General features: G+C 42.6%; 6 protein-coding genes and 1 long non-coding RNA gene across 22 annotated transcripts; 4 read left to right on the top strand and 3 right to left on the bottom strand.

The window, feature by feature from the left end:
* The first annotated feature begins 24,732 nt into the window (after positions 1–24,732).
* NFKBIA (NFKB inhibitor alpha) lies at positions 24,733–28,517 on the top strand. Its single transcript, XM_052782623.1, has 6 exons — positions 24,733–25,104; positions 25,453–25,561; positions 26,075–26,285; positions 26,778–26,866; positions 26,984–27,244; positions 27,777–28,517. Exons 1-6 carry the CDS (start codon positions 24,881–24,883, stop codon positions 27,822–27,824), a joined length of 942 nt encoding a protein of 313 aa, XP_052638583.1. The 5' UTR covers positions 24,733–24,880; the 3' UTR covers positions 27,825–28,517.
* Positions 28,518–56,656: 28,139 nt separating this feature from the next.
* On the bottom strand, positions 56,657–69,276 carry PSMA6 (proteasome 20S subunit alpha 6). The gene is made up of 7 exons (XM_052782622.1): positions 69,086–69,276; positions 64,810–64,904; positions 63,975–64,056; positions 63,560–63,715; positions 60,833–61,011; positions 58,547–58,641; positions 56,657–56,865 (listed from the first exon to the last, which is right to left on the bottom strand). The coding sequence occupies exons 1-7, from the start codon at positions 69,159–69,161 to the stop codon at positions 56,808–56,810; spliced, it is 741 nt and encodes a 246-aa protein (XP_052638582.1). The 5' UTR covers positions 69,162–69,276; the 3' UTR covers positions 56,657–56,807.
* Positions 69,277–74,798: 5,522 nt separating this feature from the next.
* Positions 74,799–129,124, bottom strand: PRORP (protein only RNase P catalytic subunit). 5 transcript variants are annotated; one of them, XM_052782615.1, is made up of 8 exons: positions 129,020–129,124; positions 127,005–128,419; positions 124,634–124,681; positions 118,976–119,108; positions 103,122–103,229; positions 78,603–78,751; positions 76,942–77,137; positions 74,799–75,226 (listed from the first exon to the last, which is right to left on the bottom strand). In XM_052782615.1, exons 2-8 carry the CDS (start codon positions 128,003–128,005, stop codon positions 75,098–75,100), a joined length of 1,764 nt encoding a protein of 587 aa, XP_052638575.1. In that variant the 5' UTR covers positions 128,006–128,419; positions 129,020–129,124; the 3' UTR covers positions 74,799–75,097. The 5 variants fall into 5 exon arrangements, with proteins under 5 accessions (XP_052638575.1, XP_052638574.1, XP_052638576.1 ...); XM_052782614.1 differs by having other exon boundaries at positions 129,001–129,123; XM_052782616.1 differs by lacking the exon at positions 129,020–129,124 and adding an exon at positions 128,604–128,746.
* Positions 111,946–113,987, top strand: LOC128139760 (uncharacterized). Its single transcript, XR_008234503.1, has 3 exons — positions 111,946–112,077; positions 112,476–112,633; positions 113,405–113,987. It is a non-coding gene; the product is annotated as an uncharacterized LOC128139760 (long non-coding RNA).
* PPP2R3C (protein phosphatase 2 regulatory subunit B''gamma) lies at positions 128,721–145,695 on the top strand. Of its 5 annotated transcripts, none has more exons than XM_052782612.1 (15): positions 128,721–128,739; positions 130,267–130,394; positions 131,563–131,667; positions 132,269–132,381; positions 133,204–133,301; positions 136,093–136,163; positions 136,902–137,034; positions 137,599–137,655; positions 138,206–138,261; positions 138,335–138,410; positions 139,081–139,217; positions 140,898–141,035; positions 141,574–141,630; positions 144,219–144,278; positions 144,974–145,695. In XM_052782612.1, the coding sequence occupies exons 2-15, from the start codon at positions 130,302–130,304 to the stop codon at positions 145,160–145,162; spliced, it is 1,383 nt and encodes a 460-aa protein (XP_052638572.1). In that variant the 5' UTR covers positions 128,721–128,739; positions 130,267–130,301; the 3' UTR covers positions 145,163–145,695. The 5 variants fall into 5 exon arrangements, with proteins under 5 accessions (XP_052638572.1, XP_052638571.1, XP_052638568.1 ...); XM_052782608.1 differs by lacking the exon at positions 128,721–128,739 and adding an exon at positions 129,325–129,454; XM_052782609.1 differs by lacking the exons at positions 128,721–128,739; positions 137,599–137,655 and adding an exon at positions 129,326–129,454.
* A 491-nt stretch (positions 145,696–146,186) lies between these two features.
* LOC128139759 (signal recognition particle 54 kDa protein) lies at positions 146,187–185,253 on the bottom strand. 3 transcript variants are annotated; one of them, XM_052782620.1, is made up of 17 exons: positions 185,024–185,253; positions 181,365–181,473; positions 179,797–179,888; positions 179,125–179,209; positions 178,070–178,174; positions 176,784–176,850; positions 176,646–176,703; positions 175,784–175,934; positions 174,739–174,887; positions 172,661–172,761; positions 172,463–172,549; positions 171,966–172,039; positions 171,605–171,713; positions 170,658–170,828; positions 170,077–170,172; positions 149,312–149,409; positions 146,187–148,479 (listed from the first exon to the last, which is right to left on the bottom strand). In XM_052782620.1, the coding sequence occupies exons 2-17, from the start codon at positions 181,440–181,442 to the stop codon at positions 148,267–148,269; spliced, it is 1,734 nt and encodes a 577-aa protein (XP_052638580.1). In that variant the 5' UTR covers positions 181,443–181,473; positions 185,024–185,253; the 3' UTR covers positions 146,187–148,266. The 3 variants fall into 3 exon arrangements, with proteins under 3 accessions (XP_052638580.1, XP_052638579.1, XP_052638578.1); XM_052782618.1 differs by lacking the exons at positions 146,187–148,479; positions 149,312–149,409 and adding an exon at positions 168,941–169,405 and having other exon boundaries at positions 185,024–185,246; XM_052782619.1 differs by lacking the exons at positions 170,077–170,172; positions 170,658–170,828; positions 171,605–171,713; ... (10 more) ...; positions 181,365–181,473; positions 185,024–185,253 and adding exons at positions 151,122–151,188; positions 159,928–160,104; positions 164,254–164,442.
* Positions 185,254–185,649: 396 nt separating this feature from the next.
* Positions 185,650–209,914, top strand: LOC128139755 (uncharacterized). 6 transcript variants are annotated; one of them, XM_052782602.1, is made up of 8 exons: positions 185,650–185,760; positions 196,991–197,112; positions 198,226–198,364; positions 199,217–199,293; positions 201,038–201,148; positions 205,404–205,510; positions 206,877–206,967; positions 208,457–209,914. In XM_052782602.1, exons 1-8 carry the CDS (start codon positions 185,664–185,666, stop codon positions 208,571–208,573), a joined length of 861 nt encoding a protein of 286 aa, XP_052638562.1. In that variant the 5' UTR covers positions 185,650–185,663; the 3' UTR covers positions 208,574–209,914. The 6 variants fall into 6 exon arrangements, with proteins under 6 accessions (XP_052638562.1, XP_052638561.1, XP_052638564.1 ...); XM_052782601.1 differs by having other exon boundaries at positions 199,217–199,338; XM_052782604.1 differs by having other exon boundaries at positions 198,207–198,364; positions 199,217–199,338.
* The last annotated feature ends 5,006 nt before the right edge of the window (positions 209,915–214,920 follow it).

Here is a 214,920-nt window from a genome sequence, read left to right as displayed (position 1 = left end):
TGTGTGCAGTCTTGGAGGGCTTTATCTCTGTGGCACTATGTCCTGACACCAAGAAAACCTTCAAATGGTGGCAGAAGGCTGGAGTTAAGGGGTGTGTGTTCTTCCCCTCTTCTCCCAGTGACCACTACAGGGAAATCTAGAAAACTTCCATGTTAACAGGCTGGTCAAGTACAGTCTACCCAGGCTGCAGGTCCCCTCTCTCCTCTACGAAGGGAATTGAGGAGGGTGGTGGAGGCAACCAGATGGTCCAGGATACCCTGTGATTTTCCAAAGCTGCCGTACCCTGGTCCTGGGCATGCCCCAAGACCTTCTAGTTTTGGATGATGAAATCCTTCCTTGCTTGACCACAGCAGTCCAGAAGAGCAAGTGTGCCATTAGAGTTCATCACACCAGAGCACAAGGCAGAGCCCCAAGCTTCAGACCGTGAACCTACATTGCCTGACAGCCTGGCATTGTGCTGCACGAGCTCACGTTCAGAAGCAAGATGGACGTTTTCTTTTCTCTGAAAGACAGACAAGCTAGAGCACAGAGGCATGCCAACATGGATGTGCTACTACACTTCAGCTCATTCACATGGTCCCAGTTTAGGCAAGGGTTTTGGCACTGCACTCCCCATTGTGGGATTAATAGATCCAGGACAGCTCCAGCATCTCTGTTTAGGGAGCTCTTTCCACTGGGAAAGTTTTGGGTGTTTCCACGTGGACAGTTTGGATGCGTTCTCTCTGCCATGCCTGAAATGGGGACACATGTCAGTGCTCACCCCCCCCCAAAGGCAGAAAAAGGGCTATGCTCTGTGCTTGGTGATAATTGTGCTCAGCGTGCCCACAAGTAACATCACCAAGCAGCAGGGAAATTCTCTATTTTTGTAAATTCATATACAAGATGGGACAATTTGCCCTACTTCCCCATTTGCTTTGTCCCTGCCCAGACTCACATCTGCTTTCCAAATCCCCACAGCTTTTTCGCTGCAGAGCCCAGCCACCACAACGGCTGTTGTACATGCAAAAGTGCTGGTTCATACACCTGAGCAGTGGATTCTGGTGGCTTCAAACAGCAATGTGATTGTCTGTGAAATGTGGTAGTAAATATTTTAAACTTAAATATACACTACTGAGAGCCATTTTTTTAACCTCAGGACTATCAACTCCTTTCCTTACACTCTTCTCCATTTTAAATCAGATTCAATTGTGTCTGTGGTTTTATTCTTCCTCTAGTGAAACATCTCTTTATCCAATATTTATCCTTCATCAGTTTCCATTAAATCCTGCTCACATGCATTAGCATTAAAACAGAGACAGTAGAGATTTTCTGTGTTATATCCACTCAAGAGTTACATAGGTAGAAACAACTTTATGCTGAGGCCCCCGGCACAACTTCCAAGTGGCAAAGCTGGTTTAAGTAGCCCCACCCTTCTTCGATGAAATTTACTGGTTCCACCCATTGGATTGATAAAACTACGCACAGAAATGTGCCCTAAATTGCACCAGTAAAAAACTGACATAAGTCCTCAAAAAAATAGTATTTTTAGAGAGCTACTGCATTGCCTTAAATAGTTGTATTGTCAGAATGGCTCTTGTGGTTAAACTGAATGAGGAACTCTTCAGCTACATTCACCACTCAAGAAATCATTGCACAAAACAAACCTGCATTTTGCTGAGATGTAGATGTGCCGGAGGGATCCATTCCTCAACTGCACCCAGAAAACAAATCTTGATTCTGACCTTTTGGAGGACATCAAATAGACACCCGGGGATGGGGGAAAGGCAAAGCACTTGTCCTCATGCCTAGTTCTAAGCAGCGGCTTACATGCTTTGCTGAATTGGGACTAGTGACTTAACTGTGAAATTATTTGTATTTTGTCCTATGGGAGAGTCTATCATTTTATTAGGTAATCTTAGCACCTAAGGAGGTCAGTTGAATTGTAAGTGGCATCATCTTAGCATGAAGCCATTGTTCACCTGACATCTCTGGAAAGGTGTTTGGGCACTTTATGTTCCCTCCATTGATTCCGATTTTCCCAGTGAGAGGACTGTTCTGGTCTTCATCACTGCCCCCTGTTCCTCCCCCGCCTTGTTCTTCTTTCTGCTCTGGGAATGAGGAAGGTTTCTGTCTTTGTTAAAGTCACGCCAGTCAAGAAGTACTCCCTTGACATGTAACAGGCTGAAACATAACAGACTTTGAAGAGTTAGCAATTGCACCTTGTTCTATGGCACGCCTTGCTCTCCAGTCTCCCTTTGGACAGCAGGTGATTGTGTGATAGATACATACAGTTCTTTTTCCATGGGCACCCAGGGTTGTACAGCTGTCTGTCCACCTCAGCCTTGCAGGCATAGGAATTGCACACAAGCTATTTCCAGGCAGGCAGTGTTCTTAGACCTTTCTCTATAGGTGCCAATTAGAAGATTAGCATCTTTTCTCTCCCCGTCTTTGCTATTAAGTAGTCACACAAAATCTGAGCTGACAAATTGCTCTCTCTATGGTGTGGGACAACGACAGACAATAGATCAACATCATTTACTATACTCAAATCTTATTAATCACAGATTAATGAGAACATATCGGGGGGGGGGGGGGGGGGAATTACCAGAATGTGGGCATATTGGCTTGTTACTCATGTAACATCTGCTGTAGCTTTACCTTTAGTGTCATGTCATCTTTTATCACATTGAAATAATGTTTGCTCCATAAACATAATTAAGATAATGGGTCCTTCCTTTAACAATTACTGAGGTACAGTAGGATTATATTTCTTAGCCATTTGGTTTTTAAAAAAATCTCTCTTAACTACTTTCTGAATGTTTCTATTAGTCATTATGTGATTAACGAAGAGGTATTTATAGGCATTAATAGGAACTTGTTATTATCTTTATTATTAATTATAATTTTATTCATTACTTCTCTGACAAATTACATGTGCAGAAGTAAAACTAGAGTTCATCTTTTAGTTTTTAAGCTTAAAGAATTCTTTCTTTTTTGGGAGTAACTATTACTAATTTTTCATCAATTCACATTACAACAGTGTTGAGCACGATGTTTGCTTTGATAGAGGTGCACTTTTCTAACTGTCTCCTTAAAATAAATCTATAGCTGAATTGCATATCAATTTGTTCCCCCATTTTCTCTTCTGCCATTGCCATTGGAAAGGAACATTGTTCAGGTCAGCAGCCTAGCACATGTATTGTCTCAGTGCATTTAACCGCCTACCCTGGCTCCAATCTCCTTTTTTAATTAATTCCTCCATTTGCCTTTAAGACCTGAAATTTAAAGTTCTGGGTTTAAGTAATTAGTATTCTTCACAAGGCCCCCTAATGCCATTATCCTCAATATGGGGGAAGCTGCTCCGGGGATAAATAGCAAAGCAATTACAGCTATAATCAGCCGACAAATAAAGAGGGACTGCAGTCTACACGTGGGACCGTGTATTTTAAACGATTAATTGGCCCTTGCTCTTCACGTCCCCAGTACTCGCTGGTCTCTGCTGGAGAGCGGCCGTGATTAGGGCGGGGGCCGGGCCGGGATTAGCCGCCACCGCGGCGCTGTCATTACGAGGCGTTTCAGCACCGCGGGGCGGGACAGCTCCGCCGGGCGCCGCCCGGGCTGCAGCCGCGCCCCAGCCACGCCCTCGGCCCCGGCCACGCCCTCGGCCCCGGCCACGCCCTCGGCCACGCCCTCGGTCCCGGGCCCGCCCTCGGTCCCGGGCCCGCTGCCGGCCGCGGCCCCGCCGCGCTTCTCCCGGTTTCCCCTCGCCTCCCCGACCAGGCCCCGCCGCTCTTGTTATTTCCCCTCCGTTAATCAGGGGTCTGGAGAGCGGGGCAGGCCCCGACGGGCGGGCCCGCCATCCCGCTAGATGTCTCGTCTCTAAGTGCCTCAGTGCCATTTAAATCCGGTCGTTAATCCCACCGCACCCTGGAAAGGAGCTTGCCACCGCCGTGCCGGTTTACTGCTCATCACCCAGCCCGCAGGTGCCAGTTTCCCCTGGGAGGTAGCACAGCCTGCGCCCGAGCACCCAGCATCTCCTGGAGAGCTGAGGACAATGCGCAGTGAGGTTCACAGCTGCCATCACAGGGAGCAAGGAAACACGTAAGGTGGCCGGTGGGCAGTGTTAAGGCTGCTACATCTTAATTTCCAACCTTCCTTAGGTTGGGGCACTCTCCACTCCTTCTGTAGAGATGAGGTCACTGTTCTCGAGTTATTTAAATACTCACAGAGAAGGGGGAAGAGGGAGATCAACTCTGTTGCTCGGTGGCTAAGACAACCAGAGAAAAACCTAGCCATCTGTTCCAGTCTCTGCTCCAGGAATGGCTCATACTTCTTCATCCAACAGTTGTTCTACCTAGTACCTTATAGCAGGGCTGCCTGCAGGAATATTTTGCCCAGACCACAAGGAATCTAGCACGAAATCCAGTATTTATTATCCCACCTCTGAGGAAACAAGTTCAGCACAGTGGCCTGGTTCCGCCTGAGATGATGGCATGCAGAGACAGAGAGGGTTCACTGCATCTTCTTCACCAGGCCTCAATGAGATTAGTGGATCTCAGTAAATTGGGAAGTCCTCCTTTTTAGCCCTTGGCTTGGGCAGTTAACTGGAAGCATGCAGAGACAGATCTGAAACCTCCCAAACAGAGGGTCTGCTGCTATCTCACCTACATCCCGCAAGACTGATCTATTCATTCAACTACTGGATATAAGACCAGTGATAAGGCTGCCAGAGCTCCTTGTATCTGGGAAAAGCAAAGGAAAAAAAAAGAAAGCGATTCCACTGGTGTTAAATGTGAAATCTGCCTTGAGGGTTTCAGCACACTCTGAGTACGTGGTGGCAGATTCACCCTCCAGTGGGGAAAGTCCTGCTGAGGCCACAGGCTCTGACAGGGGAAAGCTTAGACATGCAGCTGCTATGCTCTGGCAAGACCGAGGTCCTTCAAGGTATGGCCAGAAAGAAATCTTCAGGTATGTGGGACTTTAGTGTCCACAACAGAGGCACCTTCAAAGTAGGGTGACTTTGGGTAGCAGCTACGCAAAGTGGTCTTGAGAATTAGATTTGGATGTAGGTACCTCATTTCTGCCTAAATTCTGCATCCTTTTGTGGCTTTGGTCTGTAAAATGGGGATATATAGCCTTTCCAAGTGACTGTGAGGATAAAAGTATTCATGGTTTTGAAGTAATGGTGCTAAAATTCTGGTAATGGGGAGCCAGAGATAGCTGAGGGCTGCTTACTCACACTATGCTTCCTTTCTCAATAACTAATAGCATGTCTAGGCTTTGATGTTGATGGGTAGGCAGAAGAGTGGTCTTGATTAAAAGCATTAATTTACCTCTCTCAGATAACAGATTCATATACACAGGTCTAAATCAGGAGTAACTCCATCAAAATAAACAGCCGTTCGGTAAAACAGGTGTAAAAGAGAAGAGAACCAGACCTTGCATCTAGCAGGTATATGACAAGGTAAATGGGCGAACACAAGGAAAGTGAATTACTGTTATTGTATGCGCACGTTACATTCAGTACCATTAAAATCTAATGCTACAAAGGAAATACCTTTTCAAGCTTGCAAAGTATATGCAATAGGGGCTGTCAAAAACTCATCAGAACCTGTGAATTTTTTCTTTGTATATGTTGCCTTCATTGCAGCATTGATGTAAATCAGGAGTACCTTCATTGCAGAAAAATGGCAGGATAAAAAAAATCAGGTCTGTTAGCTCTAAGGAAATTAACTGAGACCCATTGACTCAAGAAAACCTTTAGAAAATTTGAATTACATCTTAAATGAACATTTAATTTCATAATTTGTCACCTTAGATAATAATGTTAAGAGATCTATGCTGGTACAAACCCTTGTGTTAATTACAGTAAAAGCCATCAAATTAAATTCAATTTCTGGAATCAATAGCATTTCTCTAAGTACCATCCCTAATGACGGCCATACCTTTCATTTGGAGTTTTATTAATGCATATGTTATATCTGTCACCTTCTTCAGTTGCGAGCAAACTCACTGTATGTTAATTCACACCTGATAACAATCGTTTTTCTTGTACTTACCTTCTAAACCTGATGATAGGACGTGTCAACACCTCTAGGGTTTTTTGTTTTGTTTGGGGACTTTGTGCAAGTTTTGTTCTTTTTATTTTAAATTTGCTGCTAAATGGCAGTTTCCAGTGATTTTAATTATAAGAACGGACAATAAAAACAAAGAGTGAAAAACTTCACTCACTTTGCTGCAGTCTCCAGTGTAACCTCTAGACATGTTGGGACAAAATCTGAGCAGATAATCTTTTAGAAGATTTTATTTTAGAAATTTCTTTTCTCCCTTTAAAAAGAAGTTCTCTCATGCTTCCACACAGATAAACGATGCCAATAGTTATTGACACACCCTTCCCCCCGCCTAATAATCTGCTTACATTAAGTATAGACCCAATACTTGGGAAAATTCCCCATCGCGCCAGCCTTCCTGTTTATCGCATGTTTTCACGCTGCGTATCACAGTCAAAGCATCACCTCCTTCGACAGACACTCTCATGACAAACTGCCAGGACACGCGAAAGATTGCTGCGAGTGCATAACACCTCATGCTAATTTCCAGCACGTTTCATCTCTGCAGTCTTGCCTCCCTCTACCCACCACACCATCAATGAAGTTTTCCAAAGCAACATAACTTTAATTACATTTTAACTTCATCACAGAGGGAAGCGATATCTTCATTAACTGTTGGCAGGCAATTTTCAGGTCGAGTTGCAGGTGTCTTTTTTCACGGTGACTGTTTTTTTCAGGCAAGGCACAACTATGGCAACGTATTAGAAAAATACACTCTTTTCCTTAGCTCTCAGTCGTCCTTTAATAGATTATGAAACCGGTTAGGGTTTTGTTGTTTGGGTTTTTTTTATAAAAAAGCACCCTTCATGTGACAATAACTGACTCTAGGAACATAAGGTCCAGATGTCCCTCCTCATGTCACCGAATGTTAGGCCACTTAAAAAATAGGCGTGTAATCTAAATCAGTTGGTTAAATGCCTTCCACGCTCAGTGGAGAGACAGACACCTTCAGGGGCAACTCACCATAGCCTAAACCAGACCTTCTGGACAGCCTTTTTGGTCTCCCTGTGGCCCATTTGGGACCACAGGCAACTCAGTCTAGGCATGACGAACCCACATTTAATCTCCATGTTTTGCTCCACATCAAGGGTGTCCCAAAGGAAACCCCCCTTAGTTTTACTGCAGACCAAGAAGCTGTACAGGCACGAGTGACATTTGGCATTCGTAACCCACCCCTGAACCCAAACCTCACCCCAAAGACCAGCAGTGCTACTGGTGAGGGAAGACTCCCCAGGCAGAAGAGAGGGAGATGGGGAAAGCTGATAAACATGACCCTGAAAAAATAACAAAAAAACGTTACGTTTGAGGCAGGAAGGTAACTATTAAGGTAAGTGGAAGTGTTGCCAGACTCAAACAAGGAACTCAAAATATTATGAGAGATGACAGAAACAAAGAACCTTTGTTGGCTCATGAAAATTTGGGGGTTAAGGGAGCAGAATCCACTTTCAGGTGCCAAAGGCTGCCAGGAAATCTGCCCACCAGGCTGGAGAGGTCCTGGGCAGAGGGACTACCCATCGCTGCTTAATTTTGCAGCATTAGACACCACAAACAGTGCTTGTATGTCAGAGGACAGACCGTCTTTTTATCAGTTGCTATCTGCTCAGATTTATCAGGCTGGCAACGTGACAAGCTACCTGTATACACATTATCTGATCACAACAGCAGAATGATTATACCAAAAGATCCAATTTTGCAAGAATGGCCTATACATGTACTTGCACATAGAGCATTAGACAGTATTTTGGCTATCAGTACTGTCACTATCAAAACACTTGCTCTCATGTTATTTTTATATTAAAGTACCTAACTATAAATGACTGCATGAACACTGCTATAAACAAAGATACATCCTTCAAAATATGTACTTATATCTACTGTGAGTTAATCCTGTTTCCTGTGAAAAAGAAATTTAGAATTGGGCTCTGAAGTAGAAATTTGTCTAGATAGTGGAGCTGTCAGCCATGCACAGCTTTAGCTGACCAGAGGTGTGGTGGGGACAAACATTTCTACAACTGAGCACCAGGTGCCCTCAGTTAGCACCCAGAAACGAGGAGCTGTCTCTGCCCTCTGTTGAAAAATGTGGTTTCACTCAAGACACCCAGCCCCGCACTGGCAGGCTCTCCGGAGCAGGGTGTCACGGCACTGGGCAGCCATCCTCGGTGGTCACCAGCAGCTCCTCTCCCTGCCCACAAGCTCCTGCAGGCAGAAGGGGGTAGGACTCTGCCAGCTACCCTCTCCTTCACCCTGTCCTCCTCGTTCGACTCTAGTCACCCTCCACTCTGGGATCTGAACAAGGGAGGGACCCAATGTTAAAAATAGAGTATTACTGTGTGAAGTAAGTCTATTTCCTAGTACACACAGGAGGGCATCAGATTGGGAACTTTCAACAAGTTACAATCCTAAGATTACAAGCCCCCTTATTTTGACGTTGTCTTCCCTCTAATGCAACCTTAATGATGCTACTTTCATTACTTTATTATCTGGTTAATTTTTTTGCTTTCTGATACAACTAGAATCACCGCCAAAGACTCGTTCACAAAAAACTTGGGATTTTGTAACACGCCACCAAGAAGGCAGCACAGAAAGGCCTCTGTAGCTTTATAAATATAAATATATTTTATATTTTATAAACATATTTTTATAAAAATACCCTGTTTGCTTGCTGAAAGCCCATCTAGCCTAGTATTTTGTCTCCTACGGTGACCAAAAGCAGGTGCTTGGGGAAAAGTATAGGAACAGAAAGGCATAAAGTGGTATTTCCTCTGAATATCCTTGCAACTGCCAGCAGTCTTTGGCTCAGGCAATTTCTGAGTGGTGGCTTTGTTTTTAATAGATTTAATAGGTTGGCTTTTCCATCTATTCACTTTTGACCTCTTGTAAACATTCAGCATCCTCAGGAGATTGTGAAAGACGATAAAGGAAAGGGAGTGCTCACCTGAGGAGAGGGGTGTCCAGGGCTTCGGGCCATGTTCCAGCAAGAGCTTGTCTTTCCCATGAAATAGCCACCAGGTAGCCGTGAGCAGGGACTGCAGCTGACACCACCTCTTCTTCCTAAATGTTTTCCCAGTTGCTCTTTTTTCCACAACAAAAGAAATTTTGAAGAGTCTACACGAAGCAGCACCATGCCAAAGGTGAAGCATGGGAGACCCACTGGCCTGGGTGCTCCCAAGACACAGCGGGAGGAAGGGATGCAACCCAGGTCCCCAGTGCATTAGCCACTGACCTGGTGAAAAAAGAGAGCAGAGGTGGTTTCCAAAGAAAGCACCAGCTGCCCCCGGTGTCCCAAGCCCGCTCCAGCAAGGCTCTGCAGAATAATGGGTTGATGATCCTGGAGAACCTTGGGTCTGCATGGGGGCTGAAGCATCGGACTCTCAGCAGCAGAAGTCCTTTGCCACATGAAAGTGTGGCATTCACAGACCTCAGGCTGGGCTCAGACAGCCGCTGAGAGACATTTCTCATTGTTGCAGCTTTGAACCGAAGCGTCTGAGTTCTGCCCCAGTCCCATGCTTGCATCCCTCCTAGAACTGGATGCATGTCAGCCTGTCATTGCTCTGCCATTCCTGATGCTGGTGCTTTGCCTAAGTAAAAGCCAATTAAGAACGTTTAAAGCTGTTCCTACAAGACTTAATATAATAACAATAATATTTAAAAGATATAACATTAATGAACACTAATTAATCAATATGATTTATTTTAACTATCAACAGTACTACTTCAACACACTAAAAACATTTTAAAGTACCCATAATAGCTTTTGAATTTTAAGAGCAATAATCAGAAGAATCACCTGCTTCCCCTGCCAGATGTCAAGGAACAAACCAATGTTTCCTTTTCTCATCAGAAGACCCACATAATCTTTTCACATATTCATCTGCCCAAATCAATGAAGCGTGCCACATAGTCTCCCCAGATCTGAGGTCTTTTTGAAGGGGAAGAGGAAAAACAGATATGAAGAAGGATGCACCATGCTTAGGGAGCTTTACTAGGGAGAGCTTTTGACAATCCTTGCAAAATGCCATTTTCAAGATGGCACATGTGCATGAAAATCAAAAAGAGGGTTTGCAATTCAGCAGTCAGTGCAGCTTGTGGGTTACGAAGCTGGAGCTGCACCAAGACACTGATGAGAAGAGTGCAGCCGTTCAATGGCTTCTAGCAGCTGCTGAGGAAGGGACTGAGAGAGGGAGATGGCAGGTTAGCAGTGTGCTGGTTTGGACTGGGGTAGAGTTAATTTTCTTCACAGTAGCTAGTATGGGGCTAAGTTTTGGATTTGTGCTGGAAACAGTATTGATAATACAGGGATGTTTTTGTTCTGGCTGAGTGGTGCTTACCCAGAGCCAAGGCTTTTTCTGCTCCTCACCCCACCCCACCAGCGAGTAGGCTGGGGGTGCACAAGGAGTTGGAAGGGGACACAGCTGGGACAGCTGGCCCCAACTGACCCAAGGGATATTCCAGACCATGTGACGTCATGCTCGGCAATAAAAGCTGGGGGAAGAAGAAGGAAGGGGAGGGGGGGCGTTTGGAGCGATGGTGTTTGTCTTCCCAAGTAACCGCTATGTATGATGGAGCCCTGCTTTCCTGGAGATGGCTGAACACCTGCCTGCCTGTGGGAAGTAGGGAATTAATTCCTTGTTTTGCTTTGCCTATTAAACTGTCTTTATCTCAACCCACGAGTTTTCTCACTTTTACTCCTCCGATTCTCTTCCCCACCCCACCGGGGGAGGGAAGGAGTGAGCAGCTGCGTGGTGCCTAGTTGCCAGCTGGGGTTAAACCACGACAAGCAGGAAAGTACATGGAGGAAGCGAGGACAAGGGCAGTAGCAGAGAATCTAAGTGACTTTGCCAGCATGAGGGTCCCAAGATGGTCAAATGTGGATCAGCAAGAGGTGGCATTCCCTCAAGCCCTGCCCTGCCCACAGTCTTACTTGTCTCAGAAGAGACTGTGCAGTCAGGCTGAGCAAGGGGAGAGGTTTGCTCTGAAATACAGTGACACAAAGGCACGAGGCAACGATTTAATGCAAACAGCCCTAGAGGCCGAGGTCTGCAGGTCCTGCACCTTGCTCCTCCCACGTCTCTGATGTGGTTAATGGTGCACAGGACAGGTTGCAAACACCTGCATCGGGCTTTCTAGCATTCACAGTCAATAGGCAGGGAGGAGCAGGCGTGTAATCATGCTTGCCCAGAGTAACTCCAAATTGCTCAGGAAGGTGGGGCGTAGGGCAACCTGTCCTTGGGCAGGACACCCTGCAAGCAGGGCCCCCCCCACCTTTGGGCTCAAGCCAGCGTGCTCCGTACTGCACCGAGCTCTTGCCATTAGGGATCTCTGCAATACACGTGTTGGTGGCATTTACATCAGGTCTAAGGGGAGCTGGAGGATTTAGCTACCGGCTTTCAACTGCCTTGAGATGTGGGATAGTTTTCAAAGGGTGTGAAAATCCCCTGACCCAGAACATCTCTAGAAAGCTTGAAGGCCCTGCAAGTAGCTGTGGAGAAGGAGCTTCCTAGAAGGTTTATGTAGTGGCTAGAGAACACCTTTGGTTCTTGTTTGTGAAGAATTTCTTGTCCGTACATGGTATTTTACCCCAGTTCTGATACGTTTAATACTTTGTTCCCTGGAGATTTAAAGTACGCGTATTTTCACCACTCTCCTCAGTTTCTGTCTGTCGCCTGTAATACTAGGTAACAGCAAATCGGCGAGAGAGCCACACAGCCTGGCATGGACTTCCCCAAAGATGCATCCGGTGACCGGGAGCAACCTTGCCGCCTCAGCATCCTGGCTCGTCCAGACCCAGATTCCCGGAGCGGGCTTTTCGGCCGTGCCGCGAATGCCGCGCCACGAATGCCGCGCCAAACGCCGGCAGACTTGGGCTGCGCCCAACAGTGCCGTTATCGAACCGGGACGCAACAACGACCGATGACTCCACGTGTGCGAGGAGGGATCGGGACACGCCTTGGCGCTCAACACGCTGTAAAGCCGCTGCCGCTCGCGCGGGGACACACACCGCCACCTCCGTGGGTCGGTCACTGAAGGCGAGACGAGTTTTGCGAGCTCTGAAGCCCCGCCGCTCCCGCAAAGCGGCCCCGGCCTCTCGGCGGGGACGCTTCGGTTTTCTGCCGGGCTCAGGCACCGCTAGAGGGAAACCCCGCACCACCCTCGGCACCTCCCCGGGGGCTGCCGCCGGGCGGCGGGGGGGGCGCCGGGACAGCGGCGGCCGGGCGGCGCCGGGGTCGGGCTCCTCCCGGCGGGGCGCCGGGGCTGGGGGGCTGGCGGCACCGGCACCCTTCCCCTTCCCCTTCCCCTTCCCTTTCCCTTTCCCTTTCCCTTTCCCTTTCCCCTTCCCCTTCCCCTTCCCCTTCCTTCCCCCCCCCTCCGCACCGGCACGGCGGGGGGAGCCGGACGGAGGCGGAGGGTGCCGCACCAAACGTGCCACAGGAGCAAACGGGAAAGGACGAGGGGGAAGTAAGGATAAAATAGAAGAAGAATTGTCGTTTAAAATTAAGCCCTAATAAACTGGGGAGCGACTGCTGGGAGGGGTGCTAAAGTTTCTGAGGGTGCACGGGCACTCCTCTCTCTCAGACCAGTGGGCACAGATCTTAATTTTAATTTAATTATTTGCCAGAAACAGCTTCCTCCTCGTTCTCTTCATCTTACCGGTACGGAAATCTCCCCTGCCGGCTGGAAACCCTTCACCCATTTAGCTCCTAAAAAGACAGTACTCTTCCAAACCGCTACTGAATTGTTACTAACAAGGTAGCTATCAAAGGACAGAGCAATGACACAAAAGTTTATGAGAATTATCATCAGCATTGTAACATACTACGCTTAGCTTCTGTAACAGATGTTTCCTCCCCCAGTTTTTGTCTTTGAAGAAAACAATCCCCAGTTCTTTACCTTATCCATAAGTGATCTAGTAAAGGGAGTGAAAAGCAAAGGCTGCAGCTGATACGGAATTATTCAGAAAAGATTAAACTACAGCTGAGAAGTGCGAAATATTTCATAATGTGATGTAGCAGAGCAGTAAGAAGTCAGATTTTGCATTAAATTCCACATTAACAAATGCACTACACAGCACCTGAGGGGAAAAAGCTATTTATACATGTCACGCGATTTAAATTAACTGTTTTTACTAGGAAACAAATCTCAGAGCCACGGTGGATACTTGAGATCAGGGATCCATGGCGGGCAAAACAGCAGAAAGAATTACCAGAATGAATAGGAAGAAATACACAAAAAAGCAGAAAACATCATTTTACCTTTCTATAAATCCTTCTTAAATACAGTTTGCATCCTGTATCAAAGATATAGCCAGAAAAAAATAGGTTCTGTAAAAGGTAACCAGGTATGGAAAGGCTCCCATATGAGAAAGAACTAACCAGGTTAGAAGCAGGACTAGCTGAAGCTTGGAAAGGAGACAGCAGAGGGTGGTAACAGCTCAGTCCCATCACAGGTGGCCTAAAAAGGTGAAGAACAAATCTCATTCCCTGTTTCACATAACAGAAGTATTCCTTTTTCTCAATTAAAATACCACCTAGTAGTTTTAAAACAAACACCAGGAAGTTTTGGTGGAGTTTTCTTTTCAGTACATGCATAATTAAATCTCATTGTCACAAGATATCGTGGAGACCAAAGATGTGGAGAGGCCCACCAAGGGATTAGGTAAATTCACTGCAGCTAAATCCACAAGTAGCAGCCAAACACAGGTGCATGGGAAGCTCCTAAAGCTCTGAAAGCTGGATGCGCAGTCCAGGAGCAGGGCCATTACATATTTATCTCCTTATATTTTTTCTTCCCTCGGTGTCTCCAGTTAGCCAGTGTGAGAGAGAGACTGCTGGACTACATGACCTGGCATGGCATAGCCAAGTGGGAGAGCTGGATCACAGCAAGGCTGTGATTTTCTGAAGTTCATATGAAACTTAGGTTGGAGCTGGGAAGTGACTTCACACCTACAAAGCATCATATCAGGGATACAGCAACGTGTAACCGCAGGGGCAGTTTCCCTGCACAAACGTGTGCCTGAGTTTCACTTGCTGGTCTGAAAATGAACGAGGCAGTAAAAGCAATTAGCAGTGGAAAGACACTAGACAGCTGTAATTATCTAAATGCCTTCCTATTAACCATGTGAGAAACTAAATCCTCACAATCACATTCGTTAGTAAATGCTAATGACAAACTAACTACATGAAGTTTCATTTGATTAGGTAGAAGAATTCTACTCCAATATGATTATGTTACACAGAATGACCTAAAAAAAAATAAACCCAGCCTGCCTCAGAGAGCAAATGAACGTTAATACTAGCAGACAGGCAGAGAAGCCCTGTCCTCGCGGTACAAGGGCTGCTCCTGCTGCCCCCATGTGCTACCAACAGCATAGCTAGGCTCCCTCAGCTGATGGCAAATGTTCCCACCTCAGTGGGGCAGCTCCTGCCCCCACCGCCAGACCTGCTGCAGATGTCGAGCGCAAGCAGGACTGAGCCGGTCCTGCTGCGGCACTTCGTGGTGATTCACTGCGTCTTAGCCCCATTTAGAAAACCCTGCAATGTCATAGTGAGAACAGATAGTGGGCAGCGGGAGAAATTCACCTTGTTGATGCCTGTGCTGTTTTTCACCCGAGGGGAACAACGTGGTTCAATGGATGGGGCATCAGCATGAGAGGCGTGAGCACAGCCTGACAGGCGCTGACCTCAGAGGCGCCGGGTTTTCGCCATCCCTGGCACCCTGTGTTGCGAAAGTGCATCACCGGTCCCTATGCCAGACGCACTCGCTCCTTCCTGCGTTTGCAGAGCATGAGGAGAGCTGAACATAACAATTTCTACAGAGATGTGAAAATACCACGGCAGACATCAGTTTCCAGGGCAAGCTGCCTTCTTGGTACCTTTGCCGATACCTTTCTTGAAATACTGATAAAACCCAAGCTTTCCTGAATTCATCTCTTCCGAGCACCCACAGATATCAGCTAAGATGAGCAGGTCTGTTGGCAGCGGGGATGGAGGAGCTCACTGCACCTTTGCAGGAAGACTGAGGGCAATTCCAGCACCAACCTGAATCCCGCTGGATCTGTAACATCCATAATTTCTAGATATGCAGGTACTGTGGTGGCAAGCATGATGCCAGTGTCCAGATGAAACAAAACAACGTCCATACGTAATAAAATGGACCATGTATCACAGTCCATCCAGAGCACAAAGCACTTCGGAGACCTGTGTGCCTCCAGAGCCGAGGTACCACAGTGACGAGGACACGAGGAGAGAGTAAAAGCCTGTGCCAGAGGGTCCGTTTCCAACATGAGTTAAAGAGTGTGACTTGTTCTTGGCTGAAACTGTAATCGTCGTTTTTAAGCATGAGTTCCCTCCATACCCCTTTATTCTCAGGCAGATGATGTGGATTTCTGGTGCTTGTGTGATTTTGCCCAGTCGTCCAGTTTAGGAGATTCAGAGCCCCGTGAGACCCTTCGGGCAAGGAGGCAGAAAGGAGAACATAGCCTCTCCTGAGAGGCCACACCACGTCTCTGTGCAGGCACAAGTCCCTCCGAAGCCCATGAAAGCTGCTGCCTGCCCAGTCGAAGGGCCCCTAGACGTCATCGCACTGCTCTTCTTCTGCTCCCCAGCCTGACTGTGTGGACACTGTGTGTGCTGTTGGCAGCCCAGAGACAACATGTGCACAGAGGCCACAGGGCAGGCAGGTGCCCAAGCACCCGGCTGCTCCGCAGCCCCATCCTGTCATAACACTGCAGATGAATTCTTTATACATAATCCAATAAACCAGAACGTTATTAGATTTGAATTAGCATTCACTAACACAATTGATTGTGTGGATTTAGTCATCTAAATGGTCAATGCTAGGACATTTGGATAATTATTACTGTTTAGTGATATTTCTTCAGCTAATTGTTTTTATTGAATGACTCACTTTGATGATGCAGCTGAAACTAGTGTGCAGCTGGGCTCCCGAGGACAGGCTTTTATCTGCCCAATCCACCTCCCAGAGGCTCCATCCTTCCTGTAAGACAGCACATTTGGGTGCCTCCGGATGGTCCTTGGGAAAGGAACCATTTGGCAACTGGTCCTGCCTCTGCCAACGCATGCTTGATCATACGTGGGATGATTTCTTACAGCAGCTCACACCAACAGGGTTAAAAAAACCTGAGCTAAACTAAGCTGAAGTGGGGTTTTTCCAAACCCCGCTTGAGCGGGTGCCACCTGTGAGGGCAGCAGTGCAACAGCCCACGTAAGCTGAGATATTTCCTCCTCCACCCTCTTAAGCACACCCCACCCTCGCCCCCATGAGCAAAGACCTCGCTTATGCTGCCCTCCTGGCCCCTCTTCCACAGAGGGGCTCAGCCTGGGTTTGGGGGAGTGGGGCAGCGGGGCTGAGCCCCAGCCCCGCAGCAGTGCCTGCCTACATGGGAGGGCTCGTGCAGTGGTCAAGCTCTGGGCATCTGCCCACAGGCATCCCTCACCACATGCGGAGGGACATAGGTAAGGTTCTGCCTGCACAGCACCATGCCAATGTAGAGACCTCAGAGCTGATGTTAAAGTTTTCCCACCTGGAGCTGTCTCGAATAGCCCAAAGGAGCAGTACCTGCTGCTCCAGCAGCAAGAGTGTACCCATGCCTGCTTCCTTGTGATCAACAGCTTCTTCCAGGTACGAGGTCTCCCTGGACCACTGTTGTGCTCCCCAGGATTGGTAGCATGAAAGCAATGTTTATCAGAGACCTCTAGATGAGGCAGCTGAGGGAAGGTACTAAGGGATACAGGAGTGTGACTAGGTCTCATAGTCATGCTGTGCCTGAAACTGGGTGATCTGGCCTGGTTTTCCTCCTACTATATGTTGTCATTTGAGATCAGCTAAGCCAAACATATGGAAGGAGTCACAGAGACCTGCAGGTAGTTCCCAACCAACAGGGGAGCAGGGGGGACTGCACCCCCAGCCCAGAGAGCTGGGAGGGGAGCTGTCGCTTAGCCCCACGCAGGAGGGCTCAGCCTCCTCCATGGTCACACAGCCTGGGAGACCTTGAGGTGACGGGCACTTGACGCTGCTCGCTAGGAAGGGTGGGGAAGGGCATCTCATGCACACAATCCACAGGTGACCTTTTGCTGTTCGTTACTCAGTAGCTGATTGCTCACAGACATCCCAGATGTCTTAAAGAAGCGCAAGACTACATGGGCACACAGCTTTGCCAAGCAGCGCCAGGAGGCTGTCCCGGGCAGAGGTCAGAGCACAGAAGTGCCAGTGGGACAGACAGACACACTGAGTGACACCACCACAACAGTAACAGCAGAAACTGTGGGGGTGTGAGGACTCTCCTTAGAAGGGATGATACGAATATAATGTAATGGACAGGGTGTTGCTGTATATATACATAGAGGGTGAGACACAAGTTAATGGTACAGCCAGCTGAGTCCTGCAAGGGGTCAGGTTCCTGTAGGCTCCTGGGAGACGAGGATACTTTGACTGTGATGTCTTCTACCTCTGCAGGGGCAAAGAACTGCCAGCTGGTGAGGATACAGGAGGTAGCTGCGGTGGCCATAGTGGGATGCTGGGCTTTGGGAGGCAGGGGATAGAGCCGAAAAAAGGGTTCGAGTCTGTGGATGCAGGCAGAAGAAGAGTTAAATAGTGTGACTGTCAAACATTTGTTTCAAAGAGAGACCAATATGGCTTCTCTGCAGTGCTCTGGGGAAAATCACCCCCTCCCATCTCGCTTCCCTCACTGGCTTTCCCACAAACGTGTTTCAGAGCCTCCATGAAAATTCCTGTCTCAAGCATAAAACCAAACCCGTGGCCCTAAGTCTGTGTTGCCAGAGGTCAGGGTTTTCCCAAGCAAGTTATATTTTTCCCTGCTCAGAAATTTGGTCTGGGAAGAACTCCAGGATTACCTTTTCCCTATTTGTTCAGGGTTCCCAGACACCTAGGGAAGGCTGGCACCGCGTGCCCTCGGGGCTATACTGTGCACAGGCCCTCCAGACATCACCATGACACACACACAGGAGAGGGAGTTCGCAGAAGAACTGAATTTGCTGCCTGTGCACAAACTGTCTGTCCAAGAAAGGCACGAGCTTATCCCAGAGAAATATTTCTGTCTGGGAAACACCACAGCCATAAGTTAGTAAACAATGCCCACGAAATGTGAAGAAATCAGAGCCCCAAAAGGCACACAGTAAGCAGGAAATCATCCCAGGAACGGATGCAGCCTTGGAGAGAGATAAATTTAAACTCCGTCCAGGCTGGAAAATCTGCGTGCTGTCTCCATCTGCTCCCCCTTCCTCCCCAACGCAGCTCCAGTAATGAATCACTGGCCCCGGCACCCTCTGAAAGACGCACTGTTGCTTCCAGTTCCCGTTTACTATGTGCAGCTTGGGTACCGCAGGATGGGCAGGAAAGGCCACCCTCCGACCGCCGGCCCGGGCGGCAGAGGTGAAACAGCCCTGCAGGGCGGCACTGCTCGTCCCCTGGCTCCCACAAGTTGTGGTGGCCCCAAACTCACTGTCAGCCATCACCTGCCCCGGGCAGGAGTGGTTGTGCTCAGAGTAAGCAGTTGGCTGCATGAAAATAAATAGGAATACGAGGGAACGAGAGCTGTGCGAGGAAATGAGGATTTTATTATAACCTGGTCTGGAGAACCTGTGTCCTGGGAGTGCAGGCAATACCCAGAGCATGCAGAGCATGGGATGTTTGGAGTTTGGAAGAATTTGCACTTAACACCCCTGCCTTTAGCCTCTCTCAGTCTGTAAATCAGAGCTCACCTAACACCCCTATAAATGCAGCCTAGCTCTTTGCTGTCCCTTGGAGCTCTTCTCCCAGCTTGCTCTCCTGCAGAGAATAACTGAGCTACTGCAGCCCTGCTCTCATCCACAGCCATTTGTACAGGTGGAGGAAGGATGGGCTGGACCAGTGCGTGGCACCAGAAGCACACCCAGCCCTGGGCAGTGCCGCACACACTCCCTGCTGGCACAGCCAATGCTCCAGCTCCAAGCACAGCCCACAACCACTCCAGAAAACAATGAGGTTAAAACCTTAGGAACTTCCCAAGCAGTGCCCCAGAGCACCCTGATGGGCGTTTTGCACTGAACGTTTAAAACCAAGCCTCCCTTAGCACCACTACCTCAGCAGCAGCTGCTGCTGACACCCGTTGTCAGTCTCAGGCAATTTGTGGGTGGCAAATCGGCGTTACCCCTCCCAGAGCCATGCGGTCTGCTGGGCGTCGGGGCTCCAAAGGACGTTCAGCAGGAGAAGGAGCAGAGCGCCAGCCCTCCTCCAAAGAGGGTGTGCACAGGAGGAACCGACCTCAAGCCAGTCCCTCAGCTGGCAGTCCCAGGGCTTTTTCAAGAAGCACCCAGCCCAAAGTTCATCTTCTGTTGGTTTGGTTTTTTTTTCTCTCAGGGTTATGGTCTTAGTATTGTCTAGTATTTCCTGCTTCCTCCCCTGGCAGCTCCCCTGCTAGCTCAGGCACACAGCTACAGCACTCAGTGCACTAGCCCCTGTGTTTGCCACATCCGTCCCCAGGGAAATCCCTGGGCCCACACGCAGTTCAGCTTCTAATTAAGGCTTGCTGTGTGCCTGTCTACGGTGGTGGGCTCCCGCTGCTCATGGAGAAGCAGCGTAATGGCTTTTTATGTTTATGATTTGCACCCACCAGCTTTAAGCACGAGGGTTGCACAGGAGCACGAGTTGGCTCAGAGCAAACCATGTGCTGAAACAGATGGTTCTCACTGCCTGCGCGCAGCCTCCTGCTCGGACAGCTCAGCGTAACTCAGTTCAGGTCTTTAGTTTCCTCAAAATATCATCTAATACCCCAGGGAAATTTGTATCCAGCTCCAGTTTGACCTTCTCGATCTGTAATCCAAACGGAAGGGAAAGCAGCTCCGTCCTCGGCATGGCCCCGTTGGCTGCCCGCGCTCACCCTCTGCCAGGCAGAGCTCTCCCTCCCGAATTCTCACCGGGTCAGTTTTCTGCACGGTCCCACCGTGCCGCTCTCTCCACCTTTGCAAGATTCCTACTTGCTGGGAAGAAGTAGAGACTGTAACATTACCAAATGTCACAGCTGCCTGCAGGGGGAAAGTCCCTTTTTAATTATTAGCGTGCTCCCAGTTCATATTTTTCCCGTCAGGTGCTTCCACTCTGTCTGCAACCACAGAGGGGGCTGTACTGGCAGGGAGCAACCTTATTCATATTGCTGAAGGGAAAGTTGTACAACAAGCTCAAGAGACCTGCCTCTGCTTCTCTTCTCTTCCCCCATCCCAAGTCTCTTCTTTCCTACACGGAACACATGTGGCAGCAAGCTTTGCTGCATCAGGCAGCCAGCATCAGCTTAAAGCTTTGCAAGCAACATGCTTTAACAAAACTTCGACACAAGAAATGGGAATGACACCAGAGAAAACTTGTCTTCCAAGTGATAGCCGATTTCAAATGACTTGACCTATATTTACCCTTAAGGCATAACAATAAAAGCAGTTTAAATTGATATAGTACACCTCATCCCTAAGGATCCCCAGAAATGCAAGCAATTGATATATAAACAGCCCACAGTTCATGCAGAGAAATGCAGATCTTTCCAGGGACGCAATACATCAGTTTAAGAGATGCCAAAAATAAGCTGCAGTCTAAAAATAAAAACAGACACTAGTGTAGCCAGCCAGAAATCTAGGTCCATTAGACTCTGGCCAGGATATCCTAGTTAACTCCATTTCTGTATCTGTGGGACATGGGTAGGATTTTAAATGCCCTAATTTGGACCTTGGCTTTACGTGCCAAAAATTACCCCCCTGCACTGTTTGCTTGGCTATTATATCAGTTCAAATAAGGTGGAGAAATGCTTCCTACTGCATCCACCACACCACTTTTTGGAGTATGCGACTGTCCCATAATAGCCTCCAATGAAAAAGTTTGAGGAGGAAGGGATACAGGCCACATGGCACGTGTAACACCATCACCCCTCATCCCGGCTGACAAAAATGGACTTTGCTTAACTTCTTCTTCTTCCTTCTTCTCATTTGGCCATTTTTTTAAAGCTTTCAAATTAGTAACAGTCATTATTAGAAAGCAGGAGGGAAACACGTTTTCCTTGTTTACCACTGGACTAATTGTTTGGAGCTGCCTGCTTCTTATCTCTACAGCAGCTGTAAATGGGAGTCTGAGATAGGCGGATTTTAATTGCAAAATGTTATCAGAATGACAATGTTAAGTGTTCCCTGGCTTCCATCGCACTAGCAAAGTCCATAGACTTTTGGAGCAATAAACTGGAGTCCTATTCCAAAGGGGTATCTGCATGTGCGCATATGCAGAGAGCAGGTTTACTTTACCGATTTGCTTTGCTTTTGGTTTTAACAGCCAGGACCAAGATCCTGCTGAATGTTGTGAACTACATTTCCCAGACGTTTACTGTGAGCCATGCATAGTCCTTGAGATTAAATGGGAGGAAACAGTTAATAGGTATGTGCAGCAGCAATCACAAAAGGATGAAGTTGAGGGACCAACTCTGGTAAATCAACAGCACCACAGCGACAGGACTAGGCCACTAGACGGTTCTCATGATTAGTGTGGCAATCAGGAAATTACAGTCTAATGTGTTTGCTGGAGGCAGCAGCACGAGAATCTTTCATGTACTTTAAAAACTGATTAAAACCCTACTGCCCCTTTTCAGTATTCAGGCACGCAAGGCTGCTTGTCGGAGCCCTGCCAGCTGCTTTCTGCAAGGTAGAATAAAAACAAACATCTCATCCCTCCAGCCCCACAGCCCTGCCAATTGAGTGCTCGGGGCACCTGGAGTGGAGGAGGCTTTTGCAAAATCTAGCCCTTAGGTATCAGGTGCAAAACCACCTCTTGAGGTTACAGCCTTTTACACTGTTGAAGTGACTTTTAGGTAGCCCCTTGGTCTTGAAGTGCCTGCTGGACCAGGCAGCAGAGACTGCTCACATAATCCCAAATAAAAAAACGCAGAGAACGTTAACACCCTCTCGGGCTGATGAGCATAAAAAACACTCCTGTGAAATTAATGCAGACATAGCAGAGGTATTAAACCAGAATACACAAGAAGACAAAGAGGGGTCAGTTTGGCACAGATGACTGCAGCATTCATAAAGTTTTGCTCCTGTTTCAGCAGGGCTAACCCCTGTCCCCGGATAGGTAGGCTGCTCTGTACCCTGGGGGCAAGTCTGAGCCTCCCAGAACCGCAACACCCGCATGAGTGGCCACATAGGAAACCAAGAGTTGTGATAGGGTCCACCCTATATCCAAAAACCGTATTTCCAAAAGCTGAGTTTGTTTCTTTCTATTCTTTTCCTTTTGCGGACCATATAGAAAATTGTATAGAACTGCTAGAATGTGTTCATTTTCAAAAAAAAGGACAGTACGTCAGTAGCACAAAAGCAGCATCAATGACCTTCACCACTGTTTCAAAACCTCTGCTTTATACCTTCTTCTATATGCTGTCCCTTTAGGCAAATATTGTGCGACGACCTTGTTAGCTGTGAGGAGTTACAGAGAAGACAGCGGCTTTATTTGTTTTAACGTTAATGAGGGTTCCACTTGCCCCTGCATCCGCGGCTGGCTGCTGCTGTACACGTGGATCAGGGTTTAGGGCTGAATCCCTTCTCAATCCACGCTTTTGGTTGCCTAATACCCAGGGGTGCTGGCCCATGTCTGGGGCCCCCCGCGACGCCTGGGGCCAGGCTGCAGAGCCGCTGTGGGGTGGCAGCATCTCCCTGGGGCAGGAAGTGGGCTGGCCTCAGCGCGACTTTCCATCCAGAAAACATTTTCCATCTCCTTTCCGCCACCTACAACTGGCTGCAGTACCGCCGAGTTAAAACGCACACAAAATAAAAGCACCTCGCGTGCCTCCAAAAAGAGGTTTCTGCTGGCAAATGCTTGCTAAAAATAGCCCCGCGTTTGCCTGTGAGAGCAGCTGGAGGTCACCTACAGAAGGAGGCAAAGAACTCGCTTTGCTGAACTCTGTTTCCAGCCACTACAGCGAGGACGGGAAGTTTTAAAGTGTAATTTCTGCACGGTTCTAGCAAAACTCCGACCGGAGGCAGCGTGGTCCTGGCTGGGCTTGATTCCCCTGCTAGTCAGAGCAGGAGCTTGCTTTCCAACTCCCATTCTCCCTCTTTTGCAGGGAAGCAGGTAGGAGTAGACTCATTTGTTAATTAAATTTCCCCTGCCAATTTACATTAAAAAGAGGAAACCGTTTCAAGAAGCTCGCAAAACTTTCATAACCCTTAACCTATAAAAGAAGGAGTTGTACAGCTTTTTTCTAAACCTGCCCAAAAGCACCACCGGGTTGTCCCAGGCCAAGTGATGAATAATGAAATAAAGTTCAGGAATGGCACAGCTGGGCTGAAAATCAGGAACATCTGCTCATAGAAAGTCAGGCATTCACCCTCTCCTCTGGCTCCCCCTTTCATCTTTGGATTTTCTCATAAGTTCTTGTTCAAAAGGATGCCATCCCATGGGAAAATGACAAAAGGGGAAAAAGTGCAGACACTGTTACTCAGCGAGGCCAGCAATAGTTGCAAGAGAAGAAAAATTCTTCATGGGAATCCCCCACATCTAAGAAGCAGACGCAAAAATTCACCAGGGAAAAATTCAGCGCTGTCAGCCCCGCAGACAATGCCTTTTATCCATGTGGGAGCCTACACTTATCCAGTTTTCATTACCCGCGGATGGCATGACAGCAGTAAAAAGGAGCAGAGAAGAATCATTAGGCATGGCCAGAGAAAGTAAGAATAATGGCAGAAGATGTAATTTCTTCTTAAAAAGGTTTGCTCTGCTATGGACATGTACCTTTTAAAAGAGGCCTGTTTACTCCTGGACCAGAACTGGATGTACAGGAGTGGTGCAGAATTCTCCTGTTCATTCCCGATCCCACTGCACTGAAACAGAGTGAAAACTTCCACAGCAGAGACGTGCAATCCTCTAAACGCTGAGGCAGCACCTGCACACTTGCAGGTGCTGAGAGCGCAACACCAGTCCTGTGCAATACTCTCCAAAAAGCGGTACCCCACCCCAAGCAACAGCAGGGCAGACACGCGGTGTGCTGATGCAGTTGCAGCCTCAGCATCGCCCTGGGTGGTGTTTGGTTCCCTGACTTTTAGCACGACCTGGCTACCCTGGGATGGCTACGAAGCCTGCTCCTGCTCGTCAAAAGAGCGCCAGTTATCTGCCATTGCGCAGGCGAGGGCCGTGGAGGAGAGCCGTCGTGCGTGCGAGGACCCCTAAAGCGTGCAAGGGGACCCTGGTGCAAAGAGCCCCGCGGTGCGCAAGGGGGCCCCGCGGTGCGCAAGAGGACCCCCCACGGCGTGCAATGGGACCCCGCAGGGGTGCGCACACCCGCTGCCCTGCCGGGGCCGGGGCACCGGGAGCCCCGGGACCGGGCAGGGCAGGGAAAGCCCCCCGGGAAAGCCGGCGAGGGGCAGCCGCCCGGGGCGCGGCAGGGAAGTACCGACGGGGACGCCGGGGAGGCGAGTACTTCCCCCCTGACGTGGAAAAACGCCAAGTCCCCCCCCCCCCCGATCGGGCCGGGCCGAGCTCAGCTCAGCTCTGCTCTTCCCTCCTCTCCCCTCCCCTCCCCTCCTCTCCCGGGGCGGCGGAGGGGCGGGAAGGGGCCGGCCCGCGCCGGTCCGCCCTCCCTGCCACCGCCGGCGGCGCCGAGCAGGACCAGACCCGTCGGTCGGGCTTTGAGTGGCTGGAAATTCCCGTCCTCAGCGGCTCCTCCCCCGCAGAAATCCCCTCGCCCGGGTGTATATGCGAAGCGCTGCCGCCGCCGCCGCCGCTCACTCGCAGCAAGCCGGAGCCCTGCCGCTATGATCAGCGCCCGCCGCCTCGTCGAGCCGCCGGTTATGGAGGGCTACGAGCAAGCGAAGAAAGAGCGCCAGGGCGGCTTCCCGCTCGACGACCGCCACGACAGCGGCCTGGACTCCATGAAGGAGGAGGAGTACCGGCAGCTGGTGAAGGAGCTGGAGGACATACGCCTGCAGCCCCGCGAGCCGCCCGCCTGGGCGCAGCAGCTGACGGAGGACGGAGACTCGTAAGTGGGGGTCGGGGGCCGGACGCGGGCGCGGGCGCGGACGCGGACGCGGCGGGGGGACAGGGCAGGCTGAGGACGGGACAGGATGTGCTGCCGGCGGGGAGGCGCCGGGCTGGGCCGCGGCGCGGCGGGGAGGGCGGAAAGTCCCTGGAGGGGCGCCAGGGAGAGGCGGCTCCCGCGGCCGCGGAAAGCCCCGGCCGCCGAAAGCCCCGGCTTGCGACACCCGCGCGTGACCCGGGACCGGCCCCGGGCCCGCCTCGCCCCTCTGCCCGCCTCGGGGGGGTTAGCGCGGGGGTTCTAACGCCCGTCGTTCAATTTTTTTGTTTGTTTCCCCTCGCCCCTCCGCAGTTTTCTCCACTTGGCGATTATTCACGAGGAAAAAGCCCTGAGCCTGGAGGTGATCCGGCAGGCGGCCGGGGACCGTGCTTTCCTGAACTTCCAGAACAACCTCAGCCAGGTACTTTCACCTCTGCAGCCCCAAAGCCGGATCAGCCCCCGCCACCCCCACAGAAGCCCTCTGGGGAATTCCCACCCAAAAAAGTCCTTTTTAAAATTTTTTTTAATTGATGGAATCAATTAAGTCAAGCCTACTTAAATCAAAGCCTACATTCAGGAAAGTCCCCTTCTGGCTCCAGCCAGCCTTAGTACAATGCTTCCTCTCCCCTGAGAGTGGCATTTAACACCCGCATTTTTCAAATATGATGCAATGGGTTGCATCCCTCTTTACTGGGATGTTAATTGTAGCCTTCATATGGATTGACTGTTCAGTGTCCGGAGAGCCCTAAGTTCATCACTTCCAGACTAAAGGGCAACTATACAACATGCTGGGAAGCACAAAGACCTGAGTTTATGGGGTGTGTTTTTAATTGGGGGCACAAATCACTGAGTGGTCGAGGGGTCTGTTTGCCTAGATGTTGCTGCCAAGTTTGCAGTGTAACTTACGGGTCTGTGTTTTCTCTTCTGCCTGCAGACTCCTCTTCACCTGGCAGTGATCACCGATCAGCCTGAAATTGCCGAGCATCTTCTGAAGGCCGGATGCGACCTGGAACTCAGGGACTTCCGAGGAAACACCCCCCTGCATATCGCCTGCCAGCAGGGCTCCCTCAGGAGCGTCAGCGTCCTCACGCAGTACTGCCAGCCGCACCACCTCCTTGCTGTCCTGCAGGCAACCAACTACAACGGTACGGGCACGCTGTTGTACATCGATATCGGTGTGCTGTACTGAGGGTAGGGTTGATGTCCCGTAGAGCTCAAAGATCTCTAGAGGGCTGGAGAAGGATCATTATGCCCATTTGAGAGTTGAGGAGCTCAAAGCACGCAGCAGTGTCTGACTTCTTTAAAATGTCACTGCCTTGTAGGCCTCCTTACTGTTGATTATTGGCTCTCGCAGCTTTGAATTTTGCATTTTTAGTGAGTACTTTTGCAGTGCTCCTTTTTTCTGGTTACAGTTAGTTGCAGTCAAACACTGGAATAAAGCCTCCAAGAAATCTTTCCAAAATCCAACCCTGTTATTCATACTTACTGGAAGCTGGAAAGCTCTTCTGGAAAACACCCTTTTGTCATGGATGAAGTGCACACTTAGATACCATCCTGTCCTATCATTTTGACTTTAGCTGAATGATAGGGCATTAGGTTAGACTTACCCAAATTTTCCCTTCATTTGTGTTTTGCAGGACATACATGTCTCCATTTGGCGTCTATTCAAGGATACCTGGCTATTGTTGAATACTTGCTGTCCTTGGGAGCAGATGTAAATGCTCAGGTATGTAATGTATGCTGTGAATTTGACTGAGCAGGGCTGTGTAGTCATAAGAATCAACAGGTCTGGCACTGGCTGTGGCTCTCCTAACGTCCCAAACCTTGTGTTATTTTCATGCAGGAGCCATGCAATGGCAGAACGGCACTACATTTGGCTGTCGACCTGCAGAATTCAGACCTGGTGTCGCTTCTGGTGAAACATGGGGCGGACGTGAACAAAGTGACCTACCAGGGCTATTCCCCCTATCAGCTCACATGGGGAAGAGACAACTCCAGCATACAGGAACAGCTGAAGCAGCTGACCACAGCCGACCTGCAGATGTTGCCAGAAAGTGAGGACGAGGAGAGCAGTGAATCGGAGCCTGAATTCACAGAGGATGAAGTAAGTAGCTATTTGCACCTTTTCAAGAGAAGGGGAAAATCTTGCCCTTTGTAGTTTTTTTTTTTTTTTTGGTGATGCTGCTCTGATGACAGGCTCCAGTGACCTCTTACCTGCATAACAGACATAACAGACATTTATAAATAGCCCATAAAGTAAGGTTACATGATCAGCCATCAGCAAGATGGCAGTTGGGGCGAGCAGATAAATAGAATAAATTTAAGAATAAAATGTGAAAAATAACATGAGGGAACGGAGGTTAGCTTCATGCAACACAGTTGTCTGAATGCTGTTCTGTTGCTGACACCTGCAGAACCTTGTGAGATAAAATTCAAGTTAACGGGTGGTTTTTTCCTCCCCAGCATTTGTTTTTCTAGTGTTCTCAGTGCTGCTAAATGGCAAACAAAACCATTTCGGTGTAGAAATTTTATATGCTGCTGAAGTCAGGGCATGCAGAATTTGGCAGTTATCCCAGAGTGGATACGATACTCCCAGTAAGAGTTTTGCATTAACAGCCTTTTGTTTTTTCTTGCAGCTTATATACGATGACTGCCTTATTGGAGGACGACAGCTGGCATTTTAAAGCAGAGCTATCTGTGAAAAGAAGTGACTGTGTACATATGTATAGAAAAAGGACTGACTTTCTTCATTTAAAAAGAAAGTCGCAATGCGAAGGGAAAAACCAGGAGGGAAATACTACACTGCCCAGCAAGGAGCATGTAATTGTAACAGGACGGTTCCAGGTTCTGGCCTGTGTTTAAATACAGGAGTGGGATGTGTAACATCAGTAGAGATCTGTGATTATTCACACCACCTGATAAAGAGCCACATAGCCAATCTTCTCAGCCCTACAAAGGTAACAGACTACACATCCAACCTGCTGGTTACAGAGAGCTATCTCGTGGCGTTAAGTACCACGAGGAATGCGTGTCGCCTCGTGGCAAGGCAGGCTCATACCAACCCCCCCATCTTGGAGACTGCGTGTTAATCTGTGTTGGGCTGGTGGTGCTCCCTGGCCTTACTGACCGGCCTCAGCTGCTCTTGGTGGGGTGTCCCAGGTGGAGGAGTCAAACCAAGGGACTGGTGACCTCCTGACTGTTAGAAGAAAGTAGCAATAATGTTAACTGTGGGCATTGGAAACTGCGTGTTTCACACCATGTGTGTCATAATTGCTACACTTTTTAGCAATTGTATATTGTGTAAATACTGTACATTTTTTGTTTATAATTATTTTGGTACATGTGAGATATGTATTTATTAAAAAAAGATTACTGTACCTGGTCTGTGTAATGGTTCGTTGCCCACCTCTTCGTCCTGAGATACGTGGGAATCCACCTGGTTCGCTTTTTAAGAAACATTTAACACCTAGTAGACCGATAGGGTCACAGGCTCAGGGGTTTTAGGTGGTTTACCTCGGCAGCAGTCAGACATCTAAGCAGCTCACAGCTCTCACAGCCCTTCTGCTGCAGCTAATTTTGGAAGCAGATGTAGGTGTTGTTTCCTGCGCCCGTTGCGGCAGGCGGGTCGGGGGGCTGGTATTCCCCCTTCGTCACCCAAGCACCAGGCCACCCAGCCACTAGAGAGGGGTTTTGAGGCCACCCGTGGCAGCACCCACCCGCCCGCCCTCGTGGCACCTTTCGTTCCAGCTCCAATACACGGGCGGCAGCTCTTGCTGGGACTTGCCGGCGGAGGCTGGAGGTTTGCAGTGCAGCCCCACACCCGCTCACCCTCGTTTATCACCCGGCTCAGCTCCGGTTTGAACTCGGACACCTTCGGATTTTCCAAAGGGGTTTTCCACGGGAAGAGGGAGCACACACCCAGGAACATGTGCTGCTGCCCTCTGCCCCTGAAATTCAGGCGTGGGGCCTCCCCCCTTCCTGGCTGCAGGAGCTACAGCTCTCCTTGTCCAATTCACAGCGGTGGAGGATGTGGCTTTAACCTGCTCCAGTAATTCCTGTGTGTTTTTCTCCAGCATTCAGACAGAATCACTTTGCTCAAATCCTCACCTGCACCTTATTATCTGTTGGCAGCCTGCTGCAGTGCAGGACTAATTTTAGCCACGGATTTTAGCCCGGCGTGTGACCACGTAAAGGATGGGTTGCGTGAAGGGTGGCCGTGCCTCATTCCTTCTGTGCCATAACCCCCCGGACAGGGATGGGGTGCAGCAGAGCCGCTGACGCAGGACTGAGCTCTGCCAAGAGTGTTGGCCAGGGGACTTCTGTGCTGCTGGCACCTGGCCCAGCTCAGGCCACTGGAGAAGGCCATGGCTCCCTGTTGTATAGGAACACCCATTCCCTTTTCTGCCCTGCTCTTCCTGAGGGGTTCCTGACACATGACCTGCTCTAAGGAGGGCTCTCTGGTATGAGGAAGAGTACCACAGCTGGCTGGATACTTCCTAATTTGCATGGGAGCCAAAGGCCATTGTGGAAAGGATTATATGAATTTGTCATCCTGAGTCATTTTTATTTCCCTTCCACTCTCATTGCATGAGCATAGCCCAGGTGTATGCACTGAAACTTCCTTCTGGCAGACAGGGCCATGCCTGCATTGCAAACCTGCAAAGTTTTCCAGGTGTGGGGCTGGGTGAGAATCTGCCAAACCCTTCTTCTTCTTGGGCACTCACCCTGCACTCCAAACGACCACTAAATCTGAGCTGGGGGTGGGGACTGGGTGGTTTATCCACCTGCTGCTACAGGTTTTTTGCCAGCAAAGAATCCTGCGTGACTTTCAGCCTTGCTTGACTAAACACTATGTCACCAGGGCTGGGAGTAGAAAAGGCAATGTTCCTCTCATTGGCTACCCTTCAGTTTCCCCCCCCCTGCAAAAAACGGGAGCTGGAAATGCTGTCAAGGTCCTGCAGAGGCACCAGCTATAGGTATCAGTGTTCTGGAAGTGCTTGGGTACACGGCTGGACCTGGTATGCAAATATTTAAATAGATAACATCTGAATGCAAATACTTCTTATTCGAAGGCCAGAGGGAGGGAGGAAAGTGCACTTATCAGCAGTACCAGGTTGGTCGAGTAGTTTTGGAGGCAGCAGTAGGTTTTCTGCTGCCCATTGCAACATTTAGACAAACAGTATCTTGGGAAGGTGCTGCTACAATCTTGCAAGAATTCTATAATGACTTAATAAATGAAGCTAATGCTTTACTGTACAAGGAAGTTTTGCAGTTAAATCATTGCCCAGGTACCGCATGCTGGTTTTGCTACTGTTTGCCTCTACCAGTCATGCAAAAGTAACCAAGTATTGTATGCAGAGGAACCGCAGGTAGGATGGAGATTAATGTGAGAATATGTGTTTGTTAGCAAAATAGGTTGAGGCATGTTGTGTATTTTTGCATCGCTAATGTGGGGCTATTCAGTGCAGAGCTTTGCCTGTTCACTTGATGATACAACAAGATTGTCCGCTGTAGGTCACACCCCACACCCCCAGTTTCAAACACCTTTAACTGCTGTGTGTCCACGCTGTCTCTGGCTTTTCCACGCCTATGTCTTTAGAAAGGCCTTCTGAGAGTGGTTTTGGTGATAACCTGCCTTCATGCTACCTTCTTGGCACTCTGGCAGATATGTTGCATGGTCCCATTTGTAGGACTCGGAGCAAGAACTCCTTATGAATTTATTCTGCCAGCATCACTTTTTCCTTATTCAGCCACCACAGCTGCTATTAGCAGAGTGCACTAGCTTGCTCTTGCTTGTCCTCCTGCCGGTGCTTCCCTGCACTGGGCCCGGGTTCAAAATTCTCTCTCAGCACTTTTGCCACCTGCCCTGGGTGGCTCAGCAAGCTTCAAGAGCAGCCACGCTGCTGCAGATCAAGGTCCTGTGAAGTTCTGTTTTAATTTCCTCTCTCCGTTAGCCTCCTTCCTTTCCTCAGCTCGTACTATGCCTGTGTCCTCCAGTCTTACTGCCCTCAGCACCCATATCTGCCTCTGCCTGCTCTTTTCTCCCTTCCAGGGTGAGCACCTTTCTGCAGGTCCCCCGTCCCTCTTTTCCTGCAGCACCAGCTCACCATGAACTCATTCACCCATCATGACATTGCACAGCATGAGGCTGCATTTTTGTTTGTAGCCTTTCCCCACTGCCTGTGCTTGTAAATTTCTTTGATAATCCCACAGGGATATTCCCGTATTTCCTTATATTGCTCACAAAGAGCTGAACTCCCCATTTCCTCCCACACCCTCCTCTTCCTCCTCGCGCTCCAGCTCCCTGCAGGCCTCCCTCACCCCACCACAACCCAGGGGCCACCTTCAGGCCCTGCTCTCCTGCCTTTCAGCTCACTCAGCATCAACCCTGGACTTCTCAAGACCCTTATGGTGGTGACAGATAAAATGCAGGCTGCCAGGGTGGCAATGGTGGGGAGCAGAGCCCAGGGCCTTGATTTTCCCCCAGTAAAGTGGGAACCTTTCTCTTCCATTCACTGCAGCTTTGGAAACTGTTAAAAGCAAGGTCCAAAGGCAGCCCTGCACCTAGGGACGTGCACGAGGAGGGTCCATCCTCCCACTCACTCCAGCGCCAGCCTGACCTTTACAGTCGTGAGCAAAAACCTTTCACCGCCCTCCTCGCCTGCTTGCTCTGCCGCTCTCGGGTTATGGTGTAGCGTACTCCTCTCACGCAGCTTGGGCTGTGTGGGCTGTTTGACACACAGCTGTGGATCTCTCAGCTCCCTCAGCAGAGAGAGGTGGGACGGACAGTGCCAGGAGCTGCCTGCCCACCTGCCTGCTGATGGGCTTGGACATCACGAGGGGCCACAGTCCTAACTTGGAGGCCTTAACTCTTGCTGTCCTCCTCCTCGTCCTTCAGCCTTTTGACGTTAGGAAGGGGCTCCCTATTGACTACTCAGCATTTTACACACCAAGATGAACTACAGGGCCAGACAGGGGCCAACGGACAGTGTTTACCACCCGTGTGCCCTGCATCCAGCTGGTGGGCACATCTACCTGCCTGCCCCAGCAGGACTTGATGCACCAGAAGGCAGTGAGGCCACCAGGACCCTTAATCCATCCCCAAAAGTGGCAGCCTCACTGCTGCTGGCTTTGCCCCACAGCTTCAGTTCAGGTCTGGATGAGCAAGATGGTTGAGTGAGGAAAGGGAAATGTGGAACCAGCAACAAAACCTGAGGAAAGATACTGTGATATCCGAGGAGGAGGACAAGCATCATTTGTGACTGGTTTTAATGGAAAATCTTCGATGATGGTGGACTCTGGTCTGGGCAGGGGCCCAGCACAGATCATTTTTCTGCAGAAGCTGAGCTGTGGAAATAATTAAGCATCTGGTTGTTCCTAGAAGAAAGAATTGCAGAACAGAGTGCAAGGATGGCAGGGAGGACTCTCTCCCTGGGTGAAAGCCCGCCCTCACTTCAGGGGGGTGGAGGATGGGCTTTTCCAGCATCGCTGTGCTCCCAGCACTGTGCTTTGCTGGAGAACAAGAGCTGCGTGGGATCCCAAGGGAGCAGGAAAGTCCTGTCCCCTCACACCAGCCAGGACAGCACATGGTCCCGGGACGGCCGCTGCACAGCCTCTCCCTGTCTCCAGCAAGCGCCTGTCACAGCTCTGGCACCTCTCACCTCTGCGTCCCTTCAGACAGCTCTCTGAAGCATTAACATCAGGGCCAAAAGGCTCCCTTTAAATGCTGACAGATTCGTCAGGCCATAATGTAAGAAGCCGCCAGAGGGGTTGAAACAGAGACTCCCCCCAACACCCTGGAGGTTTGGCTGCCCTCCCTCCCCTTGCTCCAGCACTCAGATTTTCCCAGGACCGTCTCCTTGTCCAATTTTCCAAACTGGACTTTCCAGCTGCTGTCAGAAGAGAGCTGGGGTTTTCCCCACTCACTCCCTTCTGCACTTTTACCCCTTTACAGCAGCCACGAGCCATGGCACCGGGCTCCATCGCCTCTCCAGCAGCGGGAGTGCAGCCTCCTGCCTGCCCATCGCCAGCCCCAGGGGCTTCCCTGCTCCAAAGAAACAGGCCTGCACCCCTTTAATTTAAATCCTTTTCCCATTCACAGTTTTAGCTAATTTAGATTCATTTTCCTGCACATCTTTCAAGGGAAGCTCTTCATCCCTCCAGCTGAAAGCAAAATACAAGCAAATGTGTGCAAAGTCCTGCAAGAAAGAGCCTTAAAACAACTATTTTTAACATGCACGCACCCCATGAAGGGCACACGGCTATAGTTACAGTGCAACACTTAACTCGGTTAATTATTACCCCTGAATTTCAGTAGCTTGGAGGAGGGAGTTACCCAAGGCCCTACGGAAGATCTCTGTGAGCGCTGCCGCTCCACTTCAGTAATGCTCCTTGTTTGCACCGGGGAGTGCCCAGGGGTCGAGCGAGATGCAGCCCCGCCGGAGGAGCACTGACGGGTGTTAAAGGACAGCCCGTAGTGTTTGCTCCTGTGGCATGGGAGGACCCGTGTGGTGTTTCTCCTCTCTGTGTGGAAAAAGGACATGCCACGTCTCAAAGTTCTGCGTGTGTGCTGAGCTGAGAAGGACTGAGAGTCGGTAAGGATGGCTGCCCGGCCTGTGCGGCACGCAGAATGAAACAACTCCTTTCAGTTTTTTCTAAGTGGATGGGTTTCCATTCCAGCGTGCATCAAGGCTGATGTTTCTGGATTTCATCTAAAAACTTAGATCTGACTCCTGGCAGCAGCTTCTCTGAGATGTTTTGTCCCAGCAAACAAACAAGCCCTCGCCCCAGCTGCATGGAAGCTCCTTACCCGGGCCTGTGCCAAGCATGGCTTGGGGAAAACCCTCCTGAGGAGGGGGATTCACACCACCCACTCGCCCCCGAGCACACTTGACCTTCACCTCCTCTCAAACAGCCTACTACAGCGGTAGTAAAACATTCAACATCGTCTGTTCATCCACCCCAGACCTCCCTGTGTTCCCGTCCTTGCAGCCCTGACCCCCAGCAGCAGTAGCAGGCTGAAATGCGTGGTGCCGAGCTGTTGGACCACCCCACCACGGCGAGGGAAAGCTCACAAAATGCCATGTCTCCTGCTTTGACAATCAATCACCCTCGTGGGACAGAGCTCAAACATGTGGAAACTGAAATAATTGGGTGGAAAAGGGGTTAGCCAGCAGCAGTGGAGGGAGGCTGGCAGGCTTTGCTCGCAGTCGGCCAGGTTTAAACTGGTGATCAAAGATCACGAGGGCATGTTCAACAACTGTGAAACAGCAAGAAGGCAGAGATGAAAATGGCAGCAGTGCGACCGGGGTGCGAAAGCTAGGTGAGACACCGCCAGCAGCAGACACGGGTCCAGCAGGTCCCCCAGGTCGGTGGTGGTCTCGTCCCCTTCACAGCCCAGCAGTAGCACTTTTCACACAGAAATGCTTAAGCTTCCCCCACTGCATCCTCCCCTCTGGCTCTGTCCCAGGGGGAGGGAGGTGAGCAGGTCCAGGAGAGGCTGGGACTTCTGGCCAGGATTGCCTTCTGCCCCTGCGTGATGGCACGTAAAGCCAGTTTCCTTTCTGCACACAGCTGACTTCCAAGGTCACCCGCTTCCGTCTGTGAGCCTCTCCTGCATCTGAGGGACTTGTGGAGTAAGGAACCGATAAATCTTCATTTCCTTTTTTCAGAGAAGTCCGGGCAAAGCGGGAAAGGGAAACTGCGCAGGTTACTTGGCAGTTGGCTTCCTTCCATGAGCAGTTCCAGGTGCACGGCAGCATAACCAAGCCTTCCTAGGCGTGGTGCTCTGGGAAGCCTCTTCCTAAAAAGAGCCATGCTGAGGGGCAGAAGACAAGAGGACCGAGCTGCACCCATGCATTGCACAAAATTAGAGAAGAGCATCTCAGTAGAGCACATGGCAGCTCTGTGCCACAAGTAGGACCACAGACATTTCTCACAAAGACTGGTGAGTGCCAATATCTCCAAATTTTCTGCTTCAAATTGAAGAACAAGTGGAATAACTCAAAATAGCCATTTTTTTCCATTTTGCAAAGGAAATGTTTTGCTCTGCTTTGTTTGTTAGAAACAATGTATTGTTTAAAAAAATGGTATGATTAAAAGAATATTGAGAACTTCCCAACTGAAACAGATTACTTTTGTAGACTCAGAAACAAGAATGTATTTCGTTTTTTCTTACTCATTGGAAACTTCAGGTGTTTGTTTTCTCACTCACCTGAAAATTTTTTTCTCCTAAGCTTTTGTGGTTGCAACATAACAGAATTTCCTCTCCCACTCTTCTCCTGAGTCATGTGAACTGGGCATACCTCCGACCTGGGGCTTGCCATGTCGTCTCTGAAAAGCCAACCCCCAAATTTGCATCCATCTGCCATCTATATCATATCTATTAAACTCCTCATGCTTGCATAGGAGCAAGTCTTCAATTAGCCTTACAGCTAGCAGCCTTCCATCAGGTCTGCTTGGCTGCCTCTCGCCATCACAGCATCCACTGCCCTCACAGATGTACATCCTATTGCCTCTACCCATTGACTCCATCTTTTGGCTGCTCTAAATATACCAAGAAGAAAACTCAGCTCACGGGAGGTGGTATTTTCAAAATTGATCCTGAGAGCACTCTTGTGCTCAAAGTTTTAGGGCTGCAAATCAGTCCGTGGCAAGTGTATGACTTAGCCCATGTCTCGAGACTGATTCAACCCAAGGCGTGAAGCCAACGCACATGATCCAGGGAGTGTTAGGTATTTCCCACGCAGATGCTTTCATTCAGCAATAAAGCAAACACAGCTCGGTGTGTCCTCTTCCTGGAGGCAAATCCCTTGCGTTGTAAGCACGTTCGTCATGAAATGCCACTGCACATGGCTTCTCAACATCACCATAAGAAAAATGTTATCTTTGCAGCTGTTCTGCTTCACTGAGTTTACAGCTGGGCCCTTGAATGCTGTCAATAGAAATTGCATGTTCCTTGTAAGCACAGGATAAACACAGCTCCATGGAGCCTTATTAATCATTTTGCTTAATGGCACATGAAATATCATCTTCAACTCCAGTCTCCAGAGCATCTGAGTCCTGTCTCTGAGAATAGCAAAGAAATCATTTGGGAGTAGCCTCCCTTTAGGCATCCCGCCCGAGCTGGGGTGCACAGGCGAATGCTGTGTTGGTGAAGATGCTGCTGCTGTGCAGAGTGCTGGCACAGCACAAGTGATCCTGTGTCCCTTCCCCCGCGTCTGCCCGCTGGCACCGCAGGGAGACTGAGAGCTTTTGGCCCAGGCTGGATATGACCCTGGCCCAGAGCAGAGGTGAAGAAGGATGCAGCACTGCTGGGCCCCATCGCAAGGGGCCTTTTTAAGGGTGAACTAAAAGGCAGGTGTGCCCTAATGATAGGGCAGACTTTTTAATCACTTTTTATCACCACTTAGCCCGAAGAGCAGCGCTGTGACACATGCAAAGCGGTTGCTGTTTGCTCCTGGTGGCAGCTCGGTCCCCGTCTGGGGCCGGCCATCGGGCACAAGTGCTCCTGACATCAGAGGTTGTGGTCGGAGCAGGAGAGGTCCCTGTCCCTGCAGCACTTCAGTGCCTGGCATCCCAAGCCCTATCCTGTTAGCTGTCGGGGACCTGCTTCAGCAAACCACAGGAGGAAGTCAAAGACAAGATGTGTGAGATCATTGAAGCATGCAGAGCACGGTCCCGCTTAACCTCATCCATCTGCCACGCCTGTGGAAATCCAGAGTTCAGGACATAACTCACCAACAGTGGATGTAAACAGTCATGACAATCAGAACAAAGCACTCTCCAAAATGAGAGCAAGCACTGCAAACGTCACCCTTTAGAGAGTTAAAGCAGAGAGGCATCATGTGCTTTCAACCTCCACTGAATGGAGCAGGAACTCACCACCTCTGAACTGAGCCTCCAGGAGCTCTTCAGAAAGGAAAGTGCAAGCTGGCGCAGAGTGACTGAGCTGCTTTGCATGGGATTTCATTTTACTTTTTTTTATGAAGCAGTGGTGAGAAAAAGAGGCAGTGATGGTAAATGCAAATATCTGCAAGACATCAAGGCCTCAGCAGGGAACCTGCTCAGCTCTGCGGTCCCTGAGCACAGGGATAAGGGAGCTGCATGGGTTTGACTTATGATTGACAGGGATCTTGCTGCAATGACTGACTGCTCTCGTGGCTGGGAAGTAAGTCCCTTTATCCCATCAACAAGAGCTGGGGGTTTTTTTGGCTCCTACTCAGACATGATCGAAATACGTACTGAAGATCTGCTCTTAAAAGTGAGAGCTCGACACGCACGGCTGCCTTTGGCATTACAAGAAATGCAGAGGAAAGAGGAAATGATTTGAACCGTGTCCATGCAGCATGAGTCGCATCAAGCTGCAGATAGGATGATTCTTCTCAGGTGCAGTGCAGCAGCTACGTCAGTGTCTTACTGCTCTTACTGCTGACAGCTAAATTATTTCTTGCACAGCTGTAATCGCACAGCTGTATTCACACACCTAATGAACTTGCTTCTGCATAAATCCAGAGCATCTCCTTTTTGCTGTCAACCTGTTGGGCCCTCTGTCCCTGCACAGCACCTCACAGATCTCATGTGCAGTATCAGATATGCTGCTGGCATGGTTTTAAGAGTCCCCAGGAGGGGCCTCCGCGAGAGCTGTGTGCTTCCAGCATGTGCCAACTGGGGCTGCAGATGTCCCGGGAGAAAACCTCCCAGCGAGAAGCCAGGACAGAACTGGCTGATCAATACCAAAGGAATGAGGGAGAGGGAAGGAAATGTTTTTGCTAGCAAACAGCCAGCAATTTAAATTAGAAATGGCAATAACAGCAGTGAGCCTGACCGAATGTGGTATTAGCCTCTCAAAATACTTGTAGTATGAATGCTGTAAGTCCCTAGTGGGGAAAACTGAGGTACAGATAGTGGTTTATGCCGCAGCACAGGAGGGCTCAGCCTGCTCCTTAACAGCACTGAGGATAATGAGAAAGTAAAATGTCACCTCTCCTTAAAAGCACCTTCTGGTAACAACAGTGGCACGGGCTGGCAAAGGCCGGGGCTGGCTCCATTTCTGCTGCTCACCGTGTGTGTGACTGGGGCAAAGCCACTGCCACCCCGTGCAGCTCGGCTGCTCCTCGCCCGGGCAGGCTACACGTGCACCTTAGGGCACCGCAAACCAGCAGAGGCAAAATGCTGCCGTAGGACATGGAGTCAGCCCGCGCTGGGCTTGTGGCCCGCAGCATCTCTGCCCCAGCTTTGAGCTGTAAGCTCCCCAGGGCAGGGACTGCTTTTAAATAGGTGTTTGCGGAGCTGCCTTGAGAGTATGCGCTACCAGTCCCCTCCTCCGTGGAGCTGCAAGGAATATGAACCAGTAAAACCAGCACCTACGATGTTAAAGCAGTTGGTGCTTCCAGCTGCAAATGTACCCGCTTTGATGTCTGCTGGGACAGCCAAGATTTGGACTGTCCCCTGTGCACTGGGCCTCCCTCAGTTTAGGCTCTACTAAATTAGCAGACTTCTGTCAGCAATGTGCAATAAGGTAAGGAAAAAGGCTGTGGACTCCAGTAACCAGAGCTACGTGGAAATTCAGGAGGATTTCTTGCTGGGCAGGGGCCTTGCCATGCCAGCGGGTTTCACCTTTGCTCAGCCCTGCTGGCAGGCGCTCTATGCAAATGCCCTTCTCTAAGCTTTCACACATGGGACTTTCAAAACGTTTGCGCTCTTCAGAAAAGAATTTATAGGATCAGATTTTCCTACGGCCCCTCAAGTCATTTTATTAATCACTGGGACCCTTCTCAAACATCTTTCAACATTGAGAAATTCCACTTAATCACAGCCTGCCATGCTACCACCTTCTCAGCATCAGATGGAGAAAGAAATGATGCAGCGAGGACCTTAGTCACACTAACGCTGCTTCAAGGCTGAGCTGGGGAATGGGACGTGAATCATCTTTGCCTTTTCTTTCTTTTAAGGGAAATAGAGAAGACAACTGCTGCTCTGAGAGTAAAATGCATAGAGCAGCGACAGGTCTTCCTGTTTCCTTCCCATCTGGGGTCCCTGCTGCGTGCTTCTTCCCTGCACTTAGCTGCATCTGCTAAAAAAGCCCGTTTCTCTTTCAAGCTACTCCTTGGAGATTTGTTTACCACATCTCAGCAAGTGCAGAGCCATGCAGAGTTGTTTTCCAGGACCAGCTGACAGAGTGAATTGCAGGATATTTTCCAAACAAGCCAGTTCCTCCTTACAGAGGACTTTTCTGTGTGTACAGATGCATAAGGGCAGCAGGATGTGGTGCTGGGAGATAAAAGACCAGCTCCTCGGAAAGGCATAAACATGACAATGATAGGCATTACATTGCCTCACTTTTACAAGCCTGCCTGCTTGTCGGAGTCCACTGAGCACGTCCAGTGCCCAGCACAGGGAGCAAGGAGCTGCCTACGCAAGCAAAGGGGAATGCCAAGGCCAGAGGTGCACCTCCAGCCTCAGGCTGGCCACTGCGGCAGGGAGAAGGTGGTGAGTCAGGATCAGAGGTCATGGCGGAGCTGTGCTGTGAAGTGCTCTCCGTGGCCTCTCCTTTTTTCCCGCCTGATCTGAGGCACGCAGAAAGGAGCACACCCCAGGACAGCACAGGGCTCTGCAGACTGTCCCTTTCCTGTAGCCAGATAACTGAGCGAGGCTTGCTCCGAGGCACTGTTATACTGGGTAGCAGAAACCCCCTCTGCATAGAAGGAGAGAGGGCAGGGGAAAACAGCTGGAGTATTTTGCCCCCTCTCTCTTCTACTGGAAAATGCATAACAACTCCCATGGGTGCAGCCCCTCAGGAGAGGAATAGATATCTTGCTAGAAGAATCCAGCATTTTTTATCTGGACATGCTTTGAGCAAGGATTAGGTAATACTCAGCTAAAGAGCCCGGAGCTGAACTCCACGCTAACACTCCCTCCACCGCTTCAGCCTGCTCCTGCCCAACTAAATGCTAAGATCTTCCGGGGCAGGCAGCCCAGCGCATCAGCCGTGGCTCCCTGCCAAAGCAACTGGGAGCTGCAGCCCTTGCCTCTGCAGCCAGCAGCCGGGCACGCTGCGGGGCCTGCCTCTGCAAGCTGTCCAAAAGGGCCAGGTCGGAGCAGTAGGCTTGGGCTCTGCGGTGAGGAAAAGCATGCAACTTGTTGCAAGCCGGCTGGGTCATGGTTTGCTGCAAAAAAACCCCAGTGCATTGCTAGGGAGAAATCTCAGCATGCTGCTTGGGTAGGCAGGGGTTGCCCTATTTCTGTTTGGGGTTTCCTGGCCTGAAATAAAGGCGCCTGTGCTGAGAGAAGCTGCGTGCGTGCGGTAAGCTCAGCAGGTTGCACGCGTGGGATCTCCGGCTCACAAGGGGACGATTGGCGCAGTACAGCCAGCGTACTTCAGCTGCACTTGTGCAATTGAGAGTCCAGGATTTCCAAACACTCAGGTGACTGGTCACAGCTGCTGTTTTGCTGGGGTTGCTCCGTGTCAGCCAGCCAAGGTCCTCAGCTTTGTCACAGACAAAATTTCCAAGGGCGAAATGTGAGCATGTCCAGGGAGGCTGCGGATATGGGGTAACTGGTCTGTGCTCAGCAATCCCCTCCAGGGAAAAGGTCAGAGGAATCCTCCCCTGCAGATCACTTGCCAAGGATGGAGCTGTGCACTGCCCTGCTGGCCCCTTCCACGTGCCCATGCACACGTGCCATCAGGCTGTTAGCGTTCCTAGCTGGTCTGAGCCCTGGTTTGGACAGAAACTTGCCACTAATTCAGCAGCCAGGGCTGCGCATGGAGTGGCTTGTCATTAATTTTGATACAGCTTGCTTTTCTGTTGCCATGAGTTTGCAGCCATCCAAGCTCGAGTGACATGTAAAGCTGGGAATCCCCCCGCCCCCAAACCCTTCTATCACCCCAATAAAGTCACCTGCCTAAACCACAGGCCATCAACCTAGTTCCAGCTCTTGGCAGGATGCCTGTAGGGACACACTCCAGCCCTATAGTAATGCCAGTGCTGGGAGACAGGCACCCACCCAGGCTGCAGAGCTACCTACAAGGAGACAGAGCTTCCAGGGTTTGCTTTTGCTGTTTTGATCTCAGTGCTCTCCCTCTTTCTCCCAGCCCCCTACCACTCTGGAGCTGCCAGCTGTGGCCAGTCCTGGCTTCTGACAGCCAGCACTCTGGTCACACAAGCTACTGTGCAAAGTAGGTTTCTCAACTCACTGAACTCTTCTGTTTTGTTTGGTTGGATTTAGCAGCTTGAAGGGGATAAACAAGTCTGTTCCTAGAAGCTTTGCTGCAGGAGCTGGCAACCTCTATTGGCCACCAGAGACAACTCTGCAGGAAGGTGGTGCCAGAAGTTACACGAGCAGGGAAGCCCCCGGCAGGCGATTTTGCAACAACGTCCTCGGCATCCAGGATGTCGTGACAGCTTCCAAGGCTGCTCTTCTCCGTCAGCCCCAGCATGTCTCTCTGGCAGGCGCTGCAGTAGCTGCACATGCTTGCTGAGCACTTGCACAACATGAGTATCAAAGCTGTGCTTAGGGCAATCTGAGCTCATGCTTTCTTATACTGCAAAACAGAAGCCTCATCCTCGGAGTTGAGCAAACCCATAATTTATGCCGGGGATGATCAGCCTTGGGCGCACGCGGAGCCTCCGAGGGAGCTGCTCACGTTGCTCGCCGCACTGCAATTTATTTGCTAGCTAGGCTATTTCAAGCTTTGTCGGGGCACTGGGTTACATGAAGAAAACAGCTCATTGAGCAACAAGCTGTGTTTGACACTTCATAAGGCCACCACAATCACCAACCCAGAGGTCTTTCCAGTCTGGTGTGTTGTCTTCAGCCATGACCAGTGCTGGCAGCACTGGGGTATAACCTTGCCATCGCTTGAGCTTCGTGGCAACTGGCAGTGCACAACTGTGCAGGGAGATGCTTCTGCCTGTGTTGGTGACTATCTTAACTACCCAGCAGCAGGAGAGTTAAAAACAGGATAATCCAATCCCAGCTGGAGCTGAGGCTGCAGGGTCTACAGAAGTGTAATCTGAAGTGCCACAGAAATACAGCAGCTATTACATCCCAGCTTCAGGAAAAACTACTTGTTCTCCAGTAGCCTAGTGGAAATCAGCACTTGGCCACAGATCCCAGAAGAGATTTAAGACCCTAAATCAGGGTGCTGGTAGGCTGTGAAAGCCTGCATCCAAACCTGCCATCTGGAAAGCCTGTGTTCAGCAGCTCCTTACCTCCTGCTGTATGTACAACTCACGAGTGGCTTCTCTCTGCTTGGCTTGGAAGTCTCTGAGCAGCCGGGGGTCTGTGTGGGTGGATGCCTCACCCAAGGACCCTTCGATGGACATCGCGTGCACCCTCCTGGGAGGAAGGACTGCTAGATCTTCCCTCCCTCCCAGCCGAGCAACCTAATCCCACACTCTTGCACTGACTCTATGCCACTGCCCTGAATCCCTGGCATTAGGGAAGGAATGGAGACAGCATGTCCCCTCTTCTCACTCACTCTCCTGCTGGGGGGCTGGGCTTGTCTTCCATGGAGATGTGCCCGGTTGCCCTTGGGCTGAGAAGCAAAAAACCCATTTCTCAGGTGGGTGCCCTAGCTGGAAGTTTATTATGTTCACCTGAGAAACTGTTGCCTTCCACATATTGCAGGAGGGAAAGAGAAAGGCTGTGAAAGGGTGGCGGTGCTCCTGCCAGACCCTAGGAAACAGCCAGCCCCAGCTGAGTCAAGAGTCTGGGTGTTAAGAGAAGCAGATCTTCAGGCAGAACCTGTGCTCTGTGTTTCTGGCTGACTAGCAGCTCCATTTAGCACAGGTCTGTTTTGTTGGTTTTGGCTTCTCGGGGAGAAGCTCAACACCAGGACAGGGCTTGCTTCAGCCCCAGCTTTGCTGCTGGAAAAGCTGATGACCCTGGTCCGCCTGGCCACTGCGGTACCTGCATTGAGGCTGGCAGAGGGCATTGCATGAGCTTTCCTCTAGTTCGGTTCAGACAGAACCAGCCAGGGTGGCTTAGACGGGTTTAAATTAACCTATATAATTTTGCCCAAAGCAAACACAGGGAACTGCACTCTAATTACTCCACCAGCCATCTGAGAGGGAGCAGCCTCCAGTGGGAGGGGCAGGTGAGAGCAAGGAGACTGAAAACCTCTTCCAGAGCTGGGTCCGGAGGAAGAAAAGTCCTTGTGGCCCGATGCATGCAGGAAGCTCTTCCTAGAAATTCACCAAATTACTAGGGTGGGCCGCAGCAGCCTCCTTCCTCGCAGCAGGCAAAGAGGCTTTCGCTGAGCCCAGAGGAACAGAGAGGTGAAGTTTTGCACTTGCTGTATAAAAAGACGGAGAGGCCCCTGAAGGCTTATCATGGGAGTGAGCAGGAGAAGCCAGCAGGACTGCCTGCAAACGCCTGGGAGCACAGAGCAGGTCAGAGGTACGAGAGGGCCCCCCTCAAGGGAGCTGCCAAGGCCAGGAGGACACTGGGGAAATGGGCATTGGACATGCTGGGAGGTGGGGTTGCCATGAGAAACTGCCAGGGAAAATGGCAACTTGCACAACCAAGTGTCTGCCCTGTTGAAACGGAGAAAACAGAGAAAATAAGAAGAGTCTTCTGGCTCTCAGTGCTTGACTGTGGCAACTGGCAGCATCAATCTCCAGCCCCTGCAGCCCCCAGGGCCACCATGCATCAGGGAGGAGAGGAGACGAGTGGCATGGCTGTCCCGGTACGCAGGTGTTGCCTCTGCTCACATACAAGGGCTCACCTTGAAAACGGGCCATCAGGTAGATGGGCGCTGAGCTCCAGGGCTGGCTGTCAGCCAGAGGAGCTGGAGCCCTTCTCAGCCCGCAGGGAGGCTGAGGTGCGGCACTGGAAAGGATGCCAGCTGCTCGATGGAAACGCAATGAGTTAAACCCGCTGCTCTCACCTTGGGAAATTCCAGGTTCCTTCCACAAACGAAATGTTCCTTTTGCAAACTTGTTTTGGTGGGGTTCCTGCCTACACCCAGGCTGTACAAACAAAACCAGCGCTGAAAGTAAAAGTATCTGTACTGTGCTATATGCAGGACTCCCTTTGCTTCTTGTGTTAATCGTGGTGTGATGGCCACCCTCTGTCCCCTCAGTAACATGCTCAATTAAATCTGACCCCTTTGAACATCTGCAATGTGAGCAGCACGTGCCATCACATGCGTGGGTCCTCTGAGAGATGATGGCTGACATTTCCCAAATCACCTGCTGACAGACAGGTGTCTTGGTGACTCAGCTCTCATGACCTGCCACCGCTCATTGAGGAGGGTTTTGCCATTTCCACTCTAATTAGCTAAGCCAGCAAGACATGTGTTTGAGCGGATCTTTCTTCTCTGCTTCATGGATGCTTTATGTCATAGCTGAGCTGTCAGTGCCCTTCTTTCTTCCATTTCCTTAGAAGGCAGAGAGCTACAGGGTGGATTTGCCTTGAAGTCACTGTAACTGGTGACATGCTGCACTGAGCACAGGTGCTGCAGAAGAGCTGTGAAAGGAAAGATCCAAACCCTGAAATGGGAGATGATCCCACTTTGGAAGAGCAAAAAGCAGATGCCAGCGTGGAATTGCCTTGGGGCCGCCAGACAAACCCTGGTTTGGATGGTAACTATATGACGTTACCCACAACATCTGTGAGAACCTAGGAAAACTTCTCAGCAAGGGCCAGGGTTGGGGTCAGAAACACAGAAACTTGCAGAAACTCTGAGCGATGAGAGAAGGCAATTGTCAGGCAACCGAAGCAGATCAGGGCAGAGAGATACATATGGAGACATTGCCTGAAATTGCTGTCCTCAGAGCAAAATTACCCCTGGATCAAGGCGATGCAATTTCTAGCTGGATGTACTGGATTTCAGTGCAAATGGGTGTGCCACATAGATGCTTTTTTTTTAGTGTTTTTGCTCAGAAAGCAGAGTGTTTCCTGTGGTAACTTGCAAAGACAAACTCCTGTTCTTGGGTTTGGAAGGAAGATGCTTTTCCATGCCCGCCAGGGAGAGTCCCTGACAGGACATGCTGGGGAGAAGGCAGGGCTTTCTGGTGGGCTTGGGAGCAGCCGGGAGGATCGTCTTTCTGTCCTCCCACTCTTTTCTTCTTTTAGGGGTGCCCGGCTGCTGCAGGAGCAGGGGGAGAGGCTGCTGTCACGGCTCCCGTGGAAGGCTGTGGCGGTGGAGCTGTGCCAGCGCCAGCGCCGAGCCACCCGTTTGGCCTGGACTGTGGTTTTCCGGGGAATCACCCAGACCAAAGCAAACACGGCACACACCTGACGAGTCTTATTAAAGCGTTTCTCAGTTCCCTAACACAGGCAGGCAGTGCCCTCCGCCGCTCTCGGGCCCACGCCGGGACCACGGTGCCCGGACGGGGCAGGGGTGCTCCCGTGGCCCACCGTGCCGAGGTCTCCCCAGGCAGGTGGGGGGAAAGTCCCGCACAGCACAATAAGGCACGTAAGGTGCCTGATGCCGCTTTCTGGCTAATACCCCTTTCCCTAGGGTTCTTCTCACCCACTTTCATAGTGGTTCAGGTGGAAAACACTGTCAGGGCCTGATTTCCACTGGGTGTACGGACTCAGAGGGCCACACGCTGATCGGAAGGTCAGTGACGATCAGTTGTATTCCCCACCTTAGTCCCATTTAACCCCCCTGTAGCACTCTGCTGCTCTGAAGCACTGCAGAAGCAGAGGTTTTGGTCCACAAGCTGAGACGCCTTCTCCTAATCCAAGTGTCACTTAGGGTCTCCCCCACTCCTGCTGATCATTTGCCTGGAGGAGGAAATGCTTGAGGGTGTTTCCAGCAAGCCTGCAGGACTGGGGCGGAAAACACACACATCTAAAAGTCAGATTGGTTAGTTAGGAAAAAAGGATGAAAACCAAGCCCACGGGAACTGCGGGATGGACACGCTGCAGTCCTTATGTGAAAAAAAAGTATATTCCTCCCATTTTTTCAGCCAGCTTTGCCTCGCAGCTGAACACAGCAAGGGACCCACATGGTGACAGAACATCTCCCTGGGCACATTTTCCCTCCCTTCCTTTTTTCCATGGCTTTTTGTTTGGTTGTTTGTCTTTTTTTCTTGTTTTTCTTCTGCTTGGTCGTATGTGGCGACGGCTGCTTTAGGAGGAAAGCATTGCTCTGGCCTCAGCATCTACTGGTTCAGCTTACTCAGCTTCTCCTCAGGGGGATTTCTAGAGGAAGGTGATAGGCACTGAGGCTAAACCAGCTTCCCTTCAGCAGCCAGTAAATAATCCCTGACCTCCAGAAGACGAGCAAATGCACTTCACCAGGGTGAACTATTTCACACAGTCCATGGTCATGCCTGGTCCCCGTCCTGCTGACAGCAGGGTAAGGAGAATGAAGGCTTGTGGTTTGATGTGTTCATAGCCCCTAATTCTCCAGACCCTGTAGCTGACTAATCAGGCTTGAAGGATTCGAAGGGATTTTCCTCTTTGTGAAAAATATATTTCTACTAAAGTTAAAAACTCTGTTAGTGCTGGTTGTACAGCAACTCTTCTCCTCTGTTTGCACACCAAGTCTGTTTTCCCTTGCTCCTTCTCTGCTTAAAATCAGGAGCATTTTGGCCCCCAAAAGTTAGAAAGTTTGTGGTTTTTAAAAGCTGCCTGTGCCCCGAGGCACTGTCTATTCTCCTGACAAAATGATTGAGGATAAAAGGAGGAGGGGAGTCTGCAGAGACTGTCCTGAATGGAGCAGCACCGAGGGCTCACCCTGGCTGGGATGCTGGCATGCTCTCTCCTTTGCTTGCTCAGAGGACACTATGTAGTTGTGTAATGACAAAGCCACTGCGTTTTAGGAAGAAGAAAAGAGGAAGGAAACTGTGCAAGACAGGGTTTTCCCGGACTGTGACACTGCCTTTATACATGGTACTTTTGAATGGAGGAGAAGTCTGGGAACAGGGAAACCAAGAGGGGGTTTTGGTACATTTACTTCTCCTTGCTGAGCCAGTAACTCAGATCCCAGTAGAAGCTGTGGCAGTTTCCCCACCCCAGGCAGCCCATGGCAATCACCTGGCAGGCCCACACAGACCAGGGGGGACCCCGTAAGCAGCGAGATAGATACACACAAATTATGCACAAATTACCTCCTGCTTCATTTACTTGTGGACTTGCTGACACTACAAAACGCTGCTGGCAGGGCTAGGACTGACGCGTGACCCTGGGGAGGGTAGGACTGACCCACGAGCTCCATCCACACCCATGCCCTGCCAGCCTGCAGCTGCTCCCCAGCAGCGAGCATCGCACCCACCAGTCGAGCATCGCACCCACCAGTCCTTCCCAGCATCTCCCGTCCCGCTGTGCCGCAGGGCAGCGGGGATCGTTGAGTGCCCTCCCATCCCAGGTCCCCACGGGGTGGTGGGAGCGTGTCACACTCCGTGGCACGGAGGGGAGTGTGGGGTGGGGTGCGTACGTGCCTGGGCACAGATAAGCTGTGCTGTCCCCACGCAGCCTGCAACACCTTGCCGCTCACGCCCTCTGACTTTAATTTGTCTTCTAATTTGGTCCTAGCAGGCCTTTTTACAAAGCTTGTTGAAGAGGCCAACACCCAAATTTAAGCACTCATCTTAGATGCAGGAGCTAACCCAGCAGGGAATTTTGCTGTGAAGCCATTATCTGCATTGTAGTATTTCAAGCACAGTTAGGTTTGACCTACAGCCCAGGTGGAAAGATGTCACTGCCCATCTGACCACAAGAGATAAGAGCGTAGAGCAGACCGCTCTAGTCTTAGCAGATGAAACCCCATTATTCAGTTTGTAAAAAAAAAAAAAAAAAAAGAAAAAAAAAGAAAAACCACATTGCCCCAGCTGCAAAGGCCATGATATCTCTCTGCACTGAGCAGATACCGTTTGGCTTAGCTGCAGGAAATTCAAAGGTACCAGGAGAGAAAATCTCCAGAGGGGAAAGGACTCTGAAGAGGCCGTGCACATTCATATAGGTTTCTACTTTATTTACAGGACCTGCAATCAAGTTCGGTCCTGGGCTTGTTGCATATTTGGCCGTAGTGCTGCAGTGCAATTACCGAGCGTGGGAATTCCCTCCAGGGTGGAGCCCTGTGCTGTAGGTGTGGTATCAACAAAAACAAGCACAGGTTTTCACTGCTGCTTTCAGGGTGGGCCTCGGAGCGGCTGGGGGTGGGGAAAACAGCCTTGAAATTTTTCTGCTGTTTACAGTTCAGTAGAAGAGTAATTAACTGCTAAATGTATGGAAGTTGGAGGGGACAGGACTAGGACAAGCACCGATTTGACATATTTCAAACTATCCTTATCCTGGTATTGTATAACTTACTTGCTGCAGAACTTGTCATTTTTGTCTCCAAAAAAGAACACTGATCCCTTCTCTCAGATCAACAAGTATGCCTGTGACCTCAGCATAAGAGCGTTTTAAGGTTTTAAAGACACTTGAAAACAAGAGCAGTTTATAGAAGTTGGTTGGTTGGCATGAGACTGCTCTCTAAACATGTTAAAAATGGTTGGAATAATCATAACTTATGATTAAGAAGAGGAAGGAAAGAAGGGTGGCAATATTTCTCACTGTTAGCAGTGGCAGAGGGCTCCTCCGAAGCCACCCGAGGTGTAACGCTGTAGCTGTACGGGAGCTAGCTAACTACCGTGCCCTGCAGAGCTGCCTGCAGCAGGGTAAGCTGGCAGCGCTCAAAGCCTGGTGGCGACGCATCCGCCCTGTTGCTATCATTGGCGAGACTGCACCATGCGAGGATATTTTTAATCAAAATTTTAAAGCACAGATCCAGCTGAAACAAGCCAAGCAGGTTCTGCTGCAACTATATTTAATCACTGTTCTGAATCCTCTCCCACAGCTCGTGGCACAAGGCTCGCAAGAGCACGGTGGTGCTTGGGCTGGTTTCCTCTCTAGCTCAGCTATCCTCACATGACCCTGCTTCCTGAGGACAACGCTGTTTTCTTTCCCAGCTCTAAAAATCAACGGATGTGCAAAACTGAGTGCCCAGGTTTTGTTCACAGTTATTGCAAATGCTCAAGTTGTGTTAAATGTGTATCTTTCAGCATAGGCGTAATTTAAGATTTTTGCTTTATTTTATTTACTTACTTTAAACAAACCTTCCGAAGGCAAATCAGAGGCAGGACATACGGGAGAGCAGGCAACAACATAGCCAGCACAGCTAACCTGCCTCAGCAACTCCACAGTATTTGTCAAGAGCAGAGGGAGGGAGCTTGAGCTTTTCACCAGCAGGAACAATTCCAGGCAGTAACCGCAGCTCTTAAATCCAGCCCTTACAACCACCCGTTTTACGCAAAACTGAAAGACGCACACGCATAAAGAGTTTCACAAGCTTTGTATGGCTGTGAATGGGTGAGGAACCTGCAGAGCGGGCTGAAGTGCCGTCTGGAGGGCTGTACTTTTACTGCTGGAGAGTGCCAGGAGCTAGCGATGTGCATGAAGTTGGCAAAGAGCAATTGTTTATTCTCCTAGGTAACAATCCATCTCAAAACCGTTTAAAATACCAACACAAGATAACCATGGCAACCCACAGTATGTGGCCCAACCAAATCGAGGGGTGTGCTTTTTGCACTCTGACAGGATGATAAAACATCAGCCTGTGCTAAACTGGGTCCTAGTCTCCCTGTTTCCACAAGATCTTTTCCTCTCCCTTCTACAAGCACTGGAGCTCATGCGACTGTGTGGTGAGTCAGTGAGCCGAACCAGACGGAAGTCCATCCTGCAGTGAAGAAGGGACGAGTACTGGCCCCGATGGACTCCCTGAACTGGGTCAGCCTGCGACCGCATGGTTGCCATTGCTGGCACAAGGGATGGCGTGGGACCACGCAGCGACTGAAGGCAGCCGTTTCTGACTTAGATCTGGTAAAGACGCTGTGAACCTGTGCCCCTGCCCGTTCACGCCAAGAGGCAAACATCATCAACCTGAGCCCAGAAGCTGAAACAAGCCCCTTTGCCCACTCTGCTCTTGCAGCACACTTTGGCCTTGCCAGCTCTTTTGAAAGCTCCACACTCCCGGCAGAGCTGGATTACAGCATGTATCTATCCACACATGTTGATTCTTGTTCCAAAGCACTAGTGTTCATGTATTGTGACGGTATGTGTTTTGATTTGCTACCAAAGTGGGAAAGCATCACATACTCATTATTATCTGCATTTGAAATAAGGGCTGTAACATCATTTTGCAAATATGTGCTTCATCAACAGAAGCAGTTTCTCAGTTGTTCTCCTGCTGAATGCATTGCATGTGCTTTCATTTGACAATAGGTCTAGCATCAGAGAGCAGAAAAATCCATTTTATCCTCTTTTTCTCTATTAATAACTGAATCCCCCTCTTAAAATTGAAGGGGAAGGACCTTTGCTACTTCATTCCTGTAATATAGACCACTTGTAATGCTACTTATCACTAAATTCTTTTTGTTATCTTCCTTTTCTGCACAACCTTATGCCCTTTTTCAGACCATCAAAACCCTTACCCTGGATGCCAGGACATTCACAACATCTCTTTGGTTTTTTTTTTCCCCCTCCAGACTTATTTTGCAGCCCATCTCTGTAACGCCTGCCTTTGAATTTATGGACTGTTACTGCACTTTAGGCAGATGTCCCCCACTGAACTACCTACACAAGAGCTCAGGTCTGTTTCCTGCATTGGAGTGAGAAAGATGTAGGTGTCAGTGCAAAGTACTCAAAGTAGGAAAAAAAAGTTTAAAAAAATTACTTCCTGGTGAGTACTGTTGTCACCCAAGGGATACAACTATTTTTGCACTTACAAAGCTAATTTTGTACTTTATTTACTTGGTTTGTTACTAGGTGAGAGATGTTAGTAATGGAAACTTCTTCTGGAGATAAGAACAGGGACTATCATCACCTAATCTTCTAGCAAGTATTCAACAAACTTTTCATGTGCACAGACACCCACGAGGCAGAGCAACTGGGAGCTACAGGCTGAGAAATCCACTGGAGATTGAGGGCTCAGGCAACTTGCCACTACCTCGCGGCAAGTCAGGCAGCCTTCCCAGTCATCTCTGAAAATCCTCCTTTCTCTCCCGTCCCTTCTGCGAACAGCCTTTACAGCAACCCTCCAGCCTTTTTTCAGGCACGTCCTGTTACCTTCGGGGGTAATGAGTAACTGAGCTAACCTGGTAGCCTGTTTTCAAGGTTCACCACATCCTTAGGTGAGAAATGTTTTTTTCTGTCAGCCAGGCATTTCCAAATACTGTTAAATGAAACTAGGCCAACATTCAATGCAAATAAATTTCTTCACAACACCCTAAAGGTGAGCACAGCTACAAGTGGTTTAAGGGACACAGATGGAAAAGGGAAGGAAACGCTGCCCATCCCACGTGTGCTAAAACCCAACCCAAGGCAGCTGTCCCCTTTGGCACCCAACTTGCTGCAGGTTTTCTTGACACTTTCTTGGAAGTTCTGCCTTCCTAAACGCCCTAAAGCCGCGCTGCCCAGAGAGACCCCCTGCCCGCCTGGCCATGCCAGCCTCCAGTTAGATTCCAGAAAGGAGGCTTTGACAGATTCAGAGAACTGATATCCCCCCTCTCCCTGAGGGAAATATTTCTTACAAGGGAGGATTTTGACTGCCGCTCCTACCAGATGCACCACTGGTTTAACCAGACCCTGTGTACGGCTCCTGTCCTGCACTGCCACTGAGGCTGGTACAACTATGGCAGGACCAGGATCAAGGTTAAACCAGTGTCCAAACTGAGCTAATGCTACCTCTCTGGAGCGATTTTGTCAATTTATTTTTTTAAAACATAGACTTGTTTCCAAGCCAGGTTCCCTGGGTAGCCCTGGAAATTGCTGTGCTACACAGTGGGTACAGGGGCAGAGGAACCGGGGAGGAGCTGCTGTAACAGCACTGTCCCCAAAGAAACCTTCAGACTAGAAGGGGTAGTCTTGATGCTGCTCAGATGAAGGCTTGTGTCACCTGCTGACAGAGGCAAATACCACTTTGGTGGACCCAGTGTCATGATATCGCTTTAAGTCAAAGGGTAGTTGAGGGGACAATGAGCCATGGATACTCCTGTTCCTCTGGTGATGCAGGCTGTGGTTTCCACAGCGGCTTAAACCAGAGGCATTGCAATCCCATTTCCCTGTTCCCTCCTTTACGCCAGCACTACGGCCAATTTGATCCTACAGTGAGCCGATTCAGGTCACTAATCCAACAGAGAACCGAACCAAACAAAACAATGTTTTCCATCAGTTTAGTAAACAGAACGGCTCATTACAAATGTAAATGAGCGCCAGTGCTGGCTGAAGGAAGAGGGCAGACAGAGCTGGGATCAAAACAGGGAGGAGAGCAAGTGTACCTGGTAAACATCACAGCAACATCAGACATCACTGAAAGGCATCCCTATTCCTGATCACGCAATCCCAGTCCGTGCACATTCATGCTGTGTTCCTCCATCTGCAACTACTAAGTTTGACACTCTCACTTGAGAGAGGGTAGCTTTCTAGTCTAAAGGAATCCCATAAAGGATTAAATACCTTATGTTCACAACCGTCTATGCCAGTGAGTGTCAGAAGAGGCAGTTTTCTGGGAGAGAAAGCAGATACAATTTGCTGGAAAAAAAATTACACCTTGGCTTGTGTGTCTTAATCTGCACTGCATACTATGCCGCTAAAGCCATAGCTAGGAATCTTTATTCCAGAGGCTTGTGGTTCAATGTATGTATCAGCTAAGCCACAATGAGTTGCACAGCAAGGCCATGTAGCGTATCTGCAGCACCAGGAAGCTCAGCTACAGCTAACAGGTTCTAAAAAGGACCAGGAGAAAAATGCTAACCCCAAAAATGGAAGAACACGCTTTGTAGATGATTCAGTTTTGCCAAACGCAGTTAGCTGGATTTTGACTTAGTGTTATGCTGGGTCTCTTTATTCACCAGGTCTACAGTCAAGTACATTACAGTTCCCATACTTAACATTGCAGCACAGAATTTTCATACATGATGGTGACACAGGTAAGACTACTACTAGCGAAAAGATTACTAAGAAAAGCTCGGTGAACAGCAGCAAATACTGCTAATAACTGAGGTTTTTGACAGTCATTTAAGAAATGCAAGTTTATCTGTACAGAGAGAGTACAAAGGACAGGAGAAAGTGTTTTGATTTTTTTTTTTTTTAACGTGAGAATCATGATAAACAAAATCCAGACGCTATTCTAAGCAGTTTTGCATAAGCATGTGATGATCCTTGTTTTAGTTTGGGCATGAGAGGTTTAAGTTGACTGTTCCAACGGATCCTGAACTACAGGATGTCTTGCATTGTTTCCAAATAGTTTGGGTTACAGCAAAACAAGAGAACAGAACAAATTGTTACTAGCAAGAACTGGCTGGAACAAGCTATGACAATTTAAGAACTTCCCATCTGAAAAAACATCACTGATTACAAAATGAAAAGCAATGCCCCAACCGTTATTACCCTGGTAGTGTAGGGTTTTTTTCTAGAAGAAAACATGAATACTGTCATGGATACGCTTCACAAAACTTGTTCTCAGGAGCCAACAAGGCTGCTATTTTCCAGAACTCAAAATAGCAGACTTTGCTTTTGTGTCAGGGAAAAAAAAAGGGAAAGTTAATTTTTTTTTTTTTTCTTCAGATGCCAGCAAGCTACAGATCTAGTTCTTTGATCTTACTTCCAACAATGTGCACTGAACCAAAATATTTCTTATTTGGTACACCTGAACATTGGCTTAATGAGAAAGAGGACAGAGAAGGTAGAAAATAATGCAGCGTATCATTCCACGTCATTAAAATTGCTGTAATATATCTACACGTACTCAGTCCACCTGAACTATCCATCTACCTCACTGCACTTAGATTGTCATCACTGGAGACTTTACAGTGAAAAGCTATGGTCTAACATTGTGCACGTGCATTATAAGCTGATTCAGTACCACATAGTGCACTGAAGTATCTGAAATCCTGGAGAGGTTCACTACTGCCTGCCTTAACATCTTTTGGTTCCAGGATGAATATGCAGACAGCTCCTGATAACCCACAGACTACTTATGTTAAGATTCCCTGTTATTTCTGTCTATAACACATGCCGTTATTGCTTCTGGGGCCCCCTTGGGGCATGGGGGCATTGCTCATAAGAAATCCAGATGCTTTTCACAGAGTCCAATAAATACGGATTTACCTAAGCTGACTGCATGTACTTGGCATTTGCATCCTTACGCTCTACACCACAAATAAAGAGCACTGGGAATGAAACATGGACACAGTTACAGCAAACACTGTTCTTGGTCTAGTATGCAAATAAGACTTGATCCTATTCCTGCTTAACTACTCATGCATTCACACTGTAACTGCATCTACCAAAGTCTTCAGCACTGGCACAACAAACCACAAATATACGGAGCGAGCCCAAGTCTGGTATCACTCTTGATAAGCTCTACCCAAACCAGAAGTGTTAGGATCATATCATGCATGCTCTAGTTTCTCTGCAAGTGCCAGGTTTGGAACTGCAGGTGATACCAGGTACAGTTCAACACCAGATGTGGCTGGTACAATTTGGTTGCAGGTGCTGTCTGCTCCAGGGTGTGAGGAATGTGATCATGTGTACGTGTAATACATGGGGTTTTCCCATTAAGTCAGGTATCCCCATCTGCGTAGCTTCCTTATCTTAAAAAGCTTTGACTGAAAAAAAAAATCCCCATCATTAGTATGAAAAGAGAACCACAAATTTTTCACTACACGACAAACTACTAGCAAAAATGGCATTTCAGTTGCTGCAATTTTGCTTATTAAAAAAAAAGATGCAACATTCCCAGGTAACACATTGTAGATGGCTTATTTCATCACCTCTGAACACAAGATGGGATGTTCTGCATTGCAAAAGCGTAAGGTATGAACAAACACCCGTTGCTCTCAGAACCACCACCCAAGTTATACAATCACATACAAGCTCCAAAATTTAGAATTAAAGGTGTTGCAGGGAGTTTTAATACTAAATACTATGCAAATGTGTTCTAGTCATATGGCTTCCTGATTGTCACCCTCCTTTTAATTTGTTTTGTTCAAGAAGTCATTAGTGAAGTTTTATGTACATAACTAAAGCTGATGAAGAATAAAGTATCAGTGGATTATATTTTACGGCAGAGTAAATGAGTTAAGTCTACTCAAAATTCCAGGTTGTTATACAACTGGAGTATTAGGAAGAAAGGTCCTAGGAAGTTTCAGAAACTCAGCTGTCACTTGGAACAACACAGACCTTTCCAAATGTGCCATTAGCATTTGCTCTGCCAATTGTTGCACAAAACCCCACAGAATTCTCAGATAACCAACCCAAAACAAGAAGCAAGGGTGGCTTCATCTTATCATCTATACTACACTATCTGACATGAGGGAAGCTGAAATTTGGAGACACCAATGGAAATTGAAGAAGCTTTGTAACATCAACAATTCACAGTACATTTGAATCTCAACTCAGTCATCACATAAGGTTACCATGATCTTTTATTAAAACCACCAAACACAGAATTGCACCTCCTTTACTACAATGAACTTGAAAAATACACACTCAAGGGGCTTTAACTGTAAAGCAAAAAGAAAAAAATGAAACAATCCCAGTTTCTGATGACTTATGAGGCTTTCCCCAAAGCTCTCAAAAAAAAAAAAAAAAAATCAAAGAGAATTTTGGAGTAATTAAAGCCAAGACAGGAATAGCACGGCAGAGGATTGAAGGTAAGGAGCTAAGTCGTATTAGCTTGGCATTCTTCCAAGAAGACTTTCATGTCTACCCAACAGCTAAAAATGCCTGGTAATCTTCCCTTTCTCCTCAGTGTCTCCTCCCCCACAACTTCATCATCTCGCTTTTGGCTGCTGAGGCTGAAACCTCTTCAATTGCAGCAAAACAAAAATGCATTTTTCTTCACCTTGACTTAGGTTTTTGCAGTCTTTTCTCCTCACCCAGAACCTTTGAAGGAGCAAGGGGAATTGCTTCCCAGAGACATTCCTGTTGATGGATTTCTATATTGGCCCCATCCAGCCTCAACATTGTTTCTGGCACTGCCCAAAGCCTCAAAACCAGGTAGGTGACAGCCAAAATCCCCAAGTACACTGCATACAGAATCTGTTCCCCTAAATAAATATTAGCTTCAGAGCGGTTTAATTATAGCAAGTGTCTGTTAAATTCACTACCTGCACCCTAAATAAATCAGTCTAAAGGAATGCACAGGGAATCGGAGCTCAGGTTTTTTCCTTCAACTTTTGTTGTATATCCTCATACAAACCTGAGCAAATATTAAGATCTTAATTTCCCCACAGTTAAACCAGTAATGTTATAAGCCTTTCAACATCAGGGCAAGAGAACGCATGTAAATGTAAGATTATCTCAAGACACACACACAACGTAATCTGATATAAAACTTTACATTAGGAGCCAAATAGCTCAGATGAAAAATACAGCGCAGAGTATAAAATTTCTCTTAAAATACAACTAAAAGGCAAGCATCATCACAGAAACATTCAAAGTCATCAAGCATTTTGATGAGAATTTCATAGAACTGAAAGTTAAAAAAGTTACATAAAAAGGAGACACCAAGTATTTCAAAAACCTCTGTTTTATTTGTACAGAGTAAAATACATCATATAGTGAACATTGTTTTCCACCCATAATCTAAAGCCATTAATAAGTGTTTTCTTTTCACCAAATATCCTGGCCAGAAGCACAGACAATGGAAATGGGAATGCTAATTAATCTCTCTCTGCCAGAGCTACAAGGTGCACATCAATCTCTGCTTCTGTAAGGATCCTGAAAGAACAAAAAGAAATCTTAAATGGCTTAAATCATTCTTCCCCTTAAGCTCCAATATTACAATGTAATAGCTACACAAATAAGTTTTATACAATGCATCTTTCAGCTCTTTAAAGCCCCACTGCCACAGCCACAGGCTGACATTCCAATTCTTTTTGAAAAATAAAGGAAGAATCAAAGGCACTAGAGAGCAAAGAGGTAACAAATGGTAGAAAAAGAACAGGTAATTCCTCATGAGTAATATATTTGCAAGCTGGGACCTCGCAAGAAGAATGGGTATGGTAATTAGTATGATTACTCCAAGGGGGACATAGGTTTTCATAGCCTTCTCTCTCTGCTTGTTATCCATCCTTTCTGAAAAGGACATAAGACCGGTAAATGAAGTTTGGCAGAAAGCTAGCACTTGACCAGCAGTAGAAAAGGTGTAATGCAGTTCCTGCATGCTTTCTCAAAAATGCTATGCTATTCTGTTGTCCTAAACACACACCACCAAGTGCAAAACCACCCATCATCACCATGTCAACTTTAAACACATTAGGAAGCACTCAAAAGACTGCACCTGTAGGACCCAAAGGTTTGAAGCCTCTCTCCAATCCTCACCTACCAAGTAGCTAGACTAAAGCAGCAGAGGACTTTTCTTCCCCATTTAGCTGTTCCTCTCTCTTTTTTAATTAAAAGAAAAACAATGAAAGACTAAGGCAGAAATAACTGAACTCCTCTGCAGCAAGCCAGACTTAACTAAATTTTAGGTAAGACATACCTAGAGGGTCCGTTTGCATTAACAAAAAAGACCCAAAGCTTTTTTCCCCACATTTCATGCATCCTTCCGCAGATACACATTGTGTTCTGAGAAGGCTGTCAAGTACACTGTATCTGGTGTGAGGTATAACCCTCAGCAGGAAGATTTCCAGGTGTTGTCTCAAGAGTTTGACCAAGTAACCTTGCTGCACACAGTGCACTGCACTCAGATTCAGGCAATAACAAGGGAGGGAGGAAATGGCAGGTATCTTGCTTTCAGGCTAGGTGGGAATGCAATGTACTCAGGAAGTAAAAGTTCAGCCAGTTCCAAATCACTGCAGTGATCTTTAAATCCAGGATCTTTTAATCTTGTCAAATTTAAACAGAATATTTCAACTCATACAAATTCAATCTATTAACTATATACTGGAGATGTTAAAAACTGCTGCAATTACAAGATGAGCAAGAGTCATTTAAACATCTCATTTAGAAAAGGATTTAAAAAAAATTAAGTGACTTGCAAAATTTTCCCTAACATAAAAGAGACTTTACTGCATTAGTTGTCATGACTATGATTTGGAAGTGGACTCCAAATACTAGTATAAAGAAAAATTTTTATTCTTTTAAGCATGAAAAATCAGCTAGACCAGATGTAACTACATTTTAATCATCACATAAAGCAATACCCTTTTAAGAAACAAAAGGCAACACTTTTTTCTACTGGATCCCTTAACCATGTCAAACATTTAAAAACTGTGTTGTTTTTTTTTAAACAATGTCTTTTACCCCTACACATTTTGAGTAGAGACAAGTAAAAAAACCTCCAAAACTTCAACATCTGACATTTATCTCTTTTTCTTGATTTACCATTACACAAGAAGTTTAGACTAATTGCACATAACCAGAGAAACACAAATTTTTATCAACACTGATCACTTACCTGAATTTAGGATTTTCCACTGTAACTACACCAACTTCTATTTCTGAAGGTTTGAAATCAATGGATAGTACAGTAGACAGGCATGTTATTGCTGTCTGAAAGATGACAAAAGCCCCTATCATTAAACAGAAAGCATTAAGGCTTTTTTTTTTTTTTTTTTTAAATAGACATAGCATTAACAACTACCCTTCCTTCTAGTTTTAAGTTATTTTCTTCCACCTCAACACCTCAGCTGAAAAGTTTCAAATAGTTTCCCCTTGTTACAGAACACAGTCCCTCTCCGGTGCTCTCCCTAAAAAGCCCAATCTAAAAAAACCAAAGTGACATACCATTTTCATAGCAGAAAAAAACCACAATAAAACCAAAACCTTTTATCATGCAAAGATTAAAACCCCAGGTCGCAAGGACAGAACATGTTTCATTAGTGGCAAACAAGACAGACATAATCATTACAGTTCAAGATTACTCAAAGCACATGTCACTTGCATAGCTTCCATTTTGGCTTTTCTTCTGTTAATTAAAATTATGTTCTGTTTTTAAAAGCTGCATTTCATCATGGCTTAACTTATTTTTTTTCCACCCTAAACATCACCTGTTTTAAAAGGTGTTCTTTGCAACCTCACTCATACTTAACCCTGCAGTAGGGTCATAATAATGCTAAAGATGTATTCCTAAAATGATGATTGAGCACAAAAAGAAGTTCCATAAAACAGCTATGTAGCTAGATGCTTATCATATCTGTTATTCTGACATGTTGGCATTTAATTCTGATCAGTAATGTGTGAGGAAGCATAGAACACTAGACAAGACTTTTCAAAGTTTATTTTCAATATGTTGATAATACATTGATTCTGCAATAATTCTATAAAACTATATAGATGTCTTACCAGAAGACTGTAAAGTTGTTAGGAAAAAAAAAAAAAAAACTCAAAAAACCCCACAAAAAAACCCAAACAAAATTCTTATCCTTGGAGCATTACCTCTAACGCAACACAAGCTTGGAAACAAAAGGCAGTGTATGTGTGTGTGCATGAAGAACATTACAAAATGTGATTCTTGTTTTTGCTTGACAGACTTGCTTCTCCCTGTCACTGCCAACTTTTAGAGTAACAGTGTCTGATCTACATTCACAATATCAGCATTCTTACAAAGATAACAAAAGGTATAGAAGCGCATCCAGGATTTGACTGGCAGATTAACTACCAATTAAGTATTTGCACCATACCATGGAAGTTTTATGAATTAAAAACAAGAATATGAAAAGACTGTTTCATCTACCTCCAACCGCTCAACTAAGAAACATGCACAGTATAATCAAGCAGTGACAGAAAAATATATTTAATGTGAAAAACATTTAGCCAGGATAAAAAAGGGTCTCTGAGGTAATTTCAAATACATTTAATTTCAGTAAGCTATGATTATATAACTCTCTCAGGATCTTCTCTTTAAAGAAATCACAAATTAAGGAAATCAGTACTTAGTAAGATATACATATAAAACTTATGAGTTTATGCTTAGGAACTCTCCATTTAAATGGTACTTTCACAGTAATGTAGACTTCAGAAGTAATTTAGCTGAAGGTCTGAATCTGCATAGCACTCACAGGCATCTTAATACAATACTCTGTTTAACCTTACAAGAGAGTCAGTTACTTAGGTTATTAATCTTCATTTCAACTGCTGATCTTGTGATGCAGGAAACATAATATTATGAGAGAAGAACAAGGCCTGGCAGGAGAAACAGGTGGGCCATGGAAAAGGACTGTTTAGACAGATCTCTACAGTGCAAGTGAAAAAGTAAGGCTGATTTATAAAAGAAGTTCATTGACCTATGTTATAAGCAGGATACATTTTTATAATGGGCCTTGAACAACAGTTTTCACAGTAGGCATAACAACTGGTGTTATATTTACTAAACTGACAGACAAGCACTACCCCATCCTCTTTGAAATGCTTTCTAACATGAAGATTGGTTTAAGCGCCACTAGAAGAAAATTGTACTTGTATCCCCAGAATCAAGCACTGTAGTAACCAACCAACAGCTACAGTGGGAGTGCTACAATTATAGATTCTGCTTCAGCTAATGTAAAGCAGAAAAAGCAGATTAGATGACTAAACATTTGCAAAATACCTTAAAAAGATTTTCTGGTTGGAATAGCTCTGGCAGCAATACGGAACTGTAAGAAAACAGGAAATGCCTAACTGCATTCCTCTATATCACAAGCCTACATACAGCATATTCATTAAAAATACTTTAACAAATCTTTATTTCCTTCTGCTGGCCTACCTCTACTGTTTGTTCGTATGTCCAATCAAATTTCTTCTTTACTTTCTTTTCAAGAAAACTGGTTGACTCTGTCTGTTTAACTCCTGCAGCTGTGGCCTTGAATCCACAGTAGTAACCTGCCGGATCACACTTGTATACCTGAGGGCCGTGTTCTTCATCAATACCAATCAAAATCATACCTTGAAAAGAAAATTTGTTAATTTCTTTCCCCAATTTTAGCAATTTTATTCAACTGAAGAATAGAATAGACACTCCCCTCATGTGAAAAACATGCATGCACAGCAGCACATTTTTGGGAACCAGTCCAACACTGAGCTGTGATTTCCTCTGTATCTCTAATTCACCATTTCTTACCAGCATCTCATCACCAGGTGCGCAACTCAGTTTAGTGCAAACTACATTTCTGTCATTCCCAAAGAAGGCTACTCATTAAACATAGGAACATTTTTGCCACGTTCAGTGTGTAGAGAACCACAAAGTCAGGAAATACAAAAGCTTAAGCCCGCTACAAAGGTAACACAGCCACAATTCACATCCTGTGTATTGTACGAAGCTTTAAAAGTGTAAACAATAGTTCTATTAACTTGTGCCTTTTACCAGAAAGCAACTTTACAAATATGTTGAAACTAATGGAAATATTAAAAGGTCAACTTTAGATTTCTCAACTGTATCCTGACAAGCACTGCATTACATCCCTTTTCCTCTTTTCCTTAAAGAAAAAGAAAAAAGAAAATCTGAAATTAAGTGTGGCAATACCAGAACATAAAACTGAGTCTTTGAAGAACATTTGACTAAGTGCTTTCAAGTTGGATAGACTTCAAGCAACACAAGTTGGTCACATCACTGAAATGCATCTGTGTTCACCCACACTTCTAGATTTACAGTTGTATAGTCTCAATATGCATATTAAAAATAACTTGAAAGCAGTACTTGCAAAAAAAACCCAAAACAGAACAAGGTCAAGGTTTTAAATTATTTTCGCTTTAAACTTGTGTAACTTTTAACTAGTAGTTATAGCTGATAAGCTTCTGAGCAGCTACTACTACAACAGAAAAAAATTTCCCATGATCTTTTCAAAAAAGGTTAAGGAAAGTTAAGAAAAATATATTTTTATTCATGTATTAAAAAAGAAAAAAAAATCTCTTTCCAGTAGTATCAAGGCATGGGAAATGCCAAGGGAAGAAAGAAACAATCATTCCTGAACATTACAAGCATACAAGCATAGGAAAATTGCCTCATCATGGAAACTGTGGTGCAACCCTGAATGTTACTGCTTTAGTGAGAAGTGCTAGTGCCTACTATGATTACAAGAAGTGATTCATCAATTCTGAAACTATTCTCCTTAAATGAAAAAAAAAAAAACCAAACCCGACGCAAACAAAAAGAAACCCAGACAGAATGGTTAATGAAAAAGTAATTGAGGAAACATTAAGTGTTTCATCTCAGTTCCCAGTCAGCCTAACAGTATGGTTATAATTTGCTCATAGCCAAATGTAAGAAAAAAAACAAGTCAGAACCAACCTCAGAACACAGAGGTGAGCTGGAATATCTACAAAAACCAACTTTACACACATCTTTTTTTATTTAAGCTGCATTTGCTGTTATAAAACAAGACTGGTGTAGAAATGTTTGCAAGTGAGGTATTTTTAAACACTTCTTCTCTACATTATATATATCATGGTTAAGAGCAAAAATTATGCAGATTTTTGTCCTATGCATACTACTCAGATAAAAAAGCCATAAAATCTGCACAAGCATAACTGCACCCTCCATATGTCTGTTTTAACAGTGACATTTACAAAGACCCTGGTAGAAAGAGCATCTCCCATTCACAGACATAACGATGCAGTGCAAACAGACCAGGCCCTAAAAACTAAGGTGAAATAGCATCACATGTTTAAAAGAGGCTGAACCATTTACTCCAATGCAAACACTAAGACAATGGTAAAATCATGACTCCAATTCAAGACTTCAAACACTGTGCTCTCATTTGGCTGTTCATCCCTCTTACTCCTTCAGTTACATCCATATCTTGCACAATTTGAAAATGGGTGAGAATTTCTTATACAATTTCTTATACAATTTCTTATACTTGAAGTTGCAAGCTTAGACAAGAAACAGTGTCCTGGTTTCGGCTGGGATAGAGTTAATTTTCTTCCTAGTAGCTGGCATAGTGTTATGTTTTGGGTTCAGTATGAGAATAATGTTGATAACACACTGATGTTTTCAGTTGTTGCTAGGTAGTGCTTAGACTAAGTCAAGGATTTTTCATCTTCTCATGCCCAGCCAGCAAGAAGGCTGGAGGGGCACAGGAAGTTGGGAGGGGACACAGCCAGGACAGCTGACCCAAACTGGCCAACGGGGTATTCCATACCATGTGATGTCATGCCCAGTATATAAGCTGGTGGGAGCTGGCCTGGGAGGGATCGCCGCTCGAGGACTAACTGGGCATCGGCCGGCGAGTGGTGAGCAATTGCATTGTGCATCACTTGTTTTGTATATTCCAATCCTTTTATTATTATTGTCATTTTATTATTATCATTATTAGCTGCTTCTTTTCTGTTCTATTAAATTGTTCTTATCTCAACCCACGAGTTTTACTTTTTCTCCGATTCTCTCCCCCATCTCACTGGGTGGGGGGGAAGTGAGTGATGTACATGGTGCTTAGTTGTTGGCTGGAGTTAAACCACGACAAACAGAAAAGATATTTTCATACTCTATACTTACAGCAACCAAGAGGCCTCATTTCAGCATTTTGCGTATAGACCTGAGAAATATCTGCAATCCTTTTACACAGCATATCCACAGGGATGTCATAGCCATACTTGTACTTCCAGTTAGCAGCCTCATAGCGGGCTCTCTGCACCTGGGATCTGCTGTCAGCTAGACAGAAAGAACTAATATTAATTTCACTGAACATGTACCACGTTTATTCGCAGCATTGCTTGAGAATGCAAATTCCAGTCCCAACTTTAAGTTGTCTTTAAATATACACATCAGAACTAGACAAGTTCTCCAAAACCAGACTGAGTGGAACAAATCTCCTAGAGCATTTATTTGGTTTACGTGATGTAAAGTTGGTGAACTACATAAAAAAATCTGACACACTTCAGATACTTATAAAAGATGGTGAATTAAATACCTGTCATTCCTGTCATCACACAGCCAATATTTTCAGTAATTCTGAATAAATGAGTCACTGTGTTGGAATCCAGTAACTTGTCCTAAAGAAGAAATGGAAATAATCTAATAGAAAACGCTGTCCTTCAAGTACAAAAAAAAAGACAGACTCAGGATGCTCTGGTATCTACAGAAGAGCCCGAAAGAATCAACTAACAGCTAAAAATTGCCTTTCAGGCTCTCCACTATTTACTGCTGTAGGCATGCGAAGGAAGAAATAGAAGAATAGGGAAGATAAAAACCGCAATATCTGGAAAAGGATGACAGCTAGAGCATGACCAAAATCAAAGTCCTTTTTCCTCTGAAGAAACTTTGAGAACATACATACAAAAACTTGTGCTCTTATTGCATGCTGCCCTTCAAACACAATGGTTTTCCCCCTTTGTCAACAATACATCACCACTGCTGAAACACTCACGAAAATCTGTTCTGCATGCTATTGGTGTAACATTTTCTGAGTAGGAATTAAAGAAATCAGGAAACTGATTATGGACGACACAGCCCTTACAAGCCAGAGTAATGTCTGCATGCTGAAGTACAGCAGGACCAACTTCGTATTTTAGCTTTATCCCTTCAACAGCTACAGAGAAAACTAGTGTTACAGGACTTGGTGATGAAATGTACAATCAAGCACTAAATGGAGCTAGAACTTGTAATAAGCAGAATGCTAATACGATATTCAATTCAAACAGCAATATATGTCAATGCTAATAAATGTAATATCAATGTTGCAGAGTTTCTCCCCCACCTTTTTTCTCACCTCCTTCCAGTCCTCCCCTCAAAAACAGACTACTTACAGGTACTTTCTTCTGTGTTACAATTACTGCAGAATCTTTCCCACGAACAGCTACAGATGTAAGTCCACCTTGGTTTATGGCCTTAAAAGCATATTCTAGAAAAATACACAGATGTTAATAAAAACAGTGTTAGAGATATTAGAACAATTAATTCTGACACACCTCCCCCCAACACAGAAATCTCACCAAGTTCTGGCCTTTTTAATACTTCGATATTTGTGCAATACTTTGTGTCTTTAAGGTGTTTAGTACAATGCACACAAGAACCTTCTGATAGGAATTAAAGTCGTTGACTCTCTTTACAAAACCACTACCACTGCTTCCTTCAGATATTTCTAATAAATTGCCTTTTTGTTCAGTTAGAATGCTTAACAGCAACTGCATTTATTTTAAAACAATAAGGCTGTCCTGCACTTGACCAAAACGGTCCAACCTTAACCTACAGTAACTGTGAATCCTTACAGAGGATTTTTTTAACATGCAGAAGTTTAGCATTTCAAGCGTTATTACCATTGCAAGGATGTAATGTTCTTTTGTAGATTTTAAGTGCTACGGATGAAAACTGAAACAATGGACCAGGCACAGAAGATGGGTTTTAACCTTACTATCATATTTTCTGACGATGTTCAAACACCGCAATGCTTTTATTCACTTTTTAAAATGAAACCTATACACATATCAACTAAACAGCGTTATTCAGATAAATACAGTGGATTAAGATTTACTTGATATGATCCATGAAATAAATTTCCCTCGATTAATGGTTTCAAAAGCCTCAGGAACAACTACTTTAAAAATTGTTTATCTGGCAATATATGATAAACATTCAGAACTTCCTAATATCTAGTTAGGAGAGGCAAGTTTCAGGCAGTAGCTAAATGTAGATGAATTTTTTGTTAGCTATGTGAATGAAACTGGAATTTAGAACGTGTCTAACAGCACAGCAAATTGCTAAAACCATCTTCTAAAATAACAGGAGCAAGAAAGTCAGCTGTTTTAAAAGCTCCATTCAGGTCTATGGAAGAGACTGCACAACAGGAGAGGAATAATCTGAAAATGAAAAAACAAATCTTGCAATACCAGGATCTTGATGTTCAATCTGCTGAGTCAGTGTTGTGGAAGGACTGACCGCCATGTATTTATGGCGCTGTATTTATTGCTCTCAGGCATCAGAGCATTTACTGGTTACCCAAACATGCCATAAAGAATGTTCCCCCTTTCTCTCCACTAGATGCGCAACTCTGCTCACCTCTTCACTTGCCTTCCCCGGAATGAATGCTAGCCTGCAGCAACGCACAGAACCCAGTGAGACATGAGCTAGCACTGTCCGCAAACTGGTCATCATGTTTGAAGCCCCAGGCCAGGGCTCTGCAACACTTGTTTATTTATGTGTACAAGTATCTGAAGGGAGGGTGTAAATAAGATGGACAGAGCCAGGCTCTTTTCAGTGGTGCCCAGTGACAGGACCAGAGGCAGTGGGCACAAACTGAAACACAGGAGGGTTCATCTGAACATCAGGAAACGCTTTTTTACTGTGAGGGTGACTGAGCACTGGCACGGGTTGTCCATAGACGTTGTGGAGTCTCCATCCTTGGAGATATTCAAGAGCCGTCTGGACACGGTCCTGGGCAACCAGCTCTAGGTGGCCCTGCTTGAGCAGGGGGTTGGACCAGATGACCTCCAGAGGTCCCTTCCAACCTCAACCGTTCTGTGACAGTTAGGTGGGAGCAGGAATAGGTGCCCTCACAAACTGGTTTTGCTCACAAGTACTGACAACCAGGCTTGCTGAACTGCAGCCTCTTCTCGCACTGCTCCCATTACCATCTGCATTGCCCAGTTTTCAAAGAGACAAGCCAAAAAGTGAAGTGGGTCTTGCAGTACAACAAATCCAAATTGCTAGTGGTGTTTTAAGTCTGTCTTCTGCTATGTAAGTATTTCAGTAGTACTGCACACGTTCTTTCTGAAAACAGCAGTCCCTTGCTGTTCCCTGAATATATCACAACAGTCAGAAATTTGACCATAATAATTTTCTTCACCTCTCAAAATTCCACTTAAGTGAAACATCACCTTTGAAGACTGGAACTAATAGGTGGCAAGACAACACTGATGCTCTGAGGGATTTTAACCACAGCAACGAGAAATATGTAAGTAACTGTTACTTTTCTAATACGAGATCACTTCAAGGGCACGTGAACTTTCTGAGCTTCGAGAGCAGAAGACAGATCTAAGGCAAACTACAGGCATTTCAGTCCAATATCACTACGCTGGAAATCTCTGTTCAGGTACTACCAAATTCTAGAAAAACCTCAAGTTTTAAAGCAGCCTTAAAACAACATGTGTCCATGCCCATCCTTGACAGCACCTAGTTAATCTCAATGCAGCACAGGGACAAGGATGTACAGGATTCAAAAAGAAAGAAAGAAAGAAAGAAACAAGCTGGATTCAGATATTTGACCTCAAGCAAACATGAACTTTCTGCCCATGGCTAGCCAGCAGAGACACTAGTGTGGCACCATGCCTGAGTTATCAGCCTGGCTGTGGGTAGCGTGAGCTCATACTTGCTTGAGGCTAACTATGCACACCTAGGTATTTTTCTTCCCATAGCATATAGGTACTTAAAATATCTTTAAGACAGCTTCAGGTTGTCTGCAGAGGCTCTCAAATACACATGCAGATACTTGCTTCTAAGACACTGGTAAAAGACATGGAGGTACTGCACATTTCTTATACATAACCTAATGGTTGAATATACCCAGGAGGTAGAAAATAAAGGCCCAGTTTCCTCTCTACTACAGGATGCTGAAACCATTCCCAACAAATAGTACTGCAACACAGAAACAGCCAGAAAGGCGATGCAGACCAACCAGCCTGTTTTAATGGCAACGGAATGTCGGAGCCCATGACTCTGCCATCACAGAGCCACTGACATCCTGCGCGAGGAAGCACTGTCCCTACCATCTGTATGTACAAGGCTTACTACGCAAGTTGCATACAAGCCTTATACACACTCCAGGTGTAAGACAGCACCTGTATGTAGGTACCTAGTAGAGGTAACTTTCTACCTGTGTATAGACACCTACACACAGGCAATTTCCTAGCTGCTCCTTGGACAAAGGACTGCTTGAGACTGGGCTGCCTGCCCACAAAGCCTGTTCCACATAGCCTTCTTCCTGAGAAAAACTCAAGGGCAGACACAGAAGAAACTATTGGCTACCACGGACAAGTCATGCAGCCTGGTCCCAGCAGCCTCCTTTCCTGGAGAACAGATGGACATATGGATGCGCTGTGCAATGCACGTGCAGTGAAGTCACTGCAGCCAGGGAAGAAGAGCCACTAAGCTCCAGGGGAAGATGGCATCAGGACGATGCTGCCAAAACGATTCATCTGGCCCTGTTGTGAGGGTCCTCCAGGAGCACTCTCAGTGAACTGTCCTGCCAGACTGCGAGTTGACTATGCTGTTACAGGGTATTCTGCAGAAGGAGCACCATGAGACTATTCTGCAGAATCTGGTGCACTGTAAAAATAGGAATAAAAGTTTCAGTGGCCTACGGAAGAAGATGAAGCTAGGCTGCAGCTTAACTGCAGAATGTTCAAAGAAGCCTGGAAATAAAGCATGGTTGCTGCTACCTCGCAGGCCACGATGTACAGAACACATGGCATTCGGCTGTAACAAGAGAGCATGGGTTATCTCCAAAAACTGCCTCTGTTACTCTGGCATGCAGGGTTTGAGGCAGTTCAAGTCCCATTTCAAACAACTACTGTAGTTCTCGGATTCCAAAACACAAGGCTCCTAAATTTGTTAAGATAAACTGGAAGAAACACTTTAGGGGGAATAAAGAGTTTCTGGGTAGATGTCAGTTTGGTCTCCGAGCATCTGAAATCGAACACCAGCCAGTAACAGGAGGTGCCTCCCCCTGGCAGGAGACACTCTGAGGGGGGGGGGGGGGGGGGGGGCTACCCTGGCTCAAAGTTTTCCTTATCTCGTGAGAGGATCCCTTTCCCAGGCCGCCACGCCGGCACGCCCGGGATCGCAGCTGCTCCAGGCTCCCTCCAGGCTTCTCCCCGCACACCGCAGGACCAGGCAGGCGGGGAACCGAGACTCGCCAGCCCCGGCAGGCGCCACGTTTCCCCCCCGCCCTCCCCAAAGGCAGCCAGGCTCGGAAGAGGTCTTCCTAGCCGGCTGCAGCCCCGCTCGGCGGGGAGCGGCGGCGGCGTGGGCAGGCCGGGCCCGTGACGGGGCAATTCAGCGGCAGCATCCCCGGGGCCGGACACCCACCGACTTGGTAGAGGCGGCCCTCGGGCGAGAAGATGGTGATGTGGCGGTCGAAGCCGGCGCTGGAGCCTCGGGACATGGCGGGGGCAGGGGGGGGCGGCGCGGCCGAGGGGCTCACAGCCTGCAGGGCCCCACCGCGAGCGCAGACAGGGCACCCGCTGGAACACTTCCGGGTTACCAGCTCCGCGCAGGCGCCGAAGCACACTCCGCTCGCGCACCGTCACACTCCCCCTCCACCCCTGCGCATGCCCGGGCGCCGCGGCCCTTTCCCCGCCCCCCCGCCCGCGCCCGGCGAGCATGCGCAGGGGGGCGGCTGCAATGTCGCGACATGTCGCCTCCGCCGTGAGCAAAACGCAGACCACGGCAGCGCGGCGGCTGTGACGCGTTTAACCGGGCGGGGGGGCTGACAGCCCGCCGCCCTCGGCTGCGTGGCGAAAAGGCGGTGGGAAGCCGAGGGGCAGGCGGTCGGGCCGGCGGGGGGTGCTGACAGAACTGATGGAATGATTTCTGATTCTTGGGAAACCGCAAACGCCCTGGGCAGGCGCTAGAGAACACGCGCGGAGGTATCGGAGAACTGGAGAAAAGTATCATCACGAGCTGTACAGGCATCCAGGAAAACAAAAACCCCCTCTTCATTTTCTAAACATAGTATTTCCACGTGTTCTCTTCAGCGAGTATTACTTTAAAGCAAAGAAATATACACTAACCTCGAAAAAGATGTTTGAGTTATTCATAATGAGTAACTGTTGCCACAGCTGCATTATAATGTGATGTTTACAAGATGTAACTTTTTATCAGTGTCCAGTACAAAGGGAAATTCCCCACATTTAAACTCATGAATATATGCGCTTTTTGCCTTTCAGCATCTTGGATTTCCCCTACTCTTTGTGGGAAGGTTTTTTTTTTTTAAAGTCGGTCATTAAAGGAGTTGGAAAAGCTGTGTTTTGGTATCCACACCTCTGTTTTAAAAGATGATTATTAGATGAGCTTACTCTTTGTTGAAGTAGCAGATTACAGGTGCATTTTGCGTATGCCATACATTAAAAGTTTGCTTTCTTGAATTTTTCAATATACTTTTCCTGCTTATTAACGCTACGGGCCAATAAAATGTCTCGCTATGTATTACAAGACAAAGAGTTTGTCCCCTTCATTAGGGAAACACTTTGTGGGCAGACATGCAATGTTTAAAGCTGTGATGCAAGCACTGGAACATGGAAAACAAGAAAATGTAAGAACGTCTCTGCTGGGTCAGACAGAGTGTGTCTAGACCCATGCCCCGTCTCCAACTGTGGCCAAAAGTGGATGCACAAGGAAAAGTATTAAGACTACAGAGAGCCTTTAATGATACAGTCCCTGAAAACTCTCCCAGTCTCCGACCATCTGGAGGGACTTCCAACGGCAGAGATAGTGTCTGGTTATTTTATAACCCTTGCTGGTCTCCTCTTGAACTCACATGAACTTCTTGCATCCATAACATGCTGTGGCAGAGTTGCTCAGCATAACGACGCGTTGTGTGGTTTCATCTGAAACCTCACCTTTCATCTGAACCTTCTATCTGCCAGTACCGTTTGCAGCTGCTTCCGTACTGGAAGACACAGCAAGCAATCGATCCCTGTGCTTCCTCTCCACAGCACTCATGATTCTTACGACCCCTATGTCTCTTAAGACCTGTTTCTCCAGGCTGAGGATTCCTACCCTCACAGTCCTTCCACGTACGAAGCTCTTCCATTCTGTAACAGTGGAGTTTAATGTCTGATTTTTTTTCTCTTGAGAAAAAGGGGATGGGAAAACAGAAGTAATCATCAAGCATTCAGCCTGATTGCCAAAAAGTAACCAAGCGAGAAAATCCTTAAATGTTTGGAATCAAAGATTCGATATTTGACTTAGACCAAGGAAAGAGTAATAGTTGCTCAATACCATGGCCATGACAGAGGGGAAGTCATGCTACTTGCAGGATATAGCTTCCACAAGTTTTCTCCATCTGCACAGCAATTTTGTCAGCTTCCAAAGTACGGTTTTGTTTCAGAAGAGCAATCACGTATTTTTGGTTGAGTGTTCATCACCGCTGATCAACCGTATGAGAGTCAAAGTCTGTGTTGCAGGATCCTGAGGAAAACTGTTCTCACTGACATCTTTTTAACATAGTAAACAATAAGTGGATGAGCTTGGAGATGACGCTATTCACAAAGTACCTATAGCGCAGGCTAAATCAGTTCAGCCTTACCTCAGGTCTATCTTGCCAATGCGTCTCCATCTCCACGGCACGTGGCAGGCTAAGCTAAGTGTTGTCTCCTTCTGATTCCTGTTCTCACTCAGCGTGCTAGCAAAGGGCAGTCAGTGGCATTTGCCATGGTTTCAGGGGTACCAATTGCTGCAACGTTTGGAGGACTTGCCCTTCTAGCAGTCAGCGTGGACCCATCAATCTAATAAACTACTACCAGACAGACATTAAAAATCCTTGGATTTTTACTGTACCACTGTACTAACAAGTAGTAGATGTCAAGTAGATCTGCTGGTAGATGTCAGATTTGCTGGTAGATTGCCTTGGTTTGGCTCTCAGGTTTATTGCCAATGAACCCCCCCCCAAATTCCTTTTACATACTTGGAAGCAAATCCTCATATTCACTGTTATCTCTAAATTCCCTGTTTCAGTAATCTATCTGGCATTTCCAGACTTACAGCCACACAAAAGCAATGTTATTTCACAAATATCTTAAAGAAAATGCAAATAATTAATCTCAGACAGAACTGAGCCTCTGGAGACTATGAACAGGTGGTATGCAATTGAAAAAGTCTGTAGGTTGATCACTAACATTTCCTCTTTGGTTCCAGAGAGAAGAGGCTATTAATTCCCTATAAGGATCAAACAAGGAAAAAAAAAAAAAGTCGCAACAATTCTGACACTAATCTTGGGACATTTTCCTGTCATAAATTCCAGATTCTGTTCCATCTTCCCCTAAATACACTCAGAATGTGTATTTAGGAAGTGTCACTATTTAGAAGGTATTATGGTATCTCTGTAAGAACAGTCTTGAGATGAAACCCAAGTGATTGATTAGGGTCATGTCTGTTCTCAGTCAAAAGGAAGTACAGGGTGCATTTATTCCAGTTAGATGTTGATATTCTGCATGTCTGTTAATGACCAGGGTGAGGTAAAATACGAACTTAAGTGGGTGAATGTGTCCCACAATGAAAAGGATAACCTCAAGGTGCAGTTTCTGGTCAGCTAAAGCTGACCTAAGGCAGAACTGCAGGGGCCCACCTTCTGCAGCCTGACATTTTAGCTCCCTTCCCACACAGGCACCAGTACTTGTGCAATGGTGCTATTTCCATACAACACCACTAGTTTTGACCTAGCCAAAACAATTTTTTTAAAGGGTTTGCATTCAGCTGACCCAACTCTGAATTGCTTAGGACTGCACAACCACCAGAGCTAGTCCCAAACTGGGACTGTAACATCACTGATTCAGATCAGCTGATGCTGTTGTGGAACTTCATACAGAGGGTAAGTAATCCTCATACAGAGCAACAGTTGCTAACTAAGCAGTCCTGTACAGGAGAAGACACTTACTTTAACAAAGCAGTATTTGCCTTTTCAAGGAGATGTGGCAGTTCTCTGACTTACAGAATTGTAAAAACAATCTTCTGGCAAATTAGAAGTGAACTGGTTTGAGGAACGAGAGAAGATGATCCAACCTCTCTGCTTTCCCTGGGAGACTCCAGAAAGCAGATGACATATAGGAGCTGGCATGTTCTGTCAGAAAAGGGGTCTGTGAGAAATGCTACCAACAACATGAGGAATTTAAAACCAAGGTTCTAGGTTACCTTAAGAGGTATCCAGCTCTTCTACACTTTCTGCACAGTACCTGAAGGACATGACTGTATGCAAATCGCACCTGCTGGTTTACAAACCAAGAGTAGAAAAGTGTCAGGATAGCTCTCTGATGTAAAAAAAAAAAAAAATAGCAGAGAACGTGCTTGAATGCTAAGAGTCCAGAGGGAGCTTGTCATGGTGTGATGGAAAAGGACTTAACTGCAAGGTTCAAGCAAACGACTTGAACTTCACTCACAGACTTAACTGCAAGGTTCAAGCAAACAGCTTATTTGAACTTCACTTACAGACTGAACACACCACTATTGCAGGTTTTACAGATACAATGGAGGAATGCACTATTGCAATTTTTTAGGCAAGAGTAGTACATTATTACAACCACAAGCGATTCACAGACAACCACAAACGCATTTACAAACTTAAAGCATAAACAATATTCACTTACCCCTCCAGGTAAGGGCTCTCAATCCCAGGGAAGTTACCTTGACCGGCATCCCGATCAACGGGGGGGGAAGGGTTTCCTTCGCAAGCCAACTGCATAGTTAGAGAAGTGACTCCCCCCATTTCCAACCTGAATCTTAGAGTTTTTATCCCGTGACTTGTGGAATGGTGTGTATGACTATGTCTGAGTGGATTATGATATATGCCTAAATGGATTATGTATATCTGAGTGGAGTTTCCCCTTATCTTTCCTTTGTTGGTCTGTGATTGTTTGAATACACAAGGTTGTCATTTGAAACTGAAGCTGAAACCCGCCGGTTTTGGGGGTTTTTTTACCTTGCTTCCTCAGCAACTGGATAGTGGTTGGATTGAGACTCAGGGCATACTATTTATTAAGGGATTTCAAGGCTCAGTTCGGGTTTTGGTTCTTTGAATGGTGCAGCCACTGCCCTGTTTAGTTTAGGGTTTATCAGATAACCCAGGGCTAAGCTGTCTACACAGCTCCCTGTGAGCCGTCTCTGCAGAGAGACAGGGCCTCAAGACAACCCAGGGCTGGGTCACTTTTGTAACCCCCCATGAGTCGCCTGTGTGCACTAGACATGGTGAAACTCGTTTGTGAACTATGAGCCGGCCAATCCACACACATGGGACACTGCAAAAGCTCAGAACTGCAAATACTATACAAAAAGATCAGTATGATTCAGCTCAGTTTCAAACTGAGGATTTTTCAGTGTGAATGACAAATCTGACAAAAGCATGATCTTTCATCTGAGATTAATGTGGCATTTCCATGTTTTTGGGGGAGAAAAGTTTGCATTAAAGTGGTAAGTGCAATAAATGAACACGTTTACTATACAAACACTTATAAATAGTAACTTAGAACACTGTTCCTATAATATACACTGTTTTCCTTGCTTTATTTGTAACTTGGAATTTTATAAAAATATCTGTACAAAATTCAGTTTTATCCTATTACTGCCTGTAAGAGTTTCTAGTTATGATCAACTTTTGTTTAGAAAATTCATGCATTTCCATAAGCAAACTATTCCAGTGACGTGAAACCCTGTCAGAAGCAGCAAATTTAATGAGTGTGAAAGAGCCACACAATATCACACTGGCTGTTTCCTAATTCTTCCATTCAAAATCTTAATATATGTTGCTACAACAAATCTTTTGCATTCTATGTGATCAAACAAATTCTAGTTAGTGGGAGGAAGCATTAGGGCTGTGTGCATCTGCCAAATGGTAAACATACCATTTGGCCCCCTTAGCTCCATTTATTGGCTATAGACATTGTGCGACACTGTTGCAAGGTCAGCCTTGCCTGTTTTGAAGGTACTTTGGAAGTCCGGCTTAACTTCTTTGAAGTACAGAGTTTATGAATTTCAGTGCAGAAGAAAAGTTTGAGAAAAAAAAAAAAGACTAAAAAACCACAACCTGAAATTCCAAGAGGGAAAACCAAGTTTTAATTCAAATCACATTGAGAGGGTACAGAAATTGCCTGCAAAGATGGAAATAATGGACCTAATTCATCCCTGCTGGACCACCATTGATGTTAACAGATTTACTCCAGGAATGATTTTGACAAAACGCAGTTACTGAATTTGCCTTAGTTATAGGCCTCACACATTAATCCCATAATTGTACTGCTGAGTTCTCCTAGTCAGCAACAGTGATTAAAAAAAAAAAAAAAAAAAGAAGAAAAAAAAAAGCAGCTTCAGCTTGTGCAATTACATTCTTCATCATTTCTGTTGAATGCAAAGCCATTTTCTTGGTACTTGATATGAATATTTTTCCTCAAAAGTGTCTTTATAAGGGATATGCCATGTATCACCTGTAGTCTGTACCACACAGTCATAACGGAAAGCAGGCTGTTGGATAAAGACAGATAAAAACATTTTTTTAGACTTTACACAATATATTACTAAAATACCAGTTATAGATAGTTATAACTTCCAAAACTTACCTTAGAAATCTCCATAGATTCATCTCTTTAACAACTCTCATTTATTTCCTTACACCAAACAAATTCTAGATTTTAGTACTGGAGGAAAAACTACATCTTTTAGTATTTTGTGGTCTAGGAGTCACCATAAATGGTTAAAATTCTATCTTCCATCTCCACCAGATAATAATGATTTGAATATAATGCATTCAATTTCTAGAAATAGCAAAATGATTGTTTTCTGTTCAGTTAAATGAAATCACATGGGAATTAACTCAGGATGGGGAGTTTATAGGCTTGAACTGATAGGATTTAATGACACTAATAACATCTTGTGTTTGTTCTTCTAGTGTATGTCTTTACAGAACAGACTTGCTCTGTGCTGAGGAGGATGTAAGAAAATGGTTTATCACTAACACTTTCAAGAGCATCTAGTTGAAAAAATACAATAAACTATTTTTCTAGTCTATTATGTTACAGGTATACTAACTCAACATATATAACACAAATACAAAAGAAACATTACTGGTTGGCAGTTATGGTTCTCAGAACATACTATCACCCTGTATGTATAGTCTTGGAAGTCTACTTTCCTGCGACAGCTTCCAGAATAACCTAGAACACAGCTACGACTGGGAATGTCAATCATCTAAATCACTTGTTTGGGAATTAAAATGTGAAAATTACTAGCCCTTTCGTAGAAAAGAAAGAAACAAGGTGTAGCTAAAGCTGTGTTACTCAGGGAACCCTACATTCAGTACTTGGTTCCATAAAAAGAAATGTATATATGGCAACACTGAATGAAAGGCTGTCATTCTTATAAGCCTGTATCTGTATGATCTGTAATGAATATTATTTTACAGTTTTAACCAGAGCAGCAAGAAAATTATCTGCATAGATGCAGTATTCCTTTTAGTAGGCAATAACAATGCAAACAGACCAGATAACAAAAAACTGCATGATACGGAATGTCATGTGATGAATTTTTCCCTAGAAAAATCTTAAAACAGCTGCACTCCTGTTAAGGTAGTGTTCATGGCTCACAAGGATACGTGTCTCCTAGACAATAACAGTACAGTATTCTGCTATAAGATGATACTATGCTTGGAAGACCGTAATTTCTGCAGCTGAATACTGACTACAAACCTGACCTGACTGTTCTGGGCTTTCCTTCATGAAACTTTATACATACTTTAGGCTAATATTACAGTCAATACTGAAATACCTGTCTTTTCCTGCTTCCTTAAAATAAAATGAAAGAAATTGTATTGTACAATTAGAAGCATGGTATTTTATAATAGTGCTACAGAGGATAATAAGGTATTTCAAAGTTTAAAATAAATGAAAAAATATTGGCCCTTATGTTTTACAGCAATGGAAAGATTTGTATACACAAACATGCATTTGCATTTACATTTACGTTTTAAACATTTAGGCAGCGTTTCTTGTCTTTCTGACAGTTTTCATGTTTGTGGCATGCTTTGTGAATACAGTGAATTTTCAGTAAGCATGGGCGTTTTGAGCCCATTGGTACAAATCCACTTCTTAAGACTCCAAGAATCTTTTTGCTTCTAGAGTTTGAAATTGTGTATCTTTAATGAATATGCTCTGTGTGCTTTCTGACTGCAGCAGAAAACTTACCAAAAATTTTATATGCTTTCCTTCTACAGAAGGGGAAAACACTATTTGGTGTCCACGCTGCCACTTACGGAACAGATGACGCGTCAGACTGTTGGAAAGACAAGCCTTGTGATCCCGGAGGAAGTCTCTAGTAACAAACTTGCAATGCCTGCCTGATCGAAGAGTGGCATATAACAAGAAGGCATCATCTTCAGAGCTTAACAAAACAAATGGAAAAGACAGACGTCATTCACGAGGCAGTAAGCGGTTGCAGGAAATGAATCAAATGCTGATCTGAGATCTATTCATCAGCAACACTGAAAATTCCCATCACTACTCTAGTTCCTTGGTAAAATAAAGAACTGCTTACCACCAGGCACCAAACGTACTACACAGAGCATTCTTCCCTCCTATCACAATTTGATAATACAACAATATAATCTTTTATCACCTAACAGTGCCATGTGGAACAGAACTGCTAAAACTCATAAGGGTACCCCCAAAACTTTGCTGGAATACAAACAATCATCACAACTGATAATAAAGTGTAATGTAGGCAACAGCACAGATCTGTGAATCTTTGTCTTTACATGGGTAAATACACTTCCAAAAGGTACTATGATTATTTGGAAAATATATTCAACATTAGCTGCTATTAAACAGAAACAATTTTAGGCAAAAATCTCTCAAAATACATTTATAGTGGGCATGAGATACCCTATACCTGGAGGAGCTGAGCAGAACTCTGCTTGAAACCACTTTTTGAGTGCTGTGGATTACTGTAATAGTAAGTGACAAGACACGAGATTAGCAAGGATTTCCAACCTGTGGTTAACAGAGTCCCCGTTATTGGTGCTCAAATAGCAGTAAAGAAAGCGATGTGATTCAACAGCAAAGAGAACAGAGAGGGGATGAAGGAAAACAGATCTGAAACAAGGAGCCAGACAGAAGAAACTTGGACTGGCTGTTGGGACAAGGAACTTGGTCAGAAGTTCTGGGAACTGGAATCACAGAACAAACGGCAGAGACAGGTGAAGGATCAACAGTGCCCAACTCAGATGGAGACTAGGGGGAGCTGGAACCTAAGGAACACTGAGACTCATTATATGAGGAAAGCAGGGCAAGGAGAAACAACGTTGAGGCAGAAGCAAGTACCTAGTTTTGAGACAAGGACTGGCTTGACTGGGCAAGAGCAAGGGGGTCGTGCTTCTTAAATTAGAGAGGCAGAGGGTCTATTTCCACTTACAGAAATATTCTCCTCCAGGAGCAGCAAGGAAGTCAGCGCTCCAGACTCTCCACACTCCTGGGTTACCAAGCAACATTGGCCAGGCATGAACTTCATCTCCCCCCATGCAAGGGTAACACAGCAGACCATGACTGTACACTGATGCTATCAGGTATTCTGTAAGTTCAGACCACTGTGGTCTTGGCAGTGGTTTTAACAGTTATAAATCCTAATAAACCACACAGATGTCAACGTGATTCTAAGTGATGAAATTCTTCATAACACAACTTTTAATATGTATTAGTTTTCTGAAGCAAGTATAGCAAGGGATGTGTTTCACACACAGAGCTGGAGATACTAGTAATGGTACTAAAAACTACAGCTGTTCATACTGATTTAAAATGCACATGAATCAGGTGTTGATCTCCATTACATTTAGCCATTTTCTTAAACTTACATATTTTCAGCAAAGAAGAAGTCTGCCTTATTCTGCATCTCCTTCATAATCTCTCTTTTCCAATTTGAAGAGTTAATCAGCATGTGTTTGCGGCCCAGCACAAGCAGCCGGGCATTCTCTTTTGCCAGGCAGTTGACAGCATCAAATAGCTGCAGAAAACAAAGCAAAATCAAAGATTTTCTCAGCTGTAAAAACAGACTGACAGGAAACACTTTCACATCTGTGTCTCAACTAGTGGAACTTCTAGTATACCCTCATTTCCCATAGTTCTTAACTGCAATGCAAATTAAGTAGATAACTAATTTAATTCCTTAATGGCAAAGAAAAAAAACCCCCAAACAATTCATTGTAGGAAGCTGCTCTCAAACACACAGAAAATACATTGCTATTATAAACTTTTCCCAGCTCTTGCAGCTTGAATGACATGAATGAACTCAGGAAGAGTTGTATGGAGATTTCAGAAATTCAGAGTCAGCTGAGGGAACTGAATCACATTGGGATTTAAGTAATACCGACTTTTGGAAATTATTCAGCATCTGTTGGTATTAGAGGAAGACCGAGTCCTAAACCATACTGCTTTACCTCCCCCACCTATTGTCGAAATTAGAGAACTACATGCGATCTGGGCTGCCTTGTGGGAAAGAAGCAAGCAGCAGTAAAAGGAAATCTGACCTCAGGATTGAGGGTTTATGAAAGCCACATCCAGAGTAGCCTCCCACTTATGAACCAACATCCTGAGGTGGCAAATTCACTGCTGCACCAGCTTCTCTTCAGAGGGACTTTTCACCAGCCTCTTAGGGCTGTGCCTGTTCAGCAATAAATGCTTCTCAGGACAGGCGCTTGTTGTGGCGAAGAACTCTTTCTTGAGACTGAAGCATCCAACACATTTAAAGGCTGAGGACAGTATGCTCAACCACCAGGGAAAGGTGCTTCCTAATTTTTACCTGCATTTGCTGCCATTATTTGTCAATATACAATCTCCTGATTCTTCTCTAATCCGTCTTCCTGCTTTTCTAGCTAATTCCCTCTTCCCTGTTATCTCTTGTCCCTGCAATGCCTCCAACTGCCTTTCTCCTTCTCTTGCTCTTTCCCCTTCTTTCCTCCTATTTGTGATCCTTATCATTATTTGATATCATTATCTTTTGTTTCAGGGACTAGAAAGAATTGTTCTTCTAACTCTTGGGTACCATTTTACATTTAGTTTGATCTACCTGCAAGTACCAGTGGAAAGGGGTGGTCCCACTCAATCCTCTCTTGAGCTGCATGTTCCCACTACTTCTGTTGCATCAGATCTAACAATATCACAACTACCCACGAGCTCACTGATCCAACAAAAGACACTTTTTTTGCAGGGTTGAGCTTGCAGCTACACAACTGATAGACCTGAGTCAAAGGTGATGACTGATGGGAACACATCGCTGGAAATGTTGAGGACAGGAAGGATGGGACTGCCTGTCTCAGCAAAGGACCTGCAGGTGGATCAAATTAAGTGTGCCATTAATCTGGATCTGAGGATCTGAGAGAGGAGGCCAGAAGACTTTCTACGTTAATTTTAACTTTTGACCTATAAGCTGCTGTTACCAGCATTGACTCTGAGGGACTGAAGGCTCTGTCTTCATGGAGACACAGGGTCTTGGTGCTAATGCAAAGCACAAGAGCCTAACAGTACCGGTTGGAACTGACTTCCTGCTTCCAGGAGATCATGCTGGACATCGGCTATGCATGCATACAATCTACCTTTCCCTGATTAAAACAAACAGGACATAACATGAGCAGGAAAAGGCCAAATACCGTAATTTCTGCCTATAAAATGGCAGGTAAAAATAAAACCAGCATTCTCTCTGGTGCATGCCCTGAATCTTTGGAGATACGTTTCAGAATTCTTACTGGAACACAGAATTGAAAGATACAAACAGAAGCCGCCATTTTTATGTTACTGGAAGGCTTTCAAAGTAACTATGTTATGTAATAACTTCTCTTCTATGTCACATAATTTATTTGATTATTAAATTATGACATTATTAAAAATTGAGAAACTGAAATTCAGTTTTTCAATATTGACATTTCTTTTTGGAATGTCTCATGTGGGCAGTAAAAACTGGCTCATCAATTTTGTTTGTTTACAGTCACTTTTATTTTCCGGTTCTTATGCATTGGCCCAGTCCTGCAAATAGTTGGATACAAATACCAAAGGAGAATTAAGTTTAAGCTGAGTTCATTAAACTTAATAAAAGTTAGGAATGTATCTACTGCATCCACACACATTTTCATGTAGAGAAGTCAAGAGTGAAGAAAAATCAACCATGAGTAACTTAAGCAACCCCTTACAAATTTCAAATGAAAATATTTTCTCTTCTTGCCTCAAGTTTCGCTACATTAAGGGAAGGTTAGCAGAAAGTCATGTGAAAAAAAAAAAAAGTTAAAATGTTTTTCAAAGAACACTTCAGAAACTGATTCCACAAAGTATAAAATAAAAAACTTGACAGCAAGAGCATCCTGATGGTACAAAAGAAGAAAAAAGTCCTAAAAGCAGACTATGAGTCAAAAAGAATCCGAGGAACATAGCTGCACTAGTGGTATTGCAAGACAATAAAGAATTGCCAGTATTTGAACTGCTGGAGTTTACCCCCAATAAAAAAAGGAAATACCTTTTAATTACGCTTATGGTTCAACACAAAGGCAGCTGGATTTCCAGATACAGATTGGTCAACTGGGGCTATTCCCAAGTTTATAAAAAACTTGACTGGCTTGGATCCAGCTCCCTTAACTCTTTCTTTCTGAAGGTTAATAACTAGTGGCACTTTGTACCTGTTAGTCATATGGACTTTCTTCTGCTACATACTATTAGCATATGAGGTTCTCTAGTATGAAGTGCTTCTGGGAAAAAAATGAGAGGTTGGTATAAATTAGCTACAGTTTTGCAATGTAAAAACGCAAAACAGGCTTAACTTGTGATAAAATTAATGGGAATCACCATTTAAAAATTTAGAAGCTCCTGCTTGCATAATAGCACACTGTCCCTCCTCTACTTACCACAGAAATTAACCTTTACTTGCACAACTAAAACACAGAAGATAGGAACTATTTTTGCTTTCAGAAATTATTTTTGCTTTCACAAGATAAAAATAATTTTGTTCTGCATGGTCCTTTGCCTGATGCAACTTTACTAAAGAGCATTTTATCTTTTTAGGCTTGGGCGCTTAACAGGGGTGGTCTAAAGGGAGTCACAGAACTTACGTGGGGGGGTTTCCTAAGTGTGTCTACTCCCACGCCTGGCTGCTTCTCAAGAAAGGAAGATGTGAGACACACAGTAACACTTGTTTTAGTCATAAAGGAAACTGAACATAATACTGTTAACAAAAAAACAGCAGTAGTGATCTCTCACTTAAAAAGACGTTTTATTAATCTAGTATTTCCAAATGTTATCTAAAAATTATCATCTGCTACTACACAATGCAAATATGCTATGTGCAATAAGCTCCATGTAGATGCACCCTTTGAATGTTCCCACATTATTTAGGCAGCAAACATCAGATGCTCAGCTGGATAATCTGTTCAAAAGGCAATCTGTATAAAACATCAAAAAATATACAACACACACATTCCCTATGCTGTTCATTTTCTTGAAAGTGAGGATTACAAAATTAGTGGAAGAAAGACCTTTTATGAATATTAGTAGCTTTCAAATTTGGACAGCAGAACATATAAAAACACATTTTCTCTAAAAACAGGAATTATAAGATGCCATTTTGCACAGAAGGGAAAATAAGCATGGTTAGACTGGCTGCTTCAATTCATATGGCAAGATGTGGGTGAGGCAGAGAAGCAAGAAGCTGGGAATTACTGCTGTTCTGCACAAATCACTGGCCACACAAGGCACTAGAACTACTACTGGATTATATAGATAACTATCATTGCATTCAGTCTTATTTTCTTTTCCTCTGACAGGGCACATCAGGATCCATGCTTCTTTCTGAACTACACAGACATTTTAATCAACTGTTTGTGAAGATCACTAGATCCCTCTCCAAGAAACTCATGCTTATTAGCACTTACTGAATATCTTCTGCTTGCAATCCCTGTCATCATTTATCAGTTACATTTAAATTATTCCAATGCTGTTCCAGTCTTTGCTTAATTAGATCTTTCTCAAGCTTCTCCTAAACCTTAACATTTTACTTACAATGCAAACAATTTTGTGTTCACTTTAGCAAATGACTCTGATGGAGCCAGGGTACAGCCACAAAGAAGTATGAAACTACACACAGATCAATAGAAGAGTCAAGACCAGCTGTTCACAAATGTACCAGGTTATCTCCAAATGTGGTTCTTCTTCTATGATTTTTTTTTAATTACTGAAAATAATCCATAATTAAATGGATGTATGTATCCAGTGTGCATGTTGTAACTCTGATTTCTGCACCCTAATCCGTGAATCAATGAAAAACTAGCACACTTGTACAATACTTTGGCTGAGTGTACACATTTATCTTTCCTTGGGACAGTCCCAGAGATATGAGCTATTTCCCCACACGTAAATGAGTTCTTTTTTGTTTCTGCAGCCATGCCATTTTATGGAATTTCCCCTCCACCACCAAGCTCCTGCCCTCATATCACAATGCACCTTTTTTTTTTTTCTGTTGTGCTGATACAACCTATTTGTTCAGCCATTTTGTCAACCAGATCACAGCACAATCACAACTGCACTTACACACCAGGGCAGGAACTTCTGGATCAGAGAAGCTAGAGTGAAAAGAGGTGGGGAGGCAGAGCAGTAGGACAGAGAACACATACTCCACAGAATCATGCTGATGCAAAGCCTGAGTTTGCAAATATGAAATAAAGCAACCGAAAATGCTGTAACTGGCAGTTTTACATTTTAAAAATCAGTAAGCTATACCTTAAAAGAACCACTTTTCAGGTAAGAATAAATATTAACAGTTTCCCATCAGAAGGGAACTTTTCTACACAAACTGCTAGAAATAGTTTTGCAGTGACCCACATTCACAATTCTGCACAATTTAATAGGGATCAAACATGGGAGTTAAGCTGGGAGAGCAGGGAATCCTTGTCATACTGCAAGATTAATCCTAATTCTTTAAATTTCACAACAGCCTTATAAAGTAAATGCATAATTACATCCCCATTTTACACAAGTGAATAATGGAGCACAAGGCAGACAGATTACTTACTCTACCTCATACAAGGAACTATGAGCAGAGCAGGATACGGATTTCCTAAGGCTTCACTGCCAGTCACCCATTCTGATCACTAGATCACGCTGTGCCACATGTCCCAGTTTCAAAGGTTAGCTTGCTGTAGGACAGCCTTTCTCCTTGGACAGTACCGGTGGTTTCCCGCTTGTCAGATGGGAAATCCCTGAACACTGCTGCTGGGAAGCACACCATTCAGTGATTCAGCAAAAAGTGGCTCACCTGTATACAGGTGTAGCATGAAGAAGTAATCACCCCCCAAAAAGTTTAAATTAGATTTGTTATTAATAAAACATGTTTGCCATTTTCTAAACATGTTTTTTCACTAACTGCCATTTAAAAGCAAAACACACCTACAAGCAGAGTATCTGCTAACAACAGCAACAAACTGCTCTATTACTGTTACTTTCACCTGCTGCTAGTGCTGCCTCTCACCCAACACTGTAGCTGTGAAACTGCAGAGGAAATCTCAATGCTGAGCACAGGTACAGAGCTGCCATAAGTACACTGTCAGGTGGGGCTGAGCATGAGCATTCTCTCCAAAGGTTAGCAAGGAATCAATTCCCACCATCACAACATTTATTTGACTTAGAGTTTCATCACTTTTATTTCCCTTTTTACATATTGTAGACAAAGAAGCTCAAAAAACTTGTGTACCTCAGTATCACACACAGGAGAGAGAGATATGATGGGAAGCTGGAGTTTTTTTCCCATGGCACAGCCAGTTATCCAGGGAAGGCAAGGGTGCTGCTTTCAAGAAAGCCTTGACTTTCTCACTGAGCCTGGTAATTTCACCAAAGCAGATTCAATACCATTATCACAGCACCAAACACAATGGAAGCTGCTTCTTATATTCTCTACATTATTACTGATGACACAATGTAAATTAGTCTCCAAGTCCTCTTGACTCAAATGCAGGGGCAGCATACACATTTCGTGATCCCCTACAGATTATCTGCCCCTGACTAGCAAGGGGGTAGCTACTTAGAAGGGAAAGCAGTAATGGATGAGTAAGTAACAGTCACTAAGCTTAATCAGCCTCGTTTACTTTATGCTCTTCAGACAGTCAACAGCTAACTCTTGGGAATTATCCCTTAGGACACTGGGGATCTCTGCAATACTGCAGAAACAATATTGTTGGGAGTATTTGTATCCTCTGTTACAGTAGGACTATTTAGATTGATGCAACACACACATCACCATGCAAAACTCTACCAGTGACAGCACTTCACACATCAATGACAGCAATCACACAATGTTTAACATGTTTTAACCTGTCTACATTGACTCCACACCTAGAATTGACTTATCCTCTCTTGACGCATTCACTAGAGATATGTCTTAACTCCCTATCACAATTCATTAAAATTTGCAGTTCATTTTTAGATGCCAGCTTTTGCTCTTGACTTCACAGTCAACTCCATTAATCAAAGGCAGATTATTGATTGAGCAGGAAAACTAAACCACAGAAGCAAAGATACCCGAGTTGATTTAATATAGATTGAGGATGGTACAGTAACCTCAGTTTGCTCAGATGAGGCGATGCCTAAATATAGCTCTGCTGCCTAAAGAATAAGTTTGTATTCAGAGGCATCCTGAGGATGCTTCTGCAGCCAGGTCCAAACTGACTGGGTACTAAGTCCTGCACAGTCCAGTGTTCCCACTGACTGGAGGACTTGGCTCAGGTGCAGCACTGAATGAATGTGGACACATTACTTCCAGGTCAAAATTAACTACAAGGATACTCCATGGACTGCATCCAAGCAATGAGCCCTCTTGAATCCTGGGTAGTGGGGAGAGTAAAGCAGAGTAACCATAAAGAGATCCAGGTCAGGTACAGAAGCAATAGCATAATTTATATTTTCCTGTATTCATGGTACCCTGGCTATTATGCCAGTAACAGAGATATCTTTAATTACAGCTCTACTTGATTTCAACTGAAGGTGCAACCTGCTCAAGATAATCTCTGAAACAGTTATGAATGTAGATGTAATACGTTTGTAAATAGGCTCTGACCTTATATACTGCTATATTATAAACTGTAGGTAAAATTTCCAATTTCAAACAAGCTTGAAGAGCCGCCCCTGTTCTTTATTCTACTGACCAGCTCAGAGAACAGCACAATACAAACCAAACCTGTGTAAATTAACTTTAGGTTTGGAAAGACTGTTCTGAATTTCTCCTATGCAGATAGGGATAGGTCCCTATCCCTCCCAGCAGAGAGGCATGTAAGAAAAAAAGGTTTTGAAACGTGTATTTTCTAATATATAATCTAATTACGGCCATATCCTGCTCTATCTTATTCCCAAAGGCATGACAAGTAATGATTTGATAGACAGTGAAGCAGTATTTCCTACGAGAATTAACAGAATCAAGGCAGGATGCATGCAGAGACCAAAGAAATATATACACAACTTAAACATAGAATTTAAATTGTGTGTATGACATGAAGGATGGGGAGACAGGAGTGGGATCATCAGGTGGAGGAGACACTAGCTTTATGGAGTCTGGCTTTTCAGAATGGACTGTCACTTTTAAAAGATCTCAGCCACCTTGTCAGACCTTACTCCTGCCATACCTTTTAGTGTAACCATTCTTGCTCACACTTTTTGAATGTCACTCCTTTTGAATGGTAATATTTTCATCATCATGATCTTTAGATGAATAAAAGTCAACCATGAATAAAAGAAAGAAAAATGGATAGTGACAATAGTTAGCACAGCATGTTATTAAATGAGCGATGCCAAGAACTCCAGAAATGATGGCTAAAGAAGAGATGGGACAATTGGGGAATTGCTGAATTTGATAGTATAAATTGCAAAAGAGAAAAACAGGCAATTTTTTCTGACTCTTAAAACAAACAATTCAAGAAATACGTGGACAAACAAACATTCTTCAGTTGCATAATGGCATTTTTGGAAGTTGAATTTTGTAAGTCATTGCAGTGCCAGTCAAATTTCTCAATCCAAAAGTTCTGTTAACCAGCTACAGTACCATTTTCTTTCCCAATTACTTACAAAAAATGTAATGTTGGTTTAAACATGCAAGCAGACCCTTCGATGTTGGCTCAGCAGTTATGAAGTAGGCATAAAGATGGAAGAGAAAGGGTGAATCTGAAATCCAAAGTAGCATTTTGATAAGGCAGTAACTAGGAAACATTCAATTCACAATTAATTAGAGCCCAGTCCTAGCAGCTCTAAGTTTTGTATTTTAATTGTGGACTGACAGTAAAATGTTTCCTTTCATGAATTCGAATTTTCTGAATGTCCTCCTTTCTTGAGTCATGTAAAAGGCCAAATATATTTCTCTTTTTCTGATCTTCTCAGAGATATTTTTTCTATGTAGCTGACACGATTGTATACTTTTATCTCTCCTCTTACTCATATTCTTTCTTGCAACAAATAAATACCAAGATCTTGACAGTACATATGGGGCATCTTACATTAATTTTTTTTTTTATCCACACCTCTCCTGAGCACTGTTTTGTACCAAAACCTGGAGATTTGCAAAGTATTAAAAAGTTATCAGTATCAACCCTCCATACCAAGGAGATGAGCTATGTGATTCTGTCTATCCATGATTATACAAGAGTATGAAAATAAACATGTAAAAGTTGAAAGGACATGAAGTGTTACCTATGCATTTCCACATATCAATACTATCCTTTGTTCTCATCCTTCTGCCTGCACTGCTGTTTCTTCAACAGAATTTTCTTACTGATCACTATACATTGCTTCATTGCACCAAGTACTACATATACATCACCTTTATTTTCGTGAGGAAGCAAGTTACATAAAAATGAAAAGGTACGAGGTTTTACTTATTTTTGTATAGGTTTCAGAAGTGAAACTTTACCTATCAGAGCCACTGACTGTAAATGGAGTGATTGTCCCAGCTGAAGTCACAGCTTCAGGGGTCTGCCATCTTTCACTGTAAATCCAGCCTTTGCCATTACATAGGTACTCTCGCATTTCTACTGTTACTGTAGCAGCTGTATACAATGACTTAAGGCCATAAGAGAGTTTCTTTTATCATTTCTCATTTCAGAAAGAACGTAAAAACCTAGCTATTAGAAAGGAACATTTGTGAACTAAATGCAGCTGTGCCAGTCTTAGATTTTCACAGTGTAGGTCAGAAGTTACATTTAAGTATTGAAAATCCAAAATGTGAGCAGGATCTCCGGGTGGTGGTGGCGGCGGTGGTGATAGCGTGTTATGAAAATGAAAGCACAAGCTTGACTGATCCTTTCCATAGATAGGAAATAACTTGGTGCAGGACTGAAATCGTCTTTGTAAGACTGAAACTGACAGTTTAAAAGATACCAATACTTTAGCTCTCACCACTGTCCTATGCAGATGTCTACACAGCGTCACTGACCTAGTCTGATGTTAAGTGTTTTCCCCCTCTCCAATCTGTGGTTCAAAAAGCCCCAGATGGTACTTTTATTCTTTGAGGAAAGGTGCGGGAGCAGCTGGGGAGATCACTGTTATAGAAGGCACAGGCATGATGCTGTTCAAGGCACATTAAACCTATGCTTCCGCAGCGACATCCTATGTTTTAATAAACTTGAGAGTTCCACAAAAACTTTAAAATAAAGATTATTTCTGTGCTCACAGGTCAACAGGCTTATTGTCCAGGTAGAATGACACAATAACAAAGGAAACCCATCAGTAAATCGATTGCTTGCAGTCGAAAAAAAGAATTAGACTACAACATGCAGCAAACATTTATAACACAATTTTCACACTGCTTTTCTTCTGTTTCTCATTAGTACTATTTTCCAGTTGCCTGCTACAGATTACTATTGAGAGATGAAGAAGCTACCTTCAAAAACTATTGTTCTAATAAGAACAATTTTGCAGTTCTTAACACAAATAAATACATTAATAAACACTACTCGAGTCGTGATTTCTCTTTGAAGGTCAGAAAGATAAAAGATTTGTTTAATATGAAAGGACATATAAAATGTTCCCTTCAACAGGACAAAAATCAGCAGAAGCAAACTAAAGCACAAAGGTCTGAGATGCAGGAGCAGCTGTGTGGTCAGTCAGGCCCACCTACCCCAGATAGACTATGAACCAAGGTTTTCAGCAAGGAGAGACCAAGGAAGGAATCTGTTTAATACTGGTTAGAGCATAACTTATATTTACCAGGCTGGAGAAAACTTAGGGGACTTTCATATACACTAGTACACCTTGCACTGCCAGTCCCATGAGGCAGAGGTTCAACTGTCTCATTTGGATCAAGGCTGCACAACCTGGTAAGTAACATACTGTTTCTGCAAAAACAGCAAAAATCTGATGCAGAGTGTATCACAAGGGAATGTAAACTATGGGTTAGCATTATTTTTCTTAACACAGTCATTAACTTTGATTGTACATCACTGCAGACTCATGCCATTTTACTACTAGTAACAATACAAGCAATATCTATGCCTGGAGATCTTAGGCAGTGACTGTCTGAAAGCCCCCCACAATAGCTACAATCCGCAAGATCTAATTTACTTCAATGCTTTTAATATAAGTTTATTGATAACAGTCTGCAATACTCAATAGCTGGACACTGAGCAGCCACTGTTTTATCTGAAGTATTTTTCTTTAACTCAGGAGATAAGATACAGCAATTTGACAAACAGATAATATTGTCAGCTCCTACAAATGAATTATGGATGATATTTGGCATTTGTCTAAAAGCTCCACCTCCTGGGAGCAACTGGTTATATGAAAATCTTTGTCTACTTAGTAATTTTTTTGTGCCTGTAGTCAAGAGAAATAAGCTTGAGAATATGAAAATATGACCACCAGAATGGCTCAGACAACAGAAACCAAGTAAGAATCACCCATCCTCTACTTCATAAAAGGATCTATCTTTTTTAAGCAAATTTTGGTTTGGGGACTCAGCATTATGGTTTCCAGGTATTTGCATATGACCATACCAGCCAGTGCATTTGAGGAATTCTGTTGCACCTTTCCTTCCTTTGTCCATTTCCATGGAAAGGATGCAGATAACCACCTAACAACTCCTGGAGCACCCAGGACCAAACAGCAGTGCTCAAGTGCAAGAGAGTGCTATAGTTTCATAAGTATTTTGTTTACCACATTTATCAGATAGCTAAGGGCTAAAACTCTGTGTCATATTACTGGTTATGTTAGCTAGGCTGGCAGAGTGAATGGGCTTGTGGAAATGAGAGTGAGTGGGATGAGAAAAAAGAAAACCCTAACCTATAGCATTCGTATTTCTGAAAGCCCATTTGGGGATGCCCATTCAATGGAAAGTTAGAGCTTTTCACTCTGCAAGGCATGAAAATATGAAGATACACACATATCAATGAGAAGTGAAAATGTCAAAAGCCTCCAGTTCTTTTATGTAAGCCACTTCCTTTAACTATTGAAACTTAGGGCCATCATACATAGATGGATTTAAGGAGTACAGTGCAATATTTTACAGGGATATCATGTAAATTATTTCAGATGCTGAAAGCAGCATAGTGACATTAACATTAGACAAGCCCAGGACAACTGCTCCTAACAAGGAGCAGGTAAATCAACATCATTAAGACTGGTTCTGCTCTATGACTACCTACTTGCAACTCTCTTACTGCTACTTCATTTTATTTACTCAAAGGTGTGGCAACTTAGGGCTGTGGTGGAAGAAAATTCCTATCAATCAATCAATCAGGTAGTAGTATAGGTAGTATTCAAGGAACACCTATCTTCCACTGTACTTTTGTCAAACTTGCACTGAATGTAGAAGCTCAAATTCCAATGAACCACAGCTCTAACAAGCACCTGCATCACACTTCTACTTTTTTTTTTTTCAGTGTACACTGTAAGCACTACCTAGTTTACACAAATATCACACAATTAGGAAATAAACAAGGAGAGAAAGCATCAGCAAGGTTGCTCTTCCCACACTGGTATACCACGTAAGTCAGGAACGACTCCACAGAACCAGTGGAACTGAACTGGCTTTTAACTTCTGTTAGAGAGCTTATGGCACACAGGGTACACAGCTTGCTCATGGAGCCATGTCAACATGACTCCTTAAAAGCGCAAGACTCAAAAAGATTCAAAATATTAGAGGCAGAAGAAATATTATTGCCAACTCACTGCTTCCTTTTTGGCGATCACAGAAGTGAGCAGGTAAATGGATGAATGCCAGACAATGATGAGGACAGACACAAGCATCACTAATATTTCCTGATTTACATAAAAGTTGGTATCGTCAATATGACAGAAGCACAAGAGCAGTTTTAACAGTCACTACAGGAAACATTGTGCAAGGATAAGAAGATGGAGCACCTGGAAGTGGTAGAAATTATTTGGAAAAATTAGACAGAAATATCAGTTAATACTTTATAAAATTGGTTGGAAAATAGAGTGTATTATGTTTACATAATTTTGATGACCTCTTTAGCTTCTGACTCACCTGACTCATTATAACTTCAATGCATGTTTCCAGCTAGAACTGTGAAAAGAACTATTTGGATCATTAAGAACTGACTGGGGAATAATAAATCGGGAAGAAACAGCATCACAAGCTAGTATCTCTGAGTGGAAAGGAAAAAAAAGTAGATACTTGTGAAGATTAGTATGAAATATGTAAATGATTTGAAACAGAGAATTTCTCAAGAAGAGGAAGGTTTCCTAACAATGAGACAGGGCAGTAAGTACAATGCCAGAGATTAAGCATTCGAAGTGATTTAAAATGTAATTTTGGGGGATCATATTTAGGAAATAATATTTATAGAATAGAGAATATGAATGTTTATTTGACGGAGATGCACACAAAAAGGAGAACTCAAATGATGCTTTATAAGGTTACATCTTCATCTAATGTTTTTCAATGACTAATTTTTAAGATCTTGAGGTAGGCATCTTTCTTGGAGGATGGGGAGTGAAGATTTCTATTGTATAACAGTTAGCACCATGGCTACTAACAAGTAAATACATATATACAGTTCATCCAGTTCATTTGAGTTCACTCTTTATCATTTAGAAAAATACAAGCCAGAAGATCTAAAAACTTGTAAAATCATGTAAGCAACAGGGGATTATCAGGTTAAGAAGCAAATAAGGAAAAGTGTTTAGAGAGTTTCTGCAAGTACCAAGGAAAGTTCTCTTTCTTTACACATGGAGATAAGGATGACCTTATACACAAGATCGACCTCCACAGCAGTAAGCCATTGATTGACCTGCCACACTACCATGACGTGCATATGAGGTGACTCAGCAGATACGAGATCCTGCAACTCAGGACCTCCTCTGCAGTTTATTTCAGCTTGGGTCACATTGCTATGACTATTCTCCTAGAAGCAGTCCTAAAAATCCCCGTATTTCCTAGAGTTCATTCTATATGACAGAGGAAGAACCCACGTAGCATTGCCTATGTTAGAAATCAGCCTGTGGGGTGGCTTTTTTTCCTGGAAATTTAAAGAACAGCAACAGCAAAGGTAGCCATAGCTTTCTTACTATGTTCTTGGTACTAGTATTCTTACTACATCACTCCTGTTGCTCACATGATACCAAGCAACAAAATAATTTACAAGTCCCAGCATGTATGATAATAGCTTAATTACGTTTTGTATGCATAGATCAGGTCTGATTATGACCATTAATAGACACGCTTCCAAGGCTTCTAGGCATTTCACATTTTGTACTATTCCAGACCATGTTTCAATTGCATTCCTGGTGGGGAGTTAAGACAGATGATGTCAAATCACTGTTCCCTGCTCCTGCTATCTCTGTTGCTATATTGTAATTTAACCACAGCAGAGGCACACCACCCATCATCCATGGGAGACTGCAATGGATTGCTGCAGTGGCACACACAAACTCCCAAACCTTTCTGAGGTGCAACTAATTTTCAATTTTATTTAAATTCTACATTCATCCCATCTCTTACACTTAAATAAGTAAAAAAAAAAAAGCTTATTAGGAATTTTCATTCTATGACAAATAAGAATGTATTTTTAAAAATAGTGAAAAATCCACAGGAAACTTTGGTGTGTTCTATTAACTACGGGTAACCTGCAAGACCAGGATACTTCAAACTGAGTTGCTCACAGTCAAACAGGAGATCAACCATCTCCCAAGTCCAATTTGAGGGGCTTACTCTTTAGCCTAATAGTAGCCCTGATTGTCATCACATACACCCAGGTAGAACAAAAGCCCTATCAAGAAAGGAACATAGTTAAAAATGAAAAAGAAACAAAAATCTGTGTGACACCTATCTTGCAATTTTTTATTCCAGGTAATTTATAGAAAGAATATATGCTAGTTATTTGAGAAGGTCTGTAAAATGGCAAGTTTGCTGGAAAGCACAAATGAGGACTATTCACCATTTCTCAGCACAAGCAGCAGAGGCCATCATACAAAATTAACAGACAGCAGGTTTAAAACAAACAAAAGCACATGCATTATCATATCCTGTAGAATTGTGGTACTCATTGCCACAGGATGGTTTGAAAACCAAAGGCAAAAGTAAGTTGGGAAGATAATTAAATAAATTTATCAAAGAAAACTCCAACAATGGCAATTAAACTTGCTAGTCAGGATGCAATTTCTTCATCCAGAAGTTCCTAAATCAGTAACAAAAACTGGGAGACTATAACAACTGGAATCATCCCTCCAAACTTGTCTCGTTCTTGCACTCCTAATCCACTTCTGACCACTGTCTTGATTAGACAGGTTAGATACTTTGGTTTGAAACAAAACAAATGCTCTTATCTTTTTAATAGCAAAGAGGATAAAAAATTTTCTTATAATTTCTAGAAATTGACTCCACTTACGGCATGGTCCTGGTAGCAGCCTACAGAGAAGTCACAGGTATTTGAATGAGATCTACTCTTTATATTAGCACATGTAAACATATTATTTTAATCTAATTTGATATAATTTAGATTCATACCACAGATATATGCGTAATTCTGAATTAGTCTGGAGACTATTTTATTTTGACTTTTTTTTGCCCTGCCTCCTTCCCCCTCCCTTGTTTGGAGGAACTGCACAAACATACCCTTAAATAAAATAAGTAAAAGATAGAATAGGGATAGCCTCTTGCCTGTCACCTCTGCATCTGATGTACAAAATCAATACCAGAAAAAGGTGATAATAAGTGTTTGATGCAAAAGGTCACCTGTAATGGGCAATGGTAATTTGGATAAGAATTAAGAGTTCCTACAATTTTTCGGAAGTTCAATTTGAAATAGGAATTCTTGTGAACTGGTTTTAAGCAATCATACTGCCAGCGTGATGGTGTTCCCAGTGCGGAATTTTAATCCTGGTGAAACTGGGATTCAAAGAGGAGTTCCTACTTCCATGTTCCAAACAACATAAACCAATCAGTTTATGAAGAGATTTAGATTAAAAGCTATGGACAATTGTACTTGACTTTCTATGAGTCTAAGATTAAAACCAATAAAATTACTTTAACTTTGGTTTTAAACTTCACTGCAGATTGTAATAATTTTATAACCTCAATTTAAATATATTTAATTACCTATATATAAATGTCTCTTCCACTCTTGCTCTACAAGTAGAATGCAACTAGAGAAAAAACAACAAATGCCCTTTAATGGATTGTTGGATCATTAATCATTATGTCAATATACTGAAATCCCTGGGAATAACCTACTGTTCAAAAAATTTAGGCTTTCATAACTTCATAAAGAAATCCAAATGCAGTTTAGGCTTTTGTTTCATTGTACTTTTTCTCCTTCAGATAACACAGCTTCCAAATACCTTTTCTTTTCTTTTACTAAAAATAGCATGTCAGATGTAAAAGCCAAGTGTGAACCAAAAATTGATTGCTTTTCAAAATATATAAATAAATCCAGATGTACATGAATGAATGCAATTGTTGTTCTGAGGATTTTACCTACACTACCTTTAAGATGACACTAAAACCCAGCACTCCTCAGGCTCAAAACAAATATTTATTCTTACACAGAATTGGCCTATAGTAACCCAACCTTCACATTTTCTGGCCTGCTTCCCATATCTTAATAGCACTATAGTCCCTCACTATTATGGAGACTTACCGTACAAGAATCACTTCTAAAGAAGCCGTTCAGTACCCTAAAGACCAGGTTTCTGATTTGGAGGCCCAGCACACCTCTTATTGCCACACTGATAAAATTCCATGATTAGGTGAATCAGTTGGGCTGCCCAAAGAAAACTCATCTTGTGGTTTCTGAGGGAGAAGTGAAAACAGCAAGATAGAGACTCGTCCAGTTCAGAAGACACCTTCATTTGACTTCATCACCCAGCTTTTAGCAGGGCTTCCCTACAACATACAACAACCTGTTGCTACAGTTACTACGTTCACTGGGACATGAATCATCAAGGCAGTTCATTCTGCTCTGCTGAATTTCAAGCTTATGTTCCTAGTGATTAGAAGAATTCTTGTTACGAAAGGTATGATGCGATTCCCCTCATAAAAAAGGAGTGCTTGGGTGCTTCTGTACTTACCTTAACTTTTGATTTGCTGTTATTGCCAAATACAAAGGTAGAAATTATAAATGCCAGACAGAAACTGATAGAGATCGTTAATTTAATCAGAGGGGTTTTATTCAGTTTTATAGCCAGCAACAGAGGTTACAAATAGTAAAGGGAGGCAACACCACGAAGTACCTGACTTTGGGAGAAAACAACAGGGAGAAGTTGTCAAAATGCCTGATAGTTATATTTTTTAACATGCTCAGTTTCTGCTGCTGTATTCACCAGGAAACGCAAAAACAGACTGGAAACCTCTGAAAGGAAAAATAGGTGCTTAGAGTCGACCTATTGAGGCGACTCTATAGTCAGCTATAGAGGCATTTAGTCAGGGAATCCTGCCAGCTTGCCCCCCATTTCACAAGGCTGGGAAGTTAAAAGTTTTGAAAAAGTTTCCCTGTATTAACAGGTAGCCAGCCTGACTTTTTATTTCCTTTCTTAAGAAGACCTATCTACCTCCTACTCTCCCCTCTTAGTGCTGCAGAAGCAGCAAAGGATATTGGAGCATACCCCTATGGAAAGAGACAAACTTGGCGGCTCAAGGTACGTAGTCAACACATGCGTTTCCTTGGTGGAAGCATACATGCCAACCACTTGCAGAAGTACTTCCCAAACCTCTGACACACTGATGTGCAATACACCTTCACTTACTGTGTACTGGTATACCAAGTTGAATGTATTAAATGCCCTTTTATTTCTCTTTTAGACACAAATGGAAACTGTCAGGTTTCAGAAGAACTGCGAGGAGAGAAGGAAGACTTGCAGGCCAGGCCTTTCCCCTAGGTTTCACAGGCAAATGAGTCTAGTCTCAGTCACCTCTCCCGAGAAGCTTAACAGCCTTACTCTTCTGAATCTGGTGACCAAAATTTTCTAGCCTCATCTATTCTATTTTAAGATGGCCCCAATATAAGGGGTGAGGGGGAAGATTTCAGCATATCAGTATCAATCTCTCATATGTGGCTTTGGAGAAGAACTGGACTCGTCCACCTGCTGAGATATTCAAGGAACCCCAGAAATTAACTGATGAGAGATGAACACAATGCTGAATGTTCCAGTCACACATCTCTTAACACTAAAAATAGGTGACGCTTCAAGGGTACCCCTTAGTGCTTGAACTCCTTTCTCTTCTAAGATCATGTTACACAGAGGCTGAAGGTGATTTTCAGTGAAAACACCAAAAATCTTCATCTTTACAATTTGTGCAATGCTTAAAGGAAATGAAAGCACAGGTCTAAAGAATGAAACACATTGCAAAGACACAAATCTCTCCAATCTTGAGCAATAGGGCAAATGTTTTGCTATCGTGGAAATGCAAACTTGGACTACCATTAGAAGACAGGAAAAAAAAAAGAGATGGAAAAGGCTAGGAGCAAATGAACAAACACACGTCTGACTGCTTTGTTGAGTGGTAACACAAGAGTTGGTGGGAGGAAGAATTGATGAACTGTCACAGTATGACAAATAAGACCTCTGTTGGATGTATTGATTCTGAACAGAGAATGACTCATGGATCTACTTAATTCTTGCTTCATTTACAGACAGTAAAGTACTTGAACAAATCACAGATGCTGCCAAATGAATCAAAGAAGAAAAAAATTCTTTTCCATGCATGACTTTTTTGGGGCAAATTTTTAAATAACTGTTTGTTTTGCACGACAGCTCATTAGTAGAGCTCATATTTTGTATCAAGTATCACTGTCTCAGAAATTGTGCAGTTGATCTCTCATATGCAAGTTGCACAGTTAAGACAGTCTTCAAGACTGGAAAAAATTACCACATGAAAACCTCAGCATATTAGTATGTGTATTTGTCAACTGTATGTGTATCCACAGGTGTTAATTTCTTTGTGTGTTGTGGCCTCAAGATAATTTTTAGTAAGCAGGACTCGGGAGAGAAAGTTTTACTATCTTCCCCAAACACTAAAAGCTCCAATACTTTTTTTGTTTCCCCTTTTTTCATCATAGAGGCTTTATAGGCACAAGAGAAGAGATTTCAAAGAAACAAAATTATGCTTCAAAATTGATGTGGGTTACTAACCCAAGAGAATGATGGGTCATAGGTGCCCTGTTTTGGGTGTTTCTTCCCCTCTTTTTTAACTTTAACTTAATTTGAAGCGTGATTTTTATCTTGATATTAGTCTTTATACTTGGAAAACGAGCCTTGAAAGTGTGAATATAGTGCATACCAAAATGATGGTTCTCAGCTGAATTTATGAAGCATAATTCATCAAGGTTCTTCAATTCTCTGGCCACAGCTTGTTTTTTTTCAAAAATGTAACAAGACCATTCACCATTTTTCTGTACACTAGTATCCTACATCCTGGTTTTCTCCCCTATCTTGACGACACTTTTTTCTCACTCCCAGCTTTCCCTTCAAGGCTGCAACCTCTCTCTACCCACTCCTTCCCATACTGCTCAAGTAGGCAGGGAGTCCAGGAATAACTACTACAGAACCACTAGAATAACTAAAACTAGAATATTAGTTTTCAACTTTGAATCCCCTTGATACTATTAATTTAAAAATATTGAACATACAGAAAAACAAAATGCAATAATCTGTTCACACATGATTACTATGCCACTTGCGAGCACACAATTCATTTAGTCAAAGAACCCTTCTCCAATTCAGAGAAAAGCCTCCACTCAACAAGTCTGCTGCTCTTCCCCTGCAAGACACAAGCAATAGCTGCAAGGCATGTCCCCCATCCCCTCTGCCTGTCACAGAGCACCCCCAACTACAGCAGTCAGAGCCTGGCTTTTTGTGGCAGCCGGTGAGGCGCAGGAGGGCACGTCTGGTAGTTTTGCTGACAGGAGCTCACTGCTGCTGCAGGCGGGAGGTGTGGTAGGGGTGGCATGCCAGCTGCTGCCACCAGACTGGGATGGGATGGGAACAGCAAGGATCTGGCTTTGTCAGCTGTTGTACAGGCCTACTGCAATTTACATGGGAATTATATGAACTTATGTAGTCCATTTATAGACATGCTGATTAAGTTTGGGAGCAATCACTTTGAACTATCTGCCAAGAGCAAAAACTATTCCTTTGTGTGTTGTCAGCCTTAAGGAACTCAATCTGGAACTATTTTACCAATCTTTTAGATGCCTGAGTTTAATACAGAGATTAGAGAGGGTGAAGTTAGGGCAGAGCTGACTCCAACTGCCAAACTGTTTGAAGAAGGGAATTGTGAGTTAGCTTTGATCCAACACACATTTGAAATATATACAGTTACATCTAACACCAGCTGGGTACAGCCAAAAAAGGACCTCATTTACCATATACCAATCTCAATGTAAATTAAAAATAGCATAGTACTCTTTAAATTGCACTTGCTGATCATACTCCCTCACCCCTCTCTCTCTCGCCTCCCCACCCTGGCCCTTCACAGTCTAGGGGCAGCTGGAGCACGGCTCATCATAGTCCCTTCAATCCTCTCCCGCAAGCAAAGCGAGATACTCCAGAGGCCAGATATCCTGCTTGCACTTGGATTGCCCCTCACTTCCAAGGAATACTTCTACAGAAAATTGTGATAAACAGGAAAAAATACATTTAAGAATTATGTAACAGTTTGTGTTTAATAAGAGAACCGGACAATTACTGTGTGGAAATTCCCTCTCTTGACCTTTACAAGGTGAAAGGTGGAGGCAGCAGAGGTCAGGGAGTACCAAATGTCATTGTGCTAGCTAAGGATTTATGTAATTAGATACATCTGGAGGAAAGGATTAACTCAATGTCATGATACAGCCTGAATCAACTTTGCTAGTTAAACTGCTAGGATATCTCAGTTTATAAACTACCATGTTTGCAGGACAAACAGTGACTGACTCATCAAGGCAAATACGCATCAGGTTCAGCCTTAAACAGCAGCATAATGAAGAAAAAAAATGGAAAAAGACAAGATTGAATGTTTTTAGACTTTATGGGAGTTTGTTTCTATTGTCTGGATTATACAGCAAAAATAATTTCCATTCTATAACACCTTTTAATTTGTAGTCAACTTTAATGTCCAATTTAAAATGCTGCACTAAAGAAGCAAAGGGTTGAAAAGAGGTGCTGGCTAATGTCCAGTGTTGCAGTTTTACAGTCACTGTGTGTGCAGTGCCTTCATATCAGATGATCTCACTCTCAAAAATCTTTGTTCCCACCCTTGTACTACCTCCTCTTTTTGTCAGTAATTGATGCAGCCACATGGTGATATGTACCAGGAAACTGAACTAGTATAAAACTAACCTGGAAAAAAAGGGGATTGTAATTACAAACCCACAGTTTTATATCCTAGAGGAACTGCCACAGAATATTGCTGTAAATCTGCCAAGTCAATAATATTCATGATGATCTGCTAAGTAAGTGCTGGCTGTGAGGACTGACGTTGCCTGGGGCTACTGGAAGTCACATATCTAGTCTTCCAGAATGTCAGAACACTTTGGGAATTAAATGAGTTAAAATCATTCCTCCAACTTCTACTTTTTTTCCTTCTCATCCCTCAAGGCACTTGTGCCCTGTCCACACAACCCAGCCCCTTCCCAAGATGCCTAAGGAATGCCTAAATGGAATTACAAATGTTAGGATGTTTGAAAAAAGAAAGGAATATTCTATCAATGTTTTCTTATTTTAATCATATGACTAAGAGTTAGCTAGAGTCGGTCTTCAGCAAAACAGTTACAGTTCTTAAAGCTAAATCACAAAGTGGAACAGTATTTTTTGTTAAATTTAAATAAAAGCCAGAAAGCATTTAAGTTACCATATTATTGTCACATAAATCTTAAGCCTTCTCCTGTGTTTAACAATGTCCTTTGTTTTGCTATTCTCTCTAAATCACATAAGGGATGTGGTCCAAAAAACCTAACAATTTGCACATAGTAACACTTACAGCATGTTACAAATGGAGAGCAACAATCTCATTTTCTCTTTTAACCATTGCTGCACACTAAATATACACTGGAACAGAAAAGTTTATACAACAATATCCTGACTGGGTCTAACAGCTGCAGTAATGAACCCTTGAAAAGAGCACAGACTGACTCCTACCTGGAGACTTAAAATAATTTAGCCTTTTTACAAGTAAAACACTGGTTGGGCAGCTTTTAAACACAGGTCCTTGGAAATACTGCTCCTTTATTACCTCTCAAGTCGAACAGAAGAGGTCACTAAAGAGTCACAGCATGCCCCTCTTCTTCAAAATGGGCCAGTCATGCTGTCCTAGCCAGCCAGCTTGACCTCAGTGGCCTTCGCTCTTAGCTTTTTCCATCCTTTGTGCTCTGACTCCACCTTCTCTTGCATTTATTTCTCCTCTCCATCCTCTCAGTTATGCACTATGTTTCCCTCTGTACCTTGAAGAGTTTAATAAGGCAGGCTCTGAATACCCCAAGACCTGCCACTCCACGTTTTCCATTCAGCTGCCTCTGGCGTGAGGATAGCAGCCTCCAAAAGAGGATGTTTTGTGGCAAGAGTCAGCCCTCAAAGGACAGACTACAGCATTCAAAGAGGTCAGCATTCACAGATGGGGGACTACTTGGCAGCAACACCAGTAACCAGGAGAGCAACACATGCAGAGATTCCTGCGGCCTTCCCTTCCCTCATCTGGAAGAAAAGTTTGGAGACAGAAGTAAGGATTGCTCTGCTTTGCGGGTTGTTTTCTTTCTTTCTTTCTTTTTTAGCAGTCTTGGAAAAAAGAGTAAGAAAACAAGAACACACGCTCTTGTCAGAAGTATCCAAAATAAGAACAAAGACACAGTCCTTTCCTGATATGTTACAACACGGAAGTTCAGAGTCATGAAGAAATAAAACAGCATTGGCTAGGGTCTAGCTATCTCGCATTTAAACAATGTTTCCAGTTGAAAGAAACTGTAAACTCAATAGTTAATACTATAATCATGTATAAAGACATCTATCATAAAAAGTAATTTAAAAGTACCTCAATGAATAGAGAGGCTTAATACAGGAAAAAGTCTTTAGTAGTTCATGTGTCTAGAAGAGTACTTCTGGGCAGTGAAGGAGCTATTTTGTTGCTTAGAGTGCAAACATACACTTCGCATACCCACTATCCAGCCAGTGAATATCTACAGGTATAAGGCAGGAGTAATGGGCATGTCCATCCTATCTCATGTAGTGACTCCACACTCTCAAAAACAGGATCCAGATAACAGAAGCAGCAAAAGACTAGCTGGTGGAAACTCCAATGATTAACATTTTTTGTGCATGACAAAATGCAGTAATAAATAACAGCAACATAGTTGGTAGAACAAGTAAATCTTAGATAAGAGAATCTTATTCTGGAGCTAAGATGGGGTGAGCCCATGTTACTGTTCTGTTGCACAGGAAGGAAAGACAGATCTTCCTAAAAATCCTCCTCATCTGTAAATACGTGGGATTCAAGAGAGATCTGATCTGTATCTATATGGAACAACCTAAATGGAAAGTTGATGCCTCCATACGGTCCCTCTGGAGCTCCCTGGCATCATGGATCCCAAAGTCCTTCCAGTACAGCAGAAGCTAAGCAGGAACTCAAAGGCAGTTTATGCTGCTCAGCATGCTAATACCTCCCAGTAAGATTTCTGATCAGAAATCAGCAGTAATTATCCATCAAAACCAGGCTGGCTCTTTGCTCCATTGCCTCCAGCTTTTACAGACCATTCAGGATCCTGTTCAGAGCTCCCACACTGGGACAGGCCCACACTGAGGAAGGACATGGTTTCTCTTTCCCCTCTTTGGCAGCATAGATCTGTATTTCTAGATCTTAAAACATTGTGCCACTACATGCTGCCTGGGATTCTTCTCAGATAATCAACACTTCCCCCCTGATCCCATCCAAACAACTTGTAAACTTCCTTTTCTATTTGCATAGTAAGGAAAGTACCCTCTTCGTGAGCCAGTATCTCATGAAACTTCACTGCTGCTTTCAAACAAACATCTTTCAGCAAGCTTATCTAACCTCCCTACCTCAGCTGCTTTCATTGACATATATGAAAGCATATCCTGCTTCTTAAGAATAGTTTTAAAGTAGTTCTTAGAACAAAAATGTATTTCTTGTAATTACTAGAAGTAAATTACTTCCTTTATTATCAAACTCGTTTATAACAGTTTTAATCTCAAGAGCATGAAAAGTTAAAATTCTAGCTTTGGAATATATGTGAGCAGCTACTTTGTTACTGCTAATTTAAAGTAAATATTTGATTAACAAAAAAAAACCTTAAACCATATCTTACTGAAATGCTAAAAGGGAGTACCAAGAATTCTCAATAATAGGAATTAGTAAAAACAGCAGGATTATTCTTCTACAAATCATCAAGTGGAAAGAACTGAAGCCAGTTTGAGCTGCCCTTGTAAGAACAGGACTCAAATGCTTAAGATAATAGGAGTGAAATAAAGTTTAGACTTGTACAGGATGTGGTTTGAAGTAAGTAAGGGGTTATTTTAAGAAGAAGTCTTACCAGCATAACTACATTAGACTAAATTTTCTATATGGTAGATTTACTCTGTTCCCCAAAATCCCTATTACTATGAAAACATACACACTCACACAGTGTATGCCCTAATAATGTTATTATGGATACCTTAGCTGTAACTATGAGCATTGCATATATGAGGAAATTTCGGTATGATTTTTTTATGGCTAATACAGTCAAATATGCAAGAAGAACCATCTTCCCACTAATAATTTTTAATTTGTGAAGTCTAGATAACTCTTTGAACTTCATTGTAACATGTGCTACAAAAATGTTTCATCAGTTTCTCAAGAGGATAAGTAATAATGAGGCACTCATTCTTTTACAGTCATCACACACAAAATTCTTAATGAATATTTAACCAGCACTTACATTTTCACACTGCATCTTTCTGGGTTTTATGTGGGAAACATTGAGTCCATCAATAACAATATCAAACGGAAGTCGATTTTCCACAAATGTTTGAAAGGCTTCAAATTCCTGAAATAAATAAATAAATAAAAAACCACAGGGGAATAATAAGTGGAGTTTAACAGAAAGAGATTTCTTTCACTTTTTATTAAAAAAAGAAACAAAGCCTAAATGTCTCACTTTTCCTTCGTTGGCTACACTTCACATCTTTACTTGCATACTTCCTAAAACAACCACACCAAAAAAAAAAGAAAACAAAAAACTTTAAGCTATAAGTGTTAGAGTGGATACTTCCAATATAATTTTAAATTACATTACAACTGAAAACCAAAACTTTACAATCATCCAGATTTTTATTGTAATCCGAACTGTACACTTACATAAAGATACATGCCATAGTCATCGTTACGCAACAGCTACAGAAGAAAGCAACTTTACAAACCAGTAGACTGTGACACTACTACTAACTTTACATTTCCAAGTGTAAAATAAGCATCATACTTAGTTTCTCCGTAAGAATTCTGAAATCTCTGAATGCCAGTCAATATTTAAATAAACACTCATTTAGAAACACAGCAGTCCATCTGTGAGAAATACACAGCTTTAAGGCTAGCAAAACAATGTCAGAAACATAATGCAGTGATTGAGCAAACCAACAGCATCCATCCAGTTTTTCCAACAGAAGGAAAACCACAACTGCTTTAGGCTTGAGACCTCATAGGAGGAGAACAGAATACAAAGCTTTAATAAAATCTTCAGGAATTTCTCTCTTGATTTTTGAGAAAAGATTTAGTGTTTTTAGCAGACGCTTGCATAAGATTTCTACTTCCTGCTTCTGACTGGTTTTAATAGGCACAGGAACCCTAAGCCATCCTCATGGGCAGTGACCTGGTTTCATAAATGACCTTTCTAATAACAATTAAGACTTACTTATCAGTAACAGAGGTTTCACAGTCCAAGGCTATAAATGAACTTTCATAGGAACTCAAAACAATTGCAAATTTCATGCCTTCTGTTCAAAATTCAAGGAGTACTTTTCTAATCTTGCCTTTTCCCATGTAGCCATATGGCAACATACAAGTCTAAATAAAAAACATGCCCTCAGCACCCAAACAAATACCTATACAGCATATACAATTCTTCCTTGGAGAAAGGAATGAAAGAAAGAATTTATTTGCCCAGAAAATACATTGCTGTCGGGCAGTAACAAATGATTACCAACTTGAGTCAGAATGCTTACGACTTTATACTAGGAAAAGGGCTACTTGTATTAAGAGTACAAACCAACCAAGTGAGATAAGATGTTAAAATTTCACGCACAATTTCCAAGGGAACAGAGGCATACTGGTCAAAAGCACACTGAAGAGAACACAGACAACTCGGGGCTTAGTCTAGCACTACCAGAATTAATTGCCTTTTATGTGATCTTTCATTTCTCCATGGCTTAAATAAATGTTATTATTGAGAAAGTATAAAAAGCTGGGCAAGAAAACAAAAAGAAATTGTTGGCACTTGTGAAGTGTTTCCCCCTGCCCCAATCTCAATGTATGTTATATAGATGAATAAATATTCTCATTGCCATCTGACAGGATGGACACCGAAAGGAAGCCACTACCAAAAGCGGTGGTAGGAGGGGGAGGAGAAACAAATGCAAAACCTAACAAGGATTCCTGACTTCTGGGCTTATGCCATCCAGTGGACTTCCCCATGGTTCAAAATCAGATGAATCATCACTGTAATACTGGATGGCTGTCTGAAATGTGGGAAAGATACGGAGAAGGAAAACACATGCAGACCGAATAAAGGTAAAATAGGAGAGCTTTGAGAGAAAGATGAGTGAAAATGGGAAAGACAAAAGAAAGTGGAAGCAGATGAAAAACACATGGTAAACACTTCAATAGAGAGTTATTTTCCTAATGCCAACAAATGCCAGTATTATTTCACTTAACATGGTTACAGTCAAGTAGACATTTTTATAAGGTATAGTGTACATGGAATCTTGTCTTTAAGGCCTCAGTTCAATACAAAACAAACACTTTGTGGAGAATTTTTAAAGTGGTATTTTATTTCAAGTGACAATAGTTATAGAGCACCTCCAGAAGAGGTGGGTTTTCCCTGATGGGCAGAGTAGAGTGTTTTGTCGAGGGAACACTACAGCACGAGTTGGGGGAGCAGCAGGGGAGTTCGGTGGGTCAGCGCTCCCCTCTGCCCACTCTTTGCTTGGCTCCCTCTCCTCTCCCAGCAGGGCAGATGGAGCAGGAGCTGCCATGAGGGTCCTGCTGAGAGGCACCAGGATATGCTCAGCACCTCTCAGAAGCCAGCTCATGGCTCTCTGGAGTCTATTTTTGGAGCTGGGGAGATGCTGCAGCTTTTTCAGTGTTGTTGCCTTGGCCACTCCACCTTTCCCTGCCATCTCCTCCTGTCCATGTCTCCTACTCCATTCTCAACATGTGCCTGACAGTGTGCCCCTGCCAGCCTCTCAGATCTGCTCAATTGTTTTGCCTCACTACCAGTAAACTGTGCAATACAAGGAGAGATGGTTTGCTGGCACAGGAGACTCTTATCCACACAGGGAGTGAGGAGTTAATAGCAAAATAAGTACAGAAGACAAATGGTCAAGTTTAATTTATGTCACCAAATACAGAAGACTGCAGTGAAAAGCCTTAGACAGACTAAAAATCCCCAAGGATTGGTTCATTTTCTCCTTGCCATCCATATTTCCCCAGCAACACACGAGTGCTCCTTTCCTTTTCCAGAAAAAAAAATACATAAAGAACAATAATGAAGATCCGGGTCTGCTCCCCTGTGAGAGTTTTTGAGTCGCCATATTTCCCATCCTCTCCGGACACAGGGAAGGAAAAGGGCGAAGCCCGGGAATAATCAGCAGATTACGTCATCCAGACACAGTACAAAGGGTTACTCAAACACGCACAGACTTACACTATAAGAGTGTATTGGGTCGGACTGAGACGGAGTTAAATTTGCCCATAGCAGCCCTCATAGTGCTGTGCTCTGTACTGGTAGCTAGAAAGCTGTTGATAACACACAGTAGTGTTTTGGCTACTGCTGAGCAGTGCTCGCACAGCATCAAGGCTGTCTCTCCATCACTTCCCCCTGCCCTCGCCAGTAGGCTGGGGGTGGGCAAGATCTTGGGAGGGGACATAGCCAGGACAGCTGACCCAAACTGACCAAAGGGATATTCCATACCATACCACATCTGCTCAGCAATAAAAGCTAAGAGAAAGGAGGAGGAGGCTGGCATTCATTATTACGACGTTTGTCTTCTGGAACAACTGTTCCATGTACCAAAGCCCTACTTCCCAGGAAGTGGCTGGACATCACCTGCTGATGGGAAGTAGAGAACAAATCTTTTGTTTTCCTTTGCTTCTGCACGTGTCCTTTGCTTTTGCTTTATTAAACTGCCTTTATCTTGAACCACGAGGTTTTTTCCATCTTATTTTCTCCCCCTGCCCCCAGCCCTGTCCTGCTGAGGAAGGGAGTGACAGAGCGGTTTTGTGGGCACCTGGCGTCCAGCCAAGGTCAACCCACCACAAAGAGAGAAAATATACAATTTGAAGAATGCTGATCTTTCAAAGATCAGGATTTGTCTGGATTTTATGCACATCTTACAGCCACGGTAATAACGAGATGATTCACCCACAATTCTCTAAAGATATTTCCTTCACTAGCCAACTGTAAGAAGAAATTGAAGATCTTCGTTATAAGCCATAAATGAAGTGGAGCACAGCTGCAGCTAGGGTACAGCTGATCCAAGAGAAGCCAGACACAATCATCCAGGCAGTACAATGATGACGTGAAGGTTGGTTTAAGCAAAAAGAAGCAAGCTATTCACAGGGGCTTCCCCTTCCAAACAGAGAATGCAATGCGTGATCTACATACACCCTGGCATGTGCCGCAGGAACATTTACATGGAAACATCCTGCTGAACATGACAAGGGGCACTTCTGATGAATCCTTTCAACACACCAATAAGTAGCAAAACATCTGTCTCTCTCTCTCTCTCCCTGCCACGCCCCGCAAGTAAGAGCACCAAAACACACACAGCAAACCTTACACTGATTTCTATCTTGTTCTGACCAGGTTCATCTCACAAAGTTTCCAAGGAAAAGTCCATTCTCGCAGCCTTGGAAACACTACTCAAACTCGATTCAACAGATTTGGCAACCGAAGGGACGAAACTTTAAAAACACATTCAGCATTGCTTATTGACATGACCCTCTTAATGCTTGCAAGCCACAGAAAAGTGTTGCAATGCGGCAAGGCTGTTACCTCACTGCAAGACTTCCCACAGCAGCCAGTGCACTGCGTGCACGTGTCTCCCTGCAGCTGGAATATGCGCAACGCAGCGGGGTGCTCACCGGAGGCTCCAGTGATATCCTGTTTCACACCACATACCAAAAGCAAAGGGAATTTTAAAAAACCCACCTGATTTCATTCATTGCCTAGCTGGGAAAATAGGGGAATGCCAACTACGCAACCGTGAGTAATGATTCACTGCACCTTCTACTAAGAAAACTTATCTTTGCAAATGAACACCACACTGACTAAATCGATTTGGAAGAAAGAGCCAGCCATAACAAACCCATGATGGAATTTACCTTGACGTGAAGAATTAAAGACATTTAAAATAATTTTTTGTTTAACCACTAGCACGTGCGTGGCTCAATTCCATTCACATCTCGGCAAAAGCACAACACAGTCTCGCATTTTTTGGTACTCCACACCAGCTGAATGACTCACGCACTATTTCACCATCATTTTATGGTATGTAGTGGTGCTGCCACAGAAAGAGGTGTTTCTACCTTCTCCCCTCCCTCAGCCATTCATTCTTAGCCTTGCCCCCTCTACCTACACACACACGTTTTTTGGCACAAGGAGAATGACTGACATGGATGAAGAACTGAGCCACCATGAACTGAGCCAATTAACAGTCTTAGCCTGCACCAGGCTGTTCAGGTCAGAGCACAGAGGTTTGTCCTGGCATGAAAATTCAGCCAGGACATGGAATAGGAATGAGACTGGTAGCAAGGGAGACTACTGGGATCACCTTTTCCCACAGGTAGCCCAGACTATGCTAACTTACTGGACTGTGAAACTACAACATTTTATGGATTTCTCTCTCAACCTGAGGTATTGCAGCAAAACAATAGATAGAGGTTGGTTTTAAAAAACAGAAGTATAGGAATTATTGTTTGAAAAAGAAAGAAAAAAGATTGGGTTTGCTATTTTAAACATTCATTTAAAAATAATTTAAAAAAAAGTGTGACCTCAGACTTCAAAAGTCTGGCTTACACAGCCAATAATATTTGAAATAGCAGTAGTAATAAATCCAAAAATAGGACTTTTCTGTAAAAGTATTAACACTATTTCAACTTCTGTAAATACATTTATAGACAGAAATGTATGTTTTTCTTCCAATACCAGAGCACAAACTCAAAAGCACAACAAAAATGAGGGGAGGAATTAATTATTATTGTTTACAGATCTACTACATTAAATATGGTAACATAGAAATAAACATCACAATTGAAGACAAAACAAAGAAAACATAGCTAAGCAAGCATGTCCTTTGATAAGAGCAATGAGAGTAATTAAAATTAGTATTTTGAAATAATTTTAACATCTATAACAGATCTAAGTATATGACAAGTTTCAGATCACAGAAAGGTTAGATCACTTGAGCATTTTTCTCCTCAAGTCTAAATAGGAAATATGTTGGCAACTAGAAATAAAATAATGGTATTGCTCAAATTCTGCAACAATCCAAAATGTCTACTGATCTAAATGCCAAACCCCAAAGTAATATAACATACAAAGGAGATAAATGAGCAAATCCATAGAGAACTTTTAAGTACAAGAAAGGCTATTATGTTCATGCCAACACATGAAATTTGAAAAGAAAAGAAAAAAAGAAAAGAAAAAAGAAAAAACCCTACCAAAACCTATTAAAATCACTGCAGGAAAGGCTGCCTGTCACTTCTTCTAAACAATAAAGTTTATGCTCACTCATCAGGAATGGTGGAGAGACGCTAAAGTCAAATAAAAAAGTGCAAAACTACGGTATTCAACATATATTGTTTCCAGAAGCATTCACAACAGTTTAAGCTTTGTACAACTGAAAAAGCAGTGCTTCCCCTCTCCATATTAAGTGGCAACATACTAAAGTGCAAGGAAAGAGCAAAGTCTAATTAACAGAATATTATACTGCACTTAAGTATTATGTAACTCTACCCTAAGTATCAAATGATGTTTTTCAACACTGTAAGACCAGCTTTTAGAGAAGTGAAAACATTCACTTTCTAACAGTTTCATAAAATAAAAAGTGATGGGGGTTGCTTTCTTTTCAGCAATGTTTCTTGGTATCAGAAGAAAAACACAGGAATGAGATTTAGAGTGTGAGAAATAAAATTCAGCTGTCAAACTGAAATCCAGCCAATTTTTTTTAAGGCGCCTTGTTCAAGCACTCTTAAATCTGTTTGTTGCTATGCCTGAAGGGTTTGAATATTTCCCCCCCAGTTTCAAAGCTTGGAAATCCCCTTCAAACCCTCATGAGCAGGAAGGCTTTTCTCAGTATTGTGTATTGGTATCACTATGTACTCTGGATTGCATACAATTTGTTTGCCCTCTGTTACATGCTTCTAAAGTTAACAAATAATCCAGGAGTCAAACTCCTGTGGCTGTAGCTTTCAGAGATACCGTCACAAACAGGAAAGTGCTTGGAGGCGCATTGACAACCTGGCTGAGATGTGCTGTGTTGCCTGTTCATAGTCCTCCATCAACAGCAGGCAGTGTTCTCGTGGGACTTGTTCCTGCCTGCCTATATCAGGCAGCAGAGGGTCAGTCACGAGGCCAGTGCAAAACTTGGACCTCAACAATCCAGGCAGTGCACTTCTGAAACGTCCTTCGTGAGCACACTTAACATGGAGGGAGGAACAAGCAGTTTGTGCTGCTGTCCTCAGTGGAAAAATGCCCTCATCTTTGCAAGGCTGCCATCCTAAGTACAAGAGTATAGAAATGGACCATACCAAGCTTTCTTTTAAAACAAACAAACAAAAAAAACTTGCAAAGGCAGAGATATTTTGAATTCACAGTGCTTTCAAAATTGTAAATGTTATTTTGGAACCTTTTCGTCTTAAGGCAAACCACCTAACAGAATGCTAAACAAGGAAAAGATTGACTTGAATGCTTGAATACAATGTAACGGGCATTACAGAAAGACAGTGGAATAATATAAAAGCAATGAATCATGAACTTGATAGAAAAGACACCGTCCCAAGTAAGTGAGGCAGACTTGCACTTAATTATAGACAGACCATAATATCCATGTGAAAAAATGCTACATGAATATCAGACAGCCGGATATACCTCCATGCTGCTTTCGCTGCTATGCTGCTACAAATGTTTGAAGCAAAACTGAACAAGGAACTGATCCAGCTGAAAAAACACCCACAAGAAAACAAAACATTATTATCTGGGTTTGTGCCCTGCTTACCATGGAGCTGTGCTCCCTTGTTTCCTGGCACACTTGCAGGGGCCAAAGGGGGCAGGAATGAACAGCTGGCAGGGTGGTAAGGCTAGTTATGCTAGTTTAAAAATCACACTGCCACCAAATGCGTATGCTAACTAATATTTGCAATCTCAAGAGAAACAGCAACTGTTCTGGGACAGAGAATGGCACCACACGTTCTACCCCTATTTTAATATTTCTAGAAACAATCCAGAGACTTATAAACCTATGCACCCAGCATCTGTACACTGTAATATGGTTGAACCAATCACTAAAAATTGTGCAAACCCTCTGGAATAATATGATCTGGTAGAGTTTAATGTGCACACCTTTTGCAAAAGAGTATCTCTAAAAATTCTTTCCTTGTGTCAATGAAAATGTAGGTAAAATAGAACCAGATGGCATTAATTAGATTTTCAAAAAACCTGACACAAGACTTCATAACAAGCTACTAAAACACTGAACTAGTTATAGCATTTAAAAAAGGCAGAATAGAAAAAACAAAGGGACATGCTAAAAAATTAGCAGCACCTTTCAAAGTTCTATACTAATTCCCATATATATGAAATATTTTACAAATATTTAAGAAAGGGAATGGCACAGAAGCAGCCACACCAATGATGAATACAAAACCAAATTAAATTTAGCATCAGAAAGATGAAACAATGCACACTACAGGAAAAAAGTACGCTTACATTCTACAGATTTATGGAGGAACTGTATCAACTTAAAGGATCATCATAGTATAATAAAAACATCTGTTCAAGTTGATGTTCTAAAACAGATCTAATTTAGGAAATAAGGTATTGGATAGATAACATGAAACTATTATAACTTCTTAAGTAATTCTAATTATCATAAATTATAATGAAGCCCTATATTAGACAATTCCACACAGGCCTCTGCAGCATCAGAAGAATCTGGTTTTGACCACAGCTGGAGACCAGCTCCTTGACTTAGAAGAATGTTTGGTAATGGACCAAAGTACCAAATGGTAAAGCACCATTCGACAATGCCAAAGTTCCAAGGGGTAACATTTCAAAGTGTCTTAAATCAACATGTGCTCATGCTAATTTTACTTTAGAAGTATTATCAAAGAACTTAGCAATATTCAGAGACAGAGAACACTTAAAAAAGGATGTTAGTGTATGTAGTCTGCATTACGTAAACATCTCTCAAGTTCCTACTTAGTGGAATGCATGAGCTGCAAGTGAAGGACTGTGTGTCCAAGAAGTTCCTGATAAAATAATCTCCTTAAAAATTAGCTACTCAGATAATTCAGATTAGTTTAATTCTTTAGTTAACAGTTACTGTTCTGACTTCACGTTTATGGTCCTGTCTGCCTCTGTGATCAACTAATGAACAGGAAAAAAGAACAACTTTATCAAGGTATGCCATTCTTAAACCTTGGTGAAATTTTTCAATTTCTTCTATTTCTCTCTCTTCTTATATGTTCTAGCTAATGTAAGGAAGATACAGATCTGAGAAAAATCACTGCCATCAGCAAACCATGTTTGTATTTTGCTTAGCAAGATCTTCAGACGATCTACAGTGGAAACAAGTTAAGGTTAGCAACTGTATTTTAACCAAACAACTGGTGTTCAAAAAAATAAGATTAGAACCAGAGTTTTCTTACTTGATTGCACTAACTGGAATATGAAGAATGTATCATATTAGAAGATTTTCCAAATAGAGAGGTGACAAAGTTGTAGTTTAAAAAGGCTGTGGAGGACAATGAAACAGGTTTAGACAGTGGATTGGAAGAAAGGAGCATTCTTGTGTTGCAGGGTGGCCTAATTTTGCTGCACCATTTGATGCCAAAGGAGACCAAGTGACCTGAACAAAGTCCCAACTCACTCCTTGCTATACAAATCAAGGAAAGGAAGACTGTGGACCACCCCAGAAGATTTGACCCACCCCCCAAGAAAGATTCTCTAACACTGAGGTAATTGAGGGAAAGAAATATGTGCCAAATTTATGTTTTCATCTAGATCTATTTCTTGCTGCTAAGGAAGCAGCTTAGTCTTTCATCCTCCTGCCAAAAGACTCTCTGTGCTCCTGTTTGATTCCATTATCAGGAGCCTCTGGGGTAAGGGAAGATGCAAAAGAAACCTTAGAAAAATTCCAACTGCCTTTGTCTCTCACCACCCATTTCCCATTCGGTCTCTCCTCTTCACCTCCTTTTCCTTCCTTCCAGAAGTTCCCTCCCCTCTAGCAGATCATATCACAAAAAGAGTGTAACGCCAACCCTGAATTAAATGGAGGCAGGAGGACAGAAAGTAAGCAGGATAAAGGCTGCAGCTTGGGCTGCAGTGCTCTCAGACTCTGTCTGGACACTCTACTACTGCAATTGTCTCAACACCCACCATAAGCCATTACCCGTCTTTATTCTGTGCTTACTAGACCTACAAGATTCAGTAGTGGATCAAGCTCTGAGGCTAGTGTTCTTTCTAATCCCCAAACTAACCCTAGTTCTAGCCAAAACACTGCAACTGAAACAAGCCCACAGCTAACCCTCAGCCCCACTCACCAGCTCTCCTCCATCCTTGTTGATGTTACAAGACCTAGCGGCAAACCTGGGTCTTAAGGCAATGCAGGATTCTGCTCTACTGAATACTAACTCTATCCTGACTGAGTTCAGTGACCCATATTTAGCAGAGAACTGAAAAAAATGCTGTTCAACCCTATCTGCAAATGTTGTGTCTCACCTTTGTAGGTTTCTCCAGACCTATGACTGCACAGGACTCTTCATGATCCAGGAGTCTTCAGGCTTGATATCAGTGTATTTAATTATAATTGCAATGCTAACCTTATCCTTATCCACAAGTTAATGACCTTATCCTTCCCACAAGTAAAAATTAGCCACAAGGCAACAATGGGCTTAGTTGTCAATCTGCTATTCTACAAAACCTGTAGAATTGAACTGTTCAGCACTGGCCGTCCTATAATCAAACAGCAGTTAGAAGTAAGTTTTTTGATCCATGTTGTTGCAGACTAGATAACACATTTGTCCTTACTGATGCCACCTCTAATCTAATACTCTGGCCTAACCACGGCCATATTGAATGAGTGCTTCAAGTATTTTAACTCCTAAACATTAGCTCTTACCCTAGTCTTACCCATAGCCCAACACCAGAGCATACCCAAAAGGCTACCAAGAAGCCCTTCATCTCCACCAGCACTCAATCTTAATGAACTTGTAAGACTCCAACAATAACTCAAGTTCTCCAGCACTTGGTGTCCAAAACACTAATGCCCAAACACCACACTTTCAGGACTTTCTAGATTCAGCAATAACAGGCTCCTCCATCCTTGCTATCCTGAAACCCCAGCCTACCTACAATTAAGTAACTCATACCCATCCAAAAATTAGTCATAACTTGCTCATCTAAGCCAACCTCAGCATTCATCCTATTCTTGGGCCTCCTAGAGGAGAGGAAGGAAAGAAAAAAAAAAAGAAAAAAAAAAAAGCACAAGCTCAGAAGTCTCTACCGTCTTGAAGCCTCAGCTTAGCCCTAATCCTAAGCCTAACTACAGCTCACCACCCCTATATCCTTCTCCAGAACTAACAGAAAGATTTCAACCCATGCTGGCACCATCAGGATTTTCATCCTGCCAGCACGCTTCTTGCAGAAGCTAGCTCTGAATCCAGGTGCTGTCATTTTAAACCAAACCCTAGCAAAGTGACCCACCCTGACACAGAAGTGACAAGAGGACTTCCAGTCATTCCCACCTGAGAAGAAACCACAGGAACTGTTTCTGCTCAAAACAGCCCCCATCCCAGTGCAAGGGGCTTTGCAGCATTCAGCAACATGCCAAATTGTTGCTCTCCTACTGTAGAGGACAAACACTTAACTGGAAATCTGATCCCTTTGCTAAAATGTGGCACACATCTGGGAGGGAAGGAGGCACATGAACTCACGGGAGAAATTCCACTCAGCCTTCTCCTTCCTTCCATGTTTCCTCCCCTCAGAAAGTTCTTTGCTCCCTGGCAGTGACAGGGAGGAGATAACATACTTGGGAATAGAGGTAGGGGAGCTAAACAGCACAAATAGCCTGGGCTGTGGCACACACTGTGCACACGGTATCAGCTGTTTGCTGGGAAGGGGTTTTCTCCTCTTCAGCCCCTGATCTTCTCAGGAGAAACAGCAGGCCTAACTGAATTAACTAGCCTTCTCTTTCTCCCTGATCTCAGGCAAAGAAGCCATGACACCCAGGGGCAAGATGGACAGCCATAATCATGCAGGCATCTCAGGGCAGGTAAGGGTAGCTCGCCTTCGAAACAGCTCAAGTGCAGGCAATTTAGCTGACTTTGACCACAAGTTGAGAGTCAACAAAGCACGTAGAAGAATGAGAAGATCACACTGGAACTTGGGAGTGAAGGCTCTGCCAGATGGGGTTAGGGCAGACTGCATCAGACATAGTTTTCTTAAAGCTTGGAGTACATAGGTTTTTTTTGGAAGTAATAAACTACTCTGTTCAGAACAGGACTGACATATACCACACAGGGCTTTAGAGCAAATCATGGAGCTGGGAAACATGCACATGTGGAAGAAGAACCAAAGCTTTATAGAAAAGAAAAGGTATCAATCTAAAAGTAAGAGAGCTTTATTTTCAAGGCTCCTTGGAAACAGCACAACCTCATTCAGTTGCAAAAACAACACTGAGATGAATGGGTCACTTCCTCTTCCTTCTCCAGTCTCTTATATTCTAGAAGAACATGTAAAACCCCTTTACACACTTAGCCCAGACCTAGTGTGGGGACTTTACATGCCCACAAACCCATCTCTTCCTGCCTTCTTGACAGCACATACACATCTCCCATGTGCTCCCTTCCCCCTGCACAACAGTTTTTTCAGGCTTATCAGGGGTATGAAGTATCCAAGAAGGGAATGAAATTACTGCATTTGTGTATTTTAGAGAAACACCTGGGAGCAGCTGCAACATGAAAGTCATCACAGTGAAACTTGATTCTGCCTCTCAGTATATCAATTATATCAACTCAGGCTCAATGGCATAGCTCCCAATTAAATGTAGCCACAGTAAACAGGCATCCAACTGAAAACATCATATACACATTGGTACAAAAGGTGACAGTCTTGTTACAACATTTTCTTTCTACAGCAGCCTGCAAGGTTGCAGCTCACTATATTAGATCATCTTATGACATCCTAATAGACCTTTCAGTAGCTGTGCATGAAGATCTGAGTTGATGTCTATTTTTAATGTGTAACTGGTACTTCTTTATCACAGATAATCAGTTTTATAGTTCATGCAAGCCATCTTTTCAACATATTTGTAAATAGTGTTTACTACCATTCTGATGTACAAACCTAAGTTTGATTTTCTTTCCTAAAACTAATTACAGAAAAGATTATTTTTTTTTAATCACAGCACAACAGACTACTTTTGGGTGATCCTCAGCAAACCAAATTTTTGCTCCTAATTTTCTACTCCAACTGCATTTAATCTTAAGTGAGAGAAATAAAATCAAATAAAGCAATGATGCTGCTGCAAAAGACAAAAGACTACTCCTCAGTGGGGTGAAAAAAAATTCCAAATGCATTACATATTCAATTTGAAACATTGTTGGGAAAAAAATGTTTGGAGCTCAAAACAACTCAAACTGTTTCCCTGAGTAATCGTTTCATTGCAAGAAACACACATGCACTAAAGAAAACTAGTTAGGAGAAAAGAAGGAATAGAAAGCTAAAAAGTTTTCTATTTGAATTGCGGCTACTACAAAAAAGTGACTAACTGGAAAATGGAAACCCCCCCTCTCAGATGTACTTGCTTACACCCTATTTTCAGCCTCTTCACCTAGTTTCCCCTCTGGAAAACCCTGGCTGTAGGAGAAGTCACACAGTCTGGCATACCTAAAATGGGCAGCATATTTTCATCACCACACATCTGCTTTCACAGCACAAAGGCAATTAAAAAGTCCCAAATTTATTTCTGGAAACCTCTGACACATCACAACACTGTTTTGCCTCTGTCCCCACATCCATGCTCAAAATTCACTGAGGGAGCAGACTTTAAGCTGTATAGCCAACAGTAAACGCACTGGGTTCATCTCCATTTAGCCTCCTGGTGACTGCCTGCCAATAGGGAACTGGAACAAGGTCAGCCTGGAACTAGCAAGTGGGTGGCCCAGAGTGGTAAATGATGGAATTTCAGCTATCACACAGACTGCCAAAATCTACTGACATCAAAACTTACCACAGTGTATTGAGTCTTGTTGCATTAGATATCAGTCATTTGATCAATCAGGTTCTCAAACAGGGGAAACATCATTGCCTCTACTGCTCAGCTTGGGCGTGAATTGTCCTGTTACCCAGAACTCCGTTCCTAAATCTCCCTGCCTTCAACTGGTACTGCTAATTTAGCCCTGTGTACTTGACAAATTTGAAATTTTCAAGCCAGCAGTCACCACAGGGAACAGAAATGAAGCTTCACAGACTAGCCAGTTAACTGGTTAAGGAATTAAAAGTTTTGTTGTTGTTGCTTTCTTTAATAAACCAAGCTCAACCATAATTTTCACAAAGGCTTTTAGAGAACATATAAAGTTAGTTGTACAGTGTACAATAAACCACATCCTTTTGTTTATCTTACAATATTATAGAACACCAGTACCCATTAAAGACTTAAAATTGTGATTGTATTTTTAAGCATAATTTCACTCCCCTGTACAATTTGCAGCTAGATCAGCTAAAAGTCCTGAACTGAGAAGAAAAACCTGTGTGGAAATTAGATGTCTGAACAACAGACTTCATTGTCGTGGTTTAACCCCAGCCAGCAACTAAACACCACGCAGCCGCTCACTCACTCCGCCCCACCCAGTGGGATGGGGGAGAAAATCAGGAAAAGAAGCAAAACCCGTGGGTTGAGATAAGAACGGTTTAATAGAACAGAAAAGAAGAAACTAATAATGATAATGATAACACTCATAAAATGACAACAGAAATAATGAAAGGATTGGAATGTACAAATGATGCGCAGTGCAATTGCTCACCACCCGCCGACCGACACCCCGCCAGTCCCCGAGCGGCGAATCCCTGCCCCCACTTCCCAGTTCCTATACTAGATGGGACGTCACATGGTATGGAATACACCGTTGGCCAGTTTGGGTCAGGTGCCCTGGCTGTGTCCTGTGCCAACTTCTTGTGCCCCTCCAGCTTTCTCACTGGCTGGGCATGAGAAGCTGAAAAATCCTTGACATTAGTCTAAACACTACTGAGCAACAACTGAAAACATCAGTGTTATCAACATTCTTCACATACTGAACTCAAAACAGAGCACTGTACCAGCTACTAGGAAGACAGTTAACTCTATCCCAGCTGAAACCAGGACATTCATGTACTACAAGTACCCCAACACTAACTGTTTCAAGTTTCTACGACTGTTACACATGTGCAAGGTCTGTGTCTGCAGAAAGCCTGAAGAATTAGATCTGGTGTCCTCTTCCATATTTTCAGAACTGGTGCAGAACTGATGTGCCAGCTGCAGCAAAATGACATCAATACTTACAAAAGCAAAGCAAAACCACCCTGAGATGTCGCGTGGGCTCCATCTAGCGGAGCTCAGCTTCATTCTGTATCACTATTGCTGAACCACTGATATCCACACAAAATGAGTAAGAAATAGAACTGCAATATATTATAGTGTCTGGGAATTATGCCCTCTCATATGTTTACAATGACCTTTGAAAAGCTTGATACTTCTGATGTATAATGAAAGCGTATCTTTAAAATTGAGGGGTAGTTGGTTGGTTGGTGGGTTGTGAAAGTTGAGTGAACAAAGTGATAATCGGTTCTTTATTGTTTCTGGCAAACAGCTGCCCAACTGAAAAATCAAGTATTCAGCACATAAATGTAAGCTTTAGATACAATACTGAACTTAAGAAACACTAGGACTTCTACTTTTTTGCAAGCTCGAAATACTAGATGTCTTATTTTGTTCTAGTTACTGCATTTTATTCCATACTTAAAATTTAGCTTTTGAAGGATTAGAAGATTTCCATAGTTTTTACATTTTTAATATAAAAAAAAAAATTAATTATTTCAGTATCCATTAACAGCTGACTGAAAATATAAGAACAAAGACAATATGAAAGAGGTCAAGACTTAGACCCATTTTATAAACACAACTGAAAAAGATACACAGCATACTTCAGTATCTAATGGCCTATCAATGTTTAAAGCAAAGAAAAAAAGATTTGTGGTGTTTTCAAAGTACCTGAACATTAATTGCATATTACCCTCCTAACCTGACAGCGTGCAAGACCTACCTGTGGGCTTGTCTTTCTAAAAGTGTCAGTTCCATGTATCACGTCCCTTATTATTCTTTCTCTGAGATTATTATACTCCTCCTCGGTGAGGTCGCTATCCTCCAGCTGATGGTTGCAAACTGGGCACTGTCCGCTGTAATAACAGTGAAAGAAGAAAACAAAAGGATAAAGGCTTTTACATAAGAAATACCTTAAATTTTATTAACTTATTGAGTGTCTGTGTATTAGCACAAGTCTTTACAAGAACTCCAGCACAGTACAATCATCAGAAAATTTGTTGTACTCTTTCTGGGATGCATCCAAAACCTTCTAAAGTCACTAGAAATATTTCTATGTGATTTAGTGGTATCAGGACCAAAGATTTAACTCTAGAGATGTTTGAGGATTTAGGACTAGAACGCTGCATAAGAGGATGGAGAAAAAAAAAAGAGTATTTAAATATTCACCAGCATTTATTTATGCCTTGAGAGATCAGAGTTCAACTCTCAGCATTACCACAAATTTCCACATCTCTAATACTTGGAAGTTTTCCTACTAACTAGGAAAGTCACCATGGGTACATACAGCCCAGATCTCAATGTGGGAAGGTGACATAGTTGCACTGGCCTGGCCGGAACATATGAAGTAGCTGTAGCCATAGTAGTTGAAGCTAGCAGGCAGGCCACAGAGCCTTCGTCTAGCTATAAATCCACTCCAAAGCGTTACAACAAGAAAATGAACCAGTGAAATACTCCACTATTGTGCCACTGACTGCTCCTACAAAAAAGACAAGCTATCTGTGCCTGGTTTATCAAGGTTTGGAATAACCAAACCTGTCACAGGTGTGGGAATAACCCTGCTCAAAAGAAGGAAAAAAAGAAAAAGAAGGAAAGAAAAGGTAACATAAATCTGCTGTATGGTTGGAAAAGCAAATAACGAGTGAGACTGCCTTCTTTGTGCTGCTTGTCTTTTGCTATCAGAGTTCCCCTTATTTCTAGGCTAACACTGTTTGTTCAGATCTCTCCAAGGTGGTCAAAGTGAACAGACTGAAAGCAGAATGTGACTAAAACAGAAATAGTTTGCTTTGAAAGCCCTCAGCAATACTAAGTCACACTGGCACTGCATGTCTGTACAATGCCCAATTTCACCAGAGATTTTCTAATATCAAGCTGACTGCACCCAAACAGAAAGCAGCTTTACATTGCTATCTCCTGGTGACTAATCACTACTTGTTTCTTTATTGCTAAGAAACTTCTGTTCCTGTTCTGTAGCATGGGCTAAATATCATCACATGGATCTAGGAATGCAGATTGCTACAGATGAAAAAGCTCTGCAGCTACAGTCAACCAATGCCAACATTTAGCGTTCATTTTGCAGAGCCAGAAACCCCACTCCATCATGCAGCTGTTTCAGGGATTGTATGACTGCATGCAGCAATGGGACAGTTTCCTTTATCGTTCACATTGTCCACTTCACAGTACTCTTAGTTTCCCTGTTGCAGGGCCAGCAGCTATAGTAACAATTGTGGTTCTGCAAATCCCAAATCATACATTGTTTTGTCTCTGACACACACAAGAACTCTCCACTGATCTGCCCATGCATATTTTTAATGCTAAGAGAATACAAAGAGATTGAAAATCCATCATAAAAGATTACAGAATAGAACAATAGGGGATGTGAAAAAACAGACCTCAAACTCTTTAATTTCCTCAAGAAGAGTGCTGGCATATCATAGCAGATCCTGAAAAATTTTCCAGAACAGCATGAAGGAGGCAATGCTACAGAGAACACACAGATCGGTGCCAGCCAAGAGGCACAACTTTTTGTGTAAAGTGTTGCAAAAACTCCCCAGCACTGGGAAAGGCAATCAAAACAAACCACAGCCACAAGAACTATGTCAACTGCTATGAGTCAGGTTTTTGTTCCTACAGCCTGCTAGCACAGCACGCACATAATTCCAAGATGCAAAACAAGACAGGCCTAACTTCCGTGGCCACCTCTGGATTTTTGTATGATCTCCCAGAACTCCATCTTAAGAGAAAGAACAAACATCTTTTTCTTTTAATATCTAGCCTTTTCTGTTGTTTCATGTCCCACAGTCACAACCTCTGCTCTAACACACAGTCTGAAGGAAATCAAACTGGAACTGTCATCACTTCCATGTCCCATTTTTTCATTCTTTTCTTTCCTAGTTGTCTCTCCTGTTAGCCCCTGTAAACTAAACACACAATCAACACAATGCACAGCTCCATACACAGGTCAAAAATGTATGTCATGCATCACTACCATGAACCTCTGGGTCCACCACAAAACCAGCATGTAAGGTGGGGTAACAGCGGAGAACTGAGACAAAACAACCTGCATTTCTGTGCTTGAATTGTGAACTACATTAACCTTTTTTTTTCCCCCCTAAAAAACTTATCTGAAAGTTTTGCAGATGTACTTTCTAAAGACAAACCAATGAGCTACAAATATACACAGACTCCATGGGTACACTTCTTGACTTGCATCTCTGATTGTGGGTTAAACCTAGAAATTTTTCCAAGCTTAACTTACCAATAACTACATGAAAAGGGAAAAAGAAACGGTCAGATAGGACATTAACATACACTAAGGAAATTCACAGTCAGTCATGTCTGTTCTCAAGCACTTCTGCCAAGAATATCAGACATGAGATCCAGCTTGCACCTTCATCACCAGACTGGACACTCCAGCCATGGTACCAAGAAAATAAGTAGAATCTAGTAGCTTCTTCAGCAGGCAATAAAATGATGCTTAGTCTGAATGGGTCTTTAGTTCTTCCTGGCTGACGAACAATGACTTTTTTGCCACTTGCTCCCACTTAAGCTTCTCTTATATGCAGGATATGTTGTTGATGTTTCACATTTTTCCTTTCTATCAGTCTCTGTTCAGAAGCCTATATTCACCCAGCTGGACATAGTTTGAACTGAAGGAGTAACCGTTCTTCTCTAAATCCATCCAAATATCTTATTTTCACAAGCACAATCCCAGAATTGAATTGTAGGATTTGAGCTTTAAGTGTTAAAATAGAATGAGTTATTTTCCCCTGGCTGTCTCCACAGAGATATCCTAGAGATGCCAAAGCTAAGTCGTTGTAATTTTCTAAAACCATGGCAATCAGAAATGTTAAATTCTCCCAACAATTTATGTCTAGTATACATTAATGCACATACCATAAGCCAAGACTGCATTAATTGCAATGCTGACAGTGCATTTACTAAATCAAAAAAAGTTATGCATGGAATCCCAACAATGGACATTCACTGTTGCATACAACCAATACACTCCAGTTGCTCAACACACTGTGGCCACTGCAGGCTTAGCCTACATATTAATGTAAGCAATGCGACTGGCTGCTCATATAGCTGTAAAGTTACCATTAAATACATCTAACAGCATTAAGGAACTTCACAGTTTGGCAACAGAGAAGAAAGGCCTAATGAACTGTTATGAGACTATTTCAAAATCATTAAGCCTGAAGTTTAAGGACCTGTCCCATAGTTAACTTGGATCCTTCTGCAACGACCACTTTCAGATCATTTGAAAAAAACAAACCTCCCCATACCCAAACAAATCAATCCACTCCAACCACCTATCAACAACCAAAGCTTCTGAAGCCAGCTTCTTCTTGTGAATTCTCAATGTGGATTTCCAAAGGAAGCAGAGGCAAAACAGGCAGAAGAAACACTCAGCATCTTGCAAGACTGGACCCTTAGTCTAACTGCTGCTTTTTTGCAACCATATCTTTAAAATTACCTTGCAATTTTTATAACTTCTCATTGATCATTTCAAGATTTCATGCCAAGAAATTCCCACACAGAAGGCCTTCACCTCTGTAGGATACATAGCTCTCCTCACAGATAATTGACCACTTAACTGCTTTTTTGAGGGACTTTTCTGAGATAGACTTGGAGTATCATGGCACCTATGCATCAAGCATGAAGTCAGACATGCTGCAGTAATCTGAACACAGGCTCAAAAAGCCTGAGCTGCAGCTTTCTATAGCTGACCTTGGAAATCCAAAGCTTTTGTAACTCTCAAAGAAAAATGGTCAGCAGACTTCAAGATTTGTTTGCAAGGAGTTCAAGCTTCTGACTATCACAGTTCAAAGAAACCAGGAGCTCAGTGCTAGAGGAAGAAGAAAATATCCGGGATACAAGCATCTTAGATATAACTGCCAGTATTTATACAAAATCATAATAACGTACAAATAAGCCTATTAAATTGTCAAACCCAGTTTAGGAAAAAATAGTTCTTCTGGATTTAACTCAAGACTCATGTTTTAAGACATCAGTTAATGCTGACTGCAGAGATGAGTGTAGTAACAACGACCACATGAGTTTCAGAGATACCTTAAGGGCTTTGTCCTTTATGATTAGGATAAAAAACCCAAACAAACAAACACAAAAAAACCCCAACAAAACCAACAAACTTTTTTTTTTTCTTTCTTAAATCCTAAGGATCTTTTCTGCTAGCAGCCATTTAATTTAAATGCAACAAAACGCTTATATTCTTTTTTTTTATTCAAATACTTATCCAAGTAGGCTACCTCAAACTTGTTTATTTCAAAATAAAAGTGTTCATACAGTTATCACAAAATAACTGCCATATAGCACCTTGTCACCACTTTGTTCACAGATTCTTAATTCATGATAAAATGTGAGGTGATCTAAGTTAGTTTAGCTCTCAATGTCTGCAACAGAGTTTACAGACAGTAAGATAACAAGCTGCCTCTTAACCAAGACAATGAACTTTAGAATTTGAACTCTGAAGGCCGAAAAAGGTTGTCTAGAATTTGGTGAATTATAATACAGTATAGTAACATACACAGTCTCATACATAATAATAATCCATCTTACAGTGAACAACCCCTACTCTTCGGACAGTGACTTATGCTGTTCTTTCATGGGTGTCAAAAGCAGCAGACTCTACATGCGCTTTTACTTCAGAGTATGCAACACAGTCTGTTTTTATAAACCACCAAAAAAACCCATAATCCATTGCAGACATCTTATAATTAATACATTTATAGTTGCCAAATTGCTGCAAAACCACAGGACTGGGTTTCAAAGAGAATAACGTATAAAATAGGAATTTACAGATATCAAGAAAACTGCACTGTAATAGAAACACATATCCAAGTTATCCCTGTGAAAACCTAACATAAGAATCATTTTGTCTTCACTGAAAATCAGGTGGGAAGGGAGAACTGTTCCATCTGTACAAATTAACTGCAGCGCACAAATAGTATCAGCTTTCAAGAAGACATCCATTTCCACACCAAAGCTGCTCTGTTACATATCCTGTCAAACAATGGTATTATAAAGCCAACCAAAAAATTAAGTCTTTAATTCCTAAACAGTAAACAAATAAGCCACCCAGTAAAATGGCAGGTCTTATTCTTCTCTGTGGTCTCCTGTCTTGGCTCTGCTTAGTATAATTCCTTTCCAGCTGTGCATGTTGGGTCTTGTTTAATGCACAAGAATGAGCTAGAAACCAGAGTTTGGGAAATCATATGTACACAACAAAGGTTCATATTCTCAAGTATTAAGATATTTTCTTATATAAGGAAAGCTATTTTTTATATTTATGAAAGAAGAGTTCAAGATAGAATAATCAAAGACAACACCTCACTTTTAAATAAAATGTTCTATTTACCTGTCTTTAATGTTGGTCAGGTGTCCTGTCCAGTTCCCTCCTGGTATACTAATGTGTACACAGGGAAAGATAAATAAAAACATTAGGTTCTTATTTAACAATACCTGAATTACAGATAAAGAGTAATTCTATTGTGGTCAACATTTAGAAATAAAAGACCAATCAATCATCCACCCTGCAAAGAAATCATACAAAGATTCGTGTATAATTTAGCAACGCCTGAAAATATTATATAAAGAACCGGCATTTAACAACATTCAGAGAACTAACACCACCAACCTCCCCAGTTTATGTTGTCCCCAAATATTAAGAACCCTACAAGTAACAAGGCTGCACTGACAATTTTTAAGTTGCTGCCCTACACGTTCATAAAGCATCTCAGAAACCAGATGGGAAAACAGGAATAAAGATTTCTATGCAGATGTTGTCCCGAGAGATTAAGAAAGATATCCCTAGACCGAAATGCTGCATTGAGACTTTTTAACTTCACATCATTATCATCATCACCACCACTACCACAGCCGCCATCATGCTGGTATAAATATTCCTTTTTGCCCACAAGATCCAAACCAGAATAGGTTACAGAACGGGAATACCCATGACAACATGCAACTGCAGACATCTCTCCCTTTGCCACTGTTTATTATCATAGGCTGCACATTCACATATACCATGGGCTTTGGAATAACGATCCTGCTTCTGCCCTCCTTTCCCATTTCTCATGCTCATACATAGCGGTTCTTTAGTTTTCTTACAAAGACAACAGGCAACAGAAAATACTGTGATTCTTTGTTGCACACTCAGATCTCTGTATTGGATCTGGCTTTACTCACTATTAGAAGTCAGTGCTGGTCTGCTCTTCAGAAAAATCAGTTTTTTAAAACTAGCACCTATTCAGTTACATTCACAGAGCGCACTTCAGTGCTTACTGTACCATCAGTTTCCTTTATCAGCAAAAGTTACCTCCTAATCTGCATCGTTTTTGTAAGACTAACAGTGCTAGAAGTTATCAGATTCTATTTCTTTTTGGGAACTCCATGTAAACTGCTTATTTCTCTTCAACCACCAGCATATACAAGTTCAGCACTAGCAACTGGAACAGACAGGTAAAACTGAGCATTTTGTACAGGTTCACAGTTAAAAAGCCAGATGGGATAACTGATCACCTAGTTTCATCCCTCTATTACGGACTTTGTTTCTTCTTCATGTTTGAAACACTACTTCCTTTAGGGAAAGACCCAGCGTTGATCTTAAAACACTAGACTACCACAGTCTTTCACAAATTATTCTAACAGTCAAATACAGTATTAAAGATACAAACAGGAGTTTGTCTAGCCTCAGCTTGCAGCATTGGTTTGCCACAGGCAATATATAGCTCTTCAACACACTGACCACCTCTGCAGTCTCCTTGCCAAGGACTTATTACATTAAGTTTCCTGCGTATGCAGCGCACACCTACAGGTAAGTCCTTCTCTGATCACTGGGAAAATAGCACCCCGTGACAGATTTTCACCCACTAAACCAGTTCATCTCGATTGAAGCCTACTCTGTCTGCTCCCTAGCTATTCCCAGGAAAGAAAATAGCTAGGGTGACAGCAGTATAAGCCATTCTAATAATGGTAGTGCATTCCCACAGCCATATTTTCCATCCAGGAAGACTACCTTGTAAAATGGCTGTGTAGCTTACATAAACCAAAGCCAACAGTTTAAAAAAAAAGTCATAGACAGGCTCACATACAACAGCATGACAAATATGCAGTGGACTCAGGTGAACTACACTGTGCATGCACAGCATAACTAGTTGTCATCTGCAGAGTCTGACCATTGCTACTCATGAAAACAAACTGCGTGGCCTGCTAAATACTGTGCTAAAATGAAGAGCCTCCTATTAAGATTATTCCTCTCCTATTATTCTATACAAAGTCAACATTTAATCTTCACTTAACCCAAGCTAAATCTGCTGCCTCTTTCCTTTAAAGAGAGAAACTATCTGATTTTCAAATAACTACTTCTACACTCTGATAGATTATAGGAAAAACTCTCATACCTGTCAATATTCCTTATGTACCAACCCCAGAAAGAGATGAAGTCGGATATTTTGGACAGCCACGACCCATCACAATTTCCTGCTTTCTGTACCAAGGAGTAATATTTAACAGGTACAATCTTACAAGAAAAGCTGAAATCAGTGAGAATTTTACACTTTTACACTAATTTGGGAGCAACAATAAAATGCATCTTGTCATGACAATGTGTCTCATGGAGAAACAACAACCAAAACGAGATGTTGAGGGATCTTATTAGCGTTCATCTGAGAATAATCTGAATCCCATCCTCATGAACTGGAGCTTGCTATTGAAACATTATTTACCTTTCAAACCATAGCTTTATACTCCGCATAAATGTTTTGTGAGGGTATATTTGGTTCTCTCTCAAATATAAGAGGATACCAAACAGCTCTTTTTGTAACTCAGCACCTTTCATACCCCTGCTGAAGTCAAAAAAGGCCTGCAGGACATCCAAGGTTGGGATCAAATCCTTAGCCAACATTTCATGGTAAAGTTCAAACGCGAGGTTCATTTCTTGATGACGGCTGGCTGCTTTGATACAGGATTCATAGTTTGTCCGTGAGGGAGTCATAATCTTTTTTACTTCTTCCAGAAGAGTCAAAGCCATTCTCCATTGATCTGAATTACTCAGCCCCCTGATAAGAAGGTTGTAAGCCCCACTTTCTAAAATCTTAAATCTGATTTTCATTATATCATATACATCACAAATTTCTGAAGTCTGCCTCTGCTGGACACACAATACCAGATATTTGACCAACAAATTATATGCAATGTCACCATTACTCTTTGCCACATGGGTCAGTAAGGACTTAGCCACATCAATGGGGCTGTTGCACCTGACCATACTGTTAAACATCACTTCTTCAAATATTTCAGGTGACGGAAAGCTTTCCCTCAGCCTGTTCCATTCCTCAGCCCCCAAAGGTTTTTCTGGAGGCTGTACGTTGGTAAACTTATGCCTTGACAGAACTTGACTCATTACACGTTTCTTTGGAGCTCCAACAGAGGAAGAAAAGTGGTGTTTCCCTTCAGATATTTCTTTAGTCTCCTCATCCCATCCATGTTTTTCTTCAGAATTAATTTCAGACCTTTTCTTGGTAGGAAAGACATCAGTTCTTTTGGAACCCACTGGTAATGCAGTGTTGGAAGACGTCATAAAACTGAAATAGTTAACCTTTTCCCTATTGGGGATGCTGAAAGAGACAGCAAATAGTTGTTGGTATCTTGAAACAGGCCAGAACAGACGACATTTCCACAGCAAAGTCTGAAAACCCTGTTGACTAGTTTGAAAAAACAGCGCCATCTCAAGAGGAAATTATCTGACTATTAGCTCACTGTATCTAATGAAGTTATAAAACAGAAAATGCAGTTTGCATGGGGATGTTTATTATAAAAGCCCAAGGGCTGTCAAGCTGTATAAGCTTCAGTTTCAAAATACTTGTTCCATAAGTCCTTTCTGCCTCTTATGAAAACAAAAAATGGCAAAATCTTTTCTCACAAAAAATCAATCTCCTAGACTGTGAGAACATTCATCCAAAACGAGGGTATCTTTCTAGAGAAGATGCTTTGCAGGTTTGCAGCTTATCATTTCTGTTTGTTGGTTACTGTAAAGATGAGTACTGAGTACGTTGTCGCAGACAGGCAACTCTGATGCAGCTAGGCAAACGCTGCAGGTTTTTTTCTTCCTGCCTTTATCCAAGTCGAGTCAGAAGGTTTCCTAAAAATAAAAATTAAAAATAAAACCACAACATCACAAGCTGCTCTGTGCTTTCCTGTCACGTTTACATTTGCATGCTAGCAAACACCAAGTTCAAGGTACCTCGACAATTTCAGGTCAGGAATCCCAATCCTGATCCCTCAGGCGGTCCCAGCACGGGATTCCTACGTTGGCTCCCTCCTACCTTTCAACCTGTGACAAACTTCCGTTTCACTGGTTTCCCCAATCGTAAATCCTGGGTAACGCCGCTGCCAAAGAGGCAGAGCAACACCGCTGGCAGTAATTACAGTGAAATCTCACGTAAACGTTAAGTTATAAAAGTAAGTACCGGGAGGTTCACCGGCAGCCGGCGCGACTCATGAGGAGGCCCCGCAGGGCCCCACGTCCCTCGCTCGGTGCCCCGCGTGCCCGCCCCGGCCGCGCCCCCGTAAACTACAACTCCCAGCGTGCAATGCGGCCCGGCCCGGCCCGCAGCAGCGCGCCCCCCGCCGGGAAACAGTCTCTCTCCCCGCCCCCCCCCTCCGCACTTTACTCCGCCAGAGCTTAAGGAAGCGTGGTCCCGGCGCGGTCTGAGCCCTTACCCCTCCGGGATGGGCCCACCTCGCTCGGTGCGCGGCGGCCACGGGTATCTCGGCGCTGCGAGGCGCCGGCAGGGAGGCGCTTACAGCAGAGGCGACCACGCAGCGGCCAGGGCGCTCGCCTCCCGCCAGCCTGGAAGCGCGGCCGGGCCCGCGCCTGGACTCGGAGCCAATCGCGTCTCACCGGGCTGGCCGGCACGTGATCCCGCGCTAGGGCGGATGGGGGGGGGGGGCGGTTGCTCCGCCATGTCTGTTGCGGGCACGGCGCTCCGAGGAGCAGCCGCGCCGGGCAGGGCATCGCGCATGCGCGCGGGGCCTGCCGGCCGGAGCGCGCCGGCTGCGGCGGTCACGTGCCGCCGGGCGCGCGGGGCGGCCGCCGGCGGTGGCGCCGGAGGGGGGGCGGGGTACATGGACTGGAAGCGGACCCTGCGGGGCCGCCTGGCTGCCCGCCGCGCCCGTGAGTGCTCCGGGACTGGGACAGGGACCGGGGGCACTCCTCGCCGCGGGGTGGCGGCTGGCGCGGGGGCGGTGCAGGGAAGGTGCCCCCGTAGGTGAGCGCGGCCGCCGGTGCCCGCAGTAGCGAAGGGGGTGCGGGGTCAGGCCTGGCGGGGCGAGCGTCGGCGTGTCCGGTGTTGCTCCCGTTCCCGGCGTGCAGGCTGCCGTGGGGGCTGGGCAGGTGTCGGAGTGGCTCCGCGCAGAAAGAAACGCCCGTGTTGTCGGGGTGAGGGGCGGCGCGGAGCCGAGGGGACGCCGGTGCTGCAGGGGCCGGTCCGTCTGCGGTGCAGACCCCCCTGACGGCTCCGGCCGGTAGCTCTCCGTTGGCAGGCGAGGCCCCCCGAGAGAGCTCGCGCAGGCGTACGGCGACGTCGCCGGTGTTAGGGCGCGAAGGGTGACTTTGTGCTGCTGCTGGCGGTAAGCAGCGTCTTGAGCAGTGCTGCCGCTGTCGGACGGGCGTGCTGCTGCCGTGACAGGCGTAGCCGCGTGTCCGTTGCAGAGTGCGTACCCTGCAGAGGGCGGGGCGGCCTGCGCAGCTGCCGAGAGCGGGGCTTTGCGGACGCTCAGGTACAATACAGGGGTGACGTATTCCACGTATCCGTTGTATGAGTCGCATAATAGGCCTGTGCTCCCTGCATTTCCACCTAATATTTGTGTTACTGAACATTAGCGTAGCTGTGCAAGCCGCAGCATTAACTGCTTTTTTTCAAGCTCCTTGTTACGTTAAAACTCTGTTTGGAGGACAACACGAAAATTCTTTTCTGTGTTAATCAGCCAAAAAGAGCGAACAAGAGCTAAAAGATGAGGAAATGGAATTGTTCACAAAATATTACGTGGAATGGAAAGGAGGAAGAAAAGGTGGCAGTATCTCGTATATGAACATACCGCGATTTTACTACAGGGTAAGTAAGGTATCCAGATAAACTTCAACAAGAGGCTGTTCTGTGTTATAAAGACCGTTGCACTTATTCAAAGGGACGCTTCAGCTTCAGAAGCTTAAGCAGATCGAAATCTGAATGATGTGGATTGCTAAGCGTAATTTTTTGTTTTGTACAATTGTGGATTTCAGCAGTTTCAAATAATTACTAAGCATCTCATCGAAGGCCATTAAATAGTTTACTAACCAGGCAGTAGGCTTGGCTGTTTACTAAGGATAGGAAGTCCTCTTTCTCCTTCGGAGAAACTTCCTGTTTTAACTAAATTTTGACATACCAGTGTTATAAATACATATCTTCCTATTTCTGTTTAGACACGATGGGATGCTGCTTCATGAAAATGGTGGGTCATTGGTCTTGCAGACTAAAGATAGGTCTGTTGCTTGCATCATCCAGCAGAAATGCTTGGTCCAATGTCTTGTGTGTGAGATGAATCAGATTGGGATGGGGGAATATGGGAGCACAAGTTCAACATCATGAACTTGTGGCTGGCATTTGTCAACTTGACCACTCAGCTGCTATCTAACCTCGCGTGGTCCCATATTCCTTAGGATCATAAGTTTCTGCCAATTAAGTTCTCAAATACCTATGTTTCAGTTGATGAATACATATGCAACCATCCAAGTTCTGGTAATGCTGTACAGTTTTGCACGTAAACATTGGCAGAACTTTCATACTAAGTGTTCTTTCATCTGTTTTGTTGGCCAAAACAAGTCTAGTAGACATTCACGCTTTTGAGAGCCAGGCCTACCACAAAATAGAAAGTGCTGCTCTCACGTGAGTAAAAACACAATAGTAAATGTCTTTTATGTGTGAGCCCTCCTATCCTGCAACTGTGGGAAAGTGCTTACTGGATGGGTTATCAGGTATGGGGTAGGTCTCTGTCTCTCATGTTAAAGATGTCCTGCTTTAAATAAATATTTCAATATTGAAATAGTTTGAGACAGTATGCAAGTGATACCCCTGTAGAAGGAGCAGGTACCATACAGCATTCTGGTAGATAGGTTGTTATTTTCTGTCAAGTAAACAGCTTCATCACAGTGGGAGAGACAGGACTACCTAAGAGTACTTGCTAGATGTGTAGTTTTTGAATGGTAGCACTGTACAGAAAATTGAAATGCCACACTGTTCCTAGCTGCCAGCTGAAGATGAAGTCTTGCTTCAGAAATTAAGAGAAGAATCTAGAGCAGTCTTCCTGCAAAGGAAAAGTAGAGAGCTGTTGGATAATGAAGAGCTGCAGGTAAGAAAATGTCTTCTGTATGTCTCGTAATGGCTTCTGACAAGATTTCTTCTTTCTGCAGCATTTGATTATCTCCTGTCTGTCCACAGAATCTTGTGGTAAGGTGCTTTGTATTCGGGCATGTTGGCTGGTTGTGAAGTACTAGCTAAAGCTGAAGTGCTACACAGCCTTGGGCTGGTAATGTCAGTGTAATGCTTCCTCGTTATAATGTATATGAGGACTAAATAAATGGCTTCTGGTTTTCCAGCACATTCCAACAATTTCCCTAGTGGGCCCAAAAGAAGAAATAAGTTCTGTTTATGTATCACTGAGAGAGACTCCAGAGATGGTTGAGTTTACTGCAGTGCCAAAGACAAGAGGGATGTGACCCTAGAAATCCTAGTGAGAGAGAGAGAGAGACTGTGTGTGTGTTTAACACCAGTTTAGAGCAGTGGAAATATCACTTGCTTGCTTTTCTGGCTGAACTGACGATGTGTACTGATTAACTGGGATAACCTTGCAGCAAAACCACATTTTTGCTGCATTTCTTAGATGCTCTGTCTTAAGCACGTTGACATCTCTAGAGAGATCTCTTCTTAACCAACTATAAATGCCTTTTAAGAATCTGTGGTTTCTACTGGACAAACATCAGACATCACCAATGATTGGGGAAGAAGCAATGATCAACTATGAGAACTTCTTGAAAGTTGGTGAAAAAGCTGGACCTAAATGCAAGTAAGGCTTTCTTCTCTTGTATGTGCTTACTTTGGCTAAACCTAAGTGCTGCTGTAACTTTCAGTTGCTAAAATAGATGTTGAGAGTTTAGTGGTGAGATAAAATCACGTCCATGCAGTTATTGATAACCTAGTTGCTTTTCGTCCTTGCAAAGGGGTACTGCCCTACATCTCTGCTTTTGGTAGAGATGTCTGCAAGAGGGGTGCTGCGTCCTTTTGAAGAAGAAATTCTTATCAGCCTGAGAATTTTTGTGATGTTAGCGGCCAGTAAACAGCACATTTTGTATTTGAAGAGGAAATCATGTCTCCAGTGATACTGTTCAAGCTTTCCTAATATCTTCTGTTGGAAAATTTCCTACCAGATGTTCTGTGTACAGCATACAGTGAATATTCCTTCTTTATGCTCCTTTTGGAGACTGCTGTTGTGCACATAACTTTGTGACTGAATTTTGGGCAGAAGCAGATTAGTTGTCAGTACTGGCAGTTCCTTTTATGTGCATATTGTTGCAGAAGATTGGAAGCTACCAAACATATTGTACTAAAGAGAAATTAAATAGAATGAAAGCTCTCAAAACTCCCACATCACTGAAGAGTCTCATGAGCAGTAAAGGCAGCTGCTTTTTATTGCGTTTACCATTGTTACTTGGTAGGATCCCACTTGATGGGTGTAGTGTAGCAAATGAACGTCTTGGAATATACAGAACGTATTCTATATTGTTAAAACAGTATTTTAAAGTGTCTGTAAGTTTTGGATACTGTAACTGGGTCTATCAGTGCAGTGTAATCAGATGTATAGAAGTAGCTTTGTGTTTATGTTTTACAGGCAGTTCTTCACAGCTAAGATCTTTGCTAAATTACTCCATAACGATCCTTATGGGAGGATATCTATCATGCAGTTTTTCAATTATGTCATGCGAAAAGGTTAGTTGATGCTTCTTCTGTGTTAATGAGAAGTTGTTTTATTTTCAAGGCTATTTTAAACTTTATTAATTACTTGCTGTTCTCTTCAACAGCAGTGAGATCTAGCCCTTGATTGCTAATGCTGTTTTCCTGGAGGTTTGGGAGTTTTTCCGGTTACTAGGAGGTGGGAGTTCACCCTACCTCTGAAATACACCTCTCCTCTCAGCCATTGATCTCTTTTGTTATATATATTGTCATTCTGATTTCCTTTATTCAGGCAGTACTGTGAAGAGCAAAACAGTAAAGTTATGTAGAGAGTGTGATCCTAACCACTGTGATTAGACTGTCTGGCAGACAGCTTTGTTTGCTGTTTTTCCTTTTAGAGTGGTGTTATCTATGTTTTCTAACTGTGCTTGTCAAATATGTCGATATGTTCTTGTGCTTGTCGCTATAGCCCTGCCATATTTTCAGGTATTTTTTATTATAAATAAATACTTGGGCTGAAAAATGCAATTTTTTTTTTTTTTTTAAATCTGTATTAGATCTTGTTTAAAAAGATAAGGAAGGTTGCCTCATTGCCCTGTCACCTGGCTACTGGTTCTTAGGTCTTGTAGAGCCTTCAGGAGGGGACAATGGCACCGTTCCCCAGAGCAGCTCAGCTTGTTTAATTTAAAATGTTGTGGTGCAAGGGATGAGAGATGTATTGAGCAGGAAACCTGGTGAGTAGACATGCAGAGTATGCAAGAAAGGAGTAATAGGCCCATTTGCAACAAACAGCAAACCCAAAACTTGCAGGACAGGAGACTTGTGAAGCAGTCTGTGAAAACTGTATGCATTTCAAAAAGGCTTACCCAGATGGACACAACAGAGGTTCTTTCAGAGCTCTTTATTTCATTTGTTTAATCCGGAAGTTTTAAGTCTTTATTCATGGTGATACCTTTTTTCCTAAAAAAAAAAAACCAAAACCCAAAACAAAAAAAAAAACCAGCAACAACAAAAAAAAACTCAAACAAAACCAAAAAATCCCACCAAATTTAGAGACAACAGGCCTTTTGGCATGTCCTATCTCAGTCAACTTTATTTTCAGAGTCTGGCCAACATAAGGTCCCATCGTAGTGTTTGTCTGCAAGTCCCTCTTGGGTCAGTTGAATAAGGATCCTTGTTTTCGCTAGCTTACAGCATTGGAATTGCCTAATAAAGTTAGCCCAGTAGCATATCTGTGCAGTAGCTGAGATCATTTCTATTGTCTGTTTTACAGCGTTCTGTATGAGGGCTAAAGACCAGGCCAGATATTAAAGGAAGAAAAGACAAATACCTGTAGGAACTTTCAGTTAATACTTTAGATTGGAATTAGTGATTTCCATCTGTGTTTACTGCTAAGCGTCCTTCAGTGTGGCACTGAAGGGAGAGGAAAGTAACATGATGAAGGGAGTTACTCTGCAGCTGCTTGAGCTTATCCAAGTTGGGGCAGTGCAGTCCCACATTTCACCTTGTTTTGATGAAGCTCACACAGCAGAGCAGTCAGCTTCCGGAGTGGTGCTGCAGCAGGGGAGAGGCCATATCGCCCTGAGCTTAAAACATCTTAAACTGCTGTGCCTCGGGTGTGTGATGGTATTCTCTAACCAGCTGAACTCATTAATGAGCTTTTGGGGTTTTTCTTTGTTAAAGTTTTAGGAATAGCTGCATGTAATCACATACTTGTGCTGAACTGTAGCATTTTGTCTTTCTGCTTCCTACCTCCAGCTGGAGGATTTCCTATGCTCCATGGATTACAGCCTTTCTTCCTCTTTCTTAATGATCTACACAGTCCTTTTGGGAGAGGAAGAGAGAATGGTGAACTTAATAACTGAATAGTGGTGAAGCATTTCCCAAAGCACTGTCTGCCTCCAGTAACGCTCCCCCTTCAGGAGAAAAGGTGGTGGAGTCTGTTGGCTTTGTCCAGACAAGTCAAGCCTGGTAAAAGTGTCTTGAATCGCTTCAGGTTGTATGATGCACTTACCTTTAAACTTCAGCCAGCAAAAAACCAGCTTCACCATGTAACCTCTGTCATCTCTGATACTTGGTCCACCTTGACACTTACCTTGAAGAGATGAATGTTGGTATAAGCACAGCTCATATTTCATAAGAGGAACTTTTAAACTGTTTCTTCATAAAATGGAAGTTAAATTTAACATGGAGTGTGTGAATAATAGTTTCCATGCCTAATCTGTACTCCATCTCTGTTACTGTGCTTTAACAATGGCCTCAAGCAAGTTGTCCTGTAGATTGTCTGATTAATGCACCTTCTCATTGCAAAAATAGATGCTTGTGCTATTCTGATTCTCCTGTCGTAACTCAGAAGTGAGGGCAGGACCTTTGGCTGTAGCTGCAGCGTCTTGTACTGCACAAAGGGCTGTAGCAATCTGACCAGCAATCTGTATACAACATTGTACAGCTGTTTTTAATGCAGTGAAAATGTACTGCTACACGTATCTCTAGGTCAGCGAGACAGAACGAATCCATGTGATTCCATGTACCAGATAAAATGGGGTGTCTGCTCAGCCGTTTCTCACATCTAGTTACTATAAGGTAGTCTTGGCCACAGCGTACCATATATCGCCAGTGACTCTTACCGACTTAGAGACTGTAACGGCATTTCTAAGCAGGGCTGGTACGTATTGTGGCTTTGCTTAAATCTCAGAAAAGTGTGAAACAGAGAGAGGCACTTAACATCCAACAGTGCCTTGTGGCCTTTGGAATAACTTGAAATTTTGGTGAGGCCTCAAAAACCCCCTAGGTTTCTTGCATTGTAATTCTGTTTTCTGTTTTACAGTATGGCTTCATCAGACAAGAATAGGCCTCAGTTTATATGACGTGGCAGGACAGGGCTACCTCAGAGAATCAGTAAGTAAATTCTTGATTGACTTAATGTCTGTCTTTATTTACTCAAACGACAGAGCATTAGAAAGGCTCCAATTTTCTTCCAGCCTTATCTCATAAAAGCTTGTATCAAAATCTAGATTTGGGGGGGGGCACTTTTGTTTGGATAAATAACAATCTCTATATTCTAGAGATTTGGTGGTGAGAGTGCTGCTAGCCTTTTTAACATATGGGTAATTCTCTGAAAAAGAGATCGTAGGTATCAAGGTTTCATGTCGTTAGCGCTTTACTAGATTTAGTAGGATATAGTAGAAATCACAAAAAAGGATGGCTAGAGTGTGTCTCAAGAATTATTCTCCTGTTCTCACAGGAGTTAATATTATAAATAAGAAGGTTCTAGTTACCACTCAAAAAAGATCTATTAAATCATATTTAGCAATAGGATAATCCAATTAGGAGGTTTGCATTGGTATTTGAAAAAGGTACAGTTGAATGCATTTATACTTACACGTAAATATAATCTACTTTAACATTCTGCTTTATTTGTAGACTGTTTCAGTCATGGCATCGCATGTGTATGCAAATGACCTAGGTTTTCTTGCACAGAGACAGCAGCTTTTTTGCCTGCTTTCATGTTCTTTCCTGTATTGTTGCAGGATTGTATTTTTATCAAAATATACTTGAAAGCCAGAGTGAAATATAGCAAATGTGCAACAATAGTAGTGTTTAAAGCTTGTTTTCTTTTCTTTCCTAATTCTGCAGGATTTAGAAAACTATATTTTGGAACTCATCCCTACTTTGCCACAACTGGATGGTTTAGAAAAATCTTTTTACTCCTTCTATGTCTGCACAGCAGTTAGAAAGTTTTTCTTCTTTCTGGATCCTCTCAGAACAGGTAGGTCCATGTTTTCAAAATTCTAAATATGTGGGAGTTATTTTCACTTTTAAAATGTTTCCACTGAAGCTACTTGTGTTTTCAAAGTAATATGTAGTTGTCTTTGTAGGCTTTTTTTCAGCAATCTTGTATTTGAAGATTAATCTCTACTGAAGACCGTGAGTCTTTACGTGGGTCTAATAATCTACAGCTAATGAATTCCTATGAGATACCCGTCAGTTGTGGTACTATAGGGTTATCTCACAGAAACTGACAAATAAGATCCTGTTTCATCATAATGCATCATTAGCAGTAGCTAATTTTATAAGTGTTTAGGGTGAATAGAAAACACAGCAGCTAGTGACAGAACTGCTTGGCAGGACATTCACAGAACTGTGGAAGTGTTCAAGCATGCTTACTGTAATGTGCTTCTCCTGTGATTAAATTTGTGTGCGCCATGTAAACTCATTAGATAAGGTTTGCTGTTATGGCTGCTAATTCTTATTACAGATGTAGCTCCCTTGGACAACAGTTTGCTTTTTTGTATGGCCTTGATTTAAGTCACAGACTGCATGTGTTTTCAAGATCTAGCTGTGCCACTCAAAGATGTCAGAGTTGTGTGGGCAGTAGCCTTTGGCAGAGGTAATTATAAACAGGTAGGGAGGGTGTGTGTGAAGTTACAATGCCATTATTTTGCACAGCTGCTTGTGCAGTGTCTGTGCGCCAGCCAAAGCTACACCAGCAGAAGTGCATTCTGCCACCTTAGCTTTGTGTCACATCTGTAGTTTCTGAAGATGTAAAAATACCACATCACTTAAGAGACTCTATTATTCCAACAAATGTTTTAAGCATGGTTTCTTTGCATTTTTTATTTTACATATTGAGTTGATGTTGAACACTTGCATTATTTTTTTATCTCGTTTTCTGGCTTTTAAGGCTTCAGGATAATTCCTCTTCTGCCAATATCAAGCTAGTTTTATTCAGTCATTTAAAAGCTATTTTTATTTTATCTCTTAAATTACAGCCTTATCCTTGATGTTAGAAGTTGGGTGTGTTTGGCTTCGGTTTTTTTAAGAAGGCATTTTTTTTCTGCTCGGAACACTTCTTTCTTAAGTAGAATCACCTAAATGAGAACAGTAAAATGGATATGTTGTCTGGGCAACTGTTAAAATGTTTCCTTTTCTTGCTGCAGGGAAGATAAAGATACAGGATATTTTAGCTTGCAGCTTCCTGGATGACTTACTGGAGGTAAAGATCTCTTAGCATATACTATTGTATTTTAATTTACTCTTTCTGAATTCTAACTTTATTTTTCACTTAGTTAAGGGATGAAGAACTTTCTAAAGAAAGTCAGGAAACAAATTGGTTTTCTGCTCCTTCTGCCTTAAGAGTTTATGGTAGGTTCCTTTATACGTGAATGCTTTTTTTTTTTTTTTCCTTCCTCCCTTTTTTTCCCCCTCCTCTCTGCCTCCTATGACTTAGTTACATTCTTAGTGTTATTTTTCCTGGTTTTGTCTCACTAAATCCTCCTGATAACTTGTCTTTTCAACTCCTGTAGCCATCCTTTCAGTGTATCTTCCTGACTTTCTTTATAGTTTCAGTTCTCCACTGTTGCTCTTTACAACGGTTTTATCCTCTGTCATTTTTGTGCTTATTGCACAGGGTACAAGATTCCTCTGTAACCTTTTCTTTTGACTGTTCTATTCATGCTTTTGCATCACTTTTAGCTCTTTTTTCATGCTTACAGCAGATTTGTTTAAAAGAATATGTTCGTAGCCTTTTGCTCCTTTCTCTGTATACACAGTCTTTACTTTTTGAGCCATTACCTTAGAGTAGAACTATTAACACCTCGTTATGGGAATCCTGCTTCCCCCTCCCCAAGTTCTGTGCTCATTTATGATGCTCTATGAATATTATTGTGGATCTAGCATCTTCCTACTTAACTGCATTAATTTTATGATGAAAACTAAATAAATGTTAAAGAAGTGCTAGATTTTCTTTCTCTATTGAAACAGTTCTTTGCTGACATAGGTATATTATGTTTTGCCCTCTATATCTTCTCCCTAGGCCAGTACTTAAACCTTGATAAAGATCACAATGGCATGCTTAGCAAAGAAGAACTGTCCCGGTATGGAACAGGGACTCTCACCAACATATTTTTGGATCGTGTCTTTCAGGAATGCTTAACTTATGATGGTGAAATGGTAAGTGCATATTGTCACTTCATTCACAATATAAAAGCTTTGGCTTATTGAGACGGGAAATGTGTCATAATCAGTATCTTTGAAATAAAAAGTAGCTTGAGGTGAAGTAACCTTTGTTTATTATTGTGCACACAAATGACCATGCAGTAGATTAGAAAATTAATTTTCTTAACAGCAAGGTGATCACAGCGTGGCTTAAAGACAGAGGAGATACAAAATCCAGACAGCCTAGGATAAAGCTTCTCATAGATTCAATAACATAAAGTGCAGGTTGAAAAAATGTATAGATGTAGCAATGGTTTTTAGTTACATGTAATTCTTTAAAGAGAACCAAAGACAAGTGGCACACTTGAGACTAGTGCAAGTCAGCTAACCTGTCCACTTCTTCATGAAGAAAACAGTGGTTTTTGTTGTAAGCTTTCCATAGCTGTGAAAAAATGGGAAGTCTAACTAAATTAGAGTTAAAATAAAACCTTTTATCTATATTTATTTTGAAAGCTTTACTTAATGTATTGCTACTCTTGTTGTCTGCATTCAGATGACTAAACTCTGAAAGTGATAAATTACAAATTCGCTTTATGGTCCTTCTGTCACCTTAGCAGTTTTTTGTAGAATCACAGAATCGTTGAGGTGGTGAGGGATCATCTTCCTTGCCCCTTGCTGGGCTTGCTGCTGTAAGTCCGTCTCTCTCTTGTGTGGGGGAGACCAGAGCAGGACCCAGTGCTCAGATGGGGTCTAACCCAGTGCTCAGATGGGGTCTAAGCAGTGCTGAGTAGAGAAGGATCACCTTCCTTGACTTGCCAGCAAAGCTCTTGCTATTGCAGCTCAGGATGCTGTCAGCAGCCTTTGCTGCAAGGGCATGTTGCTGGTGCGTATTCAATTTTGTTGCCCGTCAGAACTCCCAGGTTCATCTGTGCAAAGCTGCTTTCTGACAAGTCAGCCCCCAGCATGTCTGATGCATGGGGTTCTTCCTCCCCAAATGCAGGATTTTGCATTCCCTTTGTTGAACTTGATGAGCATCCTGTCAGCCCATTTTTCCAGGCTGTCAAGCTCCCTTTGAATGGCAGCACAACTCTGGTGTTTAAGGTAGACAGGGTTATTATATACATAGGACTGAAGGATTTCTGTCTTTGTCACAACTGTATCTTGATCGGGAAACCAGGAATCAGTACTAGTGAAAAAGAAAAGTGTGGTACATATTTGTGGTGTCCACTAATGCTTCTACCACGTGATTTGCCAAACTACCTACTCTGGTCCAAAGATTATATACTTTAATTGCCCATATAGTTCACCGTTTGGTAATGGTAGGCTTACTGCCACTGGACGTTTAATTTGTGGTAATGAAAACGTTTTATATGGCTTTTCTTCACTAGCTGGGTATGTGCAGCAGTCTAAAGATGTATTAAACATTGTTTTAAAGTATATATAGCATGTTTAACTTGGATTTATGCTTGGAATCCTATTTTACCTCTAAAATGACAGGATTTCCTATCAGCAGCAGTCATTAAAAACTAACTTTTCTGTTCATGTTGGTGGTAGCTGCCATTTTCTATTTCATGTTGTCTTTTTCAGAAAATAGACTGATCCCCTACAATGAAATAGCTGCCAATTATAAAGTTCCTGCTTGCAAAATCAATTTAGAAAGACGACTGTAATAAACATGATTGTATCTACTTTTAGGACTATAAAACCTACCTGGACTTTGTGCTTGCATTAGAAAACAGAAAGGAGCCTGCAGCTCTGCAATACATTTTCAAACTGCTTGATATAGAGAACAAAGGATACCTGAATGTCTTTTCCCTTAATTATTTCTTTAGGGTAAGTCTCTTTATACAGGTAGGTCATTTTCTGTGTTTATAGTGTTATAGCCTCTGTGCTTCTGCATGCAGATCTGCAGGGAATCACTTTAAATTACTAATACCCACTGGGAGGCTAGTAACTACTTCTAAGAAGATTTAAAATATTAAAAAAAATATTCCAAAACTTGGAAAGAATTCAAAAGGTATTTTCAGCATTTTATCTGCAGTTGAAATTAACTTATTTCGTTTAGGAAAAATATTTTCTGTTTTGTTTTGTTTTTTTTTTAATTTAAATTGTCCTAAAATTGCCTAATGATTACCTATTAAAATCTCTTGCGATGGTTCTACTTGGTTATTGCCCATGATTTTAATTTCCACTGTAATCCTAAAAATCAGTAGAAGAAATGAAAATAATGAAATGCAGTGATGGGCCTGTACAGATACGGGATTTTTCATTCAGTGTATTGATTGAAAAAAGCTTCTTGCATTTTTCATATTACACATTTTCATGTGTTCTCCCAGAAGAGATTTAAGATAAGCTTAAATTTTTTTTTTAGTTGCTTTTAATTTTAACCCAGGACTTACAAAGTCTTCCTCCAAATTGTGGTTTGTGTGTGAGTGGTTTTTTTGTTTTTCTTCTGGCTTGTGGTGGTTTTGGGGTGGGGTGGATGTTTTGTTGTTTTGTCTCTTTTTTTAATAGATACCTGAGGTGTCTTGGGAAGGGGAATGTCATGTAGTAAAATAGTATTTTTGCTGTGGGTGGTTTAGGCTGAGTTACGAGTGTGATTTTTTTTTTTTTTTTTTTCATGTACGAGATCTCTTCAGTGATATCTATTGAGACACAGGGACAAGCACTTCAATTTTCTTCATAGGGATCTTTGTATTATAACTATAAAACTAAACAGTGTCATTGTTCTTAGCCATATGCTCAAAGTATGATGAACAAGGTACATCATTCAGCTCATTAAGTAAAGCATTCAGGCCTGCTCAAGACATAATCTTATATCCACATTATTTCTGTATTGTTGTAAGTCTCCAGCTGAACATGAACTTTGACAGTAACTACAACCGTATCATTTTGTAAAAATAAGGCTTCTTATCTGGAAGACCTTTTCTAATAATTTAGGGTGGAATGGACCTTTGGAGGTCACCTGCTCCCACCACCTGCTCAGGGCAGGGCCAGTTTCATGGTTAGGTCGAGTTGCTCAGGGCCTTGTCCAGGCAAGTTTTGGGTATCTCCAAGGAGAGAGACTCTACAGCCTCTTTGGGCAATGTGTTCTGGTGTCTGACTACCCTTACTGAGAAGACTTTTCTCCCCTCATCCTTTGTCCCATCTTTGTCTAGTTGGAATGCCTTTCGCTGCAGCCAGTGTCCGCTGCCTATTACCCTTTCACTGTGTGTCTCCAAGAAGAGTCTTGCTGTGTTGTCTCTAACCACCTGCTAGGTAGTTGAAGAGAGTAATTATACTTCCCCCACCACCTCAGCCTTCTGTTCTCCAGGTGAATTAATCTCAAGCCTCTCGTCTCAGCTGTGCTGTGCTTTAGGCCCCCAAACATCCTGATAGCCCTCCAGTGAGTTCCCACTGGTTTGTTGGTGTCTCATAAAGGGGACGCCAAAGCTGTGAGGCTGCATCTGGAGTACTGTGTCCAAATGTTGAGTCAGGAGGAATAATCACCTCCCCGAACCTGCTAGCTATGCTTGTGCAGCCCAGTATTTATCTGCCTTCATCCCTACAAGGGCACCTTGCAGATTCTTGTTCACCTCCTTGTGCACTGAGACCTCCAGCACCTTTCCTGCCAGGCTGCTTCTAGCCAGCTGGCCCCTAGAGCATACTGCTATATAGGGTTATTCTGCTGCAGGTGCAGGCAGGACTTTTGCATGTGCCTTTTGAACTTCATCATGAACTTTGTTTAGTAGTTGTAGCTGTGTTGTACGCTTGATGGGCAGCTGTTGGGCCAGGACTTGGCAATACTGAGGATCCTAGAGAAACTAAGCAATGACTCGTCTTCTCTCACTGCTTTTACAGCTCACAATTCCCACCACTTTCTCCACTTCTGTTCACATGGCGGTAGGATTCAGGGAGGCCAGGGGCCGTATCAACTGTCTCCGACTCTAATTTTAATAAAGGGTGTTAATTTACAGTTTTACATCTTGCAAAAACATGAATTTTAGTGTTGTCATAGTACATAAGTGATCTAATATGAAAGCAGTTTAACAAGGTAATTCTGCGTAAGCTGCTGTGGCATAGCTATTTTTGTGCATGTCTCCAGTTACGTGTTTACTCTATGGTTTAGTTACTGAAAAGATTCCTCGACTACAGCAGATGCTTGATCATACTCTAAAATGTCCTTTAAACTTTTGGAAATGGAATGTTCTAAGTTTTCCTTGAAATCAGAACAGTTCCTTTTGACTCTCTGAATAACTGCTTTTCTGCTAGTGTAAGTGTGGGTAGGTCTGCACCTACAGAGGCTATGCTGATACAGCTGTGCTGACAAGGCTATGCAGCTTGTGCTAGTGAAACAAACAGTTTTGTTCGTAGTTGTTATCTGCAGGCAGAGGTTTGGTGATCCAGCTATTTAAATAGTACCACGTTAAAAGAACTAACAGTAGGGAATACTATTTTGCTCAAAATGAGAAATGCCCGCTTAACAGCCTGAACTGGGAGAACTCTTCCATGCATAGACAGATGCTCAAATAGACAAATACATTGTCTTCCTCACATTATTATTTAATCAACCAGAATACAGGTTCCATTTTCAAAGTAGTTGGAAGTGTGAGTAGCCACACTGCTTTGTCTGTCTGATGGTTGGTCTTTTCTCTTCTCTCTTTCCCTAGTCTGTATTTCACATTTTGTCAGAAAACTGAACCTTTTGGTTTGAGTGTATTACTATCTTAAGTTTTGAGTGTTGAGTAATAATATTCAAGTGTCTGCATATCCCATTTGCAGAGCATTCAAACACTGGTCATAATGAAAGTTGGATTCTTCCCATATTGACTAAGGACTGTGAACCTAGAGATATGTATCACAGATTATGCCTTAACTCACCCCTGCCTCACTTGTGGAAGAGAATTGATTGCAAGCTGTACCATGAATGCTTTGTTACAGGGCAATACAGCTTAAAATGCAGAAGCATTAAAAAATTTTCATACAGTGTCAGTGTAACACTGCACTACCTATTCCTAACTTTTCTTTTTTTTCTAGGCTATTCAGGAACAAATGAAAATCCATGGACAAGAACCAGTTTCTTTTCAGGATGTCAAGGTTAGTTTTACTGAATAGAGTACTACATGAAATACTTGAATAAGCATTTCATAATTTACTTGTATCGTAGTTTCTAGGTTGTATATTTACTTGCAGAATAGTAGATGTGATCTGACTTGTCCTACTCGCAGGTTTGAAAATGTCTTTCTACTCAGCAATTGCTCTGTAAGAAATCTGGTATGCAACTATTCTAGTAGTTTCCTTACTAATAGACAAAAGTACCTGTTAAATACATGTTGCTGTGCCTTACATTGGAAGATACTTGGTATGTCTATTTTATGGTTCAGGATCATACCTCGGAGGTGGGGGTGGACTGGTGACTGAAAAAAACCTGTCTGTAAAACTCTATTACTGCCTACTTTACATTTAGCAGTTTTAGTACTTAAGAAAAAGTACAAGAGCTTCTACAAAACTTAGCTCATACAAGCGAACTGAGTTTCATGTTGCCATTTTGAGGCCAAAGCCTCCCCAGAAAAGCAAATTCTTATTTGAGATGTGGGAGCTGAGCACACTGCTCCTATCTGTAGCCAATTATTGTGCTTTGTATCTTAAATGGTTTGGGACTTAACAGCTTTTTTTTTTTTTGTAAATCGGTGTGGGTGGCACTAGTCACCCAAAGATCATTCTGTATATGGTATAAAGTAGCCATTATTCTGTTCACAAATGTGTGGGGTTTTTTGACTTTTCTTTCATAGGATGAAATCTTTGATATGGTGAAGCCTAAGGATCCTTACAAAATCTCCCTTCAAGACTTAATCAATAGCAGCCAAGGAGACACTGTTACCAGCATTCTAATTGATCTGAATGGGTTCTGGACATACGAGAACAGAGAGGTCCTTGTGGCAAGTGATAATGACAACACTGGTGATGTTGATGATACGTGACTTTGAGATATCCCTATGGATACAGTCTGCTCCTGTTCAATCTGATGCACCAAGTGTTGAAAGCTGGAAACATTCATTATCTGAATCAATGCCTCTTCCATTTTACTTCCCTCCTCCCCTCCCCCCCAATATAAAATGTGGTACATATACAGGAATCACAGAACTAATTTCTGAAACCAAAAAAGCAAATGTTGTTCAAAAGGTAAAAATTATCTTTTTTTAAATAAATATTTTTGGACTTTTTCCCTGTGTACCAAGCCCTGTTCTTATTTAAATACCCTATTCTAAATGTGAATTTACCCTGAAAGTAAGGATGTGGTTCTTGCTGGCTTCAGCAGTGGCCTGTATCCACTCAGCCATCCCAAGCCTCCCGCTGCATTCTGTATGGCTTCCTGTAATGATAGCGCTCTTGAGCATTCTGTTGTAAAGGCAAAAGTCTTCAATAAGAGGTAAAGAGTTTAGCCCTTTTTCCTTTCTATGTGTCCAGCTTTAAGTGTCTAACAGAAAGGATAAGTAAATAACTATTGAACTGACTCAATAGTTACCTAATTCTTAAGAGGTTAACAGAAATAAAACTGCACTACCTTTAGGTCTAGCTAAAACTAAGCCAAACACCTGCATAAAGGCTTTCACCTACTTAACCTCCTGTGCAAGTATTTTATGTAATTTAACTTAATTGTACAGCTGAGCTACAGCAGTAGTTAAAGCAGTGAAACTCTAATAAAGCTGTAGAAATGTTTCAACTTTCAGATAAAATTACAGTAGCTCCAGGCCAGAGGTGGTTGCAATCCTGCATTATTTATTAGTTTGAGGTAGTGCTGAACACACTGAGCTTGTTAACAAGTACTACATGAGATTGTAAGGAAGGGGTGGGAGTAGTATGACATTTTGAATTTCAGTGTTTGAATATTCCACCAGGATGTGTGACTCGGTAAAGATGAAAACAGTGAACAGGCCCATGCACCTGTGTGCAGGCATAAAGTTTCAAAGACCACACAGTTTTAAATGAAAAGCCATAGCCAACTTCCAGTTCAAAAATTATATTAAATATAAAATAACCAATTAATGCATTTACAGAAAAATTAAACTATTATGAAAGTAACCACTTTCATATAGTTTGCAAAAGGAAGGATTAAGTTAAGGCACAGTGAGTAATACAGTATTTCATACAAAGAAGTTTAAACCCAAGGCAGTGAGAGCATTTCTGATGCAACAGATAGTAGGGAGAGGGGGGAAAAAACAACACAACTGACATTAATTTCTTGACAGAAAAGCAAAGCATCTTTCAGCTGTGAAGGTTTTACTCTTGAGGTGTGTGAAGCTTTCTGTCTTTGACAGTATAAGAACTCCCAACAAGCTGTTTTTCTGTGTATCCCCCAGGGGTTGAACCAAGCTCTCCCATACAGATGTTCAGGGCTAAGGAATGATTTTACACAGCTGTCAGCACCCTGTCTTACAATTCAAAAAGAGACAAAGAACAGAGTATCAAAACAGATGGAATAGAGCTGATGACTGAATCCTCCTCAGAAGATTTAGCGTAGTGCTGGAATGCTAAGGACGGATGAGAGGAGAAGGAGTTTGTGCTCTACAGGACACTAGTTCAGGCAGAGGGTTGTCTGAAAAACATAACTGATCTCTGGAAACTAATAGCCAAGTTACTGGGCCTCTAATGTTAGTTACATCAGGCTCCTTAGTTGGTAGTGGGACCAAGGCCAGGGACATCTGATGATACCCAACACAAAATTTCACTGAAGACTATTTTTTAAATTTTACTTAGAAATCTCAAGGACAGAAGTAATGTTTCACATGGTAACTAGTGCACATTCTCTGCTCCTTTATCTAGAACGATTCTCTGTAGAAAGTGACTGGGGCACTAACATCTGATTGTCATAAAGTAAACCATTCACCTTTTACAAGCTACAAGTAGAATGACAGTCATTGCGGTAAAATAGCCTTAACTGTTATTTGAGGCTACTTTAAAAGCTGTGGAGCTACCTGCATTTCACTTACTTAAGCAAAAATAAAAATTACTGTTGTTGCAGTATTGCAGCAAAGTGTTTTGTTTATTTAAGAAAAAGGAAGAATCCTAAGTTTGGTTTTGTGATTTATAGTTATTTATGTATTCTGTGCTAAAGCGGGGAGAAACATCTGCAATGGCACATCCCTTACTGGTAATTTAACATTAAATAAATAGTCTGTTTAGGTTAATCAAGTACACTGACTCAGGTAATCTATGTCCAAAAAAGTTTTCATAGTTCTAGATTGGTACCACAACAGTGTCCAGTGCATTCAGTATAATTTAGCAAGACTTGAGTTTATTTCCCAGGACCATTAAAAGCATGTAAAGTATTCAGGCAGGTGGGTCTGTTAATTCTTGGACTTGGAGTACTCCGAGAACATCTTACACTGTTGCTAGTTCTGTACTTTGCTACAGCACTGAATGGAGCAGCTGAGCACTATTAGCCTCCAAGAGTGCTGGTACTTGTTAATAAGTTAAGGGTGTTTACAGCCTCCTTTAAAGTTTTGTTGTTTTTTTTTTTTTAATAAAAAGTCAGTGGACCCTTAAATCTAATTAACATTAAATCTAACTATCTCTTGTTTTAAACAACAGAAAAAAAAACATGCATACAATAGTGACAATAAATAGGGGAAATCAGATGCTATTATAATGACTTGTGAGTTACAGGATATTGATTCCTATTAATCTATTCATAGAGAGCCGAGTTGCAAACAATGTGCAAATCAGAAATAGGCATTTAGAAGTAGGAAACAGCACTGCATCTGTAATCCACAGGTGTTAGAGACACAGCAATTCAAAGAAGAGACATTTTTACTTGCTCTACACAGAAATTAGCTCACACATTCCATTTTAGACCAATGTTTGTAGTGCAATTTTCATTTTAACTGAAGTGCCAATTTGGCAGAATGCCTCAGCCTTTATTAGGCAGACAGACTGAACAGACAGTGCCTAGCTCTCTCCTGATCAATAAGAATTCTAGAAGTTGTATTTCACTGAACAAGTATAATCCTATTTTTCCTGCTTCTTATAGCCAGATTGTGACACCTGACACTTCCTATTTCCTACATTATACAGAGCTTTACACTTAAGGAGGGACGGGGACTACATCTTGTTTATTTTCCCCAATGGACTGGCAATCTCCCTCATTTTCAAAGTTTACATTCACAAATGAAGTGCATGCTGTTGCTTCAGGCTGGTCTGTCTGGACAGGAGCTTCAGCTTGTGGCTTGTTCTGCTGTTCCCGATGCTGTCTTTCTGCTGCTTCTGACATCTTGTTTTCCTGTTCCTCCTCTTCCTCCTAAAAATAGATAATTCGTAAGCTACTGTTTACCACTTACTTACATTCACTTTAAGGCTTTCTCCATAAGAGCATGGCCAGTACCAGGCAAGGACATTTGTTCCACTAGAAAATGGTCGCTAGTTGATCATAAGATGAGGTGTATTCCAGAATTCCCATTACGGAAAAAAAAAAAAAATTGCCAAAAGCAGAGGATTAAACTGTGTTAAATAAACACAGAAAAAACGTCACATGTCTAGATAAGCAGTTTTTAGTCAATAGCAACAGTGATAGGTCTACCTTCTCTACAGCTTTTTCAGCTCTTAATAATAAAGAGCTATCAAAAATAAAAAGTAAGTAGTAAAGCTTTAAATATGTTTCCCATCTCTTCCAAATGAAGATTATTGAGGGTTTTTTGCGTAAAGCACTGGCTACCTATCAGTCATTTCCAGTTATGGTTTATAACAAATGGTAACATCCCATTCAATTTACCCTTGACACTTTGTTGAACAAGTTTTAGAGTTGGAAAGTATATTCCAAGCAGCCGCCTCTTTACAGTGTCCAGTAACTGCTCCATCCAACTTTCTCACGCTGTTGACTTGAAAGTGCATTGTACAAGAGAAACAACTACAGCAGTGGTCAGGACCCTGCCAGTTCTAAGACTGATGAGCTGGTGAGAAAAGGCTGATGGATAAGCAAGCATTAATCATGCGTCAAATGAAAACTGAAGGCAAGCTGAAATAGAGGTTCTAAAACCTCATTTTAATGCTGGAATACAATTTTCTTTTTTTAAAATACCAAGGAAGGCAAGTTAGGAGAAAAGGAGCGCAAGAACCCTATCTCACACACATACCTCTCTCTTCATTCTGTAATACTCATCAATGGCATATTGGTATTTTGGTGTGCTTATCCCCAGAACAGATGCAATCTTTTCCCCAAGGAAATCACACACTGAAGAATAGAGAGGTTTACATACGATTAGTATCTAGAAGAAAATTCTTAAGCACAGTTTTATTTTAAAAGGTATCATCATCTTTCCTGAACGGTTTTCCATAGTCCTACTTCACTCAAAAGACAAAACCAAAATCTGCTAGGCTAATCTACTTATATATAATTATTAGCTCAATATACTAATAATTGTTCTTTAAGATAAAGAATGAACAAAAGGAAAGGAACATGGAAATCAATTAATATCTAGATGGTGGTACTGTGTGTTTGAATTCTACTAGTTTCAGCTTTGGATCCAGGTTTGTTTTGCTAGGGGATCAGTTAAAGGATAATCCTTTAACTGAACTTTAACTGAAAATTAAGGTTAGACAAAAATACATAGCTACCAGCTGCATTGGCACTTCAGTCTAATGGTACCAGCAAACTAGAGAGTTATTTATTGATATATGCATACTTCAAGTCAGGAGCAGTTTTAACCATGTTCTGTGTTGCATACTAATGGATTAATAAAATATTTAGGTTTCAGCTGTCTCAGTTTTCAAGCTGGAGGCTACATGCAGCACTGCTTTGCGAAAACAGGTGGTGCACAGTCAGAAGTATGGAACAGGTGGGCTTGTGTCAGTCAGTCTCTTTGCCATGATGATGGCTACAGCACTGGTTATTGAGTAAAGGCAAGCAAGAAGTCAAAATATATTGCACTTCAAATTGCAAATCTGGCCTGAGGATGCAAATGAGTTAGTCATCTTCAGGGAAAACAAGTTAGAAGTTAGCAATTGCCTGCTTCAATGGATATTCACAATAACTAATTTTATAGATACCCTGGCATCCAGAGCTCTGTGCAAAAGACCAGTTCAAATTACAAATGTAAGAGGCAAAACTGAAGTGGGAAGAAGGAAGTACTAATCTTCAAATTCATAAAAGATTTCTGAAAAAAGGAAAGCACTATCTACCTTTTGTGTATGAACAACAGATACGACAAGGAATAGAATTACAGTGTACATTAAAGTGTTTCTAAAAATAAGGATAGGTTAATTAATAGAATAGACTACCAATAGTTTTAAAAAATACTCCAAATTAGATGTACAATGACAGAAACTCCACAATATTTGTCAAAAAAACCCATTAAAGATACTTTCCACCTTGGGAAGAACACAGACTAGGACAAGCATTTTTAAAACTTTGCAAAATTTTATGAGGTCCACAGGTCAAATAAACTTCTACGCAGTGAGTTTAAGACTCTTGACAATAGTCTTATTTTTGTTTATTTTGTAACCTCAGAAGTCTGTTGTAAAGCACACGACTAGGTGTGTTCTTGGGATAATTTCTAGTTGTCTTCTTCATAAAAACTGTCAGTTTAGTTACTCCAAGCAGCATTCTTTTGAGATAACATCACACAAAACGGTTCCATACAAAACCTTACAGAAAGCTGATATACTCCCTTGCCAACACCACCCTATCTCCATATGGAGAAAAAGGGAAAAAAAAAAGTGTTCAGCAAAAGGGTATTTTCTGTTTGTTCTTTCATTCAAGAGTTGTTGACTGAAAGTAAAAAAAAGAGTGCCTAAGACAAGAGAGTACGTCTCCACAGATTAAAATACAGGTTCATTCATACTTTTGAAAAAATGGCCAGTAGCTTACAAAGATGATTTACAGTCTGTCGCAGTGGCTTTCAATATTGCATTACTGGTTTACTCAAGAATTAAATAAAGCAATACCTGATAAGGTTGATGTGGCAACTCGCAGCATGTGAAACCACAAGTAGGGCCCCCATGTGAGCGTTGTCTGCAAGAACAAGAGTAGCATGAATACGTATAGCTGTATGTTCATGGCACATAGTAATACATGCAAAAGCTCAAACAGACTGAGAAGATCTGCAATGTTTCCTGTTTGCCAGCCACCACTGTATTTTTGCTTTAAAGTAAGTCTAGACCAGACATACATGAAGCAAGTTATCACCGTAAGATAGAAATATAACCATGGTTTACATCTGGGAACATTTGTTTCACTGGTTTTTGCTTCCCACTCCCAGACTTGGGAAATGACAAGCATCCAACTCAATCCCAAGGTAACTCCTGTAACTAGAAAGACCTTTCCATAATGTTCTGAATTCCATCAGGCCGAGAAGTGGGTTAACCAAGTAGTCCTTCTACGGTACTATCGTACCATAGTATGATAATGAGAGAACTGCAAAAGAATGTTTAAAACCAAACCAAACCTTCAAAGTGGTCCCTGAGTAAGAGGCTGCTTCCAAGTATTTACAAGCAGATATGAATTATCATTTGGAATTGCACCTGAACAAAACCAGGAACCACGAAGGACGGAGAAAATTACTGCAGCCCTCTGAGGGAGTGATGGACTGAGCTGATAAGTAAAGGGCCTGGGGTGATGTCAACAACGAGGAACACAAAATTAACAAAACAGGGCTCAAGTGGGGTCACCTCAAGCATTTGCGTATAAGTGAGAAAGTCTCCCCGAAGTGCCTGCACACTAAGGCAGGCAGCATGCGAAGTAAACACAAGGAATTAGAGATCTGTGTGCAGCTGCAGGCGTAAGATCTTGTTGGGATCCCAGAGATGCACTGGGCGACTTGCATGACTGGAGTGCTGCAACGGAAGGATACGGACTCTCTAGGAAGGACAAGCCAGGACGACAAGGAGGGGGGGGTTGCCCTTTGCACGACTATGGTGTATTCACCACCACAGAGGAAGTACTGCAGCCTCCACACAATCTGAGATACTTACGCATAGGAACTTAAAATTTAGAAATTAATGGGCACACATAGGCTATCCTCTTCAATAAGGAAAGAGGCTGTATCTTTTAAACAAACAAACAAACAAACAACAAGCCATGTAATAAAAAGGAGAAGGGGAAAAGCAGATTCCAATCTAACAGGGAAAAAGTTGTAGGCTTTCACTTTTGTGAAAAGGCAAACTCAAATTTCATAGGGAACTAAAACATGTTCACAGTTAACAGTCTGTTGTATTCAGGCAAGCTCTTTGTTATGTATTTCCCCCCAGTAAAGATCTCTGTAGAGGTACCTTCCTTGTGGAAAGTAGCAATTAAAAGTGTCAGTTTTTATTAAACGAAATCCATTAGCTCCACTCAGTTAGGTATGTATTTATAACTTGTTGCTAAAAACTGTTTGATAGTAACCATTTTCTGTGATCTTATTTATTGAGTATCTGTACAGGACAACCAATATTATTGTAAATAATACAGCTAAGAGACTAGTCAGTATGGCCTCAGTATGCACGTACACAAGCTATTAGACTTGAGTGCCTTCGAAGCACAGTGTGACAGATGCACTCAACCCCCTCCTTAACCAAACTAGCAGTAGTTTGGTACAAGCTCCAAAGGAGGTAAAGGCCTGAGCCGTAGCCAAGCCAAGAACTCCTCTAGGAAACCCACAAAGCATCAGAGCGACACAGTGAGAACAAAGAAAGTTATGGGTACAAGGAGTCTCGTGCATACCTCTCCCATTGTATGCAATTTGACTACAAGCCAACCACTTTATCCCATAAATATGACAGCCTAAGTGAGCCTTCTTTGAGCTCTCCCTGCTAGGCAGCATGGCTGCATGGCGGCGATCTCCAGCAATGAGATCTTTTACCAGTGACTGATCGTTGCATGAGCCCAGTTTGAGTTCTCCCTGCATGGCAACTGGACTGCACGTCAGGCAACTCTCCCCTTGAGCAGGGATGCCTCTCAGTGTTAAGAGATATTAGTCATTTAGCTTAAATAAGTAAGTTTTAAATAGAATGAATCACTTAAAGTTATAACGTTGCATGATTCAGTATGCTGTTTGCTTAGCTTTACTTACTTAGCATGAGTAGCTAGATTTGCTGAAGTCTTCAGCCGCAAGCTGTAAACCTGCACTTAGATTTACCGAACATGTACCTACTTAGTCAAAACAAGGGCCTCCAGAGCCAGCATAAATCAGGAGATAAGGAGGCTTCAAGGCTACAACTGTCAACAGCCCCTGCAACTCGACAAGATAACGAACAGCCTGTCTGGAGCCAGTGAAGGAATCCAGTAAGGGGTCAGAAGATCTCAGACCAGAATCACTACTGGACCAGAGGGCGTGCGGAAGGTGTGCGAAGAGAGCGTGAAGAGCGTGTGAGGGGTGCGTGAATAGTCTATAAGGGTATAATTGCCCAGGGATTTCTTTGTTCAGGTTGGTCCCTCCCCAGAGGCACCCTGCTGGAGCTGACCCTGCTGCTGTACCACTCTATTAAATTATTTATCTTATAAGATTCAATGCCTGAGAGTCTGTTTCAGGAAACCGAGGGCTCGAACTTCAGAGCGAACTAACACTGGACACCCGGACGGATCAGTAAGTGATCAATAGCATGCTAAACTTTGAAATCCTAACTAAGTGATATAAAGGATTGATTGTGCACATATAATTCCCTTAGCCATAAACCGCTGACCAGGTCTGGGACTAAGATTGGATCCAGCCGCACCTAGATTCCTCTCCGAGAAGGAGCAAGGGGGTCCTTTCTGAACTTCATGACTCAATGGGAGGTTTTTCTTACCCTTGGAATCTCTTAGATACAAACCGTTCACCAGGTCTGAGACTAAGTTTGGATCTAGCCGCACCTAAGTTCCATCAGGAGTTTAGAAAGCAAAGGGGTCCATTCTGAACCTCATGACTCAACGGGGAGTGTCCCTTACCTTTTTGAATCTCCAATCTCTGTGCAAATCATTCTAAATCGATTCTAACTCAACTTTCCTTTGTACATTTCTCCCATGTAGTAAGTAGTAAGAGTGAACCTTGCCATCAAACTCTGTTAAGCTGCACTTTTACAGATGCTTTAAGGATCCTAAATCACTCCTCTGCGACACATAGCCTCTAAAAATCAGTGCGGCAAGAAATCGTCTGTCAAGCCAGAAACTCAAGTTGAGGCGGCTGAAAAAAGCCAGATGCTATATATTTTTGGCAGTGGGTATGGAAAATGTCCTGCCAAGGTAAAAGTGTAAGCAAAACCAGCTGCTATCCTGCTTGCACAAAAGCACCTCTAGCTTGTTGATTATGTGCTCAGTTGGCAGACAGGCTAACGACAATCATTTTGGAGTTTGTTCAGTTGAAGAAGTCAAGAAAAGTGCTGGAAAAGCTTGTTGCCACAGGTGCAAATAATGGCATTGACAAAGCTCTGTACAATCCTTCATAACGAGGTTACAAGGTTAAAAAGCATTCACACGGTGCACAGGACAAACAAGGGCCTGCTGTGTGGCTGTAAGCAAGAAGCTAAAAAAGCCCCCTTAACATTTAAGAGTGAAAAGACAAGCTGAACTTCAATGTGACAGAAGTAACTCAGACACGGAATATTCTAACATGTTTGTGGTAACACAAAGGTAGGGAAGATCTGAGGCTCAGCAGACACAGAGGTTCTGTCTATTTCTACTGTTCCCCCACAACAATTAAAAACCAATTTGGTATGTTAGGAGCACTTCTAAGTTCAGCTTCATGGAAACCTATGCTTTCTGACAAAGCCCAACTGGACGCTTCTTCACCCTCGCCAAGCAAGGCTTTGCCAGTCCCCTCAATTTAAAAAAGAAGCATTCTTTCAAGCGTCTCAAAAGGCAAAATAAAACCATGAGAGAAGCTACTTCACACAAATTCAACAGGAGAAAGGAGATGGCTTGGAGAGTAAACCACCAGGAACAACCAGGAACAAGGGAACACATCCAAGGAATAATCCTCCTTTCCCCCCCTGCCCTCCCCTTACTTCCTCAGGCTAAGTTTGGGTGGTTTCCCAGAGCACCTCGGGGATCGAAGTAGGAATGGCAAACATGAGGTGAGAAGAGGTACTGGAGAAAACCAGAACCATTTGGGTGATATGAACAGGGCTGTTAAGCAACAGCTCAGTACAAACTAATCCTACTCTGTGAAGTAGCTTTAATACATTGAGCAATACTGGAAAACGGTACCCAAGTCAGGTCCTACTGATGTTCAGCAAGAACCACATATCCAGATACTGTATGTCAACCTCCTTTGGCCAGAGAAGCCTTATGTTCAGTTTTTAATCAATGCAAGGACACAGTAATACTGTATTTCTTGACTGGAATCAAGGGACAGCACTATGAAAAACACATGACACTGGTTTATTATAAGGGGACAGTATTTCTCCTTCCTTCAGGCTCTTTAGTATATGTTTCTACAATGCTTAATTATACTATTCAGCTATCCTTTTGTTGTTTAAAATGCAAAACACAATGATTATGACAACTAGGTTTTAAATTACAAAAATTCTTAATGTACAATTTTAATCCAAGTGCTGCATTTTAAGTAAGACTGAACATAATGGATTCAACCATTAATAAACCCAAGAGGGCTCTGGTTCAACAACAGAACATGATTTTGTCTCCTAGTATGGGGCTGCCAAAGGGAGCACACATGTGCTCCCTTGAACTTCTGAGTGCACCACGTTCATAAACAATCCACATCTATGTTTATTTTTGCCAGATTTCAGTCCCTAATAACACTGGAACTTTCCAAAGAACGTAGAGTTTCTTTTTTGCCAGAGAAAATGGCAAAATGAGGAAAAGAATCATCTTCTGATTTAAGAAAAAACAAATCCTGTATTTAAGAGTTAATATATACCACCAAATAGATACTCTTCAATTTTTTGCTGTGCAAAGATGCATTTTAAATTAGTTTAATTATTGAATGGTCATTGCTATAAAAGGTCTTTCAGTGTATGCACCATGTAAAACTGTGGCATCTAAAACAAGCCAGTGAAAACAAGATCAGAAACACACATGCCATCCTCCATCAGAAAGCTTCTACCGTATTATGAGTACCTATTACTTGGTCAGTGACTATTTTTCTCCCTCATCCCCAAATTCTTAAAAGAAAATTAGAGTTCGACAGTCCTTAAGTGAGGACTTTTTGCTATTTGAAGTTAAGCTCCTCTTAACTACAGGGTATCAAGATAATCTGCCTGCAAGAATGTGTTTCAATCTTTCTAAGCGCTGAAGGTTAATAAAATTAAATCTCTTCTGGAGTTTTGTTGCAGAGATGTTCTCAGGATGAATTTTAAGGTTATCACCAACAGTTACATTGCTTACAGTTGCTCTGCAAAGACACTCCACCTTCTGCCTACTTAGGTAATAAGTGAATGCAACAAAGAGCTTATAGCAAGTCGCCCTCCAGGGATAAACAGAAAGATTATCTTCTAGAACAGGTTAGAGAAATTTAGTTACTACAAAATAAAGTTTTGGTGGACAGAAGCAAAAGGAGATTTACATATAAAGTGTAAGCATCTAAATTTTAGGGCAGAATAGAAGACTCAGTTAAAATTAAAGCATTTATATTATTAAAGCTTTTAAATTTTAATTTGAGAACAGTCAGATAATATTGAATGCTATTATCTAAAACATCCAGGGAAAAATTTATTAAGCATACCCTGTGTTCTGGATTCAACTCATTCTTAAAAAAACCACAAACCAAACCACAACAGAATGGACACTCCAGTCCAAGAATGTTAATGAACTGAGCGCTGACCTATAGAAGTATCAGAATCGTTCTTCCAAAGCAAAATTTAAGATCCAGTTCTTTCTGAGAATTTGTTTTGTTATAAGTGGCAGCAGTCATATCACACTGAATGCTTTGGTTATCATATCACCAGGAGATATACACGTTACCTTGCTTAGTAAGAAAGACATTGTCATTGTCTGCTCATCTGTAAAACAAAATTAAACCAAGGTACTGACTGAAGATGCTTCTTTACAACACAGCAAAATATTTGTTTCCCTTAAATTCATTCAGAAGCTGCCAGGATGCCAATACCAGCTGAGCTTTGAAATTTCATGATGCAAAGTTTCTATTCAAAATATTAAATGTGCTTTTCCTAAAAATAAATTGGACCAGAAACAGCTATTACTTGCAACATACATTTTGTATCCCAACCGAGATAACAAGTTTTAGACGTGCTGGTCTCAGCAAACCGACTATTTAATTGCTTTTATAGAAATCCTACAATAAAAACATTTTTAAGGCAGCTGTTGGCTATAACATCAAAGCTCAGCTTGGACTAACATTTCTTCAATTGACTGGCTCAGCTGGGAGACATGAAGCATGCAGCAGATAAGGTAAACTTCACTTAATGGCATCCCTCGGTCTAATCAAGTTTATTCTGTCAACGTAAAAAGCAATACATAATAAGGCATACTGTGCTCCACAATAAACTATTCTGGTTTGGGGGGTCCTTTTATTAAAAAGTGTAATAAAAATTAAGGATTTCATAAAACATAAAAGGAGAATAAAGCAGTCTTAACGGTGCCATACAATATACTTTTTGGTATTCAGAAAAATAATCCATATTAGGAAAGCAGGAGAACAATCACAAAGCATTCCCAGCTGTTGTGCACATTTGAGGGCTCTTTAGTTAAGTGTCCATTTGTGCAGCAGCGTGCATGTCTCTGGCCTCACAACACCGTACATCAAGGCTCGTGAGCCTTCCATCGCTGCACCACAGTGGAACTCTTCTACTGAGAGGAAATGGCACAAAAAATTATACAGATCGGGTCCCCTGCTAATTACAGTTGGGGAAAAAATCTCTTACACATCCATGGATATCTGACATGACCTGCATAGTGGGGAACAGATCTGACTCTGAAGATACCTGAACATTGCCATAATATTCAGTAAGTCTCACAGTTCTTGCATTTCTTTGAGTAGATCCTTAAGGAGGAAAAAAAAACCCCAACACCCAGCAAGGCAGCTTAACATCTACTCATTGTTTGTGAGTGTAATACATTTATTTTCAATCTATAAACTTCAGGTGTATTTTATACTGATCATATCCTACCTGCTCTTAGGCTGATGTTACTTTTCGTTGTATACAAGAACTGCCTAGCAAGAAAGAGATAGCAGTACCATCAATCCGTCCAAGATGAAATGCAACAGCTTCACCTGTGAATTGCTAGGAACCCCAATCCCAGCTGAATTCCCATAGTCTCACTGCAGCTCAGTCCTCAAACCACTTTTTTTTTCTTCAAGATAACTTCATTTTACAGAGGGGAAAAAAAAGAACTGATTGACAGTCCTTCCCAAAGCAAACCCCTTACAGTTCACCACTTCTTCAGAAGAGAATGAGCAGAAGTCAAACCTTCACTGCAGTTCCTTCAACAAAGCCAAGCTCTCCCAGGATGCATATGCATATAAATAAATACAGGGCCTACTACTGCACAGTAAATAGAGACCTTCAACCACAACATTTCTTAATTACGGAGTCCCAAACGATGGTGCAGAAGTCATTTCAACAGCAATGTCAAGTAGAAAACAGGGCACCGGTATCCGTGCATGCAAAGACTCTTCTCTGAAGCAGGGGAACAAGCAGCTCTGCGCCAGCATCCGCCTCCAGCATGCAACCAGGCAGGACCAGCTGCTGCACAAAGCAAAGACCACCGGCTGCCTGACCGCACTCCAGCACATCAGGAAGGAGCCAGCCAGTTTCAGAGCCTCCACCTCCAGCTCAGGACAGGCAACCAAGCCCAGCCAGGGCCAGGAAGGGAGCCCCACTGGCAGGCAGGGCATAGGACTGCAGACCCAATTTACTGGGGTAAGAATTCTTGTAGGAGGGTAGAGGAAAGAGGTGGTTGGGACACCAGTTCGTGGGGGTGTCGCAAAAGAAACACGAGACTGAGGATGTGGAGAGATGAAGGGATGGATGTGGATCTCCGCTGGGACTGACTGCCAGAGGGCAGGGAGCTGCTGCCGCCAGTGCTGGCACGCACAGCTGTGAGCTTTGCAAATACACTATCTCTACAAAATAGATTGTCAGACAAACCAACAGAGTAAAACAGACGATGTATTTCATTTTACGTCTAAGTATAGATCCAGAATCATTGACAAAAAGGAAAATGCATTTTAGCAGCTACAGTACACACTACGGGTGACAGCTTTAATTGTTGAAACTCCACTTGAATTTGGACCAGTAAATGGAGACTCCATTCACAGGTCGAGCAACATCTTAACGGATTGCTTACAACACAGATGAACTTTACATACACGTAGTAGGCAGGTCCTTTAAAACCTGTTTTTTATGTATCATGAATTACACCAGTTTTCCTTTCCTTCTGCAAGTCATCTGATACTTTCTCTTCTATACTCTTTTAATTATATAAAATTGCTGGTATGGTAACACTAAATTACAGGTTCAACTCTCTGCTGTCACCAAACAGAAGGAAACAAATGCTTTCCCTGCACATTTTTTTAAACAACAGCACGAATCAAGGAGACACGAAGCAAATATTATTAGAGGAGGAAATGCTGGAGAGGACAGACTAGAGCCATGAAGAAATTAAATCCATTTCTAATTAACAGGGCTACTTTAGTGGAGGACTCCACGACAAAACTTACCAGGAGTACTTCTCACAGATTCCTCAGTCCCTAGAGCCAATCAAATTAAGGGAATCTTTAATACTAAATACTAAACCAGATTTGTGACACAAACATTAATGTATAAAATGTGGGCAGTAACCCAGAAGTAGCAATTAATCATGTAAAATACCTACAGGATCTACAGGTGGCAACAAGTCTTTTTTCTCTTGTTCATCTTCTTCTTCATCTGTGCTATATTCTTCCATCGTTTCTCCACTTGCAAAATGAATAACCCTCCTTGGAATTTTCTTCTTCTTTCCTATGACACCCAACTCCACATTCTCAAAGCCTCTATCTCCATTTGCAAGTTGCTATAAAGAAGAAAAAAAAATCATTATCTCAAGTACATGCTTCTGGAACTGGAAAAGTTCCCCCTTAAAAAACTTCATGAAATATTTAAAATAGATTGATTAGCATATACAATGGGCATTTGTGAGAGCTTGGCTGTAGGTAGAAGATAAGACTGAAACATTATTGTTTGCAGATACATAAAAACTTATCTCTTCACTAAAAATAACAAAAAGGCAAGTGCCTTCACTTCAGCATGGACAGGTGGTATTAAAAACATCTATTCTGAAAGAGCACTGTGTTATTTAGGAGTTTCTTAGCATGACGCTTTTATTTAAATAATTTGATGAGCACATAAGTGTTAATATTTAAAAGTATCATTGGTTTTGATTAATATCTGGTGAAATTAATCAAGTAGTTCATAGGCTGTAGCCATCTCTTTGCAAGCTTAGGCAGACACCTCTAGCACAACAGAGAACTGAATGAAGGATAACTAAGCAGCCAAGCTCAAGCTTTAAAAAGATGCATCAAGCAATCGGCCTCTGTGGGCTTTCATCAGCAATTGCGATCAGTACAAATGACCATGCTAAAAGAACAACACTTAGTTTTGTGGCTAAGGACATATAAAAAGAGAAGTACAATGTCTGGTTTTGTTCTTCCAGCTGCTGAATACTACAATGCAGTCTTTGGGTCACAAGTGTTAAAAAAATATACTTCTAGTTCAAAGGCCAATCAATAATTCTTTAGGCTAGTAACTCCTGCAGCCAAAGAATTTTAGTATGGTTTTGTATCGTATCTATCAAAACAGAGCCTTCACCTTGGTAGAGCTTTTAGGTACTACTGCATCAAATGCATAAAGCTGTTTTGAAAACATTTCTGTCATACAGAGAAGGACACAGAAGTCAGGAAATGTCAGCCACATGCTTTTAATGTACCACAAAGGTTTTTAAAAATGCATGAGCTCATGTAACTTAAAACAGTATCATAAGGAATGAGATATGTGTATGCCTACACAGAATTTGGCTTGCACAGAACGGGCACGTTCCAATTTTCGACTTCTTGTCTATGCAACCTTAACTGTCTCCACAGAGACAATTCAAAATTATTTTTATAAATACACATTTTATCACACAGTTGTAAGACATCCCATAATCACCGCAAGTACAGCATCACTGTTCCTGTCTCTTACGCTAGGTTACGTAAATTAGCTTTACAGTGCAAACAGGCTCGGCTAGCTGGGAAAGCCAGTGGGCATGGCAGAGAGGGGCAGGAGGGGGCTGCGGGGAGCAGAACGGCCTCCTTCGTTCCAGGCACAGATTTTTCTCATGCCCACAGAGAAGAGGGAGGGAAAGTAAAGATCACATGCTGAGGTCTACAGTGTGGAGAGGGAGTGCACACATTGATCGTCTCTCCCAGCCTTCAAACCACCGCTTCTCAAAACTGCAAGTCATTTCAGCTTCCCCTAGCATTTCTTTAGCCACCATAGCACATTTCATTTTCCTGGAGAGGCAGAGCAGAACCAAGTGGCAAGTCTTCAATGGGGTAATTCAGCTGAAACGGCATTACATTTTCATGCAGAAAGACAAAACTGACTATCCGGGGCCCAGTGCACTCTCTCTGCTGTGTTTCAGCCTTTGGAACAGAGCAGGAGCAGAACAGCAAAGCTAGAAAAATACGAATGCTGGAAACAGTAAAACAACCTAAGCACGGGCAGCGCTCCTTGCTGCCGCTGTAAAAGCGGGCACCACTTACTGCGACTCAGTTCTGTATTTTTGGGAACAAAGAGCACCACAGAATCAGCCTTTTATGAACATTTCACACTCCTTTATTAGCATCATACAATGATGCCATTTTTCATGTTTAGTCACAGTGCTGAAGAACACTATTTCTTGCAACACAGAATCACAAATATTACTGTGATTAATAACAGCAAGCAACGTGAGCCTCTCCTTAGAGCTCCTGTAAAGGCACAGTCTCTTCATCTGATTTTGGCTCATTTAACTCAAATGCTTCAAATATTTTAACTTAGAAAAAAATTGCAGTTAATATTTGAAGTTTAAAAAGCAGGCTTCAATTCCCTTCACACCCATCCCACACTCCACTTACACTACCTACAGTAAGCAGCTCCGCGTAGCTGGTACTGGTACAAAGTTTCAGACAAATGCAGTAGTTCAAGACAGTAAGGATTCATCAAGGAACAATGAATCTGGTTCCCTTAGTAATCTGGTTCAGAGTCCTAAATTATTAAATAAAATAATGCGTAGCAGCTGTTGCTGTGGTTCTACCTAGTCAACAAACCCAAACCTGGATGTGGGTTTTAGTCATCACTGTAGCATTTGTCCTTTTGATTTTTACATGCACAACATCAATAAAAGCCAACTCTCCCAGTTGCAAGCAGAAAGTTCAGAATCAGTAAGTTTTATTTATCTTTCCAAAACTGTGACAATGCAGATGTATTCTAGAATTATCAGCTAGACTCACTTTACAGCTCAGATGTTACAGTATCTCCAGTTTGAGGCTTTACACTTTTGATCTTCCCTTACAAATTTGATCCTTCTTTTCCAATTCAAGAAGCCGTCACAAAGATCATTCTTCTAGGCCACCGCTTTGGTCAGATTGCAACCTCATTTTCTCCCACAGGGTCATCCCTCTCCAACACACTCTATGGGTCTTGAAAGACTCAGCATTTGTCTTAACCTCATACCATAAATGTATTCACTTTGGCTTCTATTCCAGCAACTACTAGACACAAACGCCAGTCACCCTTGTGCTTTTGCCACCCTAGCTAACACTCTGAAGGTACTCTGTCAACACTTTTTCTTTTAGATGCCTGTTGGAATTTTTGCCGGCTTTATGGCACCCATATGAACCTTGCCTGTCAGGAAGTCAGTGTCCGAAACTGCTGCTCCTTGTTTACCCTCTTTACACCCACTCTCTTATCTCACCCTTTGGCCAGAAACAGAGCCAGCAGGACACATTTTGACAGTGTTGGTACAACACCCAGCATTTCAGTCCACAACCAAAATGCCAAAATAAATAAACTACAACGAAGGATGAGGTGTGCCTGGACACCTGCAGGTGAGTTAGGAGAGCTCACACAACTAATATTAGGTGATGCAATAACATAAAGTTTCATCAAGGACAGGAAGAAGAAAAGCAGAAAGTAATAGGAAGGGCAGACTATTCACATTGTCATCTTCTAACCTGTCAGGCTCAGGTATCGATACAACAGGACCCAAAACGCCAAAGTCTGTGATGTCCACTCTCCCTTAGAAAGAGGAGTAATTCAATTTGCACAGATCTACCTACTGACCTGACAGCGCTAGTTAATAGAAGGCTGGCAATAGTTAACGAGAAATATTTCTCCCCACACTATCTCGCCTGCCTTACTGATTTCATTTGTGTTAGTTTTTTCAGCTAGGGTTTTTTGGGGGGTTTGGTTGGCGGGTTTTTGCATATTGCTTGACTTCCCGCCCTTGTGTTTCAACTGAAATTAAACAGCATGAGTCTTTCTGAAACAGAAGACAACAAAATAACAGAGTCAGCGGGCGACCGTAAGAAAAGGGACCCTCGAATAAGAAGCCTCAGAGAGGCACCACAATCGGTGATGGGGCAGTGCATGAAACAGCCAGCGCGAAGCCGAGGCCACTGCGAGGGACGGCTGTAGAAGGAGCGGGAGAGCTCGCCAGGTCACCGTTTAATTAAGAGCTGGTGTCCCTGCTCACCTCCGAGGCCTTCCCGAACTTGGCAGCGCGGCGGGAAGCGGAGACCTGTCTCCATTTAATATTTATCAGGCTCCTTTGTAAGAGGCATTACCCGCCGGTGGACAGGAGACACCCGAGACACGCGTGCCCGCCGCGCTGACTGTAATTACAGAGCACTGGAAGGAAGGGCGGCCGGGCGGACCGACCGACCTCCTGCCCCCGCGGCCAGCCCCCCCGCACCCCGCCGCCCACCGCCGGAGAACCGGCTCCCCCCGCTCCCGCGCACCCCGCGGCGGATCGGCCCCGGCCGGGCCCCGGCCGGGCCCCGGCAGCCGCCGCCCGCCCCACCGCGGCCCACGGCGCCTCGCCCTCCTCCGGAAGCGGTCTCCTCCCGGGCACCCGCGGCGGGGCGGCCCGGCCGGCCGGGGCCGGCGGAGAGGCCGCTCCGCCGGCCCCGGCCCTGCTCACCTGCTCGGGCTCCATGGCGCAGGCGGCAGCCGCGGGGCCGGCGGCGGGCGCGCAGTAGAGGGTGATGGCGGACAGCCCCTGCTCCATCCTCCCGCCCGCCGCGGCGCCGGGGGAGGGCGGCAGCGGGCCCGCCGCGGCCCAGGGAGCCGAGCAGCCGGGCGGCACCGCCCGCCACGCCGCCCGCCGGGGCGGTGCTTGGGGCCCGCCGCGGCCTGCTGGGCCGCCGCCCGCGCCCCCTCCGCGGCCCGAGGGGTGGGGTGCCCCGCCGGCGCTGGCCGCGCCCGTAAGCCGCCGCCCAGCCGGCCGGGACCCCCGGGAGCGGGAGCGGGCCGCCACCGGTGACCGACGGTCGGCCTCGGTCCGTTCTCTTCTCTCCGCAGCCCGGCAGCAACCGGGGAAGAGACCCGGGCGAGGCGGCCGGGCTGCCAGGCACAGCCATAGCCGCACACGGAGGGAAGCTGGGGGTCCTCTTGCCCCCGGGGTGCGCTGAGCGGCCTTGCTGCAGGCGATGGCCCAGCCGGAACCAGGGGCCGGGGCTGACCCAGGCAAAAGGCACGTTAGCCAATGCCGACTACCAGTGAAAACAGCTGGAGGGGGAAGCATTCGAAACACCCTTTTTATGGGACTGAGGAGCGAGTAATTTTTACCTTTTTTTTTTTCTTCAAGGCGTTGGAGCCAATGGCTGTAACGTGCACTTACTTACATGGCAGCAAGAGCTATCATTCAGTCCTGTATCATTAAGAATAGCTTGCAAAGAATGATAGTCTGTAGCATAGATGGGCTCTTAGGCACTTCACTAGTCGTATTATCAAAGCCTTATCCAGATCCCATGACAAATTAAAGTCCCAGGTACAGTATATATGTACCAGATTTACAATTATTCTAGCACAAGGCAGCAAATGTTCCCCTTATGAAAAGGGATGACAGACAGAATGTACTATCGAATATATGATTGCAGAAACACATGAATGAAAGATTAGAGTACTATTTTAGATACAAACCAGGTGCTCAGTCCTGTGCTATGTTAAAAACTGCAAAGAAACAAACTAATGTAAGGGCACATAAATACCTCTTACCCTTAGTAGAGTTTACATTCTGTTTAATAAGGACTGGTTGAAATAGGGTAGCAGCTCTTAAAGAGCAGTATTAAATCATCAGCCAGCCAACTTACTCTCCTTTGCCTCTACTGCAATTACAGCAGCTGTACAGTAACACTGAAGTTAATCTTTCGCCTCCCAGACAATTAGCATTTGCAACTTAGACAAGTTTAATAGATTTAGCAAGTGTCAATATTGAAAGGATTTTACCTGAGGAAAGGTAAAGACTGTTAACAAATAAACCCATGCTTGTTCTTTTCCATGGCTATTTGTGTATGTTAATACTTAATTGTCCAGCTCCTATCACACAGCTATCTATTGACCATCATAACTGTTTCCTCTTAAGAATAGTTGCCATGAACTACATGCATCCTTTGCCTTAGCTGTAATAACAGGATATTTGAACTGCCAAGGTCCTCCTCTTTCTTGAAGGAGTAAAACAATTCCATCAAACCTGTTCTTCTAGCCCTGTGGGTAGGATTTTCCTTGAAAAGGCAGCAAACTGATAAAGCATGCACCAACAATACATAATTATTCCACAGCTGGTGAAGGTCTTCCACTTTTACAGAACAACCACCATCTTCCAAAAAAGTAAACATGCAACAGATACCTATTTCTGTATTAGTGTGCTGGATGTCAAAGCTTATTAACAACCCATAGCCAAAGAAAAGGGTGACTGCAGGATGTCACTGATTTTGAAGTAAGGATGCACTTCTAAAACAGAAATAGAGTTGAGCTTATTTTGTACGTTACTCTCTTGTCCATTGGCTCCTTCTAGTGGCCTTCCCCGGGCGCTACAATTGCCTAATTACCTAAACCTTTCCTTACCTACTTCCAAGTTCTCAATGAACTTCATTTAGCCATGTGTCCAGACACCAAAACAGCAGACAAACTTGTCTGAGCAGCAGTAACAGCTTTCAGTAAGATATACACAGAAAGGTAGACTCCAGTCTTCTAAGTACTTCCAGTTAAGTTTGTTTGCCTCTAACCTCTCAGGCTTCTTGTATGCCAGAGAAAACTTTTCTGCAGGACTGTGAGATCCTGTGGAGGACGAGTACAAGAAACCTCATGCAAGAAAATGGCGCTGGGGGAGCTGTTACTCATGGTACTTGGTAGCAGTGTTTTACATGGCCTCTCCTAGCTTGATGCAATTAAGTCTCTAATTCAGAATACCAAACTGAGAGAACACATAGAACATGATAGCTTCTGTTCTCCTGCAACAACTTTAGGATTTTCTTCTACACGTTGTGCTCTGCAGGATCCACAAACATAACAAAAATTATTGCCCACACTCCCAAAGTGTTGTTCCCCTATAAAGCTGTGAGAGAATTTTATAGGTGCTCCTATACAGTTGAACTCGGCTTTTAAGTTCCTCCAACATGAATTTTTTTTTTTTTTTTTAAACTTGAGATCTTTAGGCAATTATTCCAAGCAGGCTCCAAAGTCTTTTCTACCTAGCACATTAAGGTAAGAGCAATATACTGCTATTTGTTTATTCCAGCATATACCTTAGAAATAACAATTGACACATCTTATACTTCAAAGGAAATGCTTTCTGAACTTGCTCTTGCCTCTGCCAACACACAGCTAGTGACAGCTCTCTTCCTGTCTGCTAGCAGCGGTAGTAGTTTGGAAACAGTGAACCAAAGACTAAAAGTAAATATATGCAATGAATTGAAAATAGAAAGTGTTAATTGTTGGTAACTTGACAGTCTGACTGAGCCTGTCCAGACACACAATGCTTCACTGTTCATCCTCAATATGCCTGTTCATGTTTAATTTACAACAAAAGCATTCAACTTAACCATCCACTCTTCCCTACCGACTGCATTCCAAACCAAGATTTATTCGCTACTCTCTGCTGCATGGTTTTGTATATTGCATTGGTTTCTACTGCTCAAGAACTGAAAAATACTATAAAAAAAGATAAACAGTTTTAGTAAACAGACACCACTTGAGTAGCTGAGGACAGCTCGCCCTCAAGCTGGTGATATGCAAGGACTCATCCTTTTGTTACATTTAAAATACTAAGACCAACTTAACTGAGCCTTTTGCAGACTAATGCTATACATAAAATGCAGTGCCGTAGGTAAACGGCATACCTTAAGATTTTTCAGCATCCTCCATACATTGAATACACATACCACTAATGGTGCAGAAGATACTTCCACATTATAACCTAAGTTACAGCACACCTATGTTTTATTAGCACAGGAGCATAATTACCTATATAAGCTATTCACTGTCAGCTGTTAGCTGCCACCTTCTCAAAGAACCAGCTGACAGAGGGACACATTTGTTTTAATTACTGCATTTAATTTTTATCTTATCTAAGCAACAGAGACGGGTGTCCATTTACAACCCAAGCGTTCTGCAGTATATTAAAATAAATTCATAATATACCCTCTTACCTTAAGGGTGAAATATCTTACCGTATTTGCCAAGGTGTACGTTGGATTTCAAGGTTCATCTAGTCTACTTAGTTTCTGAAGTATGCCTATAGATTCCACCCTTTTGAGACCAACATAGAAACTGAAATATTAAAAAGAAATGCTATAGGAAATTAAGATCAGATTGTAGCCGAGTTGGGGCAATATGCTCTGTCAGATACAGCTATCTGTGTCTTACTTTAAGTTCAGTACCAGCACAGAATTCCATCTACTACATATTAGAAATTATCTCCATAACAAAAGAACTGCTTAACTGGCAGCCTGGTATGAAGATTATCTTCAGTATACGAGACAGCTTAAGACCTACATACCTACATGTTTTTAGTCACTTCATTCTTTACATATAGGGAAAGAACAATAAAATTCTGGAGAACAAAGTTTTGTACAAACCTCAGCACAGCACATCCACCTTCTAAAATGCTTTGAGAACACCTGAGCAGCAACAGCACATTTCAGGTACTGAATTATTCTTATAGCATCTATGCCAAACATAAGTTACAAGAGTCATTAGAAACAAATCTGTCCTGGTTTCAGCTGGGACAGAGTTAATTTTCTTCCCAGTAGCTGGTACAGTGCTGTATTTTGGATTTAGTATGAGAATAATGTTGATAGCAACAACCAAAACATCAGTGTGTTAAGCAGCACTTATCCCAAGTCAAGGATTTTTCAGGTTCCCATGCTGTGCCAGCAAGCAGGTACACAAGAGCTGGGAGGGAGCATAGCCAGGGCAGCTGACCCAAAGTAGCCAAAGGGATATTCCATATGATAGAATGTCATGCTCAGTACATAAACTGGGGGGGCTGGCTGGGACAGGTGGATCACAGCTCAGGGACTGGCTGGGCATTGGTCAGCAGGTGGTGAGCAATTGTATTGTGCATCACTTGTCTTTTATTTCTCTCCTTTTTTTGTTATCTTCCTTTTCATTACAATTATTATATTTTATTTCAATTATTAAACTGTTCTTATCTCAACCCATGAGTTTTACTTTTTTCAGTTCTCCTCCCCATCCCACCAGGGGGGAGGAGAATTGAAAAACAGCATGGTGCTTAGTTGCCAGCTGGGGTTAAACCACAAGGAAATAATCTCATTACATACCAATAAAGGACAGTTATGAAAGAACTGAAGAAACAGGCCATTCCCTTGTTTATAACCACTTAAATTTTATTTTACAGTATATTTGTGACATTTTATGTTACTATAACCAAAGATCAGGGTTGTTTACAAATATAATGGCTGCCATTTGATGTAAACAATTAAAAAGTGTCTCTAAATATTAAAATTTTACATCATGATATTGTTTTATTAAATTTAATTACTCTTTGTGCCATCAGGTATTAATGGAGAGGAACTAAGTTAAGCAAAAATAGTTTTCAGAAATTAGATGTAGAAACTGAGAAGCCTGAATAAGATTTCAAAAGACCACTCCCCCCATCACTGTAAAAAGGAAGAAAGCAAATTCTTTCACTGAAGTTGCAAAGAAGAGTCAACCAAGTCCATTTTTATTAAGGCTTCTTTACATATTATTGAATCCCATCATGCCTTTCATGTTCCCAGCAGCACCTTGTTGAAACTGTCTCATCATTGACTGCAGTCCTGCCATGCCACCTGCAGAAAATAAGCAAGAACACAGATGTGTTAATTAACTCTGAAGCACAGCTTGCCTCTTGAGGCCTCATTACAGCACACACACTATTTCAATAATATACAAATGCAAAAGCCCAAGACTGTCAAGCCAGGTTTAAATGGCTATCAAAAATGGACAACTAAGTAATTACAGAAAGGTCTGCAAAACACCAGGCTTAAAGTAGGTTTTAAGATGACCTGTGCATTAAGATCTAGACAAAAATAACCTTGAAGGAATGACCGTTTATTCATTAGTAAGGTTCCAGTATGGGAGTATTTATTTAAAGCTGCTCTTGTCAAATTTAATTATTTGAGGCAAAGCTTAGAAGAGAAGGGAAGGGAAGGGAAGTTTAGGAATAAATTTGCTTTACCACAGTCAAGCTTCAAGTCATCACTTTACTATTTCATCAGATACCACTCCAATTGCTCATTTTGGGAGCTGAATCCAAACGAAAAGACTAGATTAAGCACTGGTAAGTGCAAAGCATTCATAACATACGGACTAAACTTTCTGATTTTTGTTAGAAAACCTAGAAATACTTAATACTGATATATAATGCACGCATTCTCACATCACCTTCCTCACTTCTATATTTCAAAGGCTCCACCGTAATTGCTAGTCCTCTCTTGAAGCTGTAAAAGGCAACACATACCCATATGATGAAGAACTCTTGGATCCATCATCTTTGCCATCTGCTGGTTCAGTTTGGCCAACTGAGATGGGTTTACATTCTTTGACATATCACCACCTTAAAAAAAAAAAAAAAAAAAGGAAGCAATCGTAAGAAAGTGGATTAACATATGGGGCTAAAAATAAAACAAACCAGAATTTTACCTCCTAATTCCAGATTCAAATCCATTAGAGTCCATGATCAAAAGTTACTACATCAGCCACTTAAAAGTATTTTAAGGATCAACAGTCCCTGTGCCCCACATAACAGACTGAAGTGTCAGTATTGTAGCAGTAAGGAAGTCTACATTGATAAAGCCAAAAATACAGTAGTTTTCACTGCTAAGTTACACATTAGTGTCATAAAGAACAGTGCAGCTCTCACCAGTTACATAAAAGAGCTTTCAAACATCATGAAAATAAGTGAGCTACAACTCACTTTCTCTTCTTCCAATGCCTAACTGACATTTTCACATTTCCTCTGTGTTCACACATCAAGTGACCTCCCCACTGAGTTAAAAAAAAAAAAAAACAAATGAAAAACTTTTTTTTTTTTTTTTTTACCTTTGAAAAGCCCTTTGATGCCTCCCATCTTTTTCACCATCTGTGCAAACTTAGTGTATTGGGTCAAAAGCTCCTGAACATCTCTGGTAGAAACACCTGAACCTCTTGCTACTCTTTGGATTCTTCCTGGCTGCTTACTGAAAACTTTGGCACCATCTGTACTGTCAAGTTCTGCAATTACAGTGTGGGAAAGAAAAATCCATTCAGTTACTGACATTAAAATCTGTTACAGCTTGTAGCAAATTTGTTCTCATTATTGTTGAGAACTTAGTTTTGAGCCAGAGAACAAAACCCTAGTTTTAGAAGTGATAATGCAGAATTTTACATAAATGAGATATAATATTCTAGGGAATAGTACTAAAGAGATGTTATGTTCCTATGTTAATCACCATGATAGAAAATGTCACCTGACTAAATTATGCTCTCAGCATACTTACTTGGTCTTAAGCCCTATTAATGGGGTTAGCACAAGGGTAAGAGCATACTTCTCCTGCAAGTTATGGGTGGATTAGAAGCAACACACCTCGAATTCCAGAGACCAGGCTATGTCACCACGTAAATTTGAGGATGGGTAGGAAGAAAGACAGCAATGACAGATTAAAGATGAATGTAGCTTTTTAATTTGCAAGTATAGCATTAAAGCAGCACACTTACAGTATGAAAAATACATTAATTTCCAACAGAATGCTTCAAAATCCCACCTACTCTACATAAGATAGAGCAGCAACAAGCAATTGTCAAGGTATGTCTCTAAATATTTAGACTTATTCAGAAAGTTTGAGACACACATACATATCTTTGCCATTTCTAAGAGTTATAAATGCTTCTCATCATTTTCTGTCACTGTAGATGCTGCCTTATATCCAACTTGTCTCCAAAAAGATCTCTGTAAATAAGCTTCTTCAAAAATGGAGGGGAAAAAAAAAAGTGAATTAAATTCGTTTTACCTTGGTCATTCATACTGTCCATTATAGTCATCAGTTTCTTTAGCCTTGCCATTGATTCCTGTTCATTGCCTTTACTCATGAAGTCAGTTCCAAAACCAGGGATCATACCCTTGTTTTAAAAATGGAAAACAAAAGCCATGTCAGAATAGGCAAAGCTAACTTTAGTTAAACAGCCAGAAATATGGACAGCAAGTTTTAGTTCAGTAGTTATATATTGCAATAGGCAAATCATTTCACCTTTTTGAAAAACATAAAGCACAGACTTTAACACCAGTTTCAATGAAGAGTTTTAAGTTTACAGCATGTTTGTCAAATATAAATGAAAATCTGGTAAAATAAAGTGATTTTGGGGATAACTAACCAAGATCTGACTGAATGGTCCCATTTTCATGATGTTTTGGAATTGTTCATACATATCTCTTAAAGTAAATTGACCTGAAGTACAACAACAACAAAAAAAAAAGATTAGCAAAAGTCATGCTAGCATTTTGGTCTTACTGTCCTTTCTCAATTACTTTATATTTACAAGTTAAATACTACATTGCATAGATAAGTAGATACATAAACCTCTTCTCCACTATCAACATGGCTAAACCATTTTAGATGGCAGACACTTAAAGAGATATTCTGCAGTTAGAGAGTTATAGTCTGACAGACTTACCACTCAAAAACATAACTCAATTTACTTGCCTGCCACATTTATCAGAGAAAGAATAACCATGCTTCACTATGCACACGAAACAAGTTACTTGTCTGTAACACACAATACAAATTAACTCAGTGGTCTACATCTGAGAGAACCATGATGTAATCACGGCAGGTAATACACCCACTATTCAGGCCTTGGAAATAACTTACCATGTTTGAGCTTTTCTATGAGTGCTTCATTATCATCCAACTTTAACTCATTTACTTTATCTATCAATCCTTCAATATCACCCATACCTAGGGAAAAAAAAAACCCCAACTCTGAAGTTAGTATTAAAAAAATTACACTTTGACTTTCTATTATCCGATTCAAAGTGTCTTTTAAGTACAGTTGTACATAGTACATACCAAGAAGTTTGCTGATGAAAGGCTGTGTTTTAAAGGGTTCAAAGTCATCTATGTGTTCGCCAGTTCCAATAAAAATAATAGGACTCTTTGTGGCAGCAACTCTGCAGTAAAACACATTTTATAAAATGGCCTCTCAAAAACCACCCATCTTTTGTACCACCTATTAACATAATTAGCTAGGCATCATCAACACAATGCATCCTCACTGAAGTATCTTTCTTACTCCTCAAACTATTAATGCAAAAACATCCAGCCTTTAGGATGGGTAGCTGGGAGTAGCTGACAAGATGTTTCTCTAACTAGAACTCTGTAAAATACAAACTCTGCTTTGAAAAAATCATCAACAGAAATAGAAGTTGCTTATTTTCATTGCTGAGTTTAAGAAACTGAGAGGAAAGAAAGAAAAATAAATAATCTCTGTTTTATCCCAATATTGGGAGGTCAGAAGAGACAAGCTGTCCTGGTTTCGGCTGGGATAGAGTTAATTGTCTTCCTAGTAGCTGGTACAGTGCTATGTTTTGGGTTCAGTATGAGAAGAATGTTGATAACACGCTGATGTTTTCAGTTGTTGCTAAGTAATATTTAGACCAAGTCAAGGATTTTTCAGCTTCTCATGCCCAGCCAGCAAGAAGGCTGGAGGGGCACAGGAAGTTGGGAGGGGACACAGCCAGGGCAGCTGACCCAAACTGGCCAAAGGGGTATTTCACACCATGTGACATCACGCCCAGTATATAAACTGGGGGGAGCGGGGCCGGGAGGAATCACTGCTCAGGTACTAACTGGGCATCGGTCAGCGGGTAGCGAGCAATTGCATTGTACATCACTTGTATATTGTAATCCTTTTATTATTATTATTATTGTCATTTTATTATTGTTATCATCATTATTGGTTTCTTCTTTTCTGTTCTATTAAACTGTTCCTATCTCAACCCATGAGTTTTACTATTTTTTTTCCCCGATTCTCTCCCCCATCCCACTGGGTGGGAGGGGAGTGAGTGAGCAGCTGCATGGTGCTTAGTTGCTGGCTGGGGTTAAACCACAACACAAGCATTGATTACTTTTTCTTCAAGGTACCTCCTACAACAGACAGCAATCTCACTTTCAACAAAAAAGCTTAGACATAAGAAAAATCAGAACCTCTTCACCAATCAACCACTGGCACTAGCTTTTAGATAAACTCAGCTTCCAGTCTACAGAAGGTATAGAACAAAACCAGCACAACTAACACATACAAGTGCGTGACAACTGGAACAAGCTTTTGGTATTTTCATTTTGCTCTTTAGTTTTCCATCACTACACTATAAATAACAGCAAAATACATTTGCCAGTTTAAGAACTCTAACACTTAAGATCAAAGTCAGACAGTGATTTAGAAAGTTTATGTCTGTTAACTTTGACTGTTTTGATAAATCATCTCAGCTCCATACAAACTGTATCATTGAAATGCAGCTGGAGATTAGTCTGACATGCCATCATGTAAGGCTAAGATAAAACGTAGCATTTTCTAGTCAATAGAGTCTGTCAAGATACAGCACACGGGAAGTCCAATGAGGATGGAATTCGGGAAAGTATGACTGCAGACTAATTTCTTACCAAATTGCTGGACACCAGCAATCCAGAAATTTGATTCGCATTGCAGTTTTAAGGCCATTAGATATGACTAGCTAGAGGTTTTCCCCTTTTGGAAAAAACCCTTGTGTATTAAATGAGAAGCAAAACTTTTCAGGCAAGCCGTATCTGTTAAGTTCAAATTTATATTTTTCAGTAAAATCTCTGGGGACGCAAGATGCTGTAAATATAATTGCTTGATGCTGTTTTCAGAAGACAGAAGTCTGACGTGACCATACACATTAGTGTATTGGAAGTACATCATAATATCTGATTCTGACGTTAAACATCAATGGGTGATCCTATCCACCAGAAGTGGGGTAAGAACATAACTGTTACTGACTTAAATCTCAGATTCTATGCGTGTGACAGCGACACTTTCACAGGACAGGCTTCTGCAAGACACCAACACATTTCATGGTTGTCCATGCATGGCCAGATGTTGGACACTATAACATCACAATACTTACGCACTAAGAGCTCCACCTCCTTTTGCATGTCCATCAAGCTTAGTAACAATAACAGAAGCTACATCTACTTTATCTTTGAAAGCTTTAGCTTGAGCTTCACAAGCTTGGCCAATGGAAGCATCCATCACATAAACAATGTTATCTGGTTGCTGGGAGAAATGAGACACACACAAAATAATAATTTCTTGCTTTCTTAAACAGTGTTCGTGCATTATGTTCAGGAGCAGAACTTACTGCAATAACAGTATATAAAGCAAAAGGGCAACTGTTTTATGAACAGTATTGTCTAAAGACCATTCTAAAACTCTGTTGCTGTGTTACTATGTGAAAGACTCACCTACAAAGCAGAATATTAAAATTTAATAGGTTTACAGTTATTACTTATGTTTTGAGTGATTTTAGCCAGTATCTGAGCCAATAAGGTAATTAGTATCTACAAGCAATTAATGGCTAACAACATATTCCATTCAGTTTTACAGTAAGAGCTTTAAGACATCCATTCCTCTGAAAACAAGTTAGCCATTAGTGGGAGTTGTGTGGGAAGTGTCATATTGTCATGCAAGACCACAGAATCAAACAAATAGCCAGACTTTTTAAAGCCATACAAGAAACACCAGCTTCATTTACATATCAAAACTGTTGAAAGTTATCCAATCATCTTCTCTGTTTCAGGGCACTTATTCAGACAATCACAGGAAACTTAGTACACATAGCTACAGGAAACCAGATCAGACTGGTTCTTTTATCTAGTTTCTCAATGCAAATATCCTGAAAGGAACAGTTAAAGCAGGAACAGTAGTCTAGTTATGTGCAAGCATCCTTGAATTACAGATACAAGAATTAAAACTGACACAGAACTATCAAGCACTGATCATCCAGTTCTTGTTTGTTCACATCCATTTGTAATTTCTAATACAATCTAGGAGTTAAAGCACTGACACATTCCAGAGGAGCAAAATCCACACAGAACCTTAGGAGATAAACATAAATTAACTCTAGTCAAATTACTGTAACACAAGTCATTGTATTTCTTAAAACTACTCACTATGGCATTAGCAACTTGTAACATTTCTTCAAACAAAGAGTCTTCCTGTTTGTGACGTCCACTTGTATCAACAATGATTATTTCAAAGTTTTCATTCTTAAATTTCTCAACACCTTCTGAGGCAATAATTACAGGATCCATTTCTGTATAACTGATCACAAAGAGAAACATCTATATATATGCAATTCTTTCTTCCCAAAGAAACGAATTCAAACGTTCATCACTTGACTGTAAACTTAACTGTAAATCTATCTGGATTTCAAGAGGGACTTCTTTGTATGTCAAGCAAAAATTGATTAAAAATATGCCTTCCTAAGCCATTTGCCCTTACTATTCACAGCGAACCAAAGCACAAAGGACTGTCTGTCTCACCTGTTGAAGACTGCACTAAGTTCTCCTAGCCCTCCTCTGAAACAAGATTTAACTGAGCACCTAGACAGTAGACCCCCAGTGAAGCTTAGGGGAAAGTTATTTACTGCTTTATAGAAGCTATTTTAGGTCCACTGCTGCCCCTACTTGGCAATAAAAATTAAAGGTCCAAAAATCATATCCTTTGATCTGTAAAGATACTTCCTGAAAATCTGAACATGTCTGGTAAAGGCCTATAAACTGCTATACACTGAAAGAACATTCAACAGAATTACCCCTGGATGCCTGATTTCTTCTTACACTATCCCTACCTGCTATGACTGGCAGACAGTATACTGAACTAGGCAGAATTTTCATCTGATCAGAGAAAATATTATAATAAAATCTAAGTAATTAGGCAACACTGAATGGGGCTTAGTGTGAGATGTTCAGTAAGGAACAATACATCGCTGGAGTTGAATCATTCTCCAAACTGATTCTGAAAGATGCTTACCTCCCATAAAAGGGAATTCTTGCTTTTGTGGCGTTCTGCTTTAACTGGTCAAAAGCACCTGTAAGACAGGTATAGTCAAGGGACTATTTAAAAAAATCCGTAAGTATTAAAGAACCACATCATTAAAGACCATATTACCTGCTCTGTATGTGTCTGCACATATTAAACATGTCTTCCAACCTTTCCTCTGATAGAAGTATGCTAACTGTGAAAAGAAATCCAAAACAAGTAGTTACACCAAGATCCCACTAGAAAGCATGGCACTGTATTACAGCTTATAAGTCACTGAAGTACATACAGAGGACACAAAGTCAAGCCAGCCTTCCTATAACTGAGATCACTTAGTAAGACTGTACAAGTATTAAATGTTAGCCTCTCTGCTACTTAGAAAAGTATGTTATACAAATAATTATTAATGGCAAGATGAAAACAGCTGCTTGACTCTGCTTCTGATTGCAGTTTCCAGAGCTAGGAATGACTACAAATAATTCCAGTTCCTATTCTACTAATTCCTGGATTCTGCTTACTGTTAATACTGCAGATAGGACTAGCTTTTAGAAACTACCCACAGCAGTAAGTACTTCAATATTAAGTACTGTAACGGCTACAACTTGTACAGCTCTTTCCGTACTTCCAGAGCAAGGACATGTTTTAAAGCAATGGATGGAATCCTTACTCTCTTGTAACAGCTTCACTGGTACAATGCATATTCACGGAACATTTGATTGACCAAAGACAAACTTCCAAAATATAGTTTGCCTACAGAAGCACTAGGAAAATCTTATGAAATCAGAGCAGTGATATATTTGGTATAGCCTATGTGTGAATCTCAGAACCAGATGACTGAAAAAAGCAACAAAGACGCATCAGTCTTTTTCCACAGAGTATTTTTTCCTCCCAACAACCATCATAAATAGGTTAAGCATTGATTCAGAGCATTCCTTTTTAGCTGTAAAAATACAAATCCAAATTTCCTCAATGAATTGGGGGCTGGAAGATGTTTTACACCACCCACTCATACTTAACTGAGGTATCTAACATAGAGGCCAACTTCCACTGGTTCCTCTAAATATGTAATGGAATGAGATAGGTTCCATTCATAGTACTAGTCTTAAACCCAGAAAGCAAAGAATAGAAAGAATCTTTCTTATCCATATACAGTATTGTTTCATCAAGAGTTTAGTTTAAAAAAAACTTGAAGGAAGTCCTACAAGCCATAAATTGCCCCAAAAGAATATTGCTTTGGACATTCACCTCATCTCAGAAACCCCTCTACAAAAAATATCTCTACATTGTAATCAGTTAGCACTTTCCTACTAATAGAAACAGCACAGATCACAACCAAATCCTACCAAAGGAGTCCAATGACCACCACCTCCCCCAAGAAAAAAAAAACCCAGGCAAACAGATTCAGTGCAAGTTACCTTTGAACAGGTTGTTGTTTTACCACTTCCTTGCAAACCAACAAACATTATAATATTCTGTTTTCCTTTGGTAGGTGTCCATGCTTTGACTCCAGGATCTACAAGCTAAAGAACAAAGCATAATGTATGTTGCAGAACTGAATTTTAGAAGCACAGAACAGTCAGCGTCACAGTCATGCTAGGTGCCTGGTTTTATATTCAATGGAGCAAACCAATTTTTGCATATTCTAGTCTTAACTTGGCTTAAACGCTTGCTGATTTACAGTGAACAGCAACAGCCTGTGCAAGATAACTATAGTATATAGTGTTATGCATAATAATCCTGTAACAATAACAGTGTTAATTTCTTTCTAACACCAAGCACCAAAGTCAGGGTGGCCTGTATATACGGCACAAGTATAACAACCACCACAGAAACATGACCTCCACCCCACCATCACTGCTCAAGATGACCTCTTCTGGTGAGAATCCTACAGTACAGAAGACTTTTTAGGGTTGCTGCCTCACTTCTTGAACGAGTAGAAGGTATATACATTCCAGACAGCCATCATATGGGTGGGCACAGGCTACAGAAGAACAAAAAACTATACTGTTAACTGGAAGGAGGACAGAATATTGATACCTAGGTGCTGATTTGACCAAGGCAGATTAAAGAGAAATGTTGCCATGAACTGCTGGGTTGTTACTTAACACTTTTTCAAAGGCTTGTAAGTAGTTTGAACAAATCTTCATTCGGGCAGCAAAGGCGTGTTTCTGGGACAACCAAAGACAGTCCAGAAGGTAGTAGTACTTCACCCCCTTATTTTGTCTTTAAATTTCAATTGAAGAGTAAGAACAACTGAACTTGAAGCTTAAATTGAAGTTAATCTGAGAAATGCCCAGGAAGTAGTTTCAATCAGAAGAAAATTACTGTTTGCAGTAGTAAGAAGCCTTACAACGGAAAACCTAACTGCAGGTACCACAGAGTAACCTTAAAGCTTGGCTTGCTACTGTACTGCTTCCACAGCCCAGGCTGTACAAGAAAAGTGGCATAATACAGAATTTTGAAGTCCTACCTTAACAAGTTCCTTAAAGACAGCATGCTGAATCATTTTTCTTTTGTTAAGGCCAGATGCCATTTCTTCAAGATCAATTGCAGACCTGAGTTTAGGAAAACCATGAAACACTAGCATAACTTAAAGCATCACTTTAACATAGTAATAAATGAAGTCTTTGCAACTGGAACAGCACTCTGATTTGCCTTGAGTTTTCAGATAGGACATACTTAAGAAGAGACATGCATTGGACATATTACTTCTGTATGCAGGACAAAAACAGGTTTCTAAAACACTTGCATCTTTCAGACTTGCATCTACTTGAATTACACATCTGAAAATAGCCAAGGTAACAGTACTGGTCATATACACAGATCTATTTATATCCAGCACAGACCATGTGAAGATGAGGTGTCTAGGAAGTAATAAAGAACTTGTTTATTATACCACTCAACTGATGACAGCAACAGTTTTTTGAAACAAGACTATAACAGCAATAACGGCTAAACTTGACAAGTATTCTTTGCATGGAACTGGTTAGACATCTAGTTCAAACTGTACTTTCCTGTTAAAGGTAAACTAGGTGTGTCTAAGAAAACCATATAAAGTTAGAAGTTAGTTATTCTTCTGTAATCTCAAATTACAACTTTTACAAATAGTAGAAGTTAAATGCATTTTGATTATTTCACTTACTTGACATTTTCTCTGAGTTGCTTCACAAGTTTAATATTAACATCAGCTTCCAGTAATGCTGTACATACTTCTTTTAACATAGCATTTAAAACCTTTGGAGTATAAAAGAAAAATGGTTTTACAATACACAGTATTGACTAGGCCAGTATTAGTTCAAAATAGGAATGCGAAAGTGTATTTATGATATATCCAAGGCTTTTACAAATTAAATGCATCCAGTCCTATCACTACATTGACTGCCACAAAAAAAGTCTATGCATTTGTTCCTATGTAAATGCAATTTAAATTTGGAAGGGTAATACTGGAAAAGAAGGGTCCTCAATCTGTAATACGCACACTGTAACAAAGTAACACAGAACACCTCCTATTGCATTAAGGACAACAGCAGCTCATATGGTAGCAAGACTTCCTAAACTTCCCTATGGGTACTCCTTAGAGACAGCTGTAGCAGAAAGCCACAAACAAATCTCTTAACACAACACAATCTCTGTAAATAAAAGTACTCCTTAAATGCAAGATGGACACACTACCATCTGCGTTCTCAGCAGAAACTGGACTGCTGCTCTGGGGTACGCCTTTTAGGCAAACAGGTGCCTCAGGAACCCAGTTTAGTAGTTCTAAGACTTTTCAAAGTGAAGTCTTGAACAAAAAGATTTTTTGAAAGTAACACCTGCATAAATGACCTCATTTGCACAGCTTGAGCTCTTGCAGAAGAAAAGTATCTACTGCTAAAAAAAATTAATTTGCCTATATTTGATTCAGTTGAGGATTTGTTGTCTCCCAGCTGAAGATTTGTTAAAACCTTTCCTCTATGCACAAGTTCCAACCCTACAACCCTTGATAAGCCTACTTTTTAGTTACTTTAAGCCACCTGCCTGCCTACCTGAAAGGAGTTTCTAGCAATTTGTTTACTCAGAGGCACTTCTAAACCATCACATCATTTAGTTTTCCATCTTGCTTTTCAGTCCATGTAACAGAAAACACTTATTTATAATTTCAAACTCTTAATTAAAAAAAGCACAGACTATACCAACTTAAACAGCTTCCAGAACCACACACCGTATTGGTTTGAATATAAAGGCAGTAAACTTAACATAATCCTCACATTTCAGACAGCAAAGTTTGCATTGAAAGCTACTTGTTCTTCCACACTTCAGCTTCTAGCAGCCTAGTACACATTGCCATAGTCTAGCTGTGCACACACACATAAATGAGAGCACTCTATGTAGTCTCACAGCCTACCTTCCACCCAAACTCAGGCACATATTGCCTCCTCCAGCATCACCTCCCCAGAACACTAATCTCCGTAAGTACAGCCACCAGGCTCAAGGACCCTTTCACCATGTGACCCACTATGCCTGAGGTGATTACACACGTCTAAATCTGGTTCTAAGTTTTGGCAGTACTATCAGGAGGTTAAAAACCCTAGCTAGAAATTTCACTTGAAGGAAGAAAAGAGCCTCAGGATAACGTCAACCTACTTCAAGCTTCCCATCAGCCTTTGAGAACTTTTTCCCAGAACTCTTGCTTTCTAAATATAAGTGCCATCACACATGCATACTACATACCTCTTCATTGATAATTGTAGCATTGCTCAGCGAGCGTAGCGCTGAAGTTATTTTTCTTCCAAGATCTGCTAGAACCATTTTGGCGGCTTCAAGTAGAACTCAGAAGAATCTGGAAAACAATTAAAAATTAAATTTAAAACTAGCTGAAGCTCTGCCTTCGCAAATTAATTATTCCAGTATCTTTTGCGTTAAGAAATCTGCTTTGCATTCCAGAAAGTGCACAAGTTTTACTTTTCTAGAGTTATTTTTAGGAAATATTGGCCTGAAGTTAATTTTAGGCTATCCTGATGGCCTACTTAAAAACAGAGATACCACACTGCAATTAGGAAGCATTTCACTGTCTGGAATATTTGTGCATTGAATTCACCATGAAAGAACAGTCCAGACAGACTTCCAGAAAGAATGCTAACTGCTTTTTATCTTCTTATCAGCAATATGCTACATGACAGAATAAAACCAAGCAGAATAGCCTAAGAAGCTCAGCACCCTGCAAACACAGTATGATCAGAAGCAAAATATTTTGCTAGCAAAATTGAACATTATTTATTGGTTCTACTTCATCTACCTTATGCTAAATCAAACTGAATATCCCATTTCAGTAACCCTACAAACATACCCACATTTTAATAAGCAAAATTCACGTATTTTTTAATGGCTTTATTGGAAAACCAGACTATTTTTGCTCACTACAGACACAAATCTTACACATAAGCCTAAAGCATACCACAGCTTACGGTTAGGAAACCATAAAAAGTCCATTTCTGAAGGGTACACACAGTCTAGTCAACATGCTCAACTACTCCACCTCCTATACAAGGTGGCAAGATAGTCAGAAGAACACATGGCAGAAACAGCAATCTAAAATTCTGAAAAAGGGCAAACCAAAATTTGCCTAAAGAGCAAAAAATTTGCAACGCCATGGTTACTGCTGAAATGCAGCACTTCAGATACTTCTTGTCTTCCAATCTCACAGTTGGTTTCTCGTACCCAACTGAAACTACTCCCTTGCTGATAGCCGAATTCAGAATCTCACATTTGAGTCCCTCCTTTCAGAATTGAAAGCAAACTTCCCAATAATGACAGCCTCCGTAATCAAAGTAGCTCAGAGTTTTCAAGATTTTTGGGACTTCCCCCCTGCCCCCCTCAAATGAGTAGAGAAGCAAACAGACATGAAAGGCTGGTCCATTTAGCAAAATGAAGAATACATCACTAGCTACAACTCTTATTTTAAGAGATAGGGCTCCAGCCTAGGTAAGATAGAAAGAAGCTCATTATATACACACTGAGATTTACTAGCTGCACAGGCCCCAAAAAGCAAGGCTTAGAATGTGTTTATAAACAAGTAAAAAGACATATTCCAAAGCAGATAAAATAAGTCACCCATGCAAGCCAACCTCCTGATTGCTTTGCCTAATTGAGAGTTAATATTGTCATGAAGTTGGCAGGTTAAAAAACAAAACACAACTGCCAGTCCAACCCCTCCAATACTGAGGCCACAGCGCAGAACAAAGTCTCCAGAAGTTTCAGAAGATGTAGGATAAATACATTCAGTCTAAGTACAGGCCTCAGGTGTAGCAAATGATGCAAATAAATATATTTACACATTTTAGATTTAATGTACATTGTACGTACACCCAATTCCAAAGTGACATACATTACCATGTACCTCAATATTTCATAAAAAAATTAGTCTCTGCTTCCTAAGGACCTCTGCCTGTAAAATATTTGCAGATCAGTACACTAGAAGATATGGATGTCCATCTTCTTGCTTTGCTAGAAGAGGACTTCTGCATGACATCTGAAGTGGGAAAACAAGTTTTCCTTACGATGCACACAAGTCACATTCTTGAAGAATAATTCTGAAAAAGCATTATCATCAATATGATCTACCAAAGGGTGTCAGCAGAACAAACGTTCAAAATGTTTTTCAAGCTTGTTTCCCATGAAAATCACAACAATGCGAAAAAACATGTTTAAAAATAGCATTGCATCTCAGTAAGCTTTGAGCTGCTAGAACTGCAGCCATGGACAAAACTTAACTAGAACACTTAGATATAAGAGCTAAGAAATTCAGTAGGATAACCAACACACAGCTGCCAGGTACATACTCAATATTTAAAATTAGTTTCCAGAGTTCCACAGATCTCCAAATACAAAAAGTTAATTATGTCCTAAAAACCGGATGTTTCCACTGTGGAACTCCAAAAGCTTCTTCCAACACCTTTACAATGAGAGTAAGGCAAATACTATGCTAAGGGGATGAGTTTAAGCACTTTAATATCAACTGCTTTCTCTGGCACATTAAGGATTTATAAGCCATCAGGATTACTAAGGGACGCCAAGTACAGAAATTAATATAATTTTTCACATACAGTCCATCCAAGCTGTGAGCCACACTACAGACAAAAAGACACATAAGCTGTCCTAGCAGGTAGCCAGCTTGGGTTGGCAGGTAGCCAGAAGGGCATTAGCAGTGACTGCACTGCAGAATGTGTATATGCTGCGTTCAGAGCATCTGTAGTTCTGGAAAAGCTTTTTAGCTTTGATGCAGCACTCCACAAATGCACTGAACAGGTTTAAATCTGGCAGGGCCCCACAGTAAACAATCCAGGCTGTATCAAGCAGGCCTCGTGCTGCGCGAGGCCATGAGCTCTACACAGTCTGAGCTGCCTTCAGCACAAGCAGCCTGGGCACCTCTGCACTGAGCTCCCAGGTCATCGTTCTACTGCACAGACTCCCAAGACCTCTTCACTTGCTGCTGAAAAACAGGGGCAGCAGAAATACTGGGGTTTTTATAAACAGCAGTGAAACAGCTCTGAAGAGACAGACTGCCTACCCATCTAGTATAAACCTCTAACCAAAATTTGTCTAGCTAAACCAGCAGTACTCTTTAACGCGCAGACTTTTTAAAAGATAACAGCTTTAACAGATAACAGCTGTTTAAACAGCTGTTTTAAAAGGTAATATGCAAAAGGGACATTTACTTAAAGCCTGTATAATCAAATTACACTACATATATACACACATGGGTTAAGACCCACTGAAAGTCTAACACTATAATTGAAAAAAAGGCGGATTCACAGGTGGAAATAGCTTGGGCTACTGCAGCGACACTCAAAGCCAACTTACTAGTTTCCACCTTCTAAAATTATCTGACAGAGGAACAGGAAGGGACCCCCAGAGCCGCAGCTGAGACTGGCTATCTTGCTTATGGCCTGACACCCTCATTTTCACAGAAAAGGAAAAAAAGAAAATCGGTGAAGGCATAGCCTTAGATACGTGCCTGGCCCCTACCTTTCCCCCTGTGCCTCCAGAGCTGGCCACAGCCAACAGCCAGGCACCGGGCTGGGCGAGTCCTGTCCCGGTGACGCGAAGAGCCGGGGCTCCCCGAGGAGCCCCAGAGCTCCGCTCCCTCCGAGCCAGGGCAGCGCAGCCACTGCTTCGGCTGACCGGAGGCCCCGGCCCAGCCCGGCCCAGCCGCCGCCCCGCGCCCGGGCTGCCGGAGGGCTGACCCGCCGGCCGTTCCCCAGGGCCGACAGAGCCCGGGTACCCGCCCTCCCCACCGGCGTTGGGCCGAGGGCCCCCGCCTCGCCCCGAGAAACCGCCGCCAGTCAGCGGTCCCGCTTGGCGCCGGTCGCGGCGGCAGCCCGAGCACTCACCGGCAGCGCGGCGCGGGGCCTGCGGGCGGAGCCCAGCTCAGCCCGCCGCGGCGAGGCCGCCCAGCGCTGCCCGCAGCCGCCGCTGGCAACCGCGAAACGCCAACCGCCGCCGCTACCCGCCGACCAGGGAAACGTCACCACTCGCCCTCGCCCCGCGGGCCCCGGCTCGCTTCCGCTACCGGGGCGCGCGCGCCCCCTGCCCGGTTAAGGTGGCTCCGGGGAAACGGCGTACCCGCGCCCGGCAGAGCCCCGCGGCACCGCCAAGAACTGCACCGCGCCAGCTTAAGGGCGGGGAAAGGGCAGCACTTCCCCACGGAACGGTGCGCACCGAGCGGTGAGGCGGCACCGGGCACGGCGCCAGCAGCAGGCCCGTCAGCCTGAGCATGCGCAGAGAAGGGGCTCCTAGCGGCCAGACCGGGCGTGCGTGACGGTCCCCCGCCGGGCGGTTGCCGCCCTTCCGCATGCGCACCCGGGCCGTCGGTGCGCGCGGAGGGCGGGGCTTTCCCCCCGGCACCCTGCGCCCGGGACAGGTGCAGGCGGCGGCAGGCGGCCCGCGCAGGCGCGGCGCGAGGCGCTGCGCGCGTCAGGCGGTGGCGGGGAGCGCCCCCCGGCGGCGGTGGCGGCGGCGCAGCGCGGCGCGATGGAGCTGGAGGGGGCGCGGCGCGCGGTGCTGGCCGCCGTGCGGGGCACGTGCGCTGCCGACCTGCCCCGCCTGCTGCACTGGATGCGCAACACCAGTAAGCGCGGCCCGGCCCGGGTGCTGCACTCCGGGTGCTGCTGCCCGCCGCCCGGCAGCTGGCGGGGCCCCGCGGGCGGGCCCCGATTGCGGGGGGAGGCCCGGCTGGTCGTAGCGGGCCTGAGCTGCCCCGTTCCGTGACGGTGCTGGCACCGAGCGAGCGAGCGAGCGGGCGGGCGTCCGTCCCGCCCGGTGGGCGGGGGACGTGTGTGTGGAGGGAGGGAGGGAGGGAGCGGCGTCCCTCCGCCGCGCGGCCGAGTGCGTGCCCGCCTAACGGTCGCCGGGCTGAGGGGAGCCGTGCCCGGGCTGGGGCGCTCCGCTCCCCGGGCAGGCGTTGGGCTCTGCCGGCGGCACAAGGCCGACAGGGCCCGCCGAGGCGCGTCGCGGCCGGCAGCCCCCCCGCCCGAGGCCGCCCGGGAGCGGAGCCGCCTGGCCGGGGCGAGGGGGCCGCCCGGGAGCGGGGCCGCCGTAGCCGCAGGGAGCCGGCGGCACAGCCGCGTGGGTGGCAGTGGTCGGGGGGGGCCCGAAGCCGTGGCGCGGGCAGCCCGCCTGATGCCGCCCGCCCTCTCCGACTTTAAGCGGGGGTTGCTGTGCCTGAAGCTGCCCGTTGCTGTCCGTGGGCACCGGCCCCCGTTTCTCAGCCGCCGTAGCCAGCAGGCTGCCGTGTCCTTCTGGACTGCAGCCGATGGGATGCTCAGGGCTGGGAGGGTCGCGGTTGTTCTACCGGCTGTGCTGTGGGGAGGGCCGCTCCCGGCAGAAGAGCGGGACGGATGGCTGGGGTGGTCACCTCTTAAACTCCCCAGTGTGAAACGTCAGAGGTCATACGGAGGCACTCTGCTCCTGGTGCATCTAGAGATTTCGAGACGTTGGTCTTGTCTTGTTCAACTTCACGCATCTTCACAGCAACCTCTCAGAAGCTTGAAAATAGCGAGTTGAGCTAATTTGCAAACACTACTTTCCCCGCTTAATGTCATCTTAAGTTAACTTCATTTTCTGCTCACTTTCTTGTTTGTGCCTCAGTATAATTTTACAGTGCACAAGCTGTTAATTTGCACCTGAACAAAAAGATGGCATGGAAAATCTGAATATAGACAGTGCACTAAAGCTGTAGGCATGTAGCGCCATGCTGAATAAACTAAACGCTGCTTAGTCTAGTCTGTGGGTATATTTGCGCTTTGCCATTGCAGATAAGAATCTTGAAGGCCCCCCGATCCTTTGATCCAGTCTCAAGCAGCCAATAAGTGTGCGTGCTGTTTATTAATCATTGCCTGTTGGGACGGTAAACCTGCTCCCTGGTGATCACGCGTTGGGTTGGAAAAAATTGTCATACGATAGATTACTTCCCCAAGTCATGCCCTGTTGTGCTAGGGTTATTCTTGTTCGGTTCTTTTGTTGCAGCACTTCCACTTCAGGGTGGAAACATCTTCATAAGCAAACGTATGGAGACTGTTGCACAAAGGCCAGCTATGACGCCTAGAAGTTGTCCAGCTGTTCGGGTACTTGGAACTGCAATCTCAGTGTTGCCCTGTGGTTTGCAGGTCCCAGGGCCACTCGGATGGAGGTGGGGAAGATCATTCTCTGGCCGAGCGGTCCCTCTACTGGCATCACAGGAAAGGAACCAGCTGGGAACAGAGCGTTTGCCCTCCTTGGGTGGGCACGCAGCTTTCCCACCCCAACGGGTTCTTTCCTAGGAAAGACATTGCCAGATGTTTCAGAGCATCTGCGAGTCAGCCTTCACAATTAGAGCAGGGATGGGACTCCCTAAGACTTGAAGGCCGAAGTTCAATGGGTGTAGTTAGTGTTAATTGTAACTAAACATTTTCTCTGTGTGTGTGTATGTACACTTGTATATACACACATATGTGTATGTCTACACATATGTCTGTATAGACATAATGGTAGAGCAGTCTGCTATGAAGCAATATTTCATCCCTTTCTTTTTGAGTCCATGTCTGGATGCAGTAGCATGCTCTGCTTGCTACATGATGCCTGGGTAACTGTAAATAATCTTGTTAGAAGTGGTTTTCTTCCATCCAATTTGCTCTAATTTAAAAATCTCACTGAATTTCATACGCAATCATTCATACTGCTTGTTCACTTAACGTAGATCGTTACAGCTCCTTCTACACTACATTAGTTTGTGTGGTGTGCATATATGGCTTTCTCAGCTTACTGCCTCCTTTACAAATACAGTAAAGCACATGGGAACTTAATAGTGAAACTTGAAAATGCTAAAATGTCAGTTAAGAAACACATACTTACTATTTTCTCCACTTTAATTCTATGATCATGCTTTACCTCTACCATAGGAATTTTTAGCCAATGGCATAGTTTATGTAGACTTGCAAAAATCCTTTGTCAATGAATTACTTTTAAAATTATTCTTTTTATGCTACAGCTTCCAAAAATTCTCATAGATAGATAGTTTTCTGTGAATGACAAGTAGGCTATGGTTCCTAGCCTTTATTAGATTATGATACCTCAAATATTTTTTTCTGAACTTTAATGATCTAGATCTGTGCCTAAGTCTTTCAGTGAAAGGAAGTATATATTCTTGCTTCATATTTACTCTTTGTAATTAAGATACAAGCTAAAGTGTAGATTGGTTCCAAATTTTGAACTACATTGTGCTTGGTACATCTGAGCAATCTGTGTCCTTCCATTTTTATGTTGTTTGCATCAGTGCTGATTGCTGCTGCTTCACTATGTACATCATCTTAAAACTAACATAATTAGTTTAGTAGTTGCCTTTCAATGACTTTTTAGCTCATATGCTGCAGATCAGGATACATAGGGCAATCAGGATCAAGCAGCTGAAGTAATGAATTTAATTTCATCTCTGTAGTCTACTTGACAGGCCATCGTCAGAATCTTTTTCGGTTCAGGATTCTTATCCATGATATTTTATTGTCTTTGTTTACAGGCTTGTGCTCTGATAGTAATTTATACTAATTTTCTCTCTTTTTCAGGAAAAACATTATCACTGTTAATGTCGTGACTGGATGCTATTTATTTATTTTCTGAGAAATGAAGTTGTACTTTGGGCATCTGCATCTTTGGCATTTCCTTACAGTTCTTGATTGTGTTTTGCCAAGTGCTGATGCAGTATAAAGCTATAGGTAACCATATTTGTTCCCAGATATGTCATTTGGGACATGTGTGACTTAGGCTCATTTTATTTCCCAGATTGCCACATTTGTGGAGAAATTTAGAGCCTATAGAATTTGGTCTGATGCTACTGCTTGTAGAAGTTACCAGTTTCTGAATCTGTTGATCATGATGTTTTAAGTAAAGGTATTAATCTTTGCCCAATTTTTGTGCTATCTTGAGGTGCTGCAGTCTCCCCCTCTAATGTACATATATGTGTACATGTAGGTGTATGGTAGAGGAGAGGGAATTAGAAAGCTTTGTGCCTATCTGTAAGAACTTTTCATTGTTATCCAATTAATATATTTCATTGCCTCTTTGGGCATTAACCTGTTTATGTTTTTCTACCCTGCTTTTTCTGAATGGCTGTGTCCTTCTGGTTTATCTCCGGTTTTCTTTTTCTTCACCCTGAGTGAGTACAGGACTAGAGTAGAAGAGATACCTCTCTCTCTTACTGTTTTTATTTTCCTGCAGCATTGAACAGTAAGTAAGCAGAGGCATTTGTCCAGCAGGTCACATTCCTTTACCCTTTTTGCAGTTTCCCCAAAGTTGCAGATATTTTGGGTGATGTCCCCAAAACAACACTCTTGATGACACTTTTCTTTGTATTATTTCTCTGAGCTGCTTCTGTGGCTTCATACTGACACTAACTTTTACTGTGGGTTTTTTTCCCCTCAGAGTTGTTGCATTTGAGTAATTACACTGCCCATTGTAACACCCAGGTAGTGCTGTAATAATTAATGGTGGTTGGGCAGAGGCTAGTGAGGAGCTGGTACTGAGGTTTCTGCTGCTGTACCCTGAATATAGCTAGGAAATTTGGGGTTCTTTCTGTGCAGAGTGAAAACAGTTTTATGGGAGATGCTAAAAAGTTACCAGATCTCTGTACCACACAGAAATAAAAGCCTAGTCTTTGGCAATACAGATGTAGGAAAGAAACAAACCTCTGATGAACAAAATTTTAAAAGTTGTAGGGATGGGAGGGATAATATTCTGAATGAAAAAACTGTAAGCAAACAAGGATAGGATAAATGGAAACAAAAATGGCATCCTCACAGACAAGTTGTTTTTCTGTGGTGTGTGGGTTTCCCCTCCACCTCCTACTGCCATCCTATTCCTGCTTCTGTCAAGATGTTGAGCTTATAGTTTTACTTCCAGCTGAGGAGGACTGGGCATGATTCCAGTGTTAGCTATAGCCACTAAATCGGCTTTCTTCCTCTCTCAAGTAAAGTGTACATGCAGCCTTAGAGTAAAGCCCTGCTGAAAGTGGTTGCCCTTTAGGATTAGTGTTGTCGCAAAGACAGCCCTTTTATTAATTTAACTTAGTTCGTGTTTTCTGACTCGCATGCTGTATGCATGGAATGTTATTGAGAAACTTTTCCATGGAAGATCCAAATTACTTTATAGTAAAGCAAGCTATCTTCTCTGAAGTAAAGACTCTGATGTATGTGGAACTGAGAGAACATTGAACAGGTTCTCTAATGATTTCTGACTAATCTTCATTAGTAATTATGGGAATGTAAGTGTATGCAAGATGCTATTCATTTTCTTCTTTGTATGAATACAGAATAACTAGTCATGCTTTTTTTTTTTTTTTTGGTATTGCAAATTTTAGAAATTCCATATCTTTACGTATGATGGAAGAAGACATTACTGTTTTAAAGCAGCTGCTTAGCAACACTGCCTTGCTGTTTCGCAATCGGCCAGTTCTTCCCACACACTGCAGTGAAATGTACGTCATTTCACGGTGACTTGCATTCCAGCTTTTCTTTTGAGTTAGTCTTAGATCTCAAAGAAAATGAAATAATAAGAGTTGGAAAGAATAACAGGAACTTTTGGTGTCTTAACTGAACATTTTTATAATAGGATGATTAATGCTTTAATATCCTTCTGCAATAACCACGTTCCAGAAGTTCTGGCTAAGAAAACTTGGGTGAAGCCCAAGAGCTAATTCAAACCACTTGGGGAACCCCCCCTGAAGATCCCCCTCAGTTGGATCTCGGCATTTGATGTGTAGCTTCTCTATAAACGTGTGCATGGTCATATTCTCTCTCGCTTCTCCACTGCCCAAACTCTTAAGACTTTTCAGTAGCAGGAGAGGTTGCATTTGGTAAGAATGGGTGCTGGAGAAGATAAGCAGTGAAAGCAGAATTGATCAAGCTATCTGAATACATGGACAGAGATACAGGAATCGGGCAGAGTAAATACAGGAATCCTAATTTCAAGTTTGAGATTGAAGTCACCAAACCACTCTACTTACTGGCAACTACTGAACACTTTTGCTGTACTTAGAGCTTTAATGCAGATTACAAAAGCCTATCTCAATTCATGTCAGTGAAGCACAGATAAGGTGATAAAAAGACCCTTTATGGTTTCTCATGTACTGTTGCGGAGTCTAAGAGATTTAAAAAAATATTTTTTTCAGCAAGGTTAAAACTGACTGTTCTAATACTAGCTTTTAATTTTTTTTCAGTCATGTAACAGTAAAATAAAACAATCTTACAAACTTTTTCCATTCTATGCATTCCACTAGAAACTTTTAAATATAAAGCTAAGATTTCAAAGTGGTGTACTGGTCTGAATTGCTGATTGTTCATACAGTGATGTATTACTCAAAACAATCATTGAATAATAAACTGTTGCAAATCCTCTAAGGATAAATGACATATAATTAAGTACAAATTAATTTTTTTCTTGTGGATTCACTTGTACTGGGACCAAAGCAACTTTTTAAGAGGTTGATATAGGATTTAGGCTTGTGACTTGAAAGTTGAGGGAAGTCAGTGCTGTAAGTTCAGGCTTTTAACAGGCAGTGAGGGAGGGGTATCCAACAAAATTAACTTAACCAGACCACAGTGGACATGCTGCTTTAGTACAGTGTTCTGCATATGGAGAAGAAACTTCTCATCATACTCTTAGGAACAGACCACGTTTGTCCAGCTTTTTCTATTATGTACTTTATGATCTAGGCATTATTGTGTTCCCAAACCTGCTAGGTAAAATTATCAGATGATGATTTTCACAAGACAAGAATAGGAAATAGTATAAGAAAAAACTTGACTCTTTACAGGAAATGGTTTTTGATGTTTCTTTTCAGTACTATTGTCACTGCAGGTGGAACTAAAATGGAATGAGTCACTTTAAAAGATTGAAAGCATGGGTTTCTGCAATGTAACAAGTATAATATGTAATTTTTTTGTGTGTGTGAAAAAGCAGTTTAGTACAAGGCTTCATATCCAAATTGGTAGAAGTGATTTACCCAAGTAAAATACCATTTCAGAAGAGATCAAAATAGCGTTGCAGAGCCACATTAACTGGAATATATTTCATTGTTAAAATTATGCCATACCAAAAATATTTTCCACTACCCTGTTGTTTGGTAAACTAAAATGGGATGTAATTTGATGAATCACCAACTTTGGGAGTTGGCATTAGTTTTCTTTGTTGTGACAAATGATACTGCTGCGAGAGAGGTCTCAAGAATACCAGGTACTTCTAAGTTGTTAGTCACTGAAACTTAATAATGGTGGGTAAAACTAGTGATTGTAAAATAGGTGTGTGCCTTACCTTGTTTAAAATTTAACTTTGAAGCTTCTTTCAATTTATGAATGTAAAAGACTTAAAGAACGAATAAACTCTGGTTGTATTCCTATTGGAAAAAGCTGATTACTTTCTACCAACAGCTAAGTATGCTTAGGGGTAGAAATAGTATTTAGAGTTCCTGAAGAAGTTGGTATACTGAGGTCACAGTTCGCTTCTCAAATTGTTTACCCAAAAAAGGAGATAGTAAGGTTTTAGAGATGTGGGGTTTCCTCCTTGACCTGTTTGTTCAGTGTCATTAAAACACACTGAATGATTAAATTAACCTTGTATTAAGTAACATGGAGGCTAATATTTGCTTTTTACTTCTGAGAGTCTGAATATATGTCTAGAAGACCGTAAGGTGCTTGCTGTTATGGTTGCCTTTGCTAAATCCTCTTCTGTCCACCTGACGTAATCTTCTGTTGTCATTTGGAAATCATACATTGCTTGTCTTCAGTCATGTATTTCGCAGTGCCAGGATGTTTAGATGTTGGTGTAGCGGTGCTCTCTATCCTGTGTGAGGCTTTGTGATGTTTTCTTAACTTGTGTTACATTTGCACAGAAAGGCTGAGCAGCACCAGGGTGTTAATTAGGCTTTTTGCAGTGTGTTAATTAAATTTTATAAATGCATGTTGAGTGGATCCAGTGGAACCGGTTTTTGAAGTAAAATACAAACACTATGCACTCAGACTTCCTCCATAAACAAATGATTGTGATTCATCTTGCAGTATTCCATGAACTGTACGGTTCTTTCCTGGTTAGTTGTCTGTTCAACAAACACAGGGGTTGGTTTGCATACTCTCCATTTCAGATATATATAACAGGCACTAAAATGATACAAAAAACAGTTTTCTATTTTTGTTTCTTCTTTGAAGATCCCTTGTAAGGCAATACTGAGATTCTCAAGAGCGAACAATTTATTAAACACAAGGGTGGAGTTGATAAAACTGTACGGGCAGAGGCAGAAATGCATATTTTCATATTTGGCACCTGTGTTCTGTACTTGATGGCAATCTATAAATATTTACATACTGCAAAAGTAAATGAGTTATTGTGGTAGCTGTTGCTGTTTCTTGCTTTCACAGGAATGAGGTGACTCTCCCAATCACAGACTATACACGCAAGTGCAGAGCGTTGCATGCGCAGCTTCTGCTGAAGCTGCCATTTTGTCATCTTGGAAGGAGTGTGTTCAAACCTCCTTCTCTGTTTTTTGTTCCTGCATGTTTATGCTTTACAGTATTAACTAATAGTTGGGAAGGAGCATTTCCATTCATTGTTTTTTTTTTTCAGTATCAGTGTTTCAACAGTTTTTTGTTTGAGCTGCATATGTGTTTTAAGTTTTTTCCTTAGGACCTGACTCTTGTGTGTCATAGTTTGTTTTGTAAGAAGAGCTCAGAACCCCGTGTAAGATGGTCAGTGTTGTGACAAGTATTGTAAAAATGGAAGTCAAGGCAGGGAAGGGGTGTTCTGGATTTGAGGAAGATGGGTGTGCTACCTGTGTCCCACTGAAAGTATCCATTTCTCTACTGTAGAGCTGGGACACTGAATAGCCTAGAGAGCTGTCCGCTGCTAATGTTGGCCAGAAAAGGTCACTCAGGCCATGAGGGAGCAGATCCTATTGACGCACCAGTTCTGGGAGAAAGGGAGCTGAAGTTCTGCATTTGTGGTGTGATGTGGCTGGCCTGGTGGTCCATGAACACTTCCTGCATTTCATTAAATGCTATATATGAATTTGATACTCTTAACAGGCAGTATAACAGCTGGATGAGCTCTCTTGCATAGTAATAGTATTGTTTTAAAGCATGTGCCAGATGTAGGGGCTTATTGCCCACAGGCACTGGTCTGTACAGCTGCTAATATCAGCTTTCTACTCGCTCATTCTGTCTGTAGCACGATTTTTCTCCTTGCTTCCTTAGATGTTATCCACCTCAGCAAACTCTGGCTCTTTTGCACTTGAGGGCCTGTCATGGTGCTGACGGTCCCAGTTAAGCAACAGTTAAATCTGTCCACCTTCCCTTCCCATAATCTCTGGTTTACTTCTGTGCTGTGTCACATCCATAGAAATCTTCCCTGAGCTGATCAGAAAAATCACTCACTGCTTCTGGGATGTTTGTAACAAATCTGCAAGTTGTTGGATGGACCGCGAGTTTAACAGGAGATGGGGTGCTCATTAGAGGTTTCAAATTAAAATGCTGACAAGCTGGAGCTGCTGCATTGCACCTGTTGTGTTGTTAATGCTGCTGCTGTTGCAGCTGCTGCCTCTATCCCTCCTGTGTTCCTCAATGCAAAGTCTGCATCTCTTTAGGAGCTGAGGTTCTGGAGAACTTAACTGTGAGCTCTTTGGAACAGCAAATTGTCTTCCTGTTGTATAACAACTACCAATGGTATTGTGCCCATCAGGGCCTTGGAGCATTACTGCTATACATTTAATAAATAATAAAGCAAATATATGTTAAGGGAATCCAGATGATTTGAAGTTTCTGCTGCTTACTAGGGGGGATTCAGGATTATCTATTGGAGTCAGTTTGGGGACATGTTGAAAGAACCATTTACATTTACACTCTTAAGAAGAGAGTGTCTTGCACTAATGAATGAAGGTTTCTCTAATCATTGTTCTCACTAGAGTGCTTAAGCAAAAAGCATTTCAGAAGCATTTCATAGTTAAAAGTTTTACCTGGTCTCTGTTTCTTATACTAGCCTTAAAATTTCTCGCTGTTTCTAGCATTGCCTGTGTTCCACAGGAAAGATTAAGTATATTAGCATAGAGAAGCTTGTAGGATGTTTTACAGATTTATTTTGAACCTGCTTGCCATCAAGGTTGTCTGTACTAATGTTCCCACCTGGGACAGCAATGCTAACAAACATTAACTTCTTTAAACACGTCTAAAAGCTCTCAGATCTTTTGGTGAGTGATATACATACATGTAAAAACCACACTCCATGCTCAACATGGTGGCAGTCTAAATAGAACAAGAAACAAACCAGAAGGGTTGGGGAAGAGAGGACAAACATGTCTATTTTTAGACAAGAATCAGTAGATGGGTTTGGTATATTTTTCAGGATTAGGTTTATGGTTGCTTTTTGTTGTGTTGGTTTTGTTTCTTTTACAGGTATGTAGTTTTGGCCTTTGTTTAGAACCAGTTCAGTGTCCTCAGAGCAGTGTCCAGACAAAAAGGAATTTCATCTAGTCATCCTTTTGAGGAAAATGTAACAGAAAAGGAACAGAGCACAGGCGTACAGCAGATCTCATGCTGAATGTCAGCTAGGAACATCATACTCTGGGAAGAGAGCTAATATGAAACTGGGGTGTGTAAGCAGGATGTTGGCTGCAACGTGTGAAAAGTCTGGTTAGTGCAAGTAAACATTTAGCTGGAGTAATGTGTCTAGTACTCAATACTGCAGCTCATAAAGGATGAGGGAGTCCAGAAGATCCAAAGGGGAGTGATGAGAATGATCAGATTCCTAGAAAAAATGCAGGAAAGGGCTGGATAACTGGATCTTGTTTCTTCTAGAAAAGAAGACTGACGGGACACATGATAAGTCTTCAAAGAAGTAAAAAGTTGCTATATACAGGAGAGGAGCAAACTTTTCTATTTCCATTGCAAGTGGGACAGTACTGAGTTTAAACTGGCAGAGGAAATATAGAGCAGTTACTAAGAAAAGTATTCCTTTCTAATAGTAAGTGTAGTCAAGCACTGGAATAGATTGCTAAGGGAGGCTGTGGAGTCTCCAGTGTTAACAATCTTTTTTTAAAAGAATAGTTTGGAGAAGTAGTGACACATTATTGATTCAGCCTTGGAAGAAGAAAGGATTGGTGACTTCCCAAGGTTCCCGCTCAATCTTTTTTCTAGATTTTTTTTAAAAAAGAAAAAGGTAAAACGGTGTTAAAGTAATGCAGGGATATCCTGGAAAAATAGCAAGAATGTACAGTGTGGCTTTGCAAAAATGTACTGTTTTACATCCATTCCTATTTTCTTTCACATTTGAAATATTTTGATATTTCAGTTTAAGTCATGTAAAATGTATTGTAAGTTGAACTGTTGAACTGTGCATTATCCCTGATTTTTTTGTAACCACTTTATTAGAAAGATGGTATGTATAAAAAGAAACTTGTATTAAAAAAAAAAAAAGCCTGCATTCAGGCAACTATGAGTTTTGTAATTTCTCCAATAGTTCAAAAACGTCTTTGATGTTTTTATATCTTAAGCTGAAACAGTATCACTTTGGTGGCAGCCCAGACCATCATATGTGAGTTATAAGTTTATAAATATGAAAATAATTTGAGATTTCAAAAAAGCTCTACGTTTATTTTAAGTGGCAAAGTTATTACAATCCAAATCTGTCATTGGCTGGAAAAGCTAACAAAGGCTGAAAAATGCATTGCAAATAAAAACCTTAGACATCTGGTATTGTTTATGTCTTGCAACTGTATTGTACTGGTCATCACTTAGCCCACATGATCTACATATGATTGTTCATGAGTTTTTGTTTGTCTTGATTTATAGATGACTTTGATGAGCTTGTGGTGAGTAACAATGATGTTGTGCTCAAAAATATCGCTGAAGATTTGCGGAATCGTTTACCCATCGAGGCAATGTTTAATTCAGAACATCAAGCTATTCAGAAAGTAAGCTGATTGTTATGGTCTCCTTTTGCTGAACCACATAATTTATTTGGGGACTATGCTGATTTCAGTTTTAGCAGTAGTTCATAGTAGAGAATGAGCACTGGATTGAGGTATAGGAAATGTCAGTTTGGTTCTCAGGTCTGTTGCTGCATGATTGTGTGACCCCAAGAAAGTTGAAGAAAGTTGCTTCATAGTTCTTAATACTTTGATCACAAGTTATTTGGCATAGCTTTCATTCTGTGTGGTGTGGCACTTGTCACAGTGATTCTTTAATGCTAGCTCCATAATAGACTCTAACAGCCCCCTTAAAGAAAACAGAAATACAGGGCCAGTGTTTTGCTGTTGCCATAACGTGGGCAGCCCAGAAATGATTTCCAGCTCTTTTCAGATTCTGATGGCTCAGAAAGAAGTGGGCTGTGAGTCCTGTGGGAGGGGAGAGCACCTTTTCTACTTCAGCTGTCAGTATAGGTGGAAAGTTAACGCGTTTTCCCAGAAAAGTGGTGTGTGGCGCTTAAACAGGAAGAGTGGATTGGCCACATGCAGCAAGCCTGGGAGAGTGAGGAAAGAGGAGTAGGAGGATGAAGATTATACCCCTTGAAATGATGAGAAGGCAAGCATCCCAACTGGTACTTTTGATTGAAAATGACACCCGTGTTAATCAGGGGTGTTTCTAGATTGAGGCATAAGGCATGAAGATGAAAATATTCAGACAGTTGAAGTTGAGAAGCAAAATTGCCCTTTCTCCTAAGTTTAAGTTACTTTCTCCTCATTAAAGTGGAAGAGGAAAAAACCTCCTTTACCCTGTATCCCCTCTGTAGCCAAGCAAGCACTAAGGAGACAAAATTCACAGCAGGTCTCTTACTCAGCTGTCGAAACCAGCTTGCTTTCCTTTGTTGACTTCCACTTACTGGTTATTTCAGTGGAATTTGATGATCCAGTTTACATGCAGGATTTCTGTGGTTTAATTTTGATTTGTAACTTATGAGTAGGGAAAAACTTGGATCTCGGGGATTTTGGGAAAGGTAGGGTGGTGGGGCAATTAACTGTGTTAACAGTGTAGGTGCAATTAAGAGACTTGGTTATGCCTTTCTTAGGTTTTGTTCCTCTTCTCAGATACACCAGCATCCACTGCCCATGATTCATGTTGATGCATTCCTTTATGATGATGATTTTGTTGATTCATTGTGTGAGGAGGGAAAAATGAGTAGGAGCTACTGCACAGAGTGTGGCTCATACAAGACTGCATCTTTAGGTAAGTGCTCTTTTGGGAACACGAGAAACAAATTCAGTTTAACTAAACTGGTTTGTGCAGTGACTCAGCTGGACAACACAACATCCAGCTGTTGGAGGACTTTGTCCAGACTGGTGCAGCACACAGGCCAGAATTATTTCCCATAACCAATGGAAGGAGATTCCTACACATGTAAGTTGAATTAATTTGCAGTGTATGAGTGACACTAGTTGCCCACAAAAACTGGGCAGGGAAGGAGGCAGGGCTACGTACCACTGAAAAGGAAGGTGCAAGAGGAAGACAATACTGTAAAGGTCCATGCGGTAGCCTCAGTCTCCTCTTGCACGCTGAAAAGCACCATCTGTCTTAAAGCTTGTGTGTGGTGTGGTACAGATCAGTGCTGTCGCCAGTATAGCCCAGGCATTGAAGGAGGAATGGTTTATATGGAGAACATTCTGTTCCTTAAAACCTTGGAGTTGAAATTCAAGCTATTAATGTATCTGCCCATAAAAAGGTTTGCATGGATTGAGTTGAGCCTTAGGTACCATGTTTCCTTTTTCACTTAAACAATTCCAAGTTACTTTGTTTTGAACTCTTTAATATATGTCACTGTGCAGAAAAAGGTAATTCAGTTTCATGAAGGATTTCAAAATTCTCCATGTAAGGGAAGGAATCCCCAGGCTCGGGACAGACTACTTGGCAAGCTACCTCCAATCTGCAAACCCTGGTTTTCCAGGGTCCCCAACACTGGTTCAGGCAGGAAACCATACAGGTTTTCAGCGATGATAAGTCTTCAGATTAATATTTCATTGGTTAGTAATACAGTAGTTAGTACTGCCCACCCAACACCTTTGTTCTGTTCTTATTTCCCAGAGTTTATTTCGCATTCCTTTTCCCTCATGGAACTGAAGTTTCTTTATCAACATGTACTGCCTGACCTGACAGGAAAGGTAGTGGTTGACGTTGGCTCCAGGCTTGGTGCAGTGCTATTTGCGGTAACTTCCAGCACAGGAATTCATATTTTATTACTGTGACAAACATTTTCCCTCTTCTCTGACTGCCTACTCTCATTACTCCATCTTGGACGGGTCATTCTGAGAGGCACCTCTGATCTGAGTCATTGAACAGTATAAGGTGCTGTTTACTAGCGATTTCAGTTCTTGCTCTGTTCCTCACAAGAGGGAATACAAATGATCTTGCTTATGGAGAGGAAAAGTCTGTTGTCCAACAGAGTAGCATATTGCTGTCACACATGCTGCTCTTTTGCTAGTTCCTGCTCTGTCTCTCCTTCATAAGTAAGTTTGTCCTCTATGTCTTGACCATGTCTATATATAGTTTAGTTACGCTAAATTCCTTTATGAAGGTGACAAACTGTTGAATTATACAAAGCAAGACTTTGATATGAATTTGTCTCCAAAAGCATATTGTCCTGCTCTGCGTTTTAAAATGCACATAAAATACTTCATCGAGAAACTTGAGTGCAATTTTGATTGCTTTTGGCATGGCTGGTGGAACATATGGCCAACAGCAATGCAAAACGCACATTACAACTTTCTTACAAAAGTCAATGGCTGTTTAGGGCTCAATCTTGGAAACACTTGAGCATGTAATTTTACTCATCTGAATAATCTAATTTTGGGACTACTCAAATGAGGAAATTTACTCCCATTTGTAAATATTTGCAGCATTGGGTCCTTAAATGGTAACACTTTTGCTAGCCTGAATTTGTTTTGGAGTACTTAAATGCTTGTATTGTTACAGTAGAAGATAGTCTCAAATAAAGCAGGGGAAATGTTTTAAAAAAGGAGTTCTCCTTTTTAATCATGTTCTTGGCTTGTATTGGAGGAGGGGTGACTTCACCTTCACAGGTTGCTTTTCTACTCTGAGTTGAAGGGTTTCAGAAAACATTAATAATTAGATTGTAGTAGATAGATATCTCAGATATTCTGTATCTTTAGCTTTGTTTGCCTTTGCCATTGCTGGCAAAGTGTAATTATGGTGTTCAGCAGAGACAATAGCACTTAAAGCAATATCTTCATTAGGGCCCTGTAGGCTCAAGTATTGGTACTTTTTTTTTCCTAACATCTCCAACAATTTTCCAAAATCTCAGTCCGAAACGGAACCATTATTTTGGGCTTATTATTAAGGGATAATTTATCTTTTTTCATATGTACCTGTATGAAGCACCTGAAAATGGCAGTAACACAATACTTAGAGGTGCTGACAAAGACTCTGTACCAAAATATCCCATTATATTACTGGTACATTGTCCTCCATTTTCATTCACTTTGACTATGTGTATGTCTTATTTTTGGGGTGTTTTTTTTTCCTCTTGCTATTTTTTTCTTCCATTCTCCCAAGAAACAAAAATGTGCAGAGTCTTTTCCTTTCACACTTTCCTTCTTAGACCATTTTCCATCTGTTTTGCAATTGAAATGAAGTTGGAGCTTTCCTTTTTATTATTTTGACGTGTCATTTTGGATCTTTTATTAAAATTCGTGAGACACAAGTGGGAATTGCCAGATCAGTGGCTTAGCTCTGAAAAACATCATGTCCACTGAAAGACATTTCTCAACTTGCTGTTTTAAATGCTTTCTTAATCTTAACCTGTGTTTTATTTTTTCCATTTTAATTGAAATTTTTGTATTTGTTTGAAAGGCATCACAGTTACTAAATTTCCTTTTCCTAATGTAGGGTTATCTTTATAGCTCAGCATCCCAACTGTATGGAGTAGAAATGAATGCAGACTTTTGCCAGTTGCAAGAAATGATGATTACAAAATACCAGTTCATTGACAGAATAAAGGTAACTAAATACGTGGTTTAGTGTATGTATTTTTAACCACTCTGTGCTAGTTATCCTGTTTATGTGAGTGGCTGGTAAATCAGCATTCTGAGAAGTTTCTGCCTTTGCTTGTTTTGGTCCTAAACAAAGGCTTTGCATTAGGAAAAAAAAAAAATCTCATAGCAGAGGGGAAGAGGGAAAAATATGATAACATGTTGAATTGCTTAGCCTTTTTCCTGAGTGGACTTACCTACTGGCTCATGCAAAACAGATATATCTTGGCTGTTTCTCCCAGTGAAATCAATGACATTATTGCCACTAACCTCTGTGAAACTGAGTCCATAAGATTTTCTGTTATGAATAACAAAACTAAATGTCTGTGTTTCATTAATGTTAGCGGAAAGATGTTTGTAGGATTTGCAAATTTGCATCTAAGAATACCTAAAGAACTTATGGCTATTAGTATTTCCTTTCTTGGAATGTCAGTGCATATGTACCTTCCACAAATAAAATGAGTTCCAAATAATGCGATACTGTTATGGGAACTATTTCCCTAGTCCCATTATGGAAATAATGACTACTATTTTAATGAGAAAAAAAAATTATTTTTTTTCCTTTTTGGGGAATACCAGTTATTTTGTTACCAGCAAAAATTGGTAAGTAGAATATGCTGGGTAGAATACTGGCTTTAATCCTGTCATGGATGCACAGGTGTATGCACTTGAATGGAGTCACACAAACTGCTGGGTGTAGTAGTTTCTTGGGAATTAAAGTAACCAATTTTAAACTGGAAAGAAATAATAAACATAAAATATTTAAGACAGAGTAAGCAGTATCATTGAGTTGCCTGATTCAATCCCAGTTGCTGCCAGTTTATCCATAACCTTTGGTTTTTGCATATGTTTTGTGTTCATAACACTTTATTGTGGTGAGACTGAAAGTGCAGTTAGGAACTCTGTCAAGTTAATTCAGTGGAGCTGGAGATCTATATGCATGCTTTTCAACCTTGTATATAAGCCTTTTTGTTTTTCCTTCACACCTTGTAATTCTGCTGAAGTATTCATTTCAGAGCATAAAGATAAGAAGATAATACGTTTTCAAAGCAGTGCCTGAGGACTTAGCTATTTGAGTCTCATTAGATGCTAATTTAGTCATGTGACTCCTGTTATCACACTGCTTTGAACATTTCAATCTTTAGATTTTTATTTCACCCCCAAATGAATCCTCTCTAGAGATACATACCAGCTTGAAAAATAGTCAGAATCCTGTTGCTAATAATAATTAATGACACTAATTTGAAAAACTATTAAGAGACCCTTCTTAAATAACAATTGTTTTTTCAGGATATTCTGAGTTTTTATTAGAGCATGTTCCCAAAAGACAGCAGTGTGGAATGATGTCTATAGTAGCTAAATTTGAGTGAAGCTTGTGGTTTTTTGGTCAATGTTTGGTTTGTTAAAGTACATAGAAAGTTGCTAAGCATCTTTTGCCATTTGAGCAAACACTTAAATGCTGGGAGGAAAGTAAACAGTTCAACAGATCTTAGGAAACTTGAGACCTTCATTCAGAAATTGCCTGTAATCATGAAGCCTTGGTGTGTATTCCATTGGGCAACAGAGCAGTTTTAAAATCAGTTGCTGCCTCCTCTGTTGTGCCAGCACACAGCCAAGTGGGTCAGGGAGCTGGTCCAGCTGAAAAAGAACTGAGCAAAAAAGTGGTGTTTTGGCTGGAGCAATACCTGGGTCTGGCTCATGGTGCCGCCACCTGTGCTTATGTGGTCCAACATTCCCCAATAGGAATGAGGATGTGTTTGGGGAGAATGAGGTGCTTAGGTCACTTTAGTCGGAATGGTCACCTACTCTGTAAATGCAGACTAATTTTAAGTTAAGGTTTAAGTGTTATTCAAGTCAAGGAAACATCAACGCATGTTCAAAGTTTCCCAGTAGTTTAAGCATCTTTCTGAATTGAGGCTTAAAATACTAGGACTGCCATTAGTAGGGCCTTAAGAAAATGTAGTGCTAATCATGACTTCTTGTGCTACAAGAAGTCCACTGGTGGAACAGGCCACCAGTCACATGTGTTTGGATTAAAGGACTGCTGCTCAGGTTTTTCTACGGAAAATCTGTGGTTTTGTTATTTCTGCCCCTTGAAAATAAGACAGTAAAGTAAAATGTCTTCTAGCCTCAGAAGTAGTGAGCCAAATCCCACTTACAGTCTAGGTAAATCTGGGTTCCAATACATGAGTTCTGGCAGATCTAGCTGAGGCTTGTTTTGCCCCTAGCTGTCTGTCCTGCCCCACTGCAGGAGGCTGTTGCCCCTGTAACAGGGCAGCAGTTAAGCCTGTGTCCATAATATCTCTACCACCCCAGTTTATGGTCTTTCATTTTAATCTACAGCTAGCAGTGGCTTTATGCAGAAGACATGAGTTGACAACCAGGACCCACTGTATTTAGGACTGCTGATGGTGGCCTGAGTGGTCTGTCGTCTTTCTCTGCTGCCTGAATGGTTGAACTTCTTAATCAGCTCTTCTACTGCTACAGTTTACAGTGCACTGTTTTAAGATAAATTATCGCCAATCTTAATTGTCTAAAAAGCTCTAACTTCCATGAACTAGTGGATAAATAGCTCAGATGTCCACACACTAGAGTTGAAAGTAGAAATTTGACTAGTCATTCTGACAACTAAACGGTCCCTATTTCTCAGTGAGATAGAGCCTTCAAACACTAACCTGCCAGTTCTGGGTAAGGTACAAGAACACAGTTGCTTCCTTTCCACTCACTACAGGCAGTAGTGAACAACTTGGCATAGTAATGTGTTTAAGGAGATAAAGCTGTTTATTTTACTGATTTGGAGCACTTGCAGAAAACCCGTGGAATATAGGTTTCAGAGATGAAATGCTGTGATGCCTAATTTTTTATGAACGGTAGAGTTTTGTTTCTGTTATTACTGATATTGAAATATTTGGCTATAATTGCTATTGCTGTAATGCATTCTGATAGCATGAACCACAGTCATAAACTGTGGCAACTCGTCATCTTTTCCGTACTTGAACTCTTACCAGTTGCAGAGGTGGTAGTACCTGTTTCCTCTGTCAGTCAGACCAGCATGCTTTGCGTGTTTGTTATGAGGAGGAATACATAATTTACCCTTCCGACAAGTATTGATATGTTAAGTGGGCAAAACGTTTTTCAACAGGTAAGTGTTTTTGATCTTCTATACTAACATTCAACTTCTTTGTCAGAATTAAGAATTCCTTTTTACATCTGTCCAGTGTTGGAAGGATTTGACAAAATGTGAAATGTTGAATCCATCAGGTTAGTATATTCCCAGCACAACCTAGTAATATGTCACACAGGAAAGAAAAGAAGTTGCTCAGGTTTTCTGTCCATTTTTAACATATAGGGATGCACTTTCAAAAAAATTTGTGGAATGCAAGTAATATTCAGACTGGCTTTCTCTCCCTTATCCCTTCAAAAGATGTTTATGTTTCTCCTCAGATTTGGGATGTGATGGTATTTCTCCATGTTTAAGAGGAAATCAAACACATTTTGTCAGTGTTAATGAGCATCCCTATTCTCCTGTCACTATGATCTCACCTGTTTGAAAATGACATGATGCGCTAATATCCTTTCTGGTAGGTGAAGGTAGATGAAATCAAACCAGCTCCTATGCTGACTGGAGAGGTAGTTGTTTAGTGAGGTAAAGCACTTGCTGTCCTTCAGTGCCACTGTGAGCATCCTGCCTTTCCGGCATTCCTAATCCCAGTACGTGTCATGAGAATTCAGCTGTCAAACCTGGGTCTGTATGTAGTGTCTTTTCTAGCTGTAATCCTTTAGTAACCCACTGAACCTGTGAGATGCCTTTTAATATCCTCAAAAAGCTTTAGCTAGCTTAGCTCCTTTCCTGAAATCAATGAGCATTTGTGATAAAATATAGATAAGTGAAATGTTAACAGCCATCACATACATCATCTCCTCTTTTATAGCACACAGTGTCCTAGACCAAAAGTCAGATGTAGTTTATTTCACTTAACATAATGAATCAAATATTTTAATTAGAGGAGATAAATCTGATTTTTATTCTTTAATTTTTTAAAGCTTATTCTGGTTATTTACTACAGTTTTATCTACTATAAAGCCAGTGAAATACCCTTTTTTATGACTGGTTCAAAATGGTGGTAGCAGGTGCTGTATTAGGTTGTCAAGCTTCATGGCTACTTGAAGGCTGTATTTGTCTCTTAAATTAATTTATGCCTTGTGAAATTTTTCTCCTTCAGGTGGTTCACGCAGACATCTGTACTCAGGCTTCACTTCTTCAGAAGGCTGATGTTGTTGTAATGAATAATGTCTTTGAATATTTTCTTGACAGACAGGAACAGGCCAGGTAAGCTATGTGTCCAAACAAGTTATCTAGTTCTTTGACAATGTGTGTGTAACCTTGTTAGTTATGGAAAACCTTAAGGTTGTGCTTTTTGAAGTCACATACATAAATTACATAAGGAAATTGTTTTAAACTGCCTACACTTAGGTGTTAACTGCTAAGGTGTTATGGCAGTTGTTTATTGTTAAACCCACTAAACACTGGTGCTTTGTTTACCCAAATCTTGCCCTGAATCCTTGTACTGATCTGTTAAAATAGTATCTTGCTGTTAAAGGATCTGAAATTACTATATCAGCATAAAGCTTAATCTTCAGAAAGAAGAGAGGTCACTGACTTGTGGGTGTCAGAGCTTTAATATAGATGCACTGCAAAACATGGTTATTAATGATATTTCTAATAGATCTTCATAAGGATGTGGTAGCAAACAAATACGTGGCTAAGGTTCTTCTCTTTCAGGTGCAAGACACTCACAGCTGAGGTTTTGCTAATCCAGCATTATCAGTTTAAAACATAAATAACTTCACCATCCAAAGTTACTGTGCCTTTAGAATGGGCAGTCAAAAAGAAAGAGTGCCTGTGTCTCTACCATCCCAGCCAACAGTGTGACATTTGCTAGCTGTTTCAGCTAAGGCTTGCCCTACTGCCCTTGATATCAGGTGGTAATGTCAACCAGAGAGGCACAGAGTGGATGGGTGAAGGGTAGTGGGTGTTTCAAATTGCCAGGAGATTTGTTTCCAGGCACATGACTGAGAATTCATTTGATTCTTCAAGAACTCAGGAGTATTGGTTTAATGTTGCATTAGTACCATGAAGACAAATGACATCTGAAGAATGCTGGAAATTAAATTCTTTTTAGTCTGAATTGCTGTGCTGTGAGAAATGATCTGACTTGCAAAATCAGAAAAAAATGAATGCTGGGGGCTATATTTAAATATTCCGATTGCTAATGTCTTAAGAGAATATTTTGTCACGACTGCAAAGTATGTATGTAAAGAGCAGCTTGTTGTTAAGCTTAATAAAACAGTGCGCTCAGAGACTGTGTTTTCTTCAAAAGTTTAAAGGGACTAAATGTCGTTGTTTAATCCTAGTCCAAAGTGAAGGTGTTGACAAGCATATACGTATCAGAGTTAAGAAGTTACAAAATCTTAACATTGTAAGACCATGTATTCCATCTGTTTTTAATATGAAGCTTGATTTTGTTCATACAAAGATATTTGCTTAGATATTAATAGCGACTGATAAGCATGTATAGCAAGTCTTTAAGCTTAGCCTACCTCCGGCCACTAAACTGTACAAGTGTTAGATTCATTTTATATCAAATATGGGTTTCTTACTAAAAATTGGTGACCTACTTTTAAATATGTTTCAGAGCTTGGGAATTTATTGCTTGTAATGTAAGGAAAAGAGGGTCCTTATTAGTGACAGTTCCAAGCCTTAAAGAATCGCTCTCAAAGCTCCAGGTAAGTTCCCTCAGCCAGTTTTAGCCAACACATTTTGTCACTTTCTATGAAAGTGGCAGTTCTGTAGTTGAGGTTAGCTGCTTGCCAGGATTGCTGTGAGGAAGGATGTGTTATTTTGTGCATAGATTAAAAGATGTAGGACTCTGGATTGTATTTCCGGGTTGACAGCCAACACATCTTCCTGTACTTTGATTGTCCCCACCTGTAAAATTGAAATCCCAGCCTATATCAATAGGCTGCATGAATCATTGTATTACTGTGCGTATTATTAACAATGCCTTAGCTGTGAGGGTAAAAGAAACAAAACACAAAAAGCCATATTATGGTATGAGTAAGTTTTGTGATAATCATATGGACTTCCATCAGACTTCTTCCAGGTATAGGGGTAGAACCTCAGAAGTACAGATGTATTTATAAACTTCTAGAGGCAAAACCTTGAAATGTTTTCTCTATTTAGCTCTACATTTGTGCATTGCCTTGAAACATGACAAACTGTTTTGTTAAGCCAGTGGGAGAAAGGGGCATATTAAAGAAGGATCATCCCTGAGGATACTCTTGTCTTCTGACCTGCTGTCAGCACAGAAAATGACTCATAAGATGCCAGTATGAGCTGTTAGGAGTACAGATTAGGGAGAGATGTGGTCTCCCAACTAGCCAAGTGATTGCCAGCAGGCATCTTGGATCAGTGACATAGCTTTAAATTGCAGTTGGAAACAAACGTGACAACAGTGCAACTTTCAAAGATGTTGAACGCCCTGTGTTGCTGCTGCTGTTCCCTGAGTAGTAACCGCTTCCAATGGACCAACCTCTGCTCTGTGTCCATTCTGCCATAGGTCATTGGTAGATTACAGTTATTATGTGTATGATGCCTAGACAAATTATGTGGGCTGGCTTTAGTTAGGAAACAAACTCAGATTATACATGACAACGTTATTTATAAAGTGGCTTGCTTGCCACAGTAGTCTGCTTTAGAGAAATTGAATCATTTGTTGCCTATATGCTGATGGGTGAAATAGATCCTCAGCCCCAGGAGCAGCAATGGTATCATTTAACCTTTTCTTGGAGCAGGCAGTAGTTACACAGCAGCTGAGAAGCCCTTTGTAGCCTTAATACAATACTCCCTGGGTGTAAAACAAGAAAGTACCTGTGATTCTTCCATGGTACAGTTAGCTGTTCCCTCAACACTTCTGTCAGAATGTTGCCCTCTGATCAGGTTGCTTGAGGCTTATACAAATGCATATAGAGAAGTGGTTGTAACATGCTAGCAAAACATCTAGACTACTGACTGAGATAATTTTTAAAACTTATCTTTATTCTCTGCTATTTAAGTTAAATGGCATTTCCAGAAATGAATTTATCATTGCTGCGTAATTTGGAATGACTAATCTCTCTTATTATGTCTTGCCTTCTTAATGTTGTACTGACCTTGAAACTCCTGCTGTGTTTCTCAACATTGTGTTAATATAAGGATCTGTTTTCATTGTTTCAGACAGACATACAGCTCAGCCAATGGGTCAAAGAGATGGAGCTAAACTATGATGTGTATATGGAAAAGGATGTTGACAGAGAAGCACTTGAACAAATACATTTATACAAGATTCTCTAGTACCTGCAAAAATTTACTGATATCATTGTAATATTTTGGACCTAAAATGAATTTGGATTGATTTGTATGAATAAATCAGGTCAAAATTCTTACTGTAATTAATCTGAGTCGAATCTGTGGTTTGTAATGAAAAAGTCTTTTGAAACAAGTTTTCTTATGGAGGCATTCTGTCTCAACAGAAGTATATTAACTTTTAACTAAGAGATAGCCTTATGGTTTAATTTTTGCAGAAATGTTAGAAAGTGGCTACATACTGATGCTAGAAGAATTTTTGTTCACTAGCATTGTGCACTGCTCATGTTTGCTAAATATATCAAACCTAAGAATAGCGAATCTATTAAAGTGAATGATAAGAACGCATTTAGCATAATGTTAATTAAAAGCTGCAGTACGTTAGAGTTTGCTGGTTTGTTTTGGTATAGACTATTTATTATTATCAGTAATAATATTTATTATTAACAGCATTATCTTTAATGTTCCTCCTATGGAATTTGTAGGTTTTCTTTCCAGGGTCTGCTTGATAACTAGAGCATCTACTGGCATCAGTTATGAGAAGCAAGTCCTTCCATTTAGTTGTCCTTAATGTGGCTATTAATGTAAAATACTGAAAGACACCAAGGAGCCATTGAAAATTAATACAGCAAGTCTGGGACGACAGAACTCTGTTCCACTTTCTGCACTTCTGCTGGGCATGGTAGGAAGTGTAATAAGGGGTTAAGAAGCTGAAAATTCTGAACAGGTGTCACAGCTTAGCAGAGGCTTGGTGGTGGCGTAAAACATTGGAAATTCGTAACAGAGCCTCCTCAGAGAGAAAAGATCCACATACGCCCACCACATTTATATTTAGATTTTACATTCTCAGGATGTGAAGCTTTTAGTCAGCTGAAGAACGTTATGGTTTTTAGCAAACATTAACAATCCAAGTGCAAAAATACTAGGAGTTTTGGACTAAGTGCATTGTGAATTTAGAAGCATTGTTAGTGTCTAAAAGTTTGCTACACAACTTATGTCTAGTGCAAATGGGAAAACTTTAAATTGGATTTCAGTCTTCAAATGATTTACAGGTCAGTGAACTTGATAGTATATGCTGTAAGCAAAAAGGAGCAGTGGCCATTAGGCACCCACTAACATAGTAAGCAAATGGTACTGTAGAAAGGATAGTGAGTTTTAAGAAGTCTTATTTTTCATGGTCTGTTTGGAGTGGAGGAGGACGTTTTAACTTGAATGATACTGAACCGCTGCCCAAATACTGTGTGAATCTATTCTTCATGCATTTAAAAATGAACAAAGATGGAAAGCTTTTCTCTAAAATGTTTATTTTATTAAAGTACAATAACTGAACTGTTGATTACTTTGTTGTCAATGAGACAAATGTCCCTATAAAGGGAACCTAGGAGAGGCTAAGCAATGGGGTGGAGGTAGTGCAAGGCTAATAGATCTAACAAGGAGAGAATAAAAAATGAGAAAAGAAATGCATATGCAATTCAGAATGAGGAAATGAGCACTATAGTAATCAGTACAGTACAGTGGAAGCTGTGACTGAATTTGGAGTGTATAAATAGGCTGCTATAAAAGGAAAACTGACTGGATCTTAAAAAGCTACTTCATAACCCTACTGTCATGTGAGAAGAAAACACCATGTCGGAAGGTTGCTTACTTCTTCCAGAGGTCCTGCAAGATCTCCCGAATCAATTGTCAGGACTTTGGCTCACAATACTGGGTATAATCTTTGCCCTGCACCTTTTTTTGGTAATACAGGAACTATAGCTTTCATTGCAGTTGTTTCCCCTCTTCATGCTGAGTCTTCAAATACTTTTTTGGGTGTTGATCTCAGATTAAAAATATTTCAATAGACTGGAGCAGATCACCAGCATATTTAATGACATCTGTATCCTCTGACTCTGGAAATAGCATGCACGCATCTGGAGCTCATATGCAACAGAGGGTGCAATAGGGAAGCTCCCCCTGTCTTTTTTAGACATCAGGAGAAACTCAAGAGGTGAGTTCAAGCTGCTGGAACTTCTGTCTTCCTCTCCTGTCCTTAACAGGTCCTTGATTTAAACCCGTACCCCGACACGTTCACAGAGAAAAGGTGGTGGTAATTCAGTTTGGTTTTGTTAAACTGATACTCAGAAATACAACTCCTCTGTCCCTTTAGACATCTCTTCCTAACTTGGATTTATAGGGCCAGAGCTCATAGGGCCATTCTTAAGGATGTTATGAGCTGCTTAACTTGTCTGCTGAAGAGCTAGAAACAACTAGTGTGTGAAAGAAGGCATTAATTGAATTTGTCCCTTTTCCAGCTTTAACTTTTGTTATCTGGCCCCTTCTAGTCCTGTTATAGATTCCCACACACAAGGGTAGCCAAAGTAAGGTGTGAGGAGGTTTGCAAAACCCTGTTGTGTGAAAGTGGGCAAATCGGTCCTCCCTGTGTACGCTCGGGCGGCCTTGGACATCAGCTGAAATCCTCCCAAGAGTGTGTGTATTGCCTCAACTCAGGTTTTGCTTTTTCGGCTTGAGGAAGCTGCCAAGGGTATATCCAGGGTGCCGAGTCCTTGTTCTCAGTTCTGCTACTGCTGTATTGCATGGTATTTGGCAGATGATTGAACTTCTTTCCTGCTTCAGTGTCTACAGTTAAAATGTGAATAACATATCCAAAATCAGAGCAAGGTTGTGAATTAATTGAATATCAGTTGCTTTGAGATTGTCATATAAAACGCATTAAAAAGGCAAGCTGTTCTTTGTAAACTGACCTAATTTAAAAGACCCAAAAGGCAAAGAAAATATCAGTACCTCTCTGAGAGAAACTTTCTGGCCCTTTTCTTCACAAGACAGCATTGAAAAGGAAGCCTAGATTAACCACACTACAGTGCTGAAAATGGGTATGTAATTGTTTCCTAGTGTCCACAGTTTTTATGCCGTCCTTGCTGTTAGATGGTCACTGGTGTTGGGAGGGGGGGAGGGGGAGAAACAAACCCCCACTGGTACCCAGATTTTTGGTTTTGTGTGCAGGGCAGCTCTGTGACAGCTATCGCAGATGGCATGGTGGCTGTTGCAAGCTGTCAGCCCTTCAGCTGCTTGCTGCCCCGAACAGCTCTTGGGCTGCACGACCAGTGTGTTACATCTTCCTGTGAAAGACAACTCCGTGTATGACCTGATGGAGATCCTAACGCCAGCTATGACATGGAAACCCTGTGGTGGTGAACAACTCATAAATCACAAAATTTCACATTTGTAGGCCTGAATTAGAACAACTTAATCTTGAGGGAGCTGTGCATCTGCAGTGCTTGTAATCACCAGCAGTTTCTGGCACACACGGAAAGCAGCTCCACTCTTCCCTAGCAGCATAACCTTCCCTGTAGTACTCTGGCTTCTGCAGAATGAGCTATCTGAAATTCAAATCCATCAAGAACTACTTCTGTAAACCAAAGAAGACTTTTCAGATCCACCGTAATAGGGCAAAAACTGTCAAGTGGTAAGAATGATAGATTACCTTTGCAGACAAAACATTGCAAATATTTTCGCTCGAGATTGTTTTTAAAAAAACCCATCAAATGCCTGGTGTGGGCAGCCTGGCTGTCAAAGGTGAGTCACTTCCCATGTGTGGTTTTTCCCAGTAAGTGGTACTGGAAGGGTCTAAATGACCCATGCTTGGGAAAACTTGACAGTAGGGCAAGCCTGAAAAAAACCCAAATCCATCTCCTTCATTCCTCACCATTTATGTCCTCTCTTTCTTAGGTTTCTCCTGTCTTCTGTCTCTTCAGCCATCTTCTCTCCCCACTCCCAGTGCCAGGACTGGCCCGTGGTGCAGCAGGAGGCACACAGCAGCTCTGCCTGAGCGTGGCTGCAGCCTGCACGTTGTCTCCATTACTGGAAGACAATAGCAAACATAGCCAGTAACTTCAGCTGAGCAACTTCTCGGGTCAATGCTGACTGGAGTAACAATGGAAGTGTTTTTAAGGGGGTGTTTTGCACTCTCCAGGAATTCTCAGTAGGGACTCCAGAGAAACGGGCGGAACCAGCTCCATCTCATCTCTGAGGCATCGTGACAGACTCACGCTCTGGCTCATCCACCTTGGTAAAGTGGGAGCTCAGTATGCACAATGCCACTGCTCATTGCCAGCATTTTAACAAATGGCCTCTCAAAATTCACCCTGGGGCTCTCACAAGCCCTCTGCAGTAGAGGGGCATGTATTTGTAGAAATAAGTGGAGAAGGAGGCAATGCTGTTTGGCCAGCAAATGCATGTAAAATGCTCTTTCTGGAAATGTCTGTACTTCACTCATTATTTGAGATCAGATTAATGTGGCACAGGGTTTTGAGGTAGGAAGATAGAACGTCATGCTTAAATACATAGAATCGTAGAATGTTTGGGGTTGGAAAGGACCTTAAAGATCATGTAGTTCCACGCCCCCTGCCATGGGCAGGGACATCTTCCACTAGACCAGGTTGCTCAAAGCCCCATCCAACCTGGCCTTGAACACTTCCAGGGATGGGGCATCCACAGCTTCTCTGGGTGACCTGTTCCAGTACCTCACGGTAAAGAACTTCTTCCTGACATCTAATCTAAATCTACACTCTTTCAGTTTAAAGCCATTACCCCTTGTCCTATCACTACATGCCCTTGTAAAAAGTCCCTCTCCAGCTTTCCTGTAGGCCCCCTTTAGGTACTGGCAGGCTGCTATAAGGCGTCCTTGGAGCCTTTTCTTCTCCAGGCTGAACAACCCCAACTCCCTCAGCCTGTCCTCATAGGGGAGGTGCTCCAGCCCTCTATTTTAATTCCTGCAACTCAATGCAGCTTGCCACATTTAAAAAATGAAATGTTTGTGTGGCCCTAGGGATGAGTCTTTTCTGACAGGAACGAGGTAGCAGTATGCTTGAAGGCATGGAGCTGATCGCCTCCAGAGTCCCTTGTAACGTAGGAGTCCCCTGCATCAGTGCATGCTGAAGTCATTCCCCACTTCTCTCTTTCAGGAATGCCAACAAAAGAAATAGATCTTAAAAACCCAAACCCAGAAGTTCCTTGTTAGTTGCAAGTCTTTTCTACTAAGCATTTTGCATCCCCCCACCGGCCCCCATTTTTTCTGCTGCATAACGTCCCAGCCCTTCCTGCAGCTGTGGCACTTCTCTACCTGTAGACCCTATCTCAAGGATTTTTTTGGTACATTCTTGTTGGGAGGTTCCTCTCTTTCCACTTGATGTGGAAGAAGAGGAAAGCAGTTTTCATTTGTCATCACAGGGTGCAGGAGAGTCCTCCTGGGCTCCTGCTGATCTGCCCCTTTCTCTGTGAAAATGGCTTGGAGGGCTGGCTTTTCCATCGCCTGCCCCAAGCCCCACCAAAGGCCCGTGGGGCAAGTGGGGGAGAGGGGATGCTCTGCCCCTCCGCTCAGCTTCCCCAGGTTTGCCAGAGCATGGAAGGCAGCCAGCCCAAACTGTCAGCCTGGACTGGAAATAGCAAGGATGGGGAAAGTTGGCAGGAGATTTCATGCCAAAATTTGAAGCAGAATGTTTTACCAGAGTTGCTAGCAGCCCCAACAGAGATCAGGCCCCGACTGTCTGCAGTACTGTGTGAGCCTGTGTATTGTGTATGTGTGTATACATATCCACCCATGGAATGAGACTCTGCCTATCCTCAAGAGTCTACAACATATATGGACAAAAGTAGAAGAAAGGAAATATTATTTCCTATCTTCCAGACGGGGCATTGAATTTTGTGTCGTTATTGTGATTGTGTAAATGAGGTAATTGCACGCACATGGTCTGCTGTAGGATCGGTGAGTGTACTTTTTGTGGTCAATATATTCAGGGACTTACAATTGTAAGCATGAAAATATATACACAGCTGCTAAAATAAATAGTCTCTATTTTAAAAATGACATTAAGAAGATAAATGGTACGCAATTTACTGGGGAGGGAGGAGGGAAGGGGAATATCACTGACAACTTCCTGGCAAAACGTTTAAGACACTAGAATACAGGCACCAAGCTGACACACAGATAAACATTGCAAGGGCACTGGCGCAATGAAGAATTTGGGTGGAGTTGCCTGCTTCCAACTGCTTGAACAAAGAAACAAACAAAGGAAAAATTAACAATTTTAGTAGTAAGTTAAATGGCAAGCTAACAAAACACGAGGCTTCGTGTCTTAAAATGAAACTAAGCATGATGTTTTAAAAGTGCTTGCCAACTAACTAGGGCTGGATGCTGAGGAGCAGTATTCTGTACTAGAGATAATAGATGCCTGCATGTTTTCTTTCAGTCCTGCTTAAGGTAGGCAAGCTGAGGATGTGCATAAACTGGTACATTTTCTTGGTAATTTTGAAAGCATTTTGAATAGTAAGTACATTTC

The sequence above is a fragment of the Harpia harpyja genome, chromosome 3, assembly GCF_026419915.1.
Source record: "Harpia harpyja isolate bHarHar1 chromosome 3, bHarHar1 primary haplotype, whole genome shotgun sequence".
NCBI classification, from domain to species: domain Eukaryota; kingdom Metazoa; phylum Chordata; class Aves; order Accipitriformes; family Accipitridae; genus Harpia; species Harpia harpyja.
The sequence above is the reverse complement of the archived record's forward strand: the minus strand, read 5'-3'. Positions and strand labels throughout refer to the sequence as shown.

What these genes read in the sequence shown, in the direction of transcription:
- NFKBIA (XM_052782623.1), top strand. Translation starts at nt 24,881, where the DNA reads ATGATCAGCGCCCGCCGCCTCGTCGAGCCGCCGGTTATGGAGGGCTAC. An exon ending in CTGACGGAGGACGGAGACTC is followed by an intron (nt 25,105 to 25,452) that starts GTAAGTGGGGGT and finishes GCCCCTCCGCAG; the next exon opens with TTTTCTCCACTTGGCGATTA. An exon ending in GAGCAGATGTAAATGCTCAG is followed by an intron (nt 26,867 to 26,983) that starts GTATGTAATGTA and finishes ATTTTCATGCAG; the next exon opens with GAGCCATGCAATGGCAGAAC.
- PRORP (XM_052782615.1), bottom strand. Translation starts at nt 128,005, where the DNA reads ATGGCGCTGTTTTTTCAAACTAGTCAACAGGGTTTTCAGACTTTGCTG. An exon ending in CTGACCAACATTAAAGACAG is followed by an intron (nt 119,109 to 124,633) that starts GTAAATAGAACA and finishes CTGTTATTACAG; the next exon opens with CGGACAGTGCCCAGTTTGCA. An exon ending in GAAAGATGCAGTGTGAAAAT is followed by an intron (nt 78,752 to 103,121) that starts GTAAGTGCTGGT and finishes TGTTTTCTGCAG; the next exon opens with CTATTTGATGCTGTCAACTG.
- PSMA6 (XM_052782622.1), bottom strand. Translation starts at nt 69,161, where the DNA reads ATGTCCCGAGGCTCCAGCGCCGGCTTCGACCGCCACATCACCATCTTC. An exon ending in CATACGAACAAACAGTAGAG is followed by an intron (nt 58,642 to 60,832) that starts GTAGGCCAGCAG and finishes GTCATCTTTCAG; the next exon opens with ACAGCAATAACATGCCTGTC. An exon ending in GTGGAAAATCCTAAATTCAG is followed by an intron (nt 56,866 to 58,546) that starts GTAAGTGATCAG and finishes TTGTTCTTTCAG; the next exon opens with GATCCTTACAGAAGCAGAGA.
- LOC128139755 (XM_052782601.1), top strand. Translation starts at nt 185,664, where the DNA reads ATGGAGCTGGAGGGGGCGCGGCGCGCGGTGCTGGCCGCCGTGCGGGGC. An exon ending in GCACTGGATGCGCAACACCA is followed by an intron (nt 185,761 to 196,990) that starts GTAAGCGCGGCC and finishes CTTGATTTATAG; the next exon opens with ATGACTTTGATGAGCTTGTG. An exon ending in AACATCAAGCTATTCAGAAA is followed by an intron (nt 197,113 to 198,225) that starts GTAAGCTGATTG and finishes TCCTCTTCTCAG; the next exon opens with ATACACCAGCATCCACTGCC.
- LOC128139759 (XM_052782620.1), bottom strand. Translation starts at nt 181,442, where the DNA reads ATGGTTCTAGCAGATCTTGGAAGAAAAATAACTTCAGCGCTACGCTCG. An exon ending in AAACAACAACCTGTTCAAAG is followed by an intron (nt 176,851 to 178,069) that starts GTAACTTGCACT and finishes TTCTTTTCACAG; the next exon opens with TTAGCATACTTCTATCAGAG. An exon ending in GGAGGTGGAGCTCTTAGTGC is followed by an intron (nt 172,762 to 174,738) that starts GTAAGTATTGTG and finishes GTTTTACTGCAG; the next exon opens with AGTTGCTGCCACAAAGAGTC.
- PPP2R3C (XM_052782611.1), top strand. Translation starts at nt 129,244, where the DNA reads ATGTCTGTTGCGGGCACGGCGCTCCGAGGAGCAGCCGCGCCGGGCAGG. An exon ending in TCCTGGATGACTTACTGGAG is followed by an intron (nt 138,262 to 138,334) that starts GTAAAGATCTCT and finishes TTTTTCACTTAG; the next exon opens with TTAAGGGATGAAGAACTTTC. An exon ending in TTTCTTTTCAGGATGTCAAG is followed by an intron (nt 144,279 to 144,973) that starts GTTAGTTTTACT and finishes TTTCTTTCATAG; the next exon opens with GATGAAATCTTTGATATGGT.